Source organism: Delphinapterus leucas, chromosome 3, assembly GCF_059928025.1.
Source record: "Delphinapterus leucas isolate spDelLeu-1000000601 "Yukka" chromosome 3, BTC_Dleu_Yukka2, whole genome shotgun sequence".
Lineage (NCBI taxonomy): Eukaryota > Metazoa > Chordata > Mammalia > Artiodactyla > Monodontidae > Delphinapterus > Delphinapterus leucas.
The window spans coordinates 106,623,844-106,889,579 of NC_143131.1; the positions used below are offsets into that span (position 1 = coordinate 106,623,844).

At 39.9% G+C, this 265,736-nt stretch overlaps 1 protein-coding gene across 1 annotated transcript; it reads left to right on the forward strand.

Moving 5' to 3' along the window:
• Positions 1-72,627: 72,627 nt before the first annotated feature.
• Positions 72,628-197,735, forward strand: MEGF10 (multiple EGF like domains 10). The gene is made up of 24 exons (XM_089909259.1): positions 72,628-73,954; positions 81,557-81,658; positions 81,998-82,098; positions 111,954-112,046; positions 136,904-137,150; positions 138,770-138,890; positions 142,695-142,831; positions 150,334-150,546; positions 157,098-157,272; positions 158,563-158,683; positions 159,483-159,646; positions 161,911-162,013; positions 174,414-174,560; positions 175,749-175,883; positions 176,410-176,538; positions 177,900-178,028; positions 180,202-180,330; positions 182,530-182,658; positions 185,080-185,316; positions 186,401-186,528; positions 187,893-188,052; positions 191,752-191,796; positions 192,628-192,834; positions 194,711-197,735. Exons 1-24 carry the CDS (start codon positions 73,755-73,757, stop codon positions 194,896-194,898), a joined length of 3,540 nt encoding a protein of 1,179 aa, XP_089765385.1. The 5' UTR covers positions 72,628-73,754; the 3' UTR covers positions 194,899-197,735.
• The last annotated feature ends 68,001 nt before the right edge of the window (positions 197,736-265,736 follow it).

Sequence of the window (265,736 nt, forward strand, 5' to 3'; positions counted from 1 at the left end):
GATTTTTCATCATTAGTGTATAGGCATGCCAGAGATTTCTGTGCATTAATTTTGTATCCTGCTACTTTAGCAAATTCATTGATTAGCTCTAGTAGTTTTCTGGTAGTATCTTTAGGATTCTCTATGTAGAGTATCATGTCATTTGCAAACAGTGACAGCTTTACTTCTTTTACGATTTGGATTCCTTTTATTTCTTTTTCTTCTCTGATTGCTGTGGCTACAACTTCCAAAACTATGTTGAATAATAGTGGTGAGAGTGGGCAACCTTGTCTTCTTCCTGATCTTAGCGGAAATGGTTTCAGTTTTTCACCATTGAGGACGATGTTGGCTGTGGGTTTGTCATATATGGCCTTTATTATGTTGAGGAAAGTTCTCTCTATGCCTACTTTCTGGAGGGTTTTTATCTTAAATTGGTGTTGAATTTTGTCAAAAGCTTTCTCTGCATCTATTGAGATGATCATATGGTTTTTTTCCTTCAATTTGTTAATATGGTGTATCATGTTGATTGATTTGCGTATATTGAAGAATCCTTGCATTCCTGGGATAAACCCCACTTGATCATGGTGTATGATCCTTTATTTGTCTTGTTGGATTCTGTTTGCTAGTATTTTGTGGAGGATTTTTGTATCTATGTTCATCAGTGATACTGGCCTGTAGTTTTCTTTCTTTGTGACATCTTTGTCTGGTTTTGGTATCAGGGTGATGGTGGCCTCGTAGAATGAGTTTGGGAGTGTTCCTCCCTCTACTATATTTTGAGAGTTTGAGAAGGATAGGTGTTAGCTCTTCTCTAAATGTTTGATAGAATTCGCCTGTGAAGCCATCTGGTCCTGGGCTTTTGTTTGTTGAAAGGTTTTAATCACAGTTTCCATTTCAGTGCTTGTGACTGGTCTGTTCATATTTTCTATTTCTCCCTGGTTCAGTCTCGGTAGTTTGTGCATTTCTAAGATTCGTCCATTTGTTTCAGGTTGTCCATTTTATTGGCATAGAGTTGCTTGTAGTAATCTCTCATGATCCTTTGTATTTCTGCAGTGTCAGTTGTTATTTCTCCTTTTTCATTTCTAATTCTATTGATTTGAGTCTTCTCCCTTTTTTTCTTGATGAGTCTGGCTAGTGGTTTATCTATTTTGTTTATCTTCTCAAAGAACCAGCTTTTAGTGTTATTGATTTTTGCTATCGTTTCTTTCATTTCTTTTTCATTTATTTCTGATCTGATCTTTATGATTTCTTTCCTTCTGCTAACTTTGGGGTTTTTAAATTCTTCTTTCTCTAATTGCTTTAGGTGCAAGGTTAGGTTGTTTATTTGACGTGTTTCCTGTTTCTTAAGGGGGCTTGTATTGCTATAAACTTCCCTCTTAGAACTGTTTTTGCTGTATCCCATAGGTTTTGGGTCGTCATATCTCCATTGTCATTTGTTTCTAGGTATTTTTTGATTTCCTCTTTGATTTCTTCAGTGATCACTTGGTTAATAGTAGTGTATTGTTTAGCCTCCATGTGTTTGTATTTTTTACAGATCTTTCCTGTAATTGATATCTACTCTCATAGCGTTGTGGTCAGAAAAGATACTTGATATGATTTCCATTTTCTAAAAATAACCAAGTCTTGATTTGTGACCCAAGATACGATCTATCCTGGAGAATGTTCCATGAGCACTTGAGGAAAATGTGTATTCTGTTGTTTTTGGATGGAATGTCCTACAAATATCAATTAAGTCCATCTTGTCTAATGTGTCATTTAAAGCTTGTGTTTCCTTATTTATTTTCATTTTGGATGATCTGTCCACAGGTGAAAGTGGGGTGTTGAAGTCCCCTACTATGATTGTGTTACTGTTGATTTCCCCTTTTATGGCTGTTAGTATTTTCCTTATGTATTGAGGTGCTCCTATGTTGGGTGCATAAATATTTACAATTGTTATATCTTCTTCTTGGATCAATCCCTTGATCATTATGTAATGTCCTTCTTTGTCTCTTGTAATAGTCTTTATTTTAAAGTCTATTTTGTCTGATATAAGAATTGCCACTCCAGCTTTCTTTTGATTTCCATTTGCATGGAATATCTTTTTTCATCCCCTCACTTTCAGTCTGTATGTGTCTCTAGGCCTGAAGTGGGTCTCTAATAGGCAGCATATATATGGGTCTTGTTTCTGTATCCATTTAGCCAGTCTGTGTCTTTTGGTGGGAGCCTTTAATCCTTTTACATTTAAGGTAATTATCTATATGTATGTTCCTATTCCCATTTTCTTAATTGTTTTGGGTTTGTTATTATAGATCTTTTCCTTCTCTTGTGTTTCTTGCCTAGAGAAATTCCTTTACCATTTGTTGTAAAGCTGGTTTGGTGGTGCTGAACTCTCTCAGCTTTTGCTTGTCTGTAAAGGTTTTAATTTCTCCATCAAATCTGAATGAGATCCTTGCTGGGTAGAGTAATCGTGGTTGTAGGTTTTTCTCCTTCATCACTTTAAGTATGTCCTGCCAGTCCCTTCTGGCTTGCAGAGTTTCTGCTGAAAGATCAGCTGTTAACCTTATGGGGATTCCCTTGTGTGTTATTTGTTGTTTTTCCCTTGCTGCTTTTAATGTTTTCTTTGTATTTAATTTTTGATAGTTTGATTAATATGTGTCTTGGCATGTTTCTCCTTGGATTTATCCTGTATGGGACTCTCTGTACTTCTTGGACTTGATCAACTATTTTCTGTCCCATATTAGGGAATTTTTCAACTATAATCTCTTCAAGTATTTTCTCAGTCCCTTTCTTTTTCTCTTCTTCTTCTGGGACCCCTATAATGCGAATGTTGGTGCGTTTAATATTGTCCCAGAGGTCTCTGAGACTGTCCTCAGTTCTTTTCATTCTTTTTTCTTTATTTTGCTCTGCTGTAGTTATTTCCACTATTTCATTTTCCAGATCACTTATCCGTTCTTCTGCCTCAGTTATTCTGCTATTGATCCCTTCTAGAGTATTTTTAATTTCATTTATTGTGTTGTTCATCGTTGCTTGTTTCTTCTTTAGTTCTTCTAGGTCCTTGTTAAATGTTTCTTGCATTTTCTCTATTCTATTTCCAAGATTTTGGATCATCTTTACTATCTTTATTCTGAATTCTTTTTCAGGTAGACTGCCTATTTCCTCTTCATTTTTTAGGTCTGGTGGGTTTTTACCTTGTTCCTTCATCTGCTGTGTGTTTTTCTGTCTTCTCATTTCGCTTATCTTACTGTGTTTGGTGTCTCCTTTTCGCAGGCTGCAGGTTCGCAGTTCCCGTTGTTTTTGGTGTCTGTCCCCAGTGGCTAAGGTTGGTTCAGTGGGTTGTGTAGGCTTCCTGGTGGAGGGGACTAGTGACTTTGTTCTGGTGTACGAGGCTGGATCTTGTCTTTCTGGTGTGCAGGTCCAGGTCTGGTGGTGTGTTTTGGGGTGTCTGTGACCTTATTATGATTTTAGGCAGGCTCTCTGCAATGGGTGGGGTTGTGTTCCTGTCTTGCCAGTTGTTTGACATAGGGTGTCCAGCACTGTAGCTTGCTGGTCGTTGAGTGAAGCTAGGTCTTGGTGTTGAGTTGTAGATCTCTGGGAGATTTTTGTGGTTTGATATTACATGGAGCTGGGAGGTCTCTTGTGGACCAGTGTCCTGAAGTTGGCTCTCCCACCTCAGAGGCACAGCACTGACTCCTGGCTGGAGCACCAAGAGCCTTTCATCCACACGGCTCAGAATAATAGGGAGAAAAAATAGAAAGAAAGAAAGAAAGAGGATAAAATAAAGATAAAATAAAATAAAGTTATTAAAAAATAATTATTAAGAAAAAAAAATTTTTTTAAGTCAAAACAAACAAAAACAAAAAAAAACTGGACAGACAGAACCCTAGGACAAATGGTGAAAGCAAAGCTATACAGACAAAATCTCACACAGAAGCATACACATACACACTCACAAAAAGAGGAAAAGGGGAAAAAATAATATATCTTGCTCCCAAAGTCCACCGCCTCACTTTGGGATGATTCGTTGTCTCTTCAGGTATTCCACAGATGCAGGGTACATCAAGTTGATTGTGGAGATTTAATCCACTGCTCCTCAGGCTGCTGCGAGAAATTTCTCTTTCTCTTCTTTGTTCTCACAGCTCCTGGGGTTCAGCTTTGGATTTGGACCTGCCTCTGCGTGTAGATCTCCTGAGGGCGTCTGTTCTTCGCTCAGACAGGACAGGGTTAAAGGAGAAGCTGATTCGGGGGCTCTGTCTCACTCAGGTCGGGGGGAGGGAGGGGTACAGATGTGGGGTGAGCCTGTGGTGGCAGAGGTCGGCGTTACGTTGCACCAGCCTGAGGCGCGCCGTGTGTTCTCCCGGGGAGGTTGTCCCTGGATCACGAGACCCTGGCAGTGGCGGGCTGCACAGGCTCCCGGGAGGAGAGATGTGGATAGTGACCGGTGCTTGCACACAGGCTTCTTGGTGGCGGCAGCAGCAGCCTTAGCGTCTCATGCCCGTCTCTGGGATCCGCACTGATAGCCGCGGCTCGCGCCCGTTTCTGGAGCTCATTTAAGCGGCACTCTTAATCCCCTCTCCTCACGCACGAGGAAACAAAGAGGGAAGAAAAAGTCTCTTGCCTCTTCGGCAGGGCCAGACTTTTCCCGGACTCCCTCCAAACTTGCTGTGGTGCACTAACCCCTTCAGGCTGTGTTCATCCCGCCAACCCCAGTCCTCTCCCTGCGACCCGACCGAAGCCCGAGCCTCAGCTCCCAGGCCCCGCCCACCCCGGCCTCTCGGGCTGGTGAGTGATGGTCGGCACCGATCCTCTGTACGGGAATCTCTCTGGTTTGCCCTCCACACCCCTGTTGCTGTGCTCTCCTCCGTGGCTCCCAAGCTTCCCCCTCCACCACCCACAGTCTCTGCCCACGAAGGGGCTTCTAGTGTGTGGAAACCTTTTCTCCTAAACAGCTCCCTCCCACTGGTCCAGGTCCTGTCCCTATTCTTTTGTCTCTGTTTTTTCTTTTTTCTTTTGCCCTACCCATGTATGTGGGGAGTTCCTTGCCTTTTGGGAGGTCTGAGGTCTTCTGCCAGCGTTCAGTGGTTGTTCTATAGGAGCAGTTCCACGTGTAGATGTATTTCTGATGTATCTGTGGGGAGGAAGGTGATCTCCACGTCTTACTCTTCCGCCATCTTCCTCAACTCTCTAATTTTTTTGTTTTTTGCCTTTGGTGTCACACATAGAAAATGTTTTCTTAGGAGTTAGAAAAATTAGTTACTGAGATTATCTTCCAGTATTTAATGGGTCACTTCTTTTAATACAATTATTTTTATCTGTTTAAAATTTATTTTGGTGTAGTGTACAAGAAAAAGATTATTTCTATTATTTTTAGGTAGGTAGATGGTAGTGAATATTTTCTGTTTGCTTCTCTAAATTCATTCACCATTTTTTTCTAGAAAGAGCCCTTTATTTTCATTTAGGGATGTACATTCCTTTCGTTTTCTGGTCATGTATTTTGGGTAATATGGAAACAAAACATTATAAGCCTGATATTTTAAAAATTACTCTTGACTGAAAAATAACTGGAGCAGAAACCATAGTCCTTTTTTGTAGTTTAATGGGAAATTTAAAGAATGGGAGTCAGTTGAGATGTGAGCAGATAAACCCCATGCTAGCCATTACATCCTACTCATAGATAGGAAAACAGTTTAGAGAGTATTCACATATCTGTTACTATCAAATGAAAGTTAAAGCTATATGTTTATTATATGTCATATTAAAAAGTGGAGTTTCCATGTCTCTTTCCTAAGAAGAATGTCTCAGTCACGGCTTAGACAAGAACATAAAAAGCACTGTAGGTGTTTCAGGAAGAGGCTTTAATACAAGAAATCAGGTGCTTACAGAACCATTACAGGAGCTGAAGGAGGAACGGCAAAGGACTACCACTAGCTTTTAGGTGTACCACCGCAGAAAGTTACAGAACCTCTGTTGGTAGAGTTAGGAACATGCAAGAAACTTGTACCCATCTCCTGGTACTTTGTAGCTTCAGGATGGGTGGAATAGCAGGGGAGATAGAAGCCATTCCAGAAACTTGCATTTAGAAGGCTCCTGCTATGCCTTCTACTGTTGCCAGAAGGCAAAGAAAAATGATGCCGCCCTCCTGCTGCCTTTCAAGTATCATGCAAATTTATCTGTAAGATGGAGCCTAAAAATGCATCCCAAAATTTGCTGGCTAGGGTATCAGAGAAATATACTTCTCAGGCCTCCAGACTCTGCAATATAAGGAAGAGATAGAAAAGCTTTTCAAGTGGGTTGGATGTCAAATAGACAAATCCAACAGAAGGAGTGATTTTCTATAATATATAATATTCAAATTCTTATTTTAAAAATTCAAAGGATTGTTGACTTGAAAATTTGAAAGTAGACTATGTAAGAAAATATATTTGTTAGAATATTTGATGAAGAAAACAATTTGAAGTTATAAATTATGTCTGTCCTAGAGAATTGGTTTCGCCCACAAATTGGTAAGAATTAACTTCCTATGACATCATCTAATCTAGCAAGAGCTTCTCAACAGGTGGGTCAACCAGCTGCAGGGATGGCCAAGCAGGGCTGGGTGGCCACAGAAGCCTTGCCAAGGGATCCAGTTCCCTTGTGTATCCCAGTATGCTGTATAAACATAACTGTCACTTTAGTGTATCATGAGAAAGGCTGCAAGGCACTGTATTTTAGTAAAGCAATCCTCCGTTGTTTTAATGTGAATGATATTCCTGAATATGAAGGCTCCAAAGTGAATTAATGTACAAGAAGTATAAGGAAAGACTCTTTCAGGGCACTTGCTCTTCACTTGTGTGAATACATCATGGCAATATAAGGCTGTAAATCTAAGGATGTAATATTAATATTCCAGAGAGTAATGTTAGGTAAATAACAAAGCAGGCTGATAAAAATTCCCTGGGTTTTCAGAAAAGTTAAAGGCTTGATTAGTTAATTCTTTACCTGCATCTCCTCCTCCCTTTCTTTACTTTTATAGCAAGAGTGAGATAATTATTATAATCTGAGAGATAAGACTAAATCTACTGAGAGCAATATTTGTGCAACTCTGTGGTTTGGGTAAATGTATTAAATGAATTAAGGAAATTCATGTTCAGAAGCCTCTGATCTTAAAATAATGTTCTACTTAGAAGAGAAAATTTCCAAGTGGAAAGTAAAAATCCTCTACTGAGTTATAAAATTTTTGCTTAAAATGTATTCACTATTTTTGAGAAATTACTGTGCACAAGGACTCCACCTGGTGCTTGAGATATATCAGTAAACAAAACAGACAAAGATGCCTGCCCTTGAGAAGTTTATATTTGAGTATGTAAAATATAAGTAAATTATATAGGATATTAGAAGGTGAAAAGCAATATGTAAAAAAAGAAAAAGTAGAGCATTTTAAAGGGGATTGGGTGTTCTGGGGGAGCAGGGATGAGTTATCATACTTGATAGGGAGGCTCACTGAGAAGGCACAATTTGGGTTAGACATGTGGAGATGAGGGAGCAAGCCACACATTCCAGGCAGAAGGAATAGCAAGGGCTCTAACGGGGAAACATGGCTGGGGTTTGAGGAAAAGAAAGGATACCAATGTGTCCAGAGTTGAGTGGGCAAGAAGACAGCAGAATATATAAAGAACTCTTACAAGTTAAAAAGAACCCAATTAAAAATGGGCAAAAGACTAGAATAGACATTTCTCCAAAGAAGGTATACGAATGACCAACAACCTGCAAAGATACTCAATATAACCAATCATTAGGGAAATGCAAATCAAAACCCCAGGGAGATATCATCTCACACCTATTAGAATGGCTACTATTAAAAAAAGGGGGGGGGAAATAAGTGTCGCAGGATGTGGAGAAATTGGAACCCTTGTGCACTGTTGGCGGAGATGTAAAGTGGTGCAGCCACATGGAGAACAGTATGGCAGTTCTTAGAAAAGTTAAAAATAGGACTGCCATATGATCCAGCAATTCCACTTTTGGGTATTTATCCCCCCAGGTTGAAAGCAGGGTCTCTAAGTGATATTTGTAAATCCATGGCCATAGTAGCATTATTTACAAAACCCAAAAGGTGGAAGCAACCTAAGTGTCCATCCACAGAAGAACGGTTAACAAAATATGGTAGATACATACAGTGCAATATTATTCAGACTTAAAAAGGAAGGACATTCAGGCACATCCTACAAGACGATAAACCTTGAAGACAATTATGCTAAGTGAAATAAACCAGTCACAAAAAGACAAATACCACATGATTCCACCTATGTGAGGTACCTAGAGTAGTCACATTCATAGAGGCAGAAAGAATTCCCAAGGGCTAGGGGCAAAGAGGAATGGGGAGTTGTTGTTCAATAGGTATAGAGTTTTAGTTTTGCAAGATGAAGGAATTCTGGCCATGGATGGTGGCTAAAAATAGCGAGAAACTCTCAGAAATAGTGTTAGAGTGACAGAGAGCAATTTTCCCAACCACACTGGCTCTCTACTGGGTCATTTCCAAGAGGATACAAAAACATAGTAATTCCTTCCCTCAGAAAACCCTCCTTTGATCCTACATTCCTAAATAATTACTGCCTCATTTTTCTGCTGCAGTTTCGAGCAAAATTTGAAAGAGTTGTCAATACTCTGTGTTAAATACCTCTTTTTCCATTCTCTCTTCAGCTGCCTCCAAATAGACTTTCAATCCATTACTCCACTGTAGAAAGAAACTCCAGACATAGCATCTGTAAAATCAACCAACCCAGAAGCACTGACTGTGTAGTACATGCACAATAGAAATGATCTGATACAGGAGGGTGTTACGTTATTTATTTCATTAAATCGAATTACGTTTTCCCCCTCAATTAGTCAAAATGGAATGATCTGGTCAATTTGCTTGTCTTTGCTATTTCTACATTTTCAGAATAAAAATGGGAATAACTTACTAGTGTTTACTTTTAATTTTATAATGCATGTTTGGGCAAGAGAGATTTTATGTAATTATTAAACCATATTAAAATAATATGCACATTTTCTTTCACAAATACTTGACTGAATTATTGTAGCCACTGTGAACAAATGATTGTTCATTTTAATATGAAAATATATAAACATTTTCATAAATCTCCTTTTTTGTTAAGCATGAGAAATTTACTTCATGAACTAGGAAGGGAGTTGATGTAAATCTTAGCATAGTGTACTTATTTAAACTTTTAATGGTTCCAACTAATTCTGCATGATGATTTGGATATGCCTACCCTGGGTCAATACCTCCATTCATTGGAGGCCAAATTCCACATGTGATGCAAGAAGAGAGACTTTCCTACTGAGGGTGGTTGTTTTACACTAAGTGATTATTCAAGAAGGTCCAAATTTCGCCTAGCTTTTATTTACTTGTCTGGGTTCCATGATAACATTTCTTTTTTTGTTTTTTTGCGGTATGCGGGCCTCTCACTGTTGTGGCCTCTCCCGTTGCAGAGCACAGGCTCAGGACGTGCAGGCTCAGTGGCCATGGCTCACGGGCCCAGCCACTCTGTGGCATGTGGAATCTTCCCGGACGGGGGCTCGAACCCATGTCCCCTGCATTGGCAGGCAGACTCTCAACCACTGCGCCACCAGGGAAGCCCATGATAACATTTCTTTACTGGTCTTCATCAAGCTATGTGCTCATTATCTGTTAAGTGTATTTGTCCCTAACATAGACATCTTCTTCTATATATCTGTCATCTCAGCCACATCCCCTTCTGTTTTTGAGAACTGTTTCCCTTATGAGCAGGGCTACTGCATAGAGTTGTGTAGTCTGTGCTCTACACAAAGGTTCCCATCAGAGAGGGCAAGAGAGGATAAAATCCAGGCATGCTCTGTCCCCTAAGCCCTGACAGTGGCCTGTAAGCACTGGAGAGAGGAAAGACTCTCTTTAACTTCATCAGTTAGAGGCATGCATTTTCCTCATTTGCACAAAGCACTGTAGAGGCTAATAATAATCTTGCTTATGAGACTTGATCAGAGGAAGAGCCTTTCTTTTGGGACAGAAGCACAAAGGACATATATTTGCTTCTTTTTTTACAAAAATATATTTTGTTTGTTTGAATTTTATTTAATTTATTTTTTTATACAGCAGGTTCTTATTAGTTATCCATTTTATACATATTAGCGTATATATGTCAATCCCAATCTCCCAATTCATCCCACTACCACCACCCCACCCCCCACCACTTTCCCCGCTTGGTGTCCATACGTTTGTTCTCTACATCTGTGTCTCTACTTCTGCCCTGCAAACCGGTCCATTTACCATTTTTTAGGTTCCACATATATGTGTTAATATATAATATTTGATTTTCTCTTTCTGACTTATTTCACTCTGTATGACACTCTCTAGATCCATCCACATCTCTCCAAATGACCCAATTTCATTCCTTTTTATGGCTGAGTAATATTCCATTGTATATATGTACCACATCTTCTTTATCCATTCGTCTGTTGATGGGCATTTAGGTTGCTTCCATGACCGGGCTACTGAAATAGTGCTGCAATGAACATTGGGGTGCATGTGTCTTTTTGAATTATGGTTTTCTCTGGGTATATGCCCAGCAGTGGGATTGCTGGGTCATATGGTAGTTCTATTTTTAGATTTTTAAGGAACCTCCATACTGTTCTCCATAGCAGCCGTATCAAATTACATTCCCACCCACAGTGTACGAGGGTTCCCTTTTCTCCACACCCTCTCCAGCATTTGTTGTTTTTAGATTTTCTGATGATGCCCATTCTAACTGGTGTGTGGTGATACCTCATTGTAGTTTTGATTTGCCTTTCTCTAATAATTAGTGATGTTGAGCAGCTTTTCATGTGCTTCTTGGCCATCTCTATGTCTTCTTTGGAGAAATGTCTATTTAGGTCTTCTGCCCATTTTTGGATTGGGTTGTTTGTTTTTTTAATTTAGAGCTGCATGAACTGTTTATATATTTTGGAGATTAATCCTTTGTCCATTGATTCGTTTGCAAATATTTTCTCCCATTCGGAGGGTTGTCTTTTTATCTTGTTTGTAGTTTCCTTTGCTATGCAAAAGCTTTAAAGTTTCCTTAGGTCTCATTTGTTTATTTTTGTTTTTATTTCCATTTCTCTAGGAGGTGGATCAAAAAAGATCTTGCTGTGATTTATGTCATAGAGTGTTCTGCCTATGTTTTCCTCTAAGAGTTTTATAGTGTCCAGTCTTACATTTAGGTCTCTAATCCATTTTGAGTTTATTTTTGTGTATGGTGTTAGGGAGTGTTCTAATTTCATTCTTTTACATGTGGCTGTCCAGTTTTCCCAGCACCACTTATTGAAGAGACTGTCTTTCTCCATTGTATACCCTTGCCTCCTTTGTCGTAGATTAGTTGACCATAGGTGCCTGGGTTTATCTCTGAGCTTTTTATCCTGTTCCATTGATCTATATTTCTGTTTTTGTGCTGGTACCATATTGTCTGATTACTGTAGCTTTGTAGTATAGTCTGAAGTCAGGGAGTCTGATTCCTCCAGCTACATTTTTTTCCCTCAAGACTGCTTTGGCTATTTCGGGTCTTTTGTGTCTCCATACAAATGTTAAAATTTTTTGTTCAAGTTCTATAAAAAATGTCACTGGTAATTTGATAGGGATTGCATTGAATCTGTGGATTGCATTGAATATGTAGATTGCTTTGGGTAGTATAGTCATTTTCACAATATTGATTCTTCCAATCCAAGAACATGCTATATCTCTCCATCTATTTGTGTCATATTCTATTTCTTTCATCAGTGTCTTGTAGTTTTCTGAGTACAGGTCTTTTACCTCCTTAGGTAGGTTTATTCCTAGGTATTTTATTCTTTTTGTTGCAATGGTGAATGGGATTGTTTCCTTAATTTCTCTTTCTGATCTTTCATTGTTAGTGTATAGGAATGCAAGAGATTTCTGTGCATTAATTTTGTATCCTGCAACTTTACCAAATTCATTGATTAGCTCTAGTAGTTTTCTGGTAGCATCTTTAGGATTCTTTATGTATAGTATCATGTCATCTGTAAACAGTGACAGTTTTACTTCTTCTTTTCCAATTTGTATTCCTTTTATATCTTTTTCTTCTCTGATTGCTGTGGCTAGGACTTCCAAAACTATGTTGAATAATAGTGGCAAGAGTGGACATCCTTGTTTTTTTCCTGATCTTAGAGTGAATGCTTTCAGTTTTTCACCATTGAGAATGATGTTTGCTGTGGGTTTGTCATATATGACCTTTATTATATTGCCGTAGTTTAACTCTATGCCCACTTTCTGGAGAGTTTTTATCATAAATGGGTATTAAATTTTGTCAAAAGCTTTTTATGCCTCTATTGAGATGATCATATGGTTTTTATTCTTCAATTTGTTAATATGGTATATCACATTGATTGATTTGTGTATATTGAAGAATCCTTGCATCCCTGGGATAAATCCCACTTGATCATGGTGTATGGTCCTTTTAATGTGTTGTTGGATTCTGTTTGCTAGTATTTTGTTGAGGATTTTTGCATCTGTGTTCATCAGTGATATTGGTCTGTAATTTTCTTTTTTTGTAGTATCTTTGTCTGGTTTTACTATCAGGGTGAGGGTGGCTTCATAGAATGAGTTTGGGAGTGTTCCTTCCTCTGCAATTTTTAGAAGAGTTTGAGAAGGATGGGTGTTAGCTCTTCTCTACTTGTTTGATAGAATTCACCTGTGAAGCCACCTGGTCCTGGACTTTTGTTTGTTGAAATATTTGTAATCACATTTTCAATTTCAGTGCTTGTGATTGGTCTGTTCATATTTTCTATTCTTCCTGGTTCAGTCTTGGAAGGTTATACCTTTCTAAGAATTCATCCATTTCTTCCAGGTTGTCCATCTTATTGGCATAGAGTTGTCTGTAGTAGTCTCTTATGATGCTTTGTATTTCTGTGGTGTCTGTTGTAACTTCTCCTTTTTCATTTCTAATTTTATTGATATGAGTCCTCTCCCTCTTTTTCTTGATGAGTCTGGCTAAAGGTTTATCAATTTTGTTTATCTTCTCAAAGAATCAGCTTTTAGTTTTATTTATCTTTGCTATTGTTTTCTTTCTATTTCATTTATTTCTGTTCTGATCTTTATGATTTCTTTCCTTCTACTAACTTTGGGTTTTGTTTGTTCTTCTTTCTCTAGTTCCTTTAGGTGTAAAGTTAGATTGTTTATTTGAGATTTTTCTTGTTTCTGACGTAGCCTTGTATTGCTGTAAATTTCCCTCTTAGAAATGCTTTTGCTGTATCCCATAGGTTTCAGATCATCGTGTTTTCATTGTAATTTGTCTCTAGGTATTTTTTGATTTCCTCTTTGATTTCTTCAGTGATTTCTTGGTTATTTAGTAACGTGTTCTTTAGCCTCCATGTGTTTTTGTTTTTTACGTTTGTTTTCCCTGTAATTGATTTCTAATCTCATAGCATTGTGGTCAGCAAAGATGCTTGATATAATTTCAATTTTATTAAATTTACTGAGCCTTGATTTCTGACCCAAGATGTGATCAATCCTGGAGAACGTTCCATGTGCGCTTGAGAAGAAAGTGTAATCTGCTGTTTTTGGATGGAACGTCCTATAAATATCAGTTAAATCTATCTGCTCTATTGTGTCATTTAAAGCTTGTGTTTCCTTATTAGTCTTCTGTGTGGATGATCTGTCCATTGGTGTAAGTGAGGTGTTAAACCCCCCCAATTATTTTGTTACTGTCTATTTCCTCTTTTATAGCTGTTAACATTTGCCTTATGTATTGAGGTGCTCCTATGTTGGATGCATATATATTTATATTTGTCATATGTTCTTCTTGGATTGATCCCTTGATCATTAGGTAGTGTCCTTACTTGTCTCTTGTAACATTCTTTATTTTAAAGTCTATTTTATGTGATATGAGAATTGCTACTCCAGCTTTCTTTTGATTTCCATTTCCATGGAATATCTTTTTCCTTCCCCTCACTTTCAGTCTTGTATGTGTCCCTAGGTCTGAAGTGGGTCTCTTGTAGACAGCCCATCTATGGGTCTTGTTTTTCTGTCCATTCAGCGAGCTTGTGTCTTTTGGTTGGGGCATTTAGTCCATTCACGTTTAAGGTAATTATCAATATGTATGTTCCTATTACCATTTTCTTAGTTGTTATGGGTTTGTTTTTGTAGATCCATTTCTTCTCTTGTGTTTCCCACTTAGAGAAGTTCCTTTGACATTTGTTGTAGAGCTGGTTTGGTGGTGCTAAATTCTCTTAGCTTTTGCTTGTCTGTAAAACTTTTGATTTCTCCATTGAATCTGAATGGGATCCTTGCTGGGTAGAGTAATCTTTGTTGTAGGTTCTTCCCTATCATCACTTTAAATATATTGTGACACTCCCTTCTGGCTTGTAGAGTTTCTGCTGAGAAATCAGCTGTTAACGTTATGGGCGTTCCCTTGTATGTTATTTCTCATTTTCCCCTTGTTGCTTTCAATAAGTTTTCTTTGTCTTTAATGTCTGTCAGTTTGATTACTATGTGTCTTGGCATGTTTCTCCTTGAGTTGATCCTGCCTAGGACTCTCTGTGACAGACTCTAGGTCCATCCAACTCACCACAAATAACTCAATTTCATTTCTTTTTATGGCTGAGTAATATTCCATTGTATATACGGGCCACATCTTCTTTATCCATTCATCTGTTGATGGACACTTAGGTTGTTTCTATGTCCTGGCTATTGTAAATAGAGCTGCAATGAACATTTTGGTACATGACTCTTTTTGAATTATGGTTTTCTCAGGGTATATGCCCAGTAGGGGGATTGCTGGGTCGTATGGTAGTTCTATTTTTAGTTTTTTAAGGAACCTCCATACTGTTCTCCATAGTGGCTGTATCAATTTACATTCCCACCAACAGTGCAAGAGGGTTCCCTTTTCTCCACACCCTCTCCAGCATTTATTGTTTGTAGAATTTTTGTTGATGGCCATTCTGACTGGTGTGAGATGATATCTCATTGTAGTTTTGATTTGCATTTCTCTAATGATTAATGATGTTGAGCATTCTTTCATGTGTTTGTTGGCAATCTGTATATCTTCTTTGGAGAAATGTCTATTTAGGTCTTCTGCCCATTTTTGGATTGGGTTGTTTGTTTTTTTGATATTGAGCTGCATGAGCTGCTTGTAAATCTTGGAGATTAATCCTTTGTTGTTTCATTTGCAAATATTTTCTCCCATTCTGAGGGTTGTCTTTTTGTCTTGTTTATGGTCTCCTTTGCTGTGCAAAAGCTTTTAAGTTTCCTTAGGTCTCATTTGTTTATTTTTGTTTTTATTTCCATTTCTCTAGGAGGTGGCTCAAAAAGGATCTTGCTGTGATTTATGTCATAGAGTGTTCTGCCTATGTTTTCCTCTAACAGTTTTATAGTTTCTGGCTTACACTTAGGTCTTTAATCCATTTTGAGTTTATTTTTGTGTATGGTGTTAGGGAGTGTTCTAAGTTCATTCTTTACATGTAGCTTTCCAGTTTTCCCAGCACCACTTATTGAGGAGGCTGTCTTTTCCCCACTGTATATTCTTGCCTCCTTTATCAAAGATAAGGTGACCATATGTGCGTTTATCTCTGGGCTTCCTATCCTGTTCCATTGATCTATATTTCTGTTTTCGTGCCAGTACCATACTGTCTTGATTACTGTAGCTTTGTAGTATAGTCTGAACTCAGGGACCCTGATCCCTCTCGGCCCGTTTTTGTTTCTGAAGATTGCTTTGGCTATTCAGGGTCTTTTGTGTTTCCATACACATTGTGAAATTTTTTGTTCTACCTCTGTGAAAATGCCAGTGGTAGTTTGATGGGGATTGCATTGAATCTGTAGATTGCTTTGAGTAGTAAAGTCATTTTCACAATGTTGTTTCTTCCAATCCAAGAACATGGTATATCTCTAGATCTATTCACATCGTCTTTAATTTCTTTCATCAGTGTCTTATAATTTTCTGCATACTGGTCTTTTGTCTCCTTAGGTAGCTTTATTCCTAGGTATTTTATTCATTTTGTTGCAATGGTAAATGAGAGTGTTTTCTTAATTTCACTTTCAGATTTTTCATCATTAGTGTATAGGAATGAAAGAGATTTCTGTGCATTAATTTTCTATCCTGCTACTTTACCAAATTCATTCATTAGCTCTAGTAGTTTTATGGTAGCATCTTTTGGATTCTCTATGTATAGTATCATGTCATTTGCAAACAGTGACAGCTTTACTTCTTCCTTTCTGATTTGGATTCCTTTTATTTATTTATTTTCTGTGATTGCTGTTGCTAAAACTTCCAAAACTATGTTGAATAATTGTGGTGAGAGTGGGCGATCTTGTCTTGTTCCTGATCTTAGTGGAAATGCTTTCAGTTTTTCACCATTGAGGATGATGTTGGCTCTGGATTTGTCATATATGGCCTTTATTTTGTTGAGGAAAGTTCCCTCTGTGCCTGCTTTCTGGAGGGTTTTTTATCATAAATGTGTGTTGAATTTTGTCGAAAGCTTTCTCTGCATCTATTGAGATGATCGTATGGTTTTTTTCCTTCAATTTGTTAATATGGTGTATCACATTGATAGATTTGCGTATATTGAAGAATCCTTGCATTCCTGGAATAAACCCCACTTGATCATGGTGTATGATCCTTTTAATGTGCTGTTGGATTCTGTTTGCTAGTATTTTGTTGAGGATTTTTGCATCTATGTTCATCAGTGTTATTGGCCTATAGTTTTCTTTCTTTGTGACATCCTTGTCTGGTTTTGGTATCAGGGTGATGGTGGCCTCGTAGAAGGAACTTGGGAGTGTTCCTCCCTCTGCTATATTTTGGAAGAGTTTGAGAAAGATATGTTTTAGCTCTTCTCTAAATGTTTGATAGAATTCGCCTGTGAAGCCATCTGGTCCTGGGCTTTTGTTTGTTGGAAGATTTTTAATCACAGTTTCCATTTCAGTGCTTGTGATTGGTCTTTTCCTAAGAATTTGTCCATTTCTTCCAGATTGTCCATTTTATTGGCATAGAGTTGCTTGTAGTAATCTCTCATGATCTTTTTTATTTCGGCAGTGTCAGTTGTTACTTCTCCTTTTTCATTTCTAATTCTATTGATTTGAGTCTTCTCCCTTTTTTTCTTGATGAGTCTGGCTAGTGGTTTATCTATTTTGTTTATCTTCTCAAAGAACCAGCTTTTAGTTTTATTGATCTTTGCTATTGTTTCCTTCATTTCTTTTTCATTTATTTCTGATCTGATTTTTATGATTTCTTTCCTTCTGCTAGCTTTGGGGGTTTTTTGTTCTTCTTTCTCTAATTGCTTTAGGTGCAAGGTTAGGTTGTTTATTCGAGATGTTTTCTGCTTCTTAAGGTGGGCTTGTATTGCTATAAACTTCCCCCTTGGAACTGCTTTTGCTGTATCCCATAGGTTTTGGGTCGTTGTGTCTCCATTGTCATTTGTTTCTAGGTATTTTTTTATTTCCTCTTTGATTTCTTCAGTGATCACTTCATTATTAAGTAGTGTATTGTTTAGCCTCCATGTGTTTGTATTTTTTACAGATCTTTTCCTATAATTGATATCTAGTCTCATGGCGTTCTGGTCGGAAAAGATACTTGATACAATTTCAATTTTCTTAAACTTACCAAAGCTTGATTTGTGACCCAAGATATGATCTATCCTGAAGAATGTTCCATGAGCACTTGAGAAAAATGTGTATTCTGTTGTTTTTGGATGGAGTGTCCTATAAATATCAATTAAGTCCATCTTGTTTAATGTATCATTTAAAGCTTGTGTTTCCTTATATATTTTCATTTTGGATGATCTGTCCACGGGTGAAAGTGGGGTGTTAAAGTCCCCTACTATGAATGTGTTACTGTCGATTTCCCCTTTTATGGCTGTTAGTATTTTCCTTATGTATTGAGGTGCTCCTATGTTGGGTGCATAAATATTTACAATTGTTATATCTTCTTCTTAGATCGATCCCTTGATCATTATGTAGTGTCCTTCTTTGTCTCTTCTAATAGTCCTTATTTTAAAGTCTATTTTGTCTGATATGAGAATTGCTACTCCAGCTTTCTTTTGGTTTCCATTTGCATGGAATATCTTTTTCCATCCCCTCACTTTCAGTCTGTATGTGTCTCTAGGTCTGAAGTGGGTCTCTTGTAGACAGCATATATAAGGGTCTTGTTTTTGTATCCATTCAGCCAATCTGTGTCTTTTGGTGGGAGCATTTAGTCCATTTACATTTAAGGTAATTATCGATATGTATGTTCCTATTTCCATTTTCTAAATTGTTTTGGGTTCGTTATTATAGGTCTTTTCCTTCTCTTGTGTTTCTTGTCTAGAGAAGTTCCTTTAGCATTTGTTGTAAAGCTGGTGCATTTTTATCTTGCTCCTGTATCTGCTGTGTGTTTTTCTGTCTTCTCATTTTGCTTATCTTACTGTGTTTGGGGTCTTCTTTTTGCAGGCTGCAGGTTCGTAGTTCCCGCTGTTTTTCATGTCTGTCTCCAGTGGCTAAGGTTGGTTCAGTGGGTTGTGTAGGCTTCCTGGTGGAGGGGACTAGTGCCTGTGTTGTGGTGGATGAGGCTGGATCTTGTCTCTCTAGTGGGCAGGTTCACGTCTGGCGGTGTGTTTTGGGGTGTCTGTGGCCTTATTATGGTTTTAGGCAGCCTCTCTTCTAATGGGTGGGGTTGTGTTCCTGTTTTGCTAGTTGTTTGGCATAGGTTGTCCAGCACTGTAGCTTGCTGGTCGTTGAGTGAAGCTGGGTGCTGGGGTTAAGATGGAGGTCTCTGGGAGATTTTCAACGTTTGATATTATGTGGAGCTGGGAGGTCTCTTGTTGACCAGTGTCCTGAAGCTGGCTCTCCCACCTCAGAGGCAGAGCCCTGACTCCTGGCTGGAGCACCAAGAGCCTTTCATCCACACGGCTCAGAATAAAAGGGAGAAAAAGTAGAGAGAATTAGTAGAAGTATGAAGAAAGAAAGAAAGAAAGAAAGGAGGGAAGGAAGAAAGAAAGAAAGAAAAGCAAAGGAGGGAAGGAAGGAAGGAAGAAAGAAAGAAAGAAAAGCAAAGAAGGAAAGAAGGCAGGAAGGAAAGAAAGGAGGGAGGGAGGGAGGGAGGAAGGAAGGAAGGAGGGAGGGAAGGAAAAAAGACAGAAAGAAAGAAGATACAGTAAAATAAAATAAAGTATAATAACGTTATTGAATTAAAAAATAATTATTTAGAAAAAAAAAAGGGACGGATAGAACCTTAGGACAAATGTTGGAAGCAAAGCTATACAGACAAAATCTTACACAGAAGCATACACATACACCCTCACAAAAAGAGGTAAAGGGGAAAAAATCATAAATCTTGCTCTCAGAGACCACCTCCTCAATTTGGGATGATTCGTTGTCTAAATGGGGAAGGAAGGAAGGTAGGAAGGAAAGAAAGAAAGAAAGAAAGAAAGAAAGAAAAAGAAAGAAAGAAAGAAAGAAAGAAAGAAAGAAAGAAAGAAAGAAGGTAAAGTATAATAAAGTTATTAAAATTAATTATTAAGAAAAAATATTAAAAAAAGAAAACACGGACGGGTAGAACCCTAGGACAAATGGTGGAAACAAAACTATACAGACAAGATCTCACACAGAAGCATACACATACACATTCACAAAAAGAGGAAAAGGGGAAAAAATCATAGATCTTGCTCTCGAAGCCCACCTCCTCAATTTGGGATGACTCGTTGTCTATTCATGTATTCCACAGATGCAGGGTACATCAAGTTGATTGTGGAGCTTTAATCCACTGCTTCTGAGGCTGCTGGGAGAGATTTCCCTTTCTCTTCTTTGTTCTCACAGCTCACATGGGCTCAGCTTTGGATTTGGCCCTGCCTCTGCGTGTAGGTCTCTGGAGGGCGTCTGTTTTTTGCTCAGACAGGACGGGGTTAAAGGAACCGCTGATTCGGGGGCTCTGTCTCACTCAGGCCGGGGGGAGGGAGGGGCACTGCGTGCGTGGCGGGCCTGTGGCGGCAGAGGCCGGCGTTACGTTGCACCAGCCTGAGGCCCGCCGTGCGTTCTCCCAGGGAAGTTGTCCCTGGATCCCGGGAACCTGGCAGTGGCGGGCTGCACAGGCTCCGCGGAAGAGGGGTGTGGATAGTGACCTGTGCTCGCACACAGGGCCCGTGGTGGCGGCAGCAGCAGCCTTAGCGTCTCCCGCCCGTCCCTGGGGTCCGTGCTTTTAGCCGCAGCTCGTGCCCGTCCCTGGGGTCCACGCTTTTAGCCGCAGCTTGCGCCCGTCTCTGGAGTTCCCTTAAGCAGCACTCTTAAACCCCTCTCCTCGCGCACCAGGAAACAAAGAGGGAAGAAAAAGTCTCTTGCCTCTTCGGCAGGTGCAGACTTTTCCCTGGACTCCCTCCCGGCGAGCCGTGGTGCACTAACCCCTTCAGGCTATGTTCAAGCCGCCAACCCCAGTCCTCTCCCTGCGCTCCAACCGAAACCCGAGCCTCAGCTCGCAGCCCCGCCCGCTCCGGCGGGTGAGCAGACAAGCCTCTCGGGCTGGTGAGTGCCGGTCGGCACCGATCCTCTGTGCGGGAATCTCCCTGCTTTGCCCTCCACACCCTTGTTGCTGTGCACTCCTCCGCGGCTTCGAAGCTCCCCCCTCCGCCTCCCGCAGTCTCCGCCAGCCAAGGGGCTTCCTAGTGTGTGGAAACTTTTCCTCCTTCACAGCTCCCTCCCACTGGTGCAGGTGCCGTCCCTATTCTTTTGTCTCTGTTTTTTCTTTTTTCTTTTGCGCTACCCAGGTACGTGGGGAGTTTCTTGCCTTTTGGGAGGTCTGAGGTCTTCTGCCAGCCTTCAGTAGGTGTTCTGTAGGAGTTGTTCCACGTGTAGATGTATTTCTGGTGTATCTGTGGGGAGGAAGGTGATTTCCGCGTCTTACTGTTCCGCCATCTTCCTCTTGTTTCTTAAGGTAAACTTGTATTGCTATAAACTTCCCTCTTAGAACTGCTTTTTCTGCATCCCATAGGTTTCGGGTCATCGTGTTTTCATTCTCATTTGTTTCTAGGTTTTTTTTGATTTCCTCTTTGATTTCTTTAGTGATCTCTTGGTTATTAAGTAGTGTGTTGTTTATCCTCCACGTGTTTGTAGTTTTTACAGATTTTTTCCTGTAATTGATATCTAGTCTTATAGCATTGTCGTCGGAAAAGATACTTGATATGATGTCAATTTTCTTAAAATTACCAAGGCTTGATTTGTGACCCAAGATATGATCTATCCTGAAGAATGTTCCATGAGCACTTGAGACGAATGTGTATTCTGTTTTTTTTGGATGGAATGTCCTATAAATATCAGTTAAGCCCATCTTGTCTGATGTGTCATTTAAAGCTTGTGTTTCCTTATTTATTTATTTTTTGGATGATCTGTCCATGGGTGAAAGTGGGATGTTAAAGTCCCCTACTATGATTGTGTTACTGTTGGTTTCCCCTTTTATGGCTGTTAGTATTTGCCTTATGTATTGAGGTGCTCCTATGTTGGGTAGATAAATATTTACAATTGTTATATCTTCTTCTTGGATCAACCCCTTGATCATTATGTAGTGTCCTTCTTTGTCTCTTGTAATAGTCTTTATTTTAAAGTCTATTTTGTCTGATATGAGAATTGCTACTCCAGCTTTCTTTTGATTTCCATTTGCATGGAATACCTTTTTGCATCCCCTCACTTTCAGTCTGTATGTGTCTCTAGGCCTGAAGTGGGTCTCTAATAGACAGCATATATATGGGTCTTGTTTTTGTATCCATTCAGTGAGCTTGTGTCTTTTGGTTGGGGCATTTAATCCATTCACGTTGAAGGTAATTATCGATATGTATGTTCCTATTCCCATTTTCTTAATTGTTTTGGGTTTGTTATTGTAGGTCTTTTCCTTTTCTTGTGTTTCCCGCCTAAGGAAGTTCCTTTAGCATTTGTTGTAAAGCTGGTTTTGTGGTGCTGAATTCTCTTAGCTTTTGCTTGTCTGTAAAGGTTTTAATTTCTCTGTAAAATCTGAATGAGATCCTTGCTGGGTAGAGTGATCTTGGTTGTAGGTTTTTCTCCTTTATCACTTTAAATATGTCCTGCCAGTCCCTTCTGGCTTGCAGAGTTTCTGCTGAAAGATCAGCTGTTAACCTTAAGGGGATTCCTTGTGTGTCATTTGTTGTTTTTCCCTTGCTGCTTTTAATATGTTTTCTTTGTATTTAATTTTTGATAGTTTGATTAATATGTGTCTTGGCATGTTTCTCCTTGGATTTATCCTGTTTGGGACTCTTTGTGCTTCATGGACTTGATTAAGTATTTCCTTTCCCATATTAGGGAATTTTTCAACTATAATCTTTTCAAGTATTTTCTCAGTCCCTTTCTTTTTCTCTTCTTCTTCTGGAACCCCTATAATTCGAATGTTGGTGCATTTAATGTTGTCCCAGAGATCTCTGAGACTGTCGTCAATTCTTTTCATTCTTTTATCTTTATTCTGCTCTGCAGTAGTTATTTCCACTATGTTATCTTCCCGGTCACTTATCCGTTCTGCCTCAGTTATTCTGCTATTGATCCCTTCTAGAGTATTTATTTATTTATTTATTTTTTTTGTGATACGTGGGCCTCTCACTGTTGTGGCCACCCCCGTTGCGGAGCACAGGCTTCGGACATGGCGGCTCAGTTGCTATGGCTCACCGGCCCAGCTGCTCCGTGGCATGTGGGGTCTTCCTGGACCAGGGCACGAACCTGTGTCCCCTGGATCAGCAGGCGTACTCTCAACCACTGTGCCACCAGGGAAGCCCTAGAGTATTTTTAATTTCATTTATTGTGTTGTTCTTCACTGTTTGTTTGCTCTTTAGTTCTTCTAGATCCTTGTTAAACGTTTCTTGTATTTTCTCCATTCTATTACCAAGATTTTGGATCGTCTTTACTATCATTATTCTGAATTCTTTTTCAGGTAGACTGCCTATTTCCTCTTCATTTGTTAGGTCTGGTGGGTTTTTGCCTTTCTCCTTCATCTGCTGTGTGTTTCTCTGTCTTCTCATTTTGCCTAACTTACTGTGTTTGGGGTTTCCTTTTTGCAGGCTGCAGGTCCATAGTTCCCGTTGTTTTTGTTGTCTGTCCCCAGTGGCTAAGGTTGGTTCAATGGGTTGTGTAGGCTTCCTGGTGGAGGCGAGTAGTGCCTTTGTTCTGGTGTACGAGGCTGGATCTTGTCTTTCTGGTGTGCAGGTCCACGTCTGGTGGTATATTTTGGGGTGTCTGTGGCCTTATTATGATTTTAGGCAGCCTCTCTGCAAATGGATGATGTTGTGTTCCTGTCTTGCTAGTTGTTTGGCATAGGTTGTCCAGTACTTTAGCTTGCTGGTCATTGAGTAGAGCTGGGTCTTGCTGTTGAGTTGGAGATCTCTGGGAGATTTTTGCAGTTTGATATTACATGGAGCTGGGAGGTCTCTTTTGGACCAGTGTCCTGAACTTGGCTCTCCCACCTCAGAGGCACAGCCTTGACTCCTGGCTGGAGCACCAAGAACCTGTCATCGACACAGCTCAGAATAAAAGGGAGAAAATAAAAGAAAGAAAGAAAGAAAGAAGAAGATAAAATAAATAAAGTAATATAAATTAAAATATGTATTAATATAAAAAATAATTATTAAGAAAAAAATTTTAAGCAGTAATTAAAAAGAAAAAACAATGGACAGACAGAACCCTAGGACAAATGGTAAACACAAAGCTATACAGACAAAATCACACAGAAGCATCCACATACACACTCACAAAAAGAAAACAAGGGAAAAATATTTATATATCATTTCTCCCAAAGTCCACCTCCTCAATTTGGCATGATTCCTTGTCTATTCAGGTACTCCACCGATGCAGGGTCCATCAAGTTGATTTTGGAGATTTAATCTGCTGCTCCTGAGACTGCTGGGAGAAATTTCTCTTTCTCTTCTTTGTTCGCATAGCTCCTGGGGTTCAGCTTTGGATTTGGCCCCGCCTCTGCATGTAGGTGGCCTGAGGGCATCTGTTATTCGCTCAGATAGGATGGGGTTAAAGGAGCAGCTGATTTGGGGGCTTTGGCTCACTCAGGTCAGAGGGAGGGAGGGGTACAGATGCGGGGCGAGCCTGTGACGGCAGAGGCCAGCATGACAATGCAACAGCCTGAGGTGCGCCGTGTGTTCTTCCGGGGAAGTTGTCCCTGGATGACGGGACCTTGGCAGTGGCGGGCTGGACAGGCTTCCGGGAGGGGAGGTGTGTAGAGTGACCTGTGCTTGCACACAGGCTTCTTGGTGGCTGCACCAGCAGCAGCCTTAGCGTCCCATGCCCGTCTCTAGGCTCCGTGCTGCTAGCTGTGGCTCGTGCCCGTTTCTGGAGCTCCTTTAAGCAGTGCTCTTAATCTCCTCTCCTTGCGCACCAGGAAAGAAAGAGGCAAGAAAAAGTCTCTTTCCTCTTCGGCAGCTCCAGACTTTCCCGGACTCCGTCCCTGCTAGCTGTGGCGCACTAGCCCCTTCAGGCTGTGTTCACACAGCCAACCCCAGTCCTCTCCCTGGGATCCGACCGGAGCCTCAGCTCCCTGCCCCCACCCGCCCCAGCACGTGAGCAGACAAGCCTCTTGGGCTGGTGAGTGCTGGTCGGCACTGATCCTCTGTGCGGGAATCTCTCCGCTTTGCCCTCGCTCCCCGGTTACTGCACTCTTCTACGTGGCTCCGAAGCTTCCCCCCTCCGCCATCTGCAGTCTCCTCCAGCCAAGGGGCTTCCTAGTGTGTGGAAACCTTTCCTCCTTCACAGATCCCTCCCATTGGTGCAGGTCCCGTCCCTATTCTTTTGTCTCTGTTTTTTCTTTTTTCTTTTGCCCTACCCAGGTTTGTGGGGAGTTTCTTGCCTTTTGGGAGGTCTGAGGTCTTCTGCCAGTGTTCAGTAGGTGTTCTGTAGGAGCTGTTCCACATGTAGATGTATTTCTGATGTATCTGTGGGGAGGAAGATGATCTCTGCATCTTACTGTTCCGTCATCTTGAAGCTCCTCTGACTCATTCTTTTTTCTTTATTCTGTTCCGCGGCAGTGAATTCCACTATTCTGTCTTCCTGGTCACTTATTCTTTCTTCTGCCTCAGTTATTCTGCTATTGATTCTTTCTAGTGTATTTTTCATTTCAGTTATTGTATTGTTCATCTCTGTTTGTTTGTTCTTTACTTCTTCTAGGTCTTTGTTAAACATTTCTTGCGTCTTCTCGATCTTTGCCTCCATTCTTTTTCCGAGGTCCTGGATAATCTTCACTATCATTATTCTGAATTCTTTTTCTGGAAGGTTGCTTATCTCCATTTCATTTAGTTGTTTTTCCGGGGTTTTACCTTGTTCCTTCATCTGGTACATAGCCCTCTGCCTTTTCATCTTGTATCTTTTTGTGAATGTGGTTTTTGTTCCACAGGCTGCAGGATTGTAGTTTTTGCTTCTCAGAGCTCAGTAAAACTTTATTCTGCTCGTCTGCTGATGGAAGGGGCTGGTTTTTCTCCCTGTTGGTTGTTTGGCCTGAGGCGACCCAACACTGGAGCCTACCTGACTCTTTGATGGGGCTAATGGCGGACTCTGGGAGAGTTCATGCCAAGGAGTACATCCCAGTACCTCTGCTGCCAGTGTCCTTGTCCCCACAGTGAGCCACAGCCACACCCCACCTCTGCAGGAGACCCTCCAACACCAGCAGGTAGGTCTGGTTCAGTCTCCTATGGGGGTCACGACTCCTTCCCCTGGGTCCCGATGCGCACACTACTTTGTGTGTGCCCTCCAAGAGTGTAGTCTCTCTTTTCCCAGTCCTCTCAAAGTCCTGCAATCAAATCCTGTTAGGCTTCAAAGTCTGATTCTCTAGGAATTCCTCCTCCCATTGCCAGACCCCCAGGTTGGGAAGCCTGATGTGGGGTTCAGAACCTTCACTCCAGTGGGTGGATTTCTGTGGTATAAGTGTTCTCCAGTTTGTGAGTCAGCCACCCAGCAGTTACGGGATTTGATTTTATTGTGATTGCGCCCCTCCTACCGTCTCATTGTGGCTTCTCCTTTGTCTTTAGATGTGGGGTATCTTTTTTGGTGAGTTCCAGTGTCTTCCTATTAATGATTGTTCAGCAGTTAGTTGTGATTCCGGTGCTCTCACAAAAGGGAGTGAGCGCACGTCCTTCTGCTCTGCCATCTTGAACCAATCCTCCAAATATTTGCTTCTTTCGACTCATTTTCCACTGGGTCTTGGCTCAGCCAATTGGATGTATTTGCCCTGGGCTTTGATTTGAGAACTGAGACAAAGGAGAATTCTTCTGGCAGCTCAGGGGAGGCAGGAACATCCCATTCCTAGAGGGAGTGATTGCCTCAGTCAGGATCCAGGGTAGGTGGTTTTGTTGGTGAGACGTCCACTATCCCATATCCGCTGGTGGGGAAGGGCTTCCCCAAAACAATTCCAAGGAGTGATTTTAGCTTTTAGTACAGAACCTCACCATCCCTGTGTGCTTCCCCAAGCCAGTCCTCTGGACTTCCTGGCATCTCACCAAGTACCCAGTAGCTTCTCAATAAATTCCTTTTCTGCTTAAACTACTCAAAGTCAGTTTCTTTAGCTATGTAACCAGTTTATTGGAGAGTCTGAACTCAGTGGGATCCTAACATGAAGCCCCTTTATTTCTCCAATAGTGTTTTCAGGTGTGCTTTGAATGAGACTTGTTTTCTCTCCCTTCACAACATCTCGGTTAGCTCCTATAGCATTCCAGAGACTCTCAGCTTTTGAAACATCAAGGACAGTATAATTCACTGTACAGCTTGAATCTCACATCCAATTTTACACTCTTCCCCTCCCCCCAAGCCCAGGTTTGACCAGTGGTGCGAATGGTCCCACCCTGGGATATTTGGTGTGCTTTGTTTCTCTCTCCCTCCTCTACTTCCTTCTCTTTCTTCATCTTTTGGGTCCATCTTTTCCATCTCTTTCAGAGTGTTGGGTTCTGGAGGCAGAACTGAGGAAGGGATTGATGTCTCCTGCTGAGCTGCTGTGGTCCACATAGGGTGGTCAGTGCCCCCTGCAGAGGAGACATCTGGATCCTGCTGAAGTGCAGTGCATGTGTGGGCTATTCAGGAGGCCCTGCAGGGTCCTCGGCTGCACAGGCCTCTGACATGGATGATCCTTCACAACCTGAGTTCTTCTGCCCCTTGCCCTTTCAGCTCCTGCTCCTTGGCCACATACCCCCACTAGCAGGCAACCTTCTTAGGCTAGATTGTGACAAGACTGCTTAAGCCCAGATACCCTCCAGTGGTGTCTATTTGGCCTTAAGAAAACCCAGGTGTTCTTTTTTTTTTTTTTAATTAAAAAAAATTTTTTTCCCAGGCATTCTTGCATCACCAAGCAGTGGGAATAGAAACTACACACTGTTGTCTCTTGACAGTTCCTTTCCTCCTGTTCTAATGTGTGAGGAGATATGCCTGTTCTACATAAGCAGAAGTCTGCGTAGGGGTGGCAATGCCAGATTCCACCTCTGTCCAGCTCTCCTCATTTTGTGATTGTTTTCCTTGTCTTCCCCTACATCTTAAGTTAACTTGCCATAGAAGGGAAGACATATTCCCCTTCCCTCTAATATGGGAAGGAGAAAAGTCACCAGTTGGGTGACAGCTTCCATATAGCAGGAATTCTGCCAACTCTTCTGGAATTCTTTAGTTTTTTCCTATGGGGGTAAAGGGATAGAGATTCTGTGTGTGTGGTGCGAATGTGTGTAGCAGTACTTGATGGTGCTATCAGAGCTTGTTTTGTTTACTTCTTATTAAGTTCTGCAAGGGTTGTGTCTGCATGCATTCTTTAAAATGTGGGCCAATTAGCATCTATGCTCTTTGGCTGTGAGACTATAGCCACAATTCCCAAACAATTGGAAAACCCCATTCACCATCCTGTTATACTTGCAATAACAAGTATAATAAGGGCCCTTACTGATTCACAGTGCTCTGTCATGTATAGTTTATTGGTGGTTTAGTATCTATTTCCTCTTCCCAGTGGCACTCCAATTCACTTTTGGGACATTTCCTCTCCCCACTTTTCTATGCTCTTAGAGGGATGGTGTATCAGGCACCTGCTCTCCTATAGAAGTTTGAAGGGACAAATACTTCATGTTGCCACAGGTCTGGCAAGAGGGAATGTAAAACCCAAGTTCAGCCAATGGATGTTCTCTCCTGTGACTTTGATCTTGAGAACATGTTGTGAGGTCTAAGGAAAGAAATTGTTCAAGTTCATTAATCTCAATGGAGACAGCATGACCAGGCTGTTTCCACTCTGAATCTTTGGTACCCTCTAGAGGAGCTCCTTCTTATATTCAACTTTAGTACCACAGCCTCCCACCTCTTTTGGAGTCCCTCAATAGCCTCCCCAGTTTTGTTTTTATTAAGTTAGTCAGAGTTGACATTTGTTGCTTGAAACAAGAACCTTGACTGATGTAGTAAGTACTGATACTGCAGAAAAAAGTAGATCACACCACAGGAATTTTTTTTTTTCTGATACTCATCTCATTGCCATGGTCACTTTTGGTCATCTCTAACTTTCTTTTCACATACAGTTATGAAAATCCTTATTATGCAGAATGCTTAGACTTGTTTATTCCAAAATGGAATAGATTTATTTGTGTCAAATGTTACAATTTTAAGAAGGAAGGTCAGGAAGATATCAGTCTCTTTACTTCTATCATTTTCTGACCTTGGTATATGGAACAGGAAGCTTGTTCCCTGTTGAAACTCTTCTAAGCATGTTACCACATCACATGTAGACTTTTACACGAACATCCTACATAGGCATGTTGTTGATTCAAGAGCTTCTCCAAGCATAGTGTTACACCAGGAAATATACCAGTAGTACTTTTACAAACTGACAGTCCAGATACATTTGAAAGTCAGAAGAGTAATTTAGCACTTAAATAAAACGAAATAAAATAGAACTTAGCTACTCAAGATGCAGTCTGAGAGACACGCATATCACCTTAGGAGTTTGTTAAAATGTAGGCTCCATCCCAGATACTGAATCAGAATCACATATTAGCAAAATCCCCAGCTGTTTAACATGTACATTGACGTTTGAGGAGCACTAGAACAGAAAAATATTAGAGGACATGACACAACAGTAAGTGTTGTTTGATGAAACTTGTTCCAATCACATACCTATGAAGATGTGAATTTGGTCATGATGAAAAATGTACTTCTTACTGTGGGTCACAGTAAAAAAACAACTGGAGAGAGTGACACAAGCAAGATGGCCCAGTAAGATGCCCCTCATTATATTCCTACCTCCCAACAAAAATCTGGCATCAGTTCATAGACAAAGGTGACTGTGGGAAATGTGGGATCCAGCATCATACGCCGAAGGATCTGGGAGGAGTCTCTAGAAGCCAAACTTGTTTGCTAAGAGTTAGACCTGCTAGGCTGACTTCATTTCCTTTATTGGAAATCTTCTCAGACAGGTAAATTGAAGGAATGAGAATACATCTGGATTTATAAGGTAATTGAAAAAAATATCCCATGAAATCCTTTTGGATCAGATGAAGAATGTGGGCTGATGTAATAGAGTTGTAGTATTTATACGTGGTTGAATGACCATACTACAGGATGTGAATAAATTTAAATGGAGAATAAAGTCCCTGTCAGAATATGCCTTTGACTTTCACCTGCCTCCACATGTTTAATAAGTATTTGCTCAAGAGCATTGTGGCTTGCTGATCAAACTTCAGATATCTTGATTTTGAGCTCCTTAGCCAATATACTAGGACAAGAATTAGCTCCTCCAAGATCTCAACAAGTTCTAAAACGGACTGCATATAGAAAAATGGAATTTCATAGGGCTAAATTAATAGTTCTGTAAAATTACTATGAAAGTCACACCTAATTATATAAATAATATCTTTAAAAGCCAGATTTAATAACAAATATGAAAAATAATTGGAGTTTTAGTAGATTATAAATTCTATGTTAACAGAATAGTATAGTTATCCATAAAAAGCGCCCATTTAATCTTATACTATATGAATAATGCTTATAGTATTCAGAATAAAGGTAGTAAAAGTCTCACTCTAATCCAGATTGTTCAGGCTTTATCTGAAATGCTTTATGTGTTCATTCTGGGTTGCACATGTGTATCGTCCAGAGTTCTTTGGATAAAAGCAATAAAAACCAAGTCTATCCAACTCAAGGAAAACAAATACAAACATACCAAAAAATGTGAAGGAATTTGTTCAAACAGTAGCTCCTAAAAATCAAAGGGAAAAAACTTCTTTTTCTGGCCATAAAGGATTGACTGGACTTAGAATCCTGCCCTAAGCAACCAATATTGAAACAACTCTTTTCAGATATTGCACAAGAAGATTGTGGTCCCAAAGAAAAAGTAAGCAAATGAAGTGAACCCTAGAATCACTCAGGCTTTCTGACCAGAGATACTTCCTGGACTACAGTGCAGGTGAGCACAGGAGACAGACACTGGAATTCAAAGAGGCTGAGGTGGCTGGAATTTGTAGAGCAGTGTACCAAAGAGGAGAGAATTACACAAGGAAAAACCTCTATAAATTTGCATAGGGTCCTTCTGTTGCAGAATAGTAAGCCACAATGAATAGGGTGAAACTGTACAACACAGGTACACACCCGTCAAGAAGCGGTAAGCTGAACAATTCCCAGAGATCTTGAGGGACTGATAAACCGAGTGAAGAGTAAGTAGTCTTCAGTGGACATCTAGGGACATTCAGTAGAGATCTCAGAAAGGTCACGCCTTATTATAATGTATCAGTCTGGGTCTAATCAGGAGATAGAAACCACATAGGTTAAACAGGGGTGTGTTTCATATAAAGAATTATTAACTCTGGTAAAAAACGACTGTAAGATATGACAATTCTGTATGGTATTCTAGGGTGGAGAAAGTGCTAAAGAAAGGACAAAACTGGAAGGGGTTCAGACCTTATTATAGGAGCTATAGTTCAGTCCACTTGGAGAGCACAGAAGTTCGCTGGTTTGCCTAGGCTGGAGCTGTTCTGCCATCTCTAAGCCATCAGAAAGCAACCCTCTGCAGTGCAGACAAAACACTGGTAATTAGTAAGGTAGTATGGGCATGCAGGGAGAGTAGTAGCTCTATGGGAACCCTCTGGACGACAGACGAGCTCGGTAGATACTCTCCAGTTCAGAAAAAAGCAGTGCAGGGAGTTGTAGAGGGTGCAGGGACTCAATGGCAAACCTCTCAGTGCAGGTAAGCCATGATTGTGGGACTAAAGAGGGAATTGGGGTACCAATGTGGGCAGGAGGCTTTCGAGTGATGATGTAAGCAGAAGACCTTCAGGGCACTATCTTTATGGGGAGGGCTGCAGGACATTTATCACTGTGCCAGAATGGGGCTATGAGGTCTGTTGAATAGATAAAAAATTAATGAACCTCTGGCCAGACAAAGAGTCACAAGAAAATGAAAATACAGACCAATATTCCTCCTGAATATAGACATAGCTGCGCAAAATTTTAGCAAATCAAATCCAACAGTACATAAAATTTGTAATACACATTGGCCAAGTAGGCTTTAAACCAGTAATGCAAGGCAGTTTTAACAATCAATTCAATCAATTAACAAAATAAAGGAAAAAAAAATAGTCATTTCAATTGATACAGAAAAACATTTGACAAAATTCAACAGTCATTTATGGTAAAAACTTTTAATGAAGGAACTTTTTCAAACAATAAAGGGTGTCTATGAAAAGTCTACAGCTAACATCCTACTTCCTGGTGAAAGACTGTTTATTTTTGATCTAAGATGGAGAACAAGGCAAAGATTTTAACTTTTACCAACATTAACATTTTATTCAACATTGTCCTGGGCATCCTATCCAGAGCAATAAAGCAAAACAGAGAAATAAAAGTAGCAAAACTGTATTTATTTGCATGTAAGAAATCCTAAAGGAACTTTAGAAAAACTGCTAGGACTAATAAGTAAATTTAGTCAGGCTGCAAAATATGAAACTATTGTACAAAATTCCATTGTATTTTTCTATATTAGCAACAAAAAGTTAAAAGCTAAAATTCAAAAATAATTCTGTTGACAGTAGCATCAAAAGTTAAAAAGTACTTAGGGATAAATTTTTAAAAATATGTGAAAAACTGGCATGCTGAAAACTATAAAATATTGCTGAGAGACATTAAAAATGATCTAAATTAATGGAGAGATACAACATGTTTATAGATGGGAGGATTCAATTAACATGTCAGTTCTTCTTGAAGTTATCAATATATTCAAGGCATTCTCAAAGTGAGCTTTTTAAACATTGACAAGCTAATTCTGCAATTCATATGGAAGATTTAAAAAAAACCCTCAAATCTTGAAAAGCTGAACAAATTTTGAAAAAAAAAGGAACAAAGTTAGAAATTGAAGTCTTATTATAAAGCTACAGTAATCAAGATAGCATGGTATTGGCAAAAGAATAGAAATATGGATCAAATGAAAGGAACAGTGAGTTCAGAAAAAGACCCATTCTCATATGGCTAATTGATTTTTAATGAAAGTGTCAAAGTTATTCAATGGATAACCCTGATAATGTTTCAGTAATTATTTCCATAATTATTCATTGGAAAAGATAATCTTATCAGCAAATGGTGTGGAAACAAATGAATATCTATATGAAAAATAATGAACTTCAGCCCTTGTCTCAAACCATAAACAAAAATGAACTCCAAGTAGATCACAGACCTAAACATAACAGCTAAAACTAGAAACTTCTGGAAGAAATCATGGGAGAAAATCTTCATGACCTTGGGGTAAGCAAAGATCTCTTAGATAAAACATGAAAAGCAAAGCTGTAAAAGAAAAAATTGATAAATTAGACTCTCAAAATAAAAAACCTTTTTTTTGAGAGACAACATTGAGAAATTAAAAGGCAAGAGACAGACTGAAAGAATATATTTGCTATACACATATCTGACAAAGCCCTGGTATTCAAAATATGTAAAGAATTCCTACAACCCAATAACAACACAACAAGAACACAAAGGATCTGATTAAAAATTGGGCAAAAAACTTTGGATGCTTCAGCAAAAAACAAATGGAATGCAAGTACATGAAAGGGTGTTTAACATCTTTGATGGTCACCATCATTATTAATTAGGGAAATGCAAATTAAAACCATAATGAGATACCACTGTATACCCAATGGAATGGCTAAAATAAAAAGACAGAAAATACCAAGTATTGATAATAATGTGGAGCAACTCTCATACATTGCTGGTGGGAATGTAAAGTGATGCATTAACTTTGGAAAACAGTTAATCTCTATTATATATCTGAACACACACTTACTGTATAATCCAGTAATTCCACTCCTGTGAAATAAGAGATGTAACAGCATATGTCCAAAAAAGGGCTTTTACAAGAAAGCTCCTAGCTGCTTTATTCATTATAAGCCTAAATTGGAAACAACATAAACATTTGGTGAATGGGCAAATTGTGGTATATCCATACAATGGAATAATACTCACTGATAAAGAGAAAGCAAACAGCTTACACAAACAACTTTGATGAAACTCAGAAACATTATGCTTAGCGAAGGAAGTCAGACACGAAGGAATACATATTATATGATTCCATAGTAGGAACTCTAGGAAAGACAAATCTAATCTATAGCTACAGAAGGCAGCTCAGTGGGCCAGGGATAGTGAGGTGGGGAACTGACTTCAAAGGGAACTTCCTGGGAATGGAATTGTTCATTATCTTGATTGTGGTAGTGGTTACATAGGTGTATACATTATTCAAAACTCACCAAACTGTATCCTTCATATGAGTGCAATATGTTGAGTGCAAATCATGTCTAATAATGTTAATTAAAAAATCAAAGGAAGTGGAGTCACCAGGTTTCATAAAGCATAAAGCAGGGGGTAGCTTTTGGGAATAAATGCTGTGACCTAATGGCCAATCTCTAGAACACTGTCAAATGGATCAATCAACTCTAGATTTGTTCCTCCTTGTGTTGCTCTGATCAAACTTAGGATTCATGGCAGAGAAGGTCTGAGGGGACTAGCTTAGCTCAGGTGCCCACTCTTGGATCCGGAAAAGCTGGACCATCCTGACTGACTTTCCCATCCAGACCGCCCTGAGTGTGGCAGGGTGGTCCCCCAAGAAAAATGAAGGTACTGTTAACCAGAAGAAGGGGTGATGATACCTGGTAAACAAACAAGCAAACAAACAGAAACAGTCTCCCCTTGCTTGTGTCCGGGGTGAACACTTACCCCAAGGTCATGAAGAGGATGGTGAGGGGCTTCAAACATATATGTTCATTCATTCCATTCAAGCGTAACTTTGAGCATGGACTGTTTGCCAGGTGCTGTTACTGACTGGGGTCGCGTATGCATTTGAGGTCTCTCTAAAAAGAAAGAGTTCGTATTAATGTAAGGAACAGAAGCCTGGTAGGAGTGGCTTATCTGGCGTGAATATGGAGCACTAGCCTTTTGGGGAGGATGGGGGAGGATAGAATTCAGCTTAACATTAAAAAAACCCAACAACAACAACTTTCCACGAATAAGAAGTTTGTATCTTCTTGGGTGGTTCGCATGCAGGGTAATTCGTAAGTAAGAGGAAGGTGATCAGCCAGAGAAGTAGATTCTAGAATTCACGTCTCGCCCAACACACAGAAGGGGAAAAAGCCTTTTTCATCGTTTGAACTCTGCGTCTTTGGGTTTCCCGGGGCCTCCCCGGCGAGTCGGCAGAGGGAGCCATTCCCCAACAAATCTCCGCGCGGGGCCTCTGCGGGCCTGGAGGGATTTTCTTGCGGGTCCTTGGAGTTCTCTCCCCGCCCAGCCTCGGTAAAGTGGGCCCCCTCCGTCTCCCGCCCCCCAACTCCTCGCCCCACCTCTCCAACCACTTTGTTGCCGCGGCGCACACTCTTCTACCGCTAGGTCACTCTTCCCTTCTCTGTCCCACGGTTTCGCTCCTTCCCTGGCACCGCTGGGGCGTGCCGTCCACTCCCTCTGGTCGCTCGGGTGCCGCCCCCAACCCTCCACTCCTCGTAGAGGGTCTAGAACACCTCCGGGGACTTTGACACTGGGGCATTGAGAGTGAGTCGGGACGCAGACGGGCACTCCCTCCGCCACCTCTAGGTTCCCCCCCACGCGGTGACCCCAAGGTTTGCCAATTTAGTAGCCAGACTATTGGCGGAGTCGCCTCGGCGCGGTGGAAGCCGCTCAGGACAGGGGCGACCCGCAATCGGGCTCTTGAGTCGGGCCAGGAGGATCCTGCCGGTCACACTAGGGACTGCGCGCGGCGCCGAGGACGCCCCCCTCCAGCGGTCACTGCCCCGGCGGCAGCAGCTGCTGCAGCGGCAACTGCTCGCATCCCGGACCCGACTCGGGTTACTCCCCTCCTCTTTCAGCATCTCTGGCCAGACGGAGAAAACCTTACTCAAGTTTGCAACGAGTACTTTCCCCGTGCGCAAAACTGGGGGTCTGGAAATGCGCACAGACCCGCCTCCTTTCCCGTGCGTCTCCTTCTTTGAGCCTTAACCAAGACTTCCAAGTATCGCTCTCTTCTGGGACGCTGCTTGGAGGCTAACTGCACTGTTTGGAACAGATTTTGCTTCTCCGCTGGCGTTGCGTGAAAACCAGGGGAAAGGGGTTGCACTGCGAATCTCAGGATCTCGGGTAAGAGTTGGGCAAACTCCGTTCTGGCAGCCGCTGGACCTTGGCCGAACGCTGGATGGTTTCTTATGGGTGCGGGCACATTTTCCTTAGCCAGGATACCCCGGGTGCCCCGTGAGGTGGGATGAGACGGGCTCAGTCTGACTTGTTTACTTGTCTCAAGGGTTTATTGTTAGTGTTTGGATTTGGTCTTGTTACTTGGGGCTGGGTAGGAACTTCTTGGAGTATTTTTCATGAGGAAACGCCCCCGTTACGCATTTTATTTTACATAATTTCTGCCCTGTACTTCCTTGTTTGTGTTGCTTCTGTGTTGACCGGTGTCATAGCTGGGTGTAGGGAGGTTTGGGGAGAATGAGACTGGGAATGAAAAGCAGTTTCGGCGGGGCTCTTGCTTTCAGATCGGCTTTACTTCTCTGGGATCTTGTTTTCTAAACTTCTCTTTCTCCGGGACTTGATATGCGGTCAGACGTGGGGATGCTCCCTCTTACTGCGCTCTCAGCGTCCTTTAGGGGCGTCAGGATCACAGGCTGGGTGACTTAAACTGAAGGAGTCTCTTATTTCTTTGAATACCTGGCACCTCAGGGAATGTTGGGAAGGGCGGTTCTTCCAGCCATAGTTACCATGGAAAGATCTATCTCCTATTGGTCTTTTAAAGTCCTTTCATCTAGAACTTTTACCCCTGGTTTAGGGAAATATTTTGTCTTTATTTTTCTTTCTGGAAATAAGAATGGTACCACGGAGTAGATGAAATGTAGTGATATCTTTGATACTTCTTTAGAAAATATCCCCACATGAGGACCCAGATTCTTCAGGGGAAAGTTAAAGTTTGAGATTTTGTTAGCCCTGAAGTTCTCAGGCAGTGATATCCATGCTATCCCAAGGCAGAGGAAAATGCCGTTTCTTCTTGGCTCTCCTGGCCTTTCTCCTTTATATTCTGAGTCTCACTTTGTGTATGGTCTTCCCAACTAAAGATGCTTCATTCCTTATGGATGAAAAGACTGGGACCAGATCATTTTCCTGATGTGAACGCTCCAGGAGGTCAGCTTGCAGGGTACTTTTTGCTGTGCTGCTCTGAGGTCAAAGAGTTCAACAGAGGGGTTGCTCTGGGACCAGGGGGCCTGGGGGCAACTGTCAACTCTGCCACTTTCCAGTTGTGTGATTTTGGATGTTACTTAACCTCTCTCTCCTCATCTACAAAATCAAAATAATAACAATGCTTACGCCAGAAGGTCGTCCAAAGGATTAAATGAGTGGATGTGTGTGGAGTGCTAACAAGCCTGGCAGATAGTAAGCATGTATTAGCTATTATTATTATTATTAGCATCATCATCATTATTATTCTAACATTATTAACATGTTGTATCGTGATGATATAGTTTTTGTTAGCTGTCATTAAGTGTTAGCTATTCTTCCTATTTGAATAGACTTTGAAAGCTGTGCTCATGTGGCCTTCACTCCCACCTAGAATGTGATGCATTGTCAAACTTTGCTCAGACGTGGTCTTTGTATTGCTTTCTGCTGGGGACCCTTCAGAGGAAAGAACAGTGCATGTGGCAGGGCTGGGATTTGTAGAGGAGGGGTCATGGTTTGGTGCCAAATGGTGCTTGGGATAGGCTAGCAGGTGGGAAATCGACACTCAGTTTACAGCCTGTAAACTACATTGCCTTAGAAACTTCTTGCATTACTATACCTCCTTTAACCTATTTTTTTAAGAGGTTAATCATTTGTTCAATAAATGTTTATTAAGCATCTATTACAGTTCAAGCACTGTTCTAGATTATTTAAATTCGTTGGCTTCATTTTAGAAATTGATATGCACAAGTATTTGCTTTATGCCCATCCCTCTCCCCCCCCCTCCCCACACACATCAAGTTTAGGGCTTCACGTGGCACTATCACTCTATAAATTAAATCCCCAACACTTTTTAGCTCTAATGATTTCAATACCTGTTAAAATGAAGAGCACGTATCACTGAGGAACTGAACAAAATATTCAGTATAACTTCTAGCAGGGCACTTCTCCCATCGGCTTCATCATGTGTGGGGAGGTAGGGAAAGAGCTGGATAATCTCTGGTGTTCCTTCCGGCTCTAACATCCTTAAATTAGCCTTAGTTCATTGGTGGTTGTTTTTGAACATCATTTTTTTCTTTTAACATTTGTTTTAGGTACATAAATTATGTCACATCATTGCATGTCAGTCAAAGTGAGTAATGACACTGATAATTAATAAAAAAGGAAAGGCATTTAGCTCTGCTTGTGTTTCATCAGCTATTCTGAGACTTTGATGTATATCAGAAACATGGAGCGGGGCTTATTAAAAGTATTAGACGAAGCTGTGAGAAACTGCCAATATTTGACCATTTTTGATCTAGGTAAAATGGCGATTTCATGTATAATAGTTCTACCTAATATAAATCCTAGCCACCTCTGCTTGGATTCACGTGCAATAAGTCTTGGACGAGATGTGAAAAGTCTGCATTTTTACAAGTTCCCCAGATGGTTCTAATGCAAACCCAAGTCACAAGCTCATTTAGCAGCAGCGGATTTACCTTCCTCATGATTGTTTAATAGCATATATCTAAAATACAAATCTGATTGTGTCATTCCCTTATTTAATAATCTTTGGTGGCTCCCCAGATGGTAAGCATCAGTGTCACCTGGGTGCTTATTGAAAATGCAGATTCTGGAGCTTCATCCCAGATGTAAGGGCCAGAAATCTGCACTTGAGCAGATTTGTAAATGAATCTGAGGTGACCTCAAATCACATTTGGAGAAACACTGGCTTACAGCATAAAGCTAAACCTCCTAACATGATACACAAGACCAGCTTCACATATAATCTCTGGGTTGTTTCTCTGCTTCCCTGTTCTCCAGCCTTTCAGCCCCACTGATGTTGATTTTGTTACTGTTCCTTAAAGAATACACTGCCTCTTTCACTCCTCCTGGACCTGGCTGTGTATGCTGTTCCCTCTGCAGGAAATGTCTTTGCTCCCTTTTTTGGTCTAACCAACTTCTTACTACCTAGTCATCCTTCAAGATGCAGTTCAGTTAAGACCTCCCCTCTGAAGCTTTTCCTAGTTCGCTCACATAAACGGTGGTATCTCATGTGATTCCTATTCTGCTTTGTGGATAGCTTTAATATAGCATCTATCATACTGTTATCAACTATGTTATGTTACCTGAATTTTTCTCCAACTGATTGGTGAGTTTATCATTCCTTATTCTGAGCCTTTATTCCAATGGCTGGCACATGGTAGTTACATAATAAATGCCTAAAGAATGTGGAGGAAGAATGAATGAATGAATGCAGTTGACTTTTTCTTAGCACACCAAGTGTTTGGGACAGTCACTATGTACATACTAAGGGTTGTGGAGAAGCCATTCAAGAATTTACAGTTTGGCTGGACAGAGTCTACAAAGTTAATAACACAGAGTGAAAAAGGACAAAATAGAATATCCTAAGAAGACTTATGAAACACCAGATGCCACTGAATTGATGTTACATGTTCAACATTGTGGCAGCATTACAATACAAGAGCTGAGTTTATCATACCTTTGGGATAGTTTTGGTTGTGAATGACAGTGTCAGGGCACTGTAATGGTTTACCCCGTGCTTTTTAGTTTATAAAACATCTTTGCATCTTTTTTTGTATTTGATCAGAGACATGGTGACTGGTTCAATATTGTTTTTCCTACTTGAGTACAGGATGCAGTCCTAAAAATAGGTCCAAATATTGTCCAAAAGCCTACATGTTACAGGGAATGCTGGTCCTAGAGAGACAAGTATTTTATAAGTTTATAATTATATCTTGCCATTTAGACATAGTATTCAATATTTACTTCTTTCTTTACTTTTTCTTTCTTTAAATATTCTATAATTTTGATATTTCTTCCTGTTTGAACCCCAGTTGACCTGTTCAAGTTAAATAAGTGTCTGGTTCAGGCTAAAGATTTGCCGTTTTGGCATGTCTAATAAATTCCATCTTTGTTTCACATATTAAGTTTATGAGACAAAGCCTTCTTATAATTATGATTAGGTTTTTAATTTTTTCATTTTCCACTTTTTTTTGTAATCGTGGAAATATGCAATATTATTTGAACAAGTGAACAAATTGCAGGGTAATGACAAAGATAGTGATGCTTCAAAAATTGAACTTTTAGCTCATGGGCAGCTCCACCATAAAATAAACAACAAAACAATGTTCTTTCATAGGCTGAAGTAACAGAGTTCCAATAACATAGAGCAGGAAGGTAGCAGTGTCAATGAATGAAGTACAAACATCCAGTTTGTTTGGACTTCAAACAAAGCAATATCAAGAACAAACTCTGCTCTCATTTTCTCAAGGATGTGTACGCAGTATTTCATTTTAAAAATTAGCTTAACTTTAAGAATTAACACAAGATTCATCGGGTTCTGTTGATTTGTCTTCTTTTTCAGTTGTTTCCAGTATGAACTTTTTCTAGCTTAATTTAAGCTTGCATCTGGCTGTACTTTTGTTGTCTCTTAACTAATCTCCTAATCTCTTGATTTACTCATTCATTCCTTTATTCTCTCTCTCTGAATTTCCCAAGAATTTATATTTGTCTCTTGTCTCTCTTTTTTTCCCAACTTAAGATTATTTTTCACTGTAATCATTCTAACTCTTTTAAAAAATAGTTATTGCAGAAGATTAATTTATAGCAATTAATAAAAGGATTACTCATATTATGATGAAAAAAGAAGATGCAAACCAATGTTATTTTCCTTGATACAACTTTATTTGTAAAAGTGCAGGTCACCGTCTGGATGCTATTTGATGATGCATACTTTGTGCAATTAGCCAGTCTGGAAAGTGTGAATGTGATAATATATCCTGTTTTTATAGATGTTCATTACTAGTGATTTTTCTTGTTTCAGTTCCAGTGATTTATACTCTTAGATAAAGAAACTATGTAAAGCACTTTAACCACCTCAATTTCCTGCTTAGAGGGCAATAGATTGTACCCTTTCCCTCATCCAACACAAAGAAAACAGTATTTTAGTATAGAAAGCCTCATCTTGATACATACATGTGAAGGGTGTCAGCATCTGTTAAAAACATCTTATCTTTGGGAGCAAGGAGGCCCCATCTAGAGGGTGACTGAGTGCCTGTCCTTAACATCCTGGCCAAGCCAGCTGAGCTGCACAGATTGGGTTTGTGCTAAAACCTCACCACAGGTGATCATTCCCATGATGGAACTTTTAAATACCTTTGGTAAAGAATCATGTTCGTCTGTCTTTTTTTTTTTTTTTAAATAATTTTTGGTGACAAATTGAAAATCAAACCCCACAAATTCAGTTTGTTTCACAGAGAACAAAGTAAAAGTATGAAATCTTTGTTTTGGGTCCAGGGGATTAATTCTACAATCAAAATGAAAAATTTCAAATATCTACCCCCACTGATATTTTGAGAAGGGTACTTTATTATTTTTTCAGTCAAGGAATCATGACAAGATGTGACTTTTGTTCTTTAAGAAAGTAATTGGTGTGAGTTTTATTTTGGCTCCATCAGATATGTATTTGGTGTATAGGGCATAGGAATAAATACTGTGTAGAATTATCAAGATACTTGCCTTTAAAAAACAGATTAAAAAAAAAAATACAAGTGACTGTATAAGGCTGAGTGTAGCCAGGGCCAGGTGGACAGTTCTGAGAGCCGCTCTGAGGGCTCATCCTAGAGAGAGGTCTCTGTGTTCACCAGAGGCTTCCTGGCAGTGTAGGGCCTTGAAGGAGAGAGATTTGAGTACATGAGGCATTTAAGACAGGGGAATGCAAACACGTGGCTGCAGGAATTTGCAAGACATCTTTAAGCAACAGTTACTAAACCATTCCATAGGAGTAATGAGTTAACCTTTGAGAATTGTTTTATGACAGCCACACGCGGGGCTATAAGACTAGATTCTGCCTGTGCCCACAGCACTAATGTGTTTTAAAGGAACCCCTCATATTACAGTGCTATTATTCTATTATATACACCCACTGTGGTTTGGGGAACCCAACTGAGAGTCAAGTAAAAAATTGAGCCCCAGTTCCATGCGAAAGTGTGAAATGAGAAAACTGTTATTTCTTTCAACCACTATGGTGCTTCTTAGGGATGTGGATGGAGACAGGACTCCTGTTTCTTCTAGCATCATCCAAATCTGCATTCATATTTTCTTTTAAGAAGTTTAGAGATGATCTTGCCACGCTACTCTACCGTCTTTTTTAGCGTAAGGTTATCCGTCCAACCATGGATTTTGCTTCATTTCTCCTTCACTTCATACACTATCATCAAACATTCAACTCTGAGTGGCTGACTTTTAAGGCTTAGGACAATGAAGTTCACATCTTGAAACTTAGCGCTGAATATTCAACGTGCTTGTTTTTTGACAGCCATCTGTCCATCCCACCACTGGAACTTTCTCACCATCCATCGTTTTCTGAAGCCTCTGCCAGGTTGCTACAGCACCTCCTTCTATTGTCCCTGTACCTCCCTCTTTTTGCTCACTGCTGACCCCACCCCCAAATTCCTATTATCTTCTCAACAGCCATTATTATTTAAAAAAATTTCCTGTCTCATTCCCCACATCCCTTGATGCCCTCATCTTTCTCACCTCTCTTCTCCCATGTGTTTTCCCTCACACGAAGATTAGATAACCACGGTATAACGTATTTGCCCTTTCAATATCCCCCCACCTCCTGTACATCCCTTGAACAGATAGGTGTGCAAAATCGGGCCATCAGCAAGGTTAGAAATGCTCGAGGCCTCTGCTTTCAAACTTCAGGGGCATAAGAATCACTGGCAGATGCTGGCTCACCTCTAATGATTTTGATTCAGTAGGTGTGCAGTGGGGACCAGGGATGTATATTTTTTAATATATGTGCTGCTGAAGTGAGCACTGGGGATGGGTATTTTTGACAAGGTATTATTCTGACACAGATGGTCCATGGTTGCACTAATAATTCTTGTTAGGGCTAGATTGCTCCATTCAGAAGGCATGAATTTTGTTTCCTTTTCTTTTCTCTTTTCCTTTCCTTTCGTTTCTAATTTTTAGTAACTTTGTCAGAGGGGGTCAGAGAGAATAGCTGGTCTGTGAGAAACCGTGCCTCTCTGTCTCTGCTTGGAGGGACAATGGCTGTAACACAACGCTGTTCATGTGACAGCCGGAGAAAGGGGGCCCATTGTTCGGGGCTTGGCCGATGCTCCATTCCACTGCAGTCAGTCATCCAACTGAGCTTGGTAGCCCCAAGGAAACAGACACACTTGAATCAGAGAGACAAAGAAAGGAGGTCAGGGCCTTTCACAGTTAAACTACTTGCAGCAATGTGTCAGAGGTAGGATTTGGGAAGGAAAAAAGTAATTTTGTGGAAGCATCATTAATCTGCTGGTTTTGGGGGGCATGAGACATGGCATTAAAGGGACACAAGTCTGTTAGAACTCCCAGTTGATCTTTGGCCAAAGAAGAGTTGTTTCCTACTATGCCCAGTGACTTATCTTATGGAAAGGCTTTATTATTGATTTTAAAAATAAAAAAACATCTCCCTCAGTCCATGATAGGCAAAGGTACCTTTCTCAGCCTCTTTTCCCCACGTTCATCAAAGACAAGTATCTGATCTGAAAGCTGGCCTAAATCAAGGCCTGTGATCTCAGAGAACGATTCTTTGTTTGGTGGTGTGGTCACCAGGTATACGATATATTAAAAATTTCCTTACAAATCTAGACTCAGGTATCAGTTTAGAAGCTGAGAATTTTTTGAGGTTGTCATACAGTTAAATGCATTAGAAAGTTCTTGATATATTTGGACAGTTATAAGGTTGGGGGACTCCCCAGGTGTCATGTAGATACCAATCCTCACCCCCAACCTCCAAACTTGATTCTAGCCCTGGAGGGAAAGGGTTGTAAACTTTCTGTAAAGATCTAATCCAGAGCCCAACAATTGGCTACATTCTTTGCATCAGAAGAAGATTCAAATTCAAGGTCATAGCCTCAGTAAAGGTCACGGACTTTTCACACAGGATTGTTCTTTTAGCCTGATTACTCCCTTTATGAAAAAGTTTGTCATTCATTCCGCCTTTGTCTCTGGGTTCCTTTTAAAGGGAAACATAGTCCCTTGTTCCTGTGGATATTTGTAGGTGTCTATGTTGTTTTTTTTTTTTTTTTTTCCTGCAAATTAGGCACAGAGTGCAGCCTTGGGTTAAGCCAAATGGGAAAAGCCTTCCCTGGATGTAATGGGTTATGGAGAGCCCATTTACACAGCGTCAGGCAGCTAGTGCTCCTTGGCCGTAGGAATCCTTTTGTCTCTGAGGTAAGAGGTTTTCTGACTGGGCGTATCAGGCTAAAGGAGGTTTGTACCCGGGAGAAGGAGATATATGATTCGCTTGAGGTCACTTAGAGCTTCTTGTAATTGAGTCCGTCACTGCACCTTGATTACAGACTATCATTGTAAGTCCATTAAGGGAGGAGAAGCAAGTGGATTGCAGAGGGGCAAGTGGCTTATTTATTCATGTGTTTCCACTCCCCCTTCCCCCTTGCAGTTTGTTTATACTTTACTAAGTGGATATTTGGTTTTACCAGTGATAGAGATGCCTTTGAAGTGGAGAAAGGGAAGAGGAGACTGTTCTTTGCAGGTGGCAGAAGAATTGTGTTCAACACACTCCTGATTAGTTCATTAATTTTCAATTCGTTGTCATTAGGCCTGTTCATTTGGCTCCATTCCTGTGATTTAGAGAGGCTCACCCCTCGGTGCTGTGAGGGATGAGTACTGTGTTCTGCTTGAAGTTCTGTGTAGATGCAGCTTGTGTTGAAAAAATAGGGCAGGGATATGATGTCTTTCGCTGTGGTCGTTCATGTCCCACATTGAATGCTAAATGCACTTTTAGGCATAGGATGCTTGCTGGGACTTATTTTTGTGTCAGGATTAAAGCCCTGGCCAAGGAGGGTTTCTGGGATGCTTATATTGTTCTGTTTAATCTGGGGGCTGATTAAATGGGTGTATTTGGTGAAAATGTATTGAGCCGTTTAATTTTGATGTGTATACATTTTTGGTATATATTTTGTACTTCAATTAAAAGTTTGAAAAAAAATTTAAAGCATGATGTTTAATATAGAATTAAAACTGTAACAGTGATGGAAAACAATCAACTCTGAGCACCCCAACTGTCACAAAATTTGGGTCTTGCTGGGGCTAAGAGGGCCTGGAGCTTTAAATATCTTTGAATTTGCCCTTACTTGCACAGCCAGAAGAGCTGCGTGTCAGAAAGCAGTGGACCAGCACCATCATATTTGATTGTTCTACTTTTCCAGGCAACAAATCCAGTGCCTTAAAGGTCAGCAGTGTCAGCAGAGCCCCACTCTTCAGACTCTAAAACAAAAGTGCCCCTCCAAGTTGGTCAGCTAGTAAATTTTCTCCTTCCCACTCTCCACCCTCCTCCTGTTCACTGTCATCTGTCAGGAAAAATCAGAGAACAACTCTGGGTCATGGATGTTTTTCTGAATCTTCAGATGACAACTCTCCTGAAGTCTAATATTGGACTGCTATTATTTTCTTTTTTCTTTCATTTTTCTAACTGGGAGAAAGTGAGATGAGGTGTGGGGTCTTTGTCTCATCTCTCTCACTTATTTCAGCCATCACTTCCTGAGCTCCACAGTGAGCTCCGGGAGCAATACCTGTGAAGGTGGAATGGCCCTATAAGCAAAAACGATGCTTCTGACACATGGGCGACCTGTGATCCTTTTTCTATCTAGAGGACATTGTTCATCATCAGTGTGGGTCATTGTACCTATAGAACATCCTAGCTTGCTGTTACCATATGGAGCTGGTAGACTCAAATGGAGACAATAGGAGCATTTTTTGGTTTCCTAAAGGAAAATTTGGAGTTCTTCACTTTGAAATGGTTCAAGCACAGCTGTGAGAAGTCTGAGTAACCTTCTGTACACTTCCTTTGGGCATTGGGCTTAAATGTTAACTGTTGATTTACACACACACATGTGATTAAAGTCATGAGCTAGGAGACAAGAATTTGATGGTCTGGGTCTACTCCCGGCTGGTTGTGTCATTTACTGTGTGAAATGTGACACCCTGGGTCAGGATCTGGTCACCCCTAACCCTCGTGATGTTGGGCAGGCTACTTACGCTCTCTAAGCATCTTTTCATCCCCTGTGCAATGATAACAGTATATATTTCAAAGAGTGTTACATTTAGCATAGTGGTAGGTACATAGTAAGCTCTCAATAAACATGTTATCATTATTTAACACCAAATAATGTTAAAATGGGGAAGAAAAATTAACACGGTTAGGAATAAGTTTTGCTTATGATTTTTATGACCGAATTATTCATGTGCTTAAGTAAGATTCTATTAATTAAATACAAAAGTTAGGAAATCTGATTTCTGATATACTCTGATATAATCAATAAGGAATTTAAAATATTCTGGAATACAACAACAGTTAAATTTACTCATGGGCCTGAATATTTTTTAATGATGATAGTATCTTATTAAAAGAAAAGTTATTTAACTCTAGTACAGAATTAGGATGAGGCTTTTTTTTTGTAATTAATTAATTTATCTTTGGCTGAATTGGGTCTTTGCTGCTGCGCATGGGCTTTCTCTAGTTGTGGCGAGCGGGGGCTACTCTTCATTGCGGTGCGCAGGCTTCTCATTGCGGTGACTTGTCTTGTTGCAGAGCAGGGGCTCTGGACGCGTGGGCTTCAGTAGTTGTGGCACGTGGGCTCAGTAGTTGTGGCTCGCGGGCTCTAGAGTGCAGGCTCGGTAATTGTGGTGCATGGGCTTAGTTGCTCCGTGGCATGTGGAATCTTCTCGGACCAGGGCTTGAACCTGTGTCCCCTGCGTTAGCAGGTGGATTCTTAACCACTGCACCACCAGGGAAGCCCAGGATGAGGCTTTTAGTTAATGAATTTGTTCTCCTCTAGTAAGATATCAGCAGAATGGAGAAGAGTGTTCAAACAAAAACTTGAGCACAAATGTTCACAGCAGCATTATTCACAATAACTCAAAGGTGAAAACAACCCAAATGCCTACCAACTGATGACTGGAGACTGGATAAACAAAATGTCATAACTCCATACAATGGAATATTATTCATCCATAAAAAGGAATAAAGTATGATACATGCTAGCACATGGACGAATCTTGAAAATGTAATGCTAGTGAAAGAAACCAGACACAAAGGCTACATGTTGTATGATTCCATTTATATGAACTGTCAAGCATAGGCAAATCCATAGAGACAGAAAGTGGATTAGTGTTGCAAGAAGCTGGGGGGTGGGGAGTGGGGAGTGATTGTGTCATGGGTATGGACTTTCCTTTGAGGGTGATGAACTGTTCCGGAAGTAGATAGGGATGATGGTGGCACAATGTGATTAAATGATGAGTTTTATGTCATGTGAATTTTATCTCATTAAAAATTTTTTTGCCTTTATTAAAAAGAAATCAGCAGATGTTTTGCCTTTAGATGAGATATATCTGTATCGCTCAGTTGATCTCTGTTCACCGTGTGTCTGAACAGCCAAGCCTTTGCTGCACGTTGGAGAAAATACTCAAAATGACAAGCCCTGGCCCCTCTCTTCAGCACGTTGCCAGTCTGTGGGGACAGAAAAGGATGAGGAAGCAGGTGGTATGTCTGGGTGAACCCGTCTTAGAATGGGGAGAGATCACTGTGGGTTTGTTGATCAGAGAAGGCTTTTTTTTTTTTTTTTTTTTGCGGTACGCGGGCCTCTCACTGTTGTGGCCTCCCCCGTTGTGGAGCACAGGCTCCAGACGCGCAGGCTCAGTGGCCATGGCTCATGGGCCCAGCCGCTCCGTGGCATGTGGGATCTTCCCAGACCAGGGCATGAACCCGTGTCCCCTGCATTGGCAGGCAGACTCTCAACCACTGCGCCACCAGGGAAGCCCAAAGAAGGCTTCTTAGAAGAGATGGGAATTTGAAAGGTAAGTGAGCTTTATGTAATGGAGAAGAGGGAGAGAGTAACCCAGCTGGTAGAAATGCAGGGCTGGGTGAGGGAGGGTGAGGGCAGGAGCAGGGGCAGGCAGAGATAGCCAGAGTGGAGTGTCTGTATAATGGAATATCAAGAAGTAAAGTTGGAATAGGTTGGAATAAGTTGGAAAAATTTTGAAAGCTGCTTAAATTCACTAGGCAGTGAATAGCAAAGGATTATCATTGATGATGGAGTAGAAAATGAAATAAAAATGAGGAAGATGATAAAGAGGCTATCGCAGTAATTTCACTAAATCTAATACAATCTGCTATTTATTTATTTAATAAATATTTATTGAGCACCTGTTATGTCCCACGTGATTTTCTATGCTAGGGATAGGGCAATACCTAAGGTAAACAAGGTCCCTGCCCTCTTGGCTTCACGTTCTATGATAGTATACATTTCAAGCATTGACTGCTCTGTCCAGTGGACAGATGTAGTTGAAAAGCTAAGGCACAGGTGTGCTATAATGTAGTGGTTTAAAGCGTGGGTTCTAGAACGAGACTTTCTGGGGTTAGAATCCTGGTCTGCTCCATTGTTTACTAGATACATAACCTTGAGCCTGTTACTCCAGACTTCAGTTTCTTTATCAATTAAGTGGGGATAATATTAAGTCTCTCAGAGAGCTGTTACGAGGATTAATTGAGATAATAAATTGAAAGGATTTAGGACACTATGTGGCATACAGTAAGCTCTCAGTAAGTTTTATTTGATTGTATTGGATTGATTAATTTCTACTCAAGGATTTGTCTAGGTCACTTCTGTTTTTTTTTTGTGGTACGCAGGCCTCTCACTGCTGTGGTCTCTTCCGTTGCGGAGCACAGGCTCCGGACGCACAGGCTCAGCGGCCATGCCTCATGGGCCCAGCCGCTTCGCGGCATGTGGGATCTTCCCGGACCGGGGCGGGAACCCGTGTTCCCTGCATTGGCAGGCGGACTCTCAACCACTGTGCCACCAGGGAAGCCCGGTCACTTCTGTTTTTAATTCAGTGAGGCTATTGCAGATTCCTGGTGTGTTGCCTCTCAGGTCTAAGCTCTCTTTCATGTGCCATAGTATTTTGGATATTGAACTTGTTGAATTAATTAGTGTAGAAACTCTGCCTTCTTAATTCAGGAAAGCATCAAAGTTCCTCTCTCTAACAAACTACAATTATGATCTTGGCTTGGGCAAAAAAGCTTCCCAATAATGTTCCTTCTACATTCTGAATCAAGAAGTTTTTTTAAACATCTTGGCCTGAGAGATACTTCCCTTTCAGTATTAGGAGTCTAGTGCTAAGGAACGTGGTTGATGTCCAGACCTTACTATATCCAGTCTCTCTCTGGAGACACAGGCACAATTTGAGTTTAATTTCTTTGTTTTACCTCATCACAAGTGCCCCTGGCCACCTCAGCTCTCCATGCCCTTTCTGGGAATGGCCCTTTCTGGGAATTAGGGTAAAATAGCCAACCCCCTCTTCAAGAAGTATGTTCTTGGGGCTTCCCTGGTGGCGCAGTGGTTGAGAGTTCGCCTGCCGTTGCAGGGGACACGGGTTTGTGCCCCCGTCCAGGAAGACCCCACATGCCACGGAGCGGCTGGGCCCGTGAGCCATGGCCGCTGAGCCTGCGCCTCCGGTGCCTGTGCTCCGCAACGGGAGAGGCCACAATAGCGAGAGGCCCGCGTACCGCAAAAAAAAAAAAAAGACGTACGTTCTTGGAATGTATCTAGAAGTAATCCTTGGAACTTGTCGGAACAGACTGCATAAAGTGTGAGGGCCCTTGTACTTTTAGCATAAATTGATTCTAGAATATAAACTTCTTGAGCACATGGGATATATATTGTTTATCTCGCAGCCCCCAGATAGTGCTATGGACTGAATTGCGTCCCCCAAATTCATATTTTGAAGTCTTATCCCCACAGTGTGCCTGGATATGGGACCTGTGAGGATGCGATAAAGATTAAATGAGGTCATAATGTGGGGCCCTAATCGAGTAGAGCTGGCGCCCTTATAAGAAGAGGAAGAGACCCCAGAACTTTCTCTTTCCATCATATAAGGACACAGTGAGAAGGGGGCCATCTGCAAGCCAGGAAGAGAGCTCTCACCTGAAACTGAATTGGCCAGCACCTTGATCTTGGACTTCTCAGCCTCCAGACCTGTGAGAAATAAATTTCTGTTGTTAAGTCACCTAGTCTGTGGTATTTTGTTATGGCAGCCCTAGCAGACCAAGACATATAAACTTTTTCTTTTTTCTTTCATTCTTCCTTTTTCCTTCCTTCCTTCCTTCCTTCTTTCCTCCCTCCCTTCCGTCCTTCCTTCCTTCCTTCCTTCCTTCCTTCTTTCCTTCTTTCTCTCTCACTCTCTCTTTCTTTCTTTTCATAGAATAGGAACTTAAGCATTTGTGGACCTAATTTCGAGATTATTCAGAACTATAGGGACAGAAGAATAACATGAAGTGGAGAACCTGACCCACAATTCTAATCCTCATTTGAATGGATAATTTTGACCTTGTCTCCCACTGTACACCAGTGAGGCCACCAGGTATCATCATTGCTTAATGGAAACTTCCTCAGGACCCCATCTTTCCTCTAGTGGAGATGCTAACAATTGGTGAACAGTCAATAACGAGTGAGGACCATTGTCCAGAGCATGCGAGGTGAGGGAATGGGTGGACAATGTATGCTTTGGACTTTCAAGTTTTGAACAATTGACCTCTTAGCTATTCTTTCATAGGAGGCAGAGGAATTGAAGTGGTGAGAGTGTGAGGGGAGGGTCAGTAATGGAGGCCATGCCAGCCAGGAAGCACCTCACCTGGGCCAGGAGAGGTCAGGTGGTTCTTCCCACTGAGAAGAAGACATCCTCCTTCAAGAAGGCTGAGGACTGTGCCCAAGCCCAGCCAAGGACTCAGCAGCAGAGAGTTCCTCAGGAGAGCTAGCCAGGTGGTCTACTTTTATTTTGGTGAAGACCAGCCTGGGGCAAAGGCACTGTTCTTCCACCATTCAAAAACAAAACCAAAAAGCTTATGACGTGGAGCTCTGCCAAGCTAGGGAAGGAAAAAGACATCCTGGCTTTATTTTCAAGGCAGGATGTAAATGATGCTTTGTAGTTTCATTTGTGCAGCCACTGGGGACTGTTTGGAGGGCCTCCCTGCAGCCCATCACTGCTGTAGGGTTTAATATTTATGATCGTGATCACCATCCTATAAGCTAACCCTCTAGGTTCAGCTGTCACCTTCCAGTGTAATTGTCTTTGATTGAGGATATTGTGTTGTTATGACATCCAGAGAGCTTCTGAAAGAGATCCCCCAAATTTGCCTTTAGAATTTTAAGTGAGTGCTTATGGGTTGCCTTCTCCCTAAAGGACAAAACTCTGCTCCTTCTGAATTTGCAGAGTTAAGGTGTGGCAGACAGAGGCATTACCTCTCTCTCTATCCACAGAGGATTTCTTATAGCTTGATCTAAGGAAACTCTTGTCTAGTTGGGGAACTTGGAAGAACATTTTTCATTTCTTGGCTAGGTTGTATTCTTTGTGAAAATGAGGCTATGTCATTAAGGCCCGAGTGACAGGTAGATTCATTCCCTGGCACATAAGGGAGACCACAGTGTTTTCATGGGTTAGTGGCTGACGTGCCCAGTCTGTTTCCTTTGATGGGGAATGTGTCAGGCTCCACTGCTGAGGAGGATGGCAACCACGGCCTGACAGGCAGATCTTCAGAACAAAGTGTCAGTCAGTAAATACAGGGCTTCAGAAGCCAGGTGAGTTTTTCACTGAGTTCTAAGAACAAGTTCGTTAAAACAAAAGCAGCTTCCCAGTCTCTGTCTAGGAGTTGGATCCATCACAAGTAAGACCCTAGGCAGAGCAAACCTCTTCAGTGTCTACTGGCAACCAGAGTGCACTTTCGTCCGTGGTGTGCTCCCCGAGACATGAGGAGATGACCTCTGCCAGGCTTTGGCCACTGTGCCCACAAAGAAAAAGCCGTGTGCAGTGACTGTACCACCCATTCTTTGTGTCCCAGCAGTTGTTGGCAGCTGAGCAGCTAGGGAGAGTGAAGATGCCTGCGGGTTGTCAGTGTCAGGCTTCAAGATCATTGTTGAAGGCCCAGTGGGGACCCCATGTTTAGAGGAAAGAAGTCCAGATGAAGCAAAATTGCTTAAGGAGAGACTGACTTTTGGGACGTTTCACTTCATTGACGTGGTTCAAGTTTTACCTTAAATGTACTTTATGCTGACTTGTGGGAGATGGTGGAATCACCCAAGTTTGAAATTCCAGCATTACTCATGAGCGTAGCTGCCCACTTTTAGAATTGTATCATTTTGAGGTAGTTTTTTGTGTTTTCTCATCTTGGTGCCAATGAAAAGCATAAACGGTGGTGTCAATCTCAAGGTCAGTGTCACTAATTCATATATATATATATACTCGCATGGCCTTGGGTGAAACAAGTAAATGCTTCTAGAGTGAGGGAGTGTACCTCCCCTTAGAGCTCTACTAGGTGGCCCAGAATGGTGGGATGAGCCATGCATCTGGAGCCAAAAGCTCTTGATCTGAGATCCACGTCTGCCACCGTTTGATCGTAGACACATAAAAAACTCTTTCATGCCTGATTCCTTATTTATGAGATGAAGAGGTCAAAAAGGCCCTTTGCAACCCCATGGCCTCAACCAGGAAGCCTCTGGGACGTGTCTGGAGGGCAGGGTGCAGCTGAGCATGTGGGTGAGACTAGGGTGGGTGAGGCTCACTGCTGGCAGCACCCTGAGCAGAGCTGCAGCTTCGCAGTGGCCACGGGGCTCGACACCAAATGGAGGGAGCACAACCATGTGACCTACAGAGCTTGCTCCTTCTGCCCCTTCTCTGCCCTGGAGAAGCCGAGTTTGAGTTTGGGGACAGCTGCCTTTGTGAGGCTCTTCCTCTGCACTGGCTCCTGGTTTTGGTGCAGCCTGGCTCCAACATGTGGAACTTAAAGCACAACTTTAGCAAAGTCCCCAGTTATAGCTAACTTCAGACCGAATCTAAACTACCTTTTTCTATCCATAATGGATACATTTTCTTCTACTCCATTATAACAGATCTTCAGGAAAATGGGTAAAAATGAATTGTTCTCTCTGTGTGTCTCTCTTTTAAAAATTTACACACAAATTAAAAAAAAAAAGGAATTGTTAGCCTTTAAAATCTGATATCTGCTGCTGTTCCCCAAGAGACCCTGGAAAGAGTGTCCAGTGATGGCACAGAGACCCAGTTTGGGAGTGTGGTGTGGAAAGCCCAGTCCTGCCCCTCTGGGTAACAGAGAGCCAGGATTCTCTAATCCACACCACATGCGGTGACCTGAGCAGACCCGACAGGACAACAGAAGGCTTGCTGTCTCCTTGCTGACCAGTTGCTCGGAAGCCCTGGTACAGCTGTGGCTGGCTTTGTGGGGAAGTGCAGCGGGACTTGATCTTTTAATCTCTTTTCTCCCTTATAGGTATTATAAATAACAACTGGTCTGTAGGAGTACCTGCCAGAAGGGATTGAGATCTGCATTCTGTACTCAAAAAAGCATTGTTTTGTATCATCTTAGCTTCATTAGCCATTAGAGGAGTGGGGGGGGGGGAGAATAAAACCCCAAAGCAGAGCTACTTCGATTTGACCCAGAAAGTCCAAGTTGAGGAATTTAGAATTGAAATCGAGGAAGGCAAGGTACTCCAAAACCTCAAATTCCTTAGAACTTTTCTGAGAAAGTAAAAATTGCACACAAGTCAACATCCCTAAGTTCATTCCAAGTTAAACAAGTGAATTGGAGTTTTGAATTCAGGCAGACAGTGAAGAGCTGGGATTCTGACAGGCAGGGTGGCTTCAAAATGTTGGATGCTCTTTGGTTTCCATTTGCTTAAAGTTGAGAGGGAGCTAAATTGTCCATTTTGGCTTCTGTTTGTTGGTTCTGGAGGAATTATGATCTGTTTTAGAGCTCTCTAGGAGGGCAGAGAGGTTACATTCTGCCACCTCCCTCCACGCCCCGCCCCCTGGCAGAGAAGGCAGTGGTGACACTTGGCTGACACAGGATCACACAGATGTTATTATGTTTGCTGATGTTTCCCTCCTTCCACCCTTGAGTTCTAGAGACTAGATTACAGGTCCATGCGTGATCCATGGAAGAATGCATCATGTGTGTTGTAATCATGCAGACAGGTAAAATAAGAAGCAAACAAGAAGCCCCTACCTCTTGGGCAGATATTTGTTACTTACTCCTTAGAATTTGGCTTATTTCTAGTTATTTCTTTTTTAAAACTGTGATAACATAGGCATAACGTTTGCCATTTTAACCATTTTTAAGTGTACTATTCTCTGGCATTAAATATTATTGTGCAACCATCACCACCATCCATCTGCAGAACATTTTCATCTTCCCGAACTGAAACTATGCACCCATTAAACAGCAACTCCCTGTTTTCCTGTGTCCCCAGCCCCTGGCAACCACCCTTCTATTGATACTTTCTGACTGTGGATGTGACTACTCTAGGTACCTCACATAAGGGACATTGTACAATATTTATGTTTTTGTGTCTGCTTTATTTTACTTAGCATAATGCCTTCAAGTTTCATTTATGTTGTAGCATGTTTCAGAATATCCTTCTTTTTTAAGGCTGAATAATATTCTTTTGTATAGATATACCACATTTTGTTTATCCATTTATCCATTAATATACATTTGTGTTACTACCACTTTTTGGGTATTGTGAATAATGCTGCTGTGACATTGGTATACAAATCTGTTTGAGTCCCTGCTTTCAATTCTTTTAGAGTATATACCCAGAAGTGGAATTTTTGCATCATATGGTAATTCCATGTTTAATTTTTTTAGTTAATGGAAACTCCATACTCTTTCCTACAGCAGCACAGTGTTTTACATTCCCATCAACAATGCACAAGGTTCCAAATTCTCCTCATCCTCGGCAACACTTGTGATTTTCTGGGTTTTTTTTTTTTTTGATAATAGCAATCCTCATGGGTGTGGAGGGGTATCTCGTTGTTTTGATTTGCATTTTCCTAGTGATTAGTGACGTTGAACACCTTTTCCTATGCATATTGGCCAATAGTGTATTTTCTTTACGAAATGTCTATTTAAGTTCTTTGCCCATTTTTACTTAGGTTGATTATCTTATTGTTGCTGAGTTGTAGGAGTTTTTGTTTTTCCATATTCTGGATATTGATCCCTTATCAGATGTATGATTTGCAAGTACTTTTTCCCATTGTGTGGGTTGCCTTTTCACTCTGTTGATAGTGTCCTTTGATGCACAAAAGTTTTTAATTTTTATGAAATCCAGTTTATCTGGTTTTTCTTTTGTTATTTGTGCTTTTGGTGTCATATCCAAGAAGTCACTGCCAAATTGCTTTTAGATATTTTAACGTATAGCTCCTTTCTCTGTAATACCACAAAAACCATTACTTGTGTAATTTTATCTTTTGAAGGAATTTTGCTTTGAAATAGCTCTTTTGTTGTTGTTGTTGGCAGATGGACTTGATATAATTTCAGAATTGGTTGATTTCACTTTCACCGTGCTCTGTCATCTCTCTTCTCTTCGTAAGGGATCACAAAGGCTCATTGTGGATAAAGAGAAAAGAGAGTAAGGGAAAGGCTTAGTTAGAAAAGAGCCTCAATCATTTGTATTATAGGGGCTGAGGAGAGAAAGGCCATATTTCAGAAGTCTGGGGAATATGAGAGGGCCCTTTAGCAATCACGACTTGCAGGAAGTGTATGACACCAAACTGGACTGCCATTTGTCTGAGAAGTCTGAGATTTATTTCCTAAAGCTCATTTTTCCCCCTCAGGCTGGAAAGATTGTTGAAAAGTGGGCAGATCTTAGCTGCAAACCTCTAGGGAATTGACACTCAGTCTCTACCCCAAGGACAGAAAAAGTTGTTCCATATCTGAAATGCCTCCAAGTGTATAGACAATGACTTTTAAAATTTTTCATTCCTTTTTAGAAAACACCATACATTCCTTTCATTTTTAATAAATGCTGCTCTGATTCTTCTTATAGCGTAGAAAATTCTTTTCCTGCTTGCCAACTTCTCATACTTTACTCACTGTTATTTCTGGGTTATATTCTATGCACAAAGCACCATTGATAGTAATCACACATCAAAACACCATGGATATTGCTTGGTATAAAAATGCAACTGGGGAGTGCATCATAAATTTATACAATCTCATCCTCGAAGAGCAAATTAAACACACAGAGAGAGAAGCCCTCAAGGACATTCTTCTTTACACTTGATTGTTCCACAAGAATATTTACAAGGTATATATGTTGTAGTCTTTTCTCATTTCTTATGTTACAACCATATGTCACGACTTCTGTAGCATTGGGCCTCTGTTTACTTGAGACAACTCTGGTTAGCTGAGTATTGGTTTGTTTCCCTACCTGGCATGTGTTCAGATAAGAGATTTCCTGCTTGTACGTCTGGTCTAAAGAATGGTTTTCTGTGCTAGTAATTTTCCCCGTGCTACTGCCTGCACAGGGATACAGAGAGCTGTGGGTGTCTGGATTTTTGCAGTTTTAAAAAGTTGAATGATGGCGTACTTTTTAAAGGCAACTCTTTTCAAATGAACTCCAGTTTAATTAGTAGATCCCCACTGGCCTCCATACACAGACTTGAAGGAATCAGTGAACAGCTTTACTGGGGACAGGAGCAATGGCAATAAGTTTCTCTAATACGTATGTTATAGAATGAGATGTTAAGTTCCTAAAATCCAATTTGGTGGTTGGTTCATAGAGCCCAAGGCATCCAAGGAACTGGTATCCTGAGAAAGCACCTTTCTGGTATTGCATATTAGCTGCATATTTTAAAGTCATAATTAGTCTGGGAGCTAGCAAATGCATCTCATTTGCAGCATCCCATCATAACTCCTAATTTGAATGTCTGTAAGTAGGCACCACAACAAAGCCAGAACTGGGCCCCTCCTGGTCTTGCCCTGCTCCTTCCTCTCCCCATTGTGCCTGTTTATCATGGGCTGCAGGCAAGTGTGGTGGAGCCTGAAGGAGAGAGAAGCAGAATTCAGAGCGAGAGGCCCAGGCCCTGCTCCCAGCTTAACTGGCACCAGGAAAAATGCCTTCAGCTGGCTCGGGGGCTTGTGCACTCCAGGCTTTGCTTGTTTGCCATGGAAATCCTGGCTGTAACAGAGGCCGCTGCCATTCAGACAGCGAGAGGGAAGCTGCTTTCATGGGGAGGCTTTTTTGGCACCGTGTCCGACATACACTCCAGTCAATCACGGTAAAGTGCCTAATAACAGATGTGGTAATTAAGCCTGAAGAACTCTGTCTCTATTTTTTATTGCAGGGAATAACAAAGTGCCTCATTAAGCCTCCAATCATGCTGATTTTTGAATTGGGCATCCTGATGTCATCAAAAATGACATCTCTCCAAGAGCTTTCTTCCTAAGTCTTTATCAACCTAGGGTGCTGACAGGGACAGGTTGGTTCAGTTTTGGTGGGGACAGTTCTGTTCTTTCTGGTCTGCCCTTTGCACTCCAATACTGAAGCATATGCAGATTCCTGGGGTACCATCAGATTCCTTTAAGTACCTTGGATAAAAATAAACAGTTTTATTAACTTTTATGTGCTTGTGTGAATATAAAATGCTCCCTGAATCTCTTTGGTCCAAATTCTACTGCTTATAGCAAGAAATTAACTTCAGCTCTCAATCCTAGAAAGGTTTCAAATAACCTGAAACCATGGTAAATTACCATATTTTAATAAGATAAATTATCTTGGAAAAAGATTTAATTACATCTGAAAAGGTCTGTCTTTGATTGTGGCAGTTTCTAAGGCAAATGTCTTCATTAAGGTTGTTTTCCCTTCTTTCTTTTTTAATGATAAACGTGAGTCTGGCTCATCATGAAGAAAATGAATCTAAGAATTTAATAACTTGGGCCAGGAAGAAAAAGTGTATGTCCTCAATAGTAAGAGAACATGGCTTGAAACTCTCTGGAGAGCTTCCTGGATTGTTTAGAGCTGGGTCTATGTGATCGTTGGTGCTCTTGGGAAAGACAGCCAAGTGCTCTGCCCATTTTTGATATGTCTCTACATGACTCTATTGGATAGTGTAGATTTGGAAATAGCATTTATATCATGGAGATGATTTTTTATTTGTTTCTAATCCAGTGTGGCCATAAGCATAGAGATTATTTTGAAAAGGCCCTGGTTCCCATTTTATAAAATTATTGACTCATACCCTTGTCTCCTAATGCATAATTTTGAGTTTTTCAGGATATTACCAAGAGAATTTCTAGTTGATTATAGTCTTAAATTTAGCCCTCTTAATCTAATCCAATGAAGCAGATGATTCACAGAGCATAATCAAGATTTAATTTAATTTCAACCCAGGTATTAAAAAAGCATAAACTTGACCTGCTCATCTAATTAGCCTTGAACAAGCAGTTTGTATGTATTTAACATTTGTACACACACATACATGGAAAGGGATACTAATGTTAATGGCACTCCATATTTGTTTATTCAAATGACACCTAATCACTTTTTTACTACCTTTATCCATTTAGACATTTTCTGCCTTGATGTCAAACATATTTCTTGCCAAATATGAAAGTAGGCACGTGCCCACAGACCTTACCACATTAAAATTTGTTTTAAGAAACTATCTCTATGTACACCTTGCATCAAAAAGTGAGACCTCCTAGGTACAGTAGGAAAGACCTGTGGTTCAAGAGAAGACTGTTGCTAGGATTATTCAGTTGCTGGAAAAGCAAAGCTTTTCTTTAAATAAGATTCCTATTAGTTTTCTTATATTTTCCTTAACAATAGCAAGATCTTCTGGGATGATACAGCTCATGTTTTAGTTCCCGTTCCGTTGCTGGGGAAATGTTTCTATAAATTCAGAGATACCTTTCGGATGAAGTGGAAACTTGGCCAGCAGAGTGGTCCTGAGCTAAAGCGCCACCTCCTGGTGGAACAGATCACTTCAGGGATGGTTTCTCAAAGTTACTTGGGCGTTTTCCCCAGGTGTGGATGCCGTTCTCAGTTGTTAATCTCTCACCTCAAGCCTCTAGACTCATATCAACTGTCTGTGACTCATAGGATACAATCCCCTGACTACTCTTCAGCCTCTCAGATCACTGCTAAAAACAATGTGGATGTTGCATGCCCCACGGCCCCAAGTTTTGACCTATCTCAATTAACAGCCGTTTATTGAACATCTGTTATATTCTTACCGATGGGGAGAGAGGTAGAGATCAAAGAGGAGTGGAATAAAGACAAGATAAAGACATGGACTCTGCTTTCAAGGAGCTTGTAGTCTAGTTGAGGAGAGGGGGTTGGTTATGTGAAAAGATGACCAGCAGCACAAGGTAACATACAGATGAAGGATGTGGAGAGTTGGTTCCATCAGAGATTTCTATGAAGCTTTTAGTGAAAAGACCAAAGAATATTTTTACTTATGTCCTGAACACATCATTAATTAGATATGGAATGAGAGAATAAATTATTGCAAAGAGAGAAATAAGTTGACAGGAAGCTTATGTAAAGGTTTGAATTTCAAACAGTTAGGGAGGCGTACATGTTGACCCAAGGGAATCATAGAAATTAATCATAGACCCTTTCAAATTAGCAGAGCAAGAAAAATATAATCCATGCAGGAAACTTTTTCCATCCTCCATAGATTCTTCAATTGAGATAGGCTTCATGTATAGTTTAAATCCATTATATTTTATTTTTCCTTTTAAAATTAAATGATTAGAAAGTTTAAAACCTTGAACAAATGACAGTAATATAGTTTATAGGGACTTATTCATAAGAAGGAAATTAAGGTATTCAGTATGATGGGGTCAACTTAATCTTGAATGCTTTGTGCTGCCTGTAGTTTCCAATATTTATGATAAAATGAAGATACTACTATTAGAGATTTTGAAATTAAAAAAAAGAGTCAAGGAAGGGTATTTATAATAAAGTCAAAAGAGAAATGACATTTAAAAGATCAAGAACGGAGGAAGGGAAGAGATTTTAAGAAATGTCATAAATTGCAAAGCCTGTGGCCCTGCAGAGTTCAGAACTCATGGCTTCAGTTCAAATACCTTTAGCTTTTTTGGTTCAAATTGCCCTTAAAGAGTTATTAGAATCTGCTTGAAAATAAAGGTATTAATCACCATGAAACCTGTAACTATATTGATGTTAATGTTACAGTTTATTTATTTATTCTTAGCGTTATACTTGGTGTGCATTTATGCCCACCTGTGCTTTTCATTTTCTTTCCTTATTTGGGTAATGTATGATACATGTACATTCGGGGTCCATTAAAATCTTCTTTTGCTTGTATCACAATGTGACCTTCATTAAAGACCATCAAAGGCCTTAGGTAGTTCTCAAAATTGAGCCTAGGGCTTCCCTGGTGGCGCAGTGGTTGAGAGTCCGCCTGCCATTGCAGGGGACACACGGGTTCGTGCCCCGGTCCGGGAAGATCCCATGTGCCGCGGAGCGGCTAGGTCCATGAGCCATGGCCGCTGGGCCTGCGCGTCCAGAGCCTGTGCTCCGCAACGGGAGAGGCCACAACAGTGAGAGGCCCACGTACCGCAAAAAAAAACAAAAAAAAAATGGAGCCTAAAGTTCTTTTCCTTTCTATATTTCAAGGGTATATTTAAAATGACTTTATAATATAAACTTTCCCTTTTCTAAACTATATTTATATTGCACTTCATGAACGCGTTGAAGCAGGGTGGTCCTTCAGTTACTGTAATCTGTAATAATCTGCTAATTATTGAGGGTTTGTTCTGGTGTGTTCCCAGACATTGTTTTTATGATGAAGTTTGCTGGGATGGGTCCCTCTACCAGCCCACACAGAAAAGCCCTAGGAATTGTGCTCTTCAGCCATGGGGACTCAACTCTTCCCAGGAGTTCTTAGCACAGCAAAAGGCTGCCATTGAGAGTTTGGTTCCATTGCTCCTTTGCCCCTGACTCCTGTACCTTTCTTTGTTACTTATATTGCGTGAATCCCAGCGCATCCTGGTCCCTCTCTTTGCTGCTCCCGAATGTATACTCATGGTCACCTCACTTTGCCCACAGCTGAGATGAATATAGGTCTACAAAAATCATGACCACATGTAGCCATGTGTGAGCAGGGGTGCTTACTGAGAATAAAGGAATGCCAATGAAAAGAAAACCTTTGGGTTTTAAATGAATTTACAGAATAACTAACTATTAATTAAGCCCTTGAAAGTGTCCATAGGTTCTCTATAGAAACAACATAATTTTTTTCTCTAATTTTGAACAACTATTTTTCTAGCAAAGGTTTAATTGTTTTTCTATGTTTATATTCACTAATATTGTAATCATTTTATTTCAACTCCAGGATTTCCCTTTGTAGTAGTATAGTTTAGCAATTAAATGGGATAAAATCTTGAAATGTTATTGAGCCCTCCATATGTGGTAAGAATATGTAAAGATGAACAGTGTACTCTTTTGATATCAGGGAGTTTACCAGCTAGTGGAGAGATGAGTAAGAAAATGGTGAATAAAATAGTGTGCGTTATTACTCTGACAAAGTCCACATCATCTACTCCCCGAATGCCCCAGGGGTTATGAGGGTAAAGAAGAAGGATGTCCAGGTTGGCCTGGGAGCTCTTCTAAGAGGAAGTAACCTTTGATTCTTGAGGAACTAGTGAGAACTAAGTTGACCAGATAGTTAAGGGCATTCCAAGAAGAAAGAACAGCATGGGGAAAGACATAGAGGAGTGAGAACGTGTAATATTTTGGGAAATTCAAGTAGCAAGGATTGCTCAAGTGATATTTAGAAGTGATATATACCTGTGGGAATTTGCTGGGTGATAAGGCTCAGTTTGGGCTTTACCACAAAGGCAAGCTCTCAAAAGGTTTTAAGTATGAAAGTGTGATGTTCTCATATGTGCTTTGAGAGGGTTGGTGGCAGCATGGAGGATGAATTGGAGATTAATTGGAAAAAGGATAAATTGATCAAACTGAAAAACTAGTCAAAAGTTAGTGGTTCTAGGCCTTGGTTTTAAAACCTACTTTATCTTTACAACAAAAGGTCAAACTAAAGGACCAATACCGCAGAACTGTTTATTGCTGTAGTTAGAATGAGGAATGAAACTAAGTTGATAATAAATGATAGAGGCATATATTTCTCAACTCTTTATTTTGTATTCCAGTGTTAAAATAAAATTAAAAACTTCATGACTCAGGAAGAGCCCCCCCCCCAAAATACTGGCCATTTCCTCATTCCTGATAGAAGTTTTTGATAAGATATAAAAGTGATAACCAATTTAAAATGCTGGGACCATACTAAGTAGATACAGTTGGACTGAAAATGAATTTAAAAGTACATTGGAAAGCAGGTAAAAATCGCCAAATGCTATGTTAAAAAATAATTATAAAATCATCCTAGAATATACAAAGCTTATAAATACTTGCAGTAAGAGATAACGACTCTTGCAGTGATTTTGCCATTGGAAAATTGCCTTAAGCCCTAAAAAATAATGAAAAATAAATTAATGAGAAACATTTCCCATAAGAAGATCAAGCATATTTGGCTGAGAATGAGAGAGAAAAATTAAAATGCCCGTAAGAGTTGTAAAATTATGCCCTATTTCAAAGTAACAAAGTCCTCCCCCAGAATTTTTTAAAAATAAAAGGTACTTTAAGTTATATAAGAGATGTACAATGGACTCATAGTACATAAAAATTATTAGTTCTGGAAAAACCCACAATTTGAAATATATGTATTTTCAACAGATTTTTATTTGTTCAAGTTACCAATTCCAAATCTTGCTGGAGAAGTCCTACCAGACACAAACCTTTTTCTTCTTTAAACTAGTTTTCTTTACTTAAATTCTTTATTCAAGTCTACATACTTGACTCTTCTCTATACTTTATTATTCTTTAAAGTTATTTATTCATTCATTTGTTCTTCATTCATTCTTTTGCCCTCCTCTCTGTGAGGTGCTGTTCTAAGTACCAAGGACATCACAAAGAACCAAAAAGGAATCATTGCGCTGAGGAATTGGGGGAATGTCCATTTATCTTTCATCAACTCCTTTGCCTCAGCCGTTAGCAAAACTTTTATGAGGCTGTGTCCACTCTGCTCCTTCTATGCAGAGATTGGGTGGACATAACTCATGGTGAGCTCCTCCTCCTTGGAATGAGAAAGGGCATTCACGAGTTACCTGATTAAAGTCTTGGCCATTTGTCAATATTTTAGAGTTAAACTTTTATAAGAACCCCAGGGCCTATAACTTGTATATTTGTATTCTGTTAAGACTGGCATTAGCTGCAAAAAAAAAAAAAAAAATTTTGTCTTTATTATCTTTGTGTGTAGCAATTCAGAATATTGTGCAAGATAAACTGATAGGATCTTGCATTTTTGTCCACTGTTAGGTTAAGGAGAAGCTATTTATGAAATTGGTTTGTGACCTTGGGCATACATGTAATTTCTCTGGATCACAGCATCGTCACCTGTGGAATTAGGGTACTGGACCAGCTTCCTGCTGATGGCCATCTTCACACAAAAATCGATGAATCATAGGCATTCTGGAGGTTTATAAGAAAGGCAAATGGAAAATACAACTCTCATCTTAAGTCTCCTTACCATTAAACTGCTTTCCTGACTGATATGTCTGAACAGGAAGTAAAGCGAGAGCGAATCAGTGACCCATCAGTGATCAAAGTTTGACACTGAGCCAGACTAGAACGTCAGTCGCTCTACCTTCCTGTCCCCGTGCCATCCAGATCCTGGATTTCCCTAAAAATGGCAGAGAAGGACAAATAAGATACAGGGAAATCAGAAGAGAGTGTTATGGATAATGTGAATGAAGGAAGTAGTATGGAGAATGGCTCTTAACTTTTCTATCAATATGCGATTGTTCTCAAACTATTATTCAGGGTCAGACAGGGTCAATTCTTGAATAAAAGATCTGTCTCAATACCACAGGAAGTGGTGCTGCTGCTTCAGCATGTGGCACTTCATCTACTAAAACAAAGCCCTATTTTTAAGAGTCATAAAGTTGGGGTTTGGTTTGTGGCTTCTTATATTTGCACATAGATGCTGTTGGTGAGGAAGCGGAAGTGGGAGAGATGGCAGCCCCAGCATTTTCTCCAGAATGTCCTGCCAAGTGCAGCTTTGAGTAATTACCTTCTGCCTACTTACACTTCCTCAGCAATTTCCTCACATTTTATCCCAAATCTTCAAAGCTTTTGCCCATGTGGACTTAAAACCATGTGGATAAAAGTGTCCAGACTCTTTTGTGGCAATGCCTGCAGCTAGAGATGTCTGTGGTCACTCTGCATCCTGGTCTGGATTAGTGGTTCAGAACTGAGTAACCCTGGGAAGAATAGCAGTGGAGTTCCGCTGTCACTGATTATTTGCAACATCTGTACAGTCTAAACATGGAAATACCTTAAGTACTTTCTAATTCACATTTTCAGTTTTGACCAGGAAGTTGCTTGGTCACTTGAAGAATCTAACTTTGAATGAATTTGCATTTCAAGAGGCTCCAATGCACAGATGGAGTATTATTTTAGGAAGACTATGACTGTTATACCTGATGGAGAGGTATTAATAATTTGACTGGAGTTAAGAAACCTGAGTTCTGTGATCTAGTGTCAGACCACCCCGCAGACTAGCTCCGTGATCATGGTCAGGTCATCCTAACTTGGGCCTTCAGTTATTCCGTTGATAAAACGAAAGGATTTTGACTGGATTCCATAAAACCATAAACTGTAACTTTCTGTTCTATTTTTTAGCACAAGTGCTTTGTGGAACCCAGGATATGTGTAGTGCTCTGGAAAATTTTGGGGAGCCAAATGAATGTTAAAAACTTCAATTAAAAAAAATTAAAAAAAAAACACTTCAATTATATGGCCTGTAATGAAGTATTAAAAATAGAGGAATGGTATGTGTGTGTGTGTGTGTGTGTGTGTGTGTGTGTGTGTATGTATGTGTGTGTGTGTGTGTGTGTGTGTGTGTGTTTGCCTTAATAGAATCTAGATAGATGCAACTGACAGGAGAATTTTCTAAAATCTTGGTTCCATAGAAATTCTTTTCCTCATGGGGTTTGTGTTCCTCTGTTTTCTTCTCTAAGAAATGATCTTTGAGGAAAGTAAGGCTTGACTTGGATTGCTCAGCTGTGCCTAATGGTGAGTGTCTCAGGAATTGAGGGTTAGCACAATGACCTAGAGTTGGACGAGCAGGTCCCCCTTGTCATGCCAGTGATGGGGGCAGATGAACGTTGTCATCTTTCCTACTATAGCAGCATGCACCATTGAAACGGACCTGCCCGAGAGGAGAGGGACCGGGCAAATACTTGGGCTTCCTGTTATTGTTGTCCTCCCACCAGCCCTGCGTGCAAGGAAAGACCTAAGATGCTGAGACACTCAAAGTATCCTGCTGCACATCAGAGAATTCTACTGATATTTTCTCCTCCTACCCTTTAATTTGACTTTTCCTTTCTAAAGGAAATTGCCTTATTTTGTCATTCATTCTGTTTCCGTTGGATTTTTTCCTGCTTGTACTGTGTCAGGGTATTGGTCAAACCTGAAATGTCCAGCTTCTTTAATTAGTATTGTTGGTTGAAAGAAAACAAAAAACAATAGTCTCCCTTTCTTTCTGGGCTGATCAAGTTCTATTTTCTAGTTCATTTTTCTTATACACATTTATTCCTGGACTGCCTGAGGTCTCATGAAGTGTTTGGATATTTTAACTTGAGTAAATCTTAAACCATGATATTCAATGCCATTCCTGACCTGGCTCTAAAATTCCTTTTCTACTCACTTGATTTTCTACTCTGTGCTCCAGACAGCCTTGCCCATTTGCTTTTCCCTCTGGGAAGCTGCTTTCTCTTGCTTTTGCTCCTACTCATTCCTTTGGGTGCAACCTCCCCTGCTCCATCTACCCAGCACAGCCCTCAATATGCTCTTATCCCCACTCTCCAGCTGGAAATACTTTCTTAACGTCCATACTTATTTTGTAACCTCTTTTGACCCTAATCATAATTTTTATTGCCTTGTTATTACTATCCACATGATAGGGCTCTCACATTAGATTAGAAACTCTTGGAGGGCAGAAATGTCCCTGATCAATGTCTGCTGATTGAGAAAACAAATGTTTGTTCTTCAGCAAAGGCTTTGAACAATGTCTATGTGAAACATTGTTAAAATAATTACATTATTAGGACAGTTGATGAAATTTGAATTAGGTCTATAGGTTACATCGTAGTTTGGCATCAGTGTTAAATTTCCTCAGACAGTTGGGTTACACATAGGTGAATGTTCTTCTTTTTAGAAAATGTAAATTGAAGTATTTAGAAGTATTTGCATATGTACAAATTACTCTCAAATGGTTAAAGAATATGTAAATATATTGCCTATGTGTGTGTATGTAGACAGAGAGTGATAAAGTAAATGTGGCAGAGTGTTAGCAACTAGTGAATCTGGGTGAAGGGCACTCTTTGTTCTATTTTTGTAGCTTTCAAATATATTTGAAATTATTTTAAAATAAAAAGTTAACAAAATGAAATAATGAAATTTTATATGCCATCTAATCAAAGAAAATCACAGAAGACTAGGAATAAAGGAACATGTGTTTGTAGATGAAAAATTAACTTATGGAAAAGTCTAGAATCCATTCATTTAATATTTTACAAATGACATTGCACAGAGCACGTGATGAACTCTCCAAGTTGTGAAGCAGATCAACTCTTCTGGATAGTCAGATGCTAAATGGTTAAGGATAAATGGCAGGATAATTTGGGACAGTGCTTTGTGTGGAAAAGCAGCAGATGCACCTTAAAACACAGGTATCCTGAGGTCATGCCTCTAGGGATGCAATAAGTCAAAGTGCAATTAGAAGTTGATGGGCTCTTGCCAGGAGTTCTAATGTAGAGAAAAGATTTCAGAAGCACTGCAGGTGGTTTCTTTTGTGTACAACTGATACTGAAGATGCCAACTAAATGGCAGGCATTTTTGAGAGCTATTTTGGAAGTCAAAATATTTTTGGTATAGACATATTAAAATATAGGCATATTGGATATCTATTGCTGTGTAACAAATTAACTTAGTGGCTTAAAACAACAAACATTTATTATCTCACAGTTTATGTGGATCAGGAATTTGGGAGAAGCTTAGTTGGTGGGTCTGGCTCAGGGTCTCATGAGGTTGTAGCTGGTATTTCAGCAGGGACTACAGTCTTCTGAAGGTTTGACAGGGGCTGGAGGATCCACTCACATGGCTGTTGGCAGGAGGCCTCAGTTCCTCACTATGCCCATCTCTCTATAGGGCTGCTTGAGTGTCTTAATGACATGGCAGCTGGCTTCCTGCAGAATGGTGATCCAAAAAGCAAGATGGAAACTGCAACGCCTTTGATGACCTAGGTTTGGAAGTTATACTCTGTCAGTTTTGCAATATCCTATTGGTTACATAAGTCTATTCATTGTGAGAAGGGTTTACACAAGACAGAATTCATTGGAGGCCATCCAGGAGGCTGGCTACAACAATAGAGTATAATTAGTGCTGCAAATCATAGCTGTTGAAAAAGGGAAAGAAGGAGTGTATCTTATAAAAGGGATAAAGGGCTTTTTTGTTGTTGTTGTTGGATGGGCCAAAAAAATTAGAGATCTTCATGTTGGGAAGAATAGGTAGGAATGTTACTGAGGAATATTAAATTGTGAGAGTTTAGGAAAATCAATATAATTTTATTTACTGAATTCTGGAATGAGAAGTAGTGTTTGAAGTTTTGAAGTTTGAAGTCTTTCTAATAAAGAAGAGGTGTATTGTTTTCCCAGTAGGAGATAAAAATAGACTGAATCAAGAAAATATAACTGGGATTGAGAATGGCTTAAACCCAGAACAGCTCTCCCAGTTATCAACCCTATTTTCTAGTATGTCTCCCAATCCCGACAATTCTTTCTTTCATTGCTCTCTCACATACTTCCCATTCCTGAGGCTACCACCCTGGGACAGGTGATCCCACGTCACACCCGAAGACACTAATCTCCACTCACTTTCTTCACCACCAGGAGGCAATCCCTTGGTTGGATTTTGAACACCTACTCTGTGTTAATTTTCAGAACACCTCTTTCATCAAATAATGCACCCTGCTCATAGACTTAAGTGTATTCCACTGCAGACAGAATAAAACCATCTGAACTCCTTAGCCTGGGGCTCCAGACTCTTCATCAAGAAGCTCTTCCTTCCTTTCTAGCACTGCTTCTCAAGATTCCTTACAAGACCTCCTGCTCTCCACTCTCAAGGCTTGACTCCCACTTTTCTCTCTGCCTCATGGCCCCTCCCCATTGTATTCATTTGCCCAAAGGCTTCCTTTAATCCTGATGTGATGCTGAGGGCAGATCGCAGATGTTGTAGCCATGTTCGAATCACTGCTCTGTTTTAATTGATTTCAGGTGAAACATTTAATCTCAGCCAGTGAGATTATGCATGTGAGGTACGAGGTGCAAGGTAGGCACTCAGTGATTTCTAGTTTTTCTCCTTTTGGAAACTTTCTTTTCAAGTTTGACCTCTTTCATGAGCCTTCACTGCTCACATCGATTTTTCTATCTTCTTAAAACTCTGGCAATTCTTTCTACATTGACTCATTTGTCAAATAATTATTAAAATAATTATATTTTATTTATAATTATATTTTAATTTATAATATTTTATTTATAATCTGTATAATCTTCCTCCATAGTAGATTTTGAACTATTGAAGCTAGAGACCATGCTTTATAAGTCATAATACTCCCCGCAGTTGCTTGCACTTAGATCCTTAATGAGTACTGTTTGTGGACTTTTTTCCATATGTTGTAGGAGATGGATTTACAGGGATGTCGTAGAGTACTTTGCAGAGTTGATGATGAACGGGTGACCATGGTTTCCCCAAAACTCTCCCTTAATGTCACCTAGATTACACCTGTGGGGTGGCTGGTTAAGTAGGTGAGGCTGTACCTCTATGTTACCCCAGCAGCTCTTTCAGTCTTAATCCTTAATTGTGGCTGCATCCTGCTGCGTTGAGATGGCCAGCGGTTGTGGCTGTTCTCCGTGTGGTGTGAGCCCCTCAGGGTATCTCAGTGCCTGGCAGCCTCAGGGGTTTGCCCAGTTTTTGCTTGATGTGAAGTGCTCAGTGAATGCCAGAAGTGATATTAAACACCCACTTCATGCTAATGTGTTGGTTTTTTTTTTTTTGGTTGTTTATAAAATCCTTATAAGTTTATAAAATAGGATTTGAGAATACTTTTCTTTTTTTAAATGTTAATAGCCACACTCATTTAACTTTTATTATTAGAAGCTTCCAAGGAATGCTGGGGGGCTGCCATTGCAACATGATTTAGTTTGACTTAGAAGCATATCTTGGTTGTGGTATTTGATGTTAGCAAAATGATGTGAGGATCCCCAGATGAAAATAGATAGCATTTTACTGCTTCCAATGTGTAGTTATGCTTGAGTAAATTAATACGCTATTAGAATAACTAGCTTTGGGTGGTGAAAATAGAAATCAGGACAGTGCCTCAGGGATTCCTTTTATCGGCGAAGTAGTATTTCCATGGAAGTTGTCGTCTGAGGTTGTTCTTGGGGCAACCAGCAAGCGTTACTCTTTTGACATCTTGACTACCCTGAAGCTGGACCTTTGATACTCTATTCACAGGTTCAGAGCTCCAGGAAGCATACAGCACTTCTGGGCAGCCTTTCTGAGTGATTCAAGGTAAAGCTAGTACATCCTTTACAGATAACGTGATAGAGTGATCAGTAGACTAGGTGACTCTTGGTATCCAGGGGGGAAATTGTGAGAATGTGGCTGTTCTTAATCAGTAAATCACTTCCATCGAGAGAACTGTGAGAGGATTTGAGAGTAGTGAGCTTGAAAAAACAGTGGGTAAGGGCATCCAAGTTATTTCTATGTGTGCACTTAATGATTCTAATAAGGAAATAGATTGTAGAGCCAGAAAGAATTGTCTGGAATCATTTACCCTTCTGTTGTTGCAAAAATAAATTAGCAAGTCAACGCCCCATTATTTATTTCTCCCTAACACACTCATAAAGAAACTACTCCCTGTCATCACAACTCGGACTCATCCATTGTAAGGATTTTATTCAACCTGATTGTTTACTGAGTTTTTTGTAGTAGAATAAGCAAAGCCTGCCTTCCCAGTAGGCAGTAAGAGTTAACTCTGCCTGCTGTGTTTCCTCTTTCTAATAGGAGCACTTTAGCAATGCTAATCAGTTCTACTGATTTTCTGTTTTGATTTTTCCATAATAATTAAGTGAATGATATGGAATGCAATCAAGTTTGGCACTAGGGGGTTCATGCAAATGTCTCTTTATTTTTTTACATTTAAAATTTTGTTAAACCAAGAGGCAAATTATTTGAAGGCAAAGACTGGGTGGGTAGGGGTAGCTCAATATCCAGTTTAGAGTTTTGAATATTTTCAGAATGTCTGTTTCAAGGAAGCATATCACCACTGTGTTGCCTTTTATTTTCAGTTGAAATAATGCTATTTTTTAAAGATTGTGTTTTGTTTTCATTTGCGCTCTAAGATTATAGTGTCAGACAAGATGGCACAGCTTAAAAGAGAAATGAGGAAGAAAAATGTTTATTGAAGTTTTTTCCTTCAGGGTAGACACAAAGGAAAAAAGGTACACACGTTTACTCATCAAAACCTATAGAAGAAAACAAATCAAAAAGGGAAAAGGTATATGAAATGCCTTACCCACTTGTTTTGATTGCCTATCAGTGACAAGACAAACAAAAGGAAGGACCACCCATGTTTCTGAATATAGGGAAATATTTCATTTCTATACTCCTTTACAGCTCATTGGCACATTTGGGAAATGTCTTCTCCCCCTACCATGTATCAATATAACATATGAATTATTTCCTCAAATGATTTTAATCAGTTCATGTGAGTTTGCACGATCCTTTCTTCTTGATTTAGCAATTCTTTTTGCTTTGAACATTTTATACTTTAATGTAGATGATTCTAGAACTCAGTTAATTTTCTAATTTTGGTTTGGAAAATGCTTTGGGAGTAAGAGACGGAGTGACATATATACAATTTTAAATATACTGATATTTTTCCTTCCATGAATGCCGCCGGCAACTTTGCAGTGCAGTTTGATTTTTGTGTATGCTGAATTTTAGAAGTAATAAGGAGGTGACCAAATTCTGCTTTTTCTTTTTTTTCTGCCATCCCCTTAGTGAGGTTAAACCCTTCACGGGGCCATGCATCAAGTTCAAAACAAAAAGAGATACCAAATTAACGCTAAAATTTTTACATTGAAAGAGAGCACAGGGACTTTCCTGGTGGCTCAGTGGTTAAGAATCCGCCTGCCAATGCAGGGGACACGGGTTCGAGGCCTGGTCCGGGAAGATCCCACATGCCGCGGAGCAACTAATCCTGTGAGCCGCAACTACTGAGCCTGCGTGCTGCAACTACTGAAGCCCACGAGCCTAGAGCCTGTGCTCCGCAACAAGCAAAGCCACCGTAGTAAGAAGCCCGTGCACCGCAATGAAGAGTAGCCCCCACTGGCCGCAACCAGAGAAAGCCCACGGGCAGCAACGAAGACCCAACGCAGCCAAAAATAAAATAAATAAATAAATAAATTCATTAAGAAAAAAAGAGAGCGAGAACACAGCCTCTTCCTTTTTCTTGGCAGTTTGATTCATTGCTTCCAGCAATTTCCAACTTTACAGACTAAACATTTCTAATTGGGAAATGGATGGTTTGAGTCTGAGTTGGTGACTCAGGATATAAACTTTCCAATTTGGGGTAATTGTTTGAGTAGTTGGCAGATTACTGCTGACCAGCTCTTGTTTTGTCTTTAGGAAAGAATGAAAGTTAAGATACATATTTCACACTTCGTTGAAACAGAATACTTACCTGACATAGAAAAGGCAATGAGACAGAGAGATATTTGCCATGTTTATTTGTTACAACCAAAATATAAAAGGTTTACTTTTTTTGATGGATGAGGAAAACAGCACAGTATATTACATGTCCTTAACTGTGAAATGGGGATGATAAAATTACCTACGTAATTTACTGTGCAGATTAAATAGGTAATTCACGTAAAAGGTTCAGCACTGTGCCTGGCACAGAGTAATAGGTCAGGAAATGTTAGCTGTTATTGTCTATCATGATCATCATTACTTTGTATTTATTTCTGTTAAGTAGCATAGCTTCTTTAATTATATAATGTTAAGCTTCAGATTTTACAACTTCATGATGGTTAGCCTGTGAGAAACATCAGTAATTTGAATTAATTTATAAGCAATATTTTGGCTACTCATTTATGCTTTATATGTTGGAATTATTTCATAATGATTGAAATCTCTCAAAGATTTCACTACCTCTCGTAGTAGCTTACACTATCTTTTAATTATCCTACAAATCCGTGACCTTTATTCCTTATTCCAAATCAAACATTCTCTTTTGTTTTAGCCTTTGTGGATTTAGAGATAGGTAATTTGTCATAACATACTTAATATACTTGTGCTTATAACAATCTTGATTTTAAAGAACTTAATACTTCCTCATTTATTGTCTGGAATCTGAAGGATAAACTATTTCCTAAGGTTAGGTGTTTGCCCATATTGTTGTTTATTATTTGTTTGTTTTAAGATAAACTTACCTTTTAAAACCACAAGATTATTATTCAATGAATTTGGTTCCCAGACACTAAAAACTGGTAACCTCATGGTGTGGAAAATTAGTACAACTTCTCAAAATGCCAGCTCTCACCCAGAAAATAACTGCTTAGTCCCATAATCTGACCAGTTGTTACTAGTTTCACCAGTTTACCAACAAGCAGGATAATGCTTGTTTTCTTTTTTTTTTTTTTTTTTTTTTGGCCTCCCAGCATGTGGGATCTTAGTTTCCTGACTGGGGATTGAACCTGCACCCCTTGCATTGGAAGCGATGAGTCTTAACCACTGGACTGCCAGGGAAATCCTGGATCAGCTATTTCTATGTCCATTTTTATAATGATTATATAAAATCATTTTATATAGTGTGACAAACTTTTCCTCCTCACTAAGGGCCAGGTTCCCCACACCCCTGCCCTCCCCTGCCTCCCAGGAGGAGGGCTTCTGTGCTTCCATCTCCATGAGGGGCTCACCCTCCACCCAAGGGGCCGTATCAGGCATCCCTCCTCACTCTTACTCCCACATCAAACACCAAGTCCTGTCTATTTCGCCTCCTGAAAAACTCCCAGAGTCACTCAGTTCCCTGCAACCCCAGTGTTACTTCCTTATTTCACTCGCAGTGGTGTCTCACCTGACCTCCCTCTAGTAGTCTCCTCCTGCAGGTCCCTCACCCCCTGAAGCCAGTGATCTTTCAAATGTCACCCTGTAGCCTTTCCTAGCTCTCGGTAATCCTCGGATGAGGTTCACATACTTTGCAATGTCTTATAAAACCCATGGTGATACGCCCAATATCTTTCTCCAGCTGAGCTAATTTGAGCTCCCTAAGTGTGCCTGACCTTCCCTCACCTCCGTTCCCTCTGCCTGGAACATTCTCCTCCCTCTTCTCCTGTCTCCTTTGCAGGCCTAACTCTTCTGAAGATATGTTGCTAATTGTTTTTCCTTTTTTGGTCTTTCTTCCTCTCAATAATAATACCAGGTTCATTTTTTCTAACACTGATCGCCAAACACCTTTACACTTTTTTTCTATACACCTATGTAGAAACCTCTATAAAACAGCTGGTTTTGTCTCTGTTCAGCAGATGGGGAGACAGAAGCACTAAATATAAGAAATGTAAATCATGATTATTAAATTATAAAGACCTTGATGGGCAGAGACAGGAACTAGATGTGTGTTTTATGGCCAGTGTCTGCACGGTGCCTAGGATAGAGTGGGCATTCAGTGTACGTTGAATGAATTATTGAATGACTCTCAGTTTAAGCCTGAGGTGCCTCTCTCTTGAGTCAATGGAGCTTCTGTTTCATTATTTATCCTCTAGGACAAATGAGGCCAGATTCCTCTGTGTGCCGTCTTCTTCCAGAAGGGAAATATGCCTGGTGAGAGAACCTGGAAGACTGTGTTGCTCTGAGCTGTTTGGGTAGATTCCTTTAATGTTAGCTGGCATGGATGAGAAGGTCTCTTGTTATGGTGGCAATTAATGATGATTTGCACTTTTTAGTAATTTACAAAATGGTGACCATCCTGACAACATAAGAAATATCTCTCTCTCCTGGACCGTGAAAGCTGGTGACCCATCTTAAATCCAAGACTCGTTATGCATGTTTCAGCCCTAGTAACAACTGGTACTGAATAGTTGATGTGCTCAGAAGAATTCTGTTTGGGTCATTTTACCACATCTTTAATTTGGATTTTTTTTCTTGTAGGTTGTTCTTCAGAAACAATGGTTATTTCTTTGAACTCATGCCTGGGCTTTATCTGTATACTGTTATGCCACTGGATCAGGACAGCATCATCTCTGAACCTTGAAGACCCTAATGTGTGTAGCCACTGGGAAAGGTAATGGTTTTGAAAGTAATCTGAGAAATAATTTCTGATAGATTCCTTTATATACTCTCATCATCAGTACCATATATAAAATTAGAATTTGAGAAGAGATTATAAAATTGCTTATATGTAAAAATCATTAGTTATATGTAATAATTAGATAGTATAATTCACCTTGGTCTTAGAGAATATATATTATGTGAAGAAAACTTGATATATTGATTCTAACACAGGTGCAGTTGTGAGACCAAGGAAAACATTAATAGATTGATTAAAACGACCTCCCTAAGGTCTTCTCCCTGCTCTGTATCTGTTTGCAATAATTTGGTGGAACTGGACCTATGCATGGGAACCAATGAGGGAGCAGTGGAAGACAGTGTGGAATAATATCCTAGAGTGTTGAAATGAATGGCATAAAAAATTGTGCAGTAGGTGGCCTGAAAGGGAGACATGATTTCTGGAGGAACTGGCAAGGCTGCATGGAAGTATTGTCCTCTGAGATGTCTTTGAAGACCTGAATAAGACGAGTAGATGGCAGTGATTGGGTGGGGTTCTAGGATGGAAGGTAGTTTGAAACCAGTGCCATGCAGACCACTAAGGACTGTGCCCAGTAAAACTAGAGTCAGTACAGGATCGAGGAGGGCAAGGTTGAATGGTTATTTGAAAGCAGATGATGTAGTATCCAGACCTAGGTGATTTGCAGTAGGAAATACAGAAGAAGTACAAAATAATAGGTCATCTTATAGTCCCTTTTGGAACACAGAAACAGCACAAACCATTTAGTGATACTGCAGTGCAGTCAAATGCAGTTTACTGTGCTCTCACGTGCTACTTGCATTCCTAGGAAAGTGTGTATCTTTATCCGAAATTAACATTGCACTTGCAAGTTGTTCAAGCAAATAGAAGGTGTCGAGTACTAGAGATTAATACATATTTGTAATAGCTGTAAGTTCAATGACATCAGACTCTTGGTCTCTTTTTCCTGTCACCCTCAGCATCATGATGAGCACACCACAGGGTAAACATTCTAATCGCTGTGTCACCCACTGGTGGGATGCACAAAGCTCAGAGTCTTTCAAGCACAGCAGCTGTATTATTCTGGGGCACACTGGTTCCTCACTCATAGCGTTATTTTTCGGTGAGGGCTCGTCCCCATCTCCATTGGCAGTATTACATTCAGGGTAACAAAAACATATTTTCCTGATCAATCAATAGAGTTATGTAGCCTTATGAAACTTTAAACTGTAGAGGAAATATGTATGTGTAATAAGGTTCTATATATTTGTGCTATTAACTATGTTATATAGAATTTAAGGGAAGGGACCTCCTATTAATTATCTTTATAATTTTCACAGAACCACTCATAAAACATTTCACCAACAAAGTACATAATAAATATGATTAAAGTAATAAAAATGAATTGATGAATACATGGATAAGAACATATCAAATTTAGAAGAGGGATCGTCCATTGGTGGTTGAAGTTCTTGGAGGATGATAGCTTTGGAATGGGAGGAAAAATCAAATTTGTTAGGTACTGTGAGATAAGAATCAAGAGATCTTGGTAATACATTAACTATGGATGTGAAAGAGGCAGAAAAGGCTGAGATTTAGAACCTGCTGTGAGAGTGGAGGTGTCACTGCACATATGGAAAAATAAGAAGAGAGCTGATTTGACAGGGAAGAGATTATTGTGGTTTTATCATGTTGTATTGATGTGATCAGTTTGAAATATGGGCCTGGATGAATGTTTAACTTTTCATTTAAACAAAACATTAAAAAGATATTTCCCCCAGGTTTTCTTTTTTTTTTTTTACTGGATGTGTTGGGTCTTCGTTGCTGCACACGGGCTTTCTCTAGTTGCCGCGAGCAGGGACTACTCTTTGTTGCGGTGCGAGGGCTTCTCATTGCTGTGGCTTCTCTTGTTGCTGAGCACAGGCTCTAGGCGTGCAGGTTTCAGTAGTTGTGGCTCAAGGGCTCTAGAACGCAGGCTCAGTAGTTGTGGCACATGGGCCTAGTTGCTCTGCGACATGTGGGATCTTCCCAGACCAGGGCTCGAACCCGTATCCCCTGCATTGGCAGACGGATTCTTAACCACTGCGCCACCAGGGAAGCCCCCCTCCCCAGTTTGTTTTGACATTGTCCTATCTTATAATCATCGTGGACAAAAAGGCCTTATGAAATATAAGAAAGAGTATCAGCTTAGCCCTGTTTTTTTCACTTAAGAAGTCCAGTGATCTTGGATGAGTCTCTTAACATCATCCAATTCAAAGATTTATTGTGAAACTTGCATCAAATAATGTATGAAAGATGTTTTGTAAAATAAAAAGTGCTGGATGAATGTAAAAAAAAAATAAAAGAGAAGTATGGGCCTGAAAGTGTTTGGGAATATAGATTTGGGAGTCTCCAGCATGATGAGAGAACAGATGAGCTCTCCGAGGGAAAGGCTACAAAGAGAAAAGAATCCAAGACTTCAAGTAATCCAGCACCCACTCAAATGTACACATTTTGTCCTGATTTCTTGCTCAGTATTTAACCATACTTACCAACACATAATTGCATTGTTCTGTTCACCATTTTAAATTCCCAGTGTCTAAAACACTGCCTTGCATATGGCATGTGCTCAGTGAATAATTGTTGAGGAGTAAACTCACCTTCTGGTAGGAAAGGAAATGACTAAATATGGACATCAGTAGTGGGGGTGGGGAAGGGGGGAGTGATAGAGAAGGGGCACATTAATCTCTAAACCTAATACAATTCCACTGTTGTACAGGTGATTAGAGTAACCGCTAAAATACTCACTAATGGGGAAGAAATTCAGTGTGGAAAAATAGGAAAATGATGGAGATTTTTTTTTCCTGTCTATATTTTTCCTATAAACTGCTAAAAAGAAAAATTGACAGCTACAATTTTCTTATTGATAAATTTTCTGTTATAAGGCTAGATAATGATTCTTTGAAGAAAGGTTATAAAAAAGTGGAATTGTTTTGGCAAGAATGGAGAAAAGGAGTATAAATTAAAATGATCAAATAAAGGTGAAGCTGACAGGTTCTCCTGTATTTTCAAAAACTGAAATGAGCTTTAATTGAAACAGGGAGAGGAAGATTAGCTTCAAGGACAAAAGTCCTGGTAGTAGGGCCAAGTAGTGCTCATTGTAGGTTTTCCTTACACTAAAACCCACCTGTCACCAATGGTTCCGAGCCATGGAATCACCTGCAGCCTTGCTTCTCAGAGTGTGGTCTGTGGAGCTGCAGTGGCAGGAACCTCAGCTGGGAGCTTGTTGGAAATGCAGACTCTCAGGTCCCTCCCCAGACCTACTGAATCATTTATTTTCAAATAAAAGTATGCCTCATTTTAATGCAGCAATTGGGATTCTTAGAAGCTATACATGAAAGGAAATGAAGGAAAATTAAATCATTTAAAATACACAAGGGATGCTTGTTATTAAAGGAATTCTGCACAGCATCCTTTTGGAAAATGAATAACTCCATGAATCATCTGTTCCTTCTCCCCATCTCCTTTCCCTGTTGTGTGAGTTTAAGTATTTCCATATAATGGGTTTGCTTCTAAAGAAAGCACAAATGAAGAGAAGCCTTTCTCTGCCCAACCCCTTGGGGGTGGGACACAGGAGTGGTAATAATTGAAGCTGCATTCCTGAAGCGAGCAGAGATAAGAAATGATAATTATTACCATATTTAATTAAAGTAACAAGATAATTTAGGCAGATGAAATGTAATTAACCACTTTGGAATGTGTCCAAGTGATGATGGCTTTTCCCCCCTGTTCTTTGACCTTAAATTAAATCTTGTTGGGGTTCCTCCCTGGACAATACTTAATAGTTTAAAATCACCGTGATGATATGTTTTCAGTGTGTTTGAGAAGATTAAACAAACAAGCAGGAGATAAAGGGTTTTGCATCTTGATGCTGAAAATAGTGTAGAATTGGGATGAGATTCCTTTTATACCACAGTTTGCCACTCACTGTCTGCTTTAGAAGCTTTCAATATTCTACAACATCTGAGAGGGGACAGAGGTACAGGATGCTGTCTGGGGGTCTTGGTGTTAGTACCGGCTCTAGACTGACCACTAGCACTGGGAGCTCGGTGTGGCTTATTTGTGATGAAAATGGGATTGGACTAGACAATCGAGAAGGTTGCTTTCCATTCTGTGACTTTAAGAGCAGCTGACGATGAACAGGGAGGTGTGGACTATCAAGAGGTACTAATTAAGTTCAAACAGCAGCACTGAGGACCAGAGGAAGTCATCCAGTTCTCAGAGACATTTCCCTTCATGATGCGGGCACACAGCTTCCAGAAAGTGGCCCCTTGAAAAGTGACAACAACTTAATTGTCTAATGATAGGTGGGTATTGAGCAAATTAGGTGTAGTCGTGAGTATTTGGTAGTCATAATTTGAAGACTATTTACTAACATGGAGAAATGCTTATGATAGTCTTAAATTTAAAAAGTATGTTTAAAATTATGTGTATAGCATGAGTATGAAAATATAAAAACAAAAAGACAAAACTATAAGTAAAAACTAAAAACCCTAGGGATGGTAAAAGAAGTACAGCAAAATGCTATGTGTGGTTAGGTAAGAGTTATACAGTTCTCTCCCTCTCTTCTTAAAGATTTGTTTTCCAAATTTTCTAGTGTGATTATAATATCATTAAAAATGAAAAGTTGGGTTTCCCTGGTGGCGCAGTGGTTGAGAGTCCGCCTGCCGATGCAGGGGACACGGGTTCGTGCCCCGATCCGGGAAGATCCCACATGCCTCGGAGCGGCTGGGCCCGTGAGCCATGGCCGCTGAGCCTGCGCGTCAGGAGCCTGTGCTCCGCAACGGGAGAGGCCACAAGAGTGAGAGGCCCCGCGTACGACAAAAAAAAAAAAAAAAAAAAAAAAAAATTAAAAAAAAAAAAGAAAAGTAAGAAAGAGATTGTTTAGAAAAGAAAAAGAATGTATGCAAAAGCAAAAAAACAGAAAAGAAATTTGGGTTGAAAAGGCTTAGAACCTTTCTCCCGTAAACTTAAGTGGAAGCCTCAGTAGCTGATCAATGTGAAAAGTAATTTATATTCGGTCTGTTCTTCATTGAGTTTGAGACTGAATAATTCTAATTAGAAGTGTCAAGACTGAAGAGAAATGCTCAACCATAATGAATTTTACACTTCGATTTTCCCCAAACTCTCTATATTTCTCTATTAAAGTAAGAGCAGGTTATTTTTAGCATTTATGTGCTGGCCTCTCTTGAGAGCCCTTTGAGGGCAGGAATTGAATAGAATTTATTCAATAAACATTTGTTGAATTGGAATCCTTAATGGTTTGATTATCCTTTTATAGAGAAGAGCTTTTTTATATCCTCAAAGCAGAGAAGCATCCTGCAAATTAAGCTATTGGTGAGCAGCAAATGTCCAGAAGAGGAAGCTCATGTACTTTAACATTTTTCGTATTGGAGAAACCTTCCAGGCTGCTAGAAATTAGTGAAAACACTTTTCACGTTTGCTTGTGGAGTCAGCTCCCCCATCACATCCAATGGCGCGTGTTTGGCCAGGGTCCCTTAGTTGATTATCACTTTTGCTCTCCAAGGCATTCAGATCTTAACACTTAACATGGCCTGTGAAATTTTGTGAGAATACTGCATCAGGTCTAGTTCTAACAAACCAATTTAGTTCAGCTAAATTAGTACTATAGAGCCTGGTAGATTACATTTTTTCACCCAAGCAGCATTAATTTAGGGTGGTTTCTTTTTCATTCCCATAGAACATGTGGAAAGTTGTTCTGTTTTGCTCATGGGAATGTAGGACTGCCTAGATGGCAGTTCCACACACAGAGGACATTCATTCGCTTTGCTCTCCACTAGAAATGGAATGGAGAAATAATGCTGCAGGCCTTTACAAGCTGCTGGATAGGGAGGGAAAAGAATTGGCGAGGAAGTCTTAGAAATTGCAACAACCTGAACCTCAGGACACTGCTAGGGGTCTGAAGAAAATCTGAATAGCTTGTGATATTTCATTCCAAGAACATTTATATTTTAACGCAGGCCTCTCGCTTTACCCCAAAGGAGTTATATCAGAGATGTAGGCAATGGCATACTCGACGCTCGTCTGAACCTGTTCCTGCAGGTGTTGTCTACTGGAATAGAAGGAAGTAGTCATCTGAAATGTATGTTAGAAATGCAGAATGCCAAGTAAGAAGGGATCTCCAAGAACATCTCTGAACCCCTGGTTTTATGATGTAATTGTCAAAACCCCGGGAAGTGAGGTGACCTGCTGAAGGTCAGCCAGGTGCTCAGTGTCAGATCAGGATGATAACCCTGCCTTCTTCTAATCCAGTGATCTTTTCACTAGGACTTATTGCATCTGCCTCAGGCTTGTGGAGGATCCCTAAGTTTACCTAGAAATCAAGTTGCAATGTCCCAAAGAATCAAGTACAAACACTATGAATAGTATGATTAATTCATGGATGTCTCATAATGACTGAGAGAGACCACTTGGAGAAAGAAACTGCTCTGTTTGTGCAGCCAATACTGCTTAGCTTTTCAAATTAGAAGTTTCTGCTCTCTATCTAACCTGAATTCTTCAGGCTGAAATTTTAACCTCATTCCTTCCATACCTTCTGTAGTTGATAGTTCCTATTAATGAACTTGGGCTATTGATCTACACCAAGTGAGTCCATGATTGAGGCCCATTTTGTTGTTGTCATTGTTGTTAGCGTGAATTAAAGATTTTAGTGGAAATCTTTAAGAGACTGTTAAAGAAAATAGAATAAATTGTTTTGAAAAGAAGATTCTCCAGATTTTCCTGTAGGCAAGAAATCTGAGCTCTTGAGCATGTAATAGACTGCTTTGAAATGAAGAACTATAGGATTGAACATTGAATATTCTTTATATTTCATGGGTGTATTTCAGCCACATTCTTAGGCCCATAGGAGTGCATGCTTTTACTCTAACAAGAAGCTGTTAGTGAAAATATGTTGGAAAACAGACTGTTTAAGTAGCAGCAGGTTGTTCGTATGACTATTTCAGGCTGTCTCAGCCATATGTTTAGAATTGGGTTTAAAGACTTCTTTGTAGCTTCTATGTAGAGGTTGTATATATTCTTCCATTGCCTAAGAAGTAGGGCAGGCACAAGAAAGAAAATTATTACAAGTTCCAACCAGAGAAATATAGTCTTTCTGATTTTCCAAAATCAGTAGCAAAATGTACTTGGATTGTCTTTTTGCTAATTACCCTTATTATTTGCATGAGGCCTAGATTGAAAACAATTTATGAAAGGTCTTGATATCCCTGGACCCCGGGGGAGGGGATGGAATTAAATACAGAAAAATATGTGGTGATACGTTTTTAAATTTAGGAATATCAGAGTTTTGGGTGAATAGTAAATGAGATTTTTTTGAACTGTATAGCATGAACTCTTGTCTTTAAAATATATTATTAATATTGGCTCTTTTAGGGTTCTAGTACAAATAGAAACCTGAAAAAACCTGAAGATTCTCTGTTAAAGGTCAGTGTGGAGTTGCAAGTGGAGATAATTTAGCCAATCACTGTGTTTTTAGTACACAGACTATCAGTAATGTAAGAAAGAGAAATACTGATTCCTTCTCTTTCCTCTTCTTTTCAGCTACTCCGTGACTGTGCAAGAGTCATACCCACATCCCTTTGATCAAATTTACTACACTAGCTGCACTGACATACTGAACTGGTTTAAATGCACGCGGCACAGGTAATGGAAGCTCAGATGTATTTCTGTGTTTGGCAAACTGGGAAGGAGTCTGATATGAGATATCTCGAGATAAGTGAAGTAGGGAAGTCATGAAACTTGATTCCTTGAAATAAAGTGTAGGTTGGCTTAAATGGACAATCAGTATATTCTTAGCAAATTAGTGAGTTGGCATAATATTGGTCAAAACATGGGAATGTTTCTTCTTAATTATTTTGGAGTACTTTGCTTTTTGTACCTTTATTATATTTAATAGCTTTTTGTATTAAAATATAAAGTCTTGATTTCTAATCAAATTACGGGTCCAATAAAGTAACAATGTGATTTTTCCCCTTTCTATAGAATCAGTTATCGGACAGCCTATCGACATGGAGAAAAAACTATGTATAGGCGCAAATCCCAGTGTTGTCCTGGATTTTATGAGAGCAGGGAAATGTGTGTCCGTAAGTAAGACTTGCATCCCTTGGAGGTTCATTTATTTTTTGCAGTGTTGGTTTGCATTTAAGGGAGGCTGGAACAGAGGCCTGGGGAGATGGGGCATCTTGGATCATTCCCTTTCATTCACTGCTGCTTTCTTGGCCTGTGTAAGGAGGGAAGCATTAACTGTGTCCCTCTGTCCTATGAAAAATCTCCAAATGAATGTCACTTGAGGAGAAAGCAGATGTTGTAGAAAGATGATTCAAGGCTGGATGCTGCGATGTTCATTACAGTCCTTCAATAAATGTCTGTTTGGAAATTGGTCAGGGAGTCACTGAACTTAGGTCACAGAAGAGAACAGAGATACAACCTTCCTGCAGCAGCTCAACAGAGTCCCAAGTCAACTTCTGAGAGGCCAGCATGTTCTTTTCTGATACATAGAATGATACGCTTATTAAATGTAGAGGAGCTTTCGCAATACGAAATGACTGTAAGTCTGGGTTACAAAGTAGACCTTCTGTTTTTCATTGTCATTTCTCTCCTCCCTCCCCTCCCCATCTCACCAATTCATTTTGCGATTTTTTTTTAACATCTTTATTGGAGTGTAATTGCCTTACAGTGTTGTGTTAGTTTCTGCTGTATAACAAAGTGAATCAGCTATACATATACATATATCCCCATATCCCTTCCCTCTTGTGCCTCCCTCCCACCCTCCCTATCCCACCCCTCTAGGTGGTCACAAAGCACCGAGCTGATCTCCCTGTGCTATGCGGCTGCTTCCCATTAGCTAGCTATTTTACATTTGGTAGTGTATATATGTCCATGCCACTCTCTCACTTCGTCCCAGCTTACCCTTCCCCTTCCCTGTGTCTTCAAGTCCATTCTCTACGTCTTTGAAATGTCTTAAGAGAAGTTTGATGTTTTATGATACACTTTAGGAAATCCTAGAATATCATGTGACATGCAGTTTGCAATTGGGGTTTCTTACCATTGTGTGTAGGACACGTAGAAGAGAGCAATAAATGCAATTTTATTCAAATATTTTGGCTCAACACAAAGTTAGAGGGACACCTTTGCTTTCTGAGCTGAGATGCTGCTGTTGAGTAGTATAGAGAGAGACAAAGTTCTGCTCTAATTTGGAGGTACTAGGAGTGATTGGAGACATCACTGGGCTTAAAACTCTGCAGAGCTGAGTGATAGCACTGGCTTGGCCACCAATCATCTGGGTGGCCCTGGATAAACCATTTATAACTCTTTGAGGCTAATTTGCTCTCAAGCAGCAAGGGGGCTTGGACCAGTGTATGTGTCATCTTCCTTCCAATCCCTGGAGTCTATTCTTTATTTATATAGACAGGGGTGATTTCTCAAATTTTTATTCAAAACCAAGGCTATACGTAATAAATGTTCGTTGAAGAGAAATTATAAAATGTAACTAAGTGAAAAGAAGAAAATACAAATATGGTGTGAATGTCTTTCCTGGTCAGTAAATGAACTTCTATAACATTTAACAAAAGTCAGTATGTTATTGCATTATAGATGTTTATTTGACTGATCTCAACTCTTGAATATTTACATGATTTCCAAGTTTTAACTATTATGGACTGCTTTAGAAGACATCATTGTGGTTAAATCTTTGTTCATATCCATAATTAATAGGTAAGGATAACTTCCTAATAGTAGAATTGCTGGGTCAGAGGCATACACATATTTCTAAGATGTTTGGTGTTTTTCCAATTTATACCACCACCAGCAGTATAGAATGTCTTTTTGCTTATACCCTGTGGCAATTTTCCCTTTGCTATTTTTTTCTTTATTTGCATGTGTTTGATTAATAATGATGCTGAATAAGAAAACTTACATGTTTATAATCAAACACCTTAGAGAATAATCATGAAGTGATCTCTGTGGCCCAGGCTGATGGGAAATTTTCAAAGGAAAGCCCTGAATACACACAGAGTGAAGAGTGGGGAGGCTTCGCTGGTTGGGCTGGCCACTTTACAGAAGCTTCGGGATGATATTATCTTGGTGCACTTACCAGGGTTCAAACTTACAAATACAATTGTCAGCACACTGAGAAAATAGTTCTGTCTCCCAGGATTCTCTTCTCTTAACCCAGGTCATAGGAACCATCTATAAAGCTGGGATGCTAATTCATTGTTACACAGAACCTGGAGAGGTGCTTACAGTCTTGTAGTCATACCTTTTCTCCTTGAAGGTCTGGCATGTGAGAAACTGGATTTTATTGGCAGCTGATGTGGGGAGTGTGGATCCGAGCAAGGTCAGTTAGAAAATTTTTAGTGCTTCGTGGTTCCAGCCTCCCATAGCCCAACACCGCCATCATTTTATTCAGTAGTGCAGACTGCCTCAGAAAGCAAGGCGATCCCACAGCACCATCATACCTGGTAAAAATTATTGCCGTCATATGATGGTAAAGATAACTCTTCCTTGATCTCACACAAGATAGGTTGCAAGGTGTCCTCCTGACCGCCTGGATGGACATCTCTAGAATTTGCCTCTAAAATTCTCCTTTTCTAAGCCTTCTTTTTTTTTTTTTTTTTTTTGCGTTACGCGGGCCTCTCACTGTTGTGGCCTCTCCCGTCGCGGTGCACAGGCTCCGGACGCACAGGCTCAGCGGCCATGGCTCACGGGCCCAGCCACTCTGTGGCATGTGGGATCTTCCCGGACCGGGACACGAACCCGTGTCCCCTGCATCGGCAGGCAGACTCTCAACCACTGCGCCACCAGGGAAGCCCCTCTAAGCCTTCTTGGATGACCAACTGTTCCTGGAGACTGAAATATTTTTTCTTTAGATATGTTAATATATTTAATCAGCTTACTGTCTAGTCTCAAAGACCTAGAAGCTATTTGATCTCTTTAAGGGTATTTTGCATGTCTCCACTCTGATGTCTTGATTTCACAGCTTAACCCCAGAGAACAATCATGCTTCCCTGATTTCCTTGTTCTTGGGGATGCCACTGGTAAATCTTCTGTTCTCTCAACAGCTGACACTAGTGAGGCACCCTTGTGGATAGAGAAGGAAGAGAGAACACATGATTCTTTGTTCTGCTTTCATAATCTTTTTTTCAACTAGGTTTTGCTGCCAGGCACCTAGCATTGTCACCATTTTAACTGTTTCCAGCAAGTTTTCAAAAGGAATTGAAACACAGGAATTGATAATAATTTTAGTTTAATTTTGGTAATCAGTTTACCTAGAAGGCAAAAAAAAAGGATGGTTTCACATAACCACCTGTATTAGAAAAATAGTTTCTTTTAGGTGTCTGGGGTATCTCCCCTGGAGAGAAAGTTCCATCCTCCCATCCCTCCCCACCCCTGCTGCATCCTGCCCAAGATTATGCATCTCTGCTAAACTCTCAGGCTGTGCAGAAGCTGCTGGTCCACAGAGCACACTTTGGGTGACAAGGGTCTGTGTTCAGAAGACAGACATGTACCATCAGGCAGGAAGAGCCAAAATGGAGAGTTCAGGGAATAACGTGGTTAGAAGCCTTTCCTAAGAATCTGGTCGGAGAAAAAGAATGAATTGGAAAATCTTCCAAGGAGAAAATATTACTAGACATGAAGATGTCTATGATTCCTTCCTGAGGTTTTAACCTGTTCATAAAATTAATTAAGCTTGTAAGTGTATTCATTTTTCAGAGTTACTATTATTGCCTAATTGTGTGTTTCATTGCTTTTTTAAAAACTGGAATATTATTTATTTACTTTCTTGACTTTTTAAAATATTTGAAATAATAGAGTTGTCATACACTATCATGTTAGTTTCAGGTTACTACATAGTGATTTGACATTTGTATATATGAAGAAATGATCTCCAGGATAAGCCTAGTAACTATGTGTCCCCATACAAAGTTATTACAACATCATTGACCATATTCCTTATGCTGTATATTACTTACATACCTGTGGTTTATTTATTTTATAACTGGAGAGTTTTACTTCTTAATCGCCTTCACCTATTTCACCCCCACCCCCTCCTCCCAGAAACCACTCCTTTGTTCTTTGTATCTATGATTCTGTTTTCATTTTATTTTGTTTTTAGATTCCACATATAGTTGACATTATACAGTATTTGTCTTTTCTGTCTGACTTATTTTACTTAGCATAACACCCTCTATTCATTTTGTTGCAAATGGCAAGATTTCATTCTCTTTTATGGCTGAATAGTATTCCACTATATATGTATATCACATCTTCTTTATCCATTTATCCATTGATGGACACTAGGTTGTTTCCACATGTTGGCCTTTGTAAATAATGCTTCAAGTGAGCATGGGGCGGCAGATATCTTTTTGTGTTAATGTTTTGTTTCCTTCAGGTAAATATGCAGAAGTGGAATTGCTAGATCACATTGTAGTTCTATTTTGAATTTTCTGAGGAACTTCCGTATTTCCATAGTGGCTGTACTAATTTATGTTCCCACCAGCATTGCTTTTCTCCACATCCTTGCCAACACTTGTTATATCTTGTTTTTTTGATGATAGCTATTCTAACAGATGTGAGGTGAAGTCTAATTGTGGTTTTGATATGCATTTCCCTGATGATTAGTGATGATGAGCATCTTTTCACATACCTGTTGGCCATCTGTATATCTTCTTTAGAAAAATGTATATTCAAATCCTCTGCCCATTTTTTAATCAGATTTTTTGGTTTATTTTTGCTTGTTGATGGTTTTGTTTGTATTTGCTTTGCAATGGCTTTTTAGTTTGGTGGAGTCTCAGTTGTTCATTTTTGCTTTTGTTGTCTTTGCTTTTGGTGCCAAATCCAAAAAATCATCACCACGACCCGTGTCAAGGAGCTTACCACCTATGTTTTCTTCTAAGAGTTTTATCATTTCAGGTCTTGTGCTCAAGTCTTTAATCCATTTTGAGTTGATTTTTGTGTATGGTGTAAGATATGGTCCAGTTTCATTTTTTGCATGGGGCTGTCCAGTTTTTCCAACATCATTTATTGAAGAGACTGTTCTTTCCCTCTTATATGTTCTTGGCTCTTTTGTTGTAAATTAATTGACCACACATATATGCATGAGTTTGTTTCTGGACTCTCTATCTGTTCCATTGATCTATGTGCCTGTTTTTATGCCAGTACCATGCTGTCTTGATTACTATAGCTTTGTAATAAAGTTTGAAATCACGGAGTGTGATACCTCTAGCTTTGTTCTTTTTTCTCAAGGTTGCTTTAGCTCTTTGGGGTCTTTTGTGGTTCCACACAAATTTTAGGATTAATTTTTCTATTTCTGTGAAAAATGCCATTGGAATTTTGATAGGGATTGAATTGAATCTGTAGATGGCTTTGGGTAGTATGGACATTTTAACAATATTAATTCTTCCAAACATGAGCATGGAATGTATCAAATATATTTGAGTCAGGTTTTATGTATTTGTGTCTTCTTCAGTTTCTTTCATCAATGTGTTATAGTTTTTAGTGTGCAGGTCTTTCACCTCTTTGGTTAAATTGTTCCTAGATTTTTTATTCTTTTTGATGCCATTATAAATGGGATTTTTTTCTTAATTTCTTTTAAAGTTAGTGTTAATAATTAATTTTGATTTACTAAAGTTATAAAGTTGTTAGTTGTTTCTTGACATAGAAACCAAACTTACAGTTCCCAAAGGGGAAAAGAAGGGTGGGAGGATAAATTAGGAGTATGGGATTAACAGTTACAAACTACTATACATAAAATAGATAAGCAACAAAGATTTACTGTATAACACAGGGAACTATATTTAGTATCTTATAACAACCTATAATGGAAGATAATCTGAAAAAAATATATATGTAGCTGAATCACTTTGCTGTACACCTGAAACTAACACAATATTATAAATCAACTATAGGTCAATAAAAGAAAATAAACAACAGCAACAACAACAAAACCTAGTTGTTTCTTAAGCTAAAATCACCTTACAGGTGTTTCATTCATCAGTCTAACAAAATTTAACAAACACATAAACATAAAAGGGCCTTTGACTAATGTTTTACATATTTAAACACCATCAAGTTTTTAAAATGGAATTTGTATATTTAATAAATTTGAATCCTATTTTAAATAATCCAACTTTTAGGCTGACAAACCATCCCACGTGCTTAAATAATTTTTGTAAATCTAATAAGTTCAACTTATTAATAAGGTGGAATCTTAAATTCTCTTAAATGTTCTAATATTGTATTTGTAAAATTTCAACTTTAACATTTCTAATCAGTTATTTCACTACACTTTAAAAAAATGAAATTAGAAGACCAGCCCCTTGTTGCAATAGACCACATTCTTTTATGTATTACAATTATCTTCTCAAAACAAAAGTTATAAACACTATAGATTTTGATTCTCACACACATTTCCATATTAAATTCAAAATATTCACACAGCTGACAGATACCACCTAAGCAAATAATTATATCATCTCATTTTTTTTTTTGGTTTATTTTAAAATAGTATTCTGGTGGTCTCTTTTCAGTTTGCTAATATTAGTTAGCTAATTGTAGTAAAAACTACATAACATTAAATTTGCCGTCTTAATCATTTTTAAGTGTACAGTTCAGTGGTGTTAAGTGTATTCACATTGTTTTGCAACAGACCTCTAGAACTTTTTCATTTTTCAAAACTGAAACTCTATACCCATTAAAACCTAATTTCCCCTCTCCCCTACCTTCAGCTCTTAGAGACCACATTTTTACTTCTACTTTATATTTCTAGGATTTTGACTACTTTAGATACTTTATATGAGTGGAATCATGGATTTATTTCACTTAGTGTAATGTCCTCAAGATTTATCCGTGTTGTAGCCTGTGATAGGATTTCCTTTTTGTTTTAAGGCTACATAATATTCTTTTGTATTGTTTTCTGAAGTTTCTTAAATACCAGAGAACATGTTCTTTGATTAACTGCCTTGACCAAATATACTGAGCCCTTTATCTACTCTAGATGTTGTATCCTGTATTCCTTAGATTTAAGACATATGATTTAATAGTTCTAGTTTTCAAGTTAGATTACAACCCTCAACCCAGTTGGCTATACCAATTGATTGAATTTTGTGTATCTTTAGTCATTAAGATATATAAATGTATTTTTTGGCCTAACTTTAACTACCGTGATAATTGCTACAATTATCTTTTCTTTTCATATAATTCTTATCTTTTATGACTACACATCTCTTGTAAATATTGGTATCTGGTTGCATTTTGCAAATCTCATAGCTATGTTTGAATGTGAAATCGCACCCTCTAAGGTCATCTTGTTCAGCCTCTTCCACCTTGCCTTGGTGCTGATCCCATGTATTGTCTGAAGTCATAAGGGTGCCAGTTGTCTGGCTTTTCCTCCAGAGTATTAATTTCCTCCACAAGATCACCAGTCTCCAGACACTTCTCATCTTCCATCTTCTCAGCCCCCATACCCCAAGATTTCATATAGTTCTCTAATTTAGAATTTTGATCTTGTTCCCGAAATGAAAAGATGCATAACACAAATTGGCTTAAACATAGTGCTTTCCAGGATTATCTGTTAACATCTATTTCCTCCTCACTGTTTTGCCTGCGTCACTTATGTTTTTTTCCTTTCTTCTTTCTTTCCTTTCTGCATTCCCTCCTACCTACCTACCTGCTTATTCTAATGTTTGACACTTAAAGATGCTCACTGCAGCCACTAAACTATTTTGTATCTCTTTGCACATGCGAAAGATTAATAAGACAAATTTAGTGGGATTTCTGGGACAAAGAGTATGCATGTTGTAACAGTAAGATTAGGTTTAGCTATGAGTAAAACTTTGTTTCTTTCTCACATGAGTCCAGAGGTTGGTAAACCAATAAGGAACCCAGGCAATTTCCACTTTTCTGCTCCACCACGTCTAGGGTGGAGCCTTCATCTTCATGTGCCATTGATCTCCCCACATCAATCTAGGTCCCAAGCAATGGATGGAAGAGGCAGGAGAAAGAGGCAAATGACTATGCCAGCTGTTTCCGGAGGAGAGTTTCTAGAAGTGATCACATTCCATTTCTGCTTTGACTAGACCTTAGTCATATGACCTCACCAAGCTATAAGGGCATCTTTATTCTGGGTGGTCAGGGGCCCAGTAAAAATATATTTCTGTAGGAAGGGAATAATGGATATTGGGAGAAAGGAGAAATCTGAGTCACATTTTAAGACTTTTTGATACAAACTTCCAAATTGCTGTCTAGACAGGTTCTAATAACTTGCATGCCCACAAGGAGTATATGAGGGTGCCCACTTCCCCATATCCTCACCAACATTAGGCATTATTATTTCTTTCAACCTGTTGGGTGACAAAAATGGTACCTTGCTTTACTTTGCATTTCCTTAATTATTATGCTGTTCTCTTAAGAAATATATGTTGGTTAGTCACTTGTATTTTGGCTTCAAGGGGGATAAAGTGAGAGTGCTTTGTGTCTCAAGAGCCATAGAAATGCTGGGTAGAAACAACAGGTGTCAGTGGAGAGAGAAATGTGCTGATTTCCAGGCTGGTAAAAGAGATAGTTTGAGACTGAGACTTGAATAACAAATGCCACGGGCCAAGCCAGCAAAAGGCCCAGGCCCTTCAGGGCCCCTTACCCTCACCACCATCGCTGGGATCCATTCTCTCCTCACCCCAAAGTCCACAGGTCCCTCTCTCCCAAGGCCTCAACTGTTTGTAGCTCTGGGAATGGCTTGGAGCCAGGGCAGCCCCTTGTCTTCTCCCACAGCCCCCACCATGAGCCCTGAGGAGAGAAGCATGATCCCTGCTACCATGGCAGCGAGGGGAGCTCTAGGGAGCCCTAGACAGTGATATGCAAACTCCCAGGTCTGCGGAAAGGAGCTGAGACCCAGACTCGTGATCTCCACAGTCCTGTACTCGAGGAGTATATAAGGATTTGAGGCTGCCCTAGGCATCCAAACCATTATTTGCAACACTAGAACTTTAGGAAGATGTGTTTGGCCATACACACAACTGATTTCCAAACACATCTTTGGAACCTGACCTCTTAGCAAGTGGGAGTTGCCTGTAAATTTGGTTTCATGGGACTAGGAAAAGCTCACAGGACAACAGCAGAGTGGGAAGTTGGCAGCTATCCCTCCGTGGGAAGGATTGGCTAATCCCGAGATGAGGCTAGTAATACATTTTCCCTCCCATTTCCTTTACTGATGGCAGAGAAAGCAGATCACTGGAAGCAAGGCTGCTTGCTGCAGAATCGTGAATGGACAAAGGGCATGGCCTGGGGTCCCTTCTCTGGTGCAGCTCCCATCCTTTTGCCCAGATGCCCAGTCTTCTGCTGCTGGATGCTGCTGCAGAGGAAAGGACTGTTGTGATGAGTGTTTCCTTTGTGGTGGACTTGACTCTGTTACCCTGTTTTTGTTAGATTGTGGAGGTCAAATGCTAACTTCAAATTAAAGCTGTAATGGGGGCATCCTGGGCAGTGTGGCTTACAGGGAAGACGCAGGAAGAGGTTTGGGGCCTGGGTTGCCACCCTGTTGCCTTGTAGGCCAGCCCTGATGGTAGAGGATCAGTTCCCATGGATGTGCCCTGGCTGTCTTTGGCAATCATTAAGAGAACTTTGGAACTGTAAATAAGAAGGCTTCACTCCCGCACACTGAACTGTATATGATTTCCTGTGTTTAGTAGAGAGGAGTGTGACAATTGATTACCATAGCACTGAATGAATATTCACAGCTGATTTTTAACTTGGCCACTTTTGTGAAAAAACTGAACTGGCTAGAACTCTGGTCAGTGTTTATATAAAAAATATTTCCTGCTGATGAACTTTACTCTGGTTTGAATGCCATGTTTCAATAAGCAACGGGTTTTAAACCCAAGTTTTGGGTTAAGGGCTTAAAGACATCTGCAGCTCACTTGCCCAGGACTATTTTCCTTCCAGAAGACTGAAATGCCACACAGGGGGCACATTAGGGACGCAGTTAGGCTATTTGCCACATAACTCATACATTTCCACCTATTTCTTCCTTTTATATTGGAATATTATGTTGTATTAGACTGGAATTAACAAAGAGCTTCCCTTTTGGGAGAGAGGGTAACATTTCTTAGAAGTGGCTACCTAGAACATTGTGTTTGGAAGGATTTTGAGGCCATGTCTGTGCTAAGAGAGAAAACAGAGTGACTCATTAATGATTTCTGTCATGGTCATTGGGTGGCCTGAGCGCCCCACATTTGCAATCCCTGTATTAGACTCTGTCTGGCATCCTATGACATTTTGGACCTCTTGAGTCATGGAGATATCAATTGAGATTCCTGAATCATGCACCTGCTCATAGGCTCCTGTTATACCTAACTTCTCCATTTAACTGGGAAGTTATATGTACTATTCCTGTTCTTGTCTCCAGGCAGAATGCATTTCCTCTTTGTGAGCTGGAATATTTAGCAAATTAACTCAGGATAATATTGTAGGCAATTTTATTTAGGGAGTGGAAAAAGATTTTCAATGGCCACATTTTGCCTCAGTGTCAGCCATCGGAGGGTCCGATGGACAGGGTATTGCAGGCTTGAGGAACTGGCCAAATGGTCAAGGCTTTTGGGAAGAGCTGCCCTGCAGGTACTTGTTTCCCCCACCTGGAGAGGATGGAGGGACACCTTTAATTCTTTATCCAGGCTTCATGTTCTTTTGGTCTTTTGCTGCTGAAAAGTCTTGGGCTCAGATTTTTCAGGATGAGAAGAGCTAGAGTGCAGCCTTGTTTTTGGGGGCTGTGAAAATTCAGTCTTTGGTAGAGGGCTGTTTTGGGGTGAGCTGGACTTCTCTGGGGGATTCCTGGGAGCATGGTGAGAATTTAGGGGAGGAGGGGTAATCAGAGCCTTCTGCTCTGGATTTGTTTGAGTCTCACACTCACAAGCTTGTTTAGTAATAAAGTTGTGATCTTGTCAAATATTTCCCAACAACCTTAGTGTGTAGATTCTTTTAAGCAGACCCTTTTGAGTATAGATAAAAGTGAGACAATCCTGTTAAGCTATCCAGAGAAACCATGAACTGACAGCAAAATCAGATGGTATTCCTAAGTACACCTACCCATGATGCCCTTTCTGCCACTGGCAGTGGATTTTTTCATGTTTCCATAGGGACCCTGTATTCTGTTGCCATGGACTCCGACTTGGTTCAGAGGAATGTACCAGTAAATACTGGGAAAGATTCTTTGTCAACATACTGCAACAGCAGAAATTCCAATTTTCCCACACATCTATTGGAATCTAACTTATGTTTTCTGGTTTTGGTCATTGGTGTCTGCTAGTAGTGAAGACTGGATATCTGATAATGCAGGGAACCTTTTTTGCTTTATTGATTATAAATGCTTGCTCACTACTTAGGGTTTTATAGATAGAAATCATGAATTTAATGATACTGAAAACCACTATGAATTCAAGATAGCCTCCATCTAAACAGATGGAAATCTTGTCTGCTGCCTGTTTTTTCCTTAAGGAAGCCTGACTTTAGAGTCCCATGGAGACAGGGCCAAAGGGAAACAATGGAAAGCTTTACCTTATCTCTAGAAAATGAGTTTCTGCAATTTCAGTCTGTGTAGGACAGGTAGAATTTTTACAGTCCTAATAATGTATGCAGTCTCCTTACAGGGATAGATAATAGCTAATGTAAAAGCTCAGAACTGAGAAGCAATTGTTTATTGCACTGTGGTTCAAATATTGTTAGAGAAAACTAAAATTAACTGAAAAATTACACTTTGATCTAAGTGACCAACCACAAAACATTAACAAGACCAGGTGATGACAGAACTTGCATTTTTTAGTCTGGGATAGTACTTTTACAGGTAATCCAGTGGTAAACCTAGTACATCCCTCCAACCACACACACAGATGCTAAGAGGAGAGGGAGACTGATGCACAGATACAGGCAATGCTCCATGGGCACTGTTCTTTTCTTAAGCTACAGTAATATCCCAAGTTCCAGATGTAGTTTTTTTCTTGATGAATAATTCTTAAAAAGATTTAAAGGAAATCATCTAGAGCTCCAAGAGAACTATCATATAGAAAAGCAGTCTTCTTAGCTAGGTCACAGAAGGCAGCATGATCTGAAGGTGGACCTCCCTGGCCAGCTGGGCTCATTGGAGGGGCAAAAGCTGTATGACAAGTCTAAAGATATGTCACCCAAACTGAGGTTTAAGCTTTAAAAACAACTGAGTTAATTTATTGAACTCAGCATGTAATCGAGGGACAGAAAAAGAAATGTGCTACCTCAAATGAAATCCATCTGTTGATCCAGGGAGGAGAATGGGTTTCCAGAAACTTGGACCCTGGGTATTATCTGTAGCTGCGTGCCCCAAGTGTGAGCTACTGAGTACTCTTCTTGAAGAATTCACTGTTGCATTATCCAGTAAAATTGGGAAATGCCTTGTGCTGGATCCCCTTTATCAAAAATTTATATTTGACATGTAAATTTTTATTGAAGACTTTGGGAATAATTGGAGTAAACGCATGTCTCAAACTTATTTGGCCATGAAATTCCCTACCTCTCCACCCCTCTTTTCTATTTCTTCTAAGAAGATGATGGAACAAATAGTCTCCAGAGTCTACTTATTTGGGAAACAATGCTGTAAGGCATTTGGTTTGCTTTTATATAACCTTAGGCTGATAATTATAAATATTTAACTTTATCAGAGACTCTTTGGATCTTTATTTTCTTGTTTTTTTATCCAGCTTTATGGAGATATTATTGACACATAATATTGCATAAGTTTAAGGTATACAATGTGATGATTTGATATACTTACACGTTGCAAAATGATTACCATAATAGGGTTAGTTAACACCTCCTCCATCTTACATAATTACCACTTCTTTTTCTGTGGTGAGAATATTTAAAATTTACTCTCTTAACAGCTTTCAAGTATTGATATATAATACAATATTATTATCTGTAGTCACCCTGCTGTACATTAGATCCCAAGAACTTATTCATCGTACAACTGGAAGTTTGTGCCCTTGGATAAACATCTCCCCATTTCCCTCACCCCCGCCCCCTGATGCCCAGCCCTGGCAACCACCGGTCTACTCTCTGTTTCTATTAGTTCAGCTGTTCCAGATTCCACATATAAGTGATATCATACAGTATTTGTCTTTCTCTGTCTGACTTATTTCACTTAGAATAATGCCTTCACGGCCATCCACGTTGTCACAAGTGGCAGGATTTCCTTCTTTTTTATGGATGAATAATAGTTCATTGAATATGTGTGTGTGTATGTGTATGTATGTGTGTATATATATATATATAATCTCACATTTTCTTTATCTACTCATCAGCCAAAGGACATTTGGATTATTTTCATATCTTGGCTATTATGAATGATGCTGCAATAAACAGGGGAGTGCAGGTATCCCTTTGAGACACTGATTTTATTTCCTTTGGATATGTACCCAGAAATAGGATTGTGGAATCATATGGTAGTTCAATTTTTGATCTTTTGAGTAGCCTCCATACTGTTTTCCATAGTGGCTATATCAATTTTCATTCCCACTAACAGTGCACAAGGGTTCCCTTTTCTCTATATACTCACCAACAATTGTTATCTCTTGTTTTTGATGATTGCCATTCTAACAGGTGTGAGGTGAGGTGATATCTCATTGTGGTTTTGATTTGCATTTTTCTGATGATTGGTGATGACAAGCACCTTTTCATGTACCTGTTGATGTGTGATCCTTTTTTATATTGTTGAATTCAGTTTGCTAGTATTTTGTTGAGGATTTTTGTATCTCTATTCATCAGAGATATTGGCCTGTAATTTTTTTTTTTTGTAGTGTCTTTGTCTGGTTTTGGCATCAGGGTAATTATGGCCTCGTAGAATGAGTTTGGGAGTTTTAGCATAGTTTGAGAAGGATGGGTATTAACTCTTCTTTATATTTTTGGTAATGTTTTCATGTGAAACTGTCCAGTCCTGGACTTTTGTTTGTTGGAAGTTTTTTGCTTACTGATTCAAATTCACTGCTACTAATTGATCTGCTCAGATTATCTACTTCTTGATTCAGTCTTGGAAGACTGTATATTTCTAGGAATGTTTCCATTTCTTCTAGGTTGTCCAATTAGTTGACATATAACTGTTTGTAGTATTCTCTTATGATTGTTTGCATTTCTGTGGTATCAGTTGTAATTTCTCCTTTCTCATTTTTTATTTTATTTATTTAGGTCCTCTCTCTCTCTTTCTTTTAATGAGGCTGACTAAAGGCTTATCAAATTTTTTAATCTTTTCAAAAAACCAGCTCTTGGCTTCATTGACTTTTTTCTATTATTTTGGGGACTATTTTATTTATTTCTGCTCTGGTCTTTATTATTTCCTTTCTTCTGCTAACTTTGGGCTTTGTTCTTCTTTTTCTAATTCCTTAGTTAGGTTATTTATTTGAGATTGTTCTTATTTCTTGAGGTAGACCTGTATTGCTATAAACTTCCCTCTTAGAACTGCTGTTGCTGTGTCCCATAGATTTTGGAAAGTTGTGTTTTTATTTTCATTAGTCTCAAGGTATTTTCTGATTTCGTCTTTGATCCATTGGGTTTTTTTTAGTAGCATGTTGTATGATGTCCATGTATTTGTGTTTTTTCCCATTTTTCTTCTTGTAATTGATTTCTAGTTTCATTTATGTTGTGGTTGGAAAAGGTGCTTGATATAATTTCTGTTCTAAATTTGTTGAGACTTGTTTTGTGACCTAGCATGTGATCTATCCTAGAGAACGTTCCATGTGCCCTTGAGAGAACGTGTATTCTGTTCTTTTTGGGTGGAATGTCCTGTAGCTATCTATTAAGTCCAGCTAGCCTAGTATGTCATTAAGGCCACTGTCTTCTTATTGATTTTCTGTCTGGATGTTCTTTCCATTGATGTGAGTGGGGTGTTAAAGTCCCCTAGTCCCCCCGAGTTGATTTGTACATATAAGTGATATTATATAATATTTGTCTCTGTCTGACTTACTTCAATTAGTATGATCATCTCTAGTTACATCTATGTTGCCGCAAATGGCATTATTTTATTCTTTTTTATGGCTGAGTAATATTCTATTGTATATGTATTCCACATCTTCTTTATCCATTCATCTGTCAATGGACATTTAGGTTGCTTCCATGTCTTGGCTATTGTAAATAGTGCTGCTGTGAACATTGGGTTGCATGTATCTTTTTGATTTAGAGTTTTCATCTTTTCTAGATATATGTCCAGGAGTGAGATTAGTAGATCATATGGTAACTCTATTTTTAGTTTTTTAAGGAACCTCCATACTGTTTTCCATAGTGGCTGCACTGTTTCCCACTGTTCCCTTTTCTCCACACCCTCTCCAGCATTTATTATTTGTAGACTTTTTGATGATGGCCATTCTGACCAGTGTGAGATGATACCTCATTGTAGTTTTGGTTTGCATTTCTCTAATAATTTGCAATGTTGAGCATCTTTTCATTGCATACGTCTTTTGTATCCATTCATCTATTGGTGGGCATTTGGCTTGTTTTCATATCTTAGCTAATGTGAATAATGCTGCAATAAACAAGGGAGTGTGTATATCTTGTTGACATTCTGTTCGTATCAGAATATTCTAAATTTGACTGTATACTTACCTTTACCAGCATGTTGTGTATTTTCATATTTTTATGTTAATTAGCATCCTTTTATTTCAGCTTGAAGAACTTCTTTTAGCATTTCTTAAAGGCAGTTATGGTGGTGATGAAGTCTCTCAGCTTTTGTTTGTCTGGAAGAGTTTTTATTTCTCCTGCATTTTGAAGGACAACTTCACTGGATAGAGTGTTCTTGCTTGGCAGTTGTTGTCTTTCGAAACTTTAAATACATCATTCCATTATCTCCAGGCCTCTAAGGTTTCTGCTGAGAAATCTGCCCATAGTTTTATGAGGGCTCCCTTGTAAGTCACAAGCTTCTTTTCTCCTGCTGCTTTTAAGATTCTCTCTTTGCCTTCAATTTTTGACAACCTTATTATAGTGTGTCTTAGAGAAGATCTCTTTAAGTTAAATTTGTTTGGTGACTTATGAGGTTCATGTACTTAAATATCCAAGTCTCTCTCACATTTGGGAAGTTCTCAGCCATTATTTATTTAAATAAGCTTTCTGCCTCCTTTTCCCTCTCTTTTCTTTCATGACTTGCTGTTGACTTCCTTTATGGTACCCCATAGTTTATATATGCTTTCTTCACTCTTTTTTATTCTTTTTTTCTTTGTTCTCCTCTGACAGGATAATATTAAAATATCTGTCTTCCTCTTCACAGATTCTTTTTTCTGTTTGATAAATTCTTCTGTTGATGCTCTTTATTGCATTTTTCATTTCATTCATTATATTCTTCAGATCCAGAATTTGTTTGGTTCTTTTTTATGATTTCTATCTCTTTGTTAAAATTCTTGTATTGTTTGTGTATTCTATTCCTGATCTTATTGAATTGTCCTTCTGCATTTTCTTGTAGCTTATTGAAATCCCTTTAAAAAAAAGCTATTTTGAATGCTTTATTGGGTAAACCGCAGATCTCCATGTCTTTGATGTTGGTTACTGGAGGATTATTGTGCTCCTTTGGTGGTGTCATGTTTCCTTGATATTTAATGTTCCTTGGATTCTTTCGTTTCTCTTTCCACATTTTCAGGAGCAGTCACCTCCTCAGTCTTTACTGACTGACTTTGGCAGGTAAAATATCTTCTGTCAGCTCTGCTAGGGATTCTGAGGCTTTTTCAGACCTTCTATTGATATGCCTACTCCATGCTCTTGCTCCCTCTTGTATGAGAATTCTCAAACTTGTATGCCTTCTCTACATCCTGCAATGCACCAGGCCGGGTACTAACAGCCTGCCTTTTGCCTTCCCAAGGGCAGAGCTAAAACTCAATTTGGTGGTCTCTCCCCAGTCTGCAGATTGGGACCAGCTTTATTCATGTGTTCAGTAGCAATTTGCCAAAGCTCATTCTCACCACTGTTGGGAGCATGCACAGAAAGCTGGACAAAAAGTAGGGGGTGGTGTTGAGTGAGGTACACTGAGCACTGGGAATGCCCACGGCCAGTTGGGGGTATCCACAGGCTAGACATCCCCTCTGGCTCATGGGTGGGCTCATGGGTGTGACACAGGTAGTAGGATCCACATTCCTTTAATGCCCTCTGAGATTTCTATCTGTTTCTCTCCCAGACTCTTCCCTCCCCCCAGTCATGCAGCTCACGACTCCATACTGTGGATGTGGAGAGGGAGAAAGAGGCCTCTTTGGCAAAGTCCTACACAGCTGGGGAAGCTGTTCACTCACTCACATGCACTAGCTTTCCCCCACATGAGAAATCACAGGCCGAGAAGGACTCTCTCGGCACGAGCTATGCTGCCTTGGTAGGAGGGGTAATGTGTATAAAGTCTAACTGTTCCTCTTACCTTCTCCAATGTGTACAAACTTGTATTTTTTTGCTCCAGCGACATGCTGGAGCTTCTCTGCTGGAAACCTGTACTTCTACAAAGGCTCTCTCATCCACGGGTGATTGTCTAAGACATTGTTCTCCAGGGGCTTCTGGGCCATGGCCAAGATAGACTGGAAACAGTTCACGGGCCACTCAGTGTCCACAGCTGGGACTGAGATCTGTATGCCTATTACCTGATGCACAGGTGGGTGAGGCTGCTTCTGGGTCCCTTAGTGTATGGTGCCGGATTCCATAGCTCCCACAAAGGCACTTTTATCTATGGGTGAGTGCTGAATTATTGTTCTCGAGGAGGGATACCGTGATAGATATGTCAGGCATGTTGGCTGTGTCACTCTAATTTCTTCTAAGGACAGTGATGTCTGTTTTAACAACTGAAAAAAGGGAAATATTTAGTTCCGTCATGACAGAATATAGCAGGCACTACCTTCCCCTCACCATTGCATAGATGATGTACCTGTTTACTATCTACATCAATTGGTACAGCATTGGCTGGGCCTCTCTTCCAAGTATTGAGCTATTAGTAACAGCTATTTCGTGGCAGACAGGTGTTTACCAGAAGTGATGTCAATGAGTTAATGCATATGAAGCAGATCTTGATATTAAATTCAAAATAGCTGTATAAATGATTGGCAGCAGTTACGGGGCTAAATACCAAAATTAAGAGAAAAGGACAGTTATGTGTAAAATGTGATCTGTCAAAGAACTTAAAAGCTTTTTATTCTGAACATTTCAGGACCTTCACTGATTTTTTATAAAGCAGGCCAATAGTCTTTGCTGGAGGTGGCAAACTAGCAGGCTGGATGATTTGCTACATAATCATGTTTTGTTTGGTCTACGTAGTATTTACATGTAAAGAACTTTTAACATAAAACCTAGGACTTTCATCTTCCACAGAAAAATCAGCATATTGGTAACACTGGCTTGATATTCTTATGTGGCAATAGGCAGGAGATACTGAAGGGGAGCCTACCCTTTTATTTATTTATTTTTAATTAACATATAGTATTACATTAGTTTCAGGGGTACTGCATAATGATTCAGTAATGCATAATGATTTGTACATACTGTGAAATGGTCACCACAGTAAGTCTAGTTAACGCTTGTCACCATACATAGTTACAAAATGTTTTTTTCTTATGATGAGGACTTTTATGATCTATTCTCTTAGCAACTTTCAAATATGCAATACAGGATTATTAACTATAGTCACCATCCTGTACATTACATTCCCATGACTTATTTATTTTATAACTGGAAGTTTGTATGTTTGACACCCTGGAGCTGTCCTTTTTAGATGAGCACATGCTCTCTGAGTTTCCCAGACCTTACCTGACCTACTTACTCTTCTCATTGATCCCCACTGGCTCCTGCAGGCATTTGAGTTTGTGTTCCCTGGTTTTTATGAGGCATTCTAGTAGCAAAGTTTCTGCTGCCAGCTTTCTCTTAGACGTTTGATCCTCCCCTTTTTGAAGAAATTCTGCCACTTAATTTATACATTTGGTTTAACGCTTTCGTACTGAAATGCAAATGTCCCTGACGAAGGAAATAACCCCTTAGCTGTTATAACTAGCTGTTGATTCTTGGGTATGAGGACTCTGTTTATTCTCAAGCTAGCATAGACAGGGAAGGAGAGCAGAAAGAACATTAGGGCACCAGAGTCCAAAAGGAAATGTCCAGGGACCACCACCTAGGAGGGAGGAGGGGCGGGTATACTGAATGGGAAAAGTGGTAACTATGACCGTCACTGCCCTCTTCACTTTCCCTAGGACTGGCCTTTACTATTAACATGCGATTCAGACGTACTGGATAGCTGGAAGCAAAGTGTCTAGAAACAAGTATCAGCAAGATGAAATAGGGCAGATGAGGAAATGCCATGGGGTACAAAACATGCTGTGGGAAAGAATATTTGTCAAAGAATTCCATGGCTCCATAGAGAGTGGTCGGGCCAAGAGGAATGCCAGTCAAAAAACAGAAGAGCCTGGTATGGCACTTCCTGTAGAATTGCCATGGTTTCCTAGTAGACATAAACATGACAGGACCGGGAGGGAAATAATTTGTTGCAAATGAAGGTACCTTCCTTCTGGTTTCTTCTCTAAACTGTCCGCTGATGATTTTGAAATCCTTCTCAAATTGAATCAGTTTTCAGTCGTATCAACAGACCAGTTGTAGGCTGAGTTGCTAGGAATTTGTGCTTAGGAAAATTAGAGTTTATTCCAGCACTCCTTAACTTTTTGAAACTGTGGTCTATTAGGATCATGTTACTAATGTTACTTAAATCTGATTTAACTTAAAGAGACACAATGTGGGAGTTGTGGCCAGAATAGATAATGCCTGTGTATATGTGGAATTAAGCTGAAAACTCTTTCCATTTTTAAATAAATGAATAGGATTATGTGCTCCACAGTTGGTATTACAATCCCTTGTGTGGAATCCATTACAATAGTCAATTTCAACACAAACGTTTTTTTTCCTGTGTATGTCATTTTTTTTGTAGAGGAAAAGCTTAGCGTAGAACTTTGCATTGTGAGTTTGTAGTATTAGCATTTCCCCAAGTAAATGTCTTGGGAGGCTCTAAAGCCAATATCTTCATAAACATTTGGAGAGCCCACCCACCAATGACCAGACTCTTACTGAAATTGCAAAGTGTGTTCAGTGTTTTAGTGTTAGCTCAGATTTTTTTTAATATGTCTTATTTGTATAGAGAGAGGTCTCTGACCCTTGGTGGAAGTTCTCACATTCTACCTTTTTTTTTTTTTTCTTTCTTTTTTGTGGTACGTGGGCCTCTCACTGTTGTGGCCTCTCCCGTTGTGGAGCACAGGCTCCGGATGCACAGGCCCAGCAGCCATGGCTCACGGGCCCAGCCGCTCCGCGGCATGTGGGATCATCCCGGACCGGGGCACAAACCTGTGTCCCCTGCATCGGCAGGCGGACTCGCAACCACTGCGCCACCAGGGAAGCCCTACCTTTCTTTTTTTAAAATAACTTTACTGAGGTAAAATTGACATAAAATATACTGCATAGATTTAAGTGTACAATTTGATAGGTACTGACATATGTCTACAACAATGAAATCATCATGTCAATCATGATAGTGAACTTGTTCATCACATACAGATATTTGCTCACATCCCTTTGTAATTCCTCCCAGCCATTCCTACCTGCATCCCTCACCCCCTGGTAACCACTGATCTGCTTTCAGTAACTTCAGGTTAGTTTGCATTTGCTAGAGCTTTATACAAATGGAATCACAGTGTGTTCTCTTTTATGTCTGGTCTCTTTCACTCAGCATAATCACTTTTGGATTCATCCATATTGTCATGTGTATCATTGATTCATTCCTTTTTATGGCTGAGTAGTATTCTGTTGTGTAGATATACCATAACTTATTTATTCTTTCATCTGTTTATGGACACTTGTATTATTTCCAGATTTTGGCAACTACAAATAAAGCTGCTCTGAGAACTTGTGTACAAGTCTTTGTATGGACTTACGCTTTTATTTCTTTTGGGTAATACCTAGGAGTGGGATAGCTGAATCATTTGGTACTTGTACGTAGTGTTTAGAGATGCTTTATTTGTAATAGCCCAACACTGGAAGTAATCCAAATGTCCATAAACAATTTAAGAAACTGACAAAATTTTCCACAGTAGTCATCCACTAGCAATGTATGAGAGTTCCAGCTCCTCTAATCCTCACCAATACTTGTCACAATCAGTCTTTAATTTCAGTCATTTGAATAGATATGTAATATTTTCTTATTGCAGTTTTAATTCATACTGTTCTAGTGACTAATGATATTTAGTCATTAATGAGCATCTTTTCATGAGCTTATGTGCCATTAGTACATCTTCTTTGGTGAAGTGTGCAAATCTTTTGCCTATTTATTTATTGGTAATTGAGCTGTTTATCTTCTTATTTAGTATTTTTATATATTCTGAATACAAGTTCTTTATCAGCTAATTTTTTTAATAAATATTTCTTCCATTCTGTGATTTATCTTTTCATTCTCTTAATAGTATTTTTTGAAGAGCAGAAGTTTTTAATTTTGATGGATAAATTTATTAATTTGTTCTTTTGCAAGTTGTATTTTTTGGTGGCATATCTAAGAAATCTTTGCCCAGCTCAAGGTCACGAAGGTTTTCTCCTATATTTTTTTCTATAGGTTGTATACTTTTAGGTTTTATGTTTAGGTTTATGATTCATTTTGAGTTAATGTTTGTATATGGTGCAAAATTATATATCTATATTTATTTATTTGCCTATGGATATCCAAATTTTCCAGCATTGTTGAAAAGACTGTTCTTTCTTCACTGAATTGCTTTTGTGCCTCTATCAAAGTATAATTGTCCATACATGTTTAGATTTATTTCTGGACTCTCTGTTCCATTCCATTGATCTATTTGTCTATATTTACATCAACATCACACTGTCCTGATTACTGTAGTTTTTAAGTCTTTAAATCAAGTAGTATTAGCCTTTATCTTTTTCAAAGTTATTTTGGCTATGTAGGTACTTTGTATTTACATACGAATTTTAAAATCTGGTTGTCAATTTCAACCAAAGAAGCTGCTGGGATTTGGACTGGTATTGCATTGAATCTGTTGATCTATTTGGGAGAAAATTGATCTTAACAATAGTGAGTCATCTGATTCATAAATAATGTCTCTCTCTCTATTTAGAATATCCCATATATTCTGCTGTTGTTGGGTGGAGTGTTCTGTAAATGTCAAATGGGTCACCTTTTGCTGATAGTTTTGTTTAATTCTTTAATTTCTCTCAGCAATGTTGCTAGTTCTTAGCGTATAGGTTTTTCACATCTGTAGTCAGGTTTATCCCTAAGTTTTTCATATTTTTGGTGTTATTATGAATGGCTTTTAAAATTTCAATTGCTGGGCTTCCCTGATGATGCAGTGGTTGAGAGTTCGCCTGCCGATGCAGGGGACACGGGTTCGTGCCCCGGTTCGGGAAGATCCCACATGCCGCGGAGTGGCTGGGCCTGTGAGCCATGGCCGCTGAGCCTGCACGTCTGGAGACTGTGCTCTGCAACTGGAGAGGCCACAACAGTGAGAGGCCCGCGTACCGCAAAAAAAAAAAAAAAAAAAAATTTCAATTGCTGATTGTTTCTTGCCAGTATATAGAAGTATAATTAAGTTTTTTATATTGGTTTTTATCTGCAAACTTGTTAAACTCTCATTATTTTAGTAGCTTTTTTTGTAGATTTCCAGCAGACTTTCTATACATATATACATATATTTCAATAATCTATAACTAAAGGCAATTTTACTTCTTCCTACCCAGTCTGGATGTCTTTTACTTCTTTTTTCTTGCATTATTACCTTGCTAGAACCTTCAGTACAATGCTGAATAGAAATTATAAGAGTAGACATCCTTGTCTTGTTCCTAATCTAGGGGGTCAAGAGAATTTTTTTCAGGAATGGATGTTGGATTTTGCCAAGTGCTTTTTGGACATTTTTTGAGATAATTATTTTCTGCTATTATATATATATATATTTTTTTTTCAATTTAGGAACTGACTCACCAGAAAGATCTTCCAAAGGGGCAGTGTATGTTAGGAATCATGTTTGGCTGTGATAAGTAGATATCTGAAAAATATATAGAGGAATTTTTAATTTTTATGTAATGAAAAGTCTGGAAGTGAGTGGTTTATGGCATTTATTCATCCATGCGAGAAATTCAGAGCAAAGTGTTCCATGATTCCCTGGGCCCTTCCCTCAGATCTGCAGATTCAGCCTTTTTGTCTACACACCTGTCATCAGGAAGAAGAAAGAGGTGGGGGATTGCTCTTACCATTGATCTCTCACCCTATACTGTTTCCACATGGACACATCAATCCAGAAAGAGGGATGGAAATGTGGTTTCTTGCTGGTCACACCATTGTCCCTGGTGAAAGTGGCATTCTGTTAATAAAGGTGGAAGGAAGACTAGACATTAGGTATACAATTAGAGATGTCTGCCAATTAGAGATGTCTGCCAAAAAGAGTGATTACTGCTGGTAATCACTCTTTGTACTTGTCCTTCACATGCATGAAAGCTCCATCAAGAATGGAAGGAAAGGAATTTTAGATATGGATTTTTAAAAATACATTTGCCAAGTGCAACTTTCTAGACTTCCAGTGTTTTCTCACTCTCCATGACTGATCAGCAGTCTGTGCACGTCACATATATGGACCACTGGTGGCTGTGGGGTGAGAGCCCCTGACCCTATGCAGTGGGTTTTGTAACCTTGGGGATGGGATGAAAAGAGGATGGAGTATGAGGCAGCTGCTTTTGGCACCTCTTTCCTGCAGCTTTATTACAAAGGTGTCTACTTCCTCAGCTCAGATGTTCTCTCTTTCCTGAGACCCTCCTTGATCTCACTCTAGTTGGAATCAATTGCTCCCTTTCCTCAGCTGCCACAGTATTTTTATGATGACTTTTTGAGATGTAATTCACATACCATACAATTCAACTATTTAATGTGTATAATTCAGTGGGGTTTTTAAAGCATATTTACAGAGTTGTACAATCAGCACACAATCAACTTTAGAGTATTTTTATTTCCTCAATAAAACCCTGTATCCATTAGCCATCACCCCACATTCACCCACAGTCCCTCCCAGCCCTAGACAACCACTAATACACTTTCTGTCTCTATAGTTTTGCCTATTTAGACTTTTCATATAAATGGAATTGTTGAATATGGTTCAGAGTATTTGTTCATAATTCTGTATTACATCTGCATTCTGCTCTGCAGTTAGGTTTTGTGGAGCCTATATTTGACCTCCTCTGCAGACTAAGAGTTCCCAGTCTGCCATCTTTGTATCCATAGTAGTGCCTAATAATGTGCCTGCTACGTCAGTAAATATTAAATTGAAGGAAAAGGGAATTCTCTTCCTTTTTATAAACAAACACAATAAGGTAGGCTACAATGTAATGTCTGCAAATATGAAAACAAAATGATTCCTGTCTGTAGTGAATACTGTAGTAGCAATTAGATTTTTGTAAAGACTTTGCATGTAATTGGCCTCAAACAGAAGTATGTAGTGGGTAAAGTTTATCTTAGGAGTCAACTCTCTGTTTTCTTTCTCTTCCTCATTTGAATCTTCTAACTCCCGACTCGCAGTTGTCCAGTACACCTACCCTAATATCTGACCCAGCACAGCTACTACCATCCTTTTCCCTCCTGCCTCCCCACTGCCATCAAAACTCATCAGAAGTTTTGGTCCACTGGGATTCAGGCACCTGGGTTCACTCCTACTTCTGCCTCTAATGCCAGCTTCAAATATTGGGAAAATCATTCCATTTTCCCCGTCCCCATTTTCTTGCCTGAAAAATGCGGAAATGACGTTCAGTAAAGGCACCTTTAACTCTAAAAATCTATGTTCCTCTGTAGCAACTCCGAATAAAAAAATGAGCAAAAATAAGATTTGTCTCTTATGCTCTTTATTCATGACATCAAGATAAAAGACCCTTCTGGGGAAAGATGGATTAGGTGGAAGGTGTGTGTTTCTATTGGACAGTTATTTTCAAGAGATACTTCGATCATGGAAACATTTTTCAAATTAACTTAAACGCATTGATTATAATATATCCTCTAGGACACAGGTAGGTACTGTGTTTAGAGATACAATTGGTTTAAAGGAGTCTTTAGTCTGCCCACTTTTACTTTCACCTTTCTGCCATACTCTAGGTGTAAATCCAAAGGGAAATGTATATGGCAGAAGAGAAAACTACTGAGTATAGTTAGTAGCTCTCAGTATTAAAGGCAAATATTTACAAGAGAAAGAGGAATGAGATCCATGTCACTGGTAATGGGATTTAAATGGATTTAGGAGCTAAGGCTGAAATAGGAGCCTAATTAGAGAAGATTCCAGGGTCATCGGGTCAGTCCTCACCTGTCCATCAGGCAGACAGGCTGTCCACAGCTTTCAATTCATAGTTATGGCATGTTCTTCTCATCAGTGTCTCTTGCCCCCCAGTTCTTGAGGGAGAAGATGCCTTGGCTGCTCTTTGCGACTTGATGTGTCTGCAGCGGTATACCAAGTATGGTCCACATATTCAGCTTACATCTGGTCTCTGTAAAAGATTACTGAAAACTCAGAATGTGATATTAATGATTTTCTTAGAGAGATGTGAAAAAGAATCATATTGGATAGATTGTCTTTGCTAGCATTTTCCTGATTTTAATTGCCCTTTTAAAAATAAGAATAGGATAGGGAATAAAATGACAGTTTCCATGGATGAGAAACCCATACTTAGGATAGTTCTTTTGTGCTTGTCCTTCAGATCTAAGCTATTGAACATTTGCTACAGGAGACCTCTGTTCCCTTTCTCATTTCCAGCTGACTTTGGAATTTTCTATATGACACATTCATGTCTTTAACCCACCTTGGGTTCTCACGTGGAGTTTGTTAGTCATAAAACTCAGCACCCAGAGTAGGTGGCATTTGAGGCTAAAAGAGGAAAGATGAAGCTAGGGTAGGGATCTAGCTCAGTCAGTTTCCTAGAGGCAGGCTCTGTGTTTGTCACCACATATGCCATGGTTAGCGTTACTGCAATTTGGAGAGTTGGGACATCAGAGAACACAGAGTTTTCTAGCTTGCTCTCTTCTCCTCTATTTTCTCTCTTTGCTCCCACTGGTCTTGTGGGTGCTTGGTGAGAGCTGCTGCTAAATGTGGAGAGTCCCAAGCTGTGGGATAGGGCATGGAACAGAGATGGCACTTGTGTGACAGTCTAATGTCATGTGGAGATTCTGCACCACAGCAGGAGAATTTTGTGTTCTTTCCTTTGAGAATCCATACCAATAATATTTTCCATTACTTAGATCATTATTTGACTTTAGGCTTCAATGCTTCAAGTTGATTCCTTTGACTCTAGCTTTAATTAAGAAAAAAAATCATTAGTAAAGCAGATTGCCCCTTCCAATTCCTAATTAACTTACAGACTAATTTGTTTTCTGCTAACTATCTATTTACGTTTTGCTTCAGACTTTAGCCAAATGTTATTATTTCAAGGTTTTCATAGAAATAATCTAGATTTAAAAAATACCATGATAGGATTTTTTTCCATCTATTACAGTTGACTGGACTTCTTGGTGTTTATTTCATAAAACACAAAGTTCATATCATCAGGAATCAAACATGAGAGTATTCGTATGATTATTCAGCAATCTCAAAGCATTTTGAAGCAGATCTCCTTTGATTTTTACATATAGAAATTCACTTAATATCCTTTTTTGTAATCAACAAAACAAGAGTAACAAAAAACAATCAATTGGTATCCAAGCATAAGCAATTCTGATTCCTCATCTTCTGGGACCCAGGTTTAGCTTATCATGCATTTCTTTACCCATTTTGGTAAAGGCTATCTTGATATTGGAGGAAAGGTTCTAGACCTGTTTGCTCTGTCTTACTTTTCTTTCTGGTTGATTCAGGTGGGTACAGTGGAAATCTTTTGGGGTTACTCAGGGGCTAAGAGCCAACACAACTAAAACTAAAACCACAGTTTAATCTGCATTCTGTGTAGTGACTGTGCATATCAAGGAAGTATTTTAGGGGAGAGAAACATGTGTAGTAAAAGAAGGTGAAAAGGAAGATAAGGAGTGAGAAAATGAAAGGAGACAGAAAAAAGGGGAGGAGCAAACTGAGACCTTCCCATGGAACACCCCCCAAAACCTTCCCCTCCTGGCCACCCGCTCTTTGTAGATAGGAAACCCCAGGTAGCTGTCATCCAATCCAGTGTCCTGGGAACCCAGAGATTTTCCAAGTTTCAAATAGTGGAACTGATTTTTCTGTCAAATGAAATTATGTGTAGATGCCTAAGATATAAAGACAAAGTAGTGTTTTATTAATATAGATATACCTTATAAGTTAACATTTATAGCATTTTCTTAGTGTAAAATTAATGGGTGAGGCCAACAAGAGTATTTTAAAAAAACACAAAAATTTGAAACTTGAGGATACGAATGATACTTCTTTTCATCAACCATCATATCCAATTTCTGTGTTTTCTTTTCTTTTTTTTTTTTTTGCGGTACGCGGGCCTCTTACTGCTGTGGCCTCTCCCGCTGCGGAGCACAGGTTCTGGACGTGCAGGCTCAGCGGCCATGGCTCACGGGCCCAGCCGCTCCGCGGCATGTGGGATCTTCCCAGACCGGGGCACGAACCCGCGTCCCCTGCATCGGCAGGCAGACTCTCAACCACTGAGCCATCAGGGAAGCCCTCTGTGTTTTCTTTTAGATGCACACAATCAGAAAACTCTGGTTTCATATTTGAGATCTAGTATCTGATTTTTAAAACTTCTCAAAATATACAAACAGAATTTTAAATAGTTTTAGTATCTTGATGCAGGATAAATTGGGAATTTGATGTCTGAAGGCTGATCACTAACAGTATGTTGCAAGCATAGATGCCATTAGTACATAGACAAGTTAGACCAAGCACGGTCAAATTTACATATTTACAATGGGTGCCAGCACTCTCTGTGAGATGGGGGTGTCCTGGCTACCATAAAACAGTGTGATACAGGGTCCAGAGCACGCCCTACACAATTAGAACTGGGCCTTCTGTGGCATTTAGCTGAACCTTGCATACTCTAGTTATGTTATTTTGCTGGCTTATACATGTATAGCTAAATGTTAAGAAATAACAGTACAGAGCTATGGTCTTTTGAATGGATGACCCATCTGCAATATCAAACATGCATAGAAATGGCTGGAGGCACTGAACCCTGAGATTAGCACATGTTGACTTAACCTGGCAGCAGAAGTCCACATGTTGTAGGGCAGTGTGTTCATATGTTACAGGCAGATTTTGCTACTCATTATAATTAAATACGTAATTGTATCAAGTATTATGAGGTTGCTAAGCATCTCCTTGGAGGTCTAGTGTCAAAATCTCTAGCTCATCTGGCCTGATACCCCTCACCAAATTGCCTGGATGCTAAAGAATTATTCTAGTAATAGGACATAAACGTGTATTTCCTGAAATTTTGGTCATTTCATTTTGTTGCAGTGTCCTCATCAGGTGACCTACCTGATAGTTTCTTTCTTATAACAAGTTTATATCTTTCATTAGAATATTCCCAGCTAATTCTCAGAATAAAGTCCTGACACCTTAGTTTGGTTTTCAAAGTGTCTCTCTCTTTCAAAGCTATTGCTCCAAACACTGCACCCTAACAGATCTTCTCATTTCCATTTGTTTTTCTTTCTACTGCTTGCTTTTGCTTTCTCTTCATCTAAAATGCCTTTCATTTATATCTCTTCATGTCTAAATCTTTTTGATAAAAACCTTAGAAGTGATTATCACTTTTGGTCCAGCAATATATATATTACATATGTATATCCTATACTATATATACATACAACATATATAAATATATATACACAACATATATAAATATATATACACAATATAGACTTATACACAGTATATAAATCACACAAAAGAATATTTAATGACATAGAAAGATTTTTTTCTCATTAAGTGGGAAGGCAAATTGAAAAATATTATGATTCTCTTTTTCTTTTCCTTAAGAGAGAGGTTTATTTTGCTTATTGGTATTTTATGTTTGGACAGTAGACCTGTTTTACTTTTGTAATAAGACATGAATTAATAAAACTTACCTCTAAAGCATAGGATACCTTATCCCATCCTTAAATGAAATTCTGGAACATCTGAAATCCAAACTCTTCCGAGTTGTTCTCACAATTACTCATATATCCAGGTATTTTAAAGAAGATTTAACCAACCTGAGTGGCACTAATGTTGAGGATAATGCTGATGTGCAACACAGCATATTTCTGATCCGTTTCTATCCGCCCACTGAGCTTTCCTTTGGAAATCATCAGACTAATCATCCACTCATGTTTGCAATGATACCCCTTATTTTCATGGGTTGAGTCACACCAGTGATATTCACTAACAAAAGAGGAATTGAGATTTACTATTTCCTAAAGACCTGGGTGACATTTTTCGAATATTCTCCTCAACAGAAAAAGGGCATCTAAGTCTGCTGTGTCATGGTTGTGAATAACATGTGCACAAAGAAATTTGACTGTTGTTTCCAGTGAAGGTATTATGTAAAGGGAATACCTTTCAGACTACTCTTGTCGCCCTGGAGTCCTGAGATCTTGCTTTGTGGTTTGTTTGTGCATCCATATATGCTCCTCCTGAAACAAAGAGGATATATTTGGTAGTCACTGATAATTTTTTTAAAAAGTGGATTAGGCAATTTTCCTTGAAACTTCTTTGCTAATTTAGCATGAAGTAGAATTATATAGTAGAAATGAAGGAATTTATTTGGAGGTATCAAAATAAGAAGGGGAATTGTTTGGTTACACAGAGGACTGTAAGAGGGCTGAGGAACGGATTGAAGAAAATTATCAAGCATGCATGTTGTTTTTAAGTGATACTTGAGACTGAGATGTGAAACAGCTGTGTTGTTGGGTTTTTTTTCTTGTGCCAACTTTCCTTATTTGATTGATTTTTCTCTCTGACAGCCCATTGTGCTGATAAATGTGTCCATGGTCGCTGCATTGCTCCAAACACCTGTCAGTGTGAGCCTGGCTGGGGTGGGACCAACTGCTCCAGTGGTAAGTTTCCACCTGCTGTTGTCTGTCTCCGGATGTTTTTGCTGTATGGGCCTCTTGTCTGCCGATTACATGAGCCACAGGTTTCCCTCTTCATCCCAATGCAGAATGTGGTGTAGATTCCCAGTCCAACTCACGAATACTGTTTCTTTTAAATCTCTACATGTATTATACACAGAACTGTTATGAATAGAGTATAAAGAAAGGTACTTGGAAAGGAGATTTCAATCATCTGATTCTGGTACTTCTGTGAATATCAATGCATTTTCCAGGGTACGGTCCAGAAGTTAGATTCCTTAACTCAGTAAGGCAGTTGTGGTAACACAGCTACTGTATTCCTGTGTCTGTTTTTACTTGTTCGTTTATCTAATATATTTTCTTGGTGATGAAAACTTACCAATTGTTGGTTCTAAAGCAGAAGTAAAATTGATATTTTCAATGCTTAACATATTTATCTTTGAATTCTGAGGTGCAAATAATAAGTACTTGCTCAGATTACTGGGGAGAATTATTGGTAATAAATGAAAATTCATGAACATTTAGGTATTAAATCAATTCATAATATAGTATATAATTTTTCTCCATTATGTTAGAATTATAATTGTAAAATGATGGTGTTTTGGACTATAAGCAGATTGCACTTAAAATCCTATATTCATTATTATGAGGATTAAATGATGGAATGTCATGTAATACAGTTGCTTTTCTAAATTTCACAGTTAAAACTTAGGTTTTCTGGCTAACTCCTTGCTGTGCGTGTAATTGTGCACTCTTCCTGTTCCTTTATACTTCGTTTTGCCTTGAAAAATGTGAGAAGGAATTGAAGTGCAACTAAATTGTAATGCATGAAACGTTTACATTTAGAGAAAGGGAAAAATAGTTTTAAAAATTAGCAGACTCTCATGACAACACAACTTTGTCCTCCTTGCTACCAAAGAATTTTCTAAAACTAGTCCAAAAGAACTTTAAGCTATGTAGATAAGCTGGTTTTAAGAATTTTTACTTGCTTCCATTTGGAATTGGGGAGATTACTCTTTATCTTGTTAGAACTACTTGTTTTAGACTTGTGATCTCTTGACTGCCTCTAAAACAGCATCTTCAGGGGAGGTCCTTATGCTGTCTGTGCATAGAACATTCCATGTGAAAGAGCCTTTTTGTCGTGTCCTAAACAGGGGTGTGTGTGTGTGTGTGTGCGCGTGCGCGCGTGCGTGCGTGCGTCTTTCTGCCCCGACAGGCTTCCCATTCCAATGGGTAACTGTCCTGCAGGGTTTTGTTAGCCTTCTGTTAGAGATCAGGAGGGGAGAGGGCACTTTGTTCACATGCTGTTGAGGCAAAATGTTTGGGATGTGGGATCTGGCTCATGTCCATTTTTCTGGCCAACTGACCTCAAATGCATTGTTGCTTTCATTGACTTTTCCAACTTAAAGATCAGTTGTTCCTACACATTTGGAAGAAAAATAACATTATTATATAAACCATTGGGAAAGAGAAGAGTGGCTATATTCTTCATTTGAGAAATGAGATTTGTTACTAATTTCAGGGTGAGAATACTGTGGAATAATTTTAGTTGCAGTCATACTTTGTCCCCTAAGAACTGAAGCTTACCTCAAACTAAGAGATCAGACTAAAGAGTGTGTAAACAAAACAAAAGGTCTACATGGGTTTCAGACTCTCTAGAACGGATTTAGGCCTTCTAGAAAACAAGCTGTTGCTTTATTTCGGAGTTGACTGACTTTTGAATGAAGCCTCTAGAATTCTGACAACACATGTTCTTTCAATCCTGGATGATGATATTGAGGTCACTTTTAGTTTATTCTCCACAGCTTATGTTTTGGCTTTATCATGAACAGAAGCATAAATAAACGTGGACAGATATCTGAAGGCTTTAAAGATGTTCTTAGAAAACATTTCTGACACCTTTTTTAAGCCCCTAAGGAAATGCTATTCTGAGCCAGAGCACTGAATTTTGTTACCTGGGTTTTGTCTATAGCTGTTACCCTAATATCACTCATTAGGAAGTGTGTAATTTAGTTACTCTTGGCCAGATAATTCTTGAAGCAAATGCACACTCTAGTAATCTACTAAGTAGCAGAGTTAAAATGGCCTAATTCCCAAGGATTTTTATCTCTCTGCCCCCTCCTCTCTGGTTATTGTTAGGCAGATATTTGATAATATATGTTAGATCCAGAAAATGATTGCTTTTTTAATGACACCAGTTCCTTGTATCAGTCAGGGTCCAATCAAGAGACAGAAACTGCAATAATTTTTTTGAGTAAACCTTTCATTTTGGAACAAGTTTAAAAGAGTTACAAAGAGAGTTGACAGTTTCCATACACTTGCATCCAGTTTTTCCCTTAACATATTAAGTTACCATTAGCTTGGCAAAACTAATTGCCAAAAGAAATTGACATGAATACACTACCAGTTAGCTCCTTACTAGTATATTACTATTAAACAAACTAGACTTTATTTGGATTTTATTATTTTTTCCATTAATGTCCTCTTTCCGTTCCAGGATCTAGTCCTGAGCGCTGCACTGCATTTTCACATCTCCCCAGTCCCCTCTGGTCTGTGACAATTGCTCAGTCCTTGTTTTTCATAACCTTGACAACCTTGACGAGAACTGGCCAGATATCTTTCAGAATGTCCCCCAGTCTGTGTTTTCCTCATGACTAGACTAGGGGTCCAGGTTATGAAAATACCACAGAGTTGAAATGCGTGTCTCATTATATCGTATCAGAGGTATGATGATATTCACATGACAGCACTGATGGTGTCATCACTCGGTTAACCTTCATCATGTGAAGTGATGTGTAGTGTTTGCCAGGTTTCTCCACATAAAGTTACTATTTTTCCTTTTCCTTTTTCTCTGAGAATACGTCACTAAGTCTAGCCTACCCTCAAGGATGAAGGGTGGAGATTAAGCTCCATGGTTTTGAGGGGGAGAATATCTACATATGTTATCTGGACATATTCTATAAGGAAGATTTATTTATTCTCTCCCATTTATAAGTGTGGACTTATATATATTTACATGAGAAGTCAATATTATATTGTTTATTTTGTTGCTTAAATTGTTCCAGCTTTGGCAACTGGGAGTTCTTTTAGGTGGCTTCTGTGTCCTTTTCATACGCCATTGTCCTTTTGTTTGGTCGTTTTGTTTTGTTTGGTCTTTTGAGCAGTTCCTTACTTTCTGCTACTGTAGGATACTCCAAGCTCACTTTGTGTTTTTCCTGCTTCAGTCCTAGAATGAGCCATTGGAGAATGGTATTTAGAAACCAAGATCTGGGTGCTGGTGTGCTCGTTGCTCCTGGAACACATAGTAACTTGAGCAGGGAAAGTTTATTAAAGAGAATCATTAGCTATAACACGAATTTGGTGTAGAGATTGGCTAGTAGAAAGTAGATAACACTCAAAAGAATATAGGAATGGCAGAAATAAGGAGCATCCACTACTCCTAGGGCTGAGATAGAATACCCAAAGAGGAAGCCCCACTAACGGTGTGATGCAGACCTTGTTAGAGCACAGCCACAGCTCACTGAATGGCAAAGAGACTGCCATGGTACACCCCTAGTGAAACTTGCTGGAAATCTGCTTTCTGGAACTTGCTAGAAATCTGTTCTATAGGATGCTTGAGAAAGCTGTTCTGGAGAAATGTCTTACCAGAAGCACTCTGCTACAAAAAAGCCCAAGGGGGAATGCCAGGGAAAGTTGCTGGCTGATGGGTGCCGCTAGCCACAGTGCACTGTAGGAGCTAGATGCTGAAGAAGCTGCCTGTGCTGGAGAAGCCACTCCCACTGTGCTGACAGGGCAGGGGCTGGGTGCTGCAAGAGCCATGGGCACTTCTGGAGTCAGTTGAGCTGGCACACTAGAACCATGATGGGCAACACCTTCCTCCTACAGTGTCTCTCCGGCACCCTACAGAAAATGCTTAACAGTCAGCCAGCTGGCAAAGGAAGAGTACTTAAAGGGCCCACATCCATTTTTGTAGATAAAAATGAAGGATAAATTTAGCCCTGAGAGACAATAAAGTGATAACTGGTCCAGTCCACTCCTTTGTTTACTCAGCTCTTCTGTGCACCTTTCTACACACATTTGAATTCTTGTACATCAACAAAACGACTCTGCCTTTCCATCTAATAAAATACAGCCTGACATCTTACAAGTTAAGATGTTCTCACTCTTTTCCCAAAATTAGGAGCTGCAAGTCCCCAAAGTCCTGGTATCCATAGCCGGTTATATTAATTTTTCCTGAAATTCAGATGAAGTACCACAGAATATTTTGCTACCTAGATACTAAAGTTATCTTCCAACAACTTTTATTTTATATAAAATTAAATAAAAATGCAAAGAGCAGAAAAAAAGAAAATAGCTTCTACAAATAAACACATAGATGTAGAAAGCAAAGAGAAATGTTAAAAGCTACTACAGGCCTCTTTTCTGTAATTAGTCACATGCTGTACTTGTATGTATGGCCTCCTTCTTCCCCATTTCATATTTCTCCCTCTCAGCCCAAACCTCAGCTACTTAGGGTTCTTCATCTGGAGGAGTGACTCAAACCTCCATTCCTGAAGGATCTGAATTCTCAGTTGTCCTGCCTTTTATAGGTTGTTGACGCTTTCCATTAGCCTTTACTACCAGACATGGAAGTACCAAGAGGTGCCCCAAAGAATCCCTTGGGTTCTAGACATAGTTCAGCTTTCTCCCTTTAGGCAGCAGCAGCCCAGTTTCCCTGGGCTAATCAGGACCAATCATTGCAGGCAGAAGAGTAACTCGTTTTCATAGCTATCTCTCTGTATATTTTTTCCTTCCCAATATACATGGGAAATTAAGAGTCTGACAGCACCTTCACAAGCACAAATTTAAAAAGGCTTCCCTTGGAGGTTTAGTATGACTGTTTACCTTGTCAGTGGATGGACGGATTCCTATATATGGTATACAGTCAGTGTTCCTGGGTCTCAATGTATTTTCTGTATGAAAAACCAGGTGTGTCAGAGAACTGAACATGGTTTGTTTGCTTGAAGTGAAATCATGATTTATTTGACTGACTTGGGCATATTACCTCTTTTTAGGTTTGATTAAATGATTTTTTTTTAAAAAAAGCATGCATGTATTTTACTTCTATTGGCATCCTAAAGAATACCCTAGCCTATGTGACATTATCTTAGCTCCAGTTCTCTCTTTCCTCCTCTTTCCTGTTCTCTCTCTGTTCCTCCTCCATCAATATCTCTTATCTGTTCATCAGTCCTGTATTTCTCTTCCTCCCTTACTGGATGATAACTCCTGGAGGGGAGGGGCTGTGCATTGTTAATGTCTTTGTTAATGCCTGGAGGCCTGTGCATTGTTAATGCCAGGCCTCCACTGTGCCTGGCATGTGATTGGAGAGCAGTAAATGCTTGTTTCATTTAATGAGATTGAATGTATGATTCTGAGAAGGTCATTCATGTGTTCATAGTTTGAACTTTCATTGAATACTGTGTGCAAGGAACTGTGCTGGATGCTGCAGATAAAGAAACCAATGAGGAATAGTTGTTGGTTCCCACAGAGCTCTCAGCCTGGAGAAAAGTAGACAGACTTGTAAATGTCTCATCCTGAGAAAGAGAACAGCCTCAGGAGAAGAGGTGGATTGAGGAAGCTAGAAATGGTGGTGGGTAAAGTAGTGAGAGGTTTTCTGGCTGCACTAGAAAGAAGGGCCTAATGTTGTGCTGGGGACAGAAAGCAGACTGCTGTGGGGTGAGGGGTGATGCAAAGATGCTAAAGCATAGACTCCTCTTCCAGAAACTTAACTGGGAAGTCAACAAGGAAGGGTAAAGAGATAGGGAGTTAGTAAAAGACAAATGTAGGCTCAAGAGAAAGTTTGGTGTTTGTTTGCTTTTTTTTTCTTTTGCGGTACGCAGGCCTCTCACTGTTGTGGCCTCTCCCGTTGCGGAGCACAGGCTCCGGACGCGCAGGCTTAGCGGCCATGGCTCACGGGCCCAGCTGCTCCGCGGTATGTTGGCTCTTCCTGGACCGGGGCACGAACCCATGTCCCCTGCGTCGGCAGGCGGACACTCAACCACTGCGCCACCTGGGAAGCCCTGTTTGTTTGCTTTTGATTGTGTTTAAGGTGAAAGAGGCTGAGAGGATGGTGAAAGAAAAGACAGAGTCTAGAGATTGAATTGAGAGTTTATTTAATCTAGGGAACACAGCTCCTGAGAAGACGGATGGGATCCTGACACTGATGGAAGGATTAGTGTGAAGTACTTCCCATTCCTGACAAAACGAGGGAGGAAAGAGTGGCAGGCAGGATGTCGATAGGTTTCTGGGCTCAGGAGCTCACGGGCAGTGGGGAGGAGCATCTGAGTGAGTTCATATTTGATGACCTTTCTTCTCTTGGTAAACTGGGGAAGAGATAATCTGCTGATATCAAGGGAAGCAGAAGTTGGGTACGTTGATAATGATGATGACAGCAATAGTTCTCCTCTATTGAGAGCTTAGTATGTGCCAAGCATCTTTGTAAGGGCTTTACAGCTTTACAGGAACTAACTCATTTAATGCTCAACAGATGAGATGGTTACAATTCTTGTTCCTATTTTACAGATGAGAAAATAGAGGCACAGAAAAATTAAGTGTCTTGCCTAAGTTTATACTTCTGGTAAATAGTGGAACCAGACTCGCATCTCTTTTACAGCCAGTAATTTAAATAAGGATCTGGTGCCTCCTGGAGCTGGAAAGGAGATTTGGTGAAAGTGATAAGGGTCAGTGAATGAGAGCAGGAGGCAGGACTGATACCACCAGACAAAAGAGCAAAACAAAAGTTCCTGAGAGGTGTCGAGGGCACACTAACATGTCATTTAAAATGACACCAATTTGGTTGAATGCGTTTGTAATTTCCTCATTTGTAACATTAAGAATGTTGGGCAAGATTGTATTTACAATCCCTTTCAAACCTATGATTCTATGTGTGATTTACTCTCATAAATATGTGTCTGCAATCCCCGAGATCTTTCTTTGTTTTGGAAACCCTTTAAACCTTTTGTATGAGTAGCAATAATACATTTGTTCTCTCAACCCATATAATTCTATTTATGATTTTCTAAAGGTCTATAGAGAAATTTATTTCTCCTCTGGCTATAGGGCACATCCAAAAACACATGGAGAGTCCTAAATCAGCCAGCAGCCAGCAAATAGTTTTCAAATGCTTGTTCCCTAGGCTTTTGACATTAGTACCAATTAGAAACAAAAAATGGAAATTAATTTTGGTCTAGAAAATCCAAACTGGGGTTTATTTAGTCACCAATAGCATTTCTGGTTAAATGTACTTGGAAGTAGTGAAAACATGCCTAGGAGGCCAGACTAGCTCAAACATTTTCAGATACAACATTAAGAGTACTGATAACCTTTTAGATAAAGCAAGCACGCTGTGCTGCTCGGAATAAGTAGTAAGAATTTGCCTGCAGGATATTCGAACGGGGGAATCCATTTGAAGGGTATTACAAGCCAGAAATTGTAGGGCACAAAAAGCTGACTTGTTCACCAGCAAAGTCTGCTGTAAAGGTCTATTGACTGGATACAATAGAGGATCGATGTTGTCTGGGGAGAGAAGTCACCGGAGCCCAGTCCTCAAGGCAAGTCGTTAACATACCCATCACCCTGTCAGAATTACTTTAGAAATCAGGTTGATGGAGCAGCAGAATAAGAGTGGATCATTTGGGTTCACTGGCATGAGGGCTGGACATTGATGACAGGTGGGAAGGATTGAGCTTGGGATGAATGGTTCATCAGAACTGCCCAAAAGCAATTTCACTGATGGACTGCCTGAGTATCTTGATAGAGGTCACACACAGAAACTGCAGATTTTGCCTTTGTGAAGGAGTCTGAAACCTGGGCTTTTGTTGGTTACTCTCTGGAGGGGCAGACAATCTCTTCCACCTCCACCCACCCAACTCCCTGTTGGAACTGAATGACAGTAGACTTAGTGCCTCTCCATTCTGTGCTGTCTCTTTGCCTCACTTTCCTTGGCTTAAAATAAGGTTCAAAGTATCTATGTCATATGCTTGTGAGAATTAAATGACACAATGGCATGATAATGGCTCAGTAAATGGTACTTACTTACAATTCCTTGTGTGACAACTGTGCCTTCCACCAGACTTCACATCAGACCGGTCTGTGGACTGGAGAATGGATGGAGGGGCTCTTTGAGGACATCTCGTTTCGCCCAGCAGGCCACACCCTTCTTGAGCAGGAGCCTCTCTTTGTCCAGAGTTGCTTGCCAGGAGGCTCCCCAGACAGAGCCCTGGTGCAGTTTTTTGCATTATCTCCAACCTCTGACCATTAATGTCCTTACCAGATGAATTCACGTCTGGTTCATATTGCTCGGGGCATGGTGAGAACACTATAGATGTTTATGTTACTTGCGCTAGTTGGTTCACATGCTGTAAAGACAAGGCTGGGCTGTCATTTTATTTAACTCCACTCCACACACATCATTTATTGATATTTTTTCCTTGTTTTTTTTTAACCTTGTGTAATCTCCCTCTACATCTGTTTATCAGAAAATCTTGGTTCAACCTGAAAATATAAGATAATCTAACCTTTTCCTACTCTCTACTCCTGCCACTCAAATCCAAGCCACCGTTGTCCTCTCTTAATTGGTGATCACAATAGTTTCCCTACTGTTGCATCTACTTTAGCCCCACTCCAGTCAGTTCTCTGTATTGAGACCAGAGTGATCTTGTAAAACTGCACTTCAGAGCATGCTGCTCCCCTTCCCCAAACTCCCCAGTATTTCCCATTATGGTTAGAATAAACGCCAGAGCCCTAACGTGACCCACCAAGCCCTGTTTGATCTGTCCCTCCCTACCTTCCCGGCCCCTTCTCATCCCACGGCTTGCTCAGGGTACCACACTGCTCAGCCTCTGCCTACATTTCTTGGAACACAGTAGCTTCATTTCTGCCTCTGCACTTGATATTTCCTCCACCTAGAATACTCTCCTCCCTGGAACTTTATGTGGCTGGCTTCTAATTTAGGTCAACGAACTTTCAATCTATGTGTCATCACCAGGAGAGGCTTTCCCTGACTACATAAAGAATATTCTCCCATAACTATCTATTATGTCATCTTTTTAACATTTTTTTATGGCACTATTTGAAAATACTTCATTTGTTTTTTTTTGTTTGTTTGGTTTTGTTTTTTTTGTCTGTATTCCCCTCCAGGATAGAAGGCCCATAGAAACGTGAATTTTGTCTGTTTTATTCACTGCTGCCTAGCTAATTTATTCACCTAATGTCTAGCACAGTGCTGGGCACCCAGTGATTCTCAATAAATATTTGTGGAAGGAAGGAATGAAGGCATAAATGTTCCAGGAGCAGTAATGGATATAAACATGAGATATGAGAGATGAAATACTCTGCCTCTTCTTTCAAATGCTTTCAAGTTTAATAGAGGGATTGGAAGTCCATCTACAAATATGTAGGCAAAGCATCTGGAGAAGTCAAGGAGGACGTGGTCAAAGGTCTTCTAGAGAAAGGGCATGACCTGAAGTCCTTCCTTCAGTGGCCTTAAGGGAGCTCAGGCTCCACTTTGGCTGTGTGCGATGCAGGCTCATTCATCCTTGGTGAATTCCCATAAACTAGCAGCTGCAGTGAGATTGTAGAAGCCAGGCAAGATGAACTAGGTGTCAGTTCCATAAACTTTGAAGAAGTTGTGTAGTAAGACAGCTCCCCACCCTCAAAAGAGGAAAGGTTTTACCTTACCTGTAAAATCAGGGAGACTAATACCTGATTTTAGTAAAGCCATGTACATTTCCTCTCATAAGGTTATGCTGTTAATTGGCTAAAATTAAGTGCTCTGGTTTAATATATAGTCCGGTATCTTTCATGACTATATCAAATTTCTTATTGTTTGTGATTGTGTCAAAGAATGTTTTTTAAATACTTGAAAACTTCCTCAGGGCAGATAAGAAAAAAAACTGTTTTTTCCTTCTTTGGTCAAAATATCTTCTAATTCATTGACAACCAAGTTGACTTTAAAAAGTTTGAATATTTGTACATATATGTTAGAGCAAAGTAATCATGTTTGACATGTGTAAATTAATAAAGTGTAGAAAGTAATAAAACAGTAACATTTATACTACTTATAAAGACTGTTTCAATAGGGTAAGTAGTAGAGGTTATAAGTGCCCTGCCTCTGGGCCATAAATGGTGTCTTAAAATTCTGTGAAAACCTAATGGTTTTACTACTCACTACTCTTGCACAAAGTGAGTGGAAGTAACTTCCAAAGAAAGTTTAAATTTTAATGGAATTGATTTGAACTTGATATTAGTATATAGCCGTGAATTTTTGTTCATGTATTAAAGAAAAGCCCCTTTATCCTTACAAATAAAAATAGCCTCATGTTGTAAAATTAGTATTACACAAACCAGATTTATCCATGCTGTAAATTAGTTCTTAGAATAATTAGACTGCATCAAAGTTAAACAGTTCTTTAAGACATCATAAGCAAAGTTAAAAGAGAAAGAAGAGAATGGAGAAAGATTTCTGCAACGCATAAAACAAATGATTAGGGCTTCCCTGGTGGCGCAGTGGTTGAGAGTCCGCCTGCCGATGCAGGGGACACGGGTTTGTGCCCCGGTCCGGGAAGATCCCACATGCCGCGGAGCGGCTGGGCCCGTGAGCCATGGCCGCTGAGCCTGCGCGTCCGGAGCCTGTGCACCGCGACGGGAGAGGCCACAACAGTGAGAGGCCCGCATACCGCAAAAAAACAAACAAACAAACAAACAAAAACAAATGATTAGTATATAGGATATGTTAAGAACTCCCACAAATCAATAAGGGAAAAAAACCCCTCAACTTTAGATTAGGCAAAGGATACAATAAAGCAATTCAAGGCAAGGAAACCTGATTGGCTAATAAGCATATGAGAATATTTATCTTTGTAATAACTGAGGAAGTACATAATGAAGGAACATGATGTCATTTTTCACCATCTGATTGGCAAACGTCTAGAAGTCTGACAATATCAAGTGTTAATGAAGATGTGAAAGGAAGCTTGCACACACTGCTCTCAGGAGGGTAAGTTGGCAGAGTAACTTTGGAGAGCAGTTTGGCTGCCTCTAGAATAATATGTTGATTTATGTACACCATAGGATTAGGTAATTTTATTTTGACTTCTTTATCATCTGTCTGTATACCTTGGAGAAACCTTTGCATACATGTATAGGGGATATAGTCTTTGCATCTTTGTAACAGTGAAAATTTGGAGACAAGTAAAAATGGCCTTGAATATGAGAAAAGATAGATTTATTGGAGGTTGTTAATACAGTGTAATGCTGTATAGCCATTCATTCCTATAAATTTCTATGTAGTAATACACTGCATTAAAAGATGTGTCAACATTAGTGGATCTCAATATCGTAATATTGGGTGAAAACAAGATACACAGTGATATAAACAGTTTAATAGAAAACTAATAAATTCATAAAAGTTATGCAATATATTATTACTAATATATTAATAATATATTAATTCATGCAATATATAATTTTTGGACACACAAGCAGACTAGAATGATACACATTAAAATCATGACAGCGGGGACTTCCCTGGTGCCACAGTGGTTAAGAATCCGCCTGCCAATGCAGGGGACACGGGTTTGAGCCCTAGTCCGGGAAGATCCCACATGCCACGGGACAACTAAGCCCGTGTGCCACAACTACTGAGCCTGAGCTCTAGAGCCCGCGAGCCACAACTTCTGAAGCTCACGTGCCTAGAGCCAGTGCTCTGCAACAAAGAGAAGCCACTGCAATGAGAAGCCCACACACTACAACAAAGGGTAGACCCCGCTCACCGCAAGTACAGAAAGCCCACGCGCAGCAACAAAGACCCAGCACAGCCCAAAATAAATAAATAAATGTATTTATTTTTTAAAAAAATCATGACAGTGGTTCCCATTGAGGAAGGAGTAGGGAAAGAACTGAAAACAAGGTACAAAGGAGATAAAAGGGACTTTAACTGTAATGTGTTATTTCTTGCATTAAATGATGAAGCAAATGTGATGTAATGGTCACAACAGTTAATTCTAGGTTGTGAGAATGTGGGGCTTTGCTATAGTAGTACTTGTCTTCTGTGGTTAAATTTTTTTTTTTTTAACTCAAGAAAACTTAAATTTTTCAGACCATCCTGTTAGCACTGAGGGTTTGAGACCTGATTTTCCTTACTGTTGGGTTTTAAGCAAATCATTTAAGGCTTCCGCCTTTTGGCCTCTCACATCCAGGATGAAGATAATAAGTACTTGCACAGTGGTGGTCCTGAGTATGTATCCTTCAGTGCTCACCTCCAGCCCACCTCTTCTGGAAGCCTTCTCCCCTCCCTGCTCTCCTCTGCCCAGAGGCGCAGTGGGTGTAAGTCCTCTGTGTTTGAGTGTCCTGTGCACTGCAAGACTTAGCACATTCTTTTCTGATGAGTCTCACTGTTGGCCAGTCTCTTCCAGTAGACAAAGAAATCTTAGCTATAGGACAGGTCTTAGGGAGGAGCAATAGTAAGTACTCAACAAACAGAACTTAGTAACCATAGAAGCTGCTTTGTACATTTTTAATGGAAGAATAAATGAGCAAAAGAGCAAAAATATGGCAAGACTTTATAAAGCAAGATATCCCATAATGGGTCCCAAGGTCGTTGTTTTTCTTTTGACTTCAGTGAATAAATATAATCCCCCCAAATCCCTTACTTAATCCCAGCCTACAATTTATATCCTTGAGATTTCCCTCCACTGTGAATAGAGTCATCAATATGCTCTTGTTGAGAGACATCAACATTCATATTTAGAAACATTAAAGAATAAACATTTCACACCCTTTTTTCTGGTTCATAATTTGGGATAAGCATGCACTGATGTTATAAAATGACGGTTCATGTTTCGAAAATTCATTTAATAAACATTTTTTAAAGAAGAAGAATAAAGGTTCTCTCTCTCGGCCACTGAATAATATTAATATAAACAGCACTGGGTGGTTGTCCATAGTGACTGCTGGCACTCTGTCAGCTCTCCAGCCGGCTTTTTGACATGTGAAGGACATGAGGTTTTAGTGCTTTCAGAGGATCTGGAAAATACATTTTTATTGTTCTTCTTCATGGATGGAGAAGCTTTACAAACTTGTTTTATTTTTAAAGCACTTGATGTTTTGAATGAGGATCTTTTCTTCTACATTAACAAAGGGAATGACACACCATAGCCTTGTTAGCCTGAGGCACAAGGAATGAAATCACAGGGAGATAAAAGACCCTGAGGGAACCAAGGCTTGGGAAGAAAGTGTGTATATTTCAGGAAGAATCATGTTTTTCTATCCTTTGAGACAGCAGAAAATTATTTTGGTCTCTTTTGAAACCCACTGCACTCTGTAGAGATATTTTCTTGAAAGTGACTTATTTGTGCTTTGTCTATAAATGAGAATGTGAAGGGCTGAATTTTCTTTCCTATTAATTCTCTCATAACCACAGATTTTCCTATATTTAAAGTCAATGGAGAACATCACGGTGAAACTCCATGTAAAAATATATTTTTAAGTCCGTATAGCTGACTGATGTAACCTAATAGATGCTTGACATTTAGATGTTAAGGGCACTTACAGTCTTAGTTACTTCAAACAGCAACCCTGGTGAGGGTAGTTATGTATTATAAACTGATGGCACTTTCCCTATGATAAACATGAGTTCCAAGATTCAACATACTATCCCGTTGTAAGTATCTGGTACAGATGTATCCACAAAGTCCTTGAAACCCATATAGTTCTACAGTTTTACCTCTTCGATCCCAGAGGTGTTAAACCAAGGTAAAACAAAAACAAAAAAACGGACTATTCAGTTCATCTAAAGGTTTCTTTATACCAAACACGAGCACACAGAATTGGGCCCTTTTGTTTTTCGCTATAATTCAGAACCAATTGCTTTAAAAAAAAGCATCTTATACTTCAAACTGTGTTTCAAGGCTGTTTCTATGGTCTTGGTGGGTGTAGATAAGCTGGGGAAAAATCAAGTCCTGGAATTGATGCCTTCTAATATGGCAGGATTCTTTAGATTTTATTTATGACCATCTACTTCTTTATGCTAAGGGGAGGATTATTAAGAAGTTCACATGTTTGTTTCTAAGTTTCTCCTTTTATATTTCTGGGCTCCATGTATGAGCCTACACCTCTGAACATGTTAATCGTCAGCAAGTGAGCAATTTCTAAATCCAGTTTTTAATTGACAATTAAGAATAGGATGTAAATTAACGCTGGTTTTCATCCCAGGTCTGAGCTTTTTCCAATTGGCTTTATAAAAATGGATGAAAAGGGTGATACACCAGGACTTGTTTTTACTTTATGGAGTTACTGGGCAATTTGTTTTTGGAATTCACATTGTGAGAACCAAGTTGTCCTTTTTGGCATGAATGATTCATGCAAGACAAACAAATAATGAAAACCACGGACAGGCCTGTTATTCCAGCCTCATCTACAGCTGGAGGATGTTTTTCTAGGGGTGGGACGCTCTACTGTGCCAACCACGGAGTAAAATTTCTGCTGCTACCAGATCTGTGCTGTGCCACACATAGCAACAAGTACTTTTGATGTAATTAGTACATTTCACCATCCCCATTTTACAAAAAGAAAATTAAGTATAATAAAGGTCAGGGACTTGCTCAAGTTTCCATTCCTATGAAGTTGCAGTGTTCCTGCTAAGGTCCAGGCCTGTCTAATGCTAAGTGATTGTACCCATTTCTTGAGCCAGCTAGTGATTGATGAATTTTGTAACAAGGTGAATTTGATGGTAACCATCACTTCTTTCTCTAAGGGAAAAATGATTTCATCCTTTTTTTTTTTTTTCTGCTGAGGGAGTCCTTTGGATGAGACAATGTATTCATGTGCCCTTGTTCTTTCCTCTGGAGTATCTGTCCATTTGGCATTTCTCTGTATCTCGAATTGTTCTCCTTTATTCTTGGCCTACACAAAAACAGGAGATTTACTAAACCATCTCTCATTTGTTCAAAGATTTTTCCTAATGCCTTGTTTTTGTTAATACATGCATGGCTATGGACATGTTGGAACATTTCTTATCAAATCATTCTGATGAACCTGCTACTAACACTTTGAAGCCTGGGAACTCTCATTTTAGGCAAGTATTACTTCTCAAATATCTGTGACACTTTTGTCCTAGAAGGTTCCCCTTTGAAAAGCAGGCCAGTAATGAGCGCTGATATCGGATCTGGTAATTGATGAGCATTGCTCACTTGGGATGGTCCACAGGGTGTGTGGAAGAGCACAGATATGGAAGCATTGATGGGTTTGAGTTGAACCCTTGCTTTTGCCACCTGAATGCTAAGTGACTGAGCAAATTATCATCTGAGTCCATTTTTCACGTGAAATGTTGGAGTAATTATACCCATCTTATTGAGTTATTGTGAGGTTAAAATAAAGTAGCTGCATAATGCTGACACATGTTCAAAACTCAGTGTATCTTGGAACCTATTCTCTCTCTCCCTGTCCTTTGCGTGGAAAACTGGACTGCTTGAAGTGAATTAGGAGAGGAGGATGTACCTAGAATTGTGATGATGGTTTTAAGGTTTCTCTGCTTGTCCAAGTTAGTTATCCTGCTCTGCATGCACAATCACTTTCATTCACTCACCAAATATATCTTGAGAGCCAGCCATGTGTCAGGTACTATACAGGCCTAGTTTTCAGGTTAGAGTACTCCTTAGCAGGCCAGCTAATAGCATCAGTACTGTTTTCACAGTGAGTTCACTGCCCTTTCTGTTTGCATAGAATCATTTTCAACTTACAGAAGCTCTGCAGATTTAACCATCTCCTTAATTTTATTTTCTCTTTGAGAAACGCCCTATGTTCTCACTACTGAGATAATTTCCTATTTTCAGTGCCCCTGAATATTGAGTCACTGGCTGACCCCATAGGCTCGCTCAGTGAAAGGTCTTATCGTTGGCTGCTCCACCTTAATGGATCATATTAGATGAAAAACATAATTGTGGGATATTATGTTTAACCAAAATACGTGATTTCACTACTTCAGGAGCAGAATGGACTTGTGAAAAGTGCTTGGACTTTTGTTTGCCGACAACCTTGGGTTTAAGTACTGATACCACAGTCTGGTGTTTTTGGACATTTTACCTACATGTTTTCATCCTAAATATCCTCCATGTGCTGCAGGTGATAATGACACCCACCTTGTCAGTGCTGTGAGGACTGGAGAGAGGTGTGTAAAGCGTGGAGCACAGAACATAGCACAGTATAAATGCTCAGCAGATTGAACTATTTAAAAATGTAACTTTTTGCTTGCTTTTCTCCTTCTGCCAAAAGGATACATTCAATTGCAGAAAATTTAGAAAATCTAGTTAATCTAAATGAATAAAAAAAAATCACGCACAGTCTTAAGACCCAGAGTTACCCAGTGGTCCCATTGGCCCACAGAGTGTTTCAATATCTGTCTCTCTGTCTCTGTGTCTTTCTCATTCTCCCTCTTCTCCTCCCTTCCCCACATATTAGGTTCAACCATATACAGTTGCTGGTATTAGGCCATTTTTGACCTAAGTTAGTGACAATTTCATCTAGTTTATTCTAATCTGTTGCTAAAATTGGATCATGTGCTACATATTTTTAATCCACTTTTTACAGTTACAATATTGTAAACATCTTTCAAGTTCATTAAATATTCTTCTATAATATCACTTTTAATTGATGCATGGTATTCCACTGTATGATTATACCAAAATTTTTTTCACCAGTCCTTTCACCAGTGCTAGAAAATTAGGTTGTTTCTAATTTTTTTGTTGTTATAAACAGTGCTGTTATAAGCATCCTTAAAGCTTGGGCGGGGGTAGAATAGAGTGGTTTAGAATCCAAACTGAAGATGGGAGGTCTGTTCTTCACCCCTCTTTGCCTGTGTAACTTTAAGCACGTCACCTGGATCTCAGTTTCTTCTTCTATAAAATAGGGGTAACTGTAGTCCCTGCTTCATAGGGACACTGTGGTCATTCATCTATTTCAGGTGCTTAGAACAACATCTGTGGGCACAATGTAAGTATTACTAATTGTCTTTACACACTTATGTTTGTTTCTTTTAGAAAAATCCCCAAAGATGAATTTATGAGTAAAGGGCTTTTGATACACTTTCCCAGACTAATCTCTAAACTAGATGTGGTATCTGCTATCCCATAATAGTGCATAAGCATGCTGATTTTCCCAAAAAGGGGAGAGATAATCTTCCTCGCTGTAAGTGTCAGTCTCCTCATTATTATTACACTACTTCATGACTCAGTTGCACAGTTTTCCACGGCTTAATATCTCTGAATAAGAATGCCTCTCACCATCATTGTCAGCCAGGTGACTGCCAGGACATGACTGTGTGAAACCTTCTGTTGATAACTGCTAAGATCTAGAAGGGTGTCCGTGTGTCTTAACACCTATGAAATTCAATTTTATTTGAGAGATATGAGACAAGGCAAACATATATAAAAACTGTGATCTAAGTGCAGAGTGAGTGTCGTGGAAAATATATATTGCCTTTTTCAGAGAGCATCTCAGATTGGGTTGTAAAATGTACCTGAAGCACAGAGGTTTCTGAGCTGAGCTTGGCAGGCTGGGGAGGACTGACGGAGGGAGAGGACATGTCTAATATCTCTTCTTCTCTGCTTATTTCTATACTTCTTTTTGTTGTGCACATAGCTAAGAAAGATGACAGTGGCCATGATACAATAGTGTAGAAGCCCAAGAGGGCATTCATGGATGTTTGTCATGTAAAAGGCTTTTGGCCACTGCATGTATCATTTTTCTGAATGTAACACCCCCTGCAACCTCCCTCTCCTTGCAGTGCCCCTTTTTCCCACGTACAAATCCTCTGCCCTTTACTTAAATATGGCACCCTCTGCCTTTAGGTCTTCGCTTAGACCTCATTTTATCAGGGAAGCCTTTCCCGACTCACCAACATTGGTTAAGTGTCATCCCTGTGCTTTCCGTTGTACCCAGTCCATATCCTTACCTCACTACCTGTCACAGGTTATTCTCTTACCTAGTAACTTGACACCTTGCCATTAAACTATAAGCTTGTAGAAGCATGAGCTTTATTGTTCTTGTTTGAAGTCAAGGCCTGGTACCATGGCTGGCACAAGGCAGGTACTTAAGAGATATCACTTGAGTGAATTTCAGCCCCCAGCCCCTGAACATAACCTGTGGTTACAGATGTCATTGGAAGTTATAGCCATTAGAGCTCCAGCATGAGTCCATTGTCTTGAGAGGAGCCAGTGCTCAGCTAAGCTGTCCCTAAGAGCTGTAGCATGGTCTGTATACTCCTGACATTACACAGTAGTTTAAAATCCCTTTTATTTCCAACTTATTATGACAGCTTCTTAGAGCAAGCTGTCTGTGCTGAGACCCTCGTTTAGCTGCCTCCTGAAACATCTGCATGATTCTGGGCACATGGCATCTGATAGCCCATTTCTAGCTGTTCACACAATAAGAACTGAAACCAGAAGCTGAAAAGGAGGCATCGCTTCCTTATTAGCATCTGGGTTCTTTTCCATCTAATCTGGAACAAAATTTTGTTCATTTACCTTTTCCTATTAGGATATTCAAGTTATTTCCATGTTAACTACATTTAAAAATTTTTATTTTACTGAAGTAGAGTTGATTTACAATGCTGTGTTAATTTCTGCTGTACAGCACAGTGATTCAGTTATACATAGTACATTTTTTTAAAAAGTTGTCTGTGGGAGACAACCCAGTCCCTTTTTCTTGAGGAGTGAAATACTTGCCCCTTGAAATTTGAGTGAGGTGTTAACTAAAAGATGTCAGATGATTTGAGTTCAGACTCTCTCCAAACTGTCTTTCTAAATACAGTACTTGAATTCAGGATAATTGGCCAAGCTTGGCACTAAACATAAGGAACAAATTCTCCCTCTTGTACTAGACAGTCAACATACTCTTGTATTTGTAGTAATCAGGGAAGAAAGCTGGCTTTTGTGCGATAAACTGTGTAACTCACTAGTATACATTTAAAAGTGGGTATGTTGAAGCAGTTAAATATGACAAATGAAGAAAGGAAAGGAAGTCACATTGATGGCTACATTCAAGCCAGGCTTCTGTATCTTACTTGTCCTACTTCCTGTCTATTTGTCTGTAGACTTCTGTATGTGGATTTTCTTCCCAGTAGAGTCCATGTTGGTGCTTAGTATTCACATTGTGAGGCCCATGTATCAGTGGCTTTTTAGAGAAATAAAACCCCAAGGGGAGAAGCTGTCACTTCAAAGCATGCCACAGTGCTTAGATATAGGCAGGAAATTAACCATGTCGGCACGATAATATTTCTTTAAAAGCCTGAAACCTTTTCTTTAATGCTGATAGTTATCAATGTCTGCTATAAACTTGTTTCTACCATGAGGAAATATCTTAAGGGTTTTTTTTGTTTTTGTTTTTATCTAATCCCGAGAAAATAGAACTGGTCTCTGCCTGACTGCTCTGCTGGGAGAGGAGCTGTTGAATGGGATGTACAAATAAATGGGTTATGAAGGAGAGGAGAGACCAGTTCTATTCCCTCAATACTTGAATTCTTCCTACCACTCTCCTCTTGTTGTAAAATATATTCTATAAAACATATGTGCTCCAGCCCACTCTTACCCCAATATCACAGTGAGGGAAAAGAACTCTAAGTCATCGTGATGGTTTTTTTTTTAATGCTTTTGACATGATCTTGATATCCTTATCAAGGTAGTTTTATTACCTACATTGTTGTTCTGCGTCAATCAATTAATCCCCCATTATACATAAGGAATAATGGATCTTTAATTTAGCACCTGAGGCTCCCGGAAGTTGAGAGGGATGTGGACATTCTGGAGAGGATTCAGCAAAGAAAATGAGTGAAATTGAATAAACTTTTAAAAAATACATAAAAGTATTGAGGTTGTAGTATTTAGTATAACAAAGAGCAGTGTCAAGGATGTATTCATGTTTAAGGAATAAAATCATTTATAATATAGGGAACAGTGATGTACAGGATTGACTATGCTGTTAAGAGGAGGGGAGGATCAAGTTATAGGATAATGGATTTGGATTACATGGAATGAAGATTTTCCCTACTCTTAGGATTGATGAACCAGGAAACAAGTTACAAAGGACTATGTAATTTACCTTGGGGGAGCTTCAAAACAGGACAGATTCTTCTCCAACTGGGATGGCTGAGAGGTCTTAAAGGAACATACCATGTAATTTTTTTTTTTAAGAATAAATCTTAGATTGAAAGAATTAAAATTGAAAAAAAACCACAACTTTGTCCATATCCATAGGCAATAAAAGATACTACTCATATGAATAACAATTAGGCTGAAATATCATCTTGGAACTACCACTTAATCTTATTTTGTGAAAGAATATTGTGAGTTCTTCAGTAATTGCTTTCTTGATCTGCTTTAGGTTCGATAATTCTCTTCCACTGCTTTTAATTGTGTGAAAGTATGTTTATTAAAGTACTAATGAGACCAAAGCCATACTGATTAAAAACAGAATTATTCATTTAAACCTTTTGAAATTATGAAATGAAAGGTAGGTTCTAATAATGTAAGATAAATCCTGCACATCTAATAAGTTGTTTGCTGTGTGCCTAGTTTTGTTTTTTTCAATAGTTTATTCCAGATCTGTTGACGTTACAAAAGTTTTATGAAATGAAACTTTCTTTTTATCATAAAAGCAATTTATCCTAGGAGCTCTAGGCAGGGTGCTTCCTCCCTAGTGATTTTTATAGCGTCTAATTAATAAATGCACCGCTGCCTAGGCAATGCATATTGAGAGTAGGCTTTGCTTATTGTCACCCTTCATAAATTTTAGAATGTTTGCAATTGAGGTTTTTTCCTTCTCTGCTTTCTTTTTCCTGCTCATTGACTTGAATCATGGCCATTCTTCCTTTCCTTTGGAACTGCATTTTAAAATCTGACTTTTAGCCCAGGACCAGATGGCTTCACAGGTGAATTCTATCAAACGTTTAGAGAAGAGCTAATACCTATCCTTCTCAAATTCTTCCAAAATATAACAGAGGGAGGAACACTCCCAAACTCATTCTACGAGGCCACCATCACCCTGATACCAAAACCAGACAAAGATGTCATAAAAAAGAAAACAACAGGACAATATCACTGATGAACATAAATGCAAAAATCCTCAACAAAATACTAGCAGACAGAATCCAACAGCACATTAAACGTATCATACATTATGATCAAGTGGGGTTTATCCCAGTAAGGCAAGGATTCTTCAATATATGCAAATCAATCAATGTGACACACTATATTAACAAATCGAAGAATAAAAACCATATGATCGGGGCTTCCCTGGTGGCGCAGTGGTTGAGAGTCCGCCTGCCGATGCAGGGGACACGGGTTCGTGCCCTGGTCTGGGAAGATCCCATATGCCACAGAGCGGCTGGGCCCGTGAGCCATGGCCGCTGAGCCTGCACGTCCGGAGCCTGTGCTCCGCAATGGGAGAGGCCACAACAGTGAGAGGCCCGCGTACCGCAAAAAAAAAAAAAACAAAACCATATGATCATCTCAATAGATGCAGAAAAAGCTTTAGATAAAATTCAACACCAATTTATGATAAAAACCCTCCCGAAACTAGGCATAGAGGGAACTTACCTCAACATAATAAAGGCCATATATGACAAACCCACAGCCAACATCGTTCTCAATGGTGAAAAACTGAAACCATTTCCTCTAAGATCAGGAGCAAGACAAGGTTGTCCACTCTTACCACTATTATTCAACATAGTTTTGGAAGTTTTAGCCACAGCAATTAGAGAAGAAGAAGAAATAAAAGGAATACAAATTGGAAAAGAAGAAGTAAAGCTGTCACTCTTTGCAGATGATATGATACGATACATAGAGAATCCTAAAGATGCTACCAGAAAACTACTAGAGCTAATCAATGAATCTGGTAAAGTAGCAGGATACAAAATTAATGCACAGAAATCTCTTGCATTCCTATACACTAATGATGAAAAATCTGAGAGTGAAATTAAGGGAACACTCCCATTTACCATTGCAACAAAAAGAATAAAATACCTAGGAATAAACCTACCTAAGGAGACAAAATACCTGAATGCAGAAAACTATAAGACACTGATGTAAGAAATTAAAGACAATACAAACAGGTGGAGAGATATACCATGTTCTTGTATTGGAAGAATCAACATTGTGAAAATGACTATACTACCCAAAGCAATCTACAAATTCAATGCAATCCCTATGAAACTACCACTGGCATTTTTCATAGAACTAGAACAAAAAATTTCACAATTTGTATGGAAACACAAAAGATCCCGAATAGCCAAAGCAATCTTGAGAAAGAAAAATGGAGCCAGAGGAATCAGGCTCCCGGACTTCACACTATACTACAAAACTATCAAAACAGTATGGTACTGGCACAAAAACAGAAATATAGATCAATGGAATAGGATAGAAAGCCCAGAGATAAACCAATGCACCTATGGTCATCTTATTATTATTTATTTATTTTTTTTGGTCACCTTATTTTTGATAAAGGAGGCAAGAATATACAATGGAGAAAAGACAGCCTCTTCAATAAGTGGTGTTGGGAAAACTGGATGGCCACATGTAAAAGAATGAAATTAGAACACTCCCTAACACCATACACAAAAATAAACTCAAAATGGATTAAAGACCTAAATGTAAGGCCAGACACTCTAAAACTCTGAGAGGAGGACATAGGCAGAACATTCTATGATGTAATCACAGCAAGATCCTTTTAGACCCACCTCCTAGAGAAATGGAAATAAAAACAAACAAATGGGACCTAATGAAACTTAAAAGCTTTGCACAGCAAAGGAAACCATAAACAAGACAAAAAGACAACCCTCAGAATGGGAGAAAATATTTGCAAATGAAGCAACTGACAAAGGATTAATCTCCAAAATTTACAAACAGCTCATGCAGCTCAATATCAAAAAAACAAACAACCCAATCCAAAAATGGGCAGAAGACCTAAATACACATTTCTCCAAAGAAGATATATAGATTGCCAGCAAACACATGAAGGATGCTCAACATCACTAATTATTAGGGAAGCGCAGATCAAAACTACAATGAGATATCACCTCACACCAGTCAGAATGGCCATCATCAAAAAACTCTACAAACATTAAATGCTGGAGAGGGTGTGGAGAAAAGGGAACCCTCTTGCACTGTTGGTGGGAATGTAAATTGATACAGCCACTATGGAGAACAGTATGGAGGTTCCTTAAAAAACTAAAAAAAGAACTACCATATGACCCAGCAATCCCACTACTGGGCATATACCCTCAGGAAACCATAATTCAGAAAGAGTCATGTACCACAATGTTCATTGCAGCTCTATTTACAATAGCCAGGGCATGGAAGCAACCTAAGTGTCCATCAACAGATGAATGGATAAAGAAGATATGGCACATATATACAATGGAATATTACTCAGCCGTAAAAGAAACAAAATTGAGTTATTTGTAGTGAGGTGGATGGACCTAGAGTCCGTCATACAGAGTGAAGTAAGTCAGAAAGAGAAAAACAAACACCGTATGCTAACACATATATATGGAATCTAAAAAAAAATATAGTTCTGAAGAACCTGGGGCAGGACAGGAATAAAGACACAGACATAGAGAATGGACTTGAGGACAGGGGGAGGGGGAAGGGTAAGCTGGGACGAAGTGAGAGAGTGGCATGGACATATATACACTACCAAATGTAAAATAGATAGCTAGTGGGAAGCAGCCGCATAGCACAGGGAGATCAGCTCAGTGCTTTGTGACCACCTAGAGGGGTGGGATAGGGAGGGTGGGAGGGAGATGCAAGAGGGAGTAGATACGGGGATATATGTATATGCGTAGCTGATTCACTTTGTTATAAAGCAGAAACTAACACACCATTGTAAAGCAATTATACTCCAATAAAGCTGTTAAAAACAAAATATGTCTTTTAAATGCTTTTTTCTGCCTTTATATTACCTGGTTTCATGTACCTCTTATCTTTTTATTTGCTGTCCATATCAGTTTCAGGTTTGTTGTATTTTAAAGTCAGTGACGTTAAACATTTAGTCAATTTTTTCCCTACCTTTTCTGGTTACCTCCCAATCACATGTATTTTGATTGATTACTTTGAAAGCACAGCAGCAGTTTCCTTTTCGAGAGCTCAGCGCGTACCTGTAGCAAGGCCAGCCCACTCCTCAGTGGACTGCCTGTGGGTCGCCTCTTTGTCCCTCTCATCATTGCCTGCGGCGAGGCCCCCTCACTGATCCCCTGAGTACTATGCTTCTTGCCCCAACTCCCGCCTCTCCTTGTCAGCTGCTTCCTGCCCTCCTCAGGCTGTAGCCAGCTGATCTTACTAGAAGGCAAATCTCCATTGTCCCTCAGTGCTTAAAATCCTTTACTACCAATCCCTTGTCCACCAGATGCAATCCAAACTTCTTGGTGTGCATAAAAACCCCTGCATAAGCTGACCATTCCCATCTGCCTAGCCAGCCTCCTCTCTCCCTACAACTGCTCCCACCCTCCCCTAGCCAATGACTCTGGCCACATCAAACGCAACATTCCAGGTGCAGGGAATAGGCTGAGCACAGGCATGGAGTTGAACAGTATAGCAATGCTTTAGCAGCGGAGTGATAGGAAGTGGTCCACTGCAGAGCACCAGTGAAATATTGCCATGGATGTGTGCCCGAGCCCTGCTGCTCTGTTGAGGAATGGTGATGAAGGGATCATCAATCCACTCTCTCCAAAGGGAGAGGAAAGCTGCTTCTAAAGAGCTTGCCATTACCTACACCTGTACTCTGATGCCCTCCACTGTTTCTTTCCCCAACCTCAGCCTGCGACGGTGATCACTGGGGGCCTCACTGCAGCAGCCGGTGCCAGTGCAAAAACGGGGCTCTGTGCAACCCCATCACGGGGGCTTGCCACTGCGCTGCGGGCTTCCGGGGCTGGCGCTGCGAGGAGCGCTGTGAGCAGGGCACGTATGGTAACGACTGTCACCAGAGATGCCAGTGCCAGAACGGAGCTACCTGCGATCACGTCACGGGGGAGTGCCGCTGCCCACCCGGCTACACTGGAGCCTTGTAAGTGACTTGCTGCTGAGCAGCATAGCAGAGCCCACCCACCCTCTCTGTTCATGCTGCTGGTATATTCCTGCGCTTCTGTTTCTATTGCTGCCTGAAGAGTTACTGAGGGAATAGGACCCCAGGCCCAGATGCTGTTTGCTGTAGAGCATCAGAGCCCAGCCAGAGCCTCAGAGCCAGCTTCCATGCCTTCTTTTGGCAGAGCAGAGGCAGAGAGGGCCAGGATGCTGTGCTGAATGGCAGTATTGGGGGTTGTTGGGGCAGATTTGGGTTCCACTTTGATACTCCCTCAATTGCATTCATTACACTGCCGGCTGTTAATGATCCACGTTGTTCTGCTCTGTTAATTAGCTGGATAAAGCTGGGTGGGTTCAGTGCCTTAGAGAAGAAGGAAGGTGAAAGATGTCAGAAATAGTCCATGATGAAAGGTTAGCTGGGTTATTTAATGCCCATAGATACGTATGTTGCTTTGTGAATATGAAAGTACATATATCACATCTGTGCAGGATATGTGCACACAGATAGTTTAATTCTTTCTGGGGAACACTAAAGCAGTTACTTAATCTCTACTACTTTATTTTGTGGGAAGGGCATTCTTCGGTTTGCTTGTATTAGCAAACAGACTAAGAGGCAGAATTTGCCAAAAAAAAAGTAGGAGATAAAAAAATTTTCTTCCCTTAATGAGAAAATTACACTTGTAAGTCACAGAATTAGAACTTGCAAAAAATGTGGCTGACTAGGTAAATACTTCCTGCTGACAGTGTTAGAGCTATACAAGTAGAGCTAAGGAAAAAATTGCATTAGCCAAGAAAGCCCTGATTTTCAGAAGCATGGATGATCATCTCAGACTATTTAATTGTTAATATTGCTTTTATGGGTTTTTATCAAGGCCACAGTTGCATAGGGCTTTGGGAAACTTGCAGCAATTTTACAGGAGAGTAAAAAAGACAATTAAAGGCTTAGGGAAGAAGGTGTATTCATACAATATGGGAAGGGGGCTTGTCATTCTGAAGAAGAGAACGCTGAAAATTGGTTATGAAGATTTTGTACACTAATGGGGTGATGTGTAGACGTTTCAGTCTCCTTTGAGGTTAGAACAAACACACCAAATAGACTTCCAGTGTAACCCATGAGCTTTATAAAAGTTACCTGGAAAGTACCTGTCACCAGGGAGTGTGTGGCCCACGAGAGTCATCCTTGGTGCTCTCTGATAGGACAGATTCTCCTCAAATTGAAATGGTTTCATTAGAAAATATCCCAAAACATGGGAATTCCTTGGTGGTCCAGTGGTTAGGACTCCATGCTCTTACTGCCAAGGGCCCGTGTTCAATCCCTGGTCAGGGAACTAAGATCCCACAAGCCTAGCATCATCCCCCACCCCCCCCCAATCAAAAAAGCTAATCACTCAGAAGATATCCCCAAACAAAGGGAAGGACTAGGTGACCCCTCAAAGACCCTTCCAGCCAATATGATTGATGCCCTTGATGTTAATGAAACGAACAATACTGGACAGAGAAATCTGGTCTATTTTAGGGCTGTGGGTGCTGCTGTGTCTGTGAACCTAAGGGTTGTGTGGTTGGGTAAATCATGGTGTCCTTTGTCACATGTTAATCCCTCAGCTGTGAGGATCTTTGTCCCCCTGGCAAGCACGGGCCACAGTGTGAGCAGAGATGCCCCTGCCAAAATGGAGGTGTATGTCATCACGTCACTGGAGAATGCTCGTGTCCTTCTGGCTGGCTGGTAAGCTCACTTCCACCCTCCCAAAGCACCCTGTTCCAGGATACTCAAGTGAAAACGCATGTGGAGGACTTTGATACAAAAGAAAGTTACACTGATGGTTAAAGATTCCAAAATTGGAAATACCTGATCATTTCAAAGCTGGAATTTTTCAGTCCAGAGAAGGCAGAAGGTGATTAAATCCTGAACTTGAAGTGTACTAAGGGTCCTCATGGAAAAGATAGTAGGCCATCTGTTCTGCATTTCCCCTCAGGATAGAAAAGGGAAATATCTTGCCTTACACATGACAGCAAGAGCTGTCAAACCCTGCAACTATTTAAATAAGCATTTTCATAATTATGCTCTATGGATCATTATTATTCTTGGGAACATTATTCTCAACAGGTTAAGTGTTATGTGAAAAAGTTATTCAGTCTTATGAATCTGGAGACACATTGAGGAAAGCTGGGTTTTCCAAGTATTGCAGAACTTCTCAGAGGTTATAGTATGATACTTTAAGAGGAAGCTATATCTCACCACACTTCCCAAACTTTGTGATACTCTGTCTTTTTTTTTTATAATTAATTTATTTTTATTACTTATTCATTTACTCTTTTTGGCTGCGTTGGGTCTTTGTTGCTGTGTGTAGGCTTTCGCTAGTTGCGGCGAGTGGGGGCTGCTTTTCGTGGTGGTGCGTGGCCTTCTCATTACTCTTTATGGAGTGTCTCACAGGCTTAATGTTATGTGGAATAAAAAATGTCAAAGCTGGTTTACTAAGTAGATTACTCTGAAATCAGGAAATAACATTGGTTCGTCTTCCTCTGAGTTAGTGTATAAGTCTGCTTGAAGGCAGAAGAGTGAATGACCAATGTCTATTTCCTTCGTTAACATACAGAAAATAAAAGAACAATTTACTTGATGATTACCTTCCATCTCCATGCACTGTAGTGAAGCTGTTCTTACAGGGGTTCAAGTGACTTAATTGCCAAATCCAGTAACAACTCCTCTCTTCTCATTCCGCTTCACTTCTCCAAAGCTTTTGACTCTGTTGCTCATCCACCTCCCTTTCCTAATCTCTTTTCCCTCCACTTTTTGATAATCCTCTGTCCTGCCTCTCTTACTAAAAATCTCTTTTCCTAATCCCCCTTCTTTTACATACTGCTTTCTTACAGTGTTTCCTTGGTTCCAGTCTTATCTTTCTCTCCTGTCACTATAAATCTTTTCTGGAAAGTTCATTAGGATCCATGGCTTTAACAATCATCTGCTGACTTTCCCAAACCTTGACTTTCCCTCACTTGACCACAGATGAGTATTTAATGTGTCTGCCTTAGGAGCCAGACATGGGATGGGACTGGTTTGGGATTGCCCTTGTTGTAGGCATGGAGCAAAGGAGACCTGGAGTCCACTTCCTGGTGAGAATCACGGGAAGTAAGGTTGAGTTCAAGATGTTAAGACCACTGGGACAAGTGGAAAAGAAATATCAGAGCCAAGGCAAGAGCTGGAAATGGTCAGTGGGCAAGACAAGGAAGCAGAGCCTGGGGAAACTCTATGAAGCAATGGAGTCAGTGCAAGGGGGCCTTTTATTGATGCCTCATGGTGAGGTGAACAGGGGAGCTATTGAAGTACTGCTGAGCTGGAAGCAGGCCCATCAAAGTCAGTGGTCATAGAACCAAATTTGTTGTACCCCTAATCCTTCGTTGTACCGCAATTCCTTTTTTACCTTTTTTATCCTCATTAAAACCAAAACTTCTTTTTTAGTTGCCCAAGGTAGAAATGCTGAATTATCTTTGACTCCTTCTCTTCTTTTATTTCTCGTATTCAACCTTTTGCCAACACTGGTCATTGCTTGGTCCTTGGCAAGGGATGGATTTTGCTGGGATAGCAGAGTGTCCAGGGAGCTCTGTGTTCTTTGAATGAGGAGCTATAGGCATGTTACTCCTAGGATTTTTGTGTAGACATTGTCTGTAGAGTTGCCTCATCTTGAGATTGAAGCTTTGTTCTTCTTCTGGGTCGGGGTGGTCATGATGTGGGATAGTGGTAACCACAAGCTTGGACCGTGAGTCCCAGTAGGTGGGCAGATGGCCCTCTCCATCAGCCCAGTGGAGCCTCCCCAATACTCTGGGACCCCTACCTTGATAGATGTTTCTTACTGAATGTTTCAGGTCATTTTTTTATGTGCATAGCTGAGCTTCCAACTTACACTTCTCTTTACAACATTTTCTTTGTGCAATCATCCTAGGTTCTTTTCATGATGAATATATATTCCTATCACACATACACATGTATGTATTTCAACTAATAGGAATAATGTGAGCAAATAGCTTTAAGTAGGACATTAATCCTTATTTATAAATAATATTTCAACAGCATCTCTGAAGCTTATGTGGGACCATTACAAAATGTGAGTAGTTAGTCCCTGAGAGAGTGAGAATTTTCACCAGAACCCCTGCTTATCATGGATTAACCCTAGGCGTGTTATTACTTTAGTCATGTTAATATGTTGTGCTGGAATGGAGGGGTCAGAGCTATTTTTACATCTTTCCCCCTCACCATGTTGTGAGCTAATTAAAGGTTGTGACTTTATCTTTGATTCTCAGAGCTTAGCACGATGCCTGGCACATAGATGATTCTCAGTTAAGTATTGATTTGAATCACCTCTCAAAGGCTTTTTCAGTTCCAAGATTCTGGAAGAACTTTCCTCATTGGTAGATAACTAGAAACCACCAGAGGAGACTTAATTAGCACACCAACTGCCTTTGTAGATAGCCAGGAGTTAGAGGAAATGTATTTTCTTACACTACCCAGAATAAACATTTACAAAACCATCTGGTGTTCGCTAGCCTCCAATATCAGAGTGCCCACAGTCTGTCTTTTTTATAGAGAAGGAGGACAAAGCAACAGCTTCCAACATTTAAAAACATTGTAAAAATTCCTGTTACTTGGGATATGTTGTTTGCTGAAACAGTAACTCCAGTAAATAGATGATAAGCTACAAGCCCAAGTTATGTAGACGAGTGAAGTAGAAAGTAGTAGAATATTTCATTGACTTATTGGCAAAGTATCTTATGCTTCTCCACATAGTACTGGAATAAATATGACAGTATCTGACAAGACAGACAGCCTCTAGGGTGAGGAGATGTGTCCAAGTTACTCTGTCGATTTTTCTCCCCAGGAAATAGGCTTTCCTATTGATCTTGGCCCAACAATGTTTGTTGAACCTGCTGAAAATAAAAGTGTATTTTCTTCTGAAATAAAACGTCTAGGTTCATTTCTGCTGAAGTATTTCTTAGGCAATGTTATCATTAATTCAGGTACAAAAAATGTCAGTCTTTTCTTATGCTTCCTTATAAGAAATAAAACCAATGATGAAGTTTATTTTCTCTAGAACATATGGTGAAGCATTTGGATATTCCATTTGGGCCAGATGTTGTCATTTATGTAATGGATGCTCAATAAGTATTGTTGACTTACTGTACATGTAAGGCCCAAGGAAGAATACTTAGGAGGATTTGTAAATTCCTTAGGTTTCCATAATAATTTGATGTAACTTTATTTTTTTAATATAGGTATTTCTTAAGATTGCTATTCTGCCACCTATGAGTATATCTTGAGATTTAGGCTTACTAAGCAAATAAGTCAATTTAGAATTTCTAACACTTTCGAGATGATGAACAGAGTGTATATGTTCTAAAATCTCCTTTATCTAATCTTCTTGCAGCCCTGTTCCTATATCCCTCCTCCCTTTTTGTTTCCCCTCTTTTCTCCCTTCTCCTTTGGCCCTTCCCTGGCTGGAGGCCCATCTAATTTCCCAAGTCTCTTTGAATGCAGGGCACAGTGTGTGGTCAGCCTTGCCCCGAGGGTCGCTTTGGAAAGAACTGTTCACAAGAATGTCAGTGCCATAATGGAGGGACATGTGATGCCACCACGGGCCAATGTCACTGCAGTCCCGGATACACAGGGGAACGGTAAGGGACATCCTTGTGCTTCTCTGACTGTTTGTAACGGTGTGAAAGGAGAGCTTGGAGGGTCCAGGGAACACGTTTACTACCATTTGTCTGTGACTATTCTGTAATCATCCAAGAAGCATCTGTAAGGTATCGGTGTGTTTGACAGATTCCTTCCCAACTCAGTGCATAGAAACTGGATCACAGACAGCAATGGTGAATTGAAGATACAGCAATGGTGAATTGAAGATATTATATTTTATTTTAAAAAAATAATAAAGTATCAGAACCCATGATGGATGAGTTCTATACAGTTAAGTGTTTAGGACAGCCACTTCAAGCACCAATACTTTTTACATTTTAAAGATTTTTGGATAGATTTATTTTAAAATGGGATGTGTACTTAGGTATCTTTAAAAAGTATGTCAGGCATAAAGTTACCTTCTTATGATGCTGTGTACTCTTAAGAATAGCAGTCGGTTTTTTTTTTGATATTGAACTGCATGAGCTGCAGTGTATTTTGGAGATTAATCCTTTGTCAGTTGCTTCATTTGCAAATATTTTCTCCCATTCTGACAGTTGTCTTTTCGTCTTGCTTATGGTTTCCTTTGCTGTGCAAAAGCTTTTAAGTTTCATTAGGTCCCATTTGTTTATTTTTGTTTTTATTTCCATTTCTCTAGGAGGTGGGACTAAGTGAGAGAGAGGCATGGACATATATACACTACCAAACGTAAAATAGATAGCTAGTGGGAAGCAGCCACATAACACAGGGAGATCAGCTCGGTGCTTTGTGACCACCTAGAGGGGTGGGATAGGGAGGGTGGGAGGGAGATGCAAGACGGAGGGGATATGGGGATATATGTATACATATAGCTGATTCACTTTGTTGTACAGCAGAAACTAACACAACATTGTAAAGCAATTATACTCCAATAAAGATGTTAAAAAAAAGGATAAAAAAAAAAAGAAGAATAGCAGTTGTTTCATTGTGCAGTGCTGATAGAGTAAGACCCCGTGGGACTCACAGGGCTCTCTGGTCGCACGTGATGCTCATGTGGTGCGTGGTTTTTACACCCACTGCTTGTCCTTTTTTGTGTTAGGTGGTAAAGTGTTACCCAGAGTGCTTTTACGGCTTCTAATTAGCTCTTTAATCTGTTGCATTCTGGAAGACTTGATAACCAAGCTTGCTAGATGTGTGTGTAAAATTAGAGAAAGAGGCTTGAGAGGCAGAAGAGTATAATAGCCAAAAACAAAGATTTTGGAATCTGTGTCCTTGGAAACATCCTAATCTATAATGTTCAAATAAATAACTGTACTTTCCTCTAGGGTTGTTATAAGGATTAAATGAGTACATTAAAGCATTTAGAACAGTGCTGAAACTTGCAGATATTAGCTATTATTGTAGTGGAATGATTTCTATGAGCTGTATAAATACTAGCGATTATTTGAGTGATGTCTAGAAGCTATATAGATACTAGGTATCATTATTTTTTTGGTGATATCTGTGAATTAAGAATTCCTTTAACCTTCCTCTCTAATTTTTTTCTTTCTAAAATTCTGGTCTAATTTTATGACTTTTAATAAGATACTGTAGGGTGTTTCCCCCCACACACACTTAGACTGTGCACTTCCTTATTAAATTTTTTTATAAGTACTATGTAATTTTTGAAAAATCCCATGTAAGTTTTTTTTTTGTTTTTTTTTTTCTTTTTTGCGGTACGTGGGCCTCTCACTGTTGTGGCTTCTCCCATTGCGGAGCACAGGCTCCGGACGCGCAGACCCAGCGGCCATGGCTCACGGGCCTAGCTGCTCTGCGGCATGTGGGATCTTCCTGGACCAGGGCACGAACCCACGTTCCCTGCATCGGCAGGCGGACTCTCAACCACTGCGCCACCAGAGAAGCCCCCATTTAAGTTTTTAATTAGATATTTCTGGATAAAGAAGAACTTGCCTTTGAATATTTTTTTATTTAGCCACCCTACCAAACTTCTTAGTTAATTCTCATGTTATTTTTAGCAAATACTATGGTTATTTTATCATCTACAAATAAAGACAAGTTAGGCTCTTCTTTTCAAGATTTGTAATGATTATTTTGTTCTCTTGAGTTGTTGCATTAATTTAAACCTCTGAATGAATGTTGACAAATAGAGGTAATAGTGGGAATTCCTGTCTTCTTCCTACTTTTATTGGAAATGGCTCCAGTATACTTTCGTGTTTGTTACTGTCTTTTTCACGCTTCAGTAGGTTTTTCTTTTAAGATTTTTTTTGATGTGGACCATTTTAAAAATCTTTATTGCACTTGTTACAATGTTGCTTCTGTTTTATGTTTGGGTTTTTTGGCCGCGAGGCATGTGGGATCTTAGCTCCCCGACCAGGGATCGAACCAGCACCCCCTGCATTGGAAGGTGAAATCTTAACCACTGGACCACCAGGGAAGTCCCCTTGAGTAGTGTTTTTTTTTTTAAATTAATTAATTAATTATTTTTATTTTTGGCTGTGTTGGGTCTTTGTTTCTGTGCGAGGGCTTTAGTTGCGGCAAGTGGGGGCCACTATTCATCGCGGTGCGCGGGCCTCTCACTGTCGCGACCTCTCTTGTTGCACAGCACACACTCCAGACGCGCAGGCTCAGTAGTTGTGGCTCATGGGCCTAGTTGCTCTGCGGCATGTGGGATCTTCCCAGACCAGGGCTTGAACCCGTGTCCCCTGCATTGGCAGGCAAACTCTCAACCACTGCGCCACCAGGGAAGCCCTGTTTTGTTTTTTTTTTAATTCCTATTTTTATTAGGAACTTTTGTTAGTAGTATCTGTTTAATTTCATTAAAGACTTTTTCATCTTTTGTTAATATAACTACATATTTTCCTTAGTTTTTTGATGTTATGAAGCATTGACACCTTTAGCACATGGTTTTTACAACATGTAATTGGGCTACTCAGAAAGTTTTTGTGCCCTACATCCTGGTTTATGATTGTATTTTGGAAAATGATGTTGTTAGATGAGTTCTGGATCCATGTGGCATTAATATCTTAATATAGAAAGATAAGTCAGGAAAGGAGAGGCATGGGACCAAGCAGAACCCTAAATAATAGTTCTGTGTAATATTTTTGGACCCTAAAAATTTAAATATAATGGTTTTCTTGCCCTGTAGGGATTTAAGTCTCAAATTCAAGGAAACACAAAATCAACAAACATACAGGCCGGTTTATACTCATCTTTACATGATACAGGGAAAAGGGATAACATACAGGGAACATAACATACAGGGAAAGGGGATAACAGCTAATTTTCAGGTGAGTTTTAGATTTGAGGCAAAGCTGGCAAAGAGCTAGAGAAAGAGAAGGAAAGTGAAGAGGGAACTTGCTTCTTGACTTGTTTTTATAACTTGTTTTTCTGATGAACTGATGACATGACTCCTGTTTTCAACTCTGCTCTCACTATCTGGGTTCAAGAGTTAACACATGCAGACACACACACACACACAACACAATGACAACAAGCACATTTGTCATCGTGAAAGGGAAATGATAAGTGGTTATAGAACGATCTGTGGCAGGAGGTGTGGGGAAAGCAGCCCAAAGGCCTGGGGATTTGCCATTTCCCCTGTTTTGAGAAGTCAGCGAAACGTGATCACTGAGGTCAGATCAGAGGGAAACAGGTACCACCGCAGGCAGCTGGCCCAGAGCGTACCCAGGATGTGGGGACGGCCCTCCCAGCCAGAGAGAAAACAGAACAAACAAAACGGGCACCTTGTAAGCAGGCAGAGCAGATCATGGGATGTCCCCATAATAGGCTGTAGGGTTTGCGGGACGGTTGAGAGGACAGCGTGGTGAGGAAATCTCATGTGGCACAGCCAAGTATGAGTGGTGAGAGCATGGCTTTCAGATCCTCACAAAAATTCTTCTGAAGGGGTTAAGAGTGTTCTTAATGCTGATGGGTTGTCGTGGCATCATTGCACTGGGGCCTTTGATGGCCTAGCATGAGTCCATGTACATAATTGGTGCTCCTTATGCGTTAGCTGAGTGGAGAGATCCATGGATCAGTTATGGACTCTGTTAAGGTGAAGCCAGCCTGCCATGCTGTCTTCTGTACCACCCTGAAAGTGAAGAAGAATGTGGGCCAAAGGAGGTGAAGTCCAAAATTGGAGACAGGAATTGGGGGATGCAGAACTGGCCTTCAATGGAGGAACTCTTTCCTGCTTCTGGGATTGTGGAAAAGTTGGCTCTTTCCCAGTGTTCTTTATATTTCCCCAGAGCAGCAGTTCTAGATGTTTGAAAGGTAGGCAGCCTATCTATTGATCCCAGTTTAATGAGGAACGTGATTCTTTCACACTAAATCATGGTTTGGCCCATTTATTCAGGTCACTCTTGGAGGGCCATGCTCAAAAGGACAAAGGAGAAAAAGGAAGCTGGCACCCCTTATGTGCTAACTCACTTCCTTTTCCATAAGTTCACAGTGAGATGCAATATGATAATCAAAATGATATTCAAACAAGCCTGTGACCCTCACTGGTTTGGGTATTGGTGTCATGTTTTATTAGGTTATCTCTACTTAATGCTTGTCCATTTTTCCCAATTCCAGGGTATTATTCAAAATCTAAAAAAATAAAATAGGAACTTCACATTTTCATATTTCTACCATGGCCAATATTTATTGCTATATTTTTATCTGCCTCTCTGCCATCTCTCCTAAGAAAATATTTCCTCTTTTAATGACTTCTAAAATTACTTTTCTTATTCCACATGGGACCACAAAAGCAACATTAAGGGCATAAAATTCGTTGGGAAATGATGCTTCTTTTAGAAAAAGGAGCCCAAAAGGGAGATAAGACTGCTTGACAAAGACTTTTAATTCAGCCAATGAGAAGGATGTAAGCTACTTCATGATTGCATTTATTTTTAAGGTGGAAAATACCTACTTCTAGAAAGACATCCTACCATTTTGGTGTGGTAGGTGGAAGCAGACATAACTGTTATTAATAGGATTATCTTACAAGTACAACATTGACAAAAAACAAGTGGGAAGGTAAACCAAACTTTACTGGCTACTTCAGTAAGTAAAATTCAAATGGCTTTTTGCCATTTAAAACAGAAACTCAGTATGTTTAAGTATATGTTAGAAAGGTAAATATGGGTCAGGCCCAGCTATTATGGATTTTGTTTTCTCAGAGAGAAGGAAGTCCCTGCCAAGATAGGACAGAATAGACACACTGCTCCCCTGTCATTTGGTGGCAGACATTTTTCCATGCTTCACGTTTTTATCCTGTTCCCTACTTTTAGAGCTGTGCTTTTTCCTGAGTTAAAATCCTGGAGTCCAAAGCATAACATTTTATTTTATTTACCTTGATTTTATTTACCTTAAGCATAACTTTTTCTTTTTTTCTGGCACTGCCTTGCAAGGATGTCTGGACAGACAGGTTGCCAAGCTGTCTTGCCAGCCTTTAGTAGAGCCATGAGGAGGCCCAATGATTGTCCTATAGCATTTCTTTCTCCAAAGTTTACATCTTTAAGGAGTAAACTAAGTGACTTGGCTTAGTAAAGCTTCTTACAAGTTAAAAATAGAGTACCTTTAAAAAATACTCTGGTCTAAAAATAGGTTTACTCATGTGTAACTTTGCAGCACACATCTGATTTTTGCTAAATAAACTTGGTTCAATTACTCCAGAACTTTTCTAATGCTTTGTTGAGTGGCTGATTTGAAGACTTTGCCATTGACAAGCCTAAAGATGTCTAGAGTCTGTGAAACCAAATTTGCAAGAGGCCCTTTTCCCTAAATACATGCCAGAACCAGAGTTAAGGAGAAAAATATCAAAGGGTTCTCAAGCTTTATCCTCTGCCCTTAAATAGAATCCCATCCAGCCTTGGTATTGTTAGTCCTCACACCCTATCATTAAAACTATGCAAAGCCTTGTGGAAAATGTTTGCTTTTCAGCCTCTTTGCTGTTGCTTTGAAGTCTGCTTGGATTCATTATCATGCACTTGCCCTTGCCCTGTACCCATTTGAAAAAATGCAGTGCTGACCTACATTTTGGACTCTGGGTCTGGCCTGACTTGAGAGCCACATGGGAAGTGGCTGCTGAGACTCACAGAGGGTACCCTGCTTGTGGCAGCACTCTGGGTAGGCGAGACCCCGGCTTCCTCTCCCTTGGCAGAAAGGGCTCCTTCTGCTACAGAAAGTCCCTTCAAGTCACCTTGCCTGGTCAGAAAGAAACTTGGCTGGCCCGATAGCTAGTCTTGCGTTCCATGGAGCCATGATGATTTTCTCTTCTCAATTCCCTCCAGCAACTCAGCTTCCCACCAGATCCAACTTACCTAGAGCATATCCTTATGCCGGGACCGCACTGTTAGGCCATTTTTTAAAAGACAATAAAGTGAATTTTTTTCCTTACTATTTAGTAGCCCTTCTTCCCAACAGAGGACAAAACCCCATTTAATAAAAATGTTGTGTTCGAGAACTCCCAGCATCCCTACCGTCTCCTGGCAGGAGTTCCCCAGGTTGAAGTTGAGGACACCTCATTTCAGTAGCTCAGACTTTCCCACATCTAAGGAGGACTTTGTTTATTTAGCTACATAACTTTCTAAATGAGGAGCAATGATTGCCATTCAGCTTTGAAAAGAGCAGATACATGGCTGAAATTAAAAATTAATGTCAATGTGAAAGCCAAGAGAATTAATATTTCGTTTCAAGTTTGCTACAAAGTTTTCTCTTTGAAATGGGGAAAGCATATATCTTATTTTAATTGAAGATAGGTAATTTACAATGTTGTATTAGTTTCAGGTGTACAGCAATGTGATTATACATATTCTTTTTCAGATTCTTTTCCATTTTAGGTTATTAAAAGATATTGAGTATAGTTCCCTGTGCTATACAGGAGGTCCTTGTTGTTTACCTATTTTGTATATAGTGGTGTGTATCTGTTAATCCCAAACTCCTAATTTACCTCCCCCTGCCCACTACCCCCTTTGGTAACCATAAGTTTGTTTTCTATGTCTGTGAGTGTGTTTCTGTTTTGTAAATGAGTTCGTTTGTGTCATTTGTTCAGATTCCACATATAAGTGGTATATGACGTTTGTCTTTCTCTGCCTGACTTACTTAATGTGATAATCTCTACGTCCCTCCATGTTGCTGCAAATGGTATTATTTCATTCTTTTTTAGAGAAAGCATATATTTTAATTCCCTAATGATGGGCTGGGACTCACACTAGGGCAGTTCATTTTCTCCCTTTCCTGGTATCTTCTAAAGTGCTATGTATGCCTTTAGCAAGGACTAGGTGTAAAACCTGCTTTTCATCCCAAGCTCATAATTTTATTTTGTTTTTGTTTTTGCTATTTCTTTAAACAGTTCATACTACTGTTACTACTATAATTTATCTTAATGCTTTTCATATCTGTAATGGTACAATTACCAAATAAATGTCAAATCCAAAAAGGATATCATTGTAAACATAACAAAGCCTATCTGAATCAACTGTTTATTTTCACAAGGCACTGACTAATCTATCTTATGCTCCCGCCTCCTGCATGACAGGTGCCAGGATGAGTGTCCCGTTGGCACCTACGGAGTTCGCTGTGCAGAGACCTGCCAATGTGTCAATGGAGGGAAGTGTTACCACGTGAGCGGCTCCTGCCTCTGCGAAGCAGGCTTTGCTGGCGACCGCTGTGAGGCGCGCCTGTGTCCAGAAGGGCTCTATGGCATCAAATGTGACAAGTGGTGTCCCTGCCACCTGGACAACACTCATAGGTGAGGGTCAGCTGCCCCTGGAATGATGTGTCCTATTAAAGTTTTCACCGCAGTGTCCACTATTTAGAAGGAGGGATCGGCAGAGAGATTTCCACCCTGAGACCCTTCTCGCCTCTGGGTCATCCAGGGCAGGAACCACTAAGTAAACGGAAGTCTTTTCTACTTAATGGAACAAGTCAGAAGTGCTAAAATTGTTAGATGGCTGTGGATGGATATGAAACCCTATTCTCTATTAATGGCCACCAGAAAATATTAAACTTGCTGAGGTTAGTAGAATGTATCCCTAAGAGAGGGATTTTGTGACATTCCCTTAGAAGCAAAGATACAATGAGAGACATAGGTTAAGCCCAGTTTAGTATGTAAAACTATCACAAAATGATTCTCACTGCAGCCTCTTTTACTTGACATGTGCCTAGCCAGGAAGTGTACTGGTGGAAGTTTTGTGACAGTGTGTCACGTGTGGTTGTCACATGTGAGATATGTGTTCAGAATTGATTACTTGGACATAGAATTCACAGGAGTCTTTTGGCTCAAAAATTTCTCGAAGAATTTATGAACAGGAAACCAAGATCCCACCCACTTTTCTGTACCTTGTCTGCCCCTGAAAATATCTGTCCAACTGTTTCTTCCTCTCCCTTTCCCAAGGACCAGATACATATCACTTAAAATTCTGGGCCTCGTTTGCATACTGCTGGAAAAGTTGAGTTTGAGAAAAATGCAGTGCATTATATAGCAGTTCAGATGACACCAGAATTACCTTCATTTGCGTTCAGCACAACTGTTACTTCATTTATGTTTCTGAAAGGTAACTTGTGACCACGTCAAATCTCAAATGCACAAAAGTTAAAAGTAAATAGAAGCCTGTAGTGGGTCTCTTCTTTAAACCATTGTTGGGAGCCAAAAAGAAAAAAAAAAAGAAAAGGACTTTGCACTGTGTGTGTGTGTGTGTGTGTGTGTGTGTGTGTGCTGAAATACATTTTAGTGGGACATGTCAAAGAAGTGCATTCTTTTTTTTTTTTTGTGGTACACAGGCCTCTCACTACTGTGGCCTCTCCCGTTGCGGAGCACAGGCTCCGCACGCGCAGGCCCAGCGGTCATGGCTCACGGGCCCAGCCGCTCTGCGGCATGTGGGATCCTCCCGGACCAGGGCAAGAACCCATGTCCCCTGCATCGGCAGGCGGACTCCCAACCACTGCGCCACCAGGGAAGCCCAAGAAGTGCATTCTTAATGTGTCTCAAGCAACTTAGTAAGCTACTTTAGTCAACTTCTGGTTTTCTTCATTGGAAAATATTGCCACTCTTTACATGACAGTTTGGGGAGTAAAAATAATCTCTGCAGGATTTTGTTTTTGTTTTTCAACTCTTTAGTGTTGAAGGAGCTGGCAGGATTAGGGACAAGTCATAAGTGTGGCTCATTAGTTTGGCTCAAGTCATTAGTAATGGCTAAGGACTTTTTAATGCCAGTGTGCTGTTTCGTTGTATACAGATGCAGCCTGAAATCAAATAGATTAATAAACCTATACAAAGGATCTCTGCTATGAGAAGGATTGGAGAAGCAGAGGAAATGTTGATTTTGTTGGAATTAGTTACCATATTAGTAGCTGCAAGATGCAAGTGGACAGTTTTTAGGTTGACGTCAGTACCATATAATTTTGACATAGGTCATGTGTACCTAAGTATGTATGCTTTAACAAACAAGTACATGAACTTATTTGATAGTCACATAGATCAAAAGAACACTAAAATCTGTCTAATAATGTATAACAAATAATCAGAAGATTAAAAAACAATTAGCCTATGAAGCGGCTTCTCTAGATAATGACAGCTATTTTTTAAAATTAGCTTGTACAGATTTCTGTTAAGACCAGTTGAATGTTGATTATATGACTCTGCCTTTTTGAATTCACAGTTGAAGCCACCCATCTATTCTTATATCTTGAACTTCTATGTAAAATTCCTAGAAACACAAGGTTCCCTTTGAACCAAAAGGCATAGAATCTTTGTATTAATTGAAAGTCTAACTTACCATTTAATCAGGCAAGAGTGTAGCTTACTATTGCATAATACATGATGTATATTTATCCTAAAAGTCTTTGTCATAATTAATGAAATAACTAATGCACACTATCAGTTTACAGTGTCTTTAAGTAAATTTTTAGTTCTGTGGATATGTCTGTATTGACATATATTGAAACCGTATATTTGAGTAAGGGTTTGTATCAGTTAGTTTTGCTGCATAAAAAAAACCCCTACCCTAAACTTAGTGGTCTAAAACAACAATTATTTGTTAACTGATGATTTTTTGCTTGATTCTTTGGGCTGGGCTCAGCTTGGTGGTTGTTCTGCTGGTCTGCCTATGTTCAGCTGGAAGATCAACTAGAGGCTGGAATTCCTGGAATTCCTCACTGGAGTTCCTCACTCACAAGTCTAGCATTTAGCTAGGTGATGAGAGTGACTGAGCCATATGTCCCCAGCATCTAGCAGGTTAGCCTGGGCTTCTGTAAGTGGTGACTGGCTTCCAACAGCAGCAAGAGAGAGGGCAAGCCCCAACATGGAAACACTTTTCAAACCTTTGGTTATTGTCATGTTTGCTAATGTCCTTTTAGACAAAGCAGGTAACACAACCAAGTCCAGATTTGTTACACTCCACCTCTTAGTGGGAGGAGTTACAAAGCGTTTGTAGCCATTTTTATTTTGCAAGCTATCAGTAAGGTTGAAATGAATTTAAATATATTTATAAGTGATATTAGTATTTTAAATTACAGCACTGTTATAGAGCCTAAGGACACTCTCTGTGAACTGGACTTCTTAAAACTAACTTTTATAGTGGAAATGATTTTGAACAGGAAAACGAAATTCAAGATTCACTGAGATTCCACGTGGGATATGTATATTAGCTCTTGTTAATAAGGACATTTAATAGCTGTGGGCAATCAGGGTGTGCCTATTTGTAAATGCCACCTAATTGTCATATACTTGAGCATGAATAATATCTAAGGAAATGAATAAAAGGAAGTTCAATGATTCATTCTATTTTAGCCAATATTATATGGGATACCTGTAATAATTTAACTCTTAAACTGAAAAACTTTACTAGAATATTTTTATCTAGTTATATATGTGTAAAAAACGGTAGATATTCCTATCTGTGTTTAATCCGATCTTCATATTACACAAAGCAATCTGTTCTTTAGAAAGAAATCAGGTAGGAGGATATTACCCTTCAACCTCCACTCTGCTGCTCTAACAACAACACGTAAATCTCATTACCAATTAAGCTGCCTGCATGAGAACCCATCAAATGCCTCCAAAGTGCTCCGGCTTCCTACATATAATTACAAATCGCAGAATACTAATTTTGGTGTCAATCAATTTGAGAACCAGTGTGCTGCACTAATACTCAGTGGGGGGCATTGAATATCAATTTCTCTGCCTGCCTCTAGCTTAGTTCAATTCTCTGTCCCCGAATTGTCTATTCTGCTTAACATTTATATCTATACCATGAATATTATTTTCTACCTTTTAATGTAGAATAATATTTTCTATCAAAAGATCTCCTTTTTTAAAATAGCATCTTAAGGTGAACTACTTTAACCAATCCATCACTTGGAATATTTCTTTTCTTTTTGTCATATGTAGGGCCTTTCTAAAATAAACTTAAATTTGTCCATGCTTCTTGCACAATACAAGCTTTTATTGGTCCTGCTACCCCTTTTATCCTTGCAGTTTTAAAATTTAAATTTTAGCAATTCTTTTTCATATATAGACCTCCTAGCAGGCTGCTATCAAACTTCCTTTTCCTTTGGTGTGAAAACAAATAAAGAAATCTGGGTTCAAGTTTGATTCTGCCACTACCTGTGCAAGACTTTGAATAAATTCCTCTTTCCAGGTCTCTCTTCCCTCATTTATAAAATGGAATCATACCTAACACTGTGAGCATTAAATGAAATCATGCACATGGATTGCTTAGCATGGTGTTAGCATACATTCAGTGCTAGTCTGTGCACCTGCTTACAATATCATCATAAATGTCACTTAAGTGACTGTCTCCTGCAATTAATGGTGATTCCTTTTAAGTCATAAATTTGACATTTAAAAAACTAATTTTAGGGGAAATCTGGCCTTTGTATGCAGACATACAGATTATAATTTAACATTGCTGGATGACTTCGAGAGATCAGGGGAAGCAGATTTGTGTGGGAAAGCACGATCCCTGGAGTCAGACCCCGCCACACATCAACTGTTGACAGTTTCACTTGTTCGCTCGATCAGTGCTTACTGTGGGCTACTGTGCCCACGGCCAGGTGACAAAACACCCTGAATTCTTGTCCTCATGGAGCTGGAAGTCTAGAGGGGAAAGAAGACAGGGGAAGGATTATAAAAATAAACATAAGATTACAGATTGTGATAAGTGAGATGAGCAGGGTGCAATGAAAGAGAATAATAGGAGAGACCTAACTGAAACATGAGTGGTCAGGGAAGGCCTCTCTAAGTAAGAGAGATTTAAGCTGAGACTGGAAGGAGAAGATGGAGAGAGCTAGGCCAGGAGTGGGGAGACAGCATTCCTGGCATATGGAATAGCCCATGTGAAGCCCTTAAGTTGAAAAACCTCAATGCTCTTACAAACTAAAAGAAATCTATTGCAGTTGAACATAGTAATAAAGAGAGAATAACGATGAAAGAAGAGGTCGGAAAGAAGGCAGTAGCCAAATGCTGAAGGCCTATGGGCTATATTTAGGGTCATCATATATCTGGTGTCACAGGAACTGTTTGGTTTAGGCCTATTGCCCTAATGTAATTATTAGTAACTCCCTCTTCACTCTTAAAAATGTCCTGGTTTAGACAATAAATAATCTTCACTCTAGCTGTATTAAACAGTATGGATTTTATTCTGAGTGTAGGCTTCAAAGAGAGTCTTTGAAGAATTTTAAGGAAAATGATACCATATGATCTACTTTTTAGGTGATGAGGCATGAGTGAATGCAGGGAAGAAAGTTGGAAGGCTATTCAGGAGTGTAGGAGAAAGATGACCTTGCCTTGGAGTGGGATGGTGACACTGAAGATGGAGCGATGTGGATAGATTCAAGACACATTTTGGAGTTAGAATGGTTAGGTCCTAGTGATGAAGTTAATATGGGAGTTGAGGGAGAAGGAGTTATCAAGGATAACTGTGAGGTTTTTAACTTAAACCACTGAGTGGCTGGTGGTGCCATTACTTCAGTGGAAAGCAGTTGAAAGGAAACACTGAGTGAGGAATGAAGAAAGGGAAGAACCAGAGCTCCGTGTTTGATGGTTAAATTTGATAAGTCATGGAGATGCCAGGTATTTTGCCCAATGATAAATAGCAGATAAGTAGATCTGAGTAGATTAAGTTGATTTGAGATTCAAACTCTTGTCTTATGAGTCCAAACCTTATATACCCAAGAAACCATCTTAAATGTAGAGTTGTGCTTGAATATTTCTTCCTGTCATGTTTCCTGAGTAATGCTTGTGACGGATGCCTAGGCCTTTGCTTCTGGGCACTTAGTCGCCATAGGGGCCTAAAAGTATATTTAAATAAATTTCTAAAAATGAGTAACAAACTATGTAACCCACAGGCCTTTTCCTTAAGAAAAAGAGATAGGAAATGAGATTATGGGGTGTAGCTGAGACCCTCACTTGGCAGATTTGGATGTCAGGCACAGGGAGGTTATGTGTTTTCACTAATGTTGACCAGGTAGTGGGAGGGCTGGAATGTACAGCCTCAGTCTTCATCCCTTCCAGGTCATGGTTCTTTGCAGAAAATCTATGAACAGTCCTCCGGTGAGAGGTCATTTAGCAAATGTCTGGATGAAACAGTGGGTTTTCTTGTTGGCCTGAGTTAAGGGGAGGGTTTTATCTCCACCAGGGGAGAAAGACCATCTTCAACAGTCTTTCAGCTGTGAGCAGAGCTAGTTTGATTGTTCAGATTTTCCCTTGGCGAGAAGCGCATGTGTTTTGAGCGTTACAGAGCACCCTGCTGTGTGAGCCTCACTAACCCGTGCCTCTTAGCGCAGCTGATGTGCCCATTTGCTATGGAGGGACAGCTGGCCGCCCGGCCCATCAATGCGACTGCTGTTTCAGGTAGAGACAGCTGCTCCGCCACCAGGTACGGGGAGCTGAGAGAAGAAATAGACTGAAAAGGTCGCTGCCCCTGGAGTTCCTTGGACATCACTCTGGTGAACTGACTTGGTAGTGTTCATTGGATGGAGTTCTTTAGATAGTCTCCTCTAGTTGACATCTTATCAAATTAGTGCTTTCACTTTACAAAAATTAAAATGAGTTTCAGACAAAAGGACACAGTTGTTTAGAGTCATCCTGCTAGAACATGATGCTGATTTCATGCAACATTTGTGGTACCAATCAGGTTTCAGCTGATTAATTAAATCATACCAAGACTGGGAATGAAGTTTAAATTATCGTGCATGGAATTTCCCACACATTTAATGATCATGGCTAAAGCAACATTTGCCCGGGCCTTGGGTGTCATGTTTACCCGAGAGTGACTTGCTCCTTTCATCCACATCTCTCAGCTGTCACCCCATGTCTGGAGAGTGTGCCTGCAAGCCAGGCTGGTCAGGACTCTACTGTAATGAGACATGTTCTCCTGGATTCTACGGGGAAGCTTGCCAACAGATCTGCAGCTGCCAAAATGGGGCTGACTGTGACAGTGTGACAGGAAAGTGCACCTGTGCCCCAGGATTCAAAGTGAGTGGCTTGGGCTGTGGAGGAAGGAGATAAGGGGTGCAGCTTGGAGCATATTGATACCATGATTTATATGACCTTTTCTGAAGTCCAATGAATGTGCTAAAAATCAATCGCATCATTAACAAGAAAGAAAATGAAGAGAAAAGTAATAATAAGAGATATAAATACTTACCTGAGAATGATGACTGGGCAAGCCGGTGAAACTATAAAGTGGCATTAATATTTAATTATTTAATTAATATATGTCATGAAGTAAGATGTATTTTAATTATTCCTTATGTAATTATTTTATCATGTTTTATAGGTAGCAAAGAAATTTTCCAAGTAGGATATGTATTACTGTCAACCGTTTTTGTTTTAATTCCATGCAATTTGAAGGCGCATACTACATCGTTAGCATTTATTATATATTAATATCCAAGGATTAGTAGTATATAAGTTTTTCAGTCCCTTTGAGAATCTAGACCTTTCAAATATGCCTATAAGCTAACAGAGAAGAATTTTGCCTAGTTTCCAGGATTTCTTAGCAACAGATTAGAAATTTTTGTTTTGAAGGAAAATGGGTTGTTCTTGAGTTATTTTCTCCCCTTTTTAAGAGAACGTTAAACTGTGAAGAATGTTGATGATTACTCCAGAGCACATAATATAGAATGAGTGAGTCATAAAGTCTCAGAGCTGAGATCTTTACAGGATTTTCTAACCTGTGTCACAATGCTTTGGTTGAGCCCTTGAATTATCCTTAAGAGTCTTCTGTTTTTAAAGGAGGGTGACCTCCAGTCACCTTTGGTAACCAACTTCTATGTTTAACGCTCCCTGTCAGATAATAAATTGAATCATGCTGCTGGCTGAGTGTGTTCTATTCCTTTGCCTCATCCACTAATCGTATTACATGTTATACAAGGCAGTCTAGGAAGCATTGCAATTTAATGTATAGTTCATATTTATGTTTATTGACAGTAATTGTACAGCTACAGTTTGTTGTTCTATATCTACTTGTCTGAGCAAGGACAGAGGGTTTTGAATTTATTTGCTACCAAGGAAAACTAATGAAGGCAGCAGGCTTTTTTGGGGTCGTATTCAATACTGTATCCTAAATATAGGCCAGCTAGCATTGCCCTTGAATCTGTACAATTAGTATAGTGGTGATGTTATAACAACTCTTAAAAATACAATGTGTTAAAATTAGAGAGGGACTGTAATTAGAATGGACAAGATGTATTTTTGTTCATTTGTGTTGGCCTTATTTCATGTGGTAAAATTGCATGCATTTTCCTATTTGCGCCCATCTAGGGAATTGACTGCTCTACCCCATGCCCTCCGGGAACCTATGGGATAAATTGTTCCTCTCTCTGCGGCTGTAGAAACGATGCTGTCTGCTCTCCTGTGGATGGGTCTTGTACTTGCAAAGCAGGTGAGTGGGTGAATGAGCCTGTTACCTGATCCTAGTCCTGTTAACTCCTAAAAGCACAGGAAAGAAACTTTAACTAGGATTCTAGCTCCAGCTGTGCAGAAATACAGTGCCTGGACTCAGCAAGACCCTTAGCCAGGGAGAGCTCTCCTGCTTTCGTGAGTCAAAGGGAGAGGCTCACATGAGATTATCTCTGAAGTCGCTGCCAGCTCCAAAAGTCTGTGAGTCTCTGTGCTTTGGTGAAGCGTAAGCAAGCAGACATGTGTCCATTCCCCTAAATTGATTGGCCTGGAGTCCTGACAAGAATGCAGCCAAGCACCTGATTGTACGTGGGGGCCGGATCGTGTTTATTCACAGTTGCTGCAGCAGCCGGCATCCTGGATACTCACTGTTCATGGTTCATGGGCTCCTGCTTTAAAGATGGGGTTGTTCTTTCAAACGCAAACTTTCCTTCTCCCTCCCATATAAATATTTCATTTGCTGACCTGAACAAAACTCAGCACCCCACAATGCATCACTGCGCATTAGATAGTGATGTACGTTGTGCATCTTCACTTCATCTCTCTTCCCCCAGTAGCCCGGTAGTGCCTCTCAGTGTTGGCATCCTTGACAGCTGTGCGGGTGCTTTAGTTCATTTCTGGTAGAGGCTTTACATGGCAGAGCCAATGCTCCCTGAGCTGTGGCAGGGGCACTTCTGTGCACCTCTGAGATGTTTCTCAGGTGAAGAGTGGCTTGGAAAGGCTGGGCAGAGCTCCCTGCTGCCTTTGTTTGCTCACGTGCCCTGGCACTCTTGTCATGGCAGGCTGGCACGGGGTGGACTGCTCCATCAGCTGTCCCAGTGGCACATGGGGCTTTGGCTGTAACTTAACATGCCAGTGCCTCAACGGCGGAGCCTGCAACACCCTGGATGGGACCTGCACCTGTGCACCTGGATGGCGTGGGAAGAAATGTGAATTTCCCTGCCAGGTATGACCCAACTGGGAGGGCCGGGAGGAGCTGATGCCAGAGGGTTAGCTTATTTTTGCAGACTTCATGATTTAAAGTGCCTGGTAGTGAACCAAACCACAGTGACTACTAGAAGAGTTGAGGTGTTTCAACTCAGATTGGATACAGGATAGGAAAAGGAATAGATGTGGAAATTAGTTAGGCAGCTTTGTGAGAATCCCTCCCTTCCTCTCTCTCCTGGTTCCCGCCACCATTCCCCTCTGTTTTCTCTATTCTAATATACCCATATCTTCGTGGCAGCCAGTAACCAGCATTTGTCAAACACCCAGTGTATGCCTGTCAACTCTCCAAATATTGTGTTTCCATTATAATGGAAATCCTCCAGGCTTTGGGGTGGAAAGTGGCAGGACATTGAAAGGGAGGTGGTGATGGTGTCACAGAAAGCCTCAGTGAGGTGGGGAAAGGTTTGGAAACAGCTGCCTTTTAACACAGATATCTCTGAAGTCACACAAATCTCCATAGATTTCCATGGTTCAAGGCTGACTCTGTTCCCTTGACCTACTTTGGAGGCACCCATCATCAGAACCCCTGTGCCGAGCGTGCCGCAGGCCAACAGGGTGGGCAACGGGTAGTGCATTCTGTAGTAACAGCCCATGTCACTTGCTTCCTCTCACGCACGGGGTCAGTTTCCTTCCCTCTTTTCCATTGCCCTCTCTCCCCATGCTCCCGAGCCATTAAGCATCTCTCAGTGGTGTGTGTTCTCTGCCTCCCGGGGATCATCTGATGGTGAGGTGACACCATGACCCCCTGAACTGGCCCCCTCGAGGGGGTCCTTCCACAGAGCGCTTTTCTCCCTGGGCTTCCTCCTCATTAAGTGCAGCCCATTTGGCAGCTAGAGAGCACCTCACCGGGGGTATTCCATGCCCTCCAAACCCCTAGGACAAAGTTAGCTTAGCTTTGCCTCCTGTCATCCACCAGTGAACAGATTATCAGTGCTCTGAGGTGGGCTTGAAGATCACCCTTCACTCCCAGTCTGAGTGTGGACAAAGCAAAGCCCCCAGTCCTTTTTTTGGTATATTATTAGATGCATTAATAAATCAGCAAAGGCTGAAGATGGTTTAGTGGCTCGCACTGTAGCAAAGCTAAATCCTATAAGCCTGAACAAACATTAGTAGAACCTAAAAATGTTTTTTTAATATTTTATTTTAGTAAGCACTAGACAAATGATTATGCCATCTAACACCCACTACCTGTTTAATGCTGGTTCTCGGTGCCTCCCTCTTGGTAATTTTGCAGCTTGGTGCTGTGGGAGGTTTGTAGTACTCTCCCTCAGTCAGGACCTGGCAAAAGAGCAGGGCTTATAAATGCAGAACTTTCATTCCTCTCCCACAAACTAAATGATCACGTCCGTGAAGAGTCTCATCTCTGCTGGACCACCAACGCGGACGTGCATGTGAAAACATTAAGCTCTGGGAGAGGATGAGGGCGGGGGTGGGGGTGGGGGTGGGGGTGGTGCCGACACACACTGCATCCTGGCTCAGGAGGTTGAATCAGAATGTTTCATGTGGTTTAGATGGCATCATGGAGAGGAGGATGCTAATTAGGAAAAGTGACAAAAGATGTTAATTTCTTCTAGTTCTATGTATCTCATTGGCAATTTATGGAAATGAGCTTCATCATTAGAACTGTTATTTTTTAAATTTTAGGCTTCCTTTATGTGGGTCAGGGACCTCCCTTTTCACTAATGAATAGAATGCCTTGTAGGAGAATAAAATTCTGGAGCAGTGTATGGTTGCAGATGTTAACTTATTGTGGTGATCATTTCACAATATAAACAAATATCGAATCATTATATTTTAGACCTGAAACTAATAAAATGTATGTCAGTTATACCTCAATGGGGGAAAATAAATGCCCTGTAAGGAGTACTGAAATATTTTATAAAAATCTTTAGGAACAAAAAGATTATATTTTTATGAGTTGTGACTCATGGTAAGATAAATATTATTTTAATTAATTGGCATGTTTACCTATATTCGATTTGGCATAGTTGGTTCACCATTCGTATGGTAGACATAAACTAAGGTTTGAGCGATTTAAAAATGCTTACCTCTTGCAGCCTAGCCTATATTTGGGGGGCCAAGAAGACATGGGAAGAGGTGATTGTAATGCATGCTGCTGAGAGGTGTTTGGGAGGGGAGGGTGCTGTTTCTGAAACGGCTGACTGAGGTCCCTCTCATCTCCCACCATGGGATTCCCATCCCTCATTGCTATCTTCCATGCAGGATGGCACGTATGGGCTGAACTGTGCCGAGCGCTGTGACTGCAGCCATGCGGATGGCTGCCACCCCACCACGGGCCATTGCCGCTGCCTCCCCGGATGGTCAGGTGAGAACCAAGGGCCACTACTTGAAATGGGAAACTACTTGAAATGGGAAACACGCCAACTTGTGCCTAGCGCTGTTCCTTGCTACTTCAGAGAAACATGCACAGGTCAACTTTTCAGAAAAAATTGAAAATATGGTAAAGTCTCCAGGAAGTGGACAAATTTTTACCCAAGGAGTATGACTGCTAGGCCTAATTAATCTGTAATCCAGGGATGACTTTTTGTTGAATCAGGCAAGAGCAATTCTCTTGAGCCTTCTGGTATGGATGTTACGGAAAAAGCTGAACGAACTTTTTGGCCAACCCAGTAATCTATCAGAATTCACGTCATCAAGAGGGGAAAATTGTGAATTGCTGTGAAGAGTTTAGCAAGACCTCTGTGGTATTTTTGAGCATTGAGGAAAGAATGATTGAAATAAACCATAAGAAAATAAGTTCACCTCAGTGAGGCAAAACTATTAAATAGTTTTATGGTTAATATGCAAATATTAAAATATTTATTACTAGAAATATTTCTTACAATAATATTTGTCTTAAAAATTCATAATATGGGGCTTCCCTGGTGGTGCAGGGGTTGAGAGTCCTCCTGCCGATGCAGGGGACACGGGTTCGTGCCCCGGTCCAGGAAGATCCCACGTGCTGCGGAGGAGCTGGGCCCGTGAGCCATGGCTGCTGAGCCTGCGCGTCCGGAGCCTGTGCTCTGCAATGGGAGAGGCCACAACAGTGAGAGGCCCACGTACCGCAAAAAAAAAAAAAAAAAAAAATCATAATATGATTGAGGACAAATTTTCTAACCACAAGGTAGAAGTTTCTCCTTATTTATATGGCTTCTTGGTTTCAGCCAGGAAGTTTATCAAACTAACAGTGGTCTTGGGAGAAGAACCATGTTTTTACTTAGGATATATAGACTTGGGAGATGGCACTAAATGCCCAAGCAAATTGGGATCTTGCTCTTCTTTTTGATACGTCAATTCAAGGGTGTTCTAAGAAGACAAAAGAAGCCAAAAAATAGAATTTTAAACACTCATTAAGAAAAATTACTAATGGGAATGCAATAGGAAAGTTATCGGATATTGGAAAGAATGAACTGAATATATTGATGAACATTTCTTCTGTAAGTAAATTGAAATGTTAAATGCTGATTGCTAACTTAGAGTGAAATCCTGTTAAACTGGAGACAGGATTAGAGGTAGGTAAATGCACCAAAACTTTCGTTTAAAATTATATTCTCATTGGAAGTCATTTGTGTGTGCCTTTGTATATATTTGTGTCTAAATATATTTGTATATATATTTAGAGAAGAGAGAGGGATTTGTAAGACAGAGCTGCTTCCATATTGGTGATTCTTCAGTATCCTCGAGAATAGTTTTTTAACTTGTCCTCTAAAAGAGAAATTTATGGTAACAAGCCCAGTATTCTCTTCAGTGATGGTTCATATTTTCAGAAGATGGGTCTTTCAGAGAAGACTCTTATGCCTCCATACCAGAGTTGTCATGTTGAGGAAATTATGGAGTGGCCTTACCTTTTAGCAAAAATGCACACAAAGAAGACTCTAGAGAAATAATAATAAGTAATGCTTATTGAGCGCTTACTGCAGGCTTACAGCTCTATGAGGTAGAAAATATTATTTTCTCCTTTTTACAGATGAGGAAACTGAGGCAAAGAGAAGTTAAGTGGCCTGACCCAGAGCCCCAGAGTCAGTAAACATGAGAAATGGGATATGCACCAATGCTGTCCCACCACGTAGCCAGCTCTCTTAACTTTTACACACTACTGCCATGCATGGACTTAGTCCAAGAAGTGCTGGGGGGAGAGGGAAGTTACGCTGAGATTTATTTTCAGCATGGATGAAGACTTCTGAGAATTATATGAGAGGACCATGGTGCTCAGTGCTGGTAACTAGCAACCTTTTTATAGACAGATAGGTAGGTAGGTAGGTAGGTAGGTAGGTTGATAGATAGACTCACATATCATAGAATTCACCTATTTAAAGTGTAGAATTCAGTGGTTTTTAGTGTATTCAAACAATTGTACTGCCATTACCACTATCAATTTTAGAAGATCTTCATTACCACCCCACAACAAAAACCCTATTAGTACTTATTAGCAGTCATTCTGCATTTACTCCCAACTCACCCTCCCACACCCTTCTCTCTACTCTAGGCAACAACTAATCTACTTTCTGTTTCTGTAAACTTGCCTATTCTGGATATTGTATAGATTCATATAATATGTGGTATTTTGTAACTGGATTCCTTCTCTTAGCATATGTTTTTAAGGTTCATCCATATTGGAGCATATATCAATACTTCATTCCTTTTGACTAGCAAATAATATTCCATTGTGCGGATAGGCAACATTTTATTTACCCATTCATCAGTTGATAGACATTTGGGTTGTTCCCACCTTTTTGGCTATTATGAAAAATACTGTTATGAACATTCTTGTACAGTTTTTGTGTGGATGTATATATTTTAGGTATACACTTAGGCATGGAATTGCTGGGTTGTATGGTAACTCTAAGTTTAACCTTTTTAAGAACTACTGCACTTGTTTTCCAAAGCATCTGTACCATTTTGCATTCCTACCAGCAGTGTATGAAGTTTCCATATCCTCACCATACTTGTTATTATCTTTTTGATTATAGCCATCCTGGTGGGTGTGAAACCTTATCTCATTGTGTTTTTGATTTGCATTCCCTCAATAAGTAATGACGTTGAGCATCTTTTCATGTATTTATTGGCCATCTGTGTATCTTCTTTGTAGAAATACCTCTTCAGATACTTTGCTCATTTTTTAACTTGGGTTATTTGTCTTTTTATTATTGAGTTGTAATATCTCTTTATATATTCTAGCTCTATGTCCCTTTTCAGATATATAATTTGCAAACATTTTCCCTCTGTGATTATTTTTTCACTTTCTTGATGGTGTCTTTTGCCACAGGAAAGTTTTTATATTTATAAAGTTCAGTTTATCTACTTTTTTCTTTTGTTGCTTGTACTTTTGGTGTCAAATCTAAGAAACCATTGCCTAATCCTAGATAACAGTGATTTATGCCTGAGTATTCTTCTAAGCATTTTATAATTTTAGCTTTTACATTCTGGTCTTTGATACATTTTGAGTTTGTTTCTGTATATGGTGTGAGGTAGGGGTCCAAATTTATTCAATTGTATGTCAATATCCTGTTGTCCCAGCACCATTTGTTGAGAAGAACATTCTTTCCCCCACTGTATTGTCTTGATATCCTTGTCAGAAAGCAATTTACCATAAATGTGACAGCAATTATTTCTGGACTCTCATTTCTATTCCATTGATATATATGCCTATCCTTATGTCAGTAACATACTCTTTTGATTGCTGTAGCTTTGTAGAAAGTTTTAAAATTGGGACATGTGAGTCTTCCAACTTTGGTCTTCTTTATCCAGATTGTTTGGCTATCCTGGGTCCTTTGAATTTCCATATGTATTTTAGGATCAGCATGTTAACTCCTGCAAAGAAACAAGGTGTAAAATTAAAGAGGATTGAATAAATAGATCCATGAGAGTAATATTGCCAACTTATCAATATTAAGTCTTCAGATCCTTGAACGCAGGAGGCCAACAGTAACCTCTGCAGTGGTGTCTCTCAGCCCTTTGGAATTTGTTGAGAGCTTCTTTGGCTTCTGGCAGGAGTAAACTGAGAAAAACTGTGTAGTGTGCTTGATTTCTAGTGTTTGAGAGCTACCTTGGGAAACAGGTCAAGGCTTGTGTAATAGACTTCATTTTCTGTCAGTAGGAGCTACCCACAGAAACAAGGACTCCCTAGCCCTCTAATTCCTCCCTGACTTGCAAAGGCTGAGATAACTGACTTCCCAATGTGAAATTCCACCTTCCCATGTTTCTGTTTGGCTCTTAATTACTAAATGTTAAAACTACATCCCCCAGGGATTAAACCAGATTTTGTGACTTCACAGCGTTCTTGAAGTTCTCAAATGTAGTGACCAGTACTAAGTTCTCAAAGACCACAGTGAAGCAAATAGCATTTTAGCCCCCTGGCAAATTCAGAACTTAGCTAACAGAGAAGTCACATCATTTGTTTTGGGCCATACTCCACCAAATCTACTTTTGTCTTATGAATATAGAGGAAATGTGAGATGTTCCTGAACACAGCAGTCATTGATCAAGTATACACCTGCTTTGATGATTTAGAACAAGCCTGTGAAAAGCATGTGCTAGTATACATGAGAAAAGCAAGAGATATGATTTAGCCTGAAGCCAGCTAGAAAATGTGTTAGTTACATTCCATAGTCTGGGTCATGGGGTAAGACAAATGATCCCATCTGGCCTTAGACCTGTGGAGCTCCTGTGGGGATGCGGTGGCTTTGTCACACAACATAATCTTGTAATCCTCTGTCCATCTGTGACTGGTCTGCTTCTCCAAAGGGGAGGAAGTTTTGCTGCTTCATTTGTTCTATCACTTGTTGCCCACCATCTCTTTGCTTCATGGCTCCAGTGTCTAATTCCTGTGGGTCTTCTGCATGGGCTGTTGGTCTGTAAGTATCTAAGACTGCTGGGAGACATTTTTTAGAGCTGTCATCCCCTGCACTCAACAGAACACACTTGTATAAACAAACATATGTAGAGGAAAAGAAGGTTCCTGAAGTTGTGGAAAACACCCTACAGTTGGATCAAGAATTGGCTTATTTTTCTAAAAGGAAAGAAGAGTAGACTCTGTATTATGTACACAGAACACCATTTCATTGCCAAAACTGGGTAAACTCATCATTTTTCATTGCATACTTGTTTTGAGTAAGTGCCTCATAAAGACATTTCAAAATAGGAAGAAAGCTTTGCTTTTCCTTTAGATATCAGGTTTGGGGCAAAATAAGTAACCTCAGTCCAGGGAAGCAAGTGATTCTTTTTCCTTCCTCCTTATTGTGGAGATTGCTCTAGGTGAAATGTTGAGAATCGCTGGAGAGGGTAGCAAGTATGTGGGATGACAGTGAGGCTTTTGTGAAGGAATCAATGAAATCTAACACAGGGACCTGGGCCCTTCCCTCGACCAAATCGTCAAGATACTGTAGAGGCACCAAATGTGCTCAGCCACTGAGGATGGGGAGAGGCTGATCTGGCCTAGGAGTATGGATCCAGAAGGAAGGGTCAAGAGACCTTTATCCCTCTTTGCAAAGAAACTGACATACCCACATTGAGAAAGTCAGGCACTGACATGATATACTGAGGAGGTCAGCTTGCTCTCTCACCAAGAGGCTCATCACCATCCTTGTAACTTCACTCTCTTTTCTAATGTTTGACAGTCTTTTTTCTTAAAGGAAACAAGACTCTTATTTATTTCTACTATAATTGATAGTCCCATTTTTACCTAGTCATAAAATAAGTTTTCAAAATGTACTACCATAAATATTAACCAAAAGTTGCATCTGACATCCCAGATACTATTTCCAAAAGAAATGTAGCATTTTTCAAAAGAAGAGACATGCACTTTTATTATATGTTTTTAATTAAAACCTTAATTTATTGATGTGTTTAGCCAATAGGTTACTTTATCAAACAGAGGCAGATTGCATTAAAAAAAATGGGAAAAAATGAAACATCAACAAGATATAGGCTGTGTTCTGGGCTCCTTCTCCCACACCTCTGCTACACACACACACACACTCTAATAAAATGAGACTGCCTCCTCAAAATCATTATTCTGAAATTCCAGGTGTCAGTGAAATATAGTTAGGTGTATGTGTGTGTGTGTGTGTGTGTTTCCAGAGTAGTGGAGTGATATGCTTTGTAAAGTTTTTCCCCAAAACAGAAACACGCTGATGTTTTTTTCCCTTCCTTTCTGCTCTGACTTCAGTCAGCTAGATCACCTCTTTGCTGAGTGTTACAGCTAATCAAGATTTCATTCCAGCTCTCTGGGAGGATATGCAGTCTCCAGGCTGGTTCCTGACCCTGGCTAAGATCACTGTCACCTGGGAACTCCTTTAACTCATATATTCCTGATCCCCACTTCACACCTACTAAATGACAGCCTGGAGGGTGCATGAGGAGGAGGATGGAGCCATTGCCAGCCCATAAAGTACCGTTCAGACAAATTTGGAAAAGATTTGGAATTCCCTCAGGGTGTGCTTCTTGGTGGTAGAAAGCAACGAGCTGGATTTCTGCTCTAACTTAGCCCTTTAGCCACGGGCTCTTGTGCAGTGTACAACCTGCACAACCTTACCTGTTGGCCCTGTCTGTTATTTAAAAAGTTACCCCGGTAATTGCAGGGGCAATTACCCATCTGTGGGTTGGCTTCTGCTCTACCTTGCTACTCTAGTGATTGAAGAGGTTGGAGTCCATGGGAGCATTTCTGCGACAGAAAACCTCATAGCCAGTGGCAAAAGACTAGAGGAGGCTTAGAGATACATTCATTCCGGAACAAAAATTAAATGCTAAACTGAGAGAAAGGAGATTAAGATGCCAAAGCAAAGTCTAGGAGCCTTAGGATAGAGAGTGGGACTAGCAAGGCGTGGAGAATGATGAGGAGGGGAAGGGAGAGTAGGAAGAGAGGTGGGGTGCTCGTCTGAGCCCAGCCAGGAAGGGGGGCACTGGAAAGAGGAAACACTGCAGGCAACTTCATGAGAAGAGGCCAGCTTTTCTACTCTTTTCAGCAAGCAGAACCAGGCCTGCAGTGGTCCCAGTACCTCTCCAGAAGGACAGTCCCCCTTTCTAAGTTTCCCCACACACACCGAGTTTGACCAGCTGAGTAAGGGAGCTGCTGCTTCGGACACTGATCGGTGATGCCTGAATTGTCATAGTAAGGGGAGACCCAACTTTCTTTGTCAAGTGACATAGAAGTGCAAATTCAAGTGCACATGAGTTTTAATCAACGTGCTTTGCACCCAATCAGCAAATGACTCGTTATTTGACCCTTTAAGATATTGGGGCAGGAGGGTGGGAAATGTGTAGCACATGCATATGTCTGTCTGTCACATGGTCTTGGGGGAGGGAGTAATTTAAAAGCAGAACATGGGGTCCCTAAAGTGAGGGTGGAGGGAGGGGCTCGCCCTCCCCAAAGAAAGGCTGTTGTAAAAGCCAAGCTTCCAGATCCCTAATCTGCCTGGCATTCTGTTCTGTTTGCTTTTATCTGGGCCCGGACTAAGGCGGGCCATGCTCTCTGGTGTTTTGTGTTGCCACTGCAAATACAAACATCTCTGATGTACATTATTTATTTATCAAGATTTATTTTCAACTTGGCTACCAGTATAGCAGTTCCTTCTTCCTTTAACGTTTATGGTATCGAAAGAGAAAAATTTGATTTAACAACCATTTATTGACTATCTCCACGTTGTATGCAACCACAGTGCTTCGGTGCTAGGAACAGGAAGATGAGGTGGCACTGGCTCCTGGCCGGCAGGAAGACATTCATGACTCTCAGGGAAGGCATTGTGTGGGCAGAGGTGGATAGGCCAGGGAGTCACTTGTCTACACTGCCATACGCCTCTGCTTCAGGTGTCCAGAGGATTAGAAAAGCAGAGATAATGTTATGACTAAATAATTTAGTTCCTCTCTCCTATAATCACCAGGCCCGGTGATTGTTAACAAATCTCACTCTTTGCTCTAATAGATATTTAGTAGCTTGTTGCTCGGGAACAAGACATCAAATCAAAATCATTTCCTTCATTCATTAACGCCCCAAATATTGCACTACTTGTATAAGGAATATAAACAATTAAGCAAGACAAGGAGTTTGGGTTAGATCTCTGAGAGGGGAAATAATGACATCCCAGATGATTTATTTACTGCATTCATGCAATCACAAATGCCTAGTGAATGCTGATTTCACGTGGAGGCCGTGGGCATAATGCATCAGGCATTAAATGCACGAACATTTCTTTAGAGCTGCTTAGCTGAAGTTTATCACGATCACTCAGCCATTGCCTAGCAACTCATGAAGGCTATCAAAGAGCTCTTTGTCCTCAGTCCTGGCAAAAACAGTCCCGCACAGACCTCCTTATCAGTGTTAGAACATTTATCAGGAAAAAATGCTTCCATTGAACTAGAGAGTCCTACAAATTTAAAGATATCCCCTTCCGATTTTGTCCCTTCTTCCAAATAGTGCAGGAAGTTGTTTCCTGAATTAACTCGTATTAAAGCCTCTATCTGTACTTTGATAAACATTCCAAAAGAATTTCCTTAAGATGTCCCATAATTCTTCTGTTGCTTTATAATCTGGACTAACATTTAAAATCACAGACCTGAGCTCATCAAAGTCTGTCTTGCCCAAAATAAGCAGGGCAGACATTTCCGCCCCCTTAGCAGGGAAAAGTCCCTATTTTAGGTACACTAAACATTCACGTGTTGGGCTTCCTGGTTTGAGTGCTCTTCTCATAACTTCTTCGGAGAAGCAAAGAATGACATGGTTGCTCCATACATTTGGAAAATGGTTCTGAATATTATGTTGGAAAGAGGAACTGTGCTTATTGACTCATTCAACAAACATTTATTTAACACCCTCCATGTGCTGGGCACTGCAGTGAACAAAAGCAGGCATCATCCGTCTCTCCCTCACAGAGCTGCCAGAATTCCTAAACTACCCTGGATGGAATATGGGCGGGGGGATGGTCTTTCATCTGCATTCTCTCCTGCACCTCTGTGGAATTTATCCTGCCCCCAGGTGCCATTGATTTCTTTCAAGAACTTGTCATTTTTATCACTTTTTACTTGGGTAACCCAAAATAGCCACCTGACATGTCTTCTTTCTTCCAGGCTCATCGTCTTCAAACCATCATCTTCCCTCCTACAAAGCACAAATCTAACTATGCCTCTCTCCTACTTAATTGTCCATCTGGTCTCTCTTAACACCAGGAGGAAGCTCATACTCCACAGCATGGCATCCTTGGCTCTTCCCTATGTGACCACTGCCTGCTGCCCCATTGCCTTTCCTGCTCTTCCCAGCACCAATTTCAGCTGTCCCCAACACTTGTGATTTCTGAAGGATAGGCACATACTTCTTAGGGCATGAACCTTGCACCCACCATTCTGTTAGCCTGGGACCCTCCTCCACCTTCACAAGGTAACTCCTTCCCTAATCATGATCCCCAGACAGGGTTGGATATGCCTGTTCTGGGGCCATTATCACTCTAGAATTGGAGGTCTTTCTTAGAGAACCTTTCACGAGCAAGCCAGCAGTTTCTAGACCCCTTGAATGTTTATTGAGCTGAATTCTCTTTTCTGTCTTTGACAAACAAGGAAAGAAAAAGACGTCTTATAGCACTCCAGCAAGGTTGGCAAAGAGTAGGATAAGAACAATGGAAATAATTAAGGAATAAAACACGTACACAAATACACACACACACACAAAACACACAGCCCCTCCCCCCCAAAAAATGGTTAAAGCAAACTTACAATTCCCTATCCTGGAGAAAGTTTCGTTGCAGGGTTAGCCCTATATGGAGGTCATATCAGTGGCCATATACCAAGTGTGACCTAGAGAAGCACTTACCTCAGTACTACCTCCTAAATTTCAGTCAGCCCTACTGCCTGAAATTCCACAGCTAGAGATTTATTTCTTAGGCTTCTAACATGTGTGCTGTCTTAAAATACTAATATTTTCTAGAGAAGATAACACCTCAGCAATAATATATTTATCTTATCTTTTTCTGACTGTAGGATGAAATGAAAGATAACAGGAGGGCATAGAGGTCCGGAGGGGAGGAATAGCAATAGGAGAAAATGGTGCAGCAAGAGGAAAAAAGACAGCTTCGTGCTTTTTTCCTGGAGTTGCCCCTTGACTGAAACATGCTTTATATTTGTCTCCAAATAGATTTGGCATTAATATCTGCAAAATGATGACTCACTTTTACTAGTGATAGAGAAAGAAAAAAAGGAATTGAATTTTTAAAGCAAGTTGGTAATAGAATTGCTATAATTTACTTGCCAAGGAAAGACTTCTTTGCAGCCCTAAAATAAAAGTTATTTAAACGTAAGCTTGGTTCGGTTGAAATATGCTCATATGATTGGAGACAGAAGGCTTGATAGATGATCTCTAGAATTCCCTGTGATTCTCTGGAAATGAAATGATGGGTAAATCATGTGAAAAAAAGCTTATCTTTGCAATGGATCTCCTTGCTATATCAGGGGCCTTGTTACTTCTATGAAAATTAGGTAGATAAAGTAGATAAACTTTATCTAGGTAGATAAAGTTGATTGTAACTGATGGTTATGTTAACCAGCTGGACAAACCTACTAGAGAAGAGGAAACAGATATGAAATAAAGGATCACTTTATTCTGATTTGCCAATCTGCCCTGGCATCATTTTTCTTGACATGCTTTGATTGAGAATGTGCTAATTAATACATAAATCATGATAATCTCTAATGTGAAAAAGCAGCATATGCTTTTTGATCTAAAGTGTATTCCATCTTAACTGCATTTATTGTCATGTAGAGATTTGGTAAGTAGTTGATAAACTAAATCACCATAAATGGCTAAATCTCCACCTCCTGCAAACACCTGTCCCACAAAAAAAGTGTCAAAAATCAGGACTAATTTTCAGGATGATTTTCAGATTAAGCAGATAATCATTCAGCTTCCACTTCTTTAAAATCCTAACTCGGATTTGCCTGGGTAGCTCTAGACCAAAATGGCCAGGGTTGTCTGGAGCTCTATGAAGCAGGTGTCCCATATTAGCTGCTGCTAAATAGGAGTCCTGGCTCACCATCAGAGCTCAGGACTTGAACATGAATAGAGAGTGAAGCCTGTAGCGGGTTACCTTTATGGGTACTTCTTTCAAATTTGGAAAACAAACTTTAGATTTGCAGCCTCTTTCAAAGTGGTTTGCTCCTCAATCCATTTGGTGCTTCTGCCTAGTAGAGCTATGAGTCAAAACACCAGCTAAGGCTCTGGGGCAGCTTTAGCACACTTGGGGAGCATAGCATTTGCAATTCCATCTCAGTTTTTCGAACGAGATTTGAAAGAAAGATCAAATATTTGTGAACTCAAGAAAGAAAATATCATAGTAGGCCAAAATTCTGCGTTTTATTTTATGAGGAACACTTAAACCCCAATTGGCTTCTAACAGGCCTGCTTGCCTTTCTTCAGCCAGCAGCCAAGCTAAAATAACAGTCTGTTGTAAGTTCAAGCGAAACACAATGAGGTCTGTGCTTTTTCATGCCTACTTAACAGCCTGTACCATGCAGAAGACTTTCAGATAGAGAAAAAAAGGAACAGTCAAAAGTGGAGTTATTTCAGCAGAAATGACTGGCCACCAGTTAGCAACGTTCACTTTATGGTTTGGGGCTGCTTCTGTGTTAAGGTTTGGGCCATGGTAACTTTTCTCCTAATCAATTTAGGAGCAAAAACTTTAATACAAAACAGGGTCTTGTCAGCCTCCTTGGTGCGGGCGGAGTTCGTGTTCTGGAATCGTCAGAGTGGGAGTGGGCTTGTTCCTACTGTGTTTTCACTTGGTCTGAGGCCAGCAGTCTCCAGTTCACTCCTAATTATAACTCATTCTTTTTGCCTCTCAATGCAAGGAGCATTTCTTTTGAGTTGTGAAGTATGCTGACTTACAAGAAAGAGCCCCCTGTGGCATTTCAAATACAGATTTACAAAAGAAACTTCCATTTATTTCAAATAAAACCTGGTTTTATTTTTATTTTTTGCAACTTTGGATTTTCTTTGTTTCCTTTAGGCATTTGTTCACTCATAACTGACTCTAAAGTTTCTCTATTTCCAGATTGAGAGTTAAACACCTGCATATGGGTTCATAATAATCAATAGCTTAGACAACAGCTATGAGTAACTTCATTTGTGATATTCTGCCTGTGTCTGCCCAATGGCAGATTAAATGTTTCAAGAGGAATTTGGTGGCACAGATTAGTATATCTTTCTGTCTTGCACACTATATTTTCAAAATATTTTAAGAGTGTGTTTATTTGTTTGCTCCAGGGGAAGATTTTCTTTACGTAACACAATTTAACCACCTTTTGCTTCACCTTATCTTTTTACACTTTGTCCATTTCTCCATAAAAACAAAGAATGGGGAAGGGAGGAAGTTGCCGGAGGCTAAAGGATATAGTATTTTTGATAAATTTTGCCTTCAATAGACAGAGCCCTTGGGCTTCTCCTCTGCTCTCTCCTCCTAAAGAAGAAAAATCAGTATAACAAAGATGTTCTATTTCTTCTCCTTTATGACGCCACAGAAAACAGTTCTGGGATTATTTTAATGTTATGACGATGTGATATATGGTCCAGTATATGATGATGTATTGATGTGTATAAGTGGATTTTAAGCCTTGTATCATCCCTACTCACTGCTGCCTGTGATACCTCAGAGTCGATATGGTGACCTTGGTCCTGGTCTCTGACTTAGCATCCCAGGCGCCCGCCCCAACGGCTTCTCACTCAGCCTTGCCCGTGTGCCTTGTTTCAGGTGTCCACTGTGACAGCGTGTGCACTGAGGGACGCTGGGGCCCCAACTGCTCCCTGCCCTGCTACTGTAAAAACGGGGCTTCGTGCTCCCCCGATGACGGCATCTGTGAGTGTGCGCCAGGGTTCCGAGGCACCACTTGTCAGAGAAGTAAGTGTCTTGTTAGACGGCGGTTTCCATCTTCCCTTCTCAGATCTCTGTGTACAGAATCCTGATCTCTGTCCCACCCCTCAATTCATAGAAGTGTTCTGTTGCAGTCGAGGGCAGGGGAGAGTGGCATAGGTCACCCTGTCCTTTGCAGAGCTGTCCTCACTCGATAGCCCTCCCAAAGGCTTCATTCTTTCCAACCTTCAGGACTAACCTAACAGATGGGGCTTTAGCCATTTCTTCTCAGGAATGATTTCATTGCCTCGTTGGCATCATCATCAGTTTCTTGATCCCGCCTTAAATCTTGCAAATGGTGTTCCAGAAATCCATTGACCTGTAACTATTTTATTCAACCATTTCGGCATTGGCCTTACCTCAATTACCAGAAGTCAACATCAACCGAACTTTGCAGCAAGTCATACGTCCTCCTAGTAGTCTGAAAGCCAGTGCTCGGGGGAAAATAGGATTGCAGGGCTTAAAATGGGGGCTGATGACATTGGTCAACAGAATTTTTGAGTTAGGGAGTGATCCATAAGGTTTCCCTCGATCTTTTAGTAAATGTAATCAAGAAGGGAATATATGACTAATTGTAAGATACATTATTCTATTTCTTAAATTATGATTTTTTGCATTAAGTGTCCTATGCTGTCATTCTATACTTAAATCCAAATAATGTCTTGGGAAGAGCCTAATTATAAAGCATTTTGCTTTTTCACTTTTCAGTCACAGTCATTAACCTGGACCATTTTGAGGAAGAACAATCTTTTAATTCTGACTGTAGATCTATTTATTGCCAGAAATGACTCTTAAAGAATAAAGGATTAATGTGTGGCTTGAAAGTATTTATTTGGGCCTTGTTAGTGTTTAGAATTTTATTTATTTAATTTATTTGCTCAACAAAAATTCCTCAAGCCCCTGCTCTATGCCAAGCTTCGAGCTAATTGGGGCCATAAATGGGAAAATAAAGAGAACTAAGACATTTTGCCTGCCCTGAAGCAATTCAGAGTTTACTGGCTTCTTTTCATTATTAAAGAGTGCCCTCATTCCTTTTGTTGTTGTTTTATACTTGGAAAATTCTCAGTATCATTAAGAAGAATTTTTTTTTTTAACCTCAAACTTGAACTAGATCCTTATGTGGAATAAGAGAGAAACACATCTCCGGGAAGATAACTATTTCCTTTCTGTTTTCAGTCTGCTCCCCTGGTTTTTATGGGCATCGCTGCAGCCAGACGTGTCCACAGTGTGTGCACAGCAGTGGGCCCTGCCACCACATCACAGGCCTGTGTGACTGCTTGCCTGGCTTCACAGGCGCCCTCTGCAATGAAGGTAGGGTGCGCAGGCTTTGGGAGAAATACGTGGTGGTGAGCACGCCCCATGCAGCCTGTCCTCAGGCTTCCCAAAGGACACGTGCGTCTTCAGCTAGCAGCTAGCGATGCCTTCTGGTATGCTGTGGCTGCAGCTTCTGTAAATATGACTTTGAGCTTTGGAAAAGCTGGCTTGCCAATCCAGCACAATCTCTTTATTCTCTGAGCTGTGCTACTTTTCAGTTTTAATTGGAAACAGCCTTCCATGAAAAATCAATATGAGGAAGGATTTTGATTCCCTGAGCAAGGAGCCAGGAAGATTTCTAGAAATGTGGTGATGTCTCCTGATTTGTGTTGCCTTAATGAGGGTCTTTGGCTTCAGATGTTTGTAAAAATGAGCTCATTCAGGATGAGGGATGCTCTTGAGTGGAGGCAGTTACCAAATGGACGGCTGGGTTGATGACCTTTAAAGTCATTTCCTATCCTGAATCTAGGGTTCTGTGAGATGAGATGTAATTGTGAGTTTCTGACCTATGATTTATTCACAGTGTGTCCCAGTGGCAGATTTGGGAAAAACTGTGCAGGAATTTGCACCTGTACCAACAATGGAACCTGTAACCCCATTGACAGATCTTGTCAGTGTTACCCAGGTTGGATCGGCAGTGACTGCTCTCAACGTAAGTCTTGTTTGGGAACAACTGATAAACCATTTATTTACATTTGTTTTCAAATTCTTTAGGATTGAAGTATGAGTATTTAAATAATCAAGAAAGACTATATGAATAATTATAAGATATGTTATTTTAATTTTTAAGTGGCTTTTTTCCCCTCAGTAAGAGTTCTATGCAGTGGTCCCGAATTTAAATCCAGCTCATGTCTTGGAAAGAACCTAAATAGGTAGCACTTTGCTTATTCACTAAAATGATTCATTTGTAAAACGAGGGTCTTGTACTCAGAAAATCCATTCAGAAGTTCATTCCAGACTTCAAGTGTCAGCTATGATTTTTCCCTTGCTCTTGGGCAAAAATGGTACACACAATCATGGGAGAAATTTTTTTCATTTTTTAATTACTTCATATTTATTTATTATCTTCTTGGGGCCATATTCCCTACTGGGTAACCATATAGAAATTGTGTTTCTTCTTTTAAGTAGTTCTTGAAGTGTTAGTATGAATAAAAAGTACTTCTTTGGTAAATCAAATATTTTACCCCATAATTTTAAAAGTTATTTCACAGATACTTTATCTGAGGTTCTGATTGCTCTTCAGTGGGCGATGACCCCTAATGATTTAGTCTGATTATTTTCCACTTTGTCCAGTTAAGAGTTTTTACAGTAAACCAAGTCTTACAAACAAATGGGAACCTTCACATTTAAAACAAGCCTCTAGGGACAGCTCTAGAGTAGAGTGACACGTGCAGGTTTAGACATCACAGACGTGAATTATATGACCTTGGGTTCCTTAACTTCTCTCGAGTCACACCATCTTGTGCATATGGTCTCTGCTCAGATGTCCTCTCCTCAGAGAGGCCTTCCATAAAGGAGTAGCCCCCATCATTCTTGTCCTCCTTTCCCTATTTTATTTTTTCTTATAGTCCTTTCTGCCCTTATTTTTTTGGCCAGCTGGGTGGTTGGTTGGCTTGCCTGCCTCCCCTACTAAACTACAAGCTTTCAGAGGGTGGTCTGGACCTTGTCTTGTTCTCTGCTATCTCCCCTGGGCCTAGAACAGTGCTGGGCATATATAGGTCTCAATGTGCGTTTGTTAAATAACTAAATCTGTAAATTTGGAATGATGTTTACTCTGCCCACCTCGCCCTGCAGTCTGTGTACGAATACCATGTCCGTCATGATGGCTGCTGTCGCCATCAGCATTACCATCCGGAATTGAGACTGATGTGGATGGAGCACGGTCTTTCTCAGTCCCTATGCTCACTGCTGACCTGTCACACGCGAGGAGCTGTGTAAGGCGGGTGGGATCCTCTCTTCGGGGTACTGGCCTCAGGACTCTCACAGAGCTCTCCATGCATGCTGTGCTTTCAGCCTGCCCACCTGTGCATTGGGGTCCCAACTGCATCCACACGTGCAACTGCCACAACGGGGCCTTCTGCAGTGCCTACGATGGGGAATGCAAATGCACTCCGGGCTGGACGGGGCTCTACTGCACTCAGAGTAAGTGGCATGCCTTCGGAGGCTCACCAAGGGGGGGCCCGCCCCAGGGGACACAGCCCCGCCCTGCGCATGCATGAGCTGAGCTCCCCAAGGTTCCTGGCATTGGAGGGTTTTATCACCCAGTGACCCTGAGACGTCTAAATTCCTCTAGGCAGTTAAGAGATACCACGTTCCAGGTTTGCTGTCCCTGTGTCACATCAGGACACTGAGGTGGAGTGATGCTATAAGTGACGGTGTGCAGCTTCTTTCACTTCTCTCCTTTCACCAGGCCCTATTTACATGGCTCAGATTCCCTGTCATTTATTCTGGCAGCACAAAGGTTAGGATAAGTGGCAGTGATGAGAAAGGAAGTGAAGACAACAAGCCTCACTGCCTGACCTAATGTGTGCTCCTGGAGAAGACCAATTCTGTGGGTCTTGAATTTTAGCGAGCTCCAGAATCACCCGGCTGGCTGGATAAACACAACTGCTGGCCCCGCTCCCAGAGTGATTCATTAGGTCTGGGGTGGGACCTGAGGATTCACATTGCTAACAGCCTTCCAAGCGGTGATGTCAGTCTGGCATCATGCTTTAAGAACCACTAGTTCTTTTTTTCCATTTTATGTCACACAATGTCTTCACTGTCTCTTCTTCTATGAGGTTTTTAGCGTCATAGGGTATAATGTACAAAGTACTCCACAGCTCAGTACTGTTGGGATAAGAAGACTGATCTCTGCTCTCTTGTCTTCAGTGGAATAAAGGAGGCAAGACAGGAAAGCATGTATTATGGTGATCAGTAATAATAATATATAATTTTAAATCACGGAAGTGAGCTGAGGAAGAAAGATGGGTCAGAAATCAGTCAACTCTTATTTAATACTAATTAGAGAACATAATTAGAGAACAGACTGAACAAGTCTTTTGGAAGTTTCTAGAAGGGGGTGTAGACCTTGAGCCGTGATTTGGAAGGAAAAATTGACGAGGAGGGAGGTTGTCTCAAGCATATTCTGCCAAGATTGTATATATAGAAAGTTTTTCAGCTCTTCAGAGAAAAGAAAAAGGAAAAGTTATTGTGCATAATTCTAAAATTAGGGCCTGCTTCAATCAGGGGACCTTTTGAAGTAAAAGTATCACAGCACAGTGGGAAGAACATGGGGTCTGGAGCCAGACGTCCCCGTGTTTGTATTGTAGCCCTGCCATCCTGCCATCTGCTGGCTGTGTGACTTGGGCTCAGTTTCCACCCATAGGGTGAGAATATCTATCCCTGTGTTTCTGGGTTATTGAAAAGATTCAATGAGAGGATGCAGGAAAAGAATCTGGCACAGAGTAGGTGCTGAATAATTATGTGGAAATGATGTCATTGCATGCTGGCATCCATGCTCTGCCTCTGTTTCTTGAAAGTTGAGCTTTCGTTAAAACTTCTATAAGAAAAAGGGAAGATTAAAAAGCACATGTGATGCTTGGAAACAGCCGTTGAGCAGCCCGCATTGAAGTTTTCTTGATGGCAGAGAGCCCTGAAACACTCTTGCAGGGCAGCTGCTGGCCCAGGAAAGCCTATAGGGCTTGTGCATGTTCTCATCCCAAAGGCCCCAGTAGGGTGGGTCTTGAAAATTGTGCAGCAGTAAGAAGGCTTATTGCTTTTTTTAGCAATGCACATATGAAGTGCAGGTTTTATTAAGATCAGAATTCTACCACACATCTTTGCTGAAGAAGATACTGTTACATAAGAGAGTAACAGATAGGGAGGACAGGGCTAGTAGCAGATTTGGAGACATTCTGTACTATAAGTAAAAGCATGTAGATAATTTTAACAAAGTACTCATTTCAGTCCATGGAATTTGAGTCCAGGATTCTAGTAGTTGACTGAAAAACATGAAAGGAAATGTCCCCGGACTTCCATGGGGTTGATGGAATGCTTTGTTAGAAGACACCAGCTTGCCTCCAGGGATACCAGCGATGGTTAAACCGCCCCAGGCATGGAACTGCTCTCCTCCCTGCTCTTGAAGTACAAGTTCCTCCCAAGAGCTCCATCTTGGGACTTCAAAGAAGCCATTGTGAGAAGCTGCGATGTGCATTATTCTCTTTATTCTCTCTCTACTGGCTCAGCGTCCTTCAGGTTCAAACAAACATGTTGGAGGCGAGCTGGGTTTCCCCTCAGCGGGCTCTTGACTCTGCTGTCCTTCCTTCTCGCACAGGATGTCCCCTGGGCTTCTATGGAAAGGACTGTACGTTGATATGCCGGTGTCAAAACGGAGCTGACTGCGACCACATCTCCGGACAGTGTACTTGCCGCACCGGCTTCATGGGGAAGCACTGCGAGCAGAGTGAGTGTGAGAGCGAGGCATCTCTAGGCGCTGTTATTTCCCCTATAACTCCTGACGATGCGAAGGCAGGACCCACAGCTTCGAGGTTTTTCCGCCTGATGGCTGGTCCATTAACAGCGCGGTTGACTTCCTTCCCCTCCCAGAGACCCCGCTACCTTGGGATTCTTGCTGGCTGTCCTTGTCCTCAAAATTCTTCTGAGGACCTGATCAGCGCTCTGGGTGGAGGGGGTGTGGCTACAAGGATGAAGACGGAATTCAAGTTTTCCATCTGTTCATCCTGGCTCTTTCTCCCTCCCCTTCTTATTTTTGGAATGTGGCTGCTCAGAGCTTTAAAAGAGGCAGTCAGGCGTTCCTCACGGCAGAGGCAGTGCCAGGGTCTCGCAGTGGAGGGGTGTGTGTTCGGTAGGGCCAGGTTGGGTGCACCAGGGCAGAGGGGCTGGGAGCCCAGTGCCAGCCCCGCCGTGGGGGAGGGGTGAGTCCGTGCAAACACGGCCATGCTTTTGACAACCTTCTCTTGATAGTGCTTTTATACCGTTTCCACTAACTACTCCTCATCTGAGTATTAACAACCTTCCGGACAATATATTGCCTTCAATTTTTTTGTTGTAAAAATCCCACTCAGGGAGCATATACTCTATTGGAATTCCCCATCCTTATGGTTCCATTTCTACCCCAGCAGCTGTGCATCTGCTCACAGGGCTGTAAGAACATTAGCCTTAGACTGAGTATTTCAAAGTAGTTTATCGTTCCTTTTCTCTGTGACTTTCATTCAATGTTCAAGATGAATAAATCAGGTCTTAGGGCCGTATGAGGCTCACTCTTTCACCATAAATGACAGGAAAGGTGCAGGATGTTTACATCCTGCTTACAGAGGGTGTGCTCTTGAGAAGGATGCAACAAAGATTACATGGCTGTAGGAGCAACGTGGCCTGGAAAGGTTGATCAGCAGAGTAGGACTTTGGCAACAAAGCACTACTCTCCCTCCACGACCCCTCCCCAGAACCTCACAGCACCACTGGACAGCCAGGTTTGCCTGGCTGTCTATGTGACAAACTCTAGAATATATCTGCCTATCCTCCCATCTAGTAAATAACAAGAGTGACATCCAGGAATCAGCCTGGACAGAGATGGCCCCATTTTAGTTTTGCACTGCTAGTTCATTTAATCATGAAACAGATACTGAGTCCCACAGTTGCCTGCACACTGCTTTGTGTATATAAATATTATGTGTATGTGTATAAATGTCTAAACATATATACACACACATATATGCCTAGAAACCAGAATAAGCTCTAAACTGACTTTCACTTGAATGCCAGAATGGTTATGGGCTTATTAAATAAAAACATTTTAAGTGCTTCCATGATGACTCTGAACATCAAATTAAAATGTCCCTATTTTTGGAGACTTTTCCTAATGCTCGTGTGTAAATAGAAACCCTGTGTCTGACAGAGAGCTCTGATAGTAATAGCACATTGCCCCCTGCTGCTCACTTTACAAAAAACATCAGTATTTTGTCATGATAATTTTTACATTTAACATGCCTAGTATATTCTTTGAAATTCATGCCCAACTCCTTTACAAGTTTTTACATCATAAAAATCTCACTATTTTAGTCTCTCAGTCTTCAACCTGCAAATCCAAATTTTGAGCCTTTCTGTGGTAAATGAAGTTCTTACCTAGAAAATTAACAAAGCTTGCCCTCTCCCTCTTCCACTGCTCCCAGCTAATCCAAGTCAGAATGTGCTGTCAGGAGGCTCCTAAAGCCTACAGTAAAATGTACATGTTCTCAAAGAAGCATCTCTAGTTTACACTTTTCAGTGTAGTCCCCTTCTATCCCATAGTTTTGCCTGGTGGAGTCATCTCAGATTGCCCTTAGTGATGATCTTCATCAGCTCCATTGGGGTTCCACAGACACTCTACAAACCTCCATCAGGGAGGTGGGTACATACAATAGAACCTGAAAGTGCCGAGAGCCGTGACGAGGACCTCAGTCTCCGGCCCTGTGCTGCCTGGCCTGTGAGTCCCAGCATGACTCGGCACACCAGCCAGCTCTAGGACACCCTAGGTGGTACAAGTCTCCTTGGACAGGGATCCCCTGGAAGGGCTGGCCTCCAGGCACACCAGATCATACAGTAAGACCCTTGCCCCAGGTTCCCAAGGCTGGAGAGCTACATTGGACTCTCATCTTCTTCTCAGAGTGCCCTGCAGGAACATATGGCTATGGCTGTCGCCAGATATGTGACTGTCTGAACAACTCCACCTGTGACCACATCACCGGGACCTGTTACTGCAGCCCAGGATGGAAGGGGGCACGATGTGATCAAGGTAAGGATGCTAGTAAAGGATACTTACTCAGATGAGGACACTAAAGCTGAAAGAAGTTGAGTGATTTGCCCAAGGTTACATATATCTAGAATATGTTAGTGTTTTGATACCAGGTTTGTCTGATTCCAAAGCTCATGAGTTTTCCACTGTGCCTACAATTTTTTTCAGCTTTATTGAAATATAATTAACCTGTAAAAAGCAACACATATATATATATAATTATACTGTATATATGTATACACACACACACATATATGTATAAAACACATATGTACAACACAAAGTATACAACTTGATAAAATCTGATGTATGTATACACCCATGAAACTATCACCACAATAAAAATAATGAATACATTCATCAACCCCCCAAAGTTCCCTCCCTGCCACCACTAGGTCCCAGGCAATCACTGATCTACTTTCTGTCACTATAGATTAGTTTGCATTTCCTAGAATTTCATATACATGGAACCATACTGTACTCTTTTTTGTCTGATTTTGTTTATTCGGCATAATTAGTTTTGAAACATGTTGCTGCGTGTATCAATACTTCAATTCTTTTTATTGCTGAGTAGTATTCTATTGCGTGGGTATACTGTAATTTGTTGACCCATTCATTCACCTGTGATGGACATTTGGATTGTTTCCAGTTTTTGGCTACTGCAGGTAAAGCTATTGTGACCAGTAGTGTGTCAAGTCTTTGGGGACATAGGCTTCCATTTCTCTTGGGTAAGTTCATAGGAATAGAAGGATTGGGTCATGTGGTATGTGCATGTTTAGCCTTTCAAGAAACTTGTGCCTGTGGTTTTTCACTAGGGTGTATATCACAGTCACCCGGGACTACCTGCAATAGACATAGTCAGTCCTACTTGGGCAGTTCTGATTCTGGGGTGGATGGCTCCCTTGAGAAAGATGGTTCTGAAGCATGGCCTTCAGAGAGCTCCTAGCGCATGTGGTGCTTTCTCTATGTCATAAACACATGGGCTGTAAAGGCTTCAGAAAATTCATATAGTGATGTAAGTGAAGTCATCTTAAACAGTAAACTATGTGGGTATTCCTATTTAACTTTCTTTCGTAAAATAACTTTGACATGCTCATGATTTGTATTTGACCATCATAACAATACAATGTCATACTCCACAATAGCATTGTTGTTACAAATACATTGTAATCACACTACACTGGCCTTGGTGCCTGCCTTTTGGGGCAGGCTGTCTCATAAGGTCTAGCATTTAGAATCATAAAGTCATAGGGACATTTGAGCTGGAAGTACCTTCATGGAGGCCATGAAGGATGTATTCATTATTTCCTCTTTTACAGATGATGGAACTGCAGCCTAAGAGCTTAAGGGAAAGTTCAGAATGTATGGATCAATTTTTTTAGATGCCTGGTTTCTTGATTGTCAGCCCCACTTGTGCCTTCACTTGATGGAACTCAAGGAAGAACTATGTAAAATGAAATTTTGAATTTTAATGAGTAAGGTTTTAGGGTGATGTTACCAGGTATTATTGGGACAGACCTTTCTGTCATAGAAAATACCTCATAGAACGTATCTTCTGTGGTAAAAGGCTCATTGAAATTAGGACAAGACAGATCCTGATCTTGGGCTAGATTTCTTTTTTTTTTTTTTGCGGTACGAGGGCCTCTCACTGTTGTGGCCTCTTCTGTTGAGGAGCACAGGCTCCGGACACGCAGGCTCAGCAGCCATGGCTCATGGGCCCAGCCACTCCGCGGCATGTGGGATCTTCCCGGATTGGGGCACGAACCCGTGTCCCCTGCATCGGCAGGCGGACTCTCAACCACTGCACCACCTGGGAAGCCCTGGGCTAGATTTCTAATGGACTTATTCTTGACTGGAAGGAAAATTACTTTCCTCTTAGAAATGCTAAGGATAGACATAAAGTTAGGCACTTGAGTTAGCCATTCATAAGCTTAATGTTGGATAATAAATAAAGAACAATAAAAATTAGATAAATTATTACCCCCAAGTAACTGCTGATCTAAGCGTTTGGTTGGAAATCTGTGAGAAGCTCTCAAACCCTACTGTTAAGTCTTTGGGTTCAGGAAATCCTGTCTCTTTTTTGAGGCTTAGAGAAGCCCTCTTCTGGGCTGATCTAAGCATTTAGTTGGAAATCTGTGAGAAGCTCTGAAACCCTACTGTTAAGTCTTTGGGTTCAGGAAATCCTGTCTCTTTTTTGAGGCTTAGATATGCCCTCTTCTGGGCACAGACAAGCCAACAACATCTGAACATGAGGAATGTTTGTTTTTCCTTCCTTCTCTGTTTCCAAAAGTTTCTAAATTGACATTTCATGAACTGAAAATATCCAGGCATTAACACAGTGGGAGATTTTTGTAAATAGAGACCAAATATGTATCTGGCACATTGTCATCCTTACTCACATCTCTTTTTCTCCTTTTCTAGCTGGTGTTATAATAGTTGGAAATCTGAACAGCTTAAGCAGAACCAGTACAGCTCTCCCCACTGATTCCTACCAGATCGGGGCCATTGCGGGCATCATCATTCTTGTCCTAGTTGTCCTGTTCCTCCTGGCGTTGTTCATTATTTATAGACACAAGCAGAAGGGGAAGGAATCGAGCATGCCAGCAGTCACCTACACCCCCGCTATGAGGGTCATGAATGCAGACTATGCCATTTCAGGTGAGACTGGACTCACTAGAGGCATTTTATTCCTTGAAAAATGAGGCTTCATCCTGGTTCTTTGAAACTGAGCATTTTTGGCTGTGCTGCCTTTTGTTATTGTCAATCAGCCTTGAGAAAATTTTATGTTTGGAGAAGATGCATTGTTAGAAATGCGTTTTATGTGACAACAGTGGTAAAATCATCACTGTTGTCTTCTATGAGGGATTTAAAGTTGGATTCATTATATGGTTGCTTTAAGTGTTGGGAATTTCAACCTGGAAGGAGCTTTGGTGGGCACCCAGTCCCAAGCTGTTGTCATATGTGGGGGACAGCGTGGGGAGAGGAGGAGGTGGCCATAACTTTATCGAGGTCATGGAGCAGATCAGGGATGAGGACCCGGTCTTCTGTCTCTGGCCTTGCATTCTTCCAAGGTGCCTTCCAGCCTGTCCTGGGGCACATGGGAATCATTAGCTGCACAGCAACCAAGTTATATAAGAAACAGTTTGGAGGGATTAGCAAGAACCAAGGCTGTTCTTTAAGAAAACTCTCTTGAATCTTCCTTTCTGTCACGAGACCCCATAAAAAGTAAATTTTTAAGTGACACGCTCAATCCTGAGAAGAAGTAACCACATAAGTGAAGAATTTGGAAACTTGAGGTATTTATTAATTTGGGGGCAATCACTGAAGGATTTCAGGTGGGTTACATGTTTGTAAATGAAGTGATCCCGGGGGAATCCATAAAGTAGCTGATTTACTTAGTAGCGCACTTCTAGTGCGGAATATTGTGTCAAGAATTCGAGCGTTTAAAAAAAGAGGAAAGTTACAGCAGAAGCAGCTTCAAAGTGATGCCTTTCCAGTTTCTACAAGCTCCAAAGCAAAGAGCAGTTGTTGGTGGATACTTTCACACTTTTCCAGGAGGCAGGTAGGAAGGCAGATGCCTGCTGCCTCTAGAGGCTTTGCTGCGTATGCAGGGCAGGAGGGGATTCTGTCCCGCCCGTGATATGGATGCAGTCCAAACATTTGTTCTTGTTATTTTGCTTCCCTCTTTCCCACGGGCATGTAGGGAGCCTCCCATCTTAACCATTTCCTTCTCTTCTGGCAGAAACCCTTCCTCACAGCAGTGGTGGAAATGCTAACAGCCATTACTTCACCAATCCCAGTTACCACACACTCACCCAGTGTGCCACATCCCCTCATGTCAACAACAGGGACAGGATGACCATCGCAAAGGTGAGAGGAAATGGTCTAAGCCAGTGAGGGTGGGCAGGGGAGAGAGGAACGAACAAGCGTGTATGAGGGCTACTGTTTGCCAGCTGCCGTTCTACGTACATACGTCTATTATCTCATTTATTCCTCTAAACAATCCCATGGGTGTGTATTAGGATCTCAGGTTTACTGACAAAAACCCCTAAGTAATGGGGAATTTAAGTCACTTCCAAACATCGCTTGTGAGTGAGGCTGCCACGAGGTGAGTCATCTCACTGTCTCTACAACTTGTACTGTTTTCGTTGCACTTCTTTGGAAAAATGTTTCTAACATTGCATGAGGTTCTAAAGTAATGTCTCAGACCAAACCTATAGCGGACTCAGGCCTGGGTAAAATTGCCAAGTTTGACTTTTGTGACCACCTGTCTTCTAGTGCCCTTGCCTGGCCACCCGCACTTGAGTAATGACAACAACAATAATATGCATTTATTTCACTTGAACCACATGAAATTGAATTTTTGTGGGTCAAAAATTATCAAATAGAAACAACCTAATACTATGTGACAAGCAATTCTAATCATTTTACAAATTTCTATTTGTAAAACGATTAGAATGATTTAATCTTCACACCCATCCTATGAATCAAGAGTCATTATCCCATTTTACAGATGCCAATAGAGGTTGGAGGCCCCAGAGTGGCTCCTCTGGTACCACCCAGTTCACCCCCAGGTCTCTTCCACAGTGCTCTGAAATCCCAAACATTTCTCCCTTCCAAACTGCACCTGAATTATATTTCCAGTCTCCGTTGTCTAATTCCAGCTCTCTGTTAGAAGAAAACCAAGCTAATTAAATTAATTCAGTTGCAATTAAATTAATGCAGCTGGATTTTAATTATAGTGCCTCATAGTTAAATAGCACTTCATATTCTCCAGAGATTTTGATATTTATCATACCATTTGTTCTTATTCCCATTCAGGGAGGGAGCAAAGTAGATCACCTTATCCTCATGCTTATGGCTAAGAAAACTGCTAAGAGTGACTCGTACAAGATCATACAGTGTTTGATGGGAAAGCTCAGACCAAGAATTTGGTTTTTTCAGTTCAAAGTTCCATGTATGTAAACCCAAGTAAGGTCTAACTGGCACAGAGCGACAGCAGGAAATGGAGGAGTTGTGGCAGTGGAGGGAATGGTTGGGGCCGAGGGACACATACTCCTGCTGCCTCTAAGTCCTGCCAGGTCGGAAGCGGTCACCTTGACCTCTTGGTGCATCCTCATGTAAGGACCGGTCCTTGATACATGCCATGGACTTACTTTCCCCAGATGGGTAACACTTCACTGTGCCATACTGTATTTTCTCTTTAAATCTTTTGTTGTTTATATTTTTAACAGTCAAAAAACAATCAGCTGTTTGTGAACCTGAAAAATGTGAATCCTGGGAAGAGGGGCCCTGTGGTGGACTACACAGGCACGCTGCCTGCGGACTGGAAACACGGCGGCTACCTCAACGAGCTTGGCAAGTCCCCCCACTTCCCCACCTTCACAAGCATCTTTGTCTTTTAGTCACCGCAAACAGTCACAGATTCACGACAGTGCCAAAGCGATCTATTGAAAACATGCATGGAAAAACAAAGCCATAGGATTATACCTAATCCCTGTATGGGGCTTTTACTGTCCTAAGGGCTTTATTTATTCAACATTTATTGAGTTCTTACTATGAGCCAGGAATTGATAAAAAGAGACAAGGATCTCTGCCTGCTCGTAGCTTACATCCCACCTCTCCATGTATTAACTCGCCTAATTCTCACAAGTACTGTTATAGGTACCATTATTATCATCATCATCCCTGTTACAGTTGCGAAACTCAGTCATAAAGAGGTTAAGTAACTTGTCTAAGTTCTCAAAGCCTATTAAATGGTGGAGCTGGGATTTGAACCTAGTCAGCTTGGTTCCAGGGTGTGTGCTTCTCTTTGCTCTCTGTTAATCTGAGGCACCCTCACTAGAGGCCCTTCCTCTTGTAGGTGAGGAAATAGAGATATCAATTAGATATCTAATAGTAAGTCAGTGGTTCTGAAAATAGTAAGTCAGTGGTTCTCAAACGTCTGGGAATCGGGACCCTTTCATACACCCTTAAAAGTAATCGAGGAGCCCAAAGAACCCCTACTGACCTGGGTTCTAGCTGCCGATATTTACCATATTACAAATAAAATCTGAGAACATCTTAAAGAGCTAGTTATTCATTTATAATAACATCTCATTTCATGATAACATAAAATGCATTTTTATGAAAAATAACTACATTTTCCAAAATGAAACCAAAAAAATTAGTGAGAAGAGTGGCACTGCTTAACACTTTTATACATCTCTTTACCATCTGGCTTAATAGAGGACAGCCAGATTTTCATACCTGCTTCTGTGTTTGATCAGTAGTGATCTTACACTTGGTGTGGCGCCTGGAAAACTCCAACATACACCTGAGAGAGAATGGGAGTGGAAAGGACAAATAGTGTTATATTATGAGAACAGCTTTAATCTTGGGGCCCTCCTGCAAAGGGGCTGGGGATTCCTGGACCACACTTAAAGCACTGCTCTGATACCCCATTGAGCGTGTGGTGCAGCGCCTTATTTTCAGGGAGGAGAGGAATGATATAGTAACTAACATGTGTGCAGTGTCTTAGGGGCCGCAGACCCTTTCATATGTATTTATTTGGTGGTAAGGTTGCCAGGAAGTCCCATTAAATTGGAATTTCAGATAAGAAACAAATAATTTTTGTATAAATATATCCCAAATATTGCACGAGGCAAACTTATATGAAAAATTATTTGTTGTTTCTCTAAAATTCAAATTTAACTGGACGTCCTGTGTTTTTATTTACTAAATCTGGCACCCCCTACTGTGTGGGCCCTTCCACAAATCTTGTTTTATAGAGGAATAAGCAAAGAGGTTAACTCTCTTGTCCAAGATTTCATAGAAGGAAGGGGGTAAAATTGGGTCTCACAGTTGGTCTTCTGCCTCCCCTCACTTCGATCCTTCTGTGAATACTGTAGATGTCAATTCACCTGAGCCACATGGAGGAACCAACCCCTGTGGGCTCTGGAATCCCCTCTTACTATGGAAATGGAAATGTTTAAGTAGCAAATGAGTGCAAATTCTTAACTTTTATCTGCATTCTTCAATTGATAACGAACATTATCACTAGGATGTGTATTTCTACATACTTAGAGTAAAATTACTTATATACCAGATTCACATTATACTTACTGGTGAAATCACTTAACTTTAGGGAGGTTAATAATCGAGCTCAAAGAAGTATGTGAATTGATAATAGTAAAATACCACCCAGCACTAATGAGGGAAAAGTTCTCTCATTCTATCTCCACTTAATGGAGTTTGTCCTGATTCCAGAACACAACACACAGTCACTGTAATTATCACATATAAATTTCTCCACTTTCTGTCTCAGTGAGACCCAAGGGACTGATTATTAGTAACATAAAATCTTCATTGGAAATTCTGGATCTCCTTGGCTTGTTCCCATCCAAAAGTAATTCTGCATTTAATATCCCTGTAAAGTTGTTGCATAGAAAAAGTCTTTTCTTACAAAGAACAGAATAAGGCACATTATGGATAATGAAGTGTGTAGTAGTTTTAAATGATGGGAAAGTTGTGATGCTGTCTGAAAGAACCCTGAACTTGACACAAAAGCTGTGAGATCAATTCCTGGTTCTGTGATATGACACCGTGCCAGTCGTCATCCTCTCAAGACTGATTTGTTTGTTTGTAAAATAGAGATAAAGATCATGTTCTGGCTCATTGTATGAAGTAGATTAACTGGAGCATTTGAAAGTGCCTGTTCAGGGATTGGGACAGACAGGAGTTTATGAGGAAGCCCACCTGCTTCCTTGTTAAAACTGCACCCTGATCTTCCAGGGCAGAGAAGAGGGAATCTTCCATGAGTGGCTGGTCTCATAGCCCCACTCTTGTTCCCTGATTTACTATCCATCCCGTGTTGCTCCTCTCTTTAACCCCTTGGGGAAGGCTAGCCATTGCACAGCCAAGATCAAGACAGACATTTAACAAGACTTTGCCACAGTTTGGAGATGGCCAAGGGAATGAGGCAAAAAATAACGTAGAGTTCTTTGATTAGGCTGCTGTCAGGCCATAGGCTGCCTGTCTTCACCGGGTCCCTTTAAAAAGTCCAGAATCTCTAAGACCACCCTTACTTCTGATACCAACTACAAGTTCAAGTGTCCTCAAGACCACCCACAGGATCAATAATTTGCTAGGAAGACAGAACTCACTAAGAGCTGTTACACTCATGGTTACAGTTTATCACAGCAAAAAGGTACAGATTAAAATCAGCGAGGGAACAGACACGGGGCAGAGTCCAGGAAAGTTCAAGTGTGAAACTTCCAGTTGTCCTTTCCCAGTGGAATCATAGAAACTGCTAACTTTTCCTAGCAACAATGTGTGACAAACTATTACATATATAGAATAGATAAACAAAGTCCTACTGTATAGCACAGGGAACTATATTCAATATCTTGTAATAAACCATAATTGAATATGAAAAAGAATATATATATATATATATATATATAAAACTGAATCACTTTGCTGTAGCTCAGGAACTGACACATTTTAAATCAACTGTACTTCAATAAAATAAATTTTTAAAAAAAGTGTTACAGTAACTGAAGCACCATTCATTTATATGACGCTTCAGAGTTTGCAATGCCTTTCCCTATGGTCTATTTCACTTCATGTTCACAACAACCCTGTAAGACTTAGAAGGTGGGTTGTGTTTTCCCCATTTTAGAGATAAGAAAATTGAGGCTCAGCGAGTTGAACATCTTGTGTAAAGTCAAGTAGCTAACAAGTGATGAGATCCCAGTCCTTTGTCTCAGTTCTAGCCTGACAGTGTCCTTTCCACCAAGCAACCTTGAATCAAGTCTACTGATTCATCTGTGCCTCAGTTTCTACCCCATATTGACCAGCCTTTCCCAAAGTCACTGAAACGAGCAGGAGAATGCTCAGAATGCTATATAACATTTTTTTAAACTCTTAAGTACTGAAACATCTGGCGCAAGTGATCTGGTGTTGAGGTTTGGAAAGCAGCATCCTTGGCTATTTCCTGCAGTGGGGAGACAGTGGGTACCCAAACCATCTTCTCCAAGGACCTGAGAATATTAGATGAGTTTTCTCTTTCTTTCAGTCCACACTGGATATTTTTTTCTTCCTTTGTTACAGGTGCTTTTGGACTTGACAGAAGTTATATGGGAAAATCCTTGAAAGGTATAGTATAAATTTGAGGAAGAAATACATTTATCAGAACACAATTTAAAAAATTTTTTAACTCAGAGACAGAAATAATTTGTTAAACCAGCGAAAGCAGCACTGTAGGGAAAATGGAGCATTGTTAGGGGGTTTAATTACTCCAGCAAAGACATGAGCACGTTTGACTGCCAGCAAGAGAGTGAACATAGGTGGATCCTGTTAGAGCAGCAGTCTTGGAGAACCAAGCCTTTGATTTGCTGGGAAAACACTCATAATTCCTTTCAAAGAAATATAGCTTGTGGGGAGAGAGAAATATGAAAATGGAAATAGCAGGGTAAAGAGGAAGAGATCAGCTTGGTTACACGTTCACTGAAGCCTGCTTTTTGGAAGGAATTTGAGTAGTAACTTCAGGTGCCCAGACCTGAGGTTTTACAAAGAAGCCTCACAGCATAGTTGCCTTCCTTACCATGATAATAGTATCTTCTTATGCTCCTGGGGTCAGCAACAGATGGGGTCTTGACTGAAGGCTTTGAGGATTCAGAGACTATTAGTAAAATAGAGTGGGATTAATTTTATTTGAGTGTGATAATAAAAATGAAATCAAATCCATGATGTTTACATTGGTCCTCACCTTAGAGAGGAGCCAAAATTACTTTGTGGATGGGTAATTTTATAGAAGATTCTCTCCAAAATACGTAAAAAATGGATGCCATTATTTTCATTGTTAAAAATTATAGATAACTACTAAGAAAAATAAGTAATGTGCCCAAGTCAGTTATCACCAAGAAAATAAATGATGTTGCCCATGAAATAGCATTTGCTTCCCCCCCACCCCATCTCTCTTCACAGACCTGGGAAAGCATTCTGAATATAATTCAAGTAACTGCTCCCTAAGCAGTTCTGAAAACCCATATGCCACTATTAAAGACCCACCCGTCCTTATTCCCAAACACTCAGAGTGTGGTTATGTGGAGATGAAGTCACCGGCGCGGAGAGATTCCCCATATGCAGAGATCAATAATTCAACTTCAGCCAACAAGAATGTCTATGAAATTGGTAAGTTTTCCTAACCAAAGAAAGAACCTAGTGAGTGGGAATATTCTTTTCAAACAATTTTAAAGTCCTTGAGAATACAACTGTTGCAGTTCACATACACTGTATTGAAAATAATGGTCTGTATTTTAAATGTTAACCTGTGTTTACAGTGTTCATATTAGTTGGTGTCAAATGAACTTTTCAGGGAAAATACCATTTAGAAAATTCAAAGTAAGTTTTTTGTTTTTTTTTTACCTCTCACCCGGTCATCCATCTTTTGTTTTGTAACCATAGTGAATATTTTAGCACGCATGTGGAATAACATATGTATCATATTAGCTAATATGTCAAGTTAGCCAAAACAAATGGTTCAAGTGGATTAAACAGATGTTTCTATTTCCTGATTGCATTCATTATATTAATTTAATGCTTTTAGCAGGATTGGAACATTTTACTTTTAAATTTGTCTATTAGATTAGTAATACTCTCTGATGTGAATCTGATACAAATTGATAAGAATTCAGTTAGTATTAGAGTTATTTTGATTGCCCCTTGCAAATGCCATTTGAGGAAAGTTAAAACATACCAGAGCTATCCTGGGCAGAGCTATCCTGGGCTAGATAGTAGAGCTTTATATTTTCATTTTTCTTTCTCCATATCTTTCTCAATGTTTATGATTTAAGGCTGAAAAAAATTCTCTACTACAGTTGACCCTTGAGCAACATGGGTTGGAACTGCACGGGTCCACTTATACACGGATTTTTTTCAATAGTAAATGCTACAGTTCTATGTGATCTGCAGTTGGTTCAATCCAAGGATGTGAGACCATGGATAGGAGGGCCAATTGTGAAGTTACGTGTGGATTTTCAGCTGCAGCGTGTTGGGGGGAGGGTGTGGAGCACCCCAACCTTGCATTGTTCAAGGGTCAACTGTACTTGTAAATGAAGTGACTTATTTAATTCTAGTCATTTGTCATTCATTTTAGGCCATAGACATGTCATGGAAAGACACGTAATGCTTTTTATAGTATTAAGACAACTTTTTAAAATGGAAGCCATAATGAACTACATTTATTTCTAAGAAGTCAGTAACAGTTCCCTTTTGAACTGTCCCCTAAGCCCACCACTGTGAGATGGGAACTCAACTGAGAGCCTGAGTCCTGAGTTCTAAAACTGTGCACTTGTTATGTGTTTCCATGAATCAAGTGACCCCCAGAGGACCTCGTTGTTTTACCTGTAGAGGAAGGGGTTTGAACTAGATTATCTCCAGGTTTTTGCAGACAGTGATTCATGTCCAGGGTTTCTATATATTCCCTTGATGTCTTCATCCCAACCATATAGTCACCCTTTGTTCTGAGCATCGTTTGTGAGTGTCAGTGGGTCTACCAACCACAGAGTAGCCACCTCTATGTGATTATAAAAGGATCATTTGTTTTAAAAAATAATATTTTCTTATATATTTTTAAAAATTAATTAATTCATTCATTTATTTATTGGCTGCATTGGGCCTTCGTTGCTGCACACAGGCTTTCTCTAGTTGTGGCGAGCAGGGGCTACTCTTCGTTGCGGTGCGCGGGCTTCTCATTGCAGTGGCTTCTTTTGTTGCGGAGCACGGGCTCTAGGCGCGCGGGCTTCAGTAATTGTGGCATGCAGGCTCAGTAGTTGTGGTGCATGGGCTTAGTTGCTCTGCAGCACGTGGGATCTTCCTGGACCAGGGCTCGAACCCATGTCCCCTGCATTGGCAGGTGGATTCTTAACCACTGCGCCACCAGGGAAGTCCCTTCTTATATTTTTATAAAAGCTCCTCTGGTGTGTTTGATATTTGCAAGGAATGCCATATTGTATATTTTTTTTTAATTTCCATTGCTGATCAGTTAATGTGTCCCTGGTTGTCACAGAACCTACAGTGAGTGTTGTCCAAGGAATATTCAGCAATAATGGGCATCTCACCCAGGATCCATATGACCTCCCAAAGAACAGTCACATCCCTTGCCATTATGACCTGCTGCCAGTCCGAGACAGTTCATCCTCCCCCAAGCAAGAGGATGGCGGCGGCAGCAGCAGCAGCAACAGCAACAGTGAATGACACCAAAGGACCACTGGGTAGCCGCTGGAACCCTTTCCAGAACTACAGCTCGGTTCTTCTTCATCCTCGAGTTTGCCACCCTGTGTGAATGTTAATCTGCTCAGTAGGCAATTGTTGGACATGAACCAGAAAGCTCAAAACTGAGGGTGACTGACTGTAGGTCCTTTTTGTACAGGTGGCTCAGAAGGAGATAGCAATGTGATTTCCCATTCTTGTTAGTTTTAGAACTGCACTCATGAAGCATGACTTATTGTAAAATCTTGGCTAAAAGCATGACCGTGCAGGACTCTTTCAGTGACATGGGTTGCAGTGGACGTTGGTATTGTTGCTTGAAAAATTAAAATTTAAATGTTTTCTTTCTCATTTGCATTATAGAGCTGTACCTAGGATTGTGCGGTTTACCACAAAATTTACTTCATAAAAGTGTGAATCACTCAACGTGTAGAAGAAAAAGGGCCATCTTATTGAGTTCTTACTGTTTAACTTCTTTCAGCTGGACTCGGAATTGTAAGGATAATATGAGCCCAGCAGGAACCATTCTGCCAAGTGGCATTACTGGATAGACTCTGAATAAACTCTAGAGGTGGATAGCAAATTTAAATATGAGAACTTTAGACTTCTTTTAGAATGAGGAAATGTACCATTAGAATTACCTTAGAAATGCTAGAATAATTGCAGGAATCAATACGCAAATGTGCCAGGCAGAAGTGCTTCTCCTCTCTATTTGATCCTTGGCCCACTTTAGATACATGACATTATTCTGATTACTGTCCCCATCATACACATTCACCACTTGAGATCCGTAACATATCAATAATTATTTCATAAATATAGAAATGAAATAATTTTATTTTTGACAGATTGGATTGAATGAGAGTATAATGATTGGAAAAAGTTGTAAATTTTAGGTGTAAGATGATGCTTAAGTTTTGTAAACCATTAGTAATACAGGCTGTAATATAGAATTAGCAGAAAGTTTTGGTTAATTTTTCCCTAGAAGTGACCGAAATATTTTTGTGCATATTTGAGAAAAGGGCACTTTCCTTTTATTAATTGTTGATTTAGAGAAACTATGCTTAAGCTGGTCTTTTGCATTGCTAATATGACATGTACCCCATTTTTCATCAGTTTGTATTTCCATTTTTAAGTTGTATATTCTATGTTTTGTAGTGTTTGGATTGTTAATGAAAAAATATTATATGTTTATTGTTTCTTGTGTTATGGCTACTTTTGTTTTTGCTTGAGAAAAATGCACTGTTCTTGTTTCTTTTGGAGGGAGGAGATGAAAATATATAAATCAAATCCATTAAAATTGGTCATTACTAAAATAGTACAGTAACCACAAGTGCATGGCTTATAATGGAAATAGAGAAGCTTTTTAATATTCTGAAATGGGGTTCCTTTAGATCCTGAGTCTTAGTTAAACCAAAGGGGAAGGGAGCAGGGAGACACTGTTACTGAGAAAGTACCACAGACTGGTCTTACTAAAGACCTTCATTAGGGTGATCATATGATTGATCATCCAAACTGGAACACTTCTGAGAGTAAGTGAGGGCATTATGAACAAATATCCTGCAATGGGCTTAAATGTGGGCTGTTACAGGCAAACCAGAAGAGATGTTCATCCTGGGCATACTTATGCAATAACATTTTTCACTCCAAGATAGTTATCTCAAGAGGATGCTGATACATGATGCAAGAAAACCAGTTTCTCTTTGACCTCCCTGAGCAAGCTGAAGGGCTGAAAGGCTGAATGAGGAAGCAACTTCATAAGAGAAAACAGTGGTCATCAATCTTTTAAAGACATGAAACGCTACTTGGTGTCCTACCTCAGTGAGTCAAGTCACAAATATGTACTGCACCCCTGTTCTGCCATTAGTATACACAAGGCATTGCACCCGCCAGCTACTGAGTTGGGATATCCAGTGCTTTCCTGTCGCACACCTGCACCTGTGATGTTCGTTTGGTCAGGTGGATGAGAGAACAAACACACTTAGAACATTCACTCCTTTGATGGCTGTTTCTTTCAGGGAACTCCAAAGTTAATTCAAGGAAATGGGGACTCGCCTGGAACACACCTTAGAAACAATTGATTTATTCCAACAGTTACCTGCTGGTTGGCCCTTTGTTCTAGGCGATAGACATCTAATTGAGACACTTGTGGGTCAGTAGCCACAAAGAGTCCTTTTTGGTTAGAAAAAAAGAAGACATCTTCCCCCTTCTTTTTTAAGATTCATCTCTTCAGAGCTCCATGGTAAGTTGAGTTTCCCCATTACTCCCTGGAGATAAGTTAAAAAAAAAAAAAGAAAAAGAGAGAAAAAACAGTTTCTTTTCTCATTCCACTATTAAAAAAAAAAAAAAAAGAAAGAAAGAAAGCTTCATGTCCAAAGGCAACAGCAATGTAAGTAGAAAACCTGGGCAGCAGATGCGGATCCAAAAGGTGCACTGCCATCCCTCCCTGTGCAATCTTTCTGACAGATCTCTTGCTCAGGATGGCTGCTGTCCTGAGACAACATTTGTACCTAAGGCAATTCTTACATATTAGGGTTCACTCAGGATTTTTCAAACAACAGAACACACATAGCATGTTGGATATTGTAAAACTACATGTTATATTTGGAGAGGTCTAGTTGAGAGATCAAAATTTTCTAGATACTTTGATATAGACTTCGGTAAAGAGAGAAATACTTTTGTCAGAATGAGAATTAAAGACAAAAAGACCTGACAGTTTTTTCCCCCTGAAATTACAACCTTTTGGACTTTTCCAGATTAAATATCAAATTTAATTTAATGGTGATGTTATTCGTCTTACATAGTGAAGCTATTCTCATGACCTTTGAACCCATATTAATTTGGAATCCTAAAAATAATCTCTTCTCTATACCCTGTAGTGGTCAAAGCAGTGAATGAGCTTGGCGACATGCAGCAAAAGCCATTCATGTAGGAATGTCAGCCAAACTATTATACTTTCCCTAGAGGTTGATATATCAGAAAATTTATAAACTATTTGTGTTTCTATATAAATACATCAAAACTGGCCCAAATGATAGTTTGTGTGCTCGCTTTAATAGAGAGAATGTTATTTGTAGTTAATTATATGATAAGGAATATTTCATAACTATTTACAGTGTTTGATATAGATTCCTCTCCCATGCTATAGCAGTAATGTTAACAGGGAGCTTAATGTGTTTATCATTATCTCTATGGAAAATTATTCACCAATTTCAGGAAAACCAACATAGAATTTTATAATAGGACAGTTGTAACCTGTCCCATCCAAATCCATTAGCACAATAGCTATGCGCTGTGAGAAATGCAAGCAACTTTATGAAAATGTGATCATGTTGACCCCAAAGAGCCACAATAGTAGTTATCAATTATTGGGATTTTTAAACTATAAATATTGCAAGAGTTACACAAGAATATTGCAATACCAGTTAGAATTCATGTCAATGTTAGAAGTCCACTTACCACTTAAAATGAAATGAAGTCATAAAAAAAGTGAGTTTTAAGGTTATGTTTTTAAAATAATGGATTTTCTATCTTTGAATAACATGTCTCAATTATTCACATTAACTATTTAAGAGGTATGCTGGTCTTAAAAACTTTATGTCATGGACGTATACCTAGATGTGTAAATGTGAATCACATGGTGTGGATGGGTGCTTGTCTAGTAACTAAAGATGTATGGCCAGATGCCCTTTTAGGGTCCTCTTAATACTGGTGTCCTTACACTGGGTCTGTTTATTCTAGTTCAGTATTTAGTCCAGGCTTCCTTTTGTTACGAACAAATCGCAATATATATTTTTAAAAGGAAAAAAATTAAAACGCATTAGGATTTTCATGATTGTAGCAAACAAAAAATGCTTTCAGTATTAAAATATCTCTTTTCCAAAGATGATTAAACTTTCAACAGTATTAGCCTACATTGTCATTTATATGACCAACTGAGTTTATAGATTAATGCAATAAACTTTCTAATAAAAAACTTTAAAGTGGTGTTTATTTCTACGTTTGATTCTATTGTTAATAAAAGAGAAGAAAAACCTTTTCTTACTGGAAAAATTAGTATTTTTTCATGTGTGGCCCCATAGCACTTTATATACACATTTAAAAAATAATTATATTTTATTATATGTAATTGCTTGTGTACATGTTTTTTCTCCTGATCATTTGTTCTTTAAGGACAGAGGCAACATTTTATTCATATCCGGATCCCTGGAACCCAGGTTAGTGCCTGAGAGTTGGGCCTCTGTAAAAAACTTCAGGTTATCTTATGTGGATTTGCTTTTTAAATCTCAGTAGCCTGTTAGTGCTTCATTTTATAATTAAAATTTTTTTTGAAACTCTCATTTTATAACACTGTGTTCTAGGGATCAGATATGAATAAAACATTGCTGCTTCTCTCAATAATTGTTTATTTTACTGAGGACCTGGGTGCCAAGCACAGTTGGGGATGCAGAGAAATAGAAGACATGATCTCAAGTAGCTCATTATTTCGTTAAGGAAATGAAGCATCTTATTAGCTGCATGACCTTGGTAAGTTACTTGACTTCTCATGACCTTGGTTTCTATATTGTAATATGTTGGAAATAATAGTACTTATTTCAAGGGGTTTTGTGAGATTTCAATAAATGTATACATACAAAACACTACTATGTATCAGTGCCCGATACATAGTAGATAGCTGGTAAATGTTAATTATCATAACTATTATGAAAAATTAGCTAATGTGAGCCAGTTTGCAATAACCAGATAAGTGATGAGGCTGGTAAATCAGAAGTGAGCATTTAATGAATATTATAAAAGCTACATGTTTGTGGGACCATATCCTGATCTATTTTTGTACTGCAAAAAAATTCCGTACATATTTTATTTCTAGAGGTGTAACTTAGGAAAACAATAATAACATAATTTCATCTTCCAGTAATATGCTATCTTCCTAGAATTTGAGACTGATTTTTTTTAACATCTTTATTGGAGTATAATTGCTCTACAGTGTTGTGTCAGCCTCTGCTGTATAACAAAGTGAATCAGCCATATGCATACATACATCCCCATATCCCTTCCCTCTTGAGTCTCCCTCCCACACTCCTTATCCCACCCCTCTAGGTGGTCTCAAAGCACCGAGCTGATATCCCTGTGCCATGCAGCTGCTTCCCACTAGCTGTCTATTTTAATCAACATTGTGAAAATGACTATACTACCCAAAGCAATCTACAGATTCAGTGCAATCCCTATCAAACTACCAATGGCATTTTTCACAGAACTAGAACAAACAATTTCACAATTTGTATGGAAACACAAAAGACCCTGAATAGCCAAAGCAATCTTGAGAAAGAAAAACGGAGCTGGAGGAATCAGGCTCCCAGACTTCAGACTATACTACAAAGCTACAGTAATCAACAGAATGATTTTTAAACTTTGGATGTGGGTTTGTGGGAAAATGGTGACCTGCCCTCATATTCCCATCCTGGAGAATACAGCCATCCAAAAAAGTCAAGGGCTGACCTTGGCAACCTGAAGAAGTTCCACACACAGTGAGACATCAAGTCCTTGAAAGAAGGTGCAGGTTGAAGGCAAAATGTAAATGGGACTGGCTGGGAGTTGATGGGGCTGCACTATGGGGAAGGGAGTGTGGGGAGAGCCAGCTGACCTGGGGGATACACAGAAAGTAAGGGAAGAATGTCTCTGCAGTTTACATTATGCAGCAGTGAGAGAGACTGTTTCCGCATAATGGCATCTCAGGAGGGATAGTTTCCATGTTGGGCTAAGGTCAGCCTATCCCATCTTGGACTTGTGAACTGGGTCTTCTGTCAGTTATATTAACAGGGATTACTAGCTGCCAATGAAGGAAAAATCCCTACTCTGACTGTCAATACACAAGAAAGAACCAGAAAGATCCACAGAAATGTTGAAAACCAGCAAACTATCAACATGAATCGGCAGAGAAAGATCGCACGCCACTTCGTGGGAACATGCAGCCCAGTCAGAAGGAAAAGAGGCTGACCTGGAAAACTATGATAAGCCTCTATTATAGAATGGAGCTAATGTGGAAAATGGAAGAAAACCTAGATTTAAAATGGTTTAAACTCTTAAAAGGATATAATTATGGGACCAGAGTGAGTTTCCTAGAACTGAAATGAATGATTTACCAATTTGAAAATTTAATAGAGGAATGCAAGAACAAAAAGTATGGTAACCACTGAGGCTGAATTCATGTTTGGGAAGACAAAATGCAATCAAGAGAAACTTTTAAAAATGGTAAATATGGGTGAGGGAACCAGGAAAGACTCGTCCAAGAGACCCAATTTGAACCAGCTGCTGATCCAGAAGGAAAAAAAAAAACTTGGAGAAGTAGTAACCAAAGAAATAATAGAAGAAAAATTCCATAATATATGCCCTTGCATACTGTGAATCTTTCAGACTTTTAGATCTTTCTTTCGAATATGAAAGGATCTACTGGGCTAATGAAAGAGAATTAATGAAAAAAATATGGAGACACAAATCCTAGTGAAATTTCTGAACTCTAAGGCTAGAAAAATAATTAGAATGGTACAAGTAGAATTAACAGAGTATTTACAAAGGAAAGATAATTCTATTGAATAGTGAGAGTGTAGGGTGGGAGCAGACATGGGAAAAATGCCAAGGTGGGAAAGGGCAAAAGACTGCCTGACAAGTTCTCCTGCTGCAACAACAGCTACCCTCTTCCTAGGACAACATGGCTACTTGACAGCAGATTGTTAAATAGCCCCCTTTCCATTCTGTTTGAAATCTCTGACCCAGTTAGCATAGACCAGGAAGAGACAGTGACAACAGGGAGAGGAAAGGGATCCTATGTGACAGACTGGCACAGGATAAGCTGGAAATACCAAAGCACCAGCTAATCATCCTTTACTGAATTCCTATTAAGGAATCAGCAAAAGTATACATGGCCATTGGCTTATGGTGGGTTGTTCTTTCTCCTATATTGATGTCCTGAACTTCTTTACTGATGATAAAGCAATAGAAAAATCCATATATGCCAACAAGTGGCCAATCTGCCATGGTATATTGATGATTGGCATATGATTGAGAAGTTTATGAGACAAGTGATCTTGCAATACCTAAGGGCAGAACTTGAAGTCCATTAATTTCTTATAACCTTCACTAAATATTCCACAAAACAGCGAAAATACTGCTGAAATAATGTTTGAGCCTTTCCATTTTCTAGGCTTCTATCTAACCGTACAGGCTAGTTTTCCTTTAGCTGCATCTTGTACATTAGGACAATTAGGAGAACAGATAAGAACACTGTCCTCTCTGAAGGTCCAGCCATGATTAGGGACTTGAGACATTGCTTCCCAAGTGTTTAGAATAGAATTTTAGACGCCGCACTGAAATTAAGGTAAAGAATTCAGTGATTGTGGACAATATCCAAAGTTCATTTACATAGAAATCATTTTATATCTCATGCAGGTTTGGAGGCTCATGCTAGCATCCATGCTTGAGTTCTACCAAGTATGCCACACCATAAAGGATTACGAAGAAAGCAGAGCTAGTACATGTCATCATGTTCCAATATTTGGAGTCATGTCTTAAGACTGATTTTATAGTTAATGAGAAAGAGACTGTCTTTATAACCTATTTCACACAGATGGCTGGAAAACCTGGCTTGACAATAATATAGTATTTTATATTACATGATAATATAGTCAGTATATCCACATGCAACTGTAGAGGAAAGCCACAAAGACTAAGTATTTTGCTTCAGATTAAATATCTACACCTTGTGTATAACTAGAAAAAAGAGGCTTTTTGTTCTCTCTGTGCCCCTGATGTTTTGTATGTTAACAAATTGTTCAAAATTGGATGGAACTTAATAATTCAAGATAATGCTTAAGTTGTATATATCTAAATATGCAAGAATTTTAAATTTTACATACTTATTTCTTGACGAGAAAATACAAAAGGAACAACTGTTGTTTTTTTAAAAAAAGTAAAGGGCTTCCCTGGTGGCGCAGTGATTGAGAGTCCGCCTGCCGATGTAGGGGACACGGGTTCGTGCCCCGGTCTGGGAGGATCCGACATGCCACGGAGTGGCTGGGCCCGTGAGCCATGGCCGCTGAGCCTGTGCGTCCGGAGCCTCTGCTCCTCGACGGGAGAGGCCACAACAGTGAGAGGTCCGCGTACCGCTAAAAAAAAAAGTAAAAATAATTTAAATATCCCTATGGTCTTGCTGACACATTCATGGGATTCTAGTTCTTCTTTTTTAAAATTTGCTATCATCCCCCCAAATATTGGGGAGACTTTGTTTTAACAAATGCTTTTGGAACTAAGAAACTAGTATAGACTATTCTGCTTCAACATGTTTATAACATCTATTAGCTCTTGAGCAGGTGGTAAATAGAGGATGAGGTCAATATAAAGGGGAGGGTTGTTAGTTCACATGCAACTTTTCTTAGGCAGAGGGAGCTAGAATAATGGGAATTAAATGATAGTCTTCAACAGGAAAGGGGAAAACTCTAATCTTGGCTGCTGCTCAACCATCACTTCTTGAGAAAGACCTTTCCTGACCATCTGTGTGGGATAGACCCACCATCCTATATGCTTTCACCTGCTTGATTGTCTTCCTGAGGCTTAGTCTCTGAAGTTAAATTATTCAATCTCTTTGTTTATTCATTTCTTGTTTGTCTTTCCAACTAGAATGTAAGCTCCATGAGGGCATGATCTTTTCTGTATGGTCCACTGCCATATCACCAGCACACTCAACAGTGTCTGGTCCATGCCAGGGTTTCAATAAATATTGATTGGGGCTTCCTTGGTGGCACAGTTGTTAAGAATCTGCCTGCCAATGCATGAGACAAGGGTTTGACCTCTGGTCCGGGAAGATCCCACATGCTGCGGAGCAACTAAGCCAGTGCGCCACAACTACTGAGCCTGTGATCTAGAGCCCGTGAGCCACAACTACTGAAGCCCACACGCGTAGAGCCCGTGCTCCACAACAAGAGAAGTCACCGCAATGAGAAACCTGCGCACCTCAATGAAGAGTAGCCCTTGCTCACCGCAACTAGAGAAAGCCCATGCACAGAAACGAAGACCCAACACAGCCAAAACTAAATAAATAAAATAAAATAATTTAAAATATATATATATATATATATTGATTGAATGAATGAATAATGGCTTGTGCTTAACTTTGGCAATGCCAGGTTTGGCTTTGTTATTCCTCAGCATTTTTCTTAGGTGACTTGGAAATGTTGCTTCTTCCATCCCATCCTACAATTGCAATAATCCATGATGAGAGCTGCAAGTTCAGGAAGCTGGTAACATAAAAGTATATAGGACATATGGTAGTTCTATTTTTAGTTTTTGAAGGAACCTCCATAGTGGTTGTATCAATTTACATTCCCACCAACAGTGCAGGAGGGTTCCCTTTTCACCACACCCTTTCCAGCATTTATTGTTTCTAGATTTTTTGATAATGGCCATTCTGACAAGTGTGAGGTGATACCTCATTGTAGTTTTGATTCTCATTTCTCTGATAATTAGTGATGTTGAGCATCTTTTCATGTGCCTCTTGGCCATCTGTATGTCTTCCTTGGTGAAATGTCTATTTAGGTCTTCTGTCCATTTTTTAATTGGATTGTTTGGTTTTTTTGATATTGAGCTCCATGAGCTGTTTGTATATTTAGTCTGTCATATGGAGTGAAGTAAGTCAGAAAGAGAAAAACAAATACCATATGCTAATGCATATATATGGAATCTTAAAAAAAAAAAATGGTACTGATGAACCTAGTTGCAGGGCAGGAATAAAGACTAGACATAGAGAATGGACCTGAGGACACGTGGTGAGAGGGGGAAGCTGGGGCTAGGTGAGAGTAGTATCGACATATATACACTACCGAATGTAAAATAGTTAGCTAGTGGGAAGCAGCAGCACAGCACAGGGAGATTGGCCCCGTGCTTTGCAATGACCTAGAGGGGTGGGATAGGGAGGATGGGAGGGAGGCTCAAGAGGGAGGGGATATGGGATGTATGTATGCCTATGGCTGATTCACTTTCAACAGAAGCTAACACAGTACTGTGAAGCAATTATACTCCAATAAAGATCTATTTTAAAAATGTATACAGGACAGCAATAGCCTGTTTAGCAAAATTTTTTTAAAATTTTATTTCAAAGCTCAAGTCAGGTCTTTGATATTTTACCCACAATACTGAGAGCCCCAGCTCCAGAGGTTTTAGATGTCAAGAGCATTTCCACTGAATTTTTCAGCAGGTATTGCTAGGGAGTATATTTTATTGGGAAATGTTACACTCAGCCTTGCCCACTCCTTGCTTCCGTGAGCCCTCTATGATAGCTGAGTTGTGCCACATGCTGGTCTCCATTCTCTGCCCAGCCCCCACCCCCACCCCGCCCGACTATCTTCTTCCCTTTCCCTGCACTTCCCCGCATCTCTCCCTTTGTCCCTGTGGCTACCTGCACAACATTTGCACCAAGGCCATGCTTTCCATAGGCTGCTCTCAGGCAATGATTGAGTGCAGGAGGGAAACCAAGGAAAGCCCTTTTCTGTGAAATGAGGGATTCCTTTGATGGGTGACTTTGGCTCAAAGACTCCCCATTGGCCTGACCTAAAGTTTCTTAAAACTGTGCTTGTACTTCAGGATCTTCCTTCTCTCTCTACTTCACAAGACCAGACTTGCAACAGCCTAAGGAGAATATACGACCGAGGTGTACCGAGGTAAAAATATGCCTTGTGAAATCTGCCCTGTGCAAACATCTGTATGGTCTGCTTTGTGTGGCGCTCTGTTCTGTTACTTAAATTCACGGCTCCTTCCTTTCCTTGGTCTCAGCCTGGTGACCCCAGTGGTGTGCTGGTAAATGTTTAACAATCCGCTCTCTGAAAGAATGAAAAGGAAGTGATTTGTAGCATTTTCCCATTTCTATGGTGTAAATACTCTCCCACCATGGCTCATCTGAAAATACCAACATGACATCACTGAATGTGGAGTTAGGAAGAGATACTCAGTAGCAGGCCATTATATAGTATTTCCCCAATAGATGCAAGTGACTTCAAGGGCATGACTAATAGTAAAAGGTAGTAAAAGAATTAAAATTGCTGAATTTTGAGTATTTATTACTTTCAAAAATATAATGTATTGAATTGTAATTCTATATGTTTTAATTTTAATAATGGCTATGTTTAGCCTCACAAAATTACTGAAAATTTAACAATCGTCTCTCACAAGCCCATATGAGCTGCTTCAGCACATCTCTAGGTTACCACGACCCTGATTTCTGATCATCCAAGCAGGGGGCCACAATCTTTACCCAAAACACGGCCGATGATTCATACAGTGTAGGGGCTGGAAGGGAGCTCAGAGCACATCTTCTCCTACATTTTCACTTTACATCCAGAAAAGTGAAAGTCCAGAAGATTTATACATTCAAGCAAGCACTTATTTACTGAAAATACCATGGGCTGGGTCTTCTTAAATATATTTATTTCTCTTGTGCTCATTTTACCAGAAAAAGATGATAGGAACCGGATTCCCTCATTCTTAGGAGATCACCAGTCTAATTATTTGGCCATGAAGGAGTCCCCCTCGTTAGTGGCTTTCCTGTGAAGCGCTGAATTGGCTGACTTTACTCAAGGGTCCTAGGCTCCGTGTAATATATAAACTCTTAGCACAAGGATTTATTTATGAATTGCCATTCAGAAAAAAAATGCACTTATGCAGGAAAAAATGCCCTTGATTACACCATTGTTTGTAACTATACACAGAGTTCCCTAACCCTATACGTGAGTAATAGAACCCACTTGAGACTTTTTCCAGGATGGATGCCCAACTAATAGAGACCTTTAAAACTACGTGACTATAAGAACTGGATTAACTGTTTTGTTCATACTGCACTAATTTTTAAAAGATTCACTTTTTTTTTAATGATCAAGAGGTTTTTTTAAAATTTCTTTTCATTAGTGGATATTCAGGAATTTATAGGTAACTTTCCTAATGTAAACACATATGTTTAAAATTAAAAGAATTCTAAACTTATAGATTCACTTTAGTATTTCTGCTCACTAAATAGCTGGACATTGATAAATATCAATTGCTGTCCTTTATGTTTGAATTGTGGCTACATATTTATTAAGTTAAAAAAGTGTTCTGAATATTTATTTGTATTGTAGGTAAATTTTCTTTTCTGGCAGAAAACAAACTGGAGCGGAGTCACTTGAGAAAGATAATTTTAAAACACTAGCATTAAAGGCAGGATTTGTCTTACTTGCCTGAGACGTTAAAAGAGAACCTTGAGGGGCTAAGCTGAAATGTTGATCTCCAGAATGTATTATTTTAAAAGGAGAAAAGGAGGGGGAAAAGCTAGGAAAACAGATGCAGAGGCTGAAAATATTGTTATTTTCCCTCACAGAGGAAAGTATAAGGTGATTGCCAATGGATACCTTAAACCTAGAATGGGGAACCATGGGGCCATATTAATCACTAGAAAATGCCTTTTGGTTATAAAAAGAGTACTATTTCCCTTACTAGGGTAATTGATTCTTCTAGGAGCTCAGCACCTGGTATAAATAAAATAGGCTTCCATTAAATAATATTGATTGAACAAACAAGTATAAGAACATTATGTGCTTCATTAATGCTTTAGGCACTTTTAAAGCAAAAGTCAGTATTACAATCATGAATAGTAAAAAGCCACAGTGCCATTAAACAAACATTTAAAGACTAAGCATGGCATATTAAAACAGTGTCATGTAACTCTATATATTACATAATACAAATTCCCCCTTTGGCTGTTACTGGTTCTAAAGGCAGACTGATTTAAGCCAAGACAGCATCTCTAAGGAAAACTGTGTCACTGGCCAAGGTGATTACTTTAAGGAAAACATTTGCTTGGTGTTTACATCCTGAATTATTCATTTTTAAAAAAAACCTGGACTCACCACTTTATAGTCAGAGCTCTTATACTGTTAGAAATTGGTTCAGAGGCTAAGGGGAAAAAAGTTCTCCCAGGAAAACCTCAGAGGGATTTTGGAAAACCAGCAACTGCTCTGAGAGGCAGGGAGTGCAGTGGCCCTTACCCAATGACAGGGCTGGCTGGTGACCTCAGCTCTTACGGGTGTGATCAGCCAGTACCAAAATCCTCTGGTCGCAGTGAATTTCTTCTTGACATTTTTACTCACAGCTGTTCTCAGCATCTTGTTACCTAAAGCGTAAAAGTGGAGACTGTTGCTTGTATGCAGCCATTACATTGTTGATGAGAATAGAAGGCCTACAGCATTCCTTCATAGAACTGGAAGATGTTGCTTTGATTTCTCTCTGCTAGTCTACAGAGGATCATCTTACCCTTCTTTGAACTCCCTGCCCACTTTCATCCCACTGCATACAGACCACATCATCTCTTCCAAGTGACATTGTTTTATGTTGCAAAAAAGATTTTGCTAGTGTATTTAAGGGATTCTGACCTCAATTTTATGGTTAGTCACAGTTGAATTATTTAAGTCTCCATATTTATTTTACCTTCTCTCTGTCTATACCTTACTATCTTCATTGTCCATGTTTGCAGTGCTTTAGAAGTGGCTTTTATTGTGACTACTTCAAATTCTTTCTAGGACTGAGAGGAACATACTCTAAAGCAATATCATTTGAGAATGATAGAAAAATGAAAAAATATGGAGTGGCAGGATTGGTGATTTTTTCAGTTTTGACACCTTCTGTGATCTTGATCAGGGAAATTCATTTCACTTGACTCTAGTTTATTCGCCTGAAAAAATACTGACACTGTTCCTCACAGAATTGGCATAATGTGTAAAGTATATATTTGAAATCTCCTAATGAATGTGCCACTTACTGGAAAATAATATAAAATAACTTTAAGGGACACTGAAATATTTGTTGAAGCTCGAATTTACCGAAATTATCACTGTAGAAGGATCAAGAAGGAAGGGATATAAATGTGATTTTCTAGAATCAGTAGATTCTTACAGGATGGTGTCTTTGGTATAACTATGGAAAGGATAAATCAGTAGTCCCAAATCCTGATTTAACCTGTTCATCTCTAAGATGAACCTTCTGTGTAGCTCTATTTAAATCACTTTACCTTCCACCATATGAGTGACATCTGGTGTTTCCAGCAGCTGACCACATCGGAGAAAATAAGGATGGGAAAAAAACGTCCATGAGATAAGTTGTGGAAAAGTCCTAACCTTTATGGAATAATGCTGCTGTGAAAACAGCAAATATTATTTTTAATACAGGGATAATCTCATGTTAGTAAAATATTTTTAAATAGATTAATGAACTTCATTTTTTTAGAGCAGTTTTAGGTTTACATCAAAATTGATCAGAAAGTACAGGGTGTTCCCAAATACCCCTGCCCCTACATGTACAACCTCCCCAATACCAACATCCGGCACCAAAGTGATACATTTGTTATAATCGGTGAACCTGCACTGGCACATCATTATGACCCAAAGTCCATAGTTTACATTAGAAGTCACTCTTAGTGCTGTACATTTTATGGGTTTTGACTCATGTATAATGACATGTATCTAATATTGTAGTATCGTACAGAGTAGTCTCACTGCCCTCCAAATCCTCTGTGCTCCACCTACTCATCCCTCCCCACTAACGCCTGGCAACCACTGATCCTTTCACTGCCTCCATTGTTTTGTACTTTCTAGAATGTCATATAGCTGGAGTCATACAGTATAGTATGTAACTTTTTCAGATTGCTTCTTTCAGTTGGTAGTATGCATTTAAAAGCTTCTTCTATGTCTTTTCATGGCTTGATAACTCATTTCTTTTTAGTGCTGAGTCATATTCCACTATGTGGATGTACCACACTTTATCCATTCACCAGCTGAAGGACATCTTGGTTGCTTCCAAGTTTTGACAGTTACGAATAAAGCCGCTATAACCATCTCTGCACAGGTTTTTGTGTGGACATAAGTTTCCAATTCATTTGGATAAATGCCAAGGAGTGCAATCGCTGGATTGCATGGCAAGTATATGTTTAATATTGTAAGAAACTGCCGAACGTCTTCCGAAATGGCTGGCCATTTTGCATTGTCACCTGCAATGAATGAGAATTCCTGTGATTCTGAATCCGCGCCAGCATTTGCTATGGTCAGTGTTCCAGAATTTGGCTATTCTAATAGGTGTGAAGTGGTATCTAATTGTTTTAATTTGCAATTCCCTCATCACATATGATGTTAAACATCTTTTCATATGCTTACTTGCCATCTGTATATCTTCTTTGGGGAGGTGTCAGGATCTTTGGTCCATTTTTAAAATCACTGTTCACTTTCTGATTGTTGAGTTTTAAGGATTCTTTTGTATATTTTGGATAACGGTCCTTTATGAGATGTGTCTTTTGCAAATATTTTATCGCAGTTTGTGGCTTTTCTTCTCATTCTTTTGATATTGTCTTTTGCAGAGCAGAAGTTTTTAATTTTAATAAAGTCCAGCTTATCAATTATTTCTTTCATAGCTCATACCTTGATGATGTATCTAAAAACACATCATCATATCCAAGGTCATCTAGGGTTTCTCCTATGTTATCTTCTAGGAAGTTTATTGTTTTGCATTTTATGTTTAGGTCTATGATCCATTCTGAATTAATTTTTGTGAAGGGTGTGGTCTTTATCTAGATTCATTTTTTGCTTGTGGATGTCCAGTTGTTCCAGCACCATTTGTTGAAAAAACTGTCTTTGCTCCATTGTACTGTCTTTGTTCCTTTATCAAAGATCAATTGACTATATTTCTGTGGGTCATTTCTAGGCTCTCTATTCTGTTCCAGTTGATCTGTCTATTCTTTCACCAACTTTCTCCATTTCATCTGTAGGTTAGTGTCTGACATTAATTTGGGGGAAATTCTCAGTCATTATTGCTTAAACATTGTGTTTGTTCCTTTTCTCTTTTCCTTCTGCTATTCCCACTGTGTGTAAGATACAACTTTTATAGCTGTCTCACAGTTCTTAAATATTCTGTTCTGTTTTTTCTGTCTTCTTTCTCTTTGCTTTTAAATTTTAGAAGTTTCTGTTGTCATGTCCTCAAACTCAAGAGATTCTTTCCTCAGCCACGTTCAGTCTACTGTGAACCCATCAAATGCATTCTTCATTTCTGTTACAGTGTTCTTGATCTCTAGCATTTCTTTTTTATTCTTTCTTAGGATTTCCATTTCTCTGCTTATATTATCCACCTGTTCTTCCATGTTGTATACTTTGCCTTTAAATCCCTTTATCATAGCTTTTTAAAATTCTTGGTCTGGTCATTCCAACCTGGTGCCGTATCTGACTCTGGTTTTGATGCTTGTTCAGTCTCTTCAAACTTTGTTTTTGCCTATTACTATGCCACATAATTTTCTGTTAAAAGATGGATATGATGTATTGAGTAAAGAGAACTAGAGTAAATAGGCCTTCATTCATGTAGTGGTGGGGTGTGGGGGGAGAGGAAGAGTTCTTTAATTCTGTGATTGGCCTCAGCTTTTCCTGAACCTTGTTCCTGGGTTATGAATTTCCCAAGTGCTTCTTGGGATTTAGGTGGGACAAGTTGATTAGAGAGGGCTGGAGTTGGGTATTTCCCTCCCCCCAGGTCAGTTAGGCTCTGATAAAAGCCCAGCAGGTTAGGCTCTGGTTAACTAGTTTTTCCTGAGATCAAGCTTCTTAGGAAGACAGTGTTCTGTCATATTTCAAAATGGTTCATTTACCCCTTGCCCTGCTAGAAGCATGAGGGGATTTTTCTATGATATTCACTGCGAGAACCTGGTCTGAGCTCCTGGAGATAAAACTCACTAAAGCACAGAGGTCCTGCATTACTGGGTCCCCCTGGAGTTTTTTAAAATTTTATTTTATTTATTTTTTTATACAGCAGGTTCTTATGAGTTATCTATTTTATACATATTAGTATATATATGTCAATCCCAATCTCCCAATTCTTCCCACCGCCACCACCACCCCCGCCCCCACCACTTTCCCCCCTTTGTGTCCATACATTTGTTTTCTACATCTGTGTCTCTATTTCTGCCCTGCAAACCGGTTCATCTGTACCATTTTTCTAGGTTCCACATATGCATTAATATACGATATCTGTTTTTCTCTTTCTGACTTACTTCACTCTATATGACAGTCTCTAGATCCATCCACATCTCTACATATGAGCCAATTTCATTCCTTTTTATGGCTGAGCAATATTCCATTGTATATATGTGCCACACCTTCTTTATCCATTCATCTGTCAATGGACACATAGGTTGCTTCCATGTCCTGGCTATTGTAAATAGAGCTGCAGTGAACATTGTGGTACATGTCTCTTTTTGAATTATGGCTTTCTCAGGGTATATGCCCAGTAGTGGGATTGTTGGGTCATATGGTAATTCTATTTTTAGTTTTTTAAGGAACCTCCATACTGTTCTCCATAGTGGCTGTATCAATTTACATTCCCACCAACAGTGCAAGAGTGTTGCCTTTTCTCCACACCCTCTCCAGCATTTATTGTTTGTAGATTTTCTGTGGATGCTCATTCTAAATGGTGTGTGGTGATACCTCATTGTAGTTTTGATTTGCATTTCTCTAATAATTAGTGATGTTGAGCAGCTTTTCATGTGCTTCTCAGCCATCTGTATGTCTTCTTTGGAGATATGTCTATTTAGGTCTTCAGCCCACTTTTTGATTGGGTTGTTTGTTTTTTATTATTGAGCTGCATGAGCTGTTTATATATTTTGGAGATTAATCCTTTGTCCATTGATTCATTTACAAATATTTTCTCCCATTCTGAGGGTTGTCTTTTTGTCTTGTTTGTAGTTTCCTTTGCTTTGCAAAAGCTCTTAAGTTTCATTAGGTCCCATTTGTTTTTTTTGTTTGTTTGTTTTTATTTCCATTACTCCAGGAGGTGGATCAAAAAAAATCTTGCTGTGATTTATGTTAAAGAGTGTTCTTCCTGTGTTTTCCTCTAAGAGTTTTATAGTGTCTGGTCTTACATTTAGGTCTCTAAATCATTTTGAGGTTATTTTTGCATATGGTGTTAGGGAGTGTTCTAATTGCATTGTTTTACTTGTAGCTGTCCAGTTTTCCCAGCACCACTTATTGAAGAGACTGTCTTGTCTCCATTCTATATTCTTGCCTCCTTTGTCATAGATTAGTTGACCATAGGTACGTGGTTTTATCTCTGGGCTTTTTATCCTGTTCCATTGATATATTTCTGTTTTTGTGCCAGTACCATATTGTCTTGATTACTGTACCTTTGTAGTATAGTCTGAAGTCAGGGAGTCTGATTCCTCCAGCTCCGTTTTTTCCCCTCAAAACTGCTTTGGCTATTCAGGGTTTTTTGTGTCTCCTACAAATTTTAAGATTTTTTTGTTCTAGTTCTGTAAAAAATGCCACTGGTAATTTGATAGGTATTGCATTGAATCTGTAGATTGCTTTGGGTAGTATAGTCATTTTCACAATATTTATTCTTCCAGTCCAAGAACATGGTATATCCCTCCAACTGTTTGTGTCATCTTTGATTTCTTTCATCAATGTCTTGTAGTTTTCTGAGTACATGTCTTTTACCTCCTTAGGTAGGTTTATTCCTAGGTATTTTATTCTTTTTGTTGCAATGGTGAATGGGATTGTTTCCTTAATTTCTCTTTCTGATCTTTCGTTGTTAGTGTATAGGAATGCAAGAGATTTCTGTGCATTAATTTTGTAACCTGCAATTTTACCAAATTCATTGATTAGCTCTAGTAGTTTTCTGGTGGCACTTTTAGGATTCTCTATGTATAGTATCATGTCATCTGCAAACAGTTTTACTTCTTCTTTTCCAATTTGTATTCCTTTTATTTCTTTTACATCTCTGATTGCTGTGGCTAGGCCTTCCAAAACTATGTTGAATAATAGTGGTGAGAGTGGACATCCTTGTCTTGTTCCTGATCTTAGAGGAAATGCTTTCAGTTTTTCACCATTGAGAATGATGTTTGCTGTGGGTTTGTCATATATGGCCTTTATTATGTTGAGGTAGGTTCCCTCTATGCCCACTTTCTGGAGTTTTTATCATAAGCAGGTGTTGAATTTTGTCAAAAGCTTTTTCTGCATCTATTGAGATGACCATATGGTTTTTATTCTTCAATTTGTTAATATGGTGTATCACATTGATTGATTTTCGTATATTGAAGAATCCTTGCATCCCTGGGATAAATCCCACTTGATCATGGTGTATGATCCTTTCAATGTGTTGTTGGATTCTGTTTGCTAGTATTTTGTAGAGGATTTTTGTGTCAATATTCACCAGTGATATTGGTCTGTAATTTTCTTTTTTTGTAGTATCTTTGTCTGGTTTTGGTATCAGGGTGATGGTGGCCTCATAGAATGAGTTTGGGAGTGTTCCTTCCTCTGCAGTTTTTTGGATCCCCTGGAGTTTTTAATTCTCAGATTTGTCCACACTGAGCCTCCAGCAGTTTGTTAACTGAAGGTCAGGTTTTCCTGCCTTGGCACTGGTTCCAGCAGGGGTTTCTGCTCTGGTAAGTTGTGACTCTCTTTATCAGTCTGTCTGTCTCTTCAGTTTTGAAAGCAGTGGTTTGCCCTGTGACCTCACTTCTCTGATGGATTTAAGAAGAGTTGATGATTTTTTTAGTCCGTTCAGCTTTTTACTGGTTGTTAGGATGGAGTGGAGACTTCTAAGCTCTTTGTATGCAGGACTGGAAACTGGAAGTCTGAAATACCATTTTTACATCAAGTAAATGATGACTTCCTAAAATTATGACTGTGAAATTGTGTTGTAGAACAAATGCCAAATTTTTCTTTCGTCTTGAATATGCCAAAGATCCTTATTTCTTGGTTCAATACCACACTAAGAAGGGCCTACTTTGTGTTATTGGAAATTTTCAATGATTAACATTTCTGCTGTTTTCTTTTAATAACAGGAGAAATGTGCATTTTGAAAGTTTCATTTTTAGCATTTCATGTAATGGTTTTCATGTGTATAGTGCAGAGTTTTGAAACGTATGTTAAAAAAACTTTTTTACCCTTTGGGAGCTTCTAGTCTAAATTGAATTTTCTTCCTTTTACGTAGCAACCATTCTTTCTGGTGTATGATGGCAAAGCCAGGAGAAAAAGTATTAATGTGTTTCCTCAGTACCTGGTACTCTGTGAATGCATAAAAAGTTCTAAGATATTAAAATGCAACTATGCATCCTAAGAATAAGGTTTACAATATTTATTAAAACAGCCACTAAAATCACTGTGATCAGACATTTATTTCACTGCTTGAGTCAGTTATTATTTAAGTTGTTATTTAGGTAATAAGTTATTACTTTTTATTTGAATGAGTCGAAAATTCATTCAAATTGTCCAGTTCTTCACGTTTTTTCCTTCTGTTTTTCTCATCCAAACATGTATGAAATAATGAATGAATCCTTTCCTGTCAAGACCCTGCTGGGCAATAAATCACTCTCTATTTTAATCAGTAAGTGATTTCATTTATCTCTGATCAATGCATCCAAATATTTGCTTAAATTGGTAAGACAAACCCAAGAGAAATAGGGCTTGGATACCACTGTTAACCTCTTATTTCTCTGCAGTTATTTTCAGTTACCTTGTGCAGTGGTCACATTACTTTTTGATACTTGCTATCATCCCTGCTTCTGCTATCAGCAGTGTTTTGCCCAGATTCAGCAACATATGTGATCTATCCTAAGTTTTTTTTTTTTTTTTTTTTTAAGTATTTCCATGGCTTAAATGAAAACGGAGTAGGGTCATTTATCACTTTTGAAAGCTAAAGATTTTTTCACAATCCTTCAGCACATCAGTGAGGTGGGGCTAGGCTTTTTCACAACTAGGCCACAGCTCACAGCTTTCATTGGAGTGTAATGCATTACCATGTCCACACAGATATAATGTCCCAGAGCTTTGATATTTGTTTTTTCTTAGCATCATAAAGTTTCTGTGAGGTAGCTGACATGAAATGCAGGAAGTCCAAACTCATGATAACTTGGCAGTTTCCACTGAAGGGCTTTGAATTCTCCCGGTCAGTCAGAAATCAAATGAGCTGGTTTGGTTGCAAAGCAAGAAGTGGAATTCTGCCTTAATACAAACTCAGGGAGGAGTAGAAATCTTTCCAAATGTGGAATGAAGAACCTAAGTTCCTATCATAGGTTTGTGTCTAATCAGAAGAGACACTCAGCATGGATTAATAACCCAATGTGCACAGGTATCCCATGAACATCTGGTGTGTGCTCTCTAATCTAGCAAACATTCCTATGTGTGGCTTTCCAAGTCAGAGGAGACTCAAAGAGGTAAACGGCAGTTTGCCTTGAGCTTAGCTCAGGTCACTTCTGGCTTAGTGATGAGCATGTATGTCTGAACTGGGATGGGTTATGAAGATATGCTTGGATCTGAAGAGTTTCTTAGATATCTGGCCTTGAGATAGTTGGAAATTTTTAGTAAAAGGCAATTAATTTGTCAGGTTCTAACACTCACTTTTATTTTTATTTTTTCTGTCTCATCTTTCACGTTTTAAATTTTTATTTTATATTGCAATATAGTTGATTTGCAAAATTGAGTTAGTTTCAGGTGTACAGCTAAATGATTCAGTTATACATACATCCATTCTTTTTCAGATTCTTTTCTCATAAAGGTTAACCCAGAATACTTAGTAGAGTTCCCTGTGCTATACAGATCTTTGCTGATTATCCATTTTATATACAGTAGGGTGTATATATTAATCCCAAACTCCTCATTTATCCCTCTGCCCCGCATTTCCCCTTTGGTAACCATAAGTTTGTTTTCAAAGTCTGTGGGTCTGTTTCTGTGCTGTAAATAAGTTCATTTGTATCATATTTTTAGATTCCACATACAAGTGATATCACATGATATTTGTCTTTCTCTGTCTGACTTACTTCACTTAGTATGATAATCTCGGGTCCATCCATGTTGCTGCAAGTGGCATTATTTCATTCTTTTTTTTATGGCTAATATTGCACTGTATATATGTACCACATCTTCTTTATCCATTCATCTGTTGATGGACATTTAGGTTGCTTCCGTGTCTTAGCTATTGTAGATATTGCTGCAATGAGCACTGGGGTGCATGTATCTTTTCGAAGTATGTTTTCCTCTGGATATATGCCCAGGAGTGGGATTACTGGATTGTATGATAGCTCTATTTTTAGTTTTTTAAGGAACTTACATACTGATCTCCATAGTGGCTGTACCAATTTACATTCCCACCAACAGTGTAGGAGGGTTCCCTTTTCTCCTCACCCTCTCCAGCATTTATTGTTTGTAGACTTTTTGATGATGGCCATTCTGACTGGTGTGAGGTGATACCTCATTGTAGTTTCGATTTGCATGTCTCTAGTGATTAATGATATTGCGCATCTTTTCATGTGCTTTCTGGCCATCTATATGTCTTCTCTGGAGAAATGTCTGTTTGGGTCTTCTCCCCAATTATTGATTGGGTAGTTTGGTTTTTTTTGATATAGAGCTGCATGAACTGTTTGTGTATTTTGGAGATTAATCCCTTGTCAGTCGCTTCGTTTGCAAATATTTTCTCCCATTCTCTGGGTTGTCTTTTCATTTTGTTTACGGTTTCCTTTGCTGTGCAAAAGCTTTTAAGTTTACTTAGGTCCCATTTGTTTATTTTTGTTTTTATTCTCATTATTCTAGGAGGTGGATCCAAAAGGATATTGCTGTGATTTATGTCAGACTGTGTTCTGCCTATGTTTTCCTCTAAGAGTTTTATAGTATCAGGCCTTACATTTAAGTCTTTAATCCATTTTGAGTTTATTTCTGTGAATGGTGTCATAGAATGTTCTAATTTTATTCTTTTACATGTAGATGTCCAGTCTTCCAGAACCACTTATTGAAGAGACTGTCTTTTCTCCATTCTATATTCTTGCCTCCTTTGTCAGATTAGGTGACCATGGGTGTGGGGGTTTATTTCTGGGCTTTCTATCCTGTTCCATTGATCTATGTGTCTGTTTTTGTGCCCATACCACACAGTTTTGATGACTGTAGCTTTGTAGCATAGTCTGAAGTCAAGAAGCCTGATTCCTCCAGCTCCACTTTTTTTCCCCCACAGAATTGCTTTGGCTCTTAGGGGTCTTTTGTGTTTCCACACAAATTGTAAAATTTTTTGTTCTAGTTCTGTGAAAAGTGCCATTGGTAATTTCATAGGGATTGCACTGAATCTGTAGATTGCTTTGTGTAGTATAGTCATTTTCACAATGTTGATTCTTCCACCCCAAGAACATGGTATATCTTTCCATCTGTTTCTGTCATCTTGATTTCTTTCATCAGTGTCTTATAGTTTTCAGAGTATAGGTCTTTTGCCTCCTTAGGTAGGTTTATTCCTAGGTACTTTATTCTTTTTGATGGGATGGTAAATGAGATTGTTTCCTTAATTTCTCTTTCTGATCTTTCATTGTTAGTGCATAGGAATTCAAGAGATTTCTGTACGTTAATTTTGTATCCTGCTACTTTACCAAATTCATTGATTAGCTCTAGTAGTTTTCTGGTAGCATCCTTAGGATTTCCTATGTATAGTATCATGTCATCTGCAAACAGTTTTACTTCTTCTTTTCCAATTTGGATTCTTTTTATTTCTTTCTCTTCTCTAACTGCCCTGGCTAGGACTTCAAATATTATATTGAATAAAAGTGGTGAGAGTGGACATCCTTGTCTTGTTCCTGATCTTAGAGGAAATGCTTTCAGCTATTCACCATTGAGAATGATGTTTGCTGTGGTTTTTGTCATACATGGCCTTTATTATGTTGAGGTAGGTTTCCTCTATGCCCACTTTCTGGAGAGTTTTTGTCATAAATGGGTGTTAAATTTTGTCAAAAGCTTTTCTGCATCTATTGAGATGATCATATGGTTTTTGGGTTTTTTTTTAACATCTTTACTGGAGTATAATTGCTTTACAATGGTGTGTTAGTTTCTGCTTTATAACAAAGTGAATCAGTTATACATATACATATGTCCCCATATCTCTTCCCTCTTGCATCTCCCTCCCTCCCACCCTCCCTATCCCACCCCTATAGGTGGTCACAAAGCACCAAGCTGATCTCCCTGTGCTATGCAGCTGCTTCCCACTAGCTGTCTATTTTACGTTTGGTAGTACGTATATGTCCATGCCACTGTCTCACTTTGTCCCAGCTTACCCTTCCCCCACCCCGTATCCTCAAGTCCATTCTCTAGTAGGTCTGCATCTTTATTCCCATCTTGCCCCTAGGTTCTTCTGATCGATCATATGGTTTTTATTCTTCAATTTGTTAATATGATGTATCACATTGATTGATTTGCTTATATTGAAGAATCCTTGCATCCCTGTGATAAATCCCACTTTATCACAGTGTATGATCCTTTTAATGTACTGTTGGATTCTGTTTGCTAGTATTTTAACACTCACTTTTTAGAAACAAATGTTCAAGTTTAGATTTTGTAACAACTATCTCCATTTTATATTCCCACGGGAATATAAAAGTTAATATTTATCTCTAAACCTACTAATCTCTTTTCATCCTGAGAGAAATAACCCAATAGGCCTGAATGGAGATTCTCTAAAAGGGGCTCAGAGATACTCATTTCATGGACTTGACAAAGAATTTATTCAGCTCTCAAGAAGGTAATCACAGGGTCAGGAATGAAAAGGGGACGTTAAGTCATTTAAAGAGAGGTTACAACTCCTAAGTGTTGATGCGACACTGATTCTGTGTTCCCATGGCATTTATGACTGAAGATGTCTCACCGGAGTTGTAACTTAGAGCATAAACCCTCAAATCAATTGTAAGATGGGTAAACGTTTGTTGAGGGTGATAAACTGGTAAAAAATATCAGAGAAAATTATTTGCCTGGGCTTACAATATGTTTTAAGCACAAACTATTTCTTCTTATTTTTTTCTATGACTATAATTATTTTTATTTACTAATTTGTACTGGCTCATTGTGAATTATTTCAATCCAGAAATAGGTTTTGTAACATGCCATCAGGTTACAAACATTTGTATGTGCACAGAAAGGTTCTGGAAGGACACGCACACAAAAACCAGTTTTGGTTTCTTCTGGTGAAAAGAAGCAGGGAGGGAAGTTGCTTTTCATTATATATACTCTGTAGTGATTTTTGTTAACCATCTCCAAATATTAGGTTTTCAAATTTTAAAAAAAGAGTAGAAAACAATGACTGAGAAGGACATCATGTGTGTGCATGAGGAGGAGACAAACATTTACTTCAAAATTATAGTGCAGTGTGAGAAATGATAAAACAGATTCATGCAGATGGACAAAGAGGAAGTGCCTAACTGTAGTAGCTATTATTTTGAAGTATAGTTGATTTACAATATTATATTAGTTTCAAGTGTACAGCATAGGTATTTGATATTTTTAAATTATACTCCAAAGTTATTACAAAATATTGACTATATTCCCTGTATTGTACATTACATACTTGTAACTTATTTATTTTGTACCTAGTGGTTTGTTCCTCTTAATCCCTGTCTCCTATTTTGCCCCTCCCCCAACCTCTCCCCACTCTGGTTACCACTAGTTTGTTCTTTGTATCTGTAGTTATTTTCTTGTAAAAGTAGGAGAAAGTATTGCATGATGGAGCCCCCTTTTCTTCTTACACAGTTAGCATCCAACTTTTTTGTAAAATAATCCTCATTTACCAGTTAGAAACATGGAATTCTGTTGTGCCTAAAACAGTCAGATTCTCATGAAAAAAAGGAAGCAAATGCAAGCGAAAACCCAAGAGGAATGGTTTCAAAATAGAATACAACATTCTCGCTGTGGGGAAGAATCTTTCTTTAATACAGTCTTCTCTGATTATTTTTCCCCTTTCTTTCCTTTTATTTCTAGTCATGATTCAGGCAGGTCCAAGAATCATGTTCATGGTTTGCTGCTATCAATAGTAAAGTAAAATATGTCCATGGGTTTGGTCATGGACTGTTTTTGTATTTTAAGTGAATTCTTCCATCCTAGATGATGGCCTGACCCGATGGCTCTATATCTGTGGCACTGGGTTTGCCAGCATGTGACACAATGGTGACAGTGCCATGGAAGTCAAGCTGAAGGCCATTTGCACAGTGCGACATACCTCCTTGCTTTGTGCACTTGCAGGGATTTTGATGATGTGATCCATTGTTAGAAACAAGGGGCCACTTCATCTTGACATGGACAAAAGGGGTGAATTACTGAAAAGCTTGAAGGAGTTAAGTTTCTCACAATAAACCAACAGTCTGGGAAGCATTGGCAGCAATATAATCCTTTAGAAACACATTGCTTTGGGTTTCTGTTCATTGTCTGCTAGAGTTCAGAATTCCATGCTTCTGGCAGAAAAAAATGGAATGTTTTAAATGTATGAAACATAATAGTTTATTATAAGGGGGAAGGTATTGTGTTTGTAGGCCCCTGTTTGGCAGATTTTCCTTGAAAGTTGCAGAAATCTCATGTTGAACTTTAATGCCTCTAATTCTAAAATGTACTTCAACCCCAAAGTTGCTGCATCTCTGCACTGTCACAAAAGGATGCTGATAGGTTTTTATTTTTCTGCATGTCTCATTGCTCTTTTTCTTTTCTTATAGTCTAAGAAATACTTGAAAATAAATTTATTTTCTATATGTAGAGTTTATCTCAATTGTTACTAAGAAAAATAATTCCATTAATTAATATAGTCAAAATGAATAGGAAGAAAAATCCTCTGTCTGCTAGATGAGTCCTCCTGTGACCCCTTTAAGCTCTCTAGTTGATAAAAGTGGAAAATACCTACAACAAGCCATTCAGACAATGTTTCACAATGTTTATTTAACAGCCAGTTTGCAACAAAAGCCAAAGGAAAAAGGGTAATAAAGTAAATAGGGATTTACAAAGCTTCTGAATAAAGGTGAGAATTAGATCAATATTATATTCTACACTTCCAGAAAGATTTTTCACTTAAAGATTCTAAAAATTACAATTAAACACAATTTAGAATTATTCACTGACCTTTTATACTACTATTTCTAGTAGTAGAAAACTTCCATTTCCGTGTGACACTCTAGCTGTTTCTGCATTCCACAGCAGAGTGTTCAAAGGGTGCCAAGTTATTGTAACATAATTTTATCAACATTTCAACTACCTAAAAGCACATACTATAACAGTACAAAGAATGTCACCTAACCTGTGTTAATAAAGATGAATTTTAGCTTCATTCACATCAAGAATTTTGATTAATACAATAGAACAGGTTCTTAGATTTTAACCCTTCTCTCTATAAAAATGATTTTACACTGGTGTTGAACACCTGTTTCATTTGAGAGAGTTTACTGGTGCTGACGGTCCTCTGTCTGTATTATGTACTTTGTGAATTGTCTGCAACAAATTAATGATCTAGATTGGCTTTCCCTCGCCAAGCCATGAGCTGATTCCTTGTATGATGGACTGTTATCGTCATAAAATGAAAAATCATTTAATATTGACTTCAATAAGACACACGGAAGACAAATTGGCCCCTAATGATAACATCATGCTCTTCAAAGCCAAATGGAAATGAATTTCAGATCATGGGCACCACTGCTCCTTCCCTTATCACTAGAGGTAATGAGAGCTAAACGTACTTTCCTTAAATGTATCAAAGGTAATTTGATAGTTTACATCAAGATTGTTGTCAAGTGTGTTTGGTTTCTGTTCCTACCCAACCATTAACCTATTAATTGATGTTCTCTGACAAATGCTGAGCTCAAGATCAGTTTCCTGTCTTCTTGTTATAAGAACCCTCTTCAGCTTCGTATTCCCAATTCTTAACCCAGTGCCTGACCAGTAGTAGTTTATCTTGTAGCTACTGGAATGCATGCCAAATGTTGTTCCAAACTCCGCATGTATTAACTCATTTAATCTTCACAATAAGGAGTATTTATAAGAAGTATTATTATCACCATTTTACAGATAACAAAACAGAAAGGTTAAGTAACTTGCCCAAGTTCATATCACTAGAAAATGGAGGAGCAAGCCTTTTAACTCAGGCAGTCTGGTTCCAGATCCTGCATCCTTAACCACTAAGCTATGCCTATCCAAGCAATATTGATTTCACCGAACTGACTGATTTTGCTAAGTACTTTCACAGATACCCTGACCAAAATGCTGAAAGGGAGATGAGGAAACTTGCTTGTCCAATGAGATCTGATGACTCAGCAGAGGTGGGAGCTAAATTATGTTTTCCTCACCTTCTGATTTATTTTATTATACTTTAAATTAAATACCAAGGCAACGTTTCTTTTGTATGTGTGTGAAGTGCTCTCAGTTTATGAGTTCTCCTAGAATGTCACATGCAACTTAGGTTCACTATTTTCATCATTAAGTTTATTTCTCTTTAAATGAAAGATTCATTTTAATTAGAATGTAAGTTAATTAAGAGTGAGTGTGTAATTCATTTTATGAGTAGGTAAAGTGAAAAGAAGTTCAGGCACTTAGCAGGTGTGTAACATTTAATGTAGTATTTTTTTTTCCACTACACTCTATATTTATAGATAATACTGTGTTGAGTGTTTGGCTATGGATACATGTCCTTTTCCTCAAAATCCTAGGTAATCCAATAACTATTTTGAAAGGAGACCATGCTATGCCATAAAGCAGATATTAAATAATGTAGTATTGTTGTTCAGAGGTGGGAATGATTACTTCTGGCTAAAGGAGTAGGGTGTGAGAAGAAAGACCCAGAAGAACATCTCCCAGGATGGGTGATCGAAGGATGAGTAGAATATGGACTTATAAAAAAGATGCAGAAGACCATTCCAGGTAGAAGGAATAATCAAAGGTGGACAATACCAGTTCCTAAACCGTGGTAGGCTCAACTAACATGGATACTCTCCTGCTACAAACACCTGAAGATTCTGGAAAAAAATAATAGGAAATATAATGTAAATACATGGCTGATGTTGCAAGAGAAAAAAAAAGTGGGAGGGGACAATCCTTGTGGTATCAGACAAAAAGAGTTACTGGAAACACAGAGCAGTAGAAGTAGAGACTATTACTGCTGTGGTCAGGAGGTGGGATATCAGACCCACAGTTAGGTCTTATAGGCCTAGAAGCTGAAAATTTAATGTCTGCCTAGAAACAGGAATCTTGTCCTCCAAGAAGATATGAGCTCTTGTCCCCCATGAAGATAGGAAAGGCTGCTCCTCCATGACAGGAAGCTAGAAAAATGATACCTATAGGACCAAGGATGGGGAAGAATATCTAGAGCAATGTGTAGGAAAAAAATCTCTAGAAAAAAAATATGTATAGTTCATTGGGTAAAACAATCATCTAAGATGAAAATTTGACATGAAAATTATTCAGTGGTTAGTGATATCCCTAGGGTACCAGATATTGTAAAAATCAATCCCATTCCTAAATGTCACTTCTACAACCCAAGCTGCATAGGATTAAAAGATAAAATAATGAAATATTAGGTATCAAAGATACAATAATTCCTGCTAAAGGTGAGCTTACAACAAACATTACCAAACAAATAAGGACATGGCATCACAGGTGAAAATTGACAAATACAGTAAAAAGAAGAGTAACACCGCCACGAATTTGAGATAATAAATCCATCTGAAAAGGAAAACAAAACAATTATGTGTATATTAAATAGAGGGATAAACAAAGGAATGGAATCCATAAGGAGAACCAAGACATCAAGACCAAAGAACAAGCGGCTTTGAGAAAGAATAAAATGAAATTTCTGGAAATGAAACATACAGTCATTTAAACTGTCAGGGTTAAACAGCAGATTACACACAGTTGAACAGGAATCTGTGGCAGCCATGAAACTGTGCTGGTCAGCTCTGCGGTGGGGAATGTAAACTGATGGGTGGCCCCAGGTTTGCTTTGCTCTGAATCTATCCCCACAGTCAGGTGGAGGCAATGCTTCCAAATGCCTGATGCAAACAAATGACTGAGTGCGCTAGGGATAGGCAGACCAAGTCCTTCGAGACTCAGCATTCCTCTAATGAGTGACTGTGCCCCAAGGCTTCCCATTGGCCTGGCTGAAACTTTCTTAGACAGTTTAAGACGCTGCTTATCCATCATTCCTTCCTTCCTCTCTCCTTTGCAGGAGTCAGACCTGCATCCCAGTCTGACAGCTCCCTACCTCCTCCAGCTCCCTCCCTTTCTTCTTTACCATCATTTCCCTCCATAAATCTCTTGTTGTCTAAACCCATCTTGATGTCTGCTTCTCAGGGGACCAAACAAATGAAGAATAAGATCTGAAATACAGATCTGAGAAAAATGATCAAGAATGCAAGACTGGGATATAAACTACCATGTAAAAGTGAGGGCAAAATTAAACATTCTAGTTAAAAAAAGACAACAAACAAGACGTTTTACTTACAGATCCTGCTTGCTAATAGAGTTCAGGAAAAAGAACATTGGACCCAAAATGAAGGAATGGGTCCTAGAATCAATAGTGGTAAATATACGGATATTTGAAAATGAGAATTAAATATAAAAACAACAACAAATGATATAATTATCGAGATTTTTTTAAACAACCCAAAATACTAGGTCATAATAACATGGAATATGGGAGAATAGAGTTAAATCATTGTATGGAACTTTTATTGTTCAAGAAGATAAATATATTTGAATAAATTTATCCTTTTTAAGTCAAGTAGGCACAAAAAAACAAAGGCAGGGTCTCTTATAAACATGCTAGTTTGAACATATGTGTTTAGCACCACTTATTTCCCAAATCCCATTAAAATGGCAATAAATAAATAAGAAAGAAGTAAGCCCACAAAGAAAAGGAAAACAGAAGATGGGAGGACAACAGCCAGCCTGTGTTTTAAAAAAAATTGAAGACATAAAGTGTATGAACTAGAAAAACACATTATAGAAGGGAAAAAGGAAATATAATACAAGAGACTTTAATGGGTAAAGCCTATAAGAAACAATCTGATTCACATCACAGAGTGAGGAAAGGCCAAAGAATTGGAGGTAAAAGGCTTTACTAAAGTGCAGGTTGGGGGGAGGGGCAGGTAGAATTGGACGATTGATTGAAAGCATAAAAAGCAGTTCGAACCTCAAACCACCTCCATGCTGCAAACAAAGTGGCTGTCCTTCCCCCACCACAGCAAAAAACAGAAAGTTTATTTTCTGAAGACAGTGACCTCGAGAAGCTCTAGTGTTATGGATGCTGGTATGACCAAGAGCAGGGGTGAGGTGCCAAACTACAATGAGGGAGTCAAGTCAAGCCCTGCAAGCTCCCTCCTCAGCTCTCTCCTTTCCCTGGGCTCTCAGAGCACTGAAACCCAGGCTGAGAGTCTCAGGTAGACATTACAAAGACTCCTCATTGATGAAACTGACCAGTCCAAGAGGACAAAACAAAACAAAAAGCAGAAAACAAAAAACAGAAACAGCTCTGGATCCTCTATCATTTGGGGATATCAGTAAGAGAGTTAGAAATTTCAGTTAGCTTTTAAGGGCCTTGTTCTTAAATATGAATAGAGAGTCCATGATCACTAGACATTAAAGGAAAACTTCCAAAGTGAAAGAAAGCAATAAAAGTAATTGAATAAACAGAAAAAAAAGGAACTTGGAAGATGGAGCAAATAATTTGAATATAACTGATTAATATTCTATGAAAAATAAAAGTTCTTATACCTTTGAAGTAATAATAAAAATTTCCATTGAAAAATTAGAGAATAAAAAAGCATTGGAAAGGAAAATTGTGACTGTAGAGACAAAATTTTTAACAGAAGAATTAGAATACAAAGTTCAAAAATGTTTCCAGAAAGTAGAACAAAAATCTAACAGATCGGCAATAGGAGAAAAATGAAAAAATTAGAGGACCATTTCAAGAGCTCTATCATCCAAATAATAGGAGCTTTAGAAGAAGGGAACAGAAAACCTAGGAAAGGAAAGTATCAAAGACATAATACAGAAAAATGTGAGGACCCAAAGACATGAGATTCCAGACTGAAGTTGCCCCACTGACGGCAGAGCAGAACGAATGGAAAAAACACACAGAAGTCTGTTAAGAAAGCACATCACTGTGAAATACCAGTACATGAGTGATTAAGAGACAAACTTGAAAGTTTCCAGGAGAAATCACAGAATCTCACAGAAAATGACATTGTACTTGTCAGCAGAAATATTGGTATGTATAAGGCAATAGGAAGATGCTTTTGAGATTCTAAGGGGTAATGATTGTCAGCTTAGATTTCATACCCCCATATCCAGTCAAATAATCAAGTGTGAGAGTAGGATAAATATATTTTTAGACATGCAAGTTCGGAGAAAAATCTGCCTCCCAGGCACCCCCTTTTTAGTAATCTTCAGAAGGAAGTGTTCTCTCAAAACAGGCTGGTGAACTAAGAAACAAGAAGTCATGGAGTGTGGGTGCAGGAGAGCCAATATAGCAATAGCAGGATGATTGTGAAGAGGAAATCCCAGGAAAATAGTCAGTAGTTAGTCAATAGATAGTGTCTAGAATTAACATTTTATTTTATTTATTTATTTTTGGCTGTATTGGGTCTTCTTTGCTGCGCGCAGGCTTTCTCTAGTTGCGGTGAGCGGGGGCTACTCTTCATTGCGGGCTTCTCATTGCGGTGGCTTCTCTTACTTCAGAGAACGGGCTCTAGGTGCACGGGCTTCAGTAGTTGTGGCACACGGGCCCTAGAGTACGCGGGCTTCAGTAGTTGTGGCGTATGGGCTCAGTAGTTGTAGCTCGCGGGCTCTAGAGAGCAGGCTCGGTAGCTGTGGCGCACGGGCTTAGTTGCTCCGCGGCATGTGGGATCTTCCCAGACCAGGGATCAAACCCGTGTCCCCTGCATTGGCAGGTGGATTCTTTACCACTGCGCCACCAGGGAAGTCCCTAGAATAAACATTTTGAAACATAGCATAAAATGCTATTTAAAAATACAAAGATAAATATTCAAAGAAAGAGCTGTAAGTGTTCAAAGAGGTTGCTTCTGGGGAGTGGGATTTAAGAATAGGAAGGCTGGCCTGTTCCTTTTCATCCTAAGCCTAAACACTTAAGCTTTGACTTTCTAACCTTTTTGTATTACTTTAAGAAAATTAATCTTTCGGATTAAGTGAACCTACAAAGTACAGAAAGAAAGTCAGTATGGGGGGCAGTCAGTGAAGTGGAGAAAAGGAAATGTGAAAATTGTTTTTTCCATATACATATATCCATTCTTTTTCAGATTGTTTTCCCACATAGGTTATTACAGAATATTGAGTATATTTCCCTGTGCTATACAATAGTTCCTTGTTCGTCATCTATTTTATATATAGTAGTGTGTATATGTCAATCCCAGTCTTCCAGTTCATCCTTCCCTCCCCTTTCCTCTTTGGTAACCATAAGTTTGTTTTCTATGTCTGTGAGTCTGTTCCTGTTTTGTAAATAAGTTCATTTGTATCATTTTTTAAGATTCCACATATAAGTGATGTCATATGATATTTGTCTTTCTCTATCTGACTCACTTCACTTAGTATGATAATCTCTAGGTCCAACCATGTTGCTGCAAATGGCATTATTTCATTCTTTTTATGGCTTAGTAATATTCCATTGTATATTATGTACCACATCTTTATCATTCATTCATCTGTTGATGGACAAGGAAACGTGGAAATTTTGATTAATCTATTTTATCATGAGAAAGGAGGAAAAAAAGGAAGCATAGCAAAATCATAAAAATAAAAGCACAAACTAAGATCATAGAAACAAATCTAAAATATGAATAAAAAATAATAAAATGGATTACACCTGTCAGATGGAAGTCGAAGGTCTCAAATAAGATAACAGATCCATCTCTGTTTTGTTTAAATGACATACTTAAAGCATGATAATGTAGGAAGATAGAAATTTCAAAAATGGGAAAAGATATACCAAACAAACACTCATCGAAAGAAAGTTGTCATTATTATATTATGTCAAACAAAATAGACTGTAAGGTAAAAGATTTATTAGGGACAACTAATTCCTGCATGTGGATAAAAGAATTTACCTGGAAGCCATGATTCTGAATCCATGTGGGCCTAACAATGTGGCCTCAATCTATACAAAGAAACACTGAAAGAATTTTAAGGAAAAGTGGGAAATGGCAAAAGTTGGGAAAAGAATAGCATGTTTTAAAAAATGTAACAATCTTGTGCTAAATTTATATGAGTGTATGTGTGTGTAAGGTACTGTATACATAATATAGATATAGGTATAGACATGGATAAAGATATAGGTATATTTGTGTCTTTACATATGATTTATTGAACTATCAAACTGGTTTTTATAAAGTGCAAGGAGAAACCAGGAAATCTTTCAGCTTCTAAGGACTTTGTTCCTAAATGTAATCCTGGCAAGTTCAGCTCTTCCAGTCATTTTCGGGAAATGAAAGTCTAGTCCAGTCCAATATAAACAACTCTACACTCACGCAATTTTAGATGGTCTCCTTCCCCAGCTCAACTGTCATAAGTGTAAAATCCCACCATGGGGAAGCAGGATATAGCTGGCTTCTTTCCTCTTGCTTGGAAAACTCCCTTCCTCACTTCCTAGATGTGTTTTTGGCCAATGGGGAGAGGAGGTGGGGCATAAAAGGGGATTAAGGAAAAGGGAACAATTTTTCAAGGCTCACAATGTTACAATCTGGTATGAAGCTTTGCTCTGTGGCCACACCCAAATTCTGGCTCTTTCTTTTTTTTTTTTTTTTTTTTTGCCGTACGCGGGCCTCTCACTGTTGTGGCCTCTCCCATTGCGGAGCACAGGCTCCGGTCGCTCAGGCTCAGCAGCCATGGCTCACGAGCCCAGCCGCTCCGCGGCATGTGGGATCCTTCCGGACCGGGGCACAAACCCGTGTCCCCTGCATCAGCAGGCGGACTCTCAACCACTGCGCCACCAGGGAAGCCCCTGGCTCTTTCTTTTAAGAGACACTTTCGTGAAAATTTTTTAGAGACCTTTTATTGTTGGCAGTTTATAAATCCCTGGATTGGCTAACTTCTGACAGTCCACTCTTCTGTTTTAGTCACCATATCCCTCCTAAATCATGAGGATCTCCATCCCAAGCAGCCATAAAATCTTGAGAGAACTATGCATCCTTTTTTGCTAACAGATTCTGAAAGTGCAGTCCAAATCCAGGCAGACCCCCAGCCAGGCTCTCACCTTTACTTATAAATCAGGTACCAATTACAGTGTCCCCCAATTCTAGAAAGCACCTGTCCAGCTCTCTGATTGGTTCTTTTGAAATGTGCTTCTTGATTAAAATGATATTAGCATTAGCACAAATCTGGAAGGAGAGGAGAAACACCATGGCTCTCCAACATTTCTTCCCCGACCTCTTCATCAACACGTAACCAATCCCCTAGACTAGTCTAATGCACCTTTGAAGTGAGTGATGATCTAAGGGTTGTAAAGCCCATCTCACACTCTCTTAGAATGTATAGCAAAGATGTACACTGACAGCTATGCAACTTCTGGAAAACACCAAGACAACAATAAAAAGTCAGTTAACATCTTGTTTCACACACACACCACCTTGCACTCATAATTTAAATCCTTTAAAAAACCACAGCACAAGTCTCAACACATATCAAAGAACTGACATGATACAGTCTGAGTTCTTGTATCTCAGTGCAATAAAATTAGATATCAATCAATGAAAAGATAACACCTTCATAGACTAGAAAATTTAAAACACAATTCTAAATGAGTCATGGGTCAAAGAACAATAATGAAGTGAGAAAATAATTAGAACAGAATTACAAATAAAGTCCCTATGTACCAAAACTTGTGCACCTAAAATCTAACTTAAAGGGAAGTTTAACTGTATACAGTAGGGAAAAAATTTACCTGTAGAAACTAAGGATTTTAACTTTTACTAGATGTCAATAGGATGTTGCTTATAAATTTTATTGTATTAGATAACTTATATTATTTGTAACTTTTTAAAAAGAAATTCTTATTTTTTCATTTTATTTTTGAGGATATCTCAAGTAATTTCTTTTAAAAAAATCTAGGAAAAATCAGGGTCTTAAAGATGAAGAGTCTTCAATGGCAATGGCAATTAAGTGCTGAAAGCACAGAAAGAAAAAAGATTTAAGGCTTTGAGCTCCCTCTACAGGCCCAAAGGAAAAATTCCCAGGAAAAATAAGAAACTTCAATTAGGTAGTAAATCCCATGTAAAGTTGTTTAAAAATTCTCGGAACTATTCACATTGCTGCTTCACTTTAAGTGGAGCACCCATGGTGGTGAAAAATTGATGTGTACCCAAATGTTGCTGCGGGGAGAGTCTATCCATTTCACCTACATTACTGACGAGAGAGACACATTATCTCGCCCCCTAGTGGATGTTTTCAAAAATGACACAAAGATATTTTCTAACCAAGAGACTAAATTATTAAATCATACAATTTAGATAACCCTGGTTGAGGCTCTCAATATTATTTAGTCCAATCGGTCATTTTGTGCTTGAGGAAATGTAACAAACTTACTTATGACGATAAGAGGAAGTCTTCTCAATTTGTATATATTTCTTTTTTGTTTTTCCTGGTAGTTTCTTTTTTTAAAATTTTATTGGAGTATAGTTAATTTACAATGTTGTGTTAGATTCAGGTGTAGAGCAAAGTGATTCAGTTATACATATACATATATTCATTCTTTTTCAGATTCTTTTTTCAGATAATATATCACAGAATACTGAGCAGAGTTCCTTTTGCTGTAGAGTAGGTCCTTGTTGGTTATCTAATGTATAGCAGTATATGTATATTAATCCCAAACTCCTGATTTATCCCTCTTCCCAGCATTCCCCCTTTGGTAACCATAAGTTTGTTTTCGAAGTCTGTGAGTCTGTTTCTGTTTTGCAAATAAGTTCATTTGTATCTTTTTTTTGTATTCCATATATAAGTGATATTATATGATATTTGTCTTTCTCTGACTTACTTCACTTAATATGATAATCTCTAGGTCCATCCATGTTGCTGCTAATGTCATTACTTCATACTTTTTTATGGCTGAGTAGTATTCTATTGTACATATATATACCACATCTTCTTTATCTATTCCTGTTGATGGACATTTATGCTGCTTCCATGTCTTGGCTATTGTAAATAGTGCTGCAGTGAACATTGGGATACATGTACCTTTCCAAATTATGGTTTTCTCTGGATATATGCCCAGGAGTGAGATTGCAGGATCATATGGTAGTTCTATTTTCAGTTTTTAAGGAACTTCCATACTGCTCTCCATAGTGGTTGTACCAATTTACATTCCCACCAACAGTGTAGGAGGGTTCCCTTTTCTCCACACCCTCTGCAGCATTTACTGTTTGTAGACTTTTTGACAATGTCCATTCTGACTGGTATGAGGTGATACTCATTTTAGTTTTGATTTGCATTTCTCTGATACACAGTGATGTTGAGCATCTCTTCATATGCTTTTTACCCATCTGTGTGTCTTCTTTGGAGAAATGTCTATTTAGATCTTCTGCCCATTTTTGGATTGGGTTGTTTGTTTTTTTTGATATTGAGCTGCATGAGCTGTCTGTATATTTTGGAGATTAATCTCCTGTTTGTCGTTTCCTTTGCAAATATTTTCTCCCATTCTATGGGTTGTCTTTTCATTTTGTTTATGGTTTCCTTTGCTGTGCAAAAGCTTTTAAGTTTACTTAGGTCCCATTTGTTTATTTTTGTTTTTATTTGCATTACTCTAGGAGGTGGATCCAAAAAGATATTGTTGCAATTTATGTCAAAAGAGTGTTCTGCCTATGTTTTCTTTTAAGAGTTCTATAGTACCCAGTCTTACATTTAGCTCTTTAATCCATTTTGAGTTTACTTTTGTTAGAGAATGTTCTAATTTCATTCTTTTATATGTAGCTGTCTAGTTTTTCCAGCACCACTTATTGAAGAGACTATCTTTTCTCCATTGTATAGTCTTGACTCTTTTTTTTTTTTACATCTTTATTGGAGTATAATTGCTTTACAATGTTGTGTTAGTTTCTGCTTTATAACAGTGAATCAGCTATACATAAACATATATCACCATATCTCTTCCCTCTTACAACTCCCTCCCTCCCACCCTCCCTATCCCACCCCTCTAGATGGTCACAAAGCACTGAGCTGATCTCCCTGTGCCATGCAGCTGCTTCCCACTAGCTATCGGTTTTACATTTGGTAATGTATATATGTCCATGTCACTCTCTCACTTTGTCCCAGCTTACCCTTCCCACTCCCTGTGTCCTCAAGTCCATTCTCTAGTAGGTCTGCATCTTTATTCCCATCCTTCCCCTAGGTTCTTCATGACCTTTTAATTTTTTTTAGATGCCATATATATGTGTTAGCATACAGTATTTGTTTTTCTCTTTCTGACTTCACTCTGTATGGCAGACTCTAGGTCCATTCACCTCACTACAAAAAATTCAGTTTTGGGTTTTTTTTATGGCTGAGTAATATTCCATTGTATATATGTGCCACATCTTCTTTATCCATTCATCTGTCAATGGACACTTAGGTTGCTTCCATGTCCTGGCTATTGTAAATAGAGCTGCAATGAACACTGTGGTACATGACTCTTTCAGAATTATGGTTTTCTCAGGGTATATGCTTCAGTAGTGGGATTCCTGGGTCATATGGTAGTTCTATTTTTAGTTTTTTAAGGAACCCCTATACTGTTTTCCATAGTGGTTGTATCAATTTACATTCCTACCAACATTGAAGGAGGGTTCCCTTTCACCACACCCTTTCCAACATTTACTGTTTCTAACTTTTTTGATAATGGCCATTCTAACTGGTATGAGGTGATATCTCATTGTAGTTTTGATTTGCATTTCTTTAATGATTAATGATGTTGAGCATTCTTCCATGTGTTTGTTGGCAATCTGTATATCTTCTTTGGAGAAATGTCTATTTAGACCTTCTGCCCATTTTTGGATTGGGTTGTTTGTTTTTTTGACATTGAGCTGCAAGTGCTGCTTATAAATTTTGGAGATTAATCCTTTGTCTGTTGCTTCATTTGAAAATATTTTCCCCCATTCTGAGGGTTGTCTTTTCATGTTGTTTAGGGTTTCCTTTGCTGTGAAAAAGGTTTTCAGTTTCATAGGTCCCATTTGTTTATTTTTGTTTCTTTTTTTTCCATTTCTGTAGGAGGTGGGTCAAAAAGGATCTTGCTGTGATTTATGTCATAGGGTGTTCTGCCTATGTTTTCCTGTAAGAGTTTTATCGTGTTGGCCTTAAATTTAGGTCCTTAACCCATTCTGAATTTATTTTTGTGTATGGTGTTAGGGAGTGTTCTAATTTCATTCTTTTACATGTAGCTATCCAGTTTTCCCAGAACCACTTATTGAAGAGGCTGTCTTTTCTCCATTGTATATTCTTGCCTCCTTTATCAAAACTAAGGTGACCATATGTGCGAGGGTTTATCTCTGGGCTTTCTATCCTGTTCCATTGATATTTCTGTTTTTGTGCCAGTATCATACTGTCTTGATTACTGTAGCTTTGTGGTATAGTCTGAAGTCAGGGAGCCTGATTCCTCCAGCTCTGTTTTTCTTTCTCAGGATTGCTTTTGCTATTCAGGGTCTTTTGTGTTTCTATAAAAATTGTGAAATTTTTTGTCCTAGTTCTGTGAAAAATGCCAGTGGTAGTTTGATAGGGATTGCATTGAATCTGTAGATTGCTTTGGGTAGTAGAGTCATTTTCACAATGTTGATTCTTCCAATCCAAGAACATGGTATATCTCTCCATCTATTTGTATCATCTTTAATTTCTTTCATCAGTGCCTTATAGTTTTCTGCATACAGGTCTTTTGTCCCCTTAGGTAGGTTTATTCCTAGGTATTTTATTCTTTTTGTTACAATGGTAAATGGGAGTGTTTTCTTAATTTCACTTTCAGATTTTTCATCATTAGTGTGTAGGAATGCAAGAAATTTCTGTGCATTAATTTTGTATCCTGCTACTTTACCAAATTCATTGATTAGCTATAGTACTTTTCTGGTAGCATCTTTAGGATCCTCTGTGTATAGTATCATGTCATCTGCAAACAGTGACAGCTTTACTTCTTTTCCAATTTGGATTCCTTTTCTTTTTCTTCTCTGATTGCTGTGGCTAAAACTTCCAAAATTATGTTGAATAATAGTGGTGAGAGTGGGCAACCTTGTCTTGTTCCTGACCTTAGTGGAAATGGTTTCAGTGTTTCACCACTGAGGAAGATGTTGGCTGTGGGTTTGTCATATATGGCCTTTATTATGTTGAGGTAAGTTCCCTCTATGCCTACATTCTGGAAGGTTTTTATCATAAATGGGTGTTGTATTTTGTCGAAAACTTTTTCTGCATCTATTGAGATTATCATATGGATTTTATTCTTCAATTTGTTAATATGGTGTATCACAGTGATTGATTTGCATATATTGAAGAATCCTTGAATTCCTGGGATAAACCCCACTTGATTATGGTGTATGATCCTTTTAATGTGCTGTTGGCTTCTCTTTGCTAGTAATTTGTTTAGGATTTTTGCATCTATGTTCATCAGTGATATTGGCCTGTAGTTTTCTCTTTTTGTCACATCTTTGTCTGGTTTTGGTATCAGGGTAACTGTGGCCTCGTAGAATGGGTTTCAGAGTGTTCCTCCCTCTCCTATATTTTGGAAGAGTTTGAGAAGGATAGGTGTTATCTCTTCTCTAAATGTTTGATAGAATTCACCTATGAATCCATCTGGTCCTGGGCTTTTGTTTGTTGAAAGGTTTTAATCAGAGTTTCCATTTCAGTGCTTGTGACTGGTCTGTTTATATTTTCTATTTCTTCCTGGTTCAGTCTCGGAAGGTTGTGCTTTTCTACAAATTTGTCCATTTCTTCCAGGTTGTCCATTTTATTGGCATATAGTTGTTCATAGTAATCTCTCATGATCCTTTGTATTTCTGCAGTGTCTGTTGTTACTTCTCCTTTTTCATTTCTAATTCTATTGGTTTGGGATTTCTCCCTTTTTTTCTTGTTGAGTCTGGCTAATGGTTTATCAATTTTTGTTTATCTTCTCAAAGAACCAGCTTTTAGTTTTATTGATCTTTGCTATTGTTTGCTTCATTTCTTTTTCATTTATTTCTGATCTGATCTTTATGATTTCTTTCCTTTGGCTAACTTTGGGTTTTTTTGTTCTTCTTTCTCTAATTGCTTTAGGTGTAAGGTAAAGTTGTTTATTTGAGATATTTCTTGTCTGTTAAGGTAGGATTGTATTGTTATAAACTTCTCTCTTAGAACTGCTTTTGCTGCATCCCATAGGTTTTGGGTTGTCGTGTTTTCATTGTCATTTGTTTCTGGGTTTTTGGGTTTTTTTTGCTGTATGCGGGCCTCTCACTGTTGTGGCCTCTTCTGTTGCAGAGCACAGGCTCCGGACACGCAGGCTCAGCGGCCATGGTTCATGGGCCCTTCCGCTCCGTGGCATGTGGGATCTTCCCGGACCGGGGCACGAACCTGTGTCCCCTGCATCAGCAGGCGGACTCTCAACCACTGTGCCACCAGGGAAGCCCTGTTTCTAGGTATTTTTTGATTTCCTCTTTGATTTCTTCAGGGATCTCTTGGTTATTAAGTAGTGTATTGTTTAGCCTCCATGTGTTTGTATTTTTTACAGATTTTTTCCTGTAATTTTTATCTAGTCTTATAGCATTGTGGTTGGAAAAAATGCTTGATAGGATCAATTTTCTTAAATTTACCAAGGCTTGATTTGTGACCCAAGGTATGATCTATCCTGGAGAATGTTCCATGAGCACTTGAGAAGAAAGTGTATTCTGTTGTTTTGGCTGGAATGTCCTGTAAATATTAAGTCTATCTTGTTTAATGTATCATTTAAAGCATCTTGTTTAATGTATCATTTAAATAAGTGTTTACTTATTTATTTTCATTTTGTATGATCTGTCCACTGGTGAAAGTGGGTTGTTAAAGTCCCCTACTATGATTGTGTTACTGTTGATTTCCCCTTTTATGGATTTTAGCACTTGCCTTATGTGTTGAGGTGCTCTTATGCTAGGTGCATAAACATTTACAACTGTTATATCTTCTTCTTGGATTGATCCCTTGATTGTTATGTAGTGTTCTTCTTTGTCTCTTGTAATAGTCTTTGTTTTAAAGTGTATTGTGTCTGATATGAGAATTACTACTCCAACTTTCTTTTGATTTCCATTTGCACAGAATATCTTTTTCCATCCCCTCACTTTCAGTCTGTATGTGTCCCTAGGTCTGAGGTGGGTCTCTTGTAGACAGCATATATATGGGTCTTGTTTTTGTATCCATTCAGCCAGTCTGTGTCTTTGGTTGGAGCATTTAATCCATTTACATTTAAGGTAATTATCGATATGTATGTTCCTGTTACCATTTTCTTAATTGTTTTGGGTTTGGTATTGTAGATCTTTTCCTTCTCTTGTGTTTCATGCCTAGAGAAGTTCCTTTAGCATTTGTTGTAAAGCAGGTTTTGTAGTGCTGAATTCTCTTAACTTTTGCTTGTCTGTAAAGGTTTTAATTTCTCTGTCAAATCTGAATGAGATCCTTGCAGGGTAGAGTAATCTTGGTGTAGGTTTTTCCCTTCCATCACTTTAACTTTGTCCCGCCACTCCCTTCTGGCTTTCAAACTTTCTGTGGAAAGATCAGCTGCTAACGTTATGGGGATTCCCTTGTATGTTATTTGTTGTTTTCCCCTTGCTGCTTTTAATATTTTTTCTTTGTATTTAATTTTTGATAGTTTGATTAATATGTGTTTTGGTGTGTTTCTCCTTGGATTTATCCTGTGTGGGACTCTCTGCACTTCCTGGGCCTGATTAGCTATTTGCTTTCCCATATTAGGGAAGTTTTCAACTATAATCTCTTCAAATATTTTCTCAGTCCCTTTCTTTTTGTCTTCTTCTTCTGGAACCCCTATAATTCGAATGTTGGTGCATTTAATGCTGTCCCAGATGTCTCTGAGCCTGTCCTCAGTTCTTTTCATTCTTTTTTCTTTATTCTGCTCTGCAGTCGTTATTTCCACTATTTTGTCTTCCAGGTCACTTATCCGTTTTTCTGCCTCAGTTATTCTGTTACTGATTCCTTCTAGAGAATTTTAAATTTCATTTATTGTGTTGTTCATCAGTGTTTGTTTGTTCTTTAGTTCTTCTAGGTCCTTGTTAAACGTTTCTTGTATTTTCTACATTCTATTTCCAAGATTTTGGATCATCTTTACTATCATTATTCTGAATTCTTTTTCAGGTAGACTGCCATATCCTCTTCATTTGTTTGGTCTGGTGGGTTTTTACCTTGTTCCTTCATCTGATGTGTGGTTCTCTGTCTTCTCTTACCTTACTGTGTTTGGGGTCTCCTTTTCACAGGCTGCAGGTTCATACTTCCCATTGTTTTTAGTGTCTGCCCCCAGTGGCTAAGGTTGGTTCAGTAGGTTGTATAGGCTTCCTGGTGGAGGGGACTAGTGCCTGTGTTCTGGTCAATGAAGCTGGATCTTGTCTTTCTGGTGGGCAGCTCCGAATTCAGTGGTTGCAGTCCTGTGTCCTTATTATGATTGTACGCAGCCTTTCTGCTAGTGCGTGGGGTTGTGTTCCTGTCTTGCTAGTTGTTTGGCATAGGGTGTCCAGCATTGTAGCTTGCTGGTCGTTGAGTGGAGCTGGGTCTTGGCGTTGAGATGGAGATCTCTGGGAGATGTTTGCCATTTGATATTACGTGGACCTGGGAGGCCTCTGGTGGACCAGTGTCCTGAGCTCGGCTCTCCCACCTCAGAGGCACAGGCCTGATGCCCGGCCGGAGCACCAAGACCCTGTCATCCACACGGCTCAGAATAAAAGGGAGAAAAAAAGAAAGAAAGAGAAAAATAAAGTAAATTAAAATAAATTTAATAAAATAAAAAAATAATTATTAAAAAAAATTTTTAAGTAATAAAAAAAAGAAAGAAAGAAAGGAGAGCAACCAAGCCAAAAAACAAATCCACCAATGTTAAGAAGCACTAAAAACTATATTAAAAAAGAAAACGGACATACAGAACCCAGGACAAATGGTAAAAGCAAAGCTATACAGACAAAATCACACACAGAAGCATACACATACACACTCACAAAAAGAGAAAAAGGGAAAAAATATATAGTTGCTCCCAAAGTCCACCACCTCAATTTGGGATGATTCCTTGTCTATTCAGGTATTCCACCGATGCAGGGTCCATCAAGTTGATTGTGGAGCTTTAATCCGCTGCTCCTGAGGCTGCTGGGAGAGATTTCCCTTTCTCTTCTTTGTTCGCACAGCTCCCGGGGTTCAGCTTTGGATTTGGCCCCGCCGATACGTGTAGGTCACCTGAGGGCGTCTGTTCTTCGCTCAGACAGGACGGGGTTAAAGGAGCCACTGGTTCGGGGGCTCTGGCTCACTCAGGCCGGGGGGAGGGAGGGGCACGGAGTGCGGGGTGAGCCTGCAGCAGCAGAGGCCGACATGACATTGCACCAGCCTGAGGCGTGCCGTGCTGCATTCTCCCGGGGAAGTTGTCCCTGGGTCACGGGACCCTGGAGGTGGCGGGCTGTACAGGCTCCCATGAGGGGAGGTGAGGACAGTGACCTGTGCTCGCACACAGGCTTCTTGGTGGCGGCAGCAGCAGCCTTAGCGTCTCATGCCCATCTCTGGGATCTGCACTGATAGCCGCAGCTCACTCCCATCTCTGGAGCTCATTTAGTCGGTACTGTTAATCCCCTCTCCTCTGCACCGCGAAACAAAGAGGCAAGAAAAAGTCTCTTGTCCCTTCGGCAGGTCCAGACTTTTTCCCGGACTCCCTCCCTGCTAGCTGTGGCGCACTAGCCCCTTCAGGCTGTGTTCACGCCGCCAACCCCAGTCCTCTCCCTGCGCTCCGACCGAAGCCCCAGCCTCAGCTCCCAGCCCCGCCCGCCCCAGCAGGTGAGCAGACAAGCCTCTTGGGCCGGTGAGTGCCGGTCGGCACCGATCCTCTGTGCGGGAATCTCTCCGCTTTGTCTTCTGCACCCCTGTTGCTGCGCTCTCCTCCGTGGCTCCGAAGCTTTCCCCCTCTGCTTCCCACAGTCTCCACCCACAGTCTCCTTCCTAGTGTGTGGAAACCGTTCCTCCTTCACAGCTCCCTCCCACTGGTGCAGGTCCCGTCCCTATCTTTTGTCTCTGTTTTTTCTTTTGCCCTACCCAGGTACGTGGGGAGTTTCTTGCCTTTTGGGAGGTCTGAGGTCTTCTGCCAGCATTCAGTAGGTTTTCTGTAAGGGTTGTTCCACATGTAGATGTATTTCTGATGCATTTGTGGGGAGGAAGATGATCTTCACTTCTTACTCTTCTGCCATCTTGAAGCTCCTCCTCCAATAATCACTTTAAACATTACTGGTCTAAATGTAACACTTAAAAGAGGCTATCAGAGTGGATAAAAACAGGACTGAACTATATGCTGTCTATAAAAACAACCCACTTTAAATATAAAGACACATATAGATTAAAACTAAATGGATGGGTTAAGACATACTATGCTAATATTAATGAAAAGAAAGTAGGATTAACTCTATTAATTTCTGAGACTTCAGAGCAGGGAAAATTATCAGGGATAAAGCAAGAAATCATATATGATAAAAGGGTCACTTCTCCAAGAAGATATAACAATCCTTACTGTGTATGCATCTATCAATAGAGTGTCAAAATATATAAGGCAAAAACTGATAGAAATTTGAGGAGAAATAAATGAATCCACTATTATAATTAGTGACTTTAGTAATTGGCAGCTCCAGCAGGCAGAAAATCAGTAAGGACTTAGTTGAACTGAACAGTGCCTTCAATCAGCTGAATATAATTGACATCTATGGACAGCTTCAACAACAGCAGAATACACAGTCTTCTCAAGCTCACATGGAACATTTATCAAGATAGACCACATTCTAGGCCATAAAACACACCTTAACAAATTTAAAGAACAGAAATCATAAAAAGTGTGCTCTCAAACCACAGTAAAATTAGGCTAGAAATCAACAACAGACAGAAAGCTGGAAAATTCTCAAATGCTTGAGATTAAACAATACACTTCTAAGTAACACCAGGGTCAAAGAAATTTTAAGAGGTATTTTAAAATATTTTGAACTAAATGAAAATAATAAAAATTATAACAGAAATCAGTGAAATCAAAAACAAGAAATTAATAGAGAAAAATCAATGAAACCAAAATCTGGTCCTTTGAAAAGATTAATAAAATGATAAACTTCTAGCAAGGCCAACTGAGAATAAAAGAAAGAAGATACAAATTACTAATACCAGAAATGGAATAGGGGCCATCACCACAATTTCACAGATATTAAAAAGGATAATAAAAAATATTATTAACATCTCTATGTCCACAACATTGATGAAATGGAATAATTTCTTGAAAGACAATCTACTGCTTAAAAATCTAACTTCTAAAATCAAGAATAAGAAACAAACAACCTGAATAGGAAAATTGCCAAAAGATCTAGACAGACACATCACCAAAGAAGATATACAGATAGAAAATAAGCAAATGAAAGGATGCTCAACATCATATGTTATTAGGGAATTGCTAATTAAAACAATAATTAGATACCACCATCACCCTATTAGAATGGCTAAAATCCATAACACTGACAACACCAAATACTGACAAGGACATGGAGCAAAAGGAATTCTCATTCACTGCTGGTGGGAATGCAAAATTACACAGCCATTTTGGAAGACAGTCTGGCAGTTTCTTGCAAACCTAAACATGCTTTTACCGTACAATCTAGCAATCATGCTCCTTGGTATTTACCCAAATAAGCTGAAAACTTATGTCCCTACAAAAATGAATGTTTACAGTAGCATTATTCATAACTGTCAAAACTTGGAAGCAGCCAAGACATCCTTTGTTAGACGAATGGCTAAACAAATTGTGGTATATCCATACAATGGGCTATTATACAGTGATTTAAAAAAATGAGCCATCAGGCCATGAAAAAACATGGAGGAACCCAAAATACATATTGCAGAGTAAAAGAAACCAAGTCTGAAAAGACTATGTACTGTATGACTCCAACTTTGTAACATTCTGAAAAAGGCAAAACTATGGAGACAGAAAAAGATCAGTAGTTGCCAGGGCTTGGGTGAAGGAGGAAGGGCTTAATAGGTGGAGCATTGGGGAATTTGGGGGCAGTGAAATTATACCATCAATACTGATTCATCAATTGTAACAAATGTACTGTACTAATGCAAGATGTTAATAACATGAAGGACTCTGGTTAGGGGGCAATATATGGGAACTGTCTGTACTTTCCATTCAAATTTTCTGTAAATGTAAAACTTTTCTAAAAAATAGAGTCTATTAATTTAAAAAAATAAGAGAGTTAGAATATGACAAGGATTTAAATCCTGCCACTTATAATTTGTGTGGGCTTCAGCTCTTACATTCTAGAGATTCATTTTTCCCATCAGAAAATAAAGATAATAATATTGACCTCCTAGTATTGTTTTGGGATTGAGTGAGCTAGCACATGAAAAACTCCAGAGAGAGCCTGGCACACAGTAGGCATTCAGCATTTATTAACTCTTTGCCCTTTTCTTTCTTTTGTGGATATTAGTACTTAATAGTTACTAAACGTTGCAGGACAGAATGGGGCAAGAAATTCCAGGGGCAGTGCAGAATCAAAAGTATAGCTGAAGCAGAAAATCATCTAACAAGGAGATCAACCTTTGGCATTGTAAAGAAGCAAAGCTCATATTTCCTTCTAATCTTCAAGTACAATATATTGAGCTTTACAACCAGAAGCAGCCTCTTTTCTTTAGATAATAGAAGCTGAAACCCCATGTTCAGAACATGATCTTTGTTTCATTGGCCCCCTTTACAGGCTCCAATTTCACAAATTCCATAGAGTACTTCATTTTCATGAATTTTCTCAAAAGCAAAGCCCATTTAATTTTGCTTCTCCAAACTTAATTGAAAAGCATTGCTTCCCATATTGCCTGTTTGCTCCTCTTTCCCCAAATTTCTGCAACTATAAGATCTCAGAATTGCCCACAGCCACTGGGTGTTGTACAATATTTTCCCTGCTCCAATGTTCTGCTGCATGGGCTGGGTTTCTAGCTTGTCCTAGACTCTGATTTTGCCTCTCAGATTGAGTGTAAGGGTTTGAGGTTGGAGATACAGACTGGAAGATTAGGAAGGGTCTTGGGAATTGTATTAATCCAATAAATCAAGTATGTGTGTGATTTAAAAATACAAAGGTAGTTACTATCAAAAATATATAATCAACTAAAAGTGGACGGTAGCAGTAAGAAAAGGCCAAGGGCTTATACTGGTTTCATCTTTATTCACAGTAGGCAGTCAATAGGTGTTACACAGAGGGTCAAATATGTCACATAAATAATAATTATAAAGGTAATTATTAGAACAAAAACAAACTCTAAATTATCAGGCATTACACACACATACAAAACATTATAGGCAATATAATGAAAAATTATAGAAAAGAAAATCAATATAACAGAAAACATAATATGATAATATATTGGATGAAAACTAAACATTTATGACACATAAATAAAAGTAAGTTGATTAACTCCTCATTGAAAGAAAAGAATCTCAAACTGAATCATAAAACAAATCCTAATTATATTTTCAAATTCAGGAGATATACCTAAGATAAAATAACTCATAAAAATTGAAAATTAAAGGATGAGCAAAGACCTATCAGGCAAATGTGGAGAAAATGTTAAAGGATACAATCCACCTCGATGATCTCATCATTAGGAATACCTATTAATCAAACAACATTGTACCAAAATAATTAAAGCAAAAATTACAGGAAACAAAGAGACAATAGAGACACTTTAGTTACAGGAGATTTTAATTCCAATATCTCAGTCCATGACATAGCAAGTGAATAAGAAATAAGTTTGTCAATAGAATACATAAATAATATAAATAATAGGTAGTTACAAGTGTTTTGCATGGAACTAAGTTCCACGACTTCACATTCTTTTTACATACCCATAAAACACTGGAGTTAACTGGACATTTTTTAGGACACAAATAAAACCTTAGTCAATTTAAGAAAGTTAGATGATAGAAATAAATAAGAAGTATAAATATCATACAGAACTGGTAAGCAAAAGCAAATGAATTCATTGGCTGTTGGAAACAAGCCAATTCAGTAAGGTGACTGGTGACAAAATTAATATGATGAAATAAATAGGCTTCTTATATAAAAGCAGTAATCAATTAGAAAATGCAATAGAAGAAAAGACTCTATTGAAAATGGCAATAAACAGATAAAATAATTAAGAAAAAATTATGAAGTATTTAAGTTCTATTATATATTTTTTAAAAATAAAATGTTGTCAGGGCACATAAAAAGAGTTTGGGTAAGAAGACAAAGCATTATAAAGATGCCAATTTTCTTTAATGCATCTATTTGATAGGATCTCAATTAAAATGTCATCTGAGTTTTACTGTAATATAGAAGAACTGATCATAAAGATCTAATAAATTTGATTCTAGAAAGATAAAAAAAATTCTGCATGGCAAAACTCACATACACACCAAATGACAAAGAAGGCAAAATATTTGCAATATGTATTATATATAAAGGTCTAATTTCTTTATTGTATAAAGAACTCCTATAAACTAATTTTTAAAAATCAGTAATATAATGTAAGCGCAGAGATCACATCAAAAGAAATCCAAGTGACTTTTACAAAAAACAACGTGCTTAATCTTACTCTTCATAAGATAAATGCAAAGGGATATATTTTCTGCCTGTAAATCAGCAAAGATTCAAATATTTGATAACAAACCTTAGCTGGAGAAGGAGAAGAGAAGCAGGCCTCATACCTTACTGGTGAGGGTATAAATCAATACATCCCCAATGAAGAGCAATTTGGCAATATCTCTCAAAATTCCAAAGATATATCACTTGATCAAGTAACTCTACTTTTGGGAATTTATTCTACAGTTATGCTTGTACATGTGTAAAATGACATGTATCCAAATAGAATCAACATAGCATTGCTGGTATTAGCAGAAGATTGAAATGAACTACATGTTCAGGAATTGGTACAAGTTAAAGAAATTATTGGCAATCTAATCTGTTCAATGGAAGCATATCTAGCTCTTTATAAATGAAGTAGCAGAAATGAGTGATGTGGAAATAGCTCCAAGGTGTGTGTGTGTGTGTGTGTGTGCACGCACGTGCCCATGCACGTGTTACCGACCAGGGTTCTTGGCCTCCTTAATCAATAGAAATTGATCAGAGATCAGACAAGAAATTCAGGCGAGGCTTTACTGGGGCCCTGCTGCAGCAGGGAGGAGCGAGAACAAATAACAGTTTCCCTTGCTCACCTGCTCTCTTGGTGGGGGGCAAGCTGGTTCCTTATATGGGCTGAGGGTAGGGGTGTGTCCAGGGGGTCTGGCTGGAAGGGTGGCTTAAGTGGGTTGCCACATTTTTGTGGTGCTGTGTGGAGGGGGCATGTACAGTACCCTGTATTGCTCCTGACCCCCTGCTTTTGCTCTCAGCTCTTCAGAAGTGGCAGTTGGGCTTTTGGGGCTTTTTTGTGTCTTGCTGTCCATAATTTTCCCCAGCTGCACATGCAAGCAGTTATTTTTAGTCCCTTACAGTTTCTTTGTATTTTGTTGCTCGAAGAGAGATTTGTCCAGGTGCAAGCACTGCAGCACTGCAGCAAAGGGTCCCAGGTCCCAGACTTATCTTATTCCCCCAAGAGACTCTACACCCTTATTTTTAAGCGGTAAGGGGCCGAAGGTCTCTTCTTCTGAAACTTCTTCCTTCTGGACAGGGGCCACAGACCCTAGCCTACCCCAGAGGTGTAGAAGTCCCTCACTGACTGTTCCAAGAAACTGTAGGGACCCGGGCCACTCTCTGCTGGAATGGGTTGAATTCCTTGAGCCATCATGAGCCTTACTTCAAACTGTTGGAGCCAAGAAGACACAAACTTAACCAGAAGGTTAAACAAACAAGGGCTAAAAAGGGGAAGAACAACAATAGCCATTAAAGGGCTCAGAAAGGGAAGGAACCAGGTTAACTTTGGGCTTCCTTAACCGTTGACCAGGCAGTGGATGCGATATCGCCCCTGCCAAAATTGTGAAGCTGCTCTGCCCCGGGCGTATATCTCCTTCATATTAACGCCTACCTGTCCTGTCTCGTTGACCCGGGTGCAGCAGGAAGTATTAGTTATCACACAAACTATCTGTGGATGGGGCCTGTCTTTTGAATAGGCATCTCAGGTTTTCCACTGGCTCACAGGTATATTGTCCTTCTGTTGTGACCTGTGAAGGTAAAAGCTTTAGTCTAGACAAATGTACCCAACTAGATATCCCTTACAGTCTGACAGCAGTGAGGGTAGCTAAAATTACTTTACAGGGGCCTTTCCATCTTGGCAATATTTGGTCTTCAGAGAACCCCTCTTTCCAGGTTTTAAGAAGAACTTGGTCCCTGGGGTTTATTTGTGAAGGAACTGCTCCTTCCTCTGTATTTTTAGTGGGAGCCAGCAGTGCCTTGTGGGCATAGTCCTGGATTGCCTTCTGAACTTGTCCTAGATTAAGAATATATCTCAGGGCCTGGTTCACTTCCTCATCCAGTAGAATGTCAGTAGTAAGAAAAGGCCCCCCATAGGTCATTTCAAATGGGCTAAGCCCCAGGCCACTCCTGGGGGCTACACAGACCCTAAGGAGTGCAATAGGAAGCAAGTTGGTCCAGGGTGCATGAGTTTCTTGGCAGGGCTTTGCTAAGGTTTTCTTTAAGGTATGGTTCATTTTCTCTACCTTCCCTGAAGACTGGGGGTGCCAAGAGGTGTGTGGCATGTAGCCTATCCCTAGGGCCATTGTAAGCCCCTGTATAATTTTGTCTATAAAAGAGGGCCGTTATCATTCTGGAGAGACATTGGAAGTCCAAACTGAGGAATTCTTTCTTTTTTTAAAAAAGACTTACAGACTTCCATGGCCTTTTCAGATTGGGTGGGGAAGGCTACAACCCATCTCGTGGGAGTATCAACAAACACCAGAAGGTATTTATATACTGATCACGGGGGCATTTGGGGTGAAATCTAACTGCCAGTCTTCCCCCGGGCTTGTCCCCTCGGCACTGAATTAACCTGAGTAATGAAGAGGGGATTGGATGGACCTATGGGTTATTATGGGCACATAAATCACAGGCAAGCATTACTTGTTTTACTGTCCTTTTAAGCTCCATCCCTGAAAAAGCCTTTTGCATCAAGTCCCATAATGCATCCCTCCCATAGTGGGTGACATCATGTAAGCTCTTAGTGAGTTTCCACTTTTGGGCCTCAGGGATTAGAACCTTAACCTCCTTTTGATACCAGCCTGTGCTTCCTTTCTCATAACCCCATTTATCAGCATTTTCTTGTTCCTGTGGGGAATACTGGGGAAGGCTAGGGAGTTCACGGGGGCCAGCCACTAGGGCTATAACTTGCTCAGGCTCCTGCAGTCGAGCTGCCTGTTTTGCAATTTGATCAGCTTTGCTGTTCCCTTGGCTCACTAAATATCCATCCCTCTGAGGGCCCCTACAGTGGGTTACTACTGCCACCTGGGTCGGGAGCTGCACTGCTTCTAAAAGAGCCAGAATCAAATCTGTGTTTTATGGGGGAATTTCTAGCGATTAACATTCTTCTTTCTTTCCAAATGGTGGCATGAGCTTATAGCACGTGGAACCCATACTTAGAGTCAGTAAAAATATTTAATTTCTTATCCTTCCCTGATTGCAAAGCTCTCATTAATGCAATTAGTTCAGCCTTCTGGGCTGATGGCTGGGGTGACAGGGCCTTGGCTTCTATGACTTCATCTAGACCAACTATGGCATACCCCGCCTTTCGGGTTCCCATTTCTACAAAACTGCTCCCATCAGTAAACCTTCGACCTCAGGGCTGTCAAGAGGCTCATCTAGAAGATCAGACCTGCTGGAGTAAGTTTGTTCTGTGGTCTCTATACAGTGATGCACTAAGCTTCCACTCTTGGCCACTGGAAGCAGAGTTGCTGGGTTCAGGGTTTGGCACACCTTTAAGTGAATGGTGGGGGTGTCCATTAGGAGGGCCTGCTATTTTGTTAACCATCCTCCAGTTAACCAATGATGTCTTTTGTACCTGATGAGGGGTTAACACATCTAAGTGTTGTCCCAGGATAAGCTTGGAAGCCTCATTAACCAACAGGGCTGTGGCTGCTACTGCCCTCAGGCAGCTTGGCCATCCCAGGGACACTGAGTCTAGCTGTTTTGGAAAGTTAGCCACTGGTCTCTGATCTGTTCCCAGCTGTTGGGACCCCTAGTGCTCTCCCTGACCTCTCGTGAATGTATACGGTGAAGGGCCGTCCAAATTTGGAAGCCCCAGTGCTGGTGCTTTACCCAACTCAGTCTTGAGAGTCTCAAAGGCCCCTGGTGGTCCTATTCCATTGAAGGGGCTCTCTTTCTTCTTCCTTTAGAGCCTCATATAGGGGTTTTGCTATAAGGCCATAATTTGGAATCCAGATACGATAGAACCCAGCTATCCCAAGAAAGCCTCAGAGTTGCCTCTTTGTGGTTGGAGATGGTAATGCACTAGTTGCTGTTTTTCGATCTATGGCCAGGGCTCATGCCCCCGGGGTCAAAACAAATCCTAAATATTGAACCCATTGCTGTGAGATCTAAGCCTTGGTTGGAGAGACTTCATATCCCCTTTTTGCCAGAAAACTTAGGACCCTAACAGTATTTTGATCTGAATCTTTTTGGTCTCACTGCTTATCAATAAATCGTCAACATTGGTTTTTTTTTTTAAGATTTTTAAAAGTAAATAAATTTATTTATTTATTTTTGGCTGTGTTGGGTCTTTGTTGCTGTGCACCAGCTTTCTTTAGTTGCGGCGAGCAGGGGCTACTCTTCACTGCAGTGCACGGGCTTCTCATTGTGGTGGCTTCTCTTTTCTTGTGGTGCATGGGCTCCAGGCACGTGAGCTTCAGTAGTTGTGGCATGTTGTCTCAGTCGTTGTGGCTCGCGGGCTCTAGAGCGCAGGCTCAGTAGTTGTGGTGCACAGGCTTAGTTGCTCCGTGGCCTGTGGGATCTTCCCGGACCAGGGCTCAAACCCGTGTCCCCTGCATTGGCAGGCAGATTCTTAAACACTGCTCCACCAGGGAAGCCCCAAATTGTCAACATATTGTAAAAGAGTTCCCTTCTCAAGGCCCAGTTCCCTCAGTTCCCTTGCTAACACGTTTCCACAAAGATGGGTGCTGTCCCAAAGGCCCTGAGGAAGCACTGTCTAGCTATATTGGGTAGCCTGCAGGGTGTCAGGGTCCCTCCATTCAAAGGCAAAAGGGTATTGAGAGTCCAGATGTAGGGGAATACAGAAAAATGCATCTTTGAGGTACAAAACAGAGAAATACTGAATGCTCCCTGGCACTTGGGTGACAAGGGTGCGTGGATTTGGCATCGATGTGTGAATAGGGATGCCTGCCTCATACACTGCTTGTAAGTCTTGCACAAACTGATACTCCCCATTATGCTTCTGAACGGGGAGGATCGGGGTGTTGCAAAGGGATTGGCGAGGCCTAATGAGTCCGTGTTTTAGGAATTTGCTGAGCAGCAGCTGGTTCCCCTCAGGGCCTCAGACTTTTAAAGGATATTGTCTTTTCCAGGGGTATTTTCCCCCAGGCCTTAACCTTACTTTTATTGAGGGAAGACGTTTTGCCCTTCTTGGCACCGAGGTATCCCAAAATGCAGGATCTACTCGTTCTCTAATTTCTTGGGGGATGTCTTGGGGAATATTTTGATGACCAGGAGGCGGGTCACCTGGGGCTATCAATAGGTGCATTCTGTTTGAATTCTCTATCTCCTTGGGCTTCACCCTGTCCTAAGAATACACTGGCTCCTAATTTATTTAGCAAATCTCTTCCGAGGAGGGAGACAGGGCATTCTGGCCTATACAAAAGAGAGTGAGTAATAATAATGCACCTGATTCCACAGGCAAGGGGAGACGTAAATCGCCCTGCCTTTGGCTGTCCATCAAATCCCTTTACAATACAGTCATGGTTGGAGAGGGGACCAGCTGGCTAAGTCAGAACAGAGCAGGTGGCCCCAGTGGCTACAAGAAATTTGGTTTTCCTACCTGCCACATTGAGGGTGACCCGAGGTGCCACTGGAGTGATGAGGATGGATCGAGTGGGATTTGGAGCCGGGCAGGCTCTTGGGCCCCATCAGTCAGCGTGCGGGCATCTCTCATCCGAGAGATTTGCAAGGACCTGGGGCCAGCCAGCTTTGCCCCTCGGGTATCCCACAGGAGGGCGCTCAGGACATTCTCCCCTCCAGTGCCCCCTCAAGGGGCACTGACAAAAGGCAGATTGGTTCAGGCCCAGGCAGCTTCTTTGGGGGTCTGTCCAGCCTTCTCGGCCCTCCAGGGTCCCCTCGAGGTGGTGGGTGGATTAGAGCAGACAAAAGCTGCCTTTTCTTTATTAGCCTCTTATACTTATTGACCTCCTCCATTAAGTCTCAGTTGTTATAGATCTTGAAGGCCTCCTCTACCAAGGTTGACAATGGGGCTTGGAGCCCAGCCTCAAGCTTTTGTAATTTTCTCCTGCTATCAGGAGTAGCCTGGCTGATAAAATGCATAGCCAACAGCGTCCTCCCCTCCGCGGACCTAGGGTCTGTATTGGTGTACTTCCTGAATGCTTCTGTCACTCGGCTCAGGAAGACTGCCGGGTTTTCATCTTTTTCCTGTGTAACCTCTTGGACCTTATCATAATTTACAGGCTTCACCATGCACCTTTTCATTCCTTCTGATAGACTAGTAATGTAATGTCTCATCCTAGCCTGGAGATCTTCATATTCCCAGGGCGGGTCATGTTCTGGGATTCCATTCCCCCCTGCCGGATAAATTGTCGACGGTGTGGATGGGTGACCAGTAGGCCATCTGTGTGTTCCCTGGCCTTTCTCACTATATGCTCCTTTTCATCCAGGGTGCAACAGTGGGCTAGAATAACCATGATGTCCTGCCAGGTTAGAGAGAATGTCAACCCCAGCCTGATAAATTTGTCCCTAAACTTGTCAGGGTTCTCTGTGAATCTGCCAGACTTCTCCTTACAGATTCCTAAGTCTCCCATTGAGAAGGGGACATGCACTCTAGTAATCCCTCCATTCCCATCAGCTACTTCCTGAAGGGCGTAAAGACCTTGTGGGGCAGAGATGGGGGCTAACTTTGAACCTGATCCTAGGTGACAGGAAGTTCCACTACAAGTTACCCCGGAGGGACTAATCTCTCCCTCCTGGGGCAAGAGAGGATATAAAGGGACATAGGGAGGCAGAGTTTGGGACTGGTCAGAGGGACCGGGAGAAGTAGGTGGCTCCAGGGAAGTAAGTGGGGCTTGGTTTCCCTCCTGAGAGCTGGGGAAGGTTAGAAGGGGATCACCTAAAACATTGGGAGTGTTTTCTGATTCCTCAGACTTTTGATTACAGGAGCTGCATAGAACGGGGTTTTGGTAAATTCAAGCTGCATGAATGCTTGAATGTAGGGAACCTCAGTCCATTTTCCCATCTTGCGACAGTACAGATCCAATTGCAAGATGGTATTATAATTTAGAGACCTATTTTCAGGCCATTTTTCTCCATTCCCCAACTTATATAAGGGCCAGGCAATGTTACAGTAGAGTTTAAGTTTTTCTCTTTTCAGCACATCTGTTCTGAAAATTTTCCAATTTTTAAGGATACGCTTCAGAGGTGCTTCTTCTGGCTTAGAAGAGGATCCTCCCATGTTGAGTAACCTGCAACCAAGAAAGAGTGCTCCTAGAAATGATGTCCAGCATCCTGGAAACATTTACCAGGAGGCTTTTGTCCTATAATGTTTCCCTATGTTGGGGGTATTTCTTGAGATTGAGCATCTATAAAACCTAGGATGTTGGCTACTTGGAAGTGGCCAGCCCAATATGTAACCTGTAACAGTGTCTGGGCTGCCAAGGCCTGAAGTGAAGAGGGTCCTAGAGGTGCAAAAAGGAACTCCTGGAGGAATTGGAGTTGGGAATTGGAAAATGCCACAGGGGTCAGGACCTGAGGGCCCTAGAGGTGGGAGTATTCCCACAGGAGATTTTTTTTTTTTGGACATAGAGTAAGGTGTGAGATTGGCGGCTATCCCCTATCTGTTTGGCAGCTATCATAAAATTGGGGAGAGCCTGATGACTCCATCTGACACAGGCAACAGCAAGTTTTCACAATGGGTCCCATGTAATTTAACATACCAAATGAACCCAATTAGTTTAGGATCTCTCTTTGTGATGCTTCAGGGGCCCCTTGAAGGATCCCAAAGTTAACTGGGAGTCAAAAGAACTTTAATTAGAATTTGATATTTGGGAAGCCTGTCAAAAAGTTCAGAAAGTTTTAAAACACCCGGTCAGATAGGATCATAGGTAGCTGTGAAACAGTACTTATGCCTTGAGCTAAGGTGAGAAAAGATTTCAAAAGTAAATACAGATCACTTAAAGGCACAGGAACTCACAAGATCTGTTATAAAAAGCCGCATTCCAGGAAAACTTTGTTCTCTTATGAGATTGAGAAACCAAATACAGTCTTGCATCAGCATACTCTTAATAAAAACCATTTTGCTAATTAAATTAATCCAACCTTAGAAAGTCCTGACCACATAAAAAATTCTTTTCCCAATATTCCTTTTCTGCAAACCTTCTACAACTTTCTTTAGCCATATTATCCTGTCCCTTATTCTTTCCATTCAGAAATAACCAGTTCCAGGACAAAAAGTCACCTTCTTCCTTTTAACAAAATATATTTCCATTCCTCATACCTTCTTTTTTGGAAACACACATCCTACTTTCCTTAAGCAACCATGAACTATCTTTTATATTAGCATTCCCTGATTGGAATATCCCATAACCTCTAGAAACATGTATCTTCCCAAAGCACAAGTTCTTTCCTTAATGTGGCTCAAGACGTGTCAAATAAACCCAAACATCTTTAGCTTCCCTCTTACAAGAAAACAAAAGTGGTAGTAGTAAATTTAGACCTGCTTAGCAGTTAATGTTCCAATATTTCGTTTTACTTGAAATGGCCTGGATATGCAATGGATTCCTATCATTTAACTTAATTTAATTTCAAGTTACCAAAATTTGGAGAGACTATTTTAGATGGACATTTCCAAAACATAATTATTCCTATAGAGTTAACCAAAAAGCTCTTATCCCAGTTATGTTTACTTAAAAGTTTAATCATATTAGTCAATTTTTCTTGTTGACAGATTTGATAACAGAAACAATATGTACTTACTGGCTTGCAGTAATCTTAGGTACAATGAATGTATCGTACTTAATGTTGATGACTCTAAAGACAGGTCTGTATTAATTAAACCCACAAAATTAAGCCAAAAAAGCCAATTTCTACAGAACTAGAGATCTCATAGTTTTCCCACTTGAATTAAAAATGGCCCTTTTCTCCCCTCAGTCTGGGGGATTACAGATGAATCAGGTAGTTCCTGAGAGCCCAGGCAGAATAGTTACATTGCAAAGGCAGAGGAGAGAGATGCAAGCCCCTCTCCTTTCCTTTTTGTTCTTTAAAATCCCACTAAGTAAACCAAGGCTGGAGTCGCAGGCAATGTGAGCTGTGTTTGTATCTCAAGTCTTAAGAAATGCACTGTGCCCCACGGTGTCAGCAGAGACTTGCCGGAGCAGCTGGCCAGACAGAACTACATCACAAACAAAGATGCCAATGCCAAAACTTAAAGACACAAACAAGGAGTCTTCAGGATGAGGGGGATGGGAGCGTAGGGGTGAGGACCAATGGAGAGGTAACGGGAGAAGGAACGGAAAAGACTGAAAAACAGAAAGAGGCAGAAAGAGAGAGATTGCTGCTTCAATCCGTCCCCTGTGGGTGTCTACTCAGGCACCAACCTGTGTGCTTCCAGAAAGGGCCAGCGAAGGAGGGAGCACCCTGTCCACTGCCCACTGGTGTGATCAAGCCCAGAAACCAGTCAGTCGTACGTCATCTGTGGGACTCTCACCCAGGCACACACCAGTATATAGAAATCTGCCGCTTCAGCCCGTTCCCACCAGGACTTCTCTTAGCGGCAGGACAATAAAGCTGAGAATATTGGGGTGATCAGACTTCCAGCCACTACATGATATGAGGTTTGAACCTCTATCACTCTCTTAAATCTCAGGTCAGGGAGAGCCTGCTGGACCAGGATCTGCACGGTGTCAGGCAAGCCTCTCCCACCTCTGCTTGTCACCTGTCAAGGTGAGCCATTGCCGGCCAGAGGGAGCGGGTCTCACAAGCTGAGAGGAGTGATGCTGTAGCTGTCCGACATCCACTCTCTCGGAAGAATAGGATAGAAGTAGGAGAGGACAGAGAGGAGAAGTAGAGTTTTCATGAGAGGGAAAGGGACGGTGAGGGAAAAAAGAACAAAGGAGAGGGGGAAAGCGTTGCCTGAATGAGGGTACTAAGGCCCTCAGGGGCCAGGTAGGCAGACATACCAAACGTGGTGATGTTGAAACAAGAGGTTCAGGGGGATGCTTGCTACCCACAGGGAATCTGCGTTCAGTGGTCCTGGAGGTGCCCGGAGGGGACAATTGTCCCTTCGTGGTTGCCACCAAGTATGTTAACTGACCAGTGTTCTTGGCCTCCTTAATCAGTAGAAATTGATCAGAGGCCAGACAACAAATTCAAGCAAGGCTTTATTGGGGGGAGCGAGAACAAATAACAGGTTCCCTTTCTTGCTCGCTCTCTGAGTGGGGGTGAGTTTGTTCCTTATAAGGGGTGAGGGTAGGAGTGTGTCCAGGGGTCGGCCAGAGGGGTAGATTAGATGGTTTGCCCACCCCTTTGTGGTGCTGTGTGCAGGGGGCATGCACAGTACCCTGCTTTTGCTCCCGACCCCGTGCTTTTGCTCCTGGCTCTTCAGAGGTGGCAGTTGGGTTTTTGGTCTTTCTTGTATTTTGTTGTTCATAATTTTCCCCAGCTGCACACAGTTATTTTTAGTCCCTTATAGTTTCTTTGTATTTTGTTGCTCGATGTTTATCCAGGTTCAAGCATTGCAGCTCTGCAGCAAAGGGTCCCAGGCCTGTCTCATACACATGTGTGTGTACACCCATGTGCGTGCAGTATTTACACACACACACACCGAGCACTGAGGTATAATACAGTATATGTGGTGTATTTCCAGTTGGGTAAAAAACACAAGAAATAGAGTATGCATTACATGTGCTTGTGAGATTCAGAGCAGTGGTTGTCTCTAAGGAGAAGAACAATGAGGTTAGAGTATAGACTTATGAGAGAAACTTGGCATTTCACACTTTTCTATAACTTTGAATTTTGTACTGTGTGTATACATTACTAATGAAAAAAACATATCCACTCAAACTTTTAAAAAATGTTTAGCATCTGAAATAAAAATCTGAATTTATACTTGCTAAGCGAGACAGAGCTATGCTTGTAGGATCCAGTCCCTGAAAAGAGCCAACTGCTGACTTTTATAGGGACTGTATTTGATACAGTCATTAGAAATATGATTTGACAGCTCTCCTTCCTCCACCAACCATATTCATTGGGCCCGCAAACCTGTTGAAGCTTTCCGTTGCTCTGTAGACCACAGTAAAGCTCTGTGGAACAGTATCACATAGCCTGGAGTGGAAGCAGGTGGACCCTTAGGAAACTAGTGAAGATTTCCAAGGCAGAGGTGATGAAGTTGGCTAAGGTGACACCAGTACAGCAGAGGGGTGGGGTCAATACTAAGAATTTGCAAAAGGATTGGATGTGGAGGGTGAGGGAAGGGAGGAGTCAAGGATATCTCTAAGGTGTTGTTGCTTTTAAATAAACTTTAGTTTTCAGAACAGTTTTAGATTCACAGAAAAATGAAGAAGGTAGTACAGAGTTCTGTTATACCCCACACCCAGTTTCCTCTGTCACTAAAACATCTTACATCAGTATGGTGCCTTTGTCACAATTAATGAACCAATACTTTTATATTATTAACTAAAGTCATGCTTTTATTTGGGTTTCCTTAGTTTTTACCTAATGTCCTTTTTCAGTTCCAAGATCTCATCCAGGATACTTCTGAGAGACTGAATATAAAAATGGACAATGGCTAGACCACATATAAAAATAGAACTCTGACCTGCAACCTATAGCAACCTGCCCAGGAAGCCAAATAGTAACGCCTGCAGCAGTCAGCCCCAAGTGGCCCAGAGTTGATTAATAACTGACAGCTTCCAATTTAGGACCAACCAGAGAAAGCCAAATATATCCTCCTAACCAATCACATAGAATGTTGGGCTTCTAGATAGCTCACCTACAGCTTCCTCATGCCACAGCCTCTAATCAGGGCATACCTGAAGCCTTCCCTTCTTTCCCCTAAAAGCTTTTCTACCGCACTGCCTGCCTTTGAGTCTCTGCCAAACAAAAGTGGTGATGGCTGACTCCCTTGCAAGCTCTGAGTAAAGAGCCTTTTCTTGTTCTCCTTTGGGTAGCCTTTGTTTCTGCACCACATTACATTTAGTTGGCGTTGTCTCCTTAGACTCCTCTTGGGTATAATAGTTTCTCAGACTTTCCTTACTTTTTTTTTTTTTTTTTTTTTTGAAGTACGTGGGCCTCTCACTGTTATGGCCTCTCCCGTTGTGACGCACAGGCTCTGGACGTGCAGGCTCAGCAGCCATGGCTCACGGGCCCAGCCGCTCCACGGCATGTGGGATCTTCCCGGACTGGGGCACGAACCCGTGTCCCCTGCATCGGCAGGCGGACTCTCAACCTCTGCGCCACCAGGGAAGCCCTTTCCTTACTTTTGATGAACCTGACGGTTCTGAGGAATAGTGGTCAGGGATGTTGTAGAATATATCTTTTTTTTTTTACATCTTTATTGGAGTATAACTGCTTTACAATGGTGTGTTAGTTTCTGCTTTATAACAAAGTGAATCAGCTATACATATACATATATCCCCGTATCTCTTTCCTCTTGCGTCTCCCTCCCTCCCACCCTCCCTATCCCACCGCTCTAGGTGGTCACAAAGCACCGAGCTGATCTCCCTGTGCTATGCGGCTGCTTCCCACTAGCTATCTACCTTACGTTTGGTAGTGTATATATGTCCATGCCACTCTCTCGCTTTGTCACAGCTTACCCTCCCCCCTCCCCGTATCCTCAAGTCCATTCTCTAGTAGGTCTGTGTCTTTATTCCCGTCTTACCCCATAGAATATATCTTTATTCTCACCATCCCTCAGGATTATGGGTCTTGGGGAGGAAGACTACAGAGGAAAGTGCCATTTTCATCACATCATATCGAGGGCAGATTCTATCAACATGACTTACCACTGTTGATGTTGACTCTGATCCAAGGTGTTTTTTTACCAGAGCAAATGGAAAAGCAGAATTGCCATTCACGGAGCAGGAAGAGTGTAAGTGGAGTGGGGTTATTTTGGAAACATCAAGGGTTTTAATTAGCCTCCTGATGAGACTCCAGGTTAAAGCTATTAAGTAGTTTAGAGTTTAGGGGAGAATTTATGGTTGGACACATAAATGGGGGAATCTCTGGAATATAGATGGTTTTTAAAGCCATGGACTAGCCACTAAAAATTGAAAAAGGGGTGCAAGGAATAAGTACTGGGTCATTTCAACAGGGAGTTTTACTGCGAAAGAGAACAGTATTGCTTTTACTTTCCCTGTTAAAAATTTGAATCTCTTTTCCCATTATTACCTATTTTAAGTAAAATCTTCTAATAGCTCACCATTAACTATGATATTTTCTGTGCTGTTTCGCAGATGTCCTTTATCAGGTTAAAGATGCCTTCTAATTCTAGTTAACCAAGAGTTATCATGAATAAGAGTTGAACTTCATCAAATGCTTTTTCCCGTACCTATGGGTGTTATCAGATTCATTTTCTTTTAAAATTTGTTAAATCATCAGTACATTCTCCTGAAATGGAACCACTCTTGCATTCCTGGGGGAGAAAACCTAGTTAATCACAATGTATATCAATATCATCATCACCATCGTTGTATCCTCCTCAATTCCATCTTCTAACATTTCATCTAGGACTTTTCATCTATGCTGGTAAGTACAATGTCTTATCAGTTTCTTTTCTTGTGTTGTTAGGAAGCCAACCATAATTAACATCCAGTATGGAAATCACTTATCTATCCTTCACTTGTCAGGGGAAGAAATTGAAGCGCAGGGAAGGTAACTCCAGAGTTGCACTGCTAATTAATGGCAGTATTAGATTTCTAAGCTAGTGCATTTTCCACGTTACCCTGATGACCTGCTCAGCAGCAGTTCTAAGAGAAGTGCAAGTGGGAAGACACCAAATGGCTGTGTACATGCAGTTGGGTTGGTATGTGGTATGTGAACTGGAGTCATTAATCTCCTAGGCTGTCTTCCCAAAATTTCAATTCTAAGCCTTAGAGAAAATGCTGAATTGCCAAAAGAATGAATACAAGTTCTGAGTTTTAAACATTGTTTGAAAATGAATGTGCTTGTAAGAACAACTGTTTTATATTTCCTTTTCTTTTCTGAACTATGATATAAAACCTAGAGGGGAAAAGTGGAGTGTTCTGTAAATCCAAAGACTTGAGAATCAATACTACAGGTATAAATATTTAGGAGTTATTATGCTTCGGGAACACTTAGTGAAAATTATGCAAACTAAACTTTGTAAGAAAAAAAAAGTCTAGAAAAAAATTAGAATCCTTTGTAATATGTTACTGCATATTATCATTGTGTTTTTTGTTTTTGTTCTTGTTTTTGCCAGATAACTCATTTCAGTTGCATGGTTTCTTGTTCAAAGTAAAATTTCAAATTTTCCAAAGGAAGCATATTTGCTCAGCCACCTACATGATTACTTTTAGCAAAATAATATTTAGGGGAGAAAAAAAAAGATGTACTTTTTGTACTTTTTGCAGTGTGTGTTCTACACATGGATCTTCATAGAAAGTTCAAATCAATTCAAAAAAGTTCATAGAATACTCATATAAACATTTGTTTTTTAAATTAATTTTTATTGGATTATAGTTGATTTACAATGTTGTGTTAGTTGCTGCTGTAGAGCAAAGTGAATCAGTTATACATATACATATATCCACTCGTTTTTGGATTCTATTCCCATATAGGTCATTAAAGAGTACTGAGTAGAGTTCCCTGTGCTATACAGTAGGTCCTTATTAGTTATCTATTGTATATATAGTAGTGTGTATATGTCAATTCCAATCTCCCAATTTATCCCTCCCCCTCTTACCATAAGTTTGTTTTCTACATCTGTAACTCTATTTCGTTTTTTTAGAGTCCACATATAAGCGATATCATATGATGTTTGTCTTTCTTTGTCTGACTTACTTCACTTAGTATGATAATCTCGAGGTCCATCCATGTTGCTGCAAATGGCATTATTTCATTCTTTATTTATGGCTGAGTAATATTCCATTGTATATATGTGCCACATCTTCTTTATGCATACATCTGTCGATGGACATTTAGGTTGCTTCCATGTCCTGGCTATTGTAAATAGTGCTGCAATGAACATTGGGATACATGTACCTTTTCAAATTATGGTTTTCTCTGGATATATGCCCAGGAGTGGGACTGCTGGATAATACGGTAGCTCTATAATTTTAGTTTTTTAAAGAACCTCCATACTGTTCTCCACAGTGGCTGTACCAATTTACATTCCCACCAACAGTGTAAGAGGGTTCTCTTTTCTCCACACCCTCTCCAGCATTTACTGTTTGTAGGGATTTTTAAAAAAATTTTTTATTGGAGTATAGTTGATTTACAATGTTGTGTTACTTTCTGCTGTACAGCAAAGTGAAGCAGTTATATGTATCCATATATATACATATATCCACTCTTTTTTAGATTCTTTTCCCATATAGGCCATTACAGAGTATTGAGTAGAGTTCTCTGTGCTGTACAGTACGTCTTTATTAGTCATCTATTTTATATATAGTAGTGTGTATACATCCATCCCGATCTCCTAATTTATCCCTCCCCCCCTTACTGCCTGGTAACCATAAGTGTGTTTTCTACATCTGTAACTCTATTTTTGTTTTGTAGATAAGTTCATTTGTACCATTTTGTTTTTTAGATTCCACATATAAGCGATATCATATGATATTTTTCTTTCTTGCTTGTAGATTTTTTGATGATGGCCATTCTGACTGGCATGAGGTGATACCTCATTGTAGTTTTGATTTGCATTTCTCTAATAATTAGTGATGTTGAGCATCTTTTCATGTGCTTTTTAGCCAACCCTGTATGTATTCTTTGGAGATATATCTATTTAGATCTTTTGCCCATTTTTTGATAGGTTGTTTGTTTTTTTTGATATTGAGCTGCATGAGCTGTTTGTATATTTCGGAGATTAATCCCTTGTCAGTTGATTTGTTTGCAAATATTTTCTCCCATTCTGAGGGTTGTCTTTTTGTTTTGTTTATGGTTTCCTCTGCTGTGCAAAAGCTTTTAGGTTTAATTAGGTCCCATTTGTTTATTTTTGATTTTATTTTCATTACTCTAGGAGGTGGATTGAAAAAGATCTTGCTGCAATTTATGTTAAAGAGTGTTCTGCCCATGTTTTCCTCTAAAAGTGTTATAGTGTCCAGTCTTACATTTAGGTCTTTAACCTATTTTGAGTTTATTTTTGTGTATGGTGTTATAGAATGTTCTGATTTCATTCTTTTACATGTAGCTGTCCAGTTTTCCCAGCACCACTTATTGAAGAGACTGTCTTTTCTCCATTGTATATTCTTGCCTATTTTGTCATAGATGAGGTGACCATAGGTGCATGGGTTTATCTCTGGACTTTCTATCCTGTTCCATTGATCTATATTTCTGTTTTTGTGCCAGTGCCATACATACTACAAAGCTACAGTCATCAAAATAGTATAGTCTGAAGTCAGGGAGCCTGATTCCTCCAGCTCTGTTTTCCTTTCTCAAGATTGCTTTGGCTGTTGGGGGTTTAACACCTACCATTCTGAAACTCTTCCAAAAAATTGCAGAGGAAGGAACACTTCCAAGCTCACTCTACGAGGCCACCATCACCCCAAAACCAAAGCCAGACAAAGATATCACACAAAAAAAGAAAATTACAGGCCAATATCACTGATGAACGTAGAGGCAAAAATCCTCAACAAAATACTGGCAAACCAAATCCAACAACACATTAAAAGGATCATACGCCATGATTTATCCCAGGGATACAGGACTCTTCAACATACGTAAATCAATCAATGTGATACACCACATTAACAAGCAGAAGGATAAAAACCATATGATCATCTCAATAGATGCAGAAAAAGTTTTTGACAAAATTCAACACCCATTTATGATAAAAACTCTCCAGAAAGTGGACATAGAGGGAACATACCTCAACATAATAAAGGCCATATATGACAAACCCACAGCAAACATTATTTTCAATGGTGAAAAACTGAAAGCATTTCCTCTAAGGTCAGGAACAAGATAAGGATGTCCACTCTCTCCACTTTTATTCAACATAGTTTTGGAAGTCCTAGCCACAGCAATCAGAGAAGAAAAAGAAAGAAAAGGAATCCAGGTTGGAAAAGAAGAAGTAAAAATGTCACTGTCTGCAGATAACATGTCACTCTATGTAAACATGTGAATATATTGGGATTTTAAAGTTATTGCCATCAAGGAGCTTATAAATGAACAGTGAATATAGACAAAATCAACAAAAATGCAACGCACGAAGGTTTATAATGGAAGAAAACTGAGCTGGTCCTTGAAAAATGAGGATTCCTCATTTGGTGGAAAGGGAAAACGCATTTCAGGCAGAGGGACTGATCAGAGCAAAGGCACATGGTTTCAGGAGGGGGCATATCCTTGAGGCTGGTGCCTGGAGAATATGGAGGAAGATGCAGGAAGAGGAGAAGAGTCTAGAAAATAAGGGTAAGTTGAGTTTTTAAGATTTTACCATGCAGGCAATGAGGAGTCAGAGTGTTTTTATAAATCCATATTTTAGAAAGATAAGTTAGTTTTTTGAAGCAAACTGTAGGGGACTCTGGTAATGATGATTACGTGTGTTCAGGTGAGGAGCAGGTACTGACATTTCCACACTGTAACTCACATGTGCAAAGAGAGTAACTTTTTTTTTTTTAAAGAAGATGTTAGGGGTAGGAGTTTATTTATTTATTTATTTTTGCTGTGTTGGGTCTTCGTTTCTGTGCGAGGGCTTTCTCTAGTTGTGGCAGGTGGGGGCTACTCTTCATCGCGGTGCGCGTGCCTTTCACTATCGCGGCCTCTCTTGCTGCGGAGCACAGGCTCCAGATGCGCAGGCTCAGTAGTTGTGGCTCACAGGCCCAGTTGCTCTGCGGCATGTGGGATCTTCCCAGACTAGGGCTAGAACCCGTGTCCCCTGCTTCGGCAGGCAGATTCTCAACCACTGTGCCACCAGGGAAGCCCGAGAGTATCTTAATATCTCTGTAACTAGGATAAGCACAAGATTTATTGTCCAAATTGGAACACTTTTGAGAGTAAAAGGTGGGTGCTTTTAATAATTATGCTGAGAATATGGCAGTAAATTGGGAGTGTCCTGGGAAAATCAAGAGGTTGAGTCACTCTGTTTAAAACTAAACAAAATTTTCTGTCGTTGAAAACAAACAAAGAAGCATATAAAAACTTTATTTGGAAATTACAACTCAGACTCACCTAAATAAAAATCTTTTTGGTTTAAAACAGTCATTGTCAGGTGAATATTTAGGCAATTTAAAAGTCAAAGAATATATAGAGACTATTAACTCTAATACTTATCTAGAGAATACTGTGATTTAGGCACTATTCTAAGCACTTCACACATATTCAGTTATTCAATCCACAAATAAACTATGAGGTAAGGGGCTTCCCTGGTGGTGCAGTGGTTAAGAATCCGCCTGCCAATACAGGAGGCATGGGTTCGATCCCTGGTCTGGGAAGATCCCACAGGCCGCAGAGTAACTAAGCCCATGTGCCACAACTACTGAGCCTGCGCTCTAGAGCCCGCGAGCCACAACTACTGAAGCCCAGGCACCTAGAGCCCCTGCTCCGCAACAAGAGAAGTCACCGCAATAAGAAGCCCACACACCACAACGAAGAGTAGCCCCTGCACGCCACAACTAGAGAAAGCCCGCGTGCAGCAACGAAGACCTACACAGCCAAAAATAAAATAAATTAAAAAAAAACAAAACCCAAGAAACAACAACAACAAAACTATGAGGTAAGTATTAGTATAATTCTCATTCTATACGTGAAAAAATCAAGACACAGTGAGTTTAAGTGACATGCCCAAGGCTAGCTGTTGACCTAGCAGGTGTAGTCAAATCCAGGGCATCTGGTACCAATATCTGTGTCCTAATCTACACTACATTGCCTCTCAGACTCTCGGTCATGGCTTGCTTTCCTCCTAAAGTTGAATTCCAGCTAAACAATGAATAATATCTTAGTACAGGTATGTCCCATGCAGTGTTTGGGACAACCATCCTCCTCCTTCCTAGGTGCCAAAGGAACTTACATCTCCTCTTTGCAGGAGCTGGATGTGGGTATGAGCCCCTGATCTCTATGCATGAGCCGGTACCCTTGACACATCCGCTGATGTGTCCTTTCTGATTGTATAACTCACTGACTGTTCTCTCAGCAGAGCCCATGGTCTCTCAAACAGATTCAGCTCTGCCTCTAGTCCCGGTTATGCTGCAGATGCTCAGAGCCTCAGCCTGGTCTCCTCTCCACCTGGAGATAAACACATCAATATTCATATGAATAGTACAAACTTTATGGACTGTTTTAAGGCTATTTAAGAATGGATCTATTAACTACAAATTGAGCTGAAAAAAGCCTCAAGTGGGAAATAATTTTGTTGGCCTCTGGTTTTGAGCAATAAAAGCAAAATTCCACTAAAGCACTGTAGCTCAGAAATGAACTCTATTATGTGTTAGAGACTTCCTGTACAAAAAAATTTGATGAGTTCTGCTAGCTAAAACCAAAAAACCTAAGTAGGCCTGTCATTAAGCTATAATCTTCCATTGACTCCCCTCAATGCCCTCCGTCTAAGAACATATCTTCTTACCCCACCACCCCAAAAGCAGGCAAGAATCTGGGGTATAGCTGAAGAATTCTGGGTTCTAATTCCAGGCCTACACACAATTCTCAGACCCTTAATTTTCTTATTTCTTATATTGGAATAATAATAATACCTGCCACACAAAGTTGTTTTGAAGTTTAAATGAGACATGATGAGTAAAACAATTTATAAATGCAATTCAAGGTTAACTTCAAAACCTATTTTATAATCCTGCTTATTTGGTTGACTCCTGTTTCTCATGACCCATGTAAGTGGGTAGAACAGTGTTCTTCACAAAAAAGACGCATCCACCTGGAACTTGTGAATAGGACCTTATTTAGAAATAGGGTCTAGATCCTCAAGGATCTTGAGATGAGATTATTGTGGATTTAGGGTGGGCCCTAAATGCAGTGACAGGCATGTTTATAAAAGAAAGGCAGAGGGAGATTTGAGACACAGAGACACAGGAGAGGAGGCCATGTGGACATAAAGGCAGAAATTGGAGTTAGGCTGGCACAAGCCAAAGAACATCTGGCTCCCCTGAAGCTAGAAAAGGCAAGGAAGGATGCTGTCCTAGAGCCTTCAGAGAGGCCCTGCTGACCCTTGAGTTTGGACTTCTGGTCTCTAGAACTGTGTGAGAATAAATTTCTGTTGCCTTTTTTTTTTTTTTTGCGGTACGCGGGCCTCTCACCGTTGTGGCCTCTTCCGTTGCGGAGCACAGGGTCCGGACGCGCAGGCCCAGTGGCCATGGCTCACGGGCCCAGCCGCTCCGCGGCATGTGGGATCTTCCCGGACCGGGGCACGAACCTGTGTCCCCTGCATCGGCAGGCAGACTCTCAACCACTGCGCCAACAGGGAAGCCCAATTTCTGTTGCTTTTAGCCAACCAGTTGTGGTAATTTTTTTTTGGCAGTCTTAGGAAACTAATACAGCCACATCCAATCGATCAGTAAATCATGACAGCTTAACCTTCAAAATATGTCCACACCATGTACCCGCTCTGCCCTCATCCCATTAGTTCCTCTAAGGCACCATCATCTCATTATGATCACTCTGCTTTAGTATTTGCACCTGCCTACAGTCCACACAGCAATCAGAATGTGATTGAAAACTGAAGTCAAGTCTTGTCTCTCCTCTGCTCAATACCTTCCACCTGCTTCTCATTTCTCTCAATATAACCCAAAGGCCTTAAGATGGCCTACAAGGCTGGCTACGATTTGGCCCGGCTATCTCTCTGACCTCATTTCTTACCACCCTCTCAGTCCCGCTTTCCTTCTTGTTCTGCAAGTTTGCCAGTCACCCTCCCTCAGAGCCTTTGCACGCTCTTCCTTCTGTTCAGAGAACCACAGGGCTGCTTCCTTATGATCTGTACTCAAATCGCACCTCCTCAGAGAAGGCTTGCACATCTGTCCTATCCAAAGTGGCCTACCCCAATTACTGTCAATAATAATCACCCTATTGACTTTCCTCAAAGTGCCCATCACAAACAGTACTTAGTTCTTTTATTTTCCTGCTCATAGCCTGCCTCTCCTGTGAGAAGATCTGCCTCTCAGTGTAAGGATCTTTCCTGTCTTGTTCATTGCTACATTTCCAGTACTGATGCTCAGCACATTGCAGCCATTAATAAATATTTGTTGAATGAATGAAGAAAGGAACAGTTCTTATAGCTATTAAGGGTGTAGACCAAAGAGGATAGAGATGGTAACTATTTTCAACACCAACCCAAACAGCACTTTCTGGCGAGTAACCTAGACAGCCATCTACACACATTCTCAGTGGGTGGGATAAGAGTCACTGCCAAAGGGAACAACCCACTGCAGCTGCAAATCATTTTGTCTGAAGTTAGGGCATAGTTAAATAGTATTAACATTTCAGTGAGGTATTGGAATTTTTAAATGCTTTCAGCTGTCAAGTCCGGGATATTATA

What these genes read in the sequence shown, in the direction of transcription:
- MEGF10 (XM_089909259.1), top strand. Translation starts at nt 73,755, where the DNA reads ATGTGCTCAGAAGAATTCTGTTTGGGTCATTTTACCACATCTTTAATT. An exon ending in GAGCAGGGAAATGTGTGTCC is followed by an intron (nt 82,099 to 111,953) that starts GTAAGTAAGACT and finishes TCTCTCTGACAG; the next exon opens with CCCATTGTGCTGATAAATGT. An exon ending in GGGGAAGCACTGCGAGCAGA is followed by an intron (nt 180,331 to 182,529) that starts GTGAGTGTGAGA and finishes TCTTCTTCTCAG; the next exon opens with AGTGCCCTGCAGGAACATAT.